At 37.2% G+C, this 231587-nt stretch overlaps 14 protein-coding genes across 16 annotated transcripts; 6 read left to right on the top strand and 8 right to left on the bottom strand.

Moving 5' to 3' along the window:
* Positions 1-6500: 6500 nt before the first annotated feature.
* Positions 6501-11201, bottom strand: LOC124631253 (protein kintoun). The gene is made up of 3 exons (XM_047165532.1): positions 9061-11201; positions 8532-8652; positions 6501-7822 (listed from the first exon to the last, which is right to left on the bottom strand). The coding sequence occupies exons 1-3, from the start codon at positions 11076-11078 to the stop codon at positions 7427-7429; spliced, it is 2535 nt and encodes an 844-aa protein (XP_047021488.1). The 5' UTR covers positions 11079-11201; the 3' UTR covers positions 6501-7426.
* Positions 11202-13720: 2519 nt separating this feature from the next.
* LOC124631454 (rRNA methyltransferase 3, mitochondrial) lies at positions 13721-16075 on the top strand. Its single transcript, XM_047165853.1, has 5 exons — positions 13721-14269; positions 14355-14602; positions 14767-14922; positions 15398-15686; positions 15838-16075. Exons 1-5 carry the CDS (start codon positions 13860-13862, stop codon positions 16004-16006), a joined length of 1272 nt encoding a protein of 423 aa, XP_047021809.1. The 5' UTR covers positions 13721-13859; the 3' UTR covers positions 16007-16075.
* A 2745-nt stretch (positions 16076-18820) lies between these two features.
* Positions 18821-106500, top strand: LOC124631441 (transmembrane protein 132E). Of its 2 annotated transcripts, none has more exons than XM_047165839.1 (21): positions 18821-19284; positions 84204-85035; positions 87933-88079; positions 89420-89687; positions 95893-96036; positions 96419-96593; positions 96956-97104; positions 97693-97888; positions 99640-99812; positions 100110-100278; positions 100577-100849; positions 101112-101243; positions 101356-101396; positions 101683-101890; positions 102201-102495; positions 102792-102894; positions 102995-103113; positions 103196-103488; positions 103561-103635; positions 103774-103931; positions 104485-106500. In XM_047165839.1, the coding sequence occupies exons 1-21, from the start codon at positions 19251-19253 to the stop codon at positions 104497-104499; spliced, it is 3999 nt and encodes a 1332-aa protein (XP_047021795.1). In that variant the 5' UTR covers positions 18821-19250; the 3' UTR covers positions 104500-106500. The 2 variants fall into 2 exon arrangements, with proteins under 2 accessions (XP_047021795.1, XP_047021793.1); XM_047165837.1 differs by having other exon boundaries at positions 102186-102495.
* LOC124631443 lies at positions 76625-81439 on the bottom strand. The gene is made up of 3 exons (XM_047165841.1): positions 81125-81439; positions 79580-80618; positions 76625-77765 (listed from the first exon to the last, which is right to left on the bottom strand). Exons 1-2 carry the CDS (start codon positions 81219-81221, stop codon positions 79585-79587), a joined length of 1131 nt encoding a protein of 376 aa, XP_047021797.1. The 5' UTR covers positions 81222-81439; the 3' UTR covers positions 76625-77765; positions 79580-79584.
* A 994-nt stretch (positions 106501-107494) lies between the features above and the next one.
* On the bottom strand, positions 107495-109593 carry LOC124631444 (39S ribosomal protein L16, mitochondrial). Its single transcript, XM_047165842.1, has 5 exons — positions 109405-109593; positions 109235-109312; positions 108808-108965; positions 108247-108489; positions 107495-107776 (listed from the first exon to the last, which is right to left on the bottom strand). Exons 1-5 carry the CDS (start codon positions 109433-109435, stop codon positions 107561-107563), a joined length of 726 nt encoding a protein of 241 aa, XP_047021798.1. The 5' UTR covers positions 109436-109593; the 3' UTR covers positions 107495-107560.
* A 155-nt stretch (positions 109594-109748) lies between these two features.
* On the top strand, positions 109749-111669 carry LOC124631447 (transmembrane protein 17B-like). Its single transcript, XM_047165844.1, has 3 exons — positions 109749-109981; positions 110148-110261; positions 110964-111669. Exons 1-3 carry the CDS (start codon positions 109880-109882, stop codon positions 111192-111194), a joined length of 447 nt encoding a protein of 148 aa, XP_047021800.1. The 5' UTR covers positions 109749-109879; the 3' UTR covers positions 111195-111669.
* On the bottom strand, positions 111425-113934 carry LOC124631445 (glycolipid transfer protein-like). The gene is made up of 5 exons (XM_047165843.1): positions 113469-113934; positions 113331-113386; positions 113052-113170; positions 112642-112792; positions 111425-112457 (listed from the first exon to the last, which is right to left on the bottom strand). The coding sequence occupies exons 1-5, from the start codon at positions 113593-113595 to the stop codon at positions 112275-112277; spliced, it is 636 nt and encodes a 211-aa protein (XP_047021799.1). The 5' UTR covers positions 113596-113934; the 3' UTR covers positions 111425-112274.
* On the bottom strand, positions 113927-116140 carry LOC124631442 (putative zinc metalloproteinase C607.06c). The gene is made up of 2 exons (XM_047165840.1): positions 115934-116140; positions 113927-115643 (listed from the first exon to the last, which is right to left on the bottom strand). Exons 1-2 carry the CDS (start codon positions 115934-115936, stop codon positions 113988-113990), a joined length of 1659 nt encoding a protein of 552 aa, XP_047021796.1. The 5' UTR covers positions 115937-116140; the 3' UTR covers positions 113927-113987.
* Positions 116141-139813: 23673 nt separating this feature from the next.
* On the top strand, positions 139814-140846 carry LOC124631397 (actin cytoskeleton-regulatory complex protein PAN1-like). Its single transcript, XM_047165772.1, has 2 exons — positions 139814-139954; positions 140255-140846. The coding sequence occupies exon 2, from the start codon at positions 140263-140265 to the stop codon at positions 140668-140670; it is 408 nt and encodes a 135-aa protein (XP_047021728.1). The 5' UTR covers positions 139814-139954; positions 140255-140262; the 3' UTR covers positions 140671-140846.
* A 13850-nt stretch (positions 140847-154696) lies between these two features.
* LOC124631394 (cytochrome P450 306a1) lies at positions 154697-162196 on the top strand. Of its 2 annotated transcripts, none has more exons than XM_047165764.1 (8): positions 154697-154837; positions 155999-156322; positions 156394-156539; positions 156954-157153; positions 157232-157682; positions 159443-159589; positions 159965-160139; positions 161948-162196. In XM_047165764.1, exons 2-8 carry the CDS (start codon positions 156004-156006, stop codon positions 162127-162129), a joined length of 1620 nt encoding a protein of 539 aa, XP_047021720.1. In that variant the 5' UTR covers positions 154697-154837; positions 155999-156003; the 3' UTR covers positions 162130-162196. The 2 variants fall into 2 exon arrangements, with proteins under 2 accessions (XP_047021720.1, XP_047021719.1); XM_047165763.1 differs by lacking the exon at positions 154697-154837 and adding an exon at positions 155177-155303.
* A 970-nt stretch (positions 162197-163166) lies between these two features.
* Positions 163167-166449, bottom strand: LOC124631430 (cytochrome P450 18a1-like). The gene is made up of 6 exons (XM_047165818.1): positions 165912-166449; positions 165436-165557; positions 165119-165343; positions 164810-165014; positions 164442-164706; positions 163167-164353 (listed from the first exon to the last, which is right to left on the bottom strand). Exons 1-6 carry the CDS (start codon positions 166294-166296, stop codon positions 163936-163938), a joined length of 1620 nt encoding a protein of 539 aa, XP_047021774.1. The 5' UTR covers positions 166297-166449; the 3' UTR covers positions 163167-163935.
* A 13829-nt stretch (positions 166450-180278) lies between these two features.
* Positions 180279-183995, bottom strand: LOC124631500. The gene is made up of 2 exons (XM_047165924.1): positions 183401-183995; positions 180279-182951 (listed from the first exon to the last, which is right to left on the bottom strand). The coding sequence occupies exon 2, from the start codon at positions 182940-182942 to the stop codon at positions 180630-180632; it is 2313 nt and encodes a 770-aa protein (XP_047021880.1). The 5' UTR covers positions 182943-182951; positions 183401-183995; the 3' UTR covers positions 180279-180629.
* Positions 183996-208471: 24476 nt separating this feature from the next.
* LOC124631499 (cytochrome P450 18a1-like) lies at positions 208472-213682 on the bottom strand. Its single transcript, XM_047165922.1, has 7 exons — positions 213332-213682; positions 212893-213120; positions 212621-212736; positions 212309-212533; positions 211322-211547; positions 210600-210864; positions 208472-210313 (listed from the first exon to the last, which is right to left on the bottom strand). The coding sequence occupies exons 1-7, from the start codon at positions 213474-213476 to the stop codon at positions 209950-209952; spliced, it is 1569 nt and encodes a 522-aa protein (XP_047021878.1). The 5' UTR covers positions 213477-213682; the 3' UTR covers positions 208472-209949.
* A 9232-nt stretch (positions 213683-222914) lies between these two features.
* Positions 222915-223763, top strand: LOC124630909. The gene has a single exon (XM_047164954.1). It carries the CDS (start codon positions 222915-222917, stop codon positions 223761-223763), a length of 849 nt encoding a protein of 282 aa, XP_047020910.1.
* The last annotated feature ends 7824 nt before the right edge of the window (positions 223764-231587 follow it).

The following is a 231587-nucleotide window of genomic DNA, read 5'->3' as shown; positions in this document are numbered from 1 at the left end:
AAGTACATTCTTATTTAAATCAGTTTGAATAATAATATTTTAGAACAAAAAACTGCTATTGAGATTCCAATGACAGTCCCTGGATATTAGTCTAAATGTAGCACTTGTTATGGGGAAATAGTGCGGAAATTATTAATAATGCGAACAACCGAATGTTGGAAGGAAAGATAAGAGGAGAGAGTTTAGAGGGAGTACATGGATGCAATTAAAAAGATAAAGAGAAATTATTAATATATCGATACAATAGCCACACTAACTAGAACTGCAATGTGATGATTAAGTTTATGAGTGTTAAATTAATGAAGATTCAGCGCAGCATGTCTTCTTCTATACGGTCCTATTTCACGTCATCTCTAAAGTAACGCTAGTAACTAACAATTTTTGCAGCACTATGGTCTCTCACACCATTCATCTATACATATATTATCATCATAGGCACCTATATTAAAAAAAAAACAATAAAATCTCATAGACATAGAAGCCTCGAAATTTCCAAAAACAAAAGTGAAACAATAGTCATACCATTGGGTTGTGCAATGTGTAACAACAACCTACTGTTCTCAAAGGGGAATTTATCTCTACAACTGAACATGAGTAGCGAAATATTAAAAAGCAGTTTCAGTTATTATAATAGGCAGCCATTTTATCTGGCGACTGGCGAGGCGTTAACTGTTGTGTGGCGCGTTGGACCGTTGCACCTTTCACAATATTTTTCTTTTTGTTGTGTTACAATACACCTTTGTGTCCAGTGTGTCGTTATGAGAGAACGGGTGGAATAGTGTGCCAAAGTGATTGTTAACTGCTTGTGAATTGAATGTACAGGTACCATTTTGGTCATACCTAACCATTATGGTACGATTATATTAACCTACCCTCCGCAGTAGTACCTAATGGGATAGATAGGTTTACAATGAAGCCACTATTCAGTTAAATTTATGAAAAGTAAACAAATATGTTTGATGAAAGTTATTATATGTTTTTGAGTTACGTTTGTGGAATCAATAGACTATTTCAGTTATGAATTATGATAGAAAATCCACATGAATTTTGTCGTTTCTGCTGAGTATTGTCGATAGTAAGTAATTCTAAATTATCTGCGGAGAAACGTTGTCATGTTCGTGATTACATAATTAATCGAAATGATGAGAGACCAAGACCCGAATTGCGGTTATCGACCACAGTTCAGATTCATGTAACTACCTAAACAAGAAGGCCAAAATCGGATGGTGCCACGAAAATGTCTTTTGAATCTTCTACGATATCGCACTAAAATTATGGAGGTGAAATATGTGTGTGTGTATTTATGTTACATCCTCTCGCGCAAACGGTTGAACGGGTTTTGATGAACCTTGACAGTAATATAAAGAAAGCAATAAAGTTACGTCAGAATAACTTATAGAGTAAGTAGGTAATTTTTCTGTGGGTGTGGGAAGTAGTTCCCTCAGCAACCAGGTGAAATCGCTGGCGAAAGACTGTATCTAAACAATAAAACTCTAAAAAAATAAAAATAATCAAGTAGGAACAAAACTCCTGGAATAAAATCACAAATAACAACATTGTTGCCCCGTAGCAACAACCCATTTTAAATCATTACGACAAGATGTATTGGCTTAATTAAGATAACAAGAAAAACGACGGACATAGGAACAGATTTTCCGATAAGTATCTAAAATCTTTTTTTCAACATTCAACATTAATGGATTAAATGGATGTACCCAATTACTTTGGATCAAATCAAATGTAATAGAGTTGGATGTTTAGGTACTACATTATTACTTCCACATTCGATGTTTTTAGAAGAAAATAGGTAAAGGAAAATATATTCTTCAGATAGATTGTACAGAAGCAATTTAGTAAATATTAATTAACTTTATAGCATCATAACTTCATATCACGTTTTATTAACGAAACATGCGCAGCATCTTATAACATAAAACACGTAAAACAAAGTGCTAATTAATCTACAGGCCATTAATATGCAAGTCAAGTCATGGTGAAAAAATTAATTAACTAATTATACCGTTTAATATTGAGTAATTTGTCTGCAAAAGCAATTAAGTATGAGACTAATTACGTACGCGGCTGAGGACGTTGTGAGGCTGAGAAGCCTGAAGAAAAATCAACTCATGATTTAAAAAATCGCACACTGAGACTAAACAATCGGCCGACAGTTGACTCGATGGTTGGCAATTTTTTAAAAGAAATTCTTGATTCCAATCAAAGTTTTCAGTCGGTCGTAAAGGTCGGCAAGTAAATAGAATAAAAATGTGCGAAAATTAGAACACCATATTAAAGTCAGTCATTACAAACAACCGAAATTCTCCCTTGAAAACTGACAGCTGTAAACTGATCAAAACATTCGATACTCCTCACTTTATCTCTGCTTTACACATGATGTTGTGAATTAAGTATAAAAACGAAAAATGACTCCTGTGGTTAAACCACTGAATGGATTAGGTTATTTTTTTAGAATTCGCCAAAGAATATCATAATTATATGCGATAGGTTTAAATGTGATTGTGAACGACACGCCCTGTATACACGGCGGCTTTAAACCAAACCATCCATAACAGTATGTTTATTGATATGCCTATTACCTGTACCTAAAGCTTTATATTCTCTACGCCGTATTGTTTTATAATTGTTCGTTTCCATAAGAATACCGTTGCTATTGGAGAGCAGAAAAAACCAGAGCTGCAATCATTTCGCAACTAATAAAACGAACAGCGCACTTCACCAACGCTGCCAGACACTTACATGCATTCCAATCTCGTTTTAATGAGGAAATACAAGTTGTTCAGTGCAAGTAAGAAACGGCAATATTTGCCACAATAACTGCCTTGTTTAGGAACATCATCTTCCGGGAAAAAGACTCGGAAGATGATGTTCTTATATACAAGCAGAAACATTACGGCGTAGAATATAAAGCTCCTAGGTATAGGTAATAGGCATATCAATAAACATACTGATTGATAAAATATTGTAGTGAAATAGTACCTACTCAAAAGCCAACATTACATAATATTATTGAAGGAAAGGGAGATACTACGTTAAGGAGGTCAGATACTTGGTAATCGCTTCATCTTTTTTTGGTTGTCTGGTTGGAATGGATTAGAACATTGTTAGAAAGAGGCTAGACATATTTATTTATTTATCTACATACATTTACCATTACAGGTTAGGATAATTCTGCCTTAATTACACATTCATATTTAAATTATGATGATGATAGAAGGTGGTTTGATAACCAACATCATATGTATTTCGAAAATTGCATCACTTAGGTAAAAGGTACATGAATTTCACCTTTTCAGCCATCGAATTTATTAGGTTGAAACATTAATTCACCTTTAGATAAGTACCTAAACCAGGCAAAAGTTGTGTTGATCCGGGTTTGTGTGTTTGTGTATATGTGATTAATGTTTATAAACGCATTCGCAATACACGGGAATCCCAACGTACTTTAAGCGAACTGAAAACAAACAAGCTTTTCATCCTTTAAAAACAAAGACATCATAAAAATCGATGTGTTCACATTAAAGCAAGTTTATGTTGATCAAAATCTAAAGTTTCCATTGAAGTAAGGTGCTTAATTCATAAGTAACTCTAGTGAGACTGTTCACCAATTTTCCATTTCTTGGCGGATTATAGATACCTGTCTCGTGAGTAAAGTACCTACGCAGAGGCTTGACTCAAAAATATTGCCGTCTACATAACTTGCTCGAAAGGCTGTTGAAACGATCTCAAAAATGTAATTTCGGAACTTACAAGTTTGTTGATCCTGCGATGTTACACCACACTATAAGGTAGTGTGAAACTTTAAAGTTGAGTCTAGGGTTAATGCCTTAAATAGAAAGGATGAAGACTTTTCTAATAAAGTACGGTCCATTGCTCCTACAGACCTAGACGATTGAATTTGGTCATCCTTGGAAATGTTCATTAACGTTCAACGTGTCAAAAGCAATAAGATCGTCTAGACGAAGAAAAGTTACATTACTTCTTTGTATTGAATACAAAAGCCTGTTAATTACTACATTGCTATTTTCGCCTTTACTAAGTAATGCTGTTTGTATCTATTACTTTTCGCCGAGAAACTGCTGAAGTGTTCAGTTCATGAGCTTATGGAATATATCTATTGAAATTATGGGACGACAAACAATACCTACTCTGATAGTGAATTAGAAAGTTATAATACTAATTTCAGTAAGTAAATATCATAAGACTACAAAAATAGCATTGAAAAAATAGTCAAAACGTTCGCATAACTGCCCTAACTGAACTCGTAGCGTCGTAGCAAACTGCTACGATACGCCGCGTAGCCTTTCCTGACGCATCTAGCATTTTTTTGTAAAGGTCCATCCATTGCTTACACAAAAATTAACCAAGAGTTACTTAGTTAGAAATGGGTATATTATATTGGTATGGGCATATTTACATGCCATCAATTTAGCAGAACTCGTACCTATTATGGATAATAACCAACTGATAAACAACCTTTTTTTTAGGAACTCCCAGATTAAATTGACTTACTCAGGAATAGAATACGCGACCACCTTGACCGGCGTGGCAAGCAGATAGGTAAACCAACTAAGTACGATGCCATCTGGTCCAGGAAAATTATTGGAATAAAATTATGAAAATGTAAATTAGCTCCTAGATATTTGAAAATAGTTTCGAAAGCTACGTTAAAATGATGTTGGCGAAGTTAAAATGAAGTTATCGCTATATCTTGCAGTTGTATCAGTAAGTTTGCCGTCATATCGCCGTGATAGGTATCTAAGTTTTGTTGCTCGACTTTATCGTTGAAGTGCAGAAACACTAACTATTTGACTTAAATTGATGATAAACATTTGAAATGTATCTAAGTTTGACTTTTAGTGGTTATACAGCCCTATGACATTATGATGAAAGCTTCTCAATATCGAAGCGTTACATAGTTAAATCTTAAAGATGACTAGATTCGTACTTTCCTCCGTATGAAACAGCCGCTACAAAACATTTATCAAAATCAAGCAAACTACAATGCTCCCATGTTATTGTCAATGAAACCAGTTACGAAGTAATTTTACTAGGTAATAATGCCCTTCAAACTAAAACACATGTGTTTAATTAAACCTTAACTCACTTGACGTACGATTAGACTAAGAAGCTAAGACTAACGCCCTAGGGTCGGGTTTGAGAGCACACATAGGTACAAATCTACAAGGGTCGGGTTTGAGAGCACATCATCATCCTCCGAGCCTTTTCCCAATCATGTTGGGGTCGGTTTCCAGTCTAACCGGATTCAGCTGAGTACCAGTGCTTTACAAGAAGCGACTGCCTATCTGACCTCCTCAACCCAGTATCCCGGGCAACCCGATACCCCTTGGTTAGACTGGTGTCAGACTTACTGGCTTCTGACTACCCGTAACGACTGCCAAGGATGTTCAATGACAGCCGGGACCTACAGTTTAACGTGCCATCCGAAACACAGCCAATGGTGTCTAAGATATACTAAGAAAGTACATACAAACTTAGAAAAGTTGCATTGGTACTTGCCTGACCTGGGATCGAACCCGCGCCCTCGTACTTGAGGTTGGTCCTTTACCCACTAGGCCACCACGACTCTTACTTTGACTTGACTTTGAGAGCACACATACGTACAAATCTGTACATGTGCCTTCTACACATACACACAGACGTCAGGTAGGAATCGAAGGAAAAGTTTGAGCTGGAAACTTCAGGCGGAGTTTGTTGAAATCCTTGTGTAACTTTCAGTAGGATACAGTGGTTGTCACAGGTATGAAGGCGAATAGGTACATCTTAATATTGTACTGAGGCATAAATATTATAACATATCTATATATATCTAATTATATATCATTTTAATCTGTAAAATATTGCTTTCTCATATTTTGATCACTAAATATAATAATAAGGTTAATAACAGCGTTTTCGAATTGGCGGGTTTTCCTCGCGACACTGAACTAATCGGGCGATGTCGCTCGGAAAATCCGGTAATGAGAAAAGGCTATACGTTTTTTTTACGAACTGACAATTTAAATCGATAAACCACGTGGTTATACGATGACTACTCATCAACGCCACGGACGAAACGTTGTTTTTCAAATTGTAAAGAGACAAATTATCCGCAAGTTCATCCTAACAACGTTTAGCTACGCAGCCTAAATAAACCTTGATGATATACCTCTAAAATAATTTCCCGTTATTTTCTGAACAGCAGGGGACTAGATTTTAGCTAATCCCCGCACAGTATACATTAACAAACTTATTTACTCTCCCTATGTACTCTACCTTATATACTCCCCGTATGTACTCTCCCTTTGTAGTCCTTCATGTTCTCCCCCTTCGTTATCCCTTATGTACTCTCCTTTTGTAATCCCTTATGTACTCTCCGTATGTAATCCCTTATGTGCTCTCCCTTTGTAGAGAATATATCATTATCACTGTTTGATACTAAACAATTAACATGTATATTCTAACAATAAAACGAACATCGATTTTGAATCAATTCATGTATTAAACTAAAGTCTCAAATCACAATTCATTCATCGTTAAATAACTTGTAAAGTTTACATCAAACATAACTTGCATAATTGCTTGTACAATACATACCAGGATCTTATTCAATAAAACAAAATGCATGGTTTATGACAACAGTCGACCTATACGTTTCACTGGTGATTTTGCTTACAATAGGTACAGACAAAAGGCACTGAGTTGTGTGAAGCGTCAAATATAACTCTGTTATGAATTGTGAAGACTAAACAAAGAGTATGATGTCCGTGGACACTTATTCCATAATTAAAATCACGAATAACGTGTGTTCAAAGGTATTTGCATTGTGTAAATCTAGCAATCTACCATTATCTTCGCTGTGCAATAGTGTTTATATCTAGCTTAGGCTAGAGGTAGGCTTAATTCTCGTTATAAAATCAATTCCTATCTCTTAACCGATAGTGACGTAAATCTAATTTGTACCATGAAATGCAGATTGACTACTTATCATATTGTCTAACGTGAGCAGTATATTATCAAACATGTCTGTGTTTTAAAATATCACTACATACATCTTCTAACACTTTCTAAATTTTCTAATTTCTGATTAATTTTTAAAATGTATACCAATTATAATTTTAAACTATCCAACATAATTATCTCAATTGACAAAGTGTGAACACATCAGAATAAACTTGTTAATACAAAACAAACCATTGTCATAAACTTAGCCAATTTGAAAATACATAATGGAAGGAACATCAATAGTATTCTAAATCATAAAGGAATATGTAATACTACTAAACTAGCTAAGTAATTCTAGACAAACAAAATCACTGGATCTCTAATAAATTACATTTCTAAGGGTAAGGATTAAAACATTCCAAACACGCCCTTTTATAAAGGAGCTCACTGGAGATGGCCAATCTCACATGTCTAGATCAAATATGAGATCATTTTTGAACATAACTTCTAAATATTTGCCTTTGTTTAATTTGTCAGGATCGTAGAGTTGAGTGTTGTGTTGAATTGTATCGCAGGTGACGGGTTCCCGCTTAGTTTGTGCTGGCTTCGATGGCTCCGACTCCCATATGTCGGCTTCGGACTTACGTTCGTTTTCTCCATTGCCAACAATGTTGAACACGGAATCATTTTCGTAGGATCCTTCACCCTCGTTATTGTTTTCACTGTAGCCATCATCGTTGGTTGGGTTAAAGATGCCTTCATCGGGAGTGTTCTTGCATTCAGATTCTGCATCAGACGTGTCGGCCAGACCGCTGTCACGGCGAGGCTTCAAGACTGACTTCAACCTCGGCTTCAAGCTCTGAAATTAGTTAAAGGTTAAATTTACTGAATAGTTAATCTAAAAATGTACGGAAGATTACGTAAAGAAATTACTTTATGGGTAGTGCTGAAACTTTTCCCATATCACATGAACATGCGTTATTTACGATACTGATAAATTGCGTGACGCATTCCTACCTATACTAAACTTATTAGGTATACAAACAACAGTACAAGCACAATTTCTATCTCAGGCCCAATAACACATTCTTATCACATCCTTGTTAGTAACAATAGGTAACTGAACTTTACGATGATACATTAGCACGGTAAAAATGATGAATTACTAATGAATACGCAAATATTTTCAGTTTCAGTTCGCAAGAATATTTCCACTAGAATTGGCCTTGAATTATTGGCGTAAATTGATAAGCAATTAATCACAGCATTATTGAAACATTATTCTACCGCCCTTGAACTGTTTGGCTTACCTACGATATTGTTTACAGTGTTATCGTATCACTTGTGGAAACAACACTGTAAGGCGAGCTGCAGTATTATGTAACAACAATGCACAATATGCAAATGTTTTGATTACTTTCTGATACTATAAAATAACTTCCACTCGTTTGTTTTTGTTAGTAAAATTTTATATTTACGATCCTTTTACATGCAAGTACCTGGGTATCGGAGCCATTCGGGCTAGGGGACATAGATTGTTAAAGGATTTTAAGTAGATATGTGCCTACCTGAGAGGTGTTAGTAATGTCATCTTCAGCTTCACTCTCGCTCTTCCGCCGGTCTTGACTACGCTTTTTACTTTTTTTACGTTGATTCTTCTTTTTCTGCCCCTCAATAGATGAGTTGTACCTGGAAGACACATTCATCCATTTATAGCTACAGCTATGATGGAAAATTACGTACGGTTTGTTTAATAATATATCTTATCTTAGTAGCAAGTCAATACAAAACAAGTGATACTGCATAGATTAGGGTCCAGCTAAAGATAAGCCTACATGGATAATTTTTATATTTAAACTTGCATAACAGAAAGTTTTTATTGGACCACTTCTACTCCAAATTTAGAATAAAGTTCATTGAAGCTACTGATGATAATTTATTCCGAATTAATAATAGGAATTATTTTTATCAGTGCCTTTCCGTTAATAACATTCTACCAAACACAACTACAGCCTGATAACCTACATTGATAAATTGACTTAGCATAACAAATGATTGTTTATTATTGAGTAAAATACTTTCAGTATTTCAGCTCACCTGTAAAATTGTCTTGCAATGACATCACTAAACCTAACAGTCTTTTTTAAGCTTGACTCCTCTGGAATACAATCAGAGCTGATGTAGTCCATAGAAGAGGCAATGTCACCTGCACTGGACTCTGAATAGCTGCGCATCATGTTTGGCTTACGCAGTATGCTTTTGGCACCATTCTCACAGCTGCCGGACTCCGTGAACACAATATCTTTATCCATTGATGTTGGAGACTCAAAGTCATCATCTTCATCATACTCTATGTGACTGGATGACACAACTATGTTTGTCTCAGTTCCGCAATTGGTTACCTCAACAACTGGGGTAACTGACTCAGCTTCAGAAACTTCAGGCTTTTCTTCTATCTTTGTCTTTTTAACCTGAGTAGCATCAAAGCTCTCACAGGTCATGGAATCCTTATTTAGGCCAATATGGAATTTGTGGGGAACAGCCCCAGCTAGTTCCAACTGTAATATGACATTGTTGTCCCATGCCTCTCCTGTTACATTATCAAACTTAACATCCTCATCAAATGTGATGATAGCTGCATAGTGCACAGGTACAAAGCCAGCACCAACAGAGGTGAACTTGATGATAATCTCATTACCATTATTTTTTACCTTCACAGAGTCCGGCTCAGTGTTTTTAACATGGAATGTTAAAGCTACAATGTCATCCAATACATTGTGTGTGTAGGGAGGCAGTATGTAACCAAATGAGGAATCTAAAAATGCTTCAGAGTTACTGGTACTAGTGTTACAGGGCTCAGAGGGTACCACAGTTTCAGCAGACGATGATGACAACTCTACAATTAAGTTGGAGTTAGAATTGTAATTATCTTCATCACTTTGAGAACCTGAATTTTCTTCACTTTCAACACCACTGTCTACTTTGAGAGAGTTTTCATTATTACTGGTAAAGTTCTTTTTTATCACTGGTAAAGTCACTATTAACATGTGTTTGGTTTTATCAAACTTGGCAGTCCCACATTCATCATTAACGGAATAAGGCAGTGTGATATCAAGTTTATATTTAGCAGGTTTTTCTGATGCCAAGTGTAAATGTTTCTCTTGAACATCCAAGGTACAGTCTTTAGTAGACGACAGGAGTGGGAGGTACACTTCCACAACTATCTGGCTAGGAATAGCACTGTACTGTTTACAATCCTTCTCAAAGGTGAAGTCTTGAAGATCTACATTTTTCTGTTGCTTGATGACATACTTTGGAATCGTATAACCATTTTTAGATGAATGAGCAAACTCTGTATTTTTCCTTGCTTTCCTAACAACTGGTTTTGATGTTTCTTTTGGGGGCTCAGGCTCAGTTTCGTTTTGTGAATAATTCCTTTGAGGATAAAGTTTTTCAATCATTTCGGGTGTAAGGCTTGCCATTTCTTCCTCTCCTGGAGGTTGATAGTTGGGGTCTTCTTTCCTGATCACAGCAGCAGTACTCATGCCTTTGTATTGCGATTTGGGAAACCGGCAGTTGTTACTGTCAAGGTGAATGTTATAAGTTTTTACCAACGCATCAAAGGCGGTTTTGTTGACCAAGTCCCGGAACTGTTTGTTAACCTCAGCCATGCGGAGAGTGTCCGGATGGAAAATTACGTCGTAAATGATGCAACGTTGTTTGTTTTGGTCGTAATCCTCACGCGGTGGTATTATTGAGTATGGTATTTGCCAGTTCATGCCTCTCTTGCCATCAACTACTTCCACCTTGTATGTCGGTTTGCCGACGTTATCATTGCTACAAATATTAATGAAGGCTTTCCTATCGCCGGCGACACTTGTTTTGATAACATAACCTCCCTTCGGATTGAGGAACTTTACATCGTAGCCTCGTTCCTTCTCAAGTTGGGTCATTTCTTTTTGATAAAGTTCTTGGTTAGCCGGGTCACGTATTTCTTCGCAGTACTCCGCTAAAAGATCTCGAAATTTCTTAGTCTTCATAGCGTCTTGTATGGTCTCTAAATCTTCTCTGGTAAGTCGAGTTTCATCATCACGAGGTTTTACTCCCGTTGCCATTTTGTTTAGCGTTCCTTGACTGATTTATAAATAAACACAAAATACGCATCCACAAAATTATTTTCAGCTGACGATTGACGACGACGAATGATAAGAATAATGCAATGTTGTTCGGCTAAAAAAACTGGACTACTTGTTTAGTTTATGGTACAGAATTGCCACACGCAATCAGAAACGTTAATCGGGATACCAGACTGTTAAAAAATAACACCCCTAGTCATAGTAGTCATTACAAAGTCAAAGTCAAAGTCAAAGTATCTTTATTGTGGGCATATGTAAGTTACAGATCTTAACAATATATTTGAGTATCAATATGTCCTGCCTAATAGGCATACAATAATTTACATGGGTAGGTATTGGCACTACAATTGATATTTGGTCAACAGTTTAAGAAATCTTGGATCGTGTAGTACGCTTTATCGATTAAAAATGTTCTTAATTTATTTTTAAATACTGGAAGTTCCTTAGTGTCTAGTATTTTAAGGGTCAATTCCCACTGAAAGAACAGCGGCCGGCAGCGGCCGTAAGAGCACGGAAAATGTAAGAGCGCGGCGCGGTGCGGCGCCGCGCGGCCCGCCGCGCTTGCGCTCAATCCCTTGCAATTACGGCCGCTGCTCTTTCAGTGGGAATTGACCCTAATAGGTATTTTGTTGTATATTTTTGATGCCATTCTAAAGAACAAAATTCCAATTACGTAATCATGGTTTTGTTTTGATGAATTATACAGTAATTTTATAATGTACCTATAGAGTTAAAGGAAAATACACAAGAATATGAGTGTGACGTAAATTTATATTCTATAGTCAGTGTCAAATAAAGTCCCTCAATTAATATTGGTTTTCCTTGCATAAATTACTATATCTTCTATGTAAATCTACCTCAATGGATCAGAGCACTCAAAATTGGTATAATAATTCCGGGTTCAATGGTAGTATTTTTTTAAATAGCAACATAAACCATAGAGAATCAATCAAGCTAAAAATAAATAGCATCACGCATGTGATGTTATTTATTTCAGTTAAACCTTTTCGAATTCCATTTTATTAGTATTTTTGTAAACGCTTTATATAAAAGATACATTCACAAAAAGCCTAAATATTCCTAAAAGTTTGACTTTTTACATCACAGAGCCAAAATATAACAATGCTTAAAAAAAACCAGGCTAAGAGCATTTGGGCTACGCTCAGTGTATTGTTCCGTAGTTTCCCGTTTATAGCCCATAGCAATCTATCCCATAGGACTCTATCAACTCAGAAAAAAACTTAATAACGTAGCCCAAAGTACAGTGACGTCTCTCAGAAAATTGGGTTACTAAAAACTAGACGTTTTCATAAATTATAATAGTCCCGAGATATTTTCAAATCTACGGACCTGCGGACTACAGAACCCTAAAAACATAGATATAATATTACTAAACAAGATTGCGCACGCTCAAAATATATATTTACGAAAATGAACTCTATTCTAACGCAATAAGGTACTAAATTGGTTGTATAATACACAGAGGCAAATCCGAGCCGAGAGGGATAGTTCGAACGGAGGCTATTTGTCTCTTTCTAACACCTTGCCAGCATAAAAAAATGTTGTGATCAAAAGTTTTGTCTTCCCAAAAACAATTGAATCACTTATATTTTTATCTTATTTTAACAATTGTAAGTCAACAAATTAATAACAATCGCATTAATTTATTCGTATTTATTATTAAAAGATAAACAACATAAATTTTTATTTTGCTTTTTTTTATTTTCTAGCGGTAACCCTGAACATTCTTGGCGCGTAATCAGCATTTAAAATTTTGTTTAAATTTTTTTGTATTAAATCAATTTAAACTATTAAAATGGAGAAAAAGTGTTGCGTTTCTACTTGCAAAAGTGAATCCTATGGTGGTTGCAATATATCGTTCCACAGGTTAGCTAATATAGTTCGGCCATTCAGAGAATGCGTTCCTGACACGTCGCGATTGAACTGACGACGTAACTTTGCAATGGCGTTGCAGTTACGATAAAAATATTTTTGCTGGTTGTTTACCGTTTTAACAATTGAGGAGCATTAAAACAACATTATTATATCAATAATCAATGAATGTAGTTACGTCGTCAGTTCAATCGCGACGTGTCAGGAACGCATTCTCTGAATGGCCGAACTATAATAACATTTTCGTAAACCAAACAACTAGGGTGCCCATGAATTCTTGTAACGAGTCAAAATATGGGTGATGGATTTTAAAACTGTTGTACTATTGTTATAGCTTCCCAAAAAATGAAGAAAGGCGACATAAATGGCTCAGCAGTCTATATATGAAGTAGAAATACAAAAAAAACAGTCTTCACTTCGAATCTTCCTGCTTTTATACTGCTAATTTCCGCGAATTATTAAAAGCCTTTATTAGTATCTTAAGGTCACAAACTGCGTAAGTTAAAACTTCAATACTAATCTGTGTTTAATAATCTTAGCAAATTCGGATTTGTCTCACATAGCTTAATCTCATAGTCACCCTATTAGAAAGGGACAGACAGCCTCCGTACTAACTGTTTCACTCGGCTCGTTTTAGGATCACTTTGTTTGGGTTTATATGCGCAGTCCTGTTTACTAATATTATGTCTATGCCTAAAAATGACTATGACAGACAGATGTTGACAGCAGTTGACATTGACGTTAGTTTGTTATTTTGCGATTGATGTAGAGGTTATGTTGCGGATATTTTGATGAAACGTTACAAGAGATTTTATTAGTTAAATCTCAGTAATACTTGTTTACAATACACAGTGCTATAATATAGAAATGGCAAGACATATGAATAGATTAATGTCACAAATCTTTGTTCGCCAGCTACCATCGGCGGCGTATAAATCAGTAAGGTTATATGCAAGGTGGTCACACAGGTCTCCTACTAAGGTTTTGTTACCTTTTACTGAAAAATCTGATCTTAAAAAAGAAAAGATCATAGAAATCGATCCTTCTATTTTAAATAAAAGTCATGCCAAACAAGAAATTGAAAACGTACAAAATAAGATTGCTATTCAAGAGCAGCCTGCGGTTTCATCCTTACCGCCAGAGAAAACAAAACAAATCAAACAAAAACGAGACGAAAAGCTGAAGAAGCACAAGTTTTATCTCAGTCAACAAAAAGTTTTTGATGATAAAGGGGACATTATTTATGAAAAGTTGAAAGAAAATGATGGGCGTATAAGGTATGTCCCTACATAACTGATTGAACCACAACATACTTGTATTTTGTCACTGGTGTTATTAATTGTAATTAATTCTTTCTTTCAGTACCTTATTAGTGAAGTTGAAGTCAAAAAAAGAAAGATTGAGGTCTGGCCACACATTTGTGGAAGGTTGGCGACTTATAGTTGATGGTTTGGAAGCTAAATGCACCTTAAAGTATGTCATCTTTAGCAGGCCAGAAGAGCTTGTTAAATTAAAACCACACTTGCCTAAAACTGGGGTTCTGTTTTATAAAGTAGCTTACAAAGAAATGCAAATGTGGTCTGATGTTGAAACCAGTCCAGGTATTTTTGGTAAGTTTAGTTTTTGTAATTATTTTCAAGTAGGTTCTCTTTGGTTGCACAAACTTCTTTTGTAAATTAGAAAAAAAAATTAAGCCAAACAAAAATTAAAATGTAACTATAATTTTAAAACATATTAATCATATGCTAATACACTCTCTTCTGTTACATTTCAGGTATCTTTGAAACTCCAACAGCAGATAATGTAAAGAGCTTATCAAGGCCTCTGCCACTTCAGTTTATATGTGACAACATCAGAGTACCAGGCAACTTGGGTGCCATACTGCGAGTAGCTGTTGGTGCTGGCTGTGAGAAAGTTTTACTGTCAAAAGGTACAATAAAAACAAAAAATAGACAGTCATGTCATTAATGATGACATAAGTTGACAAATTATTTTGAACATAAAACTATTTCTCAAAAAATATAAATACTATGGTTGGAGAATTTTCTATTAAAGACTTCTAAAGTAGCTTTGAAAAGTTACAGCCATAATAATGTTAAAAATTATATCATCATCAGCCTTTTTATTGTCCCACTGCTGGGCACAGGTCTCCTCTCACATACCATAATCTATACTAATATTATAAAGCTGAAGAGTTTGTTTGTTTGTTTGAACGCGCTAATCTCAGGAGTTCCTGAGATTACCAGTAGTTACTGGTCTGATTTGAAAATTTCTTTCAGTGTTAGATAGCCCATTTATCGAGGAAGGCTATAGGCTACTTTTTATCCCGGTACGGGAAGTAGTTCCCACGGGATGCTGGTGAAACCGCTGGCAGAAGCTAGTTATAAGTAAAAATTTTTTTGCAGGATGTGTAGATGCTTGGGATCCAAAGGTGATTCGAAGTGCAGCAGGCGCCCACTTCAGACTGCCTATCTATCAGTCAATAGAATGGGATGAAATGCCAAACCACTTGGAAAAGGACACATCAGTATTTATTGCCGATAGCAACACCACAGATCTAGACCAGAGTGAAGAAATTGATAGGGGAAATGACATGCCAGTATTGCCATACTATGGTGTTGATTACCCCTTTTTAAAACATACTACTTTAATATTAGGTGGAGAAACTGAAGGAATCAGTGATGAGAGCTATAGGTATGTTATTCTGACTTGCTAGAATTAAAAAAAAAAACAACTTCTGCAGCATATAACATGGTTAATTGCAGTAAAATATTTTTTTTCTATATTGTGTAGATGTCATTTTATATCTCTTTCTTTATTGTAATAAATAATGTTTGCTTTACAGGTTAGCAGCAGCCAAAAATGGCGTAAGAATAAATATTCCCTTACAAAGAGGAGTTGACAGCTTGAATACTGGCATGGCTACAGCTGTCATAGCATTTGAAATCAGAAAGCAACTCATAAAAACATGGACTCAGGAAAAACTTGCAAGGCAAATGTCTCAAGCTAATTAGTAGTTTATTATGTAGATATAGTAGAATAGACTGTAACATTGTTATTCAATATATGAATTTAAAAACAAACGTGTTTGATTGTTGAGTAGTAAATATTTTTGGAGATGTAGGTATGCAATTTACATAAACAAAGTAATGTATCACTGTAGTTATTTGCGGTAGCCTCGCGAGGCTGCATACTCAGCCTATATATTCGTGTTATTAACACATTATGTAAGAGCCAATGTATAATAATCTTCATTGCTTATTAATATTATATAACAAAGAACAATATTTATTGTTATATCGGAATACCTTCCATTATGCGCTTTGTAACTTCGGAACGCCACCTACCGGATCCAGACGGAACTTTATATAGCCTGTTCAGTTGGAACGTTGACATAGACAGAATGCGAAGTTTTTTCACTGACTCGAGTATAGAGGGAAGTCAGGACTTGAGAAAAATCAGTCAAGACATTATTCGGTAGTAGGAATTTTATATTTATTTCCTGAACACGTAAGTTTTTTTTAGTATCTACTTTCTCTCAAGTCTCAAATCTTCGTAAATTAATATAGAAATCCCCTTTGCGTGTGCGTTGCCTGTGCGGTCACAAACGCGATTGTTACAAAAGAGGTTTTGGGTTCGATTGCCGGGATCGGCATTTAAGCGATTTTGCCTGTAGGAAAACTCAGTTTCAGCCCTGAGTCAATAGAAAGAATTGAATTAGAATTACAAAAAGAACTCTCTCTTTCCAGCTATTTATCCCACATGGTGGTCGGGTCAGCTTTCCTAATTTTTCTTCTCCACTTCGCTCTATCTAAGACATCGTTCTCGGACACCTGGCACTCCTCCATATCTTTCAAAACCACGTCCAGCCATCTGGTCTTAGGGCGGCCTCGTGATCTTCGACCGGGAACAGAAAGTTGCAGCGCCAAATTTCCCACTTAGTCTGGTGGTCTTCTCTTTACGTGGCCATACCACCGTAATCGGCTCTCCTGCAACTTATCCGCTACATCACGCACCCCTAAGCTTCCTCGCACGTATTCGTTGCGGATACGGTCGAGCCTAGTGACGCCACACATCCACCTTAACATCTTCATTTCGGCAACTTACAAAAAGAACCGTAACTTATTATTATTTTTTTGTTGTCCTGAAACGAGAGTTTCAGAGAATTTCGAAAAGGCCGCCGTTTTAAGACAGCTCAGCTCTATTTGCAAATTGAATTTAAGAAATCATACAGCTGGCAGATATACCTATTCCTTCTCGATTAACGTGCTATCTAAAATTAATTTATTAGCAGTCCAATCGATTAGATAATCCGTGGGATAGGAAAATCAAAACAATAATAAGATATCTATACCTAGAAGGTCGTGTGCGGTCACTTTAAAGTTAGACTAATTAGATAGTTACCTACGTATGCAATGTTAAATGTCTTATTATTATATTTAAAAGATGTTGCCTGAACGCGTAACAAATGGAACCTATTTGTTAAAGCTTCTACATTGAGATGAGTTGATGCTTCCCTGAAAACCTATTCAGGAGACAGGAGGATTTATGCGGCACTTATCGACCAATAGAGTCGCTAGTCCATAAACTCATAATTCACTATCCTAAAAAAAATTAAATAATGCTATCGACAAAAATCTAATTCAACATTTATAATCGTGCACCCGACTAGATAATGGCATGCCGATTGAGACAGGAACACATTTATCTTTGCAAAATTCGAAGCTTAAATTCAGATTGTATGGATTTCTAACTTAATATATACTTACTTCTTTAATTTTAAGGGGAAATAATCGTAACTTACAATAAAAAAAAAAACAATGAATAAATAACCATCTACTTCAGACAATCGTAATATTAGTGCCGTCAGAATAGTAAGTAGGTAGGTAGTGAACCTTTGCAAAACTCGAATTTTAAATTCGGCATTGGCATTTCTAACTTTATACATATATCTACTCCCTTATTTTTTAGAAAAATAATCGTAATTTGCAAAAAAAAAAAACAATAAATAACAGTCCAGTTCTTTCAGCCGTACCTAATATTAAGGCCGTCTGAATAGTAAGTAGTAGAGCAGTTAGTATGACAGAATTGGTCTGTTTTATAGGACATAGCTTATGTCATCGACGAGTGCCACTAGATCCCAAGTTAATTCGCTTTGCGGGCGTCCACTGGTTGCCAACTTGTTTGACGTCATGAACTGCGTATATAGGCTGCAGGCCAACTAGGCTGTCGCCCAGACTAGATCAATCACGACCTTCTTACTCTGCATTCTTGGAGAGGTTCAAGTTTTTCAAGTTAGGTACTTATCTTTTGGCTTCGTTAGTAGATTTTTTTTTCATGATTTATTTCGGTTTTTTACAGACTCCAGATTAAATAATGGGTGATCTGTAAACTGTTATTCTGTCCTGTAAATATTTTCTTTAACTAGTGCCCATCTATTATTCCTCGGATCCAAGTATATAAAGCCTTAATTACGTAGGTTACTTACGACTAGAAACCTTTATCAATTTTCCTGCGTCTGAATTTATGCGCCGAATTGAAATTCAGCCCTACAACATAAGGCTGCGTTATATAGCAAGCTGTTTTGGCAAGTCATCTATCCTTAAAATAATGACTGCTTGTAAATATCAGGTGCGCTTATTTCATGGACCATAGACGTGGCCTATCTCAATCGGAGGGATGGAATTAGGGATTTTTCAAAGGAGAATTCGTAGTACCTAGTTAAGGATGTGAAATGTAGGAAGGAGGCGTCGTCGGTCAATACTGGAGGTGGTGCGGTGCGGGCGCGGTGCGCAGGCGTGGCCCCCGTCCCCCGGCCGCAGCCGGCCCACTCACGCAACTCGCGACTCAGCCGCCGTGCGCTGCGATCGCGCGCGAGACCTTTCTTCGGCGCTCTAGCCATGTGTCATGTTTTCATCACAGAAGAGACTCTCGTTTAGTTTCCGCACATTCTATCTCGCAAGATGAATGAATAACTCATTGGAAGGTAGCGGCAAGTGTGGGACAGTTCCGGTGGTTTCCCAGAAGGACAGCTTTCGCCGAGTGTCTAGTTTTTCTCATAAGCTCGTGGCCGTTGACACTGCAGCGTGCGGATCCCGCAGTGCGCGAGTGTGTGGTTAATTGGCGAACATAATAGACGAAGACGTCAGCTGAGTCGCGTAAACATTGTCTACATAGTTGACTGACGGGACTGTTGACGATGGCCGCGGTAAACACACGCGCGTAAACGTTCCCGGCTGTTCCTGCAAGCATTCCGTCATGCGGCGTTTAATTCTGCTGTTCCTGCTTACAGGTAAGGTTGCATGCGTCTTCCTTTATATCAAGATTAATTATGTTTTGCTGTACTTAGTTTTGATTCTAATTGGATCGAAAAATTGATATCATTAATGGCTCGACAGTCATCAAAACATATGCACATTTTAAGTTAAATATCTTTTAATCCAATGATTTGTGTAGCTGCTTTAATTATTGTTTATTTAGTAAAGCTTAATCAGCATCATCTCAAGCGTTCCTTACTAATAATTAACGACCTTAACTATTTCTTAACTTATTTGTCTCTAATCCTTGCTACGATTTATATACGAAAAATAAAGCTTTATATACTACATCTACGAAGACTATATTTATCATATGGCTTGAAAAATAAGTAGTAATTCAGCAAAAGGACCCTCATTTCGGGCAATTTAAGGAACAAATGGGACCGTTTGAGAAAGGGCACTTTTTGTGGGCGCCAATCTCGTTTCCGAGAACAATTTATTAAAGTTGTTTTTGTGCTTGTAGATTTTTGTTAATTACTTACGTCATTCTTTTCTTTTATAATAGAAATTACTTTACTTTCTACACCTTTTATACTTTAGAATATTTTTTCTTTGGTTTCATAAGTAAGTAATTGTAATAAAAGAATAGCATCACATCACGATCCGATGAGATTGTATTATTATTTAAAACGCGCCTATTGTTGAATGGACATCTGCCGGTATCATCAATGGGAATTGCCTTTTTATGCGTCCTATTAATCGTGATACAGCAATTTGAATTTCTTCTTATTCTCAACACCTTTGCCATTTAATTCCACTACTATCATTGTATTGAAGATAACGTTATCTCTACTTACATTAAAGGTATAAAAAACTTCGGCTTCTTTAGGAACCCCTTCTTTTCTAACCTATAGGAGTATTAGAATAGGCAATTTCTTTTAGTTCTTAGCATCTTTCAAATCTTAAGCATTATTAATGTAATCCCAAACAGCTGAGATATGAGGTCCCTCATACTAGCTATAGGCAACATCCCGCGACAGGTGTTCAGCGCAGGTAGCCCTGGCCGTCCGACGGGTTTGCTTTTGTTAAAATAAAACCGCTCAATCACTGAACCAAAAATCTGTACGAATAGTTAAATAATATTCGCAGGCAGATTAATTTCTATTCCTTCGTCATCGAGAGATTTAAGGTTACTACGCATCATAACACGAAGTATAACTTCATTATATTATCATATCATCCAAATATAGGTATCATATGTTAAAATGCCGTGAATAGAGCTATAAGGATACGTTAAAGTTTTAGGAAACAATAAAGCGTGTAATTTTAGATGTCGGATGATCCGCTACCTCGTCAGATATGTCGCACTATCATATTTGCAAGGGGCATAAATCATCGGACATTTTGGTCCAAATTGTCCGACGTTGTCTGCGAATTTGGACAGACATGTTCGGAAATGTAAATACACGGCTTTATTGTTCTTTTACGATCTTGTAAGGTCAAAACACTGCAAAACCACATAGGTTACACTAAAAATAGCGTCAGAAACATAAAGTTGATGGAAAAGCATTAATCGTAGGAGGACTGAGTAAGACAGCGTTAACTGCATACGACCACAATACTTCTTGTTAGTTTGAAATTGATAGGTTTTTTAAAGCTATTGTTGTACTTCTCCTTAAAGGAAGCTATCATTGAAAACTTTTGCTCTTGGACAATTTGTTCCGAACCCCATTTCAAATAGAATATGATAAATCGAAAAGTTTCTTGCGACGAAAAATAAGGAAAGTTGGAAAAACTGGGGTGCTTCCCTCATCAATCTACTGTTAGGTGTATTGAATCTACTATAGCTTGACTTTGCCGCAGTGTCACTGACAACCTCCCAAGTCCGGAAAACTTTTTCATCAGACCTTTGGCTTTTTATTGCGGAGACATTAAACTTGCTTACCTAAGCTTAAGTTTTTCCAAGTGTCCATTGTGTCCTTAAATATCTTTATTTCGGATTATCGTCAGGATGTGCAAAGAATAAGTAGAATGCACATTTATTAATTGATTGGTTTAATGATACAATTCAGTCATTTCATTGTTGCCAACAGGCACTGAACGGAGCACAATGCATTAGTATGCAAGAGAGACCTCGAAATTGAAGATCATTATCAAGAACATTCAAATGATAAAGACTAGCTACTATTACTAGTTAGATACTACACTAAATCTTATCCGTAGCACAGAAATAAAATGTCCCAGTTATATTGTAGAAAAAAATACGAATTTATGTTGTACTCTACCTCTCAAAGAGCACCCATTTTTTTTTTCTTTTGGAACGGATATGGACTGCACCTGGCCTCCGCTCATTTTTTCATCATAATATTTTAAGTTCAAGCATTTTATTTTAGTGTATCGGCTCCACAAAAACTGTTTTAACTTTTGATGTTCTTATGCATATGATGAATACATTACGTATTGGAATTTAAGAACTGTTAGACAGGAGTATTAATTTAAAAAATCACGTAATGAACTAAAGAAAACTCATTTTTTATCTAGACACACCCGTCTATCACAACTTTCAACAGCTTCATAAAATCGTGTCTTTATTAATACATGTTGACATTATCGATACATAAATTCTCATAACATAGAATTAGGATTGTATTAAACCAAGTTACTATGGTCCATAATCCAGATTATGATGCGCTTTGAAAATATTCTCATGCGTCGATGTAGCCGTTGCTTATGTTTGATCGATAAAGTCTCACAATGTTCCACTAACACTCACAGATTATATTAATTAGGTTCGTATAATTATGATAAAATTCGATCATGTAAGCATTTAAAATCAGTAATCTTTAACCTGCTGGTCAATAATCATGTCTTTTAAATAGAGCAAGTTATTAAAACACAAATGAGAAGCTAGTGCAATTGCAATTTACTTTCGGGTAGTTTTTGGGATATGAAGCACGTAACATTGTCTCCAAATACAATATCTATTTCTTCAAGAAATGTCCCTGTCTATATCTATTTTGGGGTGTTGACAGAGCAGACATAATCAAAACGGGTGCAGGAGTCGATAAGTGGCTAATGCCGGCTTTCGTCGTTTCATCTCGATGTGGGTGTGTGTGTGTTTACACTCGTCGGGTTGCGCAGGCGCGGCGTCTGTGGCCTGCGCCCGCGCACTTTAGTAGCCCGAGGGTCGTGTGAATTTGGTTTATGGTCATATTATATGTTCACTTTGATTTTGTTCTTATGAGCTTTTAATGGGAGTAAGATCACTAATTTAATGTATCAGTCCCTTTCAAAAATATTTTGGCTCAGCTAAAAATAATGTCCAATACTATCTAAGAATGTAATTCATGATATAAAACAATTTCTGCAAGACCCTACAACATATTTCCGAGTTCGTATCTAATATCCTTACGATCAGTAGATTTCGATCCCTTCTACCCTTTTACCCCCGAGAGGGTGAAATATTAAATATATTAAAGTTTGTATTACATTGCAGATTTTAGGATAAAAGTAGCTTTCGCCAGCAGTTCCTTACGCGTCCCGTGGAAATGAAGCAGATAAAAAGTAGCCTATAGCCTTCCTCGGTAAATAGGCTACCTAACACTTACCTAATGATATTTTGAAATTGAGATTTGAAAGAGAGATTGATTTCCTGAGATTAGCGCTTTCAAGCAAACAAACTCTACAGCTTTATAATATTATAAGTACAGATTAAATCTTCCAAACGATTCTTTACGACGACAGTTGTCTAATGAAACAAAGTTTAATCAATCATTTGTACAGTACAAAGTCCCAAAACACAGTATACTATAGTCTCAAAATAGTGTTGGAGCGGTATACAAGAAGATCTTCCTTTCTGACCGCTTAAACTATTCTAGTTTGTGGCCATTTGTTATTTCTTTAGTTAGAACATGTAGGTAAGAATGTGATTTCCCAGGTGCAATTTGGGCAGCTTTAAATTTCCCCGAAGAGTCTGGAGCGACCCACAATGCCTAATCCGTAGTATAAATAAACTTATTACCAAACTTTCCTCATTTGCTGCTTATGTTGAGACGGAGTATAACGAAATGTTCCTATAAACTTGACGATGAATTTACTTTCCCTGAATCTGGAAATATGTAGCATAACGTATGATGCGGTAGTTAGTCATAATTCTTAATTCGCTCATAAAGAGGTTATGGCACTAAGCTTTAGACATATACGATTACATTTGCCTTATGACATGTTTGTTTTCAATAAGAAATACTGACGCAAAATTTTCTCTGGAATTCTTTTTCTTTCCACGAAATAACAGACAGTGAGCGCGTTATTTCCCTAGCGGCATGGGTCGCCAAAGCGCTTCGAGTTATAATATCCATGTTACTGTTCGCAGAGATTGCTGTTAATCTACTATCTATCGAATCAACTGCTCTTTAGGGGTTTTACTCTAGCTAAGTAAGATGGTATCGCTTGCCGTACAAAATGCTATTACCTAACTAACGTTATCTTAGATTCTCTTGTAATTGGTGTCTTTGTCTGGCCCTCGTATTTCTAGCATCGTACAGGTTCACTGCAAACTCCTCTAGAATGTGCTAAACTGAATAGCTATTTTCGATAGAATTTAAAGACATCTCTGCTTCGATAAGATCTACCGATTTGCTAGGGTATGTGCAACACACAAAACAAAACATCTATGTACAATATTTGTACTTTCATATAAAAATATTTATCAGTATGAATATAAACCTACACGAAAAACAGATTTTAACCAGATGAGATTTGTAACTTCTGCGCAGTGCTCAAAACAAATTACACTCCAAGACAAAATAATATTTACTCGTAAAGAGAGGGTAGCGAGTGTGGAACAAAAGACTGTGCAGGCTATAATTATCGACCTTGAAGAGCACAAGGGTGCCTGCGCAAGTCGGCACGTGCGTGAAGTAAAACGATAATGATAGAGTGGCCAGAGGGGAGGCATAATCAACTGAATAACTAATTCAAGTCATTGCGCTTTACTTCACATAATGGACCTTTTTGTGGCACCCTTTACTCTCTCTCATTACTAGGGGTCATTTTAAACGTGTTTTTGTAAAAATATTTTGAAAGGTTTTCAAAAAGAATTGTCATTTAAATATTCATAGTTTTACTATTCTTCTCTTAACAATGCTGAAGTTCTATTAAAAACCCATTATATTGCAAAGCGGAGAGTCGCCTGTAAAGAAATATTAATTCCAGCTCTTGAGAATAGTTGCAAAAAAACGGGCGGAAGATTGCCTTCATAGAGCAACACAGGCCACCGGCGGACCGGAGGGGAGTAGCCATACACAGGCGTTCCCCTCTGTCAAAGTACAAGTCCAAATGGTCCTATGCGTACAATAAAACTAGTTGCAACTAAACTATTCGCTAGACTAAATCTAGTTGCGTGAGTGAATCGACGTCGTCGTAAAAAATGCCGAATTGTTCTGTTTTTTGCTGCAAAAAGAGATCTGCCACGTCAAATTTACAAAAAGATGGCGTTACCTTTCATATGTAAGTAATTTTTAATTACGTTATTGCTATTTACTTCTTATAAACTTAAAAACTGCAATATTATCAATCGTGTTGTTTCGGATTTGTTTACCAACTAAGGCCGTGCGTCTTCATACAAAACGCGGATCGGTCGAGCGACAGATCCGAGTCTTTTTCCTAGAATTCGCTGTCACCGAGCGAGTGTTGTTGCCGGTTTGTTTGTAGATAGTTATCGATGAAAATGAGAAAGGTCAAGTCAAATCGGAGAAAGTTTTGAGATTAGGTTTTCTGATTTAAATAAAAATTACTGAGTGAGAACGTCAACTACATATAATGTGTTTTTATTTATATATTGCAGGTTTCCTAAAGATCCAAATTTAAGAAATATATGGAAGACATTTTCTCATAACAGACCAACCTGGATTCCCACAAGAAATAGTGTCATTTGCTCAAATCATTTTAAGACCTCTGACTTTCAAGTGTTGGCGAACAATAGGAGGAGATTAGTCGATGGCGCCAAACCAACCGCCAACTGTATTTGTTCCGTAAGTTTTTATTTTATTCATGTGCAAGGTCATAGATAATATAATACTAGCTTAGGTAAACGAATAGTACATTCCACATGATGTACCTCGTTGACGTTAGTCATAGTGGTGAAATGAAGCCTACATTTTTAAACTTAATCTAATTTTCCAGAATCATCGACAATCATTAAATATACCAGATGAGAGGTTATCATCTAATGGGCCCATTAATGACACTCGGACTATTCCTAATTCATTGACATCACCGTGTAGATCGTCAACTCCTCAAAATGTGAGTTGTTTTTAAATCGTTTATTGTAGAATCGCATATTGATAAATTTGTCATTCCTTCTATTTTACTGTTGAGATTAAGTAAATTATGTAAAGATATGATAAGAGATAATTATTTATTCATTTGTTTTCAGACTCAGTCAAAGGAAACATCTAAAAAATCTGCTTCAATTCCCACTACTGCACTTACACCAAGAAAAAGAAAAATGCAGCAACAATTAGATTGTCAGAAAAAAAAAATTAAAAGGCTACAAGCTAAAAATCTTTTCTTAAAGAAAAAAGTTGCTGGGCTAGAAGAAATTCTTCAGAGTTTAGATGAAAAAGCTTTGATAGATAAAGAGGAAAGGATGGTCCTGGAAAAAATAGGCGTTGAAGAAGCAGAGCTTATTAAGCGTCAATTAAAGAAATGTAAAAGTGGAAAGCTCTCACGAGCCAAGTATTCACCAGAACTGAGGTGTTTTGCTCTAACTCTCAACTTTTATTCCCCCAAAGCTTACAAGTATGTTCGTAAAACGTTTGGGACGTGTTTACCTGCTCCGCGTACTTTAACTAAATGGTATAGTAATATTGATGGACGGCCCGGTTTTACCAAAGAAGCCTTGGCGGCCTTAAAATATAAAGCCGATGCCAATCCACATAGTAAAATTTACTGTACTTTAGTTTTCGATGAAATGAAAATAAAGACACAATCACATGACAATCCAAGTGGTGACAGACGATTCGGATATATTGATTATGGTTTCGATTTAATAACTGATAATACAGATGAAGCTACAGATGTCCTAGTTTTTCTATTAGTAGGCATTAATACTCCATGGAAAGTCCCAATCGGATATTTTTTAGTTAAAGGTACAAGTGCTAAGTTAAAAGCTCAACTTGTAACTAAAGCGTTTGAATTAGTACATGAAACCGGAATAGAAATAAAAGCGTTAACGTGTGACGGCGCAAAAGCAAATTTAGCGATGGCTACGGAACTGGGTTGCTGCTTAGTTGCAAATAAATTGCAAACTACTATATTAGATCCCACAACGGGGCAACGAGTTCACTTTTTTTTAGATCCAAGTCACATGTTAAAATTAATTAGAAACACTTTTTGTGACTACAAATGTTTTTACGATGATAATGAAAATAAAATTCAATGGTTATTTGTGGAAGCATTACATAAAATACAGGAAGAAGAATTATTTTACATGGCTAACAAATTAAAAGCAAATCACATTTATTACAAAACAAAAATAATGAATGTTCGCCTTGCAGCACAATTGTTCAGCGGAAGTGTTGCTGATGCGCTTTTGTTTTGTGAAAAAGAATTACATTTATCGGAGTTTAATGGATCAACTGCAACTGCGAAGTTTATTTCACTGATAAACGACGTTTTTGATATATTGGATTCCCGGTCACGTCAAACTGGTTATAAAAGAGCATTAAACCATGAAAACTTTGAGAAAGCTTTTCGAAAAATGGATGAAGCTCAAAAGCTTTTGTTGAGCTTATCAGCCCATGTAAAGAAACGCAACGGGGAGTCGCATAAAATTAAATTAGTAGATTCTCCTCGATACACGGGTTTTTTAGGATTTTTGATCTGCATTGAGAGTACCAAATCTATCTTTCGAGATTTAATACAAAACCAACAAAATGGCCTCAAATATATGCCACTACATAGGATAAGCCAAGATCACCTCGAACTATTTTTTTCCATAGTAAGGAGTCATGGTGGTTATTGCGATAATCCCTCAAGCTCCCAGTTTGAAGCAATTTATAAAAAAATTCTTGTTAATACAGAATTAACACAAACGGGAAACGGAACGAACTGCATTCCATTGGAAAAAATTACGATACTGAATTGCACATCTGCACTAGAAAAAATTAATGCTTCAACAGTACGACAATACAATAGCAATGACGCTACTGACGAACACAATTTTGATAATTTTACTGACGATTTAATTGATGAGATTGAAGCTCTAACTTTTTTATCCCCTTTTGCGGAAAAAGTTGTGGAGTACATAGCGGGATATGTTATTTTCTCAACAAAAAAAAAAATTAAATGCAATACGTGCATTAAAGGTTTGCTTGGGCCGATTGATGAAAAAAGTTTAATTCACCAGAAAAGCAAAGGAAAGTTACTGTATGCCTCAAAAGAAGTTATACTTTTATGCCGGATTTGTGAAAAAGACATAAGAAGACATTTAAGTGACGACAATAAACCTACACGATCTTGTACCACACATGAAGTTGTGACACGTTCCTTAAAACAATTTATTGGCAAAGACTTGTTTCCCTCAATCAGTTACCATTCACACGAAAACGATTTTACAAATCATAACTTGGAATTAGCAAGATTAATAATGCAAAAATATGCTGATACAAGAATTTCTTTCTTAATGAAAAAAACAAACCCCCAAAAATGTATTCGTCATATTTATAGAAAATTAATCCATTTTAAAAACCAGTGATAGTTCCGTATCAGTATCTTATCAGTAGTTTTTAAAAAGGATTAGTTTTATGTTATTAAAAAAAAATGGTAATTTTATTTGTTATATGTGATTTGATTATACATAATAAATAAAGTCAATAATAATATCTGCCTTTGAATTTAAAGCTAATTTCCCTAACCGAGTTTTTGAATTTATCGATAATGCGTATCGACAGTTGTACAGCTATGGGTGTAAGGACTTGTTAGTGTAGTTGCGTCATATTATTATACTATTATGACACGGATTGTTTAAATGTGTGTGTGAAATTGTTAGTGTATTTTTCAATTGTCAGAGTGTGCGTTTCGTAGTGACATAGAATGTTTTTGTGTGAGAATTTGAGAATGTGTGATTTCCCCCCGCAAAAAATGACAGACAGTTTTGTATCGGTAAAAAACGCAATGGCTACTCCCCTCCGTGTTGCTCTATGATTGCCTTCCACGGGAGAAAACGTAAATTGAATAGACAATGAATGAAAGTGGAGACATAACAATAATGCAGATGCTCTTGATGACCTCTCAACCAGCAATATGAACTTATAATCAGGCAATCTTAGAACTGGGTCGCAATATCTGCTTATTTGATAAAGAAGGAATGACTGAGGCACTGTTTCATTTCACGTTTATTGATAAAATTATGTCTTTGTTACTTTATCTACAATGGAATTTGTACTTCTCTTATTCCAAATACAGTGCGGTAGCTCCTGAACTTCAAAGCATTCGTATTAACTATTCCTATGAGTTTAAAACCGGTTTCATTGATTCAAACAAAACAATGGGGAGTAACCCTTTTGATTATCGAGACTTTCAAGTTCATGGTCATTTTATTATGTTATTATTAGCCATTTGAGAGTGAATAGATCGAGGTGCAAGGGTTAAAAAAATGTAATATGTGCTGTATAATTGGGTCAGAGAGGTGAAGGACGGGATCATGGTGGTAGGGGGAGGTGCGAGCGTTATTCCACGTTGCGTACAAATGGCTATATTATTGCCCGCTTTATTACAACACCACATTCCGTGCTGGAAACTTTATGGTAATGTGACTCACGACCCCTTTGGCTAAGGAAACTTGGCTTCGTTTTGATTTTTCATCTGCTTTGTTTTAAGGCTCGAGCAGACCGGATGCGTATGCGTAACCACGCGCGTAGTCACGCGCGTAGTTACGGCGTAACCATGAGTTGTAATGTATGGAAATGTATGAGACAGGCCACACCGCTTGCGTAACGACGCGCGTGTCTACGTTACGCAAGCGGTGTGGCCTGTTTCATACATTTCCATACATTACAACTCATGGTTACGCCGTAACTACGCGCGTGACTACGCGCGTGGTTACGCATACGCATCCGGTCTGCTCGAGCCTTTAAGCAACACCATGATATACATTTATTACGTGTTCTTGATATTAAATTCTTGTATTGTAACAAAAACATTGCAGGAGGGAGCTCATTGCAAGGTGACACAGTGAACTATTAATCGATAATGAAAAGGCAGTACGCAAGGAATAATAACGTAGAGGGTCGTAGGCGGTAATAAAATTTGATTAGAGTTTGATCATAAATCTTCTTTTTTCATTATCTCGACTGGCGTCGCGCGACGGTTGGGCCGTCCGCGCAGGGAGAGCACCCAAATCCCCCATGTTTTGACATACATACCCGCTGTATTTATGACATAAAACGCGCTCCTACCGATCTGACATGAGATTTATGAAGTCCGCATGTGTGCTTAGGAGATTGAATTGCTTTTACGCAATGGGAATCCGTGTTTTGCGTTTTGAAATCCAGCTTTCATTTGTGTAATCCTATTGTGGTAACATGGATATGTTTGCAGACAGCTGTTACTTTGCAAATGTGTATCGGTAATCATATTTTACGATGTACGTCAATCAATGATCAGAAATGAAATTTTCGCCAAATTATAATTCAGATTTCCTTCTGATTTAACAGTTTTAACGACTCAATTAATCAAGTAACTGGAATAGGAGCCGTGGTAATTAGAGCGAGCATGTTATTTGCAGTCACTTCATAACCAGACAGACATTCATTTCATTATTTAATTCAGATCAATTAGTATTTCTGGGTATAATGCGAGCTGGCGTCATTGCTTCATTTTAAAGACTATCGACCATAAGTCGAAGTGATTTCGTCTTAATAAAATTACTTGATAAAAAATAATACGAAATAGAATGGGTAAATAAAAAAGGGTTTGTATGTCAGTAAATTCATATAAGGGTAAGTTTTTGTGTACGGAGAGTGGCCCCATTTCCCATCGTTCCAAAAATAGCGGACCCCAAAACCCGCGTCTCTATAAAATCAGTCTGTGACTTACTTAGAGTGACATGTGGGACTTATGAGTCATCTTCTGGGAGATCCATTAGTTACAATTTGCCGACTCACGCTCGCTTTTTGAGGGCGCCTCTTATGCCAAATGCTGAATGACATTACAGTATTTTTTGCTAAAGAGATGTTTTTATTACATTAGATTTATCCACTTTGCCAATGTTTTTAAAATCAGTAGATAGGGGTCATTAAAAACTTATCACTGAAGATATGTATTGATCTTTCATGCAGGCATTTCAATCCAGGCGCGACGTTCATATGACCTATAAATAAGTAAAGTTCACACTTCAGTCTCCACAGTCAGTCTTTACAGTGCTGTCAAAGCTTTATTAATGCTTAAGAACGCTAACTGCGATAGGCTTATCGTAAAAGAGTCTAGCTTTCGCGTCACAAGTCACAACTAACATCCTGGTTACAAGTGAAATTAATGACTTTCTGACTTGGCGATTATTTATTTTCATGAAAGTTAAAATATTTGAAGGCAGATAAGATCGGGTAAGTGATTAGATTCCCATGTCTTACTTCCGGGCCGACAGCCGAGTGCGGGCAGCGCAAGCGGTCACCGCCGGATGACTCCGAACATGGAAAGCATTTTAAGCGGTTGTCCTATTATGCGCCGTGGGCTATTGTTACATTTTATTTTAGGCACAAGGTATTGATTATTTGATTCACTCGCGAGCTTGTGACCATTCGTGCCTTAACTTCGAATGATTCTACGAAGCTATAAAGATTAGAACTTCTGGGGCCCGATTCTCCTAAGTTAATAATGTCAAAATCGAATAGAAATCGAATCGCAATATGATCGCAATAGCAGTTTTAACCATATCGGGCATTCTGCTACTAATGTAAGACCAATCGTATTCCAACGACATTCGATTGGTTTGCGATTGGTCTGCTATTTTGGTGATTTTGGTCTATACGGTAGTTTGCTCTACAATCATATTGCAATAGTTAATCATTTGCAGACAAAATGATTCATTATTGAATGACAGAAAAGGATAAAAACGTTTATTTCAAAGAAAAAATAGCGGAATGCCATATACGTTTCAATCGTAATCGAGTCGGGATTGGATCGCAGTCGAACGTGAATCGTATGTTGCTTAAGTAAAATTAGGAGAATCGGGCCCCTGGTGTTTTTGAGATACGTAGAACCATTTTATTAAGACATGCAATAAATATGCGTGTACTTATACCAGGTACACGTATCCTTGAATATACAAGAGTAGCGTGTTTCCTAGCCGAGCTAGGTGTATTGTGAACGGTTTGCGGCTCACGAAGCCACATAATGCGGCACCTACGTAACGGACCGGCTATCCGATACACCTCAAATCAAATGAAACTTGAAGCTCGCTAACGTCCAGTTCCCTTACAAATGGATTTTCAATACCTAGCTGGTACTTGTGTAGGTGGATACGATATTTGCGGTAGATCCGCCGAAGCTTGCATGAATGAATACCTATATCAGTGCACGGTGAAATACAGTTTTCGTTTACTGTTTGTATTTACTCTTTCAGAATATGTTACAAAATTTTCTATTTTGATTCTTTGGCTTCGTAACTTTTGCCTTTAACTGAATAAGTCATTGTAACATCATAGAACATTTTAATGCTATTTTGTCGTCGAAATTAACCGGAGCGCGAACTGTGCAAGATTCGCGGAGTGTCATGGACTTTGGGGTGTCCTTTGCTCCACATTGCCACAGAATGTCACAGACGGTGGCGCCATTCGGGGGATTAGACGTTGCTCCCCTCTGTGTATGTTTCGGGATTTATTTTTTTGGGAATCACATTTCTAATGTGTCTGGGGCAGGCTTATCACGAGAGATCCATTAGATTTAAATCATAAAGCTTGACACATGACTCGCGTAAAGTATTCATACCATACCTTTAGATGCTTGTTAAAGAATTAAAAATACGTCCTCATTTTTTATGCTTCCATTTCGCGATTACAAAGGTTTGTCGCCACGGTTCGTGTACCTATGCCTACGCAGATCAGATATGTTGTGATATCCCTCCGTATTGTTCAGAATGTTTAATACCGAAATAGCCTTTGGTTATCGGCGCTCCCATTACGTAGGTATATCCTCTGTGTTATTCAGTTATAAGTATAGCTAGGTAGGATCATATGTATGGTTACGGATTATACCGATAAATAAGCCATGTGTTACCGTCTGTAATTCTATCCATTAATAAGAAATGATCTCCGTTATGACTTCGGGGAAAAGTGATGTTGCCACAGAGCACCTAATAAGTAACATCGTACCCGCATCTACGCTTAAATATTATATTGGAAACGAATAAGGGTCAAGCGCCCGGAGCTACCAAGTAGCACATAATAGCTTATTTCCCCTCAGTCGACTTAAATTTGCGCGAAATCAGCAAACTAGCAAAATGATTGCAAATAGTGTCCCACAAGTGTGTCTATGAGTCCACCCTAGTTTGGCGCGCCGGGACCAGATTAAACCGTCTAACTGTCGTAATGCCGTCCCATGTATGGGCATCTGCGTCCTCAAGAGTACAGGGGTCGCCGCCCCACCCCAACTTGTTTATCTGGTTATCGATCCACCCGGACGTCATCGCGAATTGGTCTAATTTGTGAATCGGGAAACTTTCGTGCTGATTCGTTATTGGTTCCGAAAATGTGTCGCATTTGTTCCTTCAATACTTTAAATATATTACGACAACGATATATTCAATATAAGTATTTCGTAAGATCCTTCAAACTTTTTACAACCTTTTTTATTTGAACGCGTTAAATTTTAATACTGTACAAGTGCAACGGTTTTTGTGGTTATCGCGTTATCTACATTTGGAGCGACCGCACGACCTCTGAATTCCGATCCTGTTTTGTTTTGTGTGAACTCCCCACAGCCCCTTGCCAGTGAAGCTTTCCCCAAGGATTACCTACTGCTACATACTTTGGAATAGTGGCTCTCATTTGTTTTGTTGTTTAGTTTTCATTTCTATTTGCGTACTCAAAACAAATACCTAGAGTTAATAACCTGTTTAGTTATTGTGTTTATTCTTTATACTAATATTTTTAGTAGCTAGCTACTTTGAAACTTTGTTTTCTCTCGCTCCTAATTATTTTTTGGTTATTTGCAGCATCTAACCGGTTTAAGCGCTTTAAGCGTTGCAATAAGAACATAATGCAAACGATTTTGAGTAAAAAACAAACATTCAAGAGCTTTAAGCTCAAAGTACAAAGAAACATGCCTAGATAGTTTAAATGCTTACATTCTTACTCGTTGACGTCATCAGCATCATGTGGCGCATACATAAACTGAAGTGCACACATTCCCGATACCCCGATATACATTAATTGATGTCACTTAGCTACATCCATTCACATCGAATAAATCAACTGATTGCATTACACTGAGTGACAAAATAAATGACTAGTAAAATTGTTCCAGCGAATTGTAAGTGTCCCCGCTAATATAATTAGTTGTTTGTCTGCAATTGTTTCGATAAACATTGATTGATGTTTGCTTGTTATAACATAGGCGCCTAGGTTTATCAGAACTTTATTACGTGCATGTCAACCTAGTTTTCTTGTGTGATAGCTTCACAATCTTGTCCTTATTAACACAGTCTACTTCTATTGTAAATATCATATATTAAGGAACACAAGTCGACGTTTATCTTCCCTTCCATACAACATATTCTGTTGTTATATCGTTTGATCTCAAGAATTTCCCATACTCCTGTATATTTTCCTTTCCCGAAGTTATTTGCTCTCAGCAACAAAGGAAAACTCTGTGGACTTTTCCGTTTCTGAAACTTTATTTAGCTGGGAAAATTAATGGTGCGCGACATTACTATCCCAGTTTTGTTGGGAAGAATAAAATGTTAACCTTTAAGGTCATAAAAATAAGGTTCTTCTGTAATAAAAATATAGATGTTCGCAAAAATAATAGTAGCTTGAAAATGGAGGGCATGTTTCGTATGACAAACAAACCTGTTGTTCTTAGGAGTTGGCCAATTTCTTTCGTGATCGTTTTCAGCGATGTGTCTTGTTCCAAGTTCTCTATGTTGTTTTGTAGTGGCTATAACTGTGGTTCCTAGTGTCCTCAATCGTCGGTACCGTGCGGCGTGTCCTCCTACGTATTTAGAATGTTCTTAAGACGGGCCCGGTCAAACGTAATTCGCTTTTTGCTTCAACCACCGGAGAATGTGGGTGCTTTCGAAATGGCCTGTTTTTATCGTTTAGTGGTCTTAATACCGTAATACCAATGTTTGATTTCTAAACTATGCTTAGATTTTGCAGTATTTTATACATATTTCATGACTACTTACTTTAATTTGTATCACGAGTTAAATATAAATGTTTAAAATATTTCCTGAGTTTAATTATGCTCTATAAAACCACTCAGGTTTGCACTGAATTAGCAGATATGTTTGCCTGAACTTAGCTCTCTGATAAAGCCCAGTATAATAACGAGAAACGCAGAAATATCATTAAAAATAATAGAGTGGAGAGAGCTCCATTCAATTTAAATCGCAGTAATTTTTCATAAGATTATTTAGCTGGCATTTAAATGATGCTGGTATATTCGCGTAGTTGAAATACGCCTGCAAAAAGGGGTCAAACCGGCCATCTTTAAATTCATTTCTGTTTTAATTCTAGCGGAATAGTCGGGATGTACTCGCACGTCGTAAGTGATATAACACTGCATTTTGGTGCCTGCCGCTGATTCCACGGCTTGCTTTTATTGCACAGCTGCGATGCAATTTTAAGCCCATTAATCTTTTCCAAGCTGTTTAGGTGCTGCTTCACCTACGTTGGAGCTGCCACGCCATACTGCAATTTCGTTATTTTAGCAATTTCCAGCAGGGGCGACTTCGTAAAGTTTCACCTCTTCATTTTCAATTAAGCGTTGTAGCAACTAGAATCGCAGCTGCATGTAGTCTCATGCTGCTTCGTAATTAAATGGCGACGAAATGTTCCGATATATTTTATTTATTACATGTGGTCACATTTAATTAACACATTCCATTAGGGTATCTACCCAATTCACACGGGAAATACAGCGATGGTTTTTCTTTACTGAAAAATATTTTTACTATTTTTGTAGGTTCACGACAGGGCTGTCGCGGCGCCACTAAACTATAAAAATAAACTCCTAGCCTCGGTATAAGATTTTAATCTTGAAGGAACTCCCTATTAGTGTTTTGTTGGTAATTATCATCATCATAAGGATTATCTGCAGATTGTTATTAGGGCAATAATGTCGGTAAGTGTCGGTCGACTGGCAATTAAAATCCCTTTGATATTGCTTTGAAGCGTCAGTTTGTGGGAGTCTAACGGACGCCGATAAAGCTGGCCATTCACGAGATTTATAACCTCGCCAAAGTTAACGACTCACCCGCCATTCAAGACACGCACTCTTGCTAACTTGTTTTTAGACGAAAAATGAAGTTTTAAAGCTTCCGAGAACAGCTGACTTGAAGTGCTTCCAAAAACGTGATGCCCCTGGCGTTGTTTTGAAAAATTGTTATTTAGCGCTCGTAGAGAAATGTAAAATTACAACATAATAGGGCAACATTTTCATTCATATTCCGTGTGCTTTTAAATCCATGACCCGCTATTATGTTGTCAAAAGTGAGGTCGTATCGTATGAGCTTACGTATAAACTTCGTGCAAAATGTTCCATGCACTAGATCATCATTAATAAGTACCATTACCGTACAAATGATTCACTAAGTATATTTTATGTTTCATATGACGGTAAATGCTGAAAGTTTTGCTGCCGTTGAACACTTTGTTCCCCACACACAACAACTTTAAAATTGCGCCACTCTATTATCTAAGTAACTGCAGTAATCACTGTTCTTTATGAACACTTTATGCAACGGATATTACTTTAATTCTTATACGTCACGAAAAATTTTGTAAATTGGAACACTATAACATAACATTTATCTCCTAAGAGTAGGTAAGGAAGAGCACTCACCATTTGCAAGTGGTTACCTTTATTATGTATGAACCCTTCACTATCCATTGCTGAACGGAGGCCTCCTCCAATGAGCACCACCCACATACAAATTGCCAATGTCCGAATTTGGCTATTGCTGACCCTATTCCTAATGGAAAATAAATAACCATTAAAACTACTGTAGAATCTTTTCAGTCACCCTTTCATCGGTTAGGACTGTAAGACAAACAAATAAAAACAGTACCTATTCATTCACAAACAAAATTCGCGTTACAAATTCTTAATAAAACCGCTGTAAAGAATTGTTGAATAAAATCACGTTTAAGATAAACTTAATCACTTAATCGGTTAAGAGAACCGGCCCAACAATTTGTAGTACAGTTCTGTTTAAGCGAAACATGTCTGGAATTTTGCGGTGTTCCTACGTGTGCTGATTGCTTCATACGTTTCCTCGCAGCTCAATAATTCCTTTGAAATAAAAGCTGGTTGTTTGTATGGTACACCGCAGGTTGGGTTACCTGCCAAAGTGTTCATATTCATACACTACCTGTATGTGTTTCTGGGAACTTACTTTGATCTAGTTGCAGCCTGCGGGAGGTCCGAGAATCGATGATGGAATGTTATGAAAACTGATAGCCGATTGCGTCATCATGTGTGCAGTATTGAGTTCTTACAGCTCAAATTATAGTCTATTATACATACTGTAATTAAGCCATATGTTGAAACAGAAGAAAGCAAAAGTTATGGTCGTAATTAAACTTATGTATACCTGATAGTTTGAGAGCTTTACTACATGAATGTTCAAATAGTCGTGATGAAACTAATAATTAAGGTTGAACACTAAATTCTAAGACTAAATTTGAATTTAGCAACAGCTTAATTACTCTCAGGCAAACACTTCATAGGATAATGCGTGCACATCAATATTCAGTATTGAGCCATCAAAGGCTACGATTACCACGAACTGTTGTAAACCATTGATTGATACACTAAAAGATTTATTCCTTTTTACATGGAAGATTTATTTTGTGTCCCCAACATTAATCTCGACGTCATTCCAGATGGTTGGACTAAGATTTATATAATCAAATTACACGCTTTTCAATGACACGTACCTATGCGGGACGTTAATGCCGAGGATTTAACTATGACCGTGAAATAAAGCCACTATTAAACCGTATCGAATGCTAGCGGTGCGTGCCGTAACATTAAACAGTTCCTTTTGTTGGTAAAGCGTTTAGCAATCAACTTGAACGCCACGACCATTGTGGCCGCGACTTTATGTACTTTATATGTTCCCTGAGAAAGCGGGAATAGCTAAAGTCTCCCGCTGTGTACAGACCCTTATAAAATCCCTTTTCTTCATTTCAAACATGCTTCTTTTATTCTCAGTATTTGCTTTGTATGTATCCTTGCTATTTTTCTGCTGCCTCGACGATGTTTCTTAGTACAGTAGACTCTGTTGCTTGGTTCTAATAATGTGTAGTTTCCCCATCCCTCATGCGCCAGACTGCCAAGTTGCTTTGTTGTTACGATGAAAAACTTCATATATTTTGAATAAGTAATAAGTTATGTACAAGCGTTACCCGTTTGCTCGTTTCATGCGTTAGTAGTATGTATATCTATTTTAATAATGAGGGTGCTTAGTTATTTTAAAGTAAAGATTAGAAAAGTCTTTACCCAAAACAGCATGATTATCTTTGAAATTCAACCTTATTTCGCTTTAATGAGGACTGTTTTCGCCACACTCTGATTAAATGTGCATTCTTCTGAACATTGTCTTAGTCAAGTTAAATATTGTAATGAGAATTTTAGACAACATGAGGCTTTTAACTTCTTCAAAAGAACTTGGAAAGTCACATTGACTTACACGTTATTTACTAGAATTGGAACTTTAAAATGCTTTTAGACTCTAATAAAAATAAATAGAAACACGTCAAAAATCTTAGTAAAAGATTCGCTTATAAGACTAGATACGTATCGTGTTAGGTTGTTAGCACCATAAAAGATAAGCTGACTGTGGAGTGTTGTACCGAGGTGTCAATTCACAAAGGCTCGTAAAGGAATCGATTCGACTCACACAAACAAATTTATCTTAGAATGCAAAGAGAACTTAGAACTAAAGCATACCATCTGCTGAATGTCTTGTGCAAGTTGTAAAAGTCAATTGAGCGAAGCCGGCTTGTTTTGATGTTCATCTTCGCCGGCTAGCGACCTGTGTGCAGGCAACTTAAGCAAAACTGTAATAAACTTTACTGCCATCTTATCTTTGCCCTGCGAAATGTCAATACTGTAAACAGCCTTAGGGTTCGAAAGAGAAAAGGAGCCCGTGAAAGCAGCAAAATCATTAAACATTTAAAGTTACAAGCAAAACCAGACTAATTTCAACCAATTGGTTTCAAGATTACCTCAACAGCTGGCAAATACAGCACTTAGCACTTAGTGAATTGCGTTTTCATACTAAAACGCAAGAGCTACAACCGTTTGCAAACAAATTACACGCAAGTAATAATATGTGTGTTCCCTAGACGCAAGTTAATGTGGTTTCATTGTGTTTGCGGTGCGCTCTGGAACATAGATAATGGTTGCAGCGTGTCAGCCGTTGCACAAAACGTTCGCTGCTGACCCTGCAATTTGCATTTTGTAGCGCTTACCGACGGCAAAAACACTGATTGTGGTTGAGAATTGTTTGCATTGCCAGTAATCACACAGGTACCTCCGTGCATCCGTGATCAAAACGTGACGATAAAGTGTGCAAAACTCTAAGATCTAATTGCCCCATAGTCAGCTGTCACTATTCACAAAACTTTTGAGTCCAGCTCCCTTTGGCACATGCCAAAAATTAACAGATGGCTTCAACATTCGTTTTGGGATTCACAATTCGGCGAATATTCCATTTCATTTCATTTCACGGGATTGCAACGTCCTCAAAGGCTCGGATCGGTCATTCTACGAAATAGTTAAAATTAAAAATAACTATTACGCAGTTATGTTTCCCCGTTTTAGTGACAGCGTCCTACTCCTAAATTAGTGACAGTTAGTATAAGTATCTATTTAATATCATTAAGGTGTTGGGGCGACTCAAATAACAACATTAAAGTTCTGAAATGAATGCCCTATGCCAGGCTTTCGGCCTGGACTTTCAACAGAAAGTGCTATTTTGTGTTTGAAGTGGGCTGTCAGGTACTATGCGGACAGGAAAACTCCAACCTACGCTTGCTTCCTTGATCTATCCAAGGCATTTGATCTGGTCTCTTACAGCATTCTATGGAGAAAATTACAGGAAGCAGGAGTACCACCTGACTTAATTACCATTTTTAAATACTGGTATGGAGGCCAGATCAATCAGGTACGCTGGGCAGGGGCTCTATCGGAGCCGTATGGGTTGGAGTGCGGTGTTAGGCAGGGGGGGATAAGCTCGACAACGCTCTTCAACCTTTACGTCAACGAGCTGATCGTGGCGCTCAGTAGAGAGCGTGAGGGTTGCTACATTAACGGAGTTAGTTACAATAATATTAGCTATGCCGATGACATGGCTCTACTGAGTGCCTCGGTTTGTGGTCTCAGAAGGTTGCTGGCTATCTGTGAAGGCTATGTTAAAAATCACGGATTAGTCTACAATGAGAAGAAAAGTGTTGTCATGGTCTTTGAAGCTGGTGGTCGATGCTTGAAAACAATACCTCCTGTGAGGTTGAATGGTACGGTTCTGCAGAGAACCTATAATTTTAAATATCTTGGCCATATATTGACCTCCAACTTAAAGGATGATCTAGATATTGAGAGGGAAAGAAGGGCGCTGTCGGTTCGAGCTAACATGATTGCTCGCAGGTTTGCTCGTTGCAACGTAGCTGTCAAGCAAACTTTATTCCGTGCTTATTGTACCTCTTTTTACACGTGCAGCCTGTGGGCATCATTTACTCAGAAATCGTACAGCGCCATTCGAGTACAATATAATAACGCGTTCCGGGTCTTAATGGGGCTGCCTCGCTTCTGCAGCGCATCAGGGATGTTTGCTGAAGCTCGCATTGACTGCTTCTACGCAACAATGAGGAAAAGATGCGCGTCCCTGGTGCGCCGTGTGCGGGACAGCCCCAACACCTTACTGCGCTGTATAGCGAGTAGACTCGACTGCCTGTATATGAATCACTGCTGCAGACTTTCCACTTCGGTGATAGACCTGCAGTGGTGATTTGATACAGGCGGTCATCTTAGGTTATGATGCTTTGTTTTGAACTTTACTAACATAGTAATTAAGTAAAATTGTTACTAACAAAATGAGTCATGGTCACTTGAATAAATGAATTTAATATATATATATATATGCTAGAATGATCTGGTAAGCCCCATATATCTTACGTAGTTGTCAGATCGGCTAAGAAACCTAAGCGTACCTAAAGCCAAAGTTACTGAAAGGGCAAAAGGTGTTCTGTCGTTCACTCACAGGTCATCGGTAAGGTCCCAGTGTGACGAGGGTTAAGCCAACCACCAATCGTTGACACGGTTATAATCCTCGGTTAGCTAGTAAAACTTGTAACTGCTTTTGTGTAAATAGAACTTGCTTAATTTTAGGCAGCACTGACAGACATTTTGCAAAAAATCGCATTATTCCGGAAATCAGAAAACATTTCAAATGCATTAGATTAAAGCAGATAGAAAAGTTGATCCACTAACTGATATGTAGCTTAACAGTTTTGTTAAGTAGTTATAAGGATCGTAAAAGTACCCATCTAGGTAGAAAGTATTTGTACATATATACGAAATCATATCTTTAAAAGGCAAATCTTATTGCACGTTTATTACTTTCGTGAATTTGAATCAGTTCCATTAACTAAGTATAGTATATTTTTTCTTGTCTAAACTTTATGATATGAAAAAGAAACCTTACATGACTAAGTCGGAATGTCAAGCCTACTGTTGTAAAAGTAATGAAATGTAAGAATTTTAATTAAAAAGAAAAATATCAAATGAATCATTTCCCTGCTTCTTTTGAAACAAAATTATGCGGAAGAATTACTTTGGTAAAGTTTTGACTCGAAGTTATGCCTTGTTTCATGCCAATTGGGTCATATTTTACGAAGCTTACACTTTTACGATTAACTGGGCTCCTGGTAACATCAATGTTGCTTTTAAGTCACGCAATGCATGAATTATTGTTTTATATTGGGTATCCTTGGTAATGAAAATCGCTAGCTACACCAACCAAGGAGTTATTTTTATCCTATTTCGGAACGGTGGCTTACGAATTTAATTCATCTTTATTATGAGAACCAACGGGAACCGTTCGGAATGTATGTGGACGATTTTGTCTTTTGTTGCTATGACGTAGACGAAATCATTAAGTCGCGTGAATTACATTTTAGTACAAGTTGCGATCTCTATTTTTATCACAGAGGTGACCCAATTCGTATTCAAGCTTTTCCTTTTGAGACGACACCCATTTGGAATGGAATGTTTTCTCAAGGATATCGCTTACTTTATGTTTGAGGAAGAAAGCTAAGCTATTCGATAATACTTAAAAGTGGACTATAGATACTTCCAATGGTTACGTCACCTGACATGTTGAGCATGAAATGATGGCGCAACGCACGTGGACACATCAAACGCCAACGTTCATCAGTATGATTGACACTTGATAGTCCGAGTTTATGGCTGAACGCGTTGTATTTTTTTATGACGGTTTCTACATTCAGGCAGATTAGCGCGTGTTACCTGTAAGACAAAAGAACATCAAGAAGACTAGAGTGTATGTGAGCTCGTTTGTTTAACGAGGTTGCATTGTGGCGAGGCAATATGGAGACGCGCCGTCTAGCCACTCGCCGACGCCGGCGCGGCTGGGGACGGGTGGCGGTCGTAACATCTCCGAGGTCCTTGTTTCACTTTACGAATTCTGTTAGATGTTTTTCCAGAATTTTCGTCTACATTTTTAGACGTCATCAATCGTAGCGTTTGTTTTTACACTAAGTGAAAACCTCGATTATGTATGTTTGTTTTTAATAGCGTAAGCGAAGAGTTCTTATGGGCACTAGAAATTGCCGCTGGCAGGTTCGGACAATACAGCGCTAGATCCATTTTTAAATAGTTTTTTTTTTTTTATCAAGTTTGTATAGTAAGTACCAGTCCTTAACAATAGTTGAGGGAATTTTAATTGTAGCTTCTAATACAGTTTCCAGATACAGATTTTAAATTAAGTGTAGGCAGTTCGTTTTATATGATCACATACGCGATAAATTACGTCGAGCGCCATCCTATGTGGGTGTTTTATTGATGTTTTGGTAATAAAACGTCCAATTCACTTAGCTATCATTTAATTACGTCTTCTTCTTAAAGTGTTTTGTTATCAAAATCTGATCTGGAGCAATATTTCCATTTAGATAATATACCCGTCAAGTATAATCAACTTTGTGTTTACAATATTCTCCCACACCCGACGAAAAAAAATTACACACCTCCGAAAGTACCTCGTAAAACGGGAGTAAAAATTATACTGCCAAATAATTTTAATGGACAATAAAGGCGTGCGCCATAATTTTGCTACGGCGTTCATCAAATCCTATAAAATAGAACATCGTGACTGAAGTACAGCGGATTTCCTTATGGTGCTAGAATTTCTCTCGTTGAGTATTAAAACTAGTCTTGTGCAGTTAAGAATTACTTAGTCCGGGACGTCTCTCGGGAACATTTCGTTGCGGAGTCGGGCGTCAAGTTTGAACCAGCTCTGGTGTTGTAGTAAAACTTTTGACGCTATTTTCTGCAAACTTCTCGTTTGATTAGGTAGGAAAACTTGAGACAAGTTTCTACAAGTCTAGTCAAAACTAAGATAAATAGGTACAACAACTTACAAATGTAAGTACATTTGCAGCTGAAATAGTTTATTCTGAATTTACTTGACTTCTTTACCTTTTTTAAACTTTGTAGACGTTTTTAGACGGGGATTGCTATTGAAAAGATACAGCAATGAAAATAAAAGAACATTTACTTACAATAAGAAAGTATCTACAACTTGTGATTGCCTATTCGACCGTTAAAAGGACCTTTTTCAAACTTGAAATTCAACTTTCATTGCTTTTTTTGCTGTCTAGCTTTAGTATTGTTTTATTGTAATACTGAGACAAACCTATTTTTAAGAATTCAAACGTTATTCTTTATTAAGATTTTTATTTAAGAGTAGTGCTCCATATTGTACTAGACGCAAATTCTATCACTGCGAAATATTGAAAGAAAGTGGGTGTGACAAAAGAAACCGCATTGAAAGCTTCAGTTGTAGGTTTCATTAGTTCTAAAACATTAATATTGGTATTGATTTTGAAAACTACATACTTCATATTATAGTTGATCAGTTTAGTTTGCTTCATCCAAATATAGACGCGCATTCAATAGAATTTCAATCTGAATTTAGTGCATCATTGAACAGACGAAAACAAGAGGCGATCTGAAGTGAAATACGTAAAAGGTTCCTCTCAATGATGCAGTAACACATCACCGTAATGAGTTAACACACCGTGTAACCGTGATTAAGCGCTTCAGTTCACTGAGTGTTCAATCAAACGGAATCGATACTCGCAGGAGTTAATAGAAGCCGGCTACACGAATCACAGCTTCCATTAATACTTGTTAATTGACATTAATGCTTACCTTAAGCCCGTGTGGTTTACTTTCAATTAATTAAACAGCTCCTTAATTAAATAACTCTGAGTACATCAATAAAAACACGAAAAAGGTTCGGATTCCGAAAAAAGAAACGTGCAATTACTACAGCAGAATTATGTAAAGCATGGAATTTCTTAAGAAAATCTTGTAGAAACTTAGGAACTTGTTCGTACTAATATTTAAACTTGCTCAGGAAATGCATTGCCCGCGAACAGGGACGCAAGATCTGTAGAATTTGTAACATTAGACTCATTTAAAAGATTAAATTCGTACTTACGGAACTATTTCAGTTAATTAAAACTGTTTCTTTTATTGTAAGACCCATTCGGTTTTCCTGTAAGCTTGAATGAAAGTTATTCTTTTGTGTTTAGCGGCAGATGTAGCAACATGTTTTAGCACAACGGCATAAAAATAAGATAGACAATGGCCAGTTTCCGCTTTTCCTTTGGGGCTTGTGCACTTTTTTGATCTACACACACACCCTTCTGTAGTAAGTAGATGAACCTTTTTTGTCCATGCTCTGGGTCTTCAATAAAGTTAAGATCGTATAATAGAATTTTGATGACCATTGCCGATGGCGGCCTATAGTGAAAACTAGAGATTTGCGGCCTACACTCCACTGTCGTCGTCGAAAATAACTTTCCGTAAAATGTATCTTCTTTGTTTTTCTTTTTATACTAAGCATCATGTGTCCGCATGAGTTTACTGTTACAGCCTTTTTATCGTCCCACTGCTGGGCACAGGCCTCCTCTCACATGGAGAAGGATTGAGCATTAATCACCACGCTTGCTCAATGCGGGTTGGTGATTTCAGACTTTATAGTCCAGGTTTCCTCAAGATGTTTTCCTTCACCTTTTTATCAGCCATTGGTGTCTAAGTATACTTAGAAAGTACATACAAACTTAGAAAAGTTGCAGTGGTACTTGCCTGACCCTGGAATCGAACCCACACCCTCATACTCGAAAGGTTGTTTCTTTACCCACTAGGCCACCACGACTTTTGCCGCATGAGTTTGCAAGGTTTAAAATATGAAAATTATCTTTTGTTGTTCTTCTAAAGTTATTGCTTGAGTTTCTTTGAAACAATAGTCTGGCTATTAAGATTTACTGCAAGTTATAGTGCACCCCTGACGGCTCTGACCCGAACGTCTGCTCAAAGTTTCAAACTTGTTAGGCGTGGATTATTATTTTCAAGATTTCTGTGCTCCAACCCAGCAAGGCTCGCATTTTCTTATTCATCTACATGCTTCAAAACGGGTTCTTAAAAACCTACTTATCTTCTTGGTTATAAAGTTAAAAATAGCAACAAACCCGTATTTCTTTTTCTTTCTAAGTGGAATCCTGACTCGAGAGGTTAGGTCGACTGGAATGTTTATTAGTGGTCCGCGAGATTCGAGCTCTTGTAATGCGATTAAGAAATGTACGAAATAAAAAAGGCAATAAGTAGTACTGGCTCATTATTGCAGGAAAGTTGCAATTCTTTCAATAAGGATCACAATGATATAAACGAGTTATGTATAAATTAATTAAGAGTCCTAACTGTATTAAAGCCTGACGCCATTAGTCCGGGGGGCGGCTCGTAACATAAGGTGCTTCCATTATGAGACCTGTCCGTAATGGGCGCTGCGACCTAATGACTTCGAGAGCTCTTCAGGTAAAGCGCTCTTTAACTCGATATTAATAATGGAACCCTTCATTGTGATTACCCACATGAAGTCATTTTAAGCTCTGTATTGTTTTAAAACCAGACCATTTTAAAAATGTACGCTCTCAACGTCCATAAAAGTACAATACAACATTATGTAAAACGAAATAAAAAGCTTTTAAACATATTTGTAGATGCTATCAACTAGGTAGCGATTCAATTTTATTCAGTTTGTCCCAAAACGAATTCCGGGAATACTGGCACAGTGTCGCATGTTCAATCGATCGTTGGTATGTGCTGCCGTTTATAGAAATATGAATTCCAATGTCAAATGTCGAACCGTAGTGTACTATAGGCTTCGACTTTGCATGTAATAAACGTCAGTATGTGTCTCTCAGTTCAATAAAATGGAATATGAATTCCATTGAGTGGATGTGTATCAGTGGTTGCTTATCTGAGTGAATTCTGATATTGATCTGCTGCATTCGACGCTTTCGGTGCATTGGCCGCGTTGACGTTTAATTAAATTGACTCGTGTTGCTGCGAACCAGTGACCTGTCTCTTACGCTAACTAACTACATATTTTAGCTTCCATCAAATTATGACTTTATCTCGAGGGATGCTGAAGTAATATTGTGATTATTTTATTTAGGTATACGTAACATTAATCAGCTAATTACACAACATGCAGCACCGCAGTGGTTGGTGCCTTACTGCGTGAATAGGCACAGGGAAGATTAATTTCTGGCAATTTACTATGAAGATGACTTATGACTTCCGAGTCTCAGCACATAATTTAGGCTAACGTTAGGGTTATCCAAACAGGACGCACACGAGTAATTACTGTCGAGTTGACATGCCATGCCAGTGCTCTATAATACCAAAAGTCAGACGTCTGGCTGTGTAAGACACAGGCGCGTGTGGTCATTAATTCTGCGGCGTATTACTTACGCGTTTCATCATCGCCCTCCGTCGCGTTTACATTTTGACGAGATTCTACTTACTTTCCATTAATTTCATATAAACGTCAATATACACATGTTAAGGTAATATGAACACATACAAAACCAGTTTACAAATACAATTAACCTTTTCATCTCAGTAATGACTTGTAGTTTGCAAGTGTTATGGTTTAAAATTTCGTGCTTAATTTATAGAGATATAAAACGTTCTCGAATTCCCTCTGCCAACTTGGCAAATGTATTAAAATCAATATAATTGGGGCTTAATGACCGGCATTCACCAGATCTCTTCGGTATCGTGTAATATTTTTTTTCGGTTGGTTTCAGTAATTGCTTTTATCGACTTGTTATTTCGGTTGTTTTTATGTTATCAACGAATACATATTTCTTCGATAACATGTAATATTCTTTCTTCGAGCATACTTTCGGTTTCCGTTCTAAATAGGTTAACATGATTATTCAGGGAAAACAAACAAAACGGTTTGTAGACACTATAATTCATTCTGTGCAATAAATGTTCAGGCCGGGTATTGTGTGTTATTAAAATGTTTATCGCAGTACGGTACATTGTTCCTCTGGTGCGGCAAGTGAGAGCAAACGGTAGTGGCGTAACAGCTGACAGATCGATATTGTTATTGTTAGGGAATTAGGTGTTACAGATATTTGGAGCGTAGGAAGCCAGTCTCCTGGCTCCGACAGTTCTGAATAGCCACTGAATTCTATGGCCTTTGTATGAATTAGACAAATACGTTTCACCAGGGACTAATTTGTCTATCTATTCATTGATCAAATGGGTCAATTTTACAATTCAATTAGTTCGATGTTCCTAGCAACACTGTATGTTGACCCTTCTCAGAAGATGTTTAATACGCAAATAAGACAGACGCGTATAAATGCATGTCGGCGTCTAGTGTTTGTGTCATCACATCATATTCACGTTGCAGTATCGAGAACTTGTAGTTGTTTGTCATGTCCCGATGCGGGTGCTCAGGCGCAGCGTACAGAAAGCAGACGCATTCTCGGCGAACGGGCGCGCGGGCGCAGGGTCAACGGTCGGCCAGCGCATGCGCCTGGGAACCGACGATAAATATTTGAATTTCAACACTTGATACATATGCTTAGCAAATTGATTATGGCATGCCCCGAACTAAGCGGCGGCAGTTGTTTATAGTTGAGATTCTAGGTCGAGCGGTAGCACTGCACCCGATGATAGGCCGTCTGCGGAAACTAGGTTCCTTATCTTTTTAATTCATTTTAATTGGAATGGCCAACTAGGGTGAATAACTTTTGCAATGCTAGATTTAAAGCTACGATAAAATTATACCGCAAAATGAAATCTGGCCGTTATGCAAAACCAATCTTGAATTCATCTAGTTAATAAAGGCTAACCAGAATGTCTTGAATGCACTCACCCCGACCGTATTTTCAAAAGATTATCTCGGACAACGAAGTACGTTGTAAATGTTAGCAATATTTTACTTTCCCGCATTAAATCTGCGCTGAGTTATTAATGGTAAGCGGTCAACTAAAAGCAATTTAATAGCAGCCACTAACTACGAGGCATTAAAAGAAAGTAGAAATGGGTTGTAAACTTATAATAAATTGTCTATTTATCTTCACACTTCTCGTACTTTACGAGACAAGTATTAAATAGATGTAGATTTTATAACAAGATAGTTTAAACGCTATAAGTATCAATGATGGTTTGATATTCTCTGCAGCAATAACCTTTAAATATTCCAAGTGATGATCTAGTTAGGTATCTACGTATGCATTCTCATAAAATCATTACAATAAGTTTTGAGTACCGTATGGTTGTTCCCGAAATGATGTTGCCACTCCACCTTGACATCCATTGCAGCCATTTTCTCAGCCTTTTCTTATTAAATTCTTAAGGTAATTTGAAAAATAACATAACATCTTTGTACCTAGTCTTTTTAATTTATTGCATAGTCGCATAAAGCATAATCCGTTTAATTACCTAAGTACATCCCAATGGATAGGTTTACATAGTAAATACTTATTCATCTCTTATCACCATCTGACAGTTAGGAAACGCTAGGAGGTAGAAGATAGACCTATATGCATAATGCATTACCAGTGACACGCTTACTGGACCGTTATCTACTAGTACTGCATTAACCTATTTCTTGAAATCGTAAGCTTGCTCACTTCAAGCACCTATCGACTAATTGAATGTCGCATACGCTCTTAAATATTCATATTTATAACAAAATTCAATCTAGAATTCTAGACGATAACACATTCATATATTCAGTTTTCAAAATTATGGACTCTAATAAGCGTAGCCGTTGTATAAGGATATTGAATAAGGCGTATCGGTGATTCTCGACCAGTCAAAATATATATTTAATAATAATGTTCCCGTCATAAATATTAATGAAACATGCCTCGAAGACCGACTCGATTTACGGGACAACATGGCGGGTCAACATCACAGAACCTTGTAAGGCGTTGAAGCGTATTATGAATAAAAAAAGTCTACATTTTTGAGGATACAAGGGAATTTATTAAATTGCGTGCACCGTAGGGTTGAGCTCGCGTGTTACCAGAAACGCTCGAGAGTTTACATTAATCAAAGCACTCATTTATCAAGATTAACTGTTTATATTGACAGAAATAGGTACCGTGAGCTGCTGCTTTTTAACATTTTCATAATAAATATAAAGATTATACTACCGTTATGTACACAAAATATGGCTGTGTTGTGACTTACTTGATGTCTATTCAAGCAGCTTGAACATAACTTAAACACTAAGTCAAGTTATGTAAGCGTGCAATACCGGTATCTCTCAACGATTCAATTTCCGTTATGATATATAATCAGATGTACTCGACGCCAGGCCTTAATGAAATAGAGCCAAGAGCATGGAGCGGTACGAGGCGGCCATTACTGACTCAAACACTAAGTTAAAGTATTTAGCGCCAAGATTGTCTGACAATACTCTAACTTTGTAGATATTGTTTCAGCTAAGTTTAACATTGCAGTGTTCTGCTATTACAGTTCTTGTAAATTGAATAAACGTACGCTAATCTTTTTTCAGGTTTTCTTGAATGTATTTTATCTTACTCGCGTTCGTTCACGCGCGTGAAAGATCTATTTTCCTTCAGTTCGGTTTCCATTTTGATAAAACATTGAATAGTTCTTCCTGTAAGTGCAGACGTGACGGAAATGTGAAGAGCAATGGGTTTTACCTTCCCTTACGTATCCTTACGTATCACCCAATGATTAATGTTTGTGTCTCAAGCCATTTGCATTGAGGGATTGTCTTTCGCGTAAAAAAAAAAAAACAATACGTAGGTAAGTCATGTATGCTTCGAAACTGAAAACCATATGTGTAGAATATAAGATACTCTCAAAATATAATAAAAAGAGCATTTTCAAAGTAGATACATAAAGCTTTAAAGACACAAAATCCGAGCATGTTTATTTGAAAGTGCCCAACGATTTTATCTCCAATAAAACAAAACACTTGAATAGGACAAACGATTCCTACATAACAATCCGACTTTAGTTGAAGCAATATCCAAGAATCTAAACATTAATAAATGTTCACAAAAGGCACTTCGAAGCAATAATACACTACTTTGTTGTTTAATATCTAGTCGGAAAGCGCAGAGAGGCAACGTTGACATCAATAACAAAGGCTTATGTCGGAATTGAGGTCCTCGCGGAAATATTGATGAGGACGGCAAGATGAAAACCCTTTTGTGTTTCTTCTTTTTCACAACAAAAAAAGCAAGACTTGCATTGCAATGAACACGAACGTGACAATAGCCGATAATGAGAGCTCCTAACTCAAAAGCGTGCATTGGAATGAGCCACTCGAAATTACATCTCTGGTCCAAAATAGAGCTTTGCATTCCAGACGAGCATCTTTAACTGGGTGATATTAGGGATCGCGTACACTGTGACATTGTATCCTTAATAGGGCATTGTGATGGAATGAACAAGGGAGGTAATTTTGACCGCGCACGTACGACTGCCCTGAAATGTTCCGCGAGCAAGGAATGTAATAAAACATTGGCATCCTTCTTGAACGGATGTGACTCGCGTCTTTTCTATGCCTAAGTAGTATTCAAATAGCCATTTTAGAATTTGAAGTAGATCTGTTAACTCATGCCAGCTTAAGAACCATTTACTATGGTTATGGTAATAATTTGAAAATGCACGAACAATATGAAGCTTTATTTTCTATATTCTTTCTGTCAATATCAGTTTACTGCGATAACTTGATTTACGAACTTCTAAATCTCGTAATACATGAGGTGTCGATACGAATGAAATATCATAAAACATAAGGATGAAACATCTAAGAGGAGGGAGTATCTAAGATATTGATGGACGGATTGATGGATGAAGAAATTATAATGATTCGTGGCTTTACTCCCACAGAATGCTTGGAACAAGTTTATTTCCCGCAATAAAAGGAAGGGAAAATGATAGAAATAAAATTGATACCGATCTATCTTCGCAGTATCTCTATGTTGTGTAGGATCAAAGAAAACATAGGGTAGATATCTGTTAAAAGATGTATAGGTATTATGTCGGAGTAAGTATTGAGGAAGAAAAGACTGGAGGAAGGACATTACGTATGCAAAACCGACAATACCCGAAAAGGCGATGAGTTGTCCTCGCGTCATAAGGGATACAAGCGTAATCTTTCGCACACGAGGATTTTTGTAAAGAGTCTCATAAAAGAGTACATTCTGTACGATTTTCATACTCATTGTTTGTAAAGTGTCGGTATCGGTGTATCGCCAGGGTGCTGTTAGAATAAGCTTTTGTTGAGGAATATGTTTGTTCAATGCAGTGTTCAAATATTGTCAGGAGTTGTAAGCGCCTCTGGCATCGCCGTTCGCTCCGCTTAACACTGAGACTATAAAATTGAAGCTGTATAAACACTGTACCGTTTAAATTCAAGTTGTTTGAATTGTTCCCCAGAAAGAAGGACACTGGAACAAGTTAAGGGAAAGTTTGCTTCGGTAAAACTTGAATAATCTTCTTCATCATCTTTATCTTGAGAAAATATTATGATTCAGTTGGTAGTCAGACAAACTTTTAAAGTAGGCAGAGCTTTTTTCAGAAAATGGCAAGAAATGTTTAAAACTACTATGAATAAAAGAAAGCTCCTACGGAAATTGCCAACTATTTAAACTTTATAGAGCTGGATTAAGAATGTTATGGCAAGGAGGAATGCAATAAAAATACTAGATTCATTTCAAAAGCTAAGCTTGGTAAACAAACAAAGTTATCGTTTACGGATGCTGAGCGCGGAACTGATGTTAATTTCATGACCAATTAAATACATTATTTATTGTAGCTAAACGCAATATTTTAACTTTTGTGAGCGCTCGTGCTATTAGTCCGCAATTTAACGTTTATGGCATTAAACGGAATTTGTGAAACGAAAGATTTGAATTAATAGCGAATTATAAAACCAGTCTTTAATGTTTTGATGTTTAGATATTTTGTATGATATATAGGTAGACGTTGTCTTGAAAAGTTTTGGTTGTACTACTGGAGACAACTAAATAACTCCATAACCTAAGGCGGTGTCCTCACTGGGTGGCCACATAGTTTACATTCTACATTCTATTGCTTTTTCCTGGTATAAGAAGCAAAACACGAAGTAGAAACTTTAATTTTAAAATTGTTACTCTAAAATAGTAATTTTCTTAAAGAACCTGATCTAATAACAACAACACAAAAGGCCCGCTTGATCAAGCGACAGCTTGTAACAAAAGAAAAGTGACAATACCTCCCACGCAGTATCAAACAAAAATTCAAATTACATCAGCCAAATTATTTGATTAGCGTGCCGGTGAAGTGTATAGCTAACATTGACAGAAGCCAGAGCTTCGAGGCGAGCTGCCACTTAGGCGCGATGGTTCTATCTTCCTCTATCCTTAGTTTAAATAAGTTGACGTACAATATGCATAAGTTTCATCAGGCGAGTAATGCTAATGCGTTTTGAAGCACCACTCCTACGTTGCACTTGGTCGCTCAGCCGATGGAGCGTGCTCCAATGACTTGCCATAATGTATGTATGCTTCGGAACTTACTGTCTTACTAACAATATTGTATTAAATATGATTTATGTTGCGGTGTCTTTCTTTCAGACAACTCACTTTTTGGTAATAAATACAATAATATTTTGTGTTTATAGTAGTAATATGAATGCTCAAGTATATTGAATGTCTTCATTGTTTTAAATGTCAAAGTTATCGATTACACGCGTCTATCGGAGCTTGAAAAGTCACCCCTTTTATTATTCAAAACTGGCTCCGAAGTAGCAAAGACGTAGAAAAAATGGTAAATGTTTTTCTAAGCGCCTTTATACTCGAATGTCTGTAATTTTGCACGTAAAATTGTTGAGCTTTCATACGTAATTTTCACTTTAATACACGTCACAAAAACGTTTTTCGTGTAATTCGTTTTGTTTTAAGACAGTTTTCGATGAAATTTGAATTACTGTACGCGGAGATCGAGGAAATGGAATCCGAAGTCGTTCTCAAATTCCCGAAGCAAATTGGCTAAACTTCTTAAAGCGCTACCTATCAATTTCAGAAGACATTTCCAATTAAACTTCGTTGTGCTCTTTACATCGTACATTTGACTCCTTTATACTTTAAGTACTTATTTTATAATTAGTATTGACATTAATATTTTATACATGCATATTCGTTCTTTTCTTCCGAAATATTTGCGCCAGTGCCGTGTTTTTGTATTATTTTGTTGCAAAATTATGTTATGTAATGAGAATGCGAGCCTTTGTCCAGCCCGGAATCCCTCGGGGCCACGTATACCTCGGGGCTTTGAATAAATTGTACGCTCATACCGTTCTTTATACACATCATACTTATTTCTAGAATCGCAAGGAAAATATGAGGTATGCCATATTTTAAACTGAACAGAAATAAGCGAGGAACTATGTAATCATAAGAAATGCGCATTACCTACGCTTTATTAACCTTTTAACGGCTGATTCAAATAGGCTAATAGAGGGATAGAACGGGAAATGGTTAATCGACCGTTGATTACACACCGCGGGACAACAATTACTCTACAATCATAGACTACGAAATAATACTCAGTTCTACGATGTCCGATTAATCGATTTTGCACACTCGTACAAACTTACAGTAATGTTACATTCCAGTTCAAACGGATAATCTACATAGCGTTGGCATAAAGAGTATCGATTGTTAAGTTTGCGTCGAATTAGTCATACCTCGCCTAGAAATAGCTATTAATTGATATGTTCGGTATTGTAGATAGGGCACGCTCTTGTTGGTGTTCGTTAACTCAACAATGTAAGGCTTTGTGGTACCGGCCGCTCTCAATAGCGAAGATCTCTCGATCGAGACGACTCTGACTACTAATCCACTAATTGAAGATGATGATAAGTACCCAAGTTGTACCCAAGTTTATTGATTAAATGTTAATCTGCTACACTTTAATTAACACTGAAAGTAGGCGTCGCTGTCAGAGAAGATTAGGCGTCAGAGGGTGAGGTGAACTCGCCAACTTGGAACTCTATAATATAAACATTTCAAGTTCGATCAAAGGATAAAGGCGATACGAAAAATATTTTCATACACTCTCTATGTAAAACACCCGTGTCTTTCATATTCCCTTTATTTTTACGTCATTTGAACTGAAGTCTGCCAGAAACAGCGTGTTGTTTGATGTAGATTCTGATAAATACCATTTCAAAGAAAATGGAGGAAAATACAAAAAGCTCTCTCTCCTTATTTTCCGCGTTTCGCCTGGTAATGTGATTTGGGTACCGGGAGTGCAATAGTGACAACCCCGTTATTGAGTTTATACCAAACTTTGAACAAAGCGTACACTAAAGTGTACACTAAAAAAAGGTTTTGAAATATTGCGGTTTGATTAATTTATTTCGTGATGTAGTTTCCCCTAAATTGCCCATAATTTTCCATAATAACAGAATATTAGAAACATTAGACGTATCTCTGTATACTTAAAAAAATATTTGCATATCTACTACACACCTAGCCGTCTTTCATGACATGAATAAGTACAAAGTACGAAGGCAAAAGTTTTAATGTATTACAGAAGTTATTGTAATAAACTTAGCATATTTCTGTCTTAAAATCTTATGCAAAGAAAATCTTTTCATTAGGTGATAAAAATACGCAAATTAGATGAAAAGAGAACGGCGTGCGAAAAACTTCATTAGCGCCGCGAGCGAGCGTGTGAATACTTTACATGCGAGAACATGCAGATGCGTATGAATGCCTCCCATGAATACCGCTGTTTTTAGTTTTCACAAGTTTTTGTTGCTCACATGTTGACAGCGTTAATTAGTGGCTGGCGGAATAAACTCGGCTCGCCCGGCTACGGCGCCCTCAAATCATATTACTCCTGCTCAAAGAGGTTGTAATCCTATATTTTTACAACTTTGTATTTTATTTTTGAAGTTATCTTATTTATTTTATCTCGTGGATGTTATGTAAATTACTGCCAGCTCTAGGAGATTAAGCGCTGGATACTTTTCTAATTTATAGATATTTTCTGCAGAACATGGTGAAACTTTAAGTAAATTGTTAAAACTATAATACCTACCGCAAAAATGCCAATAATTTTATTAACATGGTACGCGGTGGTACCGCTAAACCAAGTTAACTTGAACTCCGAATCGTTGCTACTTCATTATGTATACGTTTCAAGCCACTATTTTTCCTCGGTTTTCTAATTAGGCAGGTCGGTACGTGTTGGCAGCTTATCCGACCAATTAGCATAGCAAACGAAGGAGCTAGCGCCGTGTAGTTAGGCTTTATTATATAAGGGAGTCAGCTCGTGCACGCGCCGCAGATGATTGCATATAATATGCAGTACGTATCAATTTATATCAAGGTTATAGGTTTAATTAGTTGCAATAAGAATATGAACTTTAATTAATAACTGCAATTTGAGGGACACATAGGTACACACAGGTACACCACTATCTTGAAATGTTTATTGATAAGTACATAAAAGAATGAAACTTAGGTATAAAGGAACATAGAGGTAAGATGTTTGCCCCACATTTGAAATTTCTCTTTTGGTACTTTGACAAACATAAATCTAACATCTACAAACACACAGATTCCGTGGTTATACAAATGTTTGACCCTGCTGGTATCAAAAACGCGTTTCAAAGCTCGGACTCCAACTGCTTAACCACTGTGGAGAACATGACAACAAACACAAAAATATAATAACTTTTATAATCCTATCAAATATTTTCCAAGAAATAAATTCGACTGTAAACGTAACTTTCTATTACATACCACGCGAGACTGATAGGCGAAGTTAATTGAATTTATTTCGAATTACTCTTTTCCAGTCCTGAGCTAATATTTATAGTGGGCGATATTGCTTTTCGCATAATCGCCGGCTCATGTATCATTTGGAGCTCTCGTCTGATATAGCTCTATTATTAAGTCCCAATCGATAGTCCTGTTTGGCCAGTGGGCGTTTTAATATTTGCTCGAATTCCTATCGAGATTTTGTTTTTGATTGAAGGACATATTGGAAAATGGATACAATATTGATGTTGATAAGGATATTTAGGGACATCAATATCATTTTGTTGGTGATTTTATCCTCAAAGATTACGTAATCAAAGACAATGTAATCGTAACGTATCCTAAGATGAAGGCTGATATTAGTTTTCATATATATCAGGGATTCAGAGCAAGATCTATTTATGAATTAAAAAGACTCAGTATTTACTCTTAAATTTTTGCAGCATGTGCCCAAAATCTAGACCCAGATGGCTCGTTCATTAATGTTGACGAGTTCAAGTAAAATCTAATTTAAATTTTAAACTAACTAAAAGAAAACTAATCTAGCCCGAAGTCACGATCGAAACATGTTGAATAATCAATAGTTTTAGGTAGTACCGAGCTAATAGCTGATAGCGTTGAAAACACCTATTCTGAGCAAACTAGGAGTATTTTCCAATTAAAGTTTTCCCATGAAGTTTGTTCGTAGTACGTGACGCAGAACGAATTGGTGTCGCAGATGTCGATAGATACCCGTATTGTGCCGACTACACATTTTGTGACACACTTTTAAACTTAACGAATTGGGTAAATCAATTTTGGTTTTCTGCTTCGAAGTATCGTATCTATTTTCATGAGAACTGGTGTTATTTTTTAATTTTTCCGTAGGTATTGTAAACGGAAGCTTTTTTTTAATAACATTTCGTAATACATTTTCAGCGTTCGGCGCTGAAATTAATAAAACATAAGCCCGATGTTTCACTTCTAGCCTTATCGCTGTTATTTTGGGGCCTTACACGGGGCCCGTTAATTAACTTGCTGGACGCGAAAGCTTTTTCTTTTTCCGTTTAAAATTGGCCTTTTCTCATTTCCGCGATCAATAGCGCTGTACGTTACGTCACAACGTTGGCAATATTAGTGCGGAGTCGGTGCAATATCTTTAAATGAAACCTTCAGCTAAAGGCGCCGCTTCGTGGAAACTACCGCAACAACAAATTACAAGCACCGAGTATCCGGAACCCGATATCATATTTTATAAGAATTTTAAATTAAACTTGAGTTTTCATGTAAGCGGATACAGAGTGTAATGAGGGTATACATTTTAAATAGAGAGTAAAGCCAGAGCAACCAGTCAAGGAGTTTGATTAGATGAGTTCGCTTTCGCAAGTACTTAATTACATCGATGATTAGGCCACTTTCAACAACGCATTAGTGAGCAATATCCTGTACTATGTAAGTATGTCATGTACAGTACACGATTTAAGCAACACTTACATAAGTAAAGGTCGCCAAGTCACTCCCCTTGTAACTTACATGAATGCAAACAGCTTTAACTGTATCATAATTCTGATTACGTACGATCTGATCCCTCGCCATATAAACTTATAATTTATTATATTGTTTATTACCATGTTTTCAGCTTCAGTAAATGTATTACTGAACTGAATTTCGGTCAAATAAAATTTATAAGGGTGGGTAATCCTGTGGGGAAAACCCTTGTGAACTATTTTATTTAGTTTTCTTCAAACTGAAACGGGCAACGAAATTCGACAAAATACTTTACGTACTATAGTTTCGTAAGCACATTTTTATTTTATTCATAAATAAGTTTGAAAAAGCTTTTGAACTGGCTTTTGATATCGAGGTACCTATCTATAGAGGCACTTTGGAGCGTAGGCTAGTTCATTGTGTCCCTTTGTAAACATCCGGGAAGGGTAATGTATCATGTCGTGGGAAGCTCTTTCCTGGACATTACGAGATTAGTTAAGAGATTACTAATTAAGCTAATACGTATTTGGTTTCTGTTAACTATAGATATTGATATAAATGAAAGGGATGTGGGTTGGTTATTAATTTATATTTATTAGCTCGACTCCCACGGTCGCGTTGACTTGTTCTCTGGCTAAGGACCTGAAAGCGAGAGGTAACAAATAATAATAGAAACAAAGACTATCCGTCTTACCACAAAAACTTTTAAACGTCAGTTTATGCCTTGTCTAAAAAAATGAAAAATTATGACGTTGACATATGGTTCATTTTGCAGCCAAATTTTTTTTAGACAAGTGTAAAACAGGGTTTTAAGTTTTTGTAGTAAGGCCATATAAGTTTTATTTGTAGATAACTTTAGACACTGTTCACTGACGCATAAACTACCAAAAAACATTGTTGGCTACGGAAATATTCACCGCATGTCAAGTCAACGGCCTCATGAAACTGTTCAATAGCACATTAAGTATATGGAGTGATAAAAATGCCGCTTTCGTGTGTCGGTATCGATTATAGCAGAACACATTAGCGCGATAGTATCAAAACTCTTGTCGGCTCGTGTCGCCACTCTCCGGAATGGAGCAGCGACAGCCGCGCCCCTGGGGACCAACACACATCATACACACCCTGATGATGATTATACAACCATTACTTGTATCAACATTTTGTGCACACAACACCAAACGAGCTTTTCATAACATATTTTGAACGAACACATAAAATTCCAGCGTCGCAGAAAACATAAAGTCCACAATGAAGCATAAATTGTTTTTTAATTCAAGAATCACTCCACTCGTGGAGTCCACTCGTGACCAAAGGGCTGGCCTATACTTCGGTCAAAGGATATGCATTGCCATCCAGCGTGGCAATGCAGCCAGCCTTTTGGGCACGATCCCAGCTGACAGCGATGCGGATGAATATTTTGATACTTAGTTTCCCTATAATAAGATCATTTTGTAAAACTATTGAATAAAACTTTATGTTTAAAAAAAAAAAAAAAAAACAAGAATACAATTGTAGTTAAGTGAAAAATACAAAGCTATAAACACAACAAAAATACCTGCCTCTGAATTCCAAACGTTATTTGAATAAAGCTTGTATTTTCACAGAACTTTAGCCTCGCTTGCAATTCAAACGAAAAAATATAAAAAAAGTTTTGTATTGTTTGCGTTTTTGCATTAGCGTGGAAACTATCCAGCATTTATTCTATTTACGAGCTACCCGTTGCCATGATCAAAGTTGTTAGTTGAATCCTGTCGTCTGTCGGGCAGGCTCTGTGAATAGATCGGCTAAATACGTAGACCGCGCGCCGGGCCGCGGAGCCTCCATTTGCATAATGGACGCAGACAACGCCCTTCGTACCAAACTTGCAAAGCACCGACAAATCGAACCGTTTCGTGTGAAACAGAGTAGCGGCTTTGTGAAACTATTCTACGTTTTACAAACACAACGTGAAAATGTTACTTTTATACAGAGGGCGACTGAAAGACACGAAAGCTGGCCGACAGTTTGTCGAGTCACGCAACGGATTGAGCGATTTTGAATTAACCCACTTTCAAAAGTTCATAACGCCCTTTGTAGGTACCTTCACAACATGTTCGTATACACTATTTATTTATTTATAATATCGGCCACACCATAATAGTTCCGCATGTGCGTGAGTATTTCGAAACGCATTGTTTAGTTTAGTGGGCGCTAAGTGTTGACATAAACTGGATTAGTGAAATAACAAACACGGGCCCTGCCTGACTACTGAGCAGTTTCAAATAAAAACTTGGCTGTATCAGCAACTTCGCGTTCGTTTGTTTTAGCCGGAAGCTATTTTTCATAGACATACTTACCTTATTGGAATTTTCTTTGACCTAAGAATTTCTTAATGAAACGATAAATTCCGTAGCTGACCAAAGTAATGTTGCTCAGTGAAAGATTTATAGAATCCAATTATTTATCTACAAACAAGTTTAATGAAATTAGTATTTGTTTCGACTAAGCAGGGTCTAGTTTACTTAATCTTATAGTTCGGCCATTCAGAGAATGCGTTCCTGACACGTCGCGATTGAACTGACGACGTAACTTTGCAATGGCGTTGCAGTTACGATAAAAATATTTTTGCTGGTTGTTTACCGTTTTAACAATTGAGGAGCATTAAAACAACATTATTATATCAATAATCAATGAATGTTATTACGTCGTCAGTTCAATCGCGACGTGTCAGGAACGCATTCTCTGAATGGCCGAACTATAATTACATTGGAACGACGTTTATTGATTAAATAATTTAAATTGCTTTAGTCCTAACCGAATAAACGTGGATAAAATTTTGTTTGATTCATTGTTTGCCACGTTGCTTATTGCGAAGCTTCAAATTATATTCTGGGTATTTATATTTATTTTGTTTGTTTGTTTCAGGTAATGAACCCTTACTTGGAGGTGTTCAGTTCGCAGCAATGTAACCGAGGTTTGAACACACCTACGCCACGGTCTGTGCGTAATGTTGTCTTTGTGGGCGCCAATCAAATTTCACGCTTGTCGAAGTCTCACCCAACGTTTCTTTGTCGTTCGACGCCACGTAGGCGATCGTCCTCAGTTTTTATCGCGTTTCCTCGTGCTTCTCCCGTCATTTGCGAAGCCCTTAAGCGGCCCGGTGTCGACAATGGACTTTTTATCGACGTACCGCCTTTACCGTCGTGCACATACGCATCGTTTGCCGGTCATAAAGTTCCGAGCGCCGCGGCTTGTCTACCGAGCCGTGGAATTTTGCTGCTCTCATGATGTTCCTACGGCCGTTTGCTCACACGTATGACTCTTGGATTTTAACCATTTTTTACATAATATCATATTGCACGATGTGCAAAATGGAGAAGCTTTTTGTGGAAAGTGAATAGAAAGATTACAACTCTCAAGAGAAGGATTTATTCAGTTACTTAACAATTTTGTAAATGGAATTTTTAGTAGAATGTCGGTTCGATTTAACGTAAAGATATTGTTAAAGTTTGCTGTAACTTCTGAAAAGTGCGAGCACTTGTGCAAGAGTTGTAGATAAAAAATAATTTAGTAGCGTAGTCCTGGAGGGACGTTATCTGTAGCGGGATGCGCATCGCTCGGGCGCGCGGCGCTCGGGTTGCGTGTGTTTACCCGCTCGCCCTCACAAAGCAACCAATATATCAAGTTGTCGGCTCGACTTTACCGTCAGCCACAAGATGTTGCTACACGAGCCGCTGTTTGTCAAGTTGCGTTACGCGACGCCCTCGCCATTACACACAGCATTGTTCGCCTGAAAACCGTATTATACTAACAAACATTATTCATAGTTTAACTATCCTTTATATTTTATCTGATAGTTATTGTAATCGAGGACAGACTAGAACTAAACTTTCTCTATATTCATATTTAGTTGTAGATCACGTCGTTTGAATGTTTTTATAGGAAGAGCTTAATGCCTCCTCTTGCTCTATAACCAATTCAGTTGGAGTGGAAATGAAATAAAGTGTACAAATCACGCGTGAAATTGAGTTCGACCCGTTGCTGAAGTCATTGTTCGGTTCGGAAACTGGCTGCCACTCCACCGACCGACATATCGGCACAGGAATACAACCGGGTCTCGATACGTACAACTTTTTTTCACCCGTAGCATGTTGTCGAAACCCGTTTAAATTTCAAACGGCGTCTAGGCACTTATCAGACAACAATTCAAGCCTGCTACCCCAGAATTCGGAAATACTACTTTATATTACCTACAAAATGAAAATTGGTAAAAGATTCGGGAAGTGTCGGGTTTTCTTGACACGCTGGTTTCGTGTAAAAAAGCTGGAAAGGATACATAATTCAAAAGTTAGGGTTCTGGAGCAGTCGGTGGGCGGGCCTGAATGTGTACAAAGTTTCATGTTTTCAGCCCGGACGGCGCCCCCGAGACTCATTTATCTGCCAACACAAGGGAAAGAGATAATTAATTGAAATTATGCTGTCAGCCTTACGTAGGTAATTTTTGTACTTGGCTTGTAAGTCTAAATTATTTCCAAGATTATAAGAAAACTTATTTCAACAGCGAAGATATTATATAGAAATTTTCCAACCGTCTCGAATTGTGTGCCTTGAGAGAAAGCGTTTGATATGCAGAATATTTTAGGTGCATTTTGAGATGTTTGTGGCAAAAGGTGCGCTTAAGAGAGTTCACGAGGCGCGGGCGTCACACTTGAATGTACGCACATACATTACATTAGCATCAACGAGATTGCATTCCCGTTTTAAATGGAGGCAATATCGAAGTGACGGCAGGTCGTAGTGCAGCCGCTTCCTCGCAAGGCGCCGGGTCATTTCCATATTATTCGTGACACGTCCTGTTATGTAAATGGGTCCCGTGCCGAGTGCCGAAGCCGGCCCGCTTGCCAGTTCGCACGCCGCGCTATCCGTAGCCGAGCCCGAACACGTTCGATCCACCTATCACTTCATTTACTCTGTCATGTCTTGTAAATATTTCTTTTTGTCGGCACGCCTTATTAATGAAATAATACCCCATCGCATTTCTATTCAGAAAGGATACTTGCAGAATAAAAGGACAGAACATCGAATATAATAGATTTAATAGCGTTGATCTGATATCAATTTGGGTTAGCCCCTATTTATATCTGTCTGGCTGGCGATGTCGTCTATAATATTCTTTATTCGTCTGACAACAAGTTAGTGGGAGTTCGATAGTTAGTCTCTCTAATTTTAAACCAACTATCGCCTACAGTAGTGCTGTCTGTATTTCAAATGGCCATACTACGTCAGCCATTGAATCAACTGCGGTTTTATGGAATCAATCAATAAAACCTCCAATCAGGCCCATAACGCCATAAAATTAAACACAACCGCAGAGCTTCTGCATTTGGAGATGAATAGTTTGACTATTATATTAATAGGTCAGTATAATAATGTAGTATAAACACTCATCAATGAAATTTTAATTATGTAATTAGTCGGAAGCGTGACGTCACTAAACACGGGGACTCCATTCATCGGGCCTATTATTATTTAGATAATTGTACGTCGTTGACACGCACAGCTTATTATTACGATACGTAGTAATAGTAAGTAGTACTCACACTTTGAATTTAATTATGAATATAGTGATTTAATGCTATATACAGTCTGTTTGGACATTACTACTTTTAAAATGAATGGATACTCTTAAAACGTGAACCTTTTAGAAATTTAAACTCTTGTGAACCTTAGACATCACTCTAATTTTGGAATGATTCCAAAAACTCCAAAAAGCCTCTCCATAAAATTTTATGATCATAAAAATCGCAAAACTCAAAAGAAACATTTGCTGATACTCGATATCGGTTTTTGCAGTTGTGCACATCTTCCGGCCGATAAAGCACCCCAACGTTTTATTGCAGCGAGGAAAATTCTGTTGTGTTTGCACAGATTTCAGCCAGACAATAGGGCTCTGGCCGATTTGCTATCTACAAAAGCACACACGTTTCGTAAAACATTAACCAGCCATTATACTAATATGTAGGTCCTATACACTACTGTACGTTACTCGGTTTTATTCATTTGCGAACACGAACGAGTACCCAAACGTTAATTAACCCTGAGCTCGGCTTTCAGTGGTTACAAAACCATACGGTAATACCCTTTACTGGCAGGTACGCTCACCAGATAATACCTTTATCCTGATTCCACGTCCGTCTAATCAACTCGAATTGCTATTACAAAAGAAATGGAACAAAAATGCTGCCTTTTGAAGCGAAACCCTGTAATTCTGGCTACTTTATTTATTTATTTATTTATTTTATTTTACAGAAAGCTTACAGACTAATAACACAATTAAATAATATATACAAGTAGTACTTATTGCTAATTACAAGCTTCCACATTTATGTAGCTAAATAAATACTACGTACAAGCTTATAGACTAAAAAATAAGTAAATTAACAACTATTAATAATTAGCTTAAAGACTCATAAATACATTTAAAAAAAATAACAAATAAGAATTAACTAACAGTAGTTTAGTCAGTTTAGTATTGCTTTCACGTTTAGATTTTTATTATTATGGGTTTATTTATAAAGAGCTTTGTTTTCGGTGCTCGTGTTATAGTAAATTGGTTATTTGAGTCACCGGCCGGTTAACTGTGATATAAATATGTGGTTAAATATTTTACTATAAACGACATGAGTGGGTTTAAATGTTCAACATTTAACACTAATTGGCATTCATGGGGAGTTATGTAAACGGTGTGTTGATTGTGAGCATATAATCATTTTCATTATGGCTTTATTCGCTTTAAATTATGTGATGGGTAATGTGAACATTTATCTAAAGCAGTGGTTCTTAACCTTTTTGACATGAGGGACCATTTTAACTAAAGTTTGTCTTGCCGGGGACCACCTCATCGGTTTACCTAAATTGAGAGTTCTTTGATAAAGAATACAAGCATACTTTATAATTATTTTAGCACTCATTTTTGTGACTTCTCTTTACAAATTTCTGAAATTTTGGTTCAGTTCTACTCAAAGCTAAACGTATGTCGGCAGTTGCAGGTAAGCAAATGCAAAGAAAGAAAAACATACGCCTATGTATTTTCCAAATGCGCGAGCGAAGCGAGCGCGAAATTTTTATCGGACTAGCCCAAACTTACTTAACTTTTTGTTTGTTGACAAATGCAAAAATAAGGGTATATAGTTTCTGAAAACGCGAGCGAAGCGAGCGCGAAATTTTAATTATTTTTTAAGACTCAAAACCCAAATTAGGTACGTAAAATGTAGCCCAAACATACATTTTCATGAATGGGGGGACTAGGTACGACACACCCGATATACGTCCATAAGAAAACCCGCGCTCGCATAGACAAGTTGATAAAAATAAAGTTGGATAACGTATAGCAACGTCGCGAAGCTAAGCTTCGCGGACCACTTGGAATGCCTCCAGGGACCACCAGTGGTCCGCGGACCACCGGTTAAGAACCACTGATCTAAAGCTATTAGCTGGTATGTTGTTTTCATTTCAGTGATTTTATTCCTTTGAAGCATGATACTACGCTCCTTTAGACAATTAGAACATCGTCTCAAGTGTGTATAAGAGAAGATGGCTGAAATTTCCCTGAGTTCAAATAAAAGCGTACTCCCTGCAGACGCCGTCGGGCCTAGCAAAGCGAGGCTCCCGTTTACCTCTCGGCATCTCTAATGCGCACTCACTTTAATTAAATTACTGATCGAGCGTGATACACCGGAGCCTCTTAAAGCTGCGCTCGCTCGGAGCCCAGATCACGAGCATCAATTTACAAAATTTCTGAAAAAAACATGCCTTACATTCAAACGAGGTTTACTGCTTTATGAAGTCAATAAAAAAGCTTATCCGTTATAGTTTAAAGCACGCCATTCGTTTCGCTCAGTTAGTCAATTTAGCATCGACAAGCGAAATAAGTAGCATAAATTAGAGGGTTTGACATGCGAGAGAGATAACAAATCCGCACACATTATCGCGTCTAATATACCGTCATGTGTGTTACGCCGAATTTCTGGGTTTAAATAAATCGCTCGCAATCGTTGAGTTCACTCTTCGTCTCAACGAGCGAACAAATTAATTGAATGTAATCGTGTGTGTTACTCGTGAACACTGCGTGCTTTAAAACGTAAATTATCTTCTAAGGCGCTGTGAATGCCTTTCATTCAGTGTTCTTGCTCGTTTGTAGCTTGATTTACTCATTAATTTTCTTGTTATACGGATAAGAGGTTTCGTGTTAAATATTTATCATACCTAGATTGGAACATTTATTTCAACATTACAACACATTTATAATGTAGGCTTATTGTTTGATACATTTCAAAGTCTTTTAGAAGACTTTCTTTTCATAGTACAAAGCGGTATTTCTTCGAAAATTGCGCCGGCTTTTAATTAAATTAACAAGGATTATAATTTACAACGTTTTTTGTTTAATTTAATTAAAAGCGACCAAATACCTGTAATATCAGATATGATATTAAAGTAGCAGGGGTGCCTTGTAGGCAGTCTGGCGACGGTTGATTACACGGCGATAGTGTTCGCGTTACGTGACATTACACGATTTTGGAATCATGGGATTCCCATCGAGAAGGGTGCAGTCAGTCGTGTTCCTGTGGCCAGACACACCTCACCCCTTGTTACACTGTAACAACACGAGTGCACTTAATTATGCATACAATTACACCGAAATTTATTACGAGTGAATCAGCCAGCTGCAACCGCTTATGTATTTATAATAACAACACACTTTTTTACTTGAGATAAATGATGCGTGTCACAATTCTAAAACAATTGGTCGATTGTTATGCGTCCACATTTAAATTGAGAGTCAATGGTTCGTCGAACAAAATGCCTATTACAGCCAATTGAACTAATAAGTGAGGTGCGATCAATCAATATGTAGCCTTCATATATTTTGTTTCACAATACATCTAAACACGAGTGTTGCTTCATTCATAAGCGAATAACGAAGAGAATATCGTTAGACGTGAAACGTAAAACCTTTTACGAGTATAGGTAGCTTTCGGCGCGCGACAGCACACAAATATTGGGAACGCCAGAACAAGTTTCGCGCGGTAGAAATACGGCCGTGTAACAAAGAAGTTACCTCTGGAAACAAAACACGGAGGGTATGAAGAGACTCATGTAGTGACAATAACTGTGAAAGCAAAGAGAGTGCACCACCGTCTTGCCTTTGTGTCGCCCAACCTCATGCACTTTAGCTTCGCTACTAATGTATCAATCTTCCTGATGGACAACATAACTTCATGCCTGCATTACTAGATGACAGAGGTGTGTGTTAGCACCTTATCTCACTAGAGATTTTCGAGTCCCATAATTCGCGTGAAACACTAGATCGCCTTGGCAAGATAAACTCAAACTTCAACTACGACTTCACCATCTGCAATTTCTAAATTAACCCTGTCTAGGTACCTGCTTTTCTTGAGAGATGTTTTCTTTGCTCCTTTTGCTTCAATTTTAAACAACTTTATATTGTTCAGAACGGTTTTTCTAAGGATAAAAGTTTATTTACTTGTCTGTTACCGAAGTTTTGTGAAATCAATGTGCTTTTATTTGATACAATAACGGCATGTTTGTAGGTTCCAATAACAAACGAATCTATCAAGAATTTGATTCTGTGCGGTTTTTGGATTTGTAAAAATCTTTTCACACTGAATTTTCACACAAATGTAGTGTCGTAACGAGGTGAAAGGGATTCTCAGAGGATTTTCACTGTTGTTAAATCCGTAGAATTTACACAAAACTCACGTTTGCTGCTGCGCGGCTGTTAACGCTTGTTAAAATATTTCGCTTTATTTCCATAATACTATTTCTACTGCGTTATTGATGTAACACATTCATTTTATGGAACGTGTATTTTACGAACAATAAATTTGAGAACTAAGAGCCCATAAGTTACATTACACAACTGTTCCCAAGCATTCAAAAATGCAAATCATTGTCGATAGTCGATAGCCAATAGATCTATGTAATAAAATAATCATGAATAATCGGGTTCTTCCTAAGCCACTTGTCTCGTTGTAGTGTGGCCCGGCCTGCATATAGTGAGTGACGCTTCCCTGCTGCGTCGGCGGCGCACGCGCAGCGGGAGGGCGCGTTACTTACTGCAATTGGTCACGATTACAATTTCACTGACCGAATAAACCCTAATTTAAAATAATATAGATGATTTTTTTATGTAACGCGCGTGTCGTTCCTGTCAAATGAAACGACAGTAAAACGCTTGTTCATTTCATCTACTCACTGAATAACGGTGTTGCTCAACCATCATAAAATATGTATCAAAAGAATGCGCCCCATACATTTGCTTGCTCTGAACGAAACAGTTATTCCATGGGTCGAAGTAGTTTATCACAGTTCGTAGTAATTTTGTAAGCTGATATCGTATCTGGCAACATAGTTGTTTCTACTTGTGCTGAACACAGCAATAACCCAATTTCCGATAAACGGTTTAGTTTATAAAGTTTACATGCTGTTGGCGCCTCGTAAATTCCAAGTACGGGGAAGAACGTTACTATGAAAATTATTATTAAACCATCTTTGAAGCTTTACAGTATCTACGGGTGAGTCCATATTCTACTCCTACAACAATTTTAAAGTAGCACCTATGTTTTAGGCAATAGGTTTATCCAACAAAAAACTGCAAACAATAATAGTACAATTATTGCTATCAATTTCGATCATCTCTTGAGAAATGTGAACTATCTTTTACGGTAGAAATACTGGTAGACATTGCTTTATATGTGGTAAGTTAGGTAGGCACTTTCTACACTACGCTAACAATGCTATTATATACAAACCTAGGTATGTAAGGCAAGGCTTTAGGTTTTCAGGCCAAACTGATACCTAGTTGGCGCCAAAACAAAGCCAAGCAAAGTTAAACGATTGCCATACTCTCGGAATTCGGAATACCTTGGTCAGCAGTAGCCGAAGTTAAATTGGTTCGCCAGGACACTGGCAGAATTAAGTTATTACCTGTGCCCGCGCCCAGTTTGCACAGTTCACGTTGCTTCTCTCAGACTGGCATACACTGCCCGCCAAGCTTGCGGACAAATTGGCAATTTTAGGCCACAGCATGTTCCTTTGGGTTAATTTACTTTGTAACCGAAAACTGTGGCCTTCGTTATGGAGACAGTTGAGCGCAAGTTTACAAGTGAAAAAATAACTTATAAAACAATTCCCGCAATAATTATTTCAAAAAAACATGAACAAAGAAACTTCCTTTTGACCCCAAATTGCCCGAGTGACAATTTGTTAGATAAAATTCAAATATTGTTAATAAAAAAATTCAAACAAAATGTTGACAAATGAGGGATGCGCATACAAAGATCAAGGGTCCCTCCCTTTATTTGCATTTAGATGAGCGCGACAAGTTATTGTGGAGTGCGGCGGGAGGCGGCCGCGCGGCCTCGGCTCCACCGAGCCTGCCTCACCCCGCGACTAATTACCGACACTAACAGTAAACCTATGTAATTGCCAATTAAACTCAAAGGAGTAAACCCCTAATGCAGATAGGTAACGACATAACATCTACCGGTGTAAAAGCATTTGCGCAATCTCACTAATCCCGTTGAATGTTTTATGAGACTAATCTTATCGATAATTGAATAAATAAACATGTAAATAGCTTGTAGAATGCACAGGCAGCCAACTTTACAAGCTATTAAGCCCATTTGCCTAATGCCAGTTCAATATATTCGGTTGAATAAATAAATTCCTACTTATTGCTGCAATAATGTCGTGAGGTGCGCAATGAAGAGAGAAACTCTTCCGAGTGTTTATCAAACAAAACAGCTGATGTAGCACATCATATCCAAACAGGTGGTTAGTAGTAAATCTTTGTCATCATACATCGGATAAGGGTCTACCGTTAGGCGATGACAAGTGTCTTCACGCGGCGCCGCTAAACCCGGCCGCGGCAGCGCGAGCGTAGGTTGGCTAATATGGAAAATATTAGAGGTACATGTAACTATAATTCATTCCTCCTCATATTAAATTCTTCTACAGCAAAATTGCGAAATATTTATGTCGGTAAAACTTTCCCCATGAACAGACTTGAAAAAAAAATTATTGTTAATTCGAGGACATACAAGTACGGTCATTACACACCGGCCTACGCAAATTGCTCACAATGATTAGGAAAAGTGTACAGTGCCATCCGGTCCCACGGGTAGTTGCGACGAGACCAATTGAAAACAAGGCAAGAATTTGCGGGGGCGATCCATCTCCAGCAAAGCATTCAAGATTAGTTGTTCCTTAGCAATAACCTGTGAAATGGTTCCTGTTACTAATTGACCTTAATCCATTCTTCGGCAAGTACCTACCAGCGAAGGATTATCCCGTATTACGCGTAGGTTGCCTGATGAATACATTTGGGTAAATTGAATTATTAACGACAATTTCTATGAATAAATCTGTAATATGATGTGATAATGTTGGCAAGGTTACAAAGAACATGAATAAAGTAAATGTAATAGAGAGAGGTTATCATGATAAGATGAAGAGCAACTTATTTATTTTATGAATGAATTTATCGAATTGGGTTACTTAAGAGTGGTATGAATGACAATATTAAAAACTACATTGTTTGGTGTTTAGGTACCATTTAAAGAGGCTCTCTTCATATACACTTACAATATACAAGACGACTACTCCAGCTTTGCCAAAAACACTCAATGTAAGAACACTTACCTAGTGTAAAAGTCTGTGTATATGTAGAATCAAATAAGATATGAAAATATCAGCCTTAATTTCCCTGGTGGATGTACTGCACAAACAACAGTTTTTATACTGGCAGCCGCTCTTGAATTATGTAGTGAGGCGTAAATTATCTCGAAGGAACATATTGCGCGTAGGAGCTTCATAGAAGCACACTTGAGGTCGAGTGTACAAGAGGTTGACGTCCCTAGAACGTCTCGTCGAGTGGCATGACGTGTATCGCGGTTACAGTTATACATGCGGAAGGGGTTATTAAAAATAAATAACAATACTCTTACAGTCACGAGTGGTTCAGCACAAGAGGACAATGCTTCGAACGAATGACGTCATTACGAACTCAAAACCCGACAAACTAAATATGTTTTGCCATCAACATTGGAGGATGGATGACTGACCCCACCGTTATTGGTTTGCGCACATAACGATATTCGCTAAAACTGTTTAGGTATTCAAAACAGTGTTTCCAGCTAGTGAGCATGGGAAAATATTTGTTTATAGTTAAACCAGATGCAAAATATAACAGATTTCAATGTTGATAATGAGTCATGAAACATTTACACGCAATCTGGGTTCAATGATACTGTAGATTATTTTGATAGCTTAAATTAAAACCCCGGAGTGCAATTATAGCTATTCGTGTACACATAAAACCAAAAGATGTGTACGAGTTAACTTAGGCATATTTGAATTCGTATCAGGACGACAAAGTAGAAAGCTCTCTAAGACGTCGAAACAAGAATAATGCCGTGCGTAACTGTTCAGCTATTCGTTGATCACAGATATTAGTATTATGGCTGTAGTTGATATACTCACATTCCACAAGGAAGTCTATTTTAGACATTGTTAAATCACCATTCGTCCCGTTTCGTGAGTCAGGCGTAACATGTTCTGAGAAACTGTCGCCAGTAATACGTTATATACGGTGTCGTCGACAAGTCGCGCATTCCTGTTTACATTGCATGTCTCTCATGCACATTTTTCGTACACTAGAATTCCGTATAATATTATGTTTATTTCTTTGCTCAGTTGAACTGGTGATAAATTATTTGGGTACTTTATCTAATGAAGGCTAAGAAGTCATTCCAACTTGCAAAGTGTCATTTGTACAAGTCTTAACTTCTAACTTAGTAAATACTTCTGAAGCTTCGATGCTCACAAAAGTTGTACTTCAAACTAGTTCTACGCGAAAAAAGTTGGTCCGCTTCCACGAAGCTACAGTGTCAATCCATCAACTGACTCCCGCGAATCAATACTCTTGTACAAGTGTGTTACATAAAAAGGAATACAGTGTAGTGACAAGTCTGTTGTCGTAAAACCACAGGCATAAGGGTTGGTGCTCATGAATGCGCGTTCTCGCAAGGCCCACAAGCCTTTCAAATCCGATGTCGAGTTATTGATGGCACGTAATGACGCTCGTTCTGAATACATCCGTTACCGAATCTGGAATATACCTGCTCATATCGAACGCGGAAAAATGTCTTTGTTTTCAATATCTATCGAGTTCACTTCCTTGGTTGGAAGAAGGTATCGTGTTCTAGTTTGTGTTTTTCTTTGCGCAGTGCAAATGTTTGTCAATTATCTTTTGTGTACTTGGTGGTATGTTAGTGTTGTGTAGAAGTGGCGGATTGTATCTTTAGATCGAAAAAAATTGGTTGGTGTTGATACTCAGGGTACGAAATAGGAACTGCAGAGGTGGTTAGGTTTTTGATCCATATCGTTAATCTGAAACTGATAAAATATTTTTGTCGGAGAGTAGGTAGTAGGAATAGTAATTCTAAAGGGGTATGTTTTTGTAAGTTGACGTTCAGCAAGAAATTGTAAGCAGTGAATAAATAAGTTCCGAAAAATGGTTTTGCTATTGAAATGCAACAATATCTGACACCAAAACCAACAAGAAACCTCGTCAGCTTTCCAACCACAACGTGTCGTTGGCTTGATTGTATTTGATACCCGTACAACAGATTGAATTCAGTGCCATACATACGTATGCACGTAGAGGCTGTAACTGTGATACGTACTGCGGATTCACTGTGAAATTGAAAAAGGCAAACAATTTATTTAGCAGGCCACCCTTCCTCGTCCGCTGAGGGTACCCCATTATTTTTTACGCCACCTCCTTTCACCTCAATTTTTCCCAGTTTATTGTCGTTTTATACAAATTTTAGGAGCTATTCGATTCGGTTTTGGTTAACGAGTATTTATTTTATGATGGGATCTAACCAAAATATATTCCTGGATCGCGGTTAATTTTTTACAACTTGCTGAACACAAAATATCTCCTCCGTGTTTTAACATGACGCCATTGCATAATAAGGTTACGCAAAATTTTAAAAAAATTTTTGCACACTTTTTCGACACGGAACCGTTTTTCTTTGGCTTTCGATATTCATATAAAACCTCTATTTTTCCTTAACCGCGGAGAAAGGAGAACAGTAAGTAAATCAACAGTAACGATCCCTCGGAGCCAAGAACTCCGTATCCAATAATGTATAGGATCGGGAGATTGCAGTGGTGACAAGGTGGTAATCCATCGCCAAGCACCATTATTAACCAACCCATTTCGTTCCTTTCACTTTTACGACTTCAACTGAAGATAAGCAGTTGATACGGTTTACGTATTAACGCTTTTACTTTTTCACAGTCAACATGGAAACCCTAATGAGCACTAATTTTCTCGTAATGGTGAGATAATTCCAAGAAAAATATTCTTCAATTTTTTATCTCATCTTGTTTATACATTGCTGTCCTATTTCACAGATAGATGAATTCGTATGCATCCGCACAAAATGTCAGTAGAATCAATAAAAACTCACGTTAGTAAACACACGACTAGTGCTAGCTAATCAACTTCCAATCTATGCGTCAACAACCTGTGTTTGGACATACCTACATACATCTGCATCGCTACTAGATCTAACTCATATTTTTTGCACTGAAATAAAAATCCTATAAAAAGTGTTCACGTTTCTATACTTTCTATGCTGACAGAATCATTTTTGTTATGAAATAGTCTTGTAAGGAGGATAATACCAACACATTTTCTCGAACATAAATAATTTGTTATGCAGAAAGAGTCACGTTACTTATTGTGTTCATCGGAGCAGCGGAGAGGAAAATATGGATGGACCTATAATCTGCTATTGACGTGCATGTATTGGCTCCTCTTCTTTTACGTGGATAGGAAATGTAATTTACCGTGCGCCTTTGTAGTTGCTTACTTGCTGTCCAGACGTTACTGTGATGCTCTTATTGCATATAATACAGCAATTACAGACGATCCAGTGCATTGCTTTGCCAGTTCTGCATATGAATGGACTGATGGACATTGATTTGTGTATAATGAACGCTATTGTGTGCGAATGCCCAGAGTAGAAGCTGTACTATGTAGGTAATGGAATAATTGCAACAAGGCACAAGCTAAATACGTTCTGCTCATCAAGATGAACCTAGATGGACCAATAATTTCTCTTACATGACAAAGTAGATTAGCTTTGGTAATAAAATAAATACTCAGTTTAAACATTAGTTTAGTCCCTGATGTGCAATAATATAGCGTCTTAATTAAAACTGCGTTGAAAAAGTGAATATAAAACTCACCGAGTATTTTTAAAAGAGCCATTTTAGATTGTTTGTTTAGGATTCGTATTTGAGTTATGAAAGCTATCAAATGTTCGGGTTATTAGGTACACGTTGATTTCACCCTTCTCAATTAAATTGAGATATTCAAAACAATGAATGTTTTACGTATTTTCTTGATTAATGTTTACTTTCAAAATGCCAACATTATTATAACTCAATATTTTTCCAGTCCTTTAATTTCCCACGTAAAATTGCTTACCATTCATTACATTGCGAACACAATTGATGTTTTTCCAACGATCCCGCACATCGTCGGACTAAGCAGCGTTTAAAATATTCCGGAACCACGAAAAACCTATGACGTCAAGTACCCTTTATCCCAACGGCTTAGCTGGATAAGAGCTACGAGGGTAAAACCCAGTTGACTTTTTAACGAGACAAGCTCGCGTGTTTAATAAATCATTTAACTGAAAATGGCGAGATATACGGCGTTTATGTAAAAGCAGCGGTTTCGTTCACGTCAAAGAGGTGTCCATTGGCAACACAGCATGACAAATGTACAAATATTTACCGTTAATGGAGTCCAACACATTACCGCGTCCGCGTTCGCTTTATTACCCTTCATTGTAGCTTTATCTAGCATGCTCGTATCGCAACGAATATCTATCCTACATTCGCACCAGTGTTGGGTTAATTTTGAAAATGTACGGGTATCCCAACAACATATTTTAGATGCGTAATTAGTATGATGATGAAGTTTTAGCTTTAGGTTTCCATACTGTACCTATGTATATTAGTATAATTATGCAAATATTATATTAAGAGCTTTTTAAGTCTCTCTTCATAAAACTTTTCATTTTAAAATATTAGATGGTTATAAACTAGGTATTTACGAGGAAAACGCATAGAATAATAATTAGTTATTTAATCAATGTTACATCAATCACTTTAAAAGAACATTTTTAAATTTCCTAAGTAACAAGCTTTTACCGGACAGAAAAAGAAAGTGTAAATACAAATGTAGGTGGTCTACGAGGTCGGGAAAATCTCTTAAATATATTATTGTTGGAATATAAGTAATGTAGAAAATAACAGAGAAATAATAAATAGGCACTTACTAAAATTATCTGATTGTCTTGAAAGCTCTATAAGAAACCAGTAACAATAAGTTGACTTTGCCAAATAATACTAAGGTCGAAGAATGATAAGAAAATGGGTAGGCACTACCCATGTATAGTTTTTTCAGCCCGAAGGCTAGACGAAATCGTTCTGAAATACTGTCCAACCCCTTCTTTGGCAACTTTATCAAAGCATAGACTACGTCAGACGATTGAATGAGGTACAGAAAATGATAAAAAGAAATATTAAGGTATTCGCTCGCCCGCGGGTATTTTTTCCTATCTACGTCTACGGTCGGGGTAGTGGTAGTTACAATAAAAATAAGAGCTGAATATTTTGGGGAATTATGTATATTGTATGAATATGTATATAAAATGGGAGTTATTGGAAGGTCAGCGTGATAAAGACGGCTGGGGAGGGGGGGAGGTAGTGGGCACGCGTGGGCCATATCTAAGGATTTAGTTCTGTGGCAGTTATTACACCCGCTACGTGTCCCCGCGTCTCCCTGGCCCCCTCCACCCCGTCCCCCGCCCTCGCCACAATCGAGGGTGCGATCGGAAAACGCGATATCAATTCGCGAAACTTCTCTTTTTGTAGCGACGGCGTCAGGGGGAAAATTAAAATGTGTGGAAACGAGTACGAACAATAACGTTTATTAAAAATGGTGATTGATATTGTTCAGATAATTTCGTGAATGCCGAATTCAATATTAAGCAATTATCACACGTACTATTTTCGTAGAAATATTCATTCTGATGTTTCCAAAGCAGCTAGTAAACCGTAAACCTTTACAAATTTGAAGAGAAGTTGCATTACAGCTTTTTACGATTAAGTCATGAATATTCAATGGTGTGTCCGGATCATTGATAGCTGTTTAGGAATGCAAAAATCAATATGGCTTTGCATAATGGGCGCCCATTACGTTCCTAGCATCCAACCTTGGTAATTAGCACTCACTTTAAATTCACAAAGAAGGCAATAAAGTTTAAAAAATACCTCGTACGCGACCAGAGGTAATGTTACATTTCTCAGCGATGTTGAAACTTGAAAGCTGTGCGAATTTTTCTTTGTCCTAAGAGCGTCACGTGCTAAAGTATTTTATTATCCTAACTCCCCTTGCTAGGGATATGGCGTATTCGTGGAATTGCCAGCCGTTTCCTTGCAAATGAAGCAATAGCTTCCGCTCACAGGAAATTTCATGGCAACCAATTAATACGTCTGCTGTTGTTACTGTATTCTGATTGCCCCAAGCTGTGGCTTTCAGTGGGGATTAAGACAATTTTAATCAACATTGACTTTCGTTGTATTAATTATTTAGTGGTTAAACGAACTTACCTTAAGTGACGTTCGACCATAATTATACGAGACGTCACATCCGAAAGATTTATTAATTCACCTGGTAGTCCACTTCCTAATGTACTAGGCATCGCACACTTTTTAGAGCTAAAAAATAAATAAATTTGAAATTAAAGTCGCTCAACTGACTGTGACGTACCTCCTTCCCCCACTATGTTACCTGCGCCCTCGCCGCCATAAGTCTTGCCATTGTTTTTAGAGAGGAAGAACCTATTTCACGACCTATTTTGATTTCGGGATTTATGATTGATTTAGAATCAATCACAAGGGTTTGGGTGGGTTATAAATCTTTCGGATGTGACGTCTCGTATAATTATGGTCGAACGTCACTTAAGGTAAGTTCGTTTAACCACTAATTATACTACGACGTCACATCCTTCAGATTTATTAATTCACCTGGTAGATGTTTAGAACCAGGAGTGAAATAGGTATCACGATAAGAGAGCGCGTAGGGCGTTTGGAATAAAAACCACACAGGAATGTTTCCAAATCAGCAATATTTTTTATTGTGAAAATCAGGACAGGTTTATTATAATAATTACATAATCAGAATCTACAATAATGTGTAATCAGGTTAATGATTAAGTATAGTATAGGTGTATAACGTATCAATCACAAACAGCCATTGCGAAAGCCCCATCATCGTTATCTACCAGAGGTCTGTCATAAAACTTTGCAAATGTAAGCGAGGTCCCAGACCAACCTGCTGACTTCTTAATTAGGTCTACCGATGTGCCTCTTCTTTTAGCCGCTGAAGTAGATGCATGGCGCGTGCTATGCGCGGAGAATATGGTCGTATCTACCCCGCTTTCAGTAAGTACTAATTTTATCCAACGGCTAATTGAGGAGGCACTCGCATTATGTACCGGTTTTTTGGTAGTTAGAATAAGTTTATCAGTATGGGAGAAGTGTCTAAACTTTTTAGTTATTTCTAGATATGCGCACAACGTTTTTCCGGGGCAAATTTCTGCTTTATGTGGGAAAAAAGGTATGATTAACCGTGGCATGCTCCTTCCTGGTGCTGAAGTTTTGATTATGTCATTAATAATTATTTCAATGTTTGAGTCATTGACTCTGACATTCTGTAGTCGGATTAGAGATAGCGTCTGCACACGTTGTGCCGTCGACAACGCGAGAAGAGCTACTAGTTTCTTCGTGAGCTTTTCTAGTGGTAGGTCTTCGTTAGGATACCAGTTTGAGATATAATCAAGGACCAGATTTGGGTTCCACGTTACTTGGTATTTAGGGAAAGTAGGGTTCTTTTTGAACACACCCTTAAAGAACCGGGAGACTCGGTTGTCATCACTTAACTGCCTGCCTAATATTATAGCCAACGCTGAGCGTATGGAATTAAGTGTGGAGTAGCTTGCCCCTTCTTCGTGCTCTCTTGTAAGGAACTGTAGTATTAGTGGAACGTTCGTACTAAAGTAACTTATATCATTTTTGTTACAAAAAAACCACCACTTTCTATAGGCGCAGTTGTATTGCTTTAAAGAATTTTTTGCCAAAGATGCAATCATAATTTCTATAGTTTCGGGCGTTAGTCCTTGTTTGGCATATGCTTCCCTGATAATAGCGATGACACCAGGGTAAGTCGTGTCCAGAGTGGGTGTCTGGTTCTGGAAGGAGACAAAAGTAAGTTAGGATCCGGTTTAAAGTAAACTAGATCGCTTTGTGACAACTGCAAAAAGAGTGGGTACCACGGCTGACTAGGCCAGTATGGTACAACCATTATTCCCGTAGCGCAGTCATTTACTATTTTTCGTAGACATCTTAAGATTAGTGAAAAAGGTGGAAATGAGTAGAAGAAAAAAGGACTCCAATGTACTGTAAACGCGTCAATATTGAACGCATCTGGATCTCGTTTCCAAGAGATATATTTGTCGCACTTGGAATTTATTCTACTCGCAAACAAATCAATTTCCGGATAACCAAATTTATCAACGACTTTTTGAAACGCTAAAAAAGATAGACTCCATTCGGTATCAATGTTGTTCCGTCTCGACTCTTCGTCTGCTTCAACGTTGTCTTTAGACTTTATATACGAAGCAAATACGTGTAGCTGCCTTTTTTCGCACCATTGCCAAATTTCGCGAGCTAATTTATTTAAATCTAAATGTTGTACTCCGCCGTATCTATTAATGTAGGATATCGCTGTTGTATTATCAATGCGCAATAAAATTTCTTTTTTATGTAGATCTTTGGCGAAGCATTTAAGTCCGTTGAAGGCGGCTTTTAATTCTAATAGGTTTATGTGTAACTTTCTTTCTGTATTACTCCAGAATCCGCCGCTTCTTTCACCGTTGCAGTATACGCCCCAGCCTGTCATAGAAGCGTCCGAAAATATTTCTAACTCGTAAAGGCCGTCCCGTAGTGGGTTTTTTGAATGCATTATATTTTCCATCCACCATAGAAAGTCTGGTTTTAGACTTGGAGATAATGACATATTTCTATCGTAATCATTGTCAGAGTTGCGTAAGGCTAGAAACTTTTCTCGTTCAAATGATTTGGTATAGACCCAACCGTAAGAGACGGCTGGGCATACGGAACCGAGTATGCCAAGGAATTTTGCGAAGTCTCTGATAGGAATGTGTTCTTGTTTAGAAATATTTTCGACACACTTCTGGACTTTCACTCGTTTTTTATGCGGTAATTTTAAACAGTAACTCTGTGAGTGTAGTTCAAAACCAAGGAAAGTCTGTGACTGTTTTGGTTGTAAATTGCTTTTGCCAAAATTTATGACGAAGCCCAGACGTTCCAATAATATTTTTGTAGCGGTGACACACTTCAGGCAGTCCTCATAATTTTTCCCGATACAAATAATATCGTCTAAATAAGTAACTAATGTTAAGCCTTTATTTCTAAGCGTCGCAAGCACCGGTTTCATAACTTTCGTAAAAATATAAGGTGCTAAAGATAGCCCGAAGGGTAGACATTGAAATTCGAAAATTTCTCCTTTGAATACGAATCTTAAATACTTTTTACTAATGTCCGCGATTTTTATTAGGAAATACGCTTCTTTGAGATCTAAAGTGGCCATAAAACAATTTCTTGAAATGAGTTTTGTAACCGTTCGAATATCCTCCATTTTAAAATGTGGTGCGTCAATAAACTTATTTAAATGTTTAAGGTTAAGGATGAAACGGAATGAGCCGTCACTTTTGTTAGTAAGGAATATTTTTGACAAAAATTGGCCTGGTACGGCGGTACATTTAACCACGGCACCCGACGACTGCCATTTCGAAATCTCGTCCTGTAAGTTGCGAGTTTCAGAATTTGAAAAATTTATATTTTCGGGGAAGAATGCTTGTACCACCGGTCTTGTAAATGGGATTTCAAAGCCCCTAATATAACCTAAAACGACAGGCTCGTCGGTAATATCACGCCAGTTATCAAAGAAATGACTAAGTCTACCAGCGTGGGGTATAAGTACCTTGTTTAAGGCTTGTTCGCCCTGTAGTTGGTCTTCGATGGCTGTGTTTGACGGTGTGTCGCCGATGTTGGACGTTTGTTTGTTTGAACTTGGAAGCGCGGTCTCTGCCCACCCTGTCTGCGTGCCTGTTGACCTTGAGATCTGGGTGGGCCTCGCCAGTTTCCCTGCTGAGGGAATTTTCGCGATGTGGGCGCGTGATCGCTTCGTTTTATCTGGAGTCCGGATCTCTCGGCAGTCTTTGACGCTTTAATTTTCTCACCTAAATTGGCCCCAAAGAGGTAGGTGTCCCTCTTTACATCGGTAATTAGTTGTGTAAATTTCTTATCTAGTGACGTGATTACCAGTTTTCGCCTGGTTTTTGTATTTTCGTAATGCAGGTCCAGCAATATTTTATTAATATCCGAGATTTTCTTCAGAAGCTGTATTTTATCTGTATCACCGTCGATAATTGAGCATGTGAGGTTGGTAAGGCCTGCTATTCCTCGACCGAGGTGGTTTTGTGCCTTCTCCAGTAACTTATCCCTGTTTTTTATGGGTTCACTTAGGACCGGTATGATTTCCGGGTTTAACAATGGTGCTTTCGCAAGTTTGAAGTTTTCTGGCACTAGAGATTTTTCCCAAACTTCCTGCTTCTGTTCTTTTGTCAAGCCATCAACTAGTATACACCCCCAACGTTTAGCAATCTCATCAGGAATCGGTGGTCCAAAGACTTCGTCCTTTCCTTTCGAATCGCCGAGCGCTTCTAGTATTTCTTGAGGCAACGATTCCTGGTTATTATTGGCACCAACGGGTTCTTTACTAGTGCTGGGAACTGGCTCTGGGGACACTGTTGGGACCCTGACTTGAGTTTCATACTCCATATCCTCATTCGAGAGGGAGGCCCTGTTGGCATTTTCTAATGAAAAGCCAGGGGCTACTACAGACCTGATAGATTGTGTAGGCGCGTCCATGTCGTCAGATTCCGAAAGGTCCAAGTGAACTTGTTCGTCCGGTGATAGTGCTCTTGGGTGGTCGGGTGACAGCACCCCAGGATCCGAATCTGCAAACCACAACGCAGGCGTTGTTTTATGCTGCTTTTGCAGTTGTGTAGTTTAGAGTCGTTGGTTATAATCACGTTATAACACGAGACTGTATGGTTATCAGCCACGATCACGTCGTGGAGAATAACCTTGTATCTTCATAAAATGCACTTATTGCCATTGTTGTCACTTGCGATCGCGTCGCAAAAACTGGCAGGTGGCGACAAATCTATCAGCCGCGATCGCGTCGCGGAGAGTAGAGTAAATAATTGGTGGGTAATCTAGTTTTAGCCACCAAGCCTCGTGATTATCGTATTTATTGCGATAACCATGCTGAAATTAACGTTAGACGAACAAAGGAACTAATTATAAAATAATAAATTATAGAGGGTAGGAAGGTATGCATTTAGGATATATTAAAGTGTTCTCTAAAACATCTGGTCACGAATCTTTTGTCAGTAAGTGCAAACAAAAAACGTAGTAATTAAGAATGGTTCTTCAAATAAGGTAAACAAGTATGACTCACCATCGCTGGTTCCCGAGAGGTGATTAAGGCGCTTTTGTAACCTCCTTATTTTCTTTCTAATACGCCACTCCTTATCTTCATGTTTTCGTTTACCCATAGCTAAAATTGGTACCTAATCAGTGGATCACAGTTAACACTAAGATGCACTCGAACTGTATAGGAACTATTACGGATATGTTGCGATGCCCGCACACAAAAAGCGAATGGCAAGACTTATGGCGGCGAGGGCGCAGGTAACATAGTGGGGGAAGGAGGTACGTCACAGTCAGTTGAGCGACTTTAATTTCAAATTTATTTATTTTTTAGCTCTAAAAAGTGTGCGATGCCTAGTACATTAGGAAGTGGACTACCAGGTGAATTAATAAATCTGAAGGATGTGACGTCGTAGTATAATTAATGATTTTCGTTAACTCTTAAGTATTTGAGCTTTAGTCCGAAAAGATCTACAATGAAAATCTTAGCACGTACTTTCTTTGCCGAAATTCTATTGTAACCACGAAAGAATAAAAAATCGGTAAAAAAACTTTTAAGTTAAACGGTTTTATCTTATGTGCACTGAAAACTAGAAAATAAAAAAATAGTTACTTACCTGTCAACCTACGTAGGTGGTCCCGGTCATATTAAACTAAAATAAAAACGTGGGGCCCATTAACTATTGCTGTAGTACTTTCTTCTAGAGGTATAATAGGTGTGGATTGCATCGACTTACTATAATCGTAACTGGAGATTTTGACAATCAATAATCAGCCGTAGCGGCTTCACCAGCGAACGCCGAGCTCATGATCTACCAAAGTATAAAGATATGCTTTGCCATAGGTAGGATTTCACAGGGGCCCCACGTTTTTATTTTAGTTTAATATGACCGGGACCACCTACGTAGGTTGACAGGTAAGTAACTATTTTTTTATTTTCTAGTTTTCAGTGCACATAAGATAAAACCGTTTAACTTAAAAGTTTTTTTACCGATTTTTTATTTTCTAGTTTTTAGTATTTAATGAAAATGCGTACCGAATATTCCTCATTCTATCTAATTCATTTAGTGTATCATTATTACACGGTCTCTTACCTGACAATTTATTACAATCTAATTCCTCAATACATAGCCCTTCCAGATACTTTTTTTTTAACAACCCCAAAAATCATCACATGACCTCTCCTGCTGTGGGTCAGCAGCGGTGAGGGAGTGTCAGACTCTTGACTAGAAACCGTTTTGTTCCGTCGTAGGCCTTTTATGTACCAGGGCCGCGGTAACTCTTTCGAACAATCTCGCAGCCCAGGCAGGCCTTGGCCCTGTTGGGCCCCGCTGGAGTTACTGACAGTTTTCTACTTGTGAAGCCCTTTCATTTGATACCCGTATTGGTGGGATTGATAAAAAATTGTTATCAGCCATTTGGTAGCGGCGGCCATCTTAGATTTCAATTTTGCATAGTAAATTGTATTCTACTTGTTGAGACCTTTCATTTGATACCCATGTTGATGAGATTGATAAAACCTACGTTATCCGCCATTTTATAGCGGCCGCCATCTTGGATTTAATTTTTTATAGTATATTGTATTCTGTTTGTTGAGCCCTTTCATTTGATACCCATATTGATGGGATTGATAAAACCTACGTTATCCGCCATCTTAGATTTCAATTTTGCATAGTAAATTGTATTCTACTTGTTGAGACCTTTCATTTGATACCCATGTTGATGGGATTTATAAAACTTAAGTTATCCGCCATTTTGTAGAGGCCGCCATCTTGGATTTTAATTTTATATAGTACATTGTATTCTACTGGTTGAGAACTTTCATTTGATACCCATATTGATGGGATTGATAAAACCTACGTTATCCGCCATTTTGTAGCGGCCGCCATCTTGGATTTCATTGTTTATAGTAAATTGTATTCTACTTGTTGAGTCCTTTCATTTGATACCCATGTTGATGGGATTTATAAAACCTAAGTTATCCGCCATTTTGTAGAGGCCGCCATCTTGGATTTTAATTTTATATAGTACATTGTATTCTACTGGTTGAGAACTTTCATTTGATACCATATTGATGGGATTGATAAAACCTACGTTATCCGCCATTTTGTAGCGGCCGCCATCTTGGATTTCAATTTTTTATAGTATATTGTATTCTGCTTGTTGAGCCCTTTCATTTGATACCCATATTGATGGGATTGATAAAATCTACGTTAACCGCCATTTTGTGCCGGCGGCCATATTGGATTTACAATGTTATTGATATTACTATATTGTATTGTCATCGGAATTAAAGGTGTATACAAAATTTCAGATTAATCGGTTGACAGGAAGAGGGTGAAATTTGAATTACTAAATTTGACCCAAGAATGAATAAATAAAACAAACGGGGTAAGCTAAATAAAACCGTTTAAAAACACAAACTTAGTAACACAATCTAACCAAATAACTCAATTATAAACGTAACAAAATATTTTATAAGGGAACAAACGCTAAGAATCATAAATAGGAAGCGTAATGAATTCCGTGAAGAGCGCCGTAAGAGGAACGTGACACAAATCCTGGCGCAATATAAACGAGACGAGTGCCGCGGCCGTGCAGCCCGCGTGACGCGCCGATACCATCCCTCACAGAAACAACACCAGCCACTCTCCCGCCCTTTTACCTAATCTCCTTCATATTCCTCGCTTACATATAAAATGTTTTTGTTGTTACCCTAATATAACATTTTACGTACACTGGCATAACCATCTCCCAGGTACGAAGAATGTTACTTTAAAATTAAACGAATATTATAACCATCACTTCCAGAAATATATTGTACCTAATGCAAATGCTTACGGAACAATTTTGGTATCATTGCGTTAATGCGATAATCTCCATACTATTATATTGATGTGTTTGTAAACATAAAGCTATCGCAAATGACGTCGCGCTGCAGGACAGAATGCGGTTGGCACGGAGCCAATGTTGTGCTTCAACGCCCTTTTATCTCTCGTCAAAATACCAAAAATAAAACACTTATTTAACATTTTACACGTGTTACGCATTCCTAAATCAATAAGAAAGTTTTTATTACAGTTAAAAATAGTTTTCTTTCTTTTCAGGGACGGTGCTTGGCGTCGAAGTACATTTTGAAAATAAGGATAGCGGGTTTTTTCTAAAACACACGGCGAGATGGAGCGGGTCGGGTCCACCACCCGAGCCCATGGGCACGGCCTTGCCCGGAGCCCTGTTGTCACTCGACCGCTTCACAGTATTACAAGGCTCTGCGCCAGCATCGGTCAGGGCCACTTACGGACCTTTTTCCACTAAACAAACGGTGCCAGCGCGATATGCAGTGCCCGACCCTTTGGAACCTCCAAGGAGAAATGCATCATTAATGGAATTACAAGATGCCACTGCGCACAGACTGGATGTGTCTGCTCACCTAGTTTTTCGGGAGCTTCCTCGTGATGCTCCAGTACTACGTGTGCTGTTCCACACCGGTGGTGAGGGTGGTGCGAGACGTGCCGCAACCCGACCGCGTCGCGTGTGTATAACGTTACACGCTAGTTATGGATCGCGAACACTTACTGCGACTTGTGGCCCTGAAGGCGAGGAGGGTGCTTGTCTAGCTGAATTAACAGTACCAGCTGCGTGGTGGCCCGCGGATGGAAAGGGCAAGCGACCGCCAAGGACAGTGCGGCTGGCGTATAGTGCAGCTGAAGCTGGCAGCGGAGAAACAGCTGAAGGCGCCTGTGGGCGAGTGTCTGTGCAACCCGCATGGCCTCTGGGTTCCGTCACGTTGGCCGGAGCTCGTGCAGGATACAGAGAAGCACGAGCTGGTGATGCAGCTCTTCTACTACCTCGAGCACCGCTATATCCTCACTCGCGCCTGCATCTACCCTTCGTAGTACGCCGTGATACGAGCCACACCATTTCACATGTTGTAATCAGGTAAGTCCTTACTGATATTTTTTTCAATTTTTTTAAACTTTCATCACCATAATTGTCTATGGTTTTCACCGTTATCTTAGGCCACCCAAGTAGTATCAGGCTTTCTGTGAGTCTGACAAAGCAGTAAGTAAACCCACACCAGGAGAAAATCTGTCACCACGCGAGCCACTTCATGTTAACGACGAAACAACTTACGCATCTCTGTGTTATGTCACGCTGACTAATATTTATTGGTATTCCGCCCAACTATACTGGTATACTGGTTTATTACTCGTCAACCGGGATCTTCTATTTTGCGTGGGAAGCAATAACTTGAATAATTCATTCCTGTTTGACTTTAATGTTTGTTTTAATAAAGAAAGTAAACAAAAATGTTAAATTACCACAAATTAAAATCTATTGTTCTGAGTGCTGTAACTTTTGGCAAGTTTTGAGTGGCAAGCCACCGCCGTCGCCGGGTGCGGACAGATGAGGTGCCAACAAAACAAGTTCACATGTACGCTGAAGCACCCAAAAGCCACATCTCAGCTTTACTGCAAACTGTCGACCTCAATGTGCCAATTAAAAGTTTTTCAGTTATTCTAGTTTTTAACTGAATAACGACTCCTCAAATCACCTCGTTTATTTCACACAATTAATTGCTCTTGGAGATCAAATTTATTCTTCAAATAATTCTTGAGCGCGTTCTAGACGACCGCAGATATACTTATGAGTAGTTAGGCAAGAGATGACATTTTCATTGTGAGCATTACATTATGTGCTGAATTAAATAGGTCTTTCTCAACTTTATGTGCGTCGTCTTACAATTTTATGATTGCTTTGTTTCATATTCTCGAAAGTTGCGTCTAGGGCCATTTGCTTAGATTACTAAAAGCTCTTTGTAAAAATTGATACTGAAAGAAAATGTAATATTCAAATGACATGTTTTAAACATATTTACTACAAATTGAAATTGATGTCTGTTATTTAAATTACCCGAAGGCTGTCAGAATCAAAATAGATACTCATATTAATTTCGCCAACTTTGAAATAATGTATAATTAATTCTGAATGCATGTTTACCTATTCATTTAACATGCAAAGAGCTTTATAGACATGTATAAGTTTTATGTATTTTTTCAAATAGCAAGTAAGACTGTTGCTTATAAAGAACGCAGCTTATCAGTCGTTAAGTAGCAAACGATCATAATTCTTCCTTAAATCAGAAAGCTCTTCGTGCAATTTTCTCCAACGCTCTGCTCTAATACTGAGTTACTGCATTCTAGTAGCTGCTATCCTATTCGTCCTTACTATAATATACCACCACTGCACTAAACCTTTGAAACACGGAAATTCGTAGAACACTGCGCAAATATTGATATATGGACAGATGGTTATAACAAATGCAGCTAAAGTCAACCATGAATTCTGAAATCCTTTTCAACATCGCCAATACAATTTGTAGTCGAAATTATAGTTTGGAAGCCACAGTAGCATTATTTATGACCTAAGTGCTGTTTGGATAGAATTGTTTAGGAAGCATACAATATCGTTTGATATGTTTCTATGAATTGGGCGTTAGTTAATTAGGCGTTGATGTCACATTACGCCAAAATTATTTTACATAAAGCAAATAGGCCTTGAATAGGTACACTATTAAACTGTTATTGGCACAAACCCATTTTTCTAATTAATTATGATACATTTACTTGTTATTTTAAAGTAAAGTTTAAAGAGTTCATACAATCCTAGCTCTGTGTCAGCTCCTAAAATGAACCGTAAAATTCTCAATGAACATTTGAAGTGTACAATTTCTAGCGATTCAATGTAAAAAGGCCGTGATTGCGCGATTGTAGACTCGGTAGTGATTGTGTCCCGACGTGCACTACTAAAATCTTTATATCTCGCCGTTTCAAGTGCCACGCCAGAATCTAATGGAATCAATATCCTGTGGAGATCTCTAAAAGCCGCCAGAACCTATATTTCAAAAGAAATGATCAGATGTGTACAGTCCACGAAATATTTTTACATTGGAGTGTGTGAGCATCGAAGTTGTAATGTAGTTATATCGGGCAGTTACAATGGTGCCATACATAGCCCGTATATCAGGCGACACCTGCTCCAAAACTTCATCGCGGATACGGGTATCTGTTTCTCCTTTTGAGTTACGACTAGTTACGAGCCCGGTCGCACCCGGGAATACTCGACTGCAACCAACTAAATGGAAATTTATGTCGCCTTCGGCTTAGCTATTAAAATAAATTTTACTATTCCAACAATAACGTGCGACAGTTTAGCTAACCGTTGCCTTACGTGATTCACCATTGCTAATTGGATAAGTAGTTACTTACGTAAGTTTGTTGTTGCCTACATCTAACGGTTGATTTGCAGCAAGTTTGAGACAAAAACTACTTCAGAAGTTTAACGCCAGGAATAAATTAACTTGAGGCAATGCAGGGAATCCTGTGTTCAGTCATAGCTTTGATCTTCTTCACTTTAACGATTCGTATTCTAAGAGGCGCAGTTGTGTCAGTGTACTTTAGAAGCGGAAGAAGTGCACATTGTGTGGTTATAAGCGGAAAGGAATAAAAGGAATGAGGACGAAAGATAATACAAACAATGATTGTTTAGCTATTAATTTATGCACGTTATTGTTTCAATGCTTCATATTGCCAATATTTAACAATGGCCTATCAATATTCATTACCTAATTCTAGATTGAACGTGAGTGATTGAAATTTATTAGTTTGAACATTTTACGAGTATCAAATTAAAAAAATAAACACAATACCTACTGTTAGCTTGGTGCTTGGCTAGGTTCAATGTTACATTTAGTAAATACTTAAGTACAATTAAAAACAGTCTTATAAAGAAATCATAATGCAGTCATGACATAACATAAACATTTTCTCCTCTAGAATGAAGGTGAAGTCAGGTCTTCGGTTGGTGAGTGTGACTGCAGCGAACTCCCGCTGGGCAGTCACTGCAGAAGTGAAGCCCCGAGCTGCCACCGTCACAGCCACGAGGCTGGAACAACCGCTGCGAGACGACGAGGCATCGGACACGTATGTACCGTACCCACTCTGATAGTTTCTATAATTGATCATTTAATTAAACGCTCCATTTGTTGCCTAAAAGGGTTATTGAGGTGAATGTGATCCGTAAACTAATCAGTAATTCCGTAATGCTATGAACATAATCGTTAAAGCTTACGACACTAAACAGATACTGAACTAATCTGTAAACCTAATTCAGAAATTAGTCAACAAGAACATCATATTTATAAAGAACACGAAAATTCTCGCCAGTCTAAGCGGTAACAACGTTAAGCTAGATTAAGTCGATTAACCAAATTAGAAGTATCAGGACAAAGCTCCTTTCCACATCAACTTCCAGACCACTTTGCTGCAAAGTTTCCGGCGTACCGACGAAATTAACACTAACTGGTATTTTCCGTTAAAAGTACGGAAGCGCCATAATTGTCTCAACAATATTGTTGAATTAAACGATAAGATCGGAACAATAGCTTTGTTCAACAACCACTCTGAAATAATGAAAGAAATTGCAATAAAATTGAAAAGAGACATTCATTTTTGAAAATAAATCCTATAAAATGAAAATGCCATCTGCAATTCTACGTTTTCCCACTTGAGCGATAAAATGCTTTCGCAATCGGAGTGGTCGTCGATAAAGTAGATGCCTTCTAGCCGGTCAGCTGAGCGAGAGATTTCAAGAATTCATTCCATCTAAGCTTTACTCAACTTAGTGTTCAAGTTGTTTACGTTTGTATTGTATGGAGGTCATATTGACCCTCATTAAACCAGTATTAAGATGTTCTAGACAAACGTTATTCTAGGTATAGTCTAGGTCTTTTGTTGTCATGTAGGTAGTCAACCTTTGTTTTGTTATGAGTTATGATTCATACACGTGTAATCGTTTCTGCCGTCCATTACGTCCATATGCATAAATAATAATAAACATCATAGTTAAACGAGCTTCGCACCAAAATGAAAATTTATTTTTATTCTACACGTTTTATAACAGAATGTTTCCATTTCTCATTTCTTCGGTGGGATTTGTTCACAATTTCGCCCACGACTACTTTGCATTTGCACAGCCATAAATTTTGTCAGCGCTTTTCCGCTTAATGAAACTCGATGTCACTACTAACTTTTTATTGTTTAGATAATTTTGTGTTTCCCCTGCAAAATGTAACGCGACAACACCCAAAGAGAACATGAACTTTACGAGTAGACTATACATAATACGACTATTGATTTATTATGACCCGGGTTATGCTCACCTTCAAGATGTTTGACCTCGATAAACAACCTTTAAGGTAATAAAAGCTTTTAGGCCCAGTCAGTTTATGAACTGAATATTGTAACTTAATTTTACGATATAGGGAATCTGAAGAGAGCAGTGGCGTCGGCGAGCCAGGATGGGAGGAGATCCTCACGTGGCTCGTAGAGGTCGGGGCCGAGGGCGAGGGAGACGGAGAGGGGTCGGAGGGGGAGTCAGGCCGCGGAACTGCCCGCATTAGCTGGTCAGCCAAAGTGTCTTCTGCGCCCACCACCACCTCCACCACTGAAGAACCGCCACACGAACACAGAGTGAACACCAGACTGGATATTGAAAAAGATGACATCCAAGCCGTGCTGCCAATTTCTAAGGTAATAATTTTACGACCGGGACCTGTTAGCCGTAGTCATATTGTCTTCGCTATTTTACATAAAATTAATTCAAACAGAATTTATGGCACGTTGAAGACATTTATAGGAATATTCAAGGCTTGCTCTTTCTTGTTTAAAATTTTATCAACCTTTGGTGAAAGTATAACACTTTGAAGACGGATGTTCTTATAAACTGTCTACCTACCAATTTACTACGATTAACGGATGCTAACACCTCTACAATTTTATCTTACTTTCCGTTTAACATATCTGTATTATAAATGCGAATAGTGATTACAATCACAGACACCCACTCGATTATTCGACTATTATATAGAGACAGCTGCTCGAAATCAACAATTTATTGAGACATCGATTGTAGCGATAAATTAACTGAAAGGTATTTTCTTAGTAATTAATGGAATGAAGGGCGCCTCTTTTATTACTATAAACGATATCTTTATTGGGTTGCAAAGGTTTTTATGAGAGAGGCACGTAGCGGACGACTGTTTGTGACCTGAACCGTCAAATATACTACGCAGTAATTATTTTTGAGTTTATAAACACCAATGAGCTTTCATACGAAATATATAGTTACAGAAATATTTCTTCGAAATAATATTTAATTTCTGAAACATTATTAAGTCTGTTATGGCCGTGATTATTCGAAATAGCTGAGATTAACTTTTAATGGTACACTCTTAGTATGAATGAAGTGGTGTAATGGGAGCTTTATCGCGAGCTAATGGAGGCTATGGTGGGTCGTAGCCGCCCACCGCGCCCACTGTCCGTCGCAACTCCTCACACGCGCTTTATTCGCCTTCCTCATATTTCAAATAACTGTTTACCATTCACTTACAAAATTATGTGAATTATTCATCGATTGCTATTCTTCTGTCTCATAATCATAACTTTGAATTGATATTACATAAAATAAATCTTTATTATCAATACAGTCCGCAAAAAAACTTTCTCAGTTACAAAAGACGCGATTTATTATCTATACATATAATAAAATGATAGGAAAGTCAAAACTGTACATTGAATATTTTTTAAAAAGAATACTTGGAGGGTGATCTATTATCGATTCTGAACCCAAATATATAGTTTTTAGAATTTTTGTCTGTTTGTCTGTTTGTCTGTTTGTCTGTATGTTTGGTCTCACTGAACTCGAAAAGTACTGCATAGATTTAAATCAAATTTTGCATGAATATTACCTGGGAGCCTGTTCAACATATAGGATATATATTATCACGCTATCACCTACGGGGGATGAGCAATGAACGATAATTTCTGTTAACGTTTCTGCAACAGCGGGTGCAATAATGACACATATTTGAATGTTGAACTTTGTAAGTTTATCGGCCTATTATCTATCTTTACATAAAAAATAACGCTTTTATAAGTAACTTGAGCAAAAAACTGAATTTAAAGAAATGATATCCTAAAATTATAGATGAAGAAAATCATGCAGAAACAGATGTGCCATAAAACTGGTAGTAGGTAAAATATCAATGAAAACAGACTTCACTTTGTCATGGTATGTTCTTACTTTCAAGAAAAAAATATATGACAACTTGTGTATTTTGCTACTATAAAAACACTACAAGAAATATCAGCGCATCATCAGGGACATTTTTATAATTCTTTCACCATTAGAAAGCTACATTATCTGCGAGTAACATAGGGTATATTTTATCCCGGTGCGGGCAGTAGTTCCCATGGGAAGCGGTACCCACGTCCCGAAGAAATTATGAACTTCCCCACATTCTTAAAAAGTCTACATATGTTGTTCTGACATAATATAAGCTATACCTCTCATAAACATGAATATCCATTCATTTCATCCAATAACAAACATGCATCACACTGAAAGTGCATTGCGAGTCTAAGATTTTATTATTATAAAAAAAACATTGTAATTAATATTCAAACATCCTTAAAAATAAGTTCCTGGTTTTAATATATTACATTATTTTGAATTCACTTACATATAAATAGAAGGTCCTTATTAATACACTTTTTGAGTAATAAAAAATGTAGGCAAAATACGACCGAAAACATTGTGTCACTTCTAAAATTAACATCAATGGGAATAACTACCTGTCACAATATGTCAACAAGATGTCAACAGAAGACAAGAGTTCGTTCGTTCTGAAAACGTACAAATTACGCGTCGCAGGCCAGAGACATACTTGCTTTCAACTCCTGATCACAAATCATCGAGCTAAGAATTATATCACAAATACACCGTTTACAATTACGAACAGTCACAGTCAGACCCACGGACTGAGTCTAAAAAAACATCTTTTATATAGCTACGTTTATATCATTTATATTATTCAGTTACTAAGACAGAATTACTATCAAACGTGTTTAAGCTAAATGTTCTATTAGTTTTTGCAAACATACATTCCCAACTCTGATCTCATGGAGGTGGCGCCCGGATCTCACCACTGTGCGGACTGTGCGACCTATCGCACCCGGCCCCGGTTTAAACCATGATCTGGAGCGAGAAGAAATGGGATGACAAAGAATGAGGCGGCGGAGCGACTGAAAATTCCCAACTCTCATTCCAGCCACTGCGGTAAGACACCACGAAAGCCGGATGTCGAGAGACGACTCCCGGCCACCGTAGGCGTGAGCGATTAGTTTTGAGTGGGTCATCGACCTTCCGGCTTCTGGGAGACCCGTTATTTCACGCGCCCCTCGAGGAGATTCAGCAAACCCCTGTGAGGCCCACTAGGGCCAAAGCCTGACACTCCCTCACACTGCTCAAACTGATGGCTGAGAATTACGTAACTTTCCAGGATGCCATGCAACGTGTTTCAAATGCCCAGGCCTTTGGGAGCTTGGTAATCCTTTTCTCCACCTTAACTTGAGTTTTGTGGTACATGAACAAATTAGAATAGTAATGAATTAGGTCATCATCATCACGTATTTACCAACTCTTAATGTTCATCATGCACACCCGCTTCTCTAACTTTATTGAAGGATCACTAAAATTGTTTCAGTTAGTTTAACTACGCTACTATAGCCCGTTGTCAAACCTTTTAATATCAATTCTGTAGAAGTGTGAATATCGAATGTGTAGTATATCGAATTTCCGTTTGTGCATTGCACAAAAACCATCGTTATGATTTTCGAGAAGTCAAAAGAGTCGGCTGGCTAAGAATTATATTCATCGTTGGTTAATTGAATACATTTTCAGAAACCACAATAGCAGTAGGAATCAAAGCGAATGATCGCTTCATAGAGCTCTGATTTTCTCGAGGCGATCAAGTCAGTTCATATTCATATTCATATTCATATTTATTTGCATACCATAAAGTTATAAAGATGTTACAAGGGGCTTAAAGCTAGGTACATATTATGGACCCTGTTAGGGTACAGCAAAAGAAGGCTAGAAAGTCTAATTACAGTAGTAGATGCAATAGTAGATTAGGAAAACACAAGTTATTCATTCGACTATCTTTTTATCGTCAAGGTATTCTTTGACGCTATAGTAGCATTTGCTTAGGAGAAGTTTTTTCAATTTGTTTGCAAATATATGTGTCTTTTTTTTTCTTCTGGTTCTGGTCTGTTCGCTCATCAGATCTTTGAAAGCGGTTCGATGATAATATACTGTTGTCCTGTTTACCTACGTGTGACACATAATATGGTATTTAAACGTCCTCCGCAAGAGAGCGAACGTTTGTGCTATTTATAAAGACGAAATTTTACCGTTGTGCAGTAGTGACGCACAGTATACACAGCACTTATGTTTCTTCTGATCTGCTGGCTCCACCAAGAAATGACAAATTGCGAGCGTACATTTTGAAAATCTTGGAAGAACTGCAGGCTTCAAGTGCCAACACACGAATTGGACTTACTCTCTCGGACGTATACTTTACCTGATCGTGAACTAATGCAAACATTTCGGTGGAATTCCAACATAACATAGTGAGTGAGTGCACAGAAAATCCCCAAAATACAAGTAGTGAAACTATGCGCTTGCCTGATGACTCAGTCATCAACCACCCAGCTATTCCTCAATTGTGTGGGTGTTGGCTTCCAGTCAAACCGAATCTTTTTGAGTACCAATGTTTACTTGGAGTGCCTATCTGATCTCTTCAACCCAGTGAACTAGACACCGCGTTATCCGTGGTAAGTAAAACTGTTTGACAGACTTTCTGGCTCCTGATTTGTCGCAGCTGCTGCAGAAAATGTACAAATGACAACTTTGTCAGACCTTTGTTTTATGTGAGAATTACGGAATAATTTTCCAAATCGGTTGACTAGATCCAGAGATTTCCTCAACGTCACAAACTTTACTTCTTTTGTTTAGATAAATAGTCACACACCGTCGACACCACCTTGATTGATCAACCCGTGCTGCTGCTAAGTGGTAATCCTAATTATATTGTTATGTAAAAGAATACACCTACGCTACGGCATAAGTAGTATTTTGACAATTCCAAATTGCCCACGCAGACGAAGTCGCGGGCAACAGCTAGTACCTAATATTATTTAACGATAATCGTTCTATTCTTTGCGAAATGATTTTACGGCCATTAGTCTGTCGCAATATGAATTTAAGGATCAACGAAATCTTTTAACATTTAAATTACATCTAACTTCAAGAATACGATCCACCTTTATTATCTTTTGAAGCAATTTGGCTTTTTTTCATTTCTTGTAACACGAATTCGTCGTTAATTTAATTTGGAACGTTCTATTAAATCAGGGAGTCGGGTTGTGGCACTCGTGAGGCAGACAAACACATTGTTCGGGCGCCCGTATAATTTTCATACGTCAGCAACGTGTGCGGTCCCAGCGGTGCGGCTTTAAATGAAGTTACAGAATAATATTTATAAAGCAATTAGTTTATCTCAATATTAGCGTGGAGCCATTAACTCGGGCCGCGGGCGCTTGGAGCTGGAGTGGGCCTCTTCATATCTGCTCACTGACGGATGAACGCTCGCTCCTTGTCTGCCGCCCAACTAGATGATTAAAGCAATTAAATTACGACGTGAGTGATCGAGTGTTTTGTATGTGAGACCACACTATTGTAGCTGGCGATTAATAGACAGCAGCCAATTATTCGGAGACTCAATTACCTTGTGTCTAGTGTCACCTATAAAACCTGTATTCAATTGCTTAGAGGCAAACACGGTTAGGAAATAAAGGACAGTAACCTTACTACTTGATTAGCTCTTTAGGTCACGTTATTTATTACCCAAAGCTATCTATGAATGGTGATAAGAGCGCTTAATCCATCGTCAAATTAATTACTAATGTTCAGGGCGGGCTTTCTATCGTACTCTTTAACGATCTCCAGGTTCAGATTTACAAGTGTTAATCAACTGATTAGGTACTTTCAGTAGGTAATGGATTTTTTATCACCATTACTTTTATACATTTACGTATTTTTATTTTGTTCTTTTTCTCTTGCCTGTCTTTACGATAACGAGTAGCCAGTATTTTTTAATACTCATATAAATATCTAGCTACCTGCGTTCTATGATAATGAAATGTGATGGTTATAAGCGTTGTTGTGAGGTCATAATATGGAGCCCGTATACTATATGGGACAATATGAAAAGCTTTAAAATGGGTACTCTGTTCTGTTACTAAACATTTCCCGTGTCCACGATTCTGTGTTTATATGGCTCAAGTTATTTGCAGTTGAAAACATGCAAATAACATAAAACAGGGTAGGGCATAAACCCGGAACTGCGGAAGAAAGGGTGTCATGTATCAAAAGCAGAGATTTTGTTACATTAAACAAATGCTGAGTCAGTTTTGTATAAGGTGGAACAACACATTTCTGAGGTGGTGTATTTTAAAACTGCTATTGTTATTGTGACGGAATTAAAGCCTTAGTTAAGTCGCTAATTGATTTGTTTAGATTATATGGCCAATGCGAAATCAAAGTCAAAATCTTTTAATTCAAATATACTTAAAAGGTAAAGGGTTGCCTAGCTCAAATATACCTACAGGATGTTATAAAAAGCCTGATGTTAATGATAAGTTGATCTCATGGAGAAGAACCGGCAAGAAACTCCATGGACTTAGTATTTCCACAAACCTAATCATCATCACCTTTTTTCGATGTTACAACATCCCATTGCCCATATTACTGCATCGCATCAATTGCAAGTCATGTAAAATAATAGGACACTGGGGTCTGTTCCCAGTTGTTTAAAAGGCTTGTTTCTTATAGAACTGGGAGGTCCTGAACACCGCAGTACTAACAGGTCGTCAGGTGTCTCAAGCTATGAAGGTGCTGATCGTCTCACAAGCTGGCCAGGTTGCTGATGTCACTCTGCAGAGCTCCTGCCATTCCGAGGATGAAAGCGTACTAAAGGTATGGAAACAAAATAAATATAAGGAAAAATATTATGATTAGTTTCCACGAATTATTTTTTAAGATTAGGTACTTGTAATATTTTCTAGAAAATGTATTTGAAAGGCAATCTAATAAACACGGTTCAAAGGCCAAATTAGGTCTTCTTAAGTTTTATCTTTCCATCAATTTGTTTTGGACTAACACGATAGCCTGGAGGCTGAGGCCTATCAAAACACGATGCTTTTAAATTCCTCGAAAAACAATCCATCTAAAACAACATCATCTATATACAAGTACCTGTCATGTAGCCTCCCTTTATTACGAAATTTTTTATCGATAAAACTTCATAGCTGGGTCAACCCTATATCTCATTTACTAAATCATTCTACCTCATACCCAGGTATCATCATCATGCAGTTCAGTGTACGTCGACGGTTCAGAAATCCGGGGCTCTTCAAACGCGTCAGTCATTGTCAAGTATGGTACTTACACTGGCCTAGCTCGGTTCACCGTCTGGATGCCCGAATACCCTCTAGAGATCGACGTCGATGACAACCGGCTGTCACAAATCAAAGGTAAACATCGTTTGTGGGCGGTTATTGTGTCTGCTTGCAGTATTGTTATTTTGCATTTGTTCGATTGATTGTTAGCGATTTATTGAACAGGCTTGCATAATGTTGTTTCACCTTGAAATGTGAAAACCAAAAGCTGTTTATATATTTTTTTGGAAAAAAGGCTAAAAGCACTTAAGGCTAGGGTTTTATGCTTGTATTGAAAACCAAATAAAAACGTGACTAAAAGATAAAGCCTTTTGACAAAGCCTTTAACGTACTTAACTCTTATTCAAATATTACACAATATACGTGTAAGCTATAGGTACCTACTTATAGCTTACACGTTATTCTTATTTATTCATTAATATGAATGTTTGATTTAGGTTGGAAAGTCCCCGATGACGCGAACACGAAGGACCGGGCAAAGCGGTCACTGTCGGCGAGGGGTTGGGGCGGCGCCAGGCCAGACAATACCAACTCGCTGTCTGAACAGCGCTCGTGCCGACTGCGGTACCAACAGAGTAACGTTGAGGTAAGGGTCCTTTAATTATAGGCAAGCCAGGTTTTTTGCGTCTAAAATAAACCTTCAATATTTTGGAAAGTACTTTAGTGATACAGATTTAATAATAAAGTCCTGTAGTGTTTCAATGTGCAATCTGAGTCGCTTAAAAATGTCATACCAGGCTCAAGAATTCTACGAGCCACTGCTGGTTTTTGTTCGTGTTATGTAGGTTGAAATTTCCTAAAGGTGAATGCCTGAAAAGCTATAAACTGCTAGTTAAAGTTGACAAGTAACAGTGTGCCTACAATTTGCCTTTTGTAACCATACAATACTGCAATTCATTTTACAAGTAGGCAAGTAGCAGGTAAATGGCAACCCTTTTTTAATTTACAATAATAATTACCGTGCTACAAATGAAGTGGGTAGCTAATAGCAAGCAAGGACTTAATAGCACCAACGCCAACGCTTCAAATTCAGGTACCAAAAGTAACAGTTAATAGCAGTGAGTTCGCAATCACGCTAATTGGCGGAGTTACCGTGGGTGGACCTTTTATATTGAAAAGGTTGCCCATTTTGCGTGACATTTGAGGAGTTTAAATGTTGATTTTCCTTATGTAGGTGTACGCACGTTTCTTGGCGAAGGACCACGATTCTGGTCGCGTGTCGTACTTCGTGTCTCGTCGTACGTGGCTGAAGGTCACGGAGCTCGTGCTGACGCGGGTGTCCGACCCTCGGATCGCGTCGCTGCGAGGTCGGGTGCTGCAAGGACGCAGTACCGGCCGCACTGAAGTGCAAGTGCTGTCGCCTATTACTGGTAATTAGTTTTTCTTTTCCTGTATTATTTTCTGTGAAGGTACCTACTATAATATAAAAGCTATAGAAGAAAAAAGAGTCCCTAGGTAATTATGCTTGAGTTTTATATGTACTTACTTCGTTAAAGCTTTCACATTATCTTATCAATTACTTAACTCTAAAATAGGGTAGGTAAATAGGATTGCGCGCAAACACGCTCATCTAGTTCCGAGTCTCAAATTAAAATTATCAACAATACGGTTTTGGTGACGATGGCACATCACTGCCCCTTGCCTATTGCGGTATTTCTTAAGGTAGTATTCTCAGCCCGGCTCTTTTTACTAGGTAGGTAAAGAAGAAATAATATCGTGCTCAGCTGACATCCTATTTATACCCACTGTATTAAGATAAGTTTTAATTAAGCATAATTAACGAACGGATAACGTCAGGTCTGTTGTTGTGATATTCTTAGCGAGAGAAATGCGTCAGAGATCACGCCTTACGTTGATGGAAACATCCCAACGATAACCTTTAGAAAAATGTTCGATAACAATTCATTAACAAAGGCCTGTATAATACTTATTAATACTTATTTAGTGTGTTCTTGTGTCTAGATAGATATTGTTTTAGTTCTTAAAAATAGACCCCCACACTCAGAGAAATTTAATGATTACTTAAGTCACTCCTTAGTGGCGGAAGGTCATACAAATCCTTCACTAAGGAATGGCTTAAGTAACCATTAATTGTCTCTGAGTGGGGAGGTTAAGCACTGGTACTCAGCTGAATCCGGTTAGACTGGAAGCCGACCCCAACATGATTGGGAAAAGGCTCGGAGGATGATGATGGGGAGGTTAATCTTAAATTTTTTAACTTCCCTCTTTAGCAGTGGAGTAAATAGGCTAATAAGTAGATAATGACACCCGAATATTATAAGAGAATACGTGTGGAACTCGATGCAATCGAACCAACCTACAACATAATAGGTTCATATTAGTTTAGGAAAATAACGAGGATTATTATGACTAATTAATCAAGAACCTTATGATTAATAACAGCTAGATATGATTACTTATCCGTTCGCCTGAGCTGAAATAAAGGAGTGTAAGCTTCCTAGTTATTACAGTAATATTCTTTTTCTATTTTCGAGTAAAAGGAAAACGATGTTATATCCTCGGCATCGAAAATTATATGCCACATACCTACTTAGGTGTTTATATCTAAGTGTCCTATTGTAAACGTAGTATTGATAAAATAAAGAATATAGTCATAAGCACGTCCTTTTACACTATCTATGAAGACATAAGGCTCCTAACTAGACTGGACGTAGTCATAAAGTAAATAGTCGACTTCATTTTATCGTGTCAATCTCCAATTGGAGCTTCCCAACATCTTCGTGACTACTGAATGCTAGAATTATCCATAGACGGCAATTCGCCCGAAAACTGTCAGATTTAAAACTTGTCGGTCTAGGCGAGATAAGAATCCGCTGAGTTAAACTTACTTCTGAATAGCCTTTCTAAGCGGTTTAACTTAGACATCTGACGGATTTATTTACAGATAAATAGCTCTATAAATTGAAATAGTTAGAGCTGTTTATAGATTTAGACGTTTATATTTACTAAAGCGAGTAAATGTCAATATGTATTTTAGTTTATCGTTAGAAAGTCGGCGAAGCATTAAGAACTCGACTTAATTTAGTTTTCTTTTAGATATCTCAGAATAAAGATGGAACAGATACTAGAAACAAAATATTTACATAATTATATTTCTCAGGACGAGTGATCGGTCTCCGAGAAGTACGCGTGGGGAACGACAAGGTGTCAATCTCGAGGCTACTTGTCCGCGTCATCTCAGGACTTCAGCTGAACATATCGCCCGACACGGCCATCGAGAACGGATATGTGTCCGAAACCACAGTCACTAGGCGACTTACAGCACAATATCAGGTTTGTTGAATGACTTTTACGTTTTAAGGAATCTTAGAATAAAATCAATAGGTTACATGTATTGGGTCCCGTGAACTGGACTATCTGGCTGCATAGCGAAATGGCAGCAGTTACAATATTTGAGGGAGTTTGTGCCAGCCTTGTTGGCATACCTATGAATTCCTAAAATCGATCCATAAAAAGACGTCTTACGTGGATCTGTAGTACCTACCTACCTACCGAGTTTATCTAATCATCATAAGAACATGTGTTCCATACAGTCAAAATGTATTTACAAATATTTCCTTCATATTCCAGGAAGGCTTATTGGACATTGACTTGGAGTTTTCGGACGGCAGTCACACAGCGTTGCGTGATGTGGCAGTCTCAGACTACTATCTGGTGGTGGAAAGCCTCGACCCTGAGGTGGTGGCCTTCGCACCAATGTACGCGTCCCGACATCCTCGAGTTATTGCTGTTGGCGAAGGTATGTTAAAGACTTATATAAAAAAACTTTGCTTTTAAAAAGTCTCTAGCTGATGTATTGGAAGTCGTTTAGTTGACGGTTCCAACTGCTGCCTCAAATTTCTCAAGTTTGATACTTGAGAAATACCTAGAATCACGTCTATAAAAGATATTTGTAAAACACAATTAAGTATACAAGGTGTTAAGGAGATACAATCAATAAGATCCTTCATGTTTTGCCGTTTTTAAACAGCCTACAAATATCATTATATGATCCATATTTTTGACAATATATCTTAATACCGTATCTTCCATTATAGGTAGTGGAGAACTTCTTCGAGTAACATTGCTAACCCCCGAACAATGCCGTACGGGTCCACTCCGTCGCGTGGCCCTCCCTGGTAAAGGCGATACCAAGACTCCAGCTAATATCAAGAACATACCTGGAGCCATAGCTACCGCGGCTGCTAGTGTGGATGTCGACTTCAGTGGTGGGGATGCTCCGCAAAGACCTGATACTCCTCAGAATGATGATATCATGGCGAGGGGTGGTATGAGAAGCGGGATGGCTGAGCTTGGGGATATTCTTAAAGGTAAGTTTTCCTTATTTGAAATCAAGACTTCCTTAGGCTGCCCATGTCCGATAGTCGGTGACCAATTTTTTGTAGTAGAAAAATAAAACAAATTGTTACAATAGAGCAACGTACACGACCTTTATGTCGGTCAGATAATCCTAGTAAAAACGTCCTACAAAAATTCTGTCGTGGGCTTTCAGCCTTATTTTTGCTTACCCTTTTTGGTATAGATAGTATTACATACCTTTGTACCTAAGAGTATTTTCTGCCCATGTTTCAGGTTACCCATCGTTCAAAGACGAGAACAACCACGAGCCCACGATTGCGCAAGCGCAGCAATACAACTCTATCTACCGCAACAACCCAGCGCCGCACTCCCAGCACCAGACTCCACAGACTTCTGTTGTCATTGGTTAGTGTTGCGATAAAATATATATTATTTAATTTACAACGTAGGTGACAGTGATGAATGAATCTATTATTTTAGATGATAATGCTAATTTGTGTTTTCTTTTTATTTACAGGAATTTACGTGGTACTCGGTGCATTCTGCTTCGCTATTGTGGTAAGTTATTTTAGTAAAGTTTTAGTTACTACTGATCTATTATTTTTTTAATTATGTGGGTACCTATCTTTTAACTTTCGGTGTTTTTAAACATTATTAACGACAAATTCCTATGAATAAAAACTAGGCCAACAACTATACCTTAACACCCTATTTCACCCCTTTATATTCAGCTCTCATGAGCTCACCTCAAGGTAGATAAACTTTAGTAGTTGGACTAAAACACCACAGCATACAGATGCGACTTCCATTTTGCTACATAAATAACACCAGAACTTATTTCCAGGTATTCGTAGTATCATGCGTTGTATACGCAAGCCGAGTTAAGCCGACGGGTGGGGAGCGTGCAATCTCCGGGACTCGAGGCGGTCCTACTGGCGTCGCTGAAGCGGGTCGCTTGCAGGTCGCCGGTCTAGTCGGCACAACGTTAGGACTCGCGAGAGACAAGCCTTCGAGGGAGTCCACTACTAACGCCCATGATTGGGTGTGGCTGGGTAAGATTTTATTATGACAGTATTGCACTGTGTGATATATGTGGCACTGAAATGTTTACGTAGTTCTCTCAGTAGTTTTTAAAATATTCATTCTATACTTACTTAGAACATGTTTTATGACCGTGCAAAGTAAATAATACCTGCCTTCTCTAAAGTTCAAATCCTTGAAAGACATATTATTGTTATTTCTCTCCTTTCTTAAAAGTTAACCTCTGCAAAAATACCAGATTGATTTAAACAGTTAGATAAATGCCGATAACCCTAAATACACTCAATAATTGAGTCAAAAATGAAGCTTTCAATTTTCCAGGACGGGCCACAATCGAGAGGAACGGCAACCGTCACCCTGCGAACAGGAACTCAACACAACCACAGACTGACAACGGCAACACCGAAATGAGGATTACCGCCAATCCTCTGAATTACAACTACGTGGACCCTGAGGATGCGATCCGGGAGAACGGGAACGTCATGGTGACCAGCTTCGACAACCCCAACTCCATTGAACTGCCCTCGCAGAATGATAAGAAGGTCATTGACACCACGACGTATTGCAAGAAGCCGGCCCGTCATACTCGCCATCATTCCGGCGACGGACACTGGCAGTAAGTCATTTTTGTTTATTACGCTCTGCACTTTATGTATCTTTGTATCAGTGTGTTTTCTTACAAGTGTTGTCCATATCTGTTTTCTTATTAACAATAAATTTTAATTAACCGTACTTTCTTGCACAAAATATATAGAACTTTCTAAACATTGTCTATTTCAAACTGAACTTGCACGCTCAATGTTGCCTCTGTCATTTGTCGTAAAACCTGTTTCTGTGACCGCTTTGCGCTTAGTAGTTTCTCTGTGCATTAATGTAATAATTATGGTATAATTTACTCCATTTGGTCTGCAGGACGGATGCCAACAACACAGACGACTACCGACCTCCCGTCCCCCCGCATAGGAACTCGTCAACCCCGCAACCCCAAATACCAGTGCCGCCACGGAACCCCAAAGTAAGATATCCTTATAATCTTGTTTGAAAACCCACTGGAACATAGCAGTCTTTGAAAATATATCTTCTCGATACTAAAATATGATGTGATAAAATTACAGATTTTGCCCGAGACAGTCATGCCGCCAACCAGACGAAACCATTCCCGAAATCATCAGAAGAAGCATGACCGCGATTACGAGTCCCGACGATCTCCAGAAAATGGCCGCCGCTCAGACCGGTAAACACACATTTTCTAAATACATCGAAAAGTATTAAACTCTATGTAGACGAAGATATTAATAGTGGTGTTTTGATTTCAGAATTATTGATTTGAACAAACTGGACTCCCCCTACCTATTGAACCGAGACATGAAAGATTACAAACGCGATTCAAACCCGGCTCCCCTTAGAAACGACCTCGAAGATAACCCAGTGGAAAAGCTAACTGACAAGGACGACTGCGCACGACTATTTGAATTCGATAACGACGCTCCTCTAGTGATGGAGAATAAAGACTACAGAGAGATTGTGGGCCTCAATAGAGGCACTGATGACTCGCGACGAACATTCGCGAAGCCCGAAAGCCCCGACTACATGCACGACTCTGGAATTGGTAAATATATTTTTGGATCAACTGTTACGTTAAAGTCAGCCTTCAGATGTTAATGAGCTGAACATTTTACAGGCCTACCCGAAGTACAAATGAGGCACAAAAATAGATCAAAAGGAGATTTCGTTGATGCCGCCAACAAGAACAAAGGTAAGCTTGAACAATTTTGGATTAAAAATAAATCTTGATGATCCTATTAGGGTTTCTTTTTCTTTGAACGTTCGGATCCCCAAAAATGAAATAGGCTCAGAGATAGTAAGAAACTAATGAGTTATGTGAACAACTCAGGGAGCAACTCTCCGGAGGTGAAGCGCGCCACGATAGTGGGCAACCCGATGTACTCCCGCGGCGAGGACGGCGCGCGTGACGTCACCGCCGACTCGCTCGGCCTCGACGACCTACACATGGACTACGATCAGATCATGCATTATTTCCACAACCTCAAGGTATAAACCGCACCACACCGTCCCACCATGCTTCTAGTGTAGTGTTGCTGTGTCGCTTGCATCGATACCCGCTGCCACGCATCTCGCGTCTCGCCGACACGCCGGCCCGACGCGGTTCTATCATGTTATTGTCTCGATGTTCGATGTACCTTCTTATGAATGATAGAGCCTCAATTTTGATGCATTTAATATGAAAATTAGGATAATATTTTATATGAGTACTTACCTTTTATATGACTATACATACGAATGCCGTGCAGTATTATAACACTTAATTATACCTGTTAAGATTCATTTTAAGTACCTATCCATTAACTTCACACCCTGCAGCAAATTCGATATTTCGGGTGATCGCCTAGACACAACATTCCACTTCTCACCTCTTTCAAACCATTATTTATTTTGTCATCAAAGTAGAATGCTAGAAAGCAGCTGACTCTTACCACTAGCATAGAAAGTAGCCCTAAACTTCACGATTTCTCTTTAGAAAATCTCGTACCCTATAGATTTTGCTGCAGAATTTTGACTTATGTATTTTTAAAATTTTTCGCAGGAATCAAACGCCTGAGTAGAGCAGATCATTGCAAAGATCCGGCAGATATTGTCTACGTTTAAATATCAGCATATCATCAAAGCTCCGCCAATCGACGTATACAATGCACCCACAGATACGTGCGGCGCAGCCGGGCTAGAGGCTAGTACCATTGACTCGCACAACAACAACGCGCTGGACGCGCACATATACGAGAACGTAAGCAACGGCAACGCAGTCGCTCCCACGCAACTGCTGTGCGACTCCATCGCTCACAAAAACAATTTCATGAAAACCCAACTGAAATTCTTGTTAGAGCACCTGAGCGAAGCTTACGAGTAATGTTGTTGACAGTCAATGTACTATCCTCGATACAATATGTGTCTCAAAGTGGATCCTTGCAGTGATCGAAATCGAAAATATACAAATTGTAACTGTTTTATACATAATAATATTATCGTTAAACGTATTTACTCTAGTCATCTACAAAGCTGCACATATTTAAAGTACCTAATAATGATAATTGTGTGCATGTAGTTAATACTCATAATATGTCAATGAATATAATAAATTATAAATATTACTCACGCGAGGTTTGTCTGTATATTGATATTACTATCTCCATGGTAACGGGCTAATTTATTGCTGTACACTAAAGCGCCGTATATCCTTGCCTACGATTCGTGAACCTTAGGATATATCGCTATTGTAATATTCCCCATACCAAAAAACGTTGCATTCGTTCTAGATCTGTATATATTTTTCCACTAGAAGGTAAAAACGCTACCTCACTTTTATCTTAACTTAGAGCTTAGCTAATGTACGCAAGTTAAAGTTAAAAATGCATTTATTTTATAAATCTCTCGATGCAAAAATCACTTTCATTTCCCGCCTACCGTGTATTGGATATAAACACAATAGTTATTATAATTAAGACTGCAAATTGCCAGTTTCTAGGGAATATAGTATTTAAGTATAGCATAAGAGATACAGAACTAGTCAAATATATTATTCTTATAATTAATCTGAGCTAATTTATTTGCTCAAATCTAAACTGTTCCACTCTTTCAGAAATGGCTTTTCTGTCTCTAGAATCTTATAAGATATTTGATGTGAACCTGTTCGATTAATTTATTGCTATGGTACATAGTCAGCCTAATTAAATTTAAATACGGAAATTAGTTTCGTTTCGTCAGAAAGCACTGATCTATTAATTTATCAATATAGATAATAATGATAGCAACAAACAGTTTGAGGTAATAATGGAATATTCAGTGTACCAATATTTCACAAGTCAGTAATAAATGGTTTGAAGTTGTGATAAAATGACTGCTAGGGATTGATTTTATATGCAGTCTATTTTATAAATAAAAAGCCATATCATATATAAATGTAACGCTTGTATGATATTGTAAACACATTAATTTATTGAAAATGTAAATTGGTAAGTTAGTATATTAGGCTTTGTAAATATTGTTATGACGTTATATAATTTATAGGTACTTATGGTGGAGATGACAATGCAGAATAGAAATTATATGTGGTAGAAGTTGCTTAACATAATATGAACAGAGTAGAGTTGCACACAATATGATGAGATGTTTCATGTCTGTTACAATTGTACACTAAATAGTAAATGTTTGATCTTATATTGTGTATTAATGTGACCCTAAATGTAATAATAGGAGCAATGGACAAAAACTTGTACTGTTTTCTTTAGCAACTGATGGAAGCAAGGTGTTCTGTAGAGCACAGAGCTTGCATCTCTATTCGTGATCCATGATACTCTCTAAAATACTAATAGTGTGTTGTTTGGCTTTTGTCGTTAGGTTAGGGACGAGTCATAAGATACTAAGTACTCTACGCTGTAGTATTTGTTACTGTAATACATTTGTTTTTGTTGAGTTTTTGCCATAATTGTAAGAAAGGAGTTTATGAAGTAATTATTGCTACAAGGTTTAATACATGTATGCAAACAGGCTTGTCACGAAAATCCTTTCATGAAAATGTCAAATTTAATAAACCATTATTAATTGATACTTGTTTTATTTTATTGAAGATGCACCCATTAAGAAGTTAATAATAATGGTATCCTAGCCAATTGCCACCCATGGCAGCTATCAAGAAATCCAACACAACTGGAGATCAGGCGCGGAACCAACATTAAAGTACCTACTCTCTGATGCACGGGTCCATTAATGACCAACTCTGTCAAAGTTGCTAAAACCCACAAAGCAATTCGGGCCGACCACTCGAACCGGAGTCACGACCAATGAGGGAGTTAATATAAATAACCCATTAATTCAATATTTGTAAGGCCCTGCGCAGACGACAGACTATCCGTGACGCACTTTTTAGTCTGTGAAAATAGAACCTATGCAATTATATATACAGTATCACACACGACGCGCAAAAAGTCCGGCGCACCAAAAATCCGTGTAATTCGGGCAGACTGCACAGCGCCGCGGCGCGCCGCTCCGCAAAAAAAGTGTGTGAAAAAAATTGAACGTTTGCTTCAACGCGCGCTAACGCAGACGGCGCACACTTTAGTCAGCAATCTGATTTGCTAGGGGTGGACGTTACGCACGCGATCTATTATCATGGCGCCAGAGGTCGATGTAACTATGTTAATTCAAGTAATAAAAGATGTTGTTTCAAAATTGAATGTTTAGTATGGAACTGTTCCTTCAGTACCTAATCTTTCCGAAAGTACCACCATGTTTGGATGTACCCAAAATTCTCTATTTCTTCTTCTTTTTCTGTACTTCATGTACAAAATAATGGTTCGCGATCTCTGCACGATTTCCATAGCGTCTACGTCCCTAAAGGTCTGCCGACAAAATGATCGAAGATGTGCGTCGTGTGCGTTGAGTGTGTGAAAAATCCGCGACCGACTTTTTGCGCGACATGCAGACTTTTTGTGCGCCGCAGACTCAATCGCACAAAAAGTGTGCCGTCTTATACAAATTTTGTATTAATAACCCAGACAGTATTATGTCAGGAAAATGGGCTTATAATAAAATAGTTGGCCTTACACTTTCATAATATTTATTTTATCACTACAATCCTATACAACAACTTATTTCGGTAATAATATTTACAAATACTTTCCATACCAGCGGTGGTCGAAGGGCGAGAGGAACCTATGACATCCTCCCATATTGTTCTGTATAATGTACTTCATTGTATAAAAGTTCTTATTATTCTCCTCTAACCATTTCTCCTTCTCTGCCTTCTTTTGTAAAATCTCCTGTGAAACTGCCTCAGCTGCGAAAGGTAATCGCTCAGCAATCATTCTGAGCATTGGTTGGACCTGGAAAAATAAGGAAATATGTATAATAATTACCTATTTATAACAAATTTATTTAGGAGATACACACATTTTCAAAGAACCTTATGAGGTTGTTTTGAATCTTGATTATGGAAATGATATGCCCAACAATGGATTACTTAAAAGCTGCAAAATGAGTTGCATATTGTTTCTGCTATGGTTTTGTGAAATAAGACATTGAATCTCTTAATCCAACTATCCAACTATATAATCCTACTAATGTTATAAATGTGAATGTTTCTGAGAATGAATGAACAAGAAAGGCTGGACCGATTTGGTTAAAATTTGGTAAAGATAGGGGATACCCTGGATTAACACATGGGCTACTTTTTATCAACACAATACGCGTGCGGAAGTTGGTATCAAAATAATTTAGTTCATTTTCAATGGCAAGTTAAAAATTCCACTTGTGCCCTTGTGTGAATTACTGAAGAAATTGATGATATACTAACCTCAGCATAATCACACTTGCCACCAACTTCAAGAATAATTCTGCCAGCTTTGATAGGTGTGACGTAATGATCAATGGCACCTTTACCTCCACCCATACGTTGACCTTGTCCCTTCTTGGTAATTGGTTGCCATGGAGGGTCCACTCTCCAGATCGCAAACATTCTCTTTTGGTCCAACCTTCTTGCAACAAGCAGACGTGCCATTTCAAAATGTTCGGAACGCAACCTCCCTCCACCTGTGGCCTGAAAGTATTTAAAAGTCTATTATGACTCGTTCTCTACCTAGTTTTTACAGTGTGTAAAGAAATAACATCTCAAATTATGAGTCTGTGTGTTCGACTTCAGGTCAGGCAAGTACCAACAACAAGTGTGACTTCTGTAAGTTAGTATATACTTTCTAAGTATGTCTTAGACATCAATGACCTACAGAGGGCATGTTAAACTGTAGGTCCCAGCTGTCATGGAACGTTTTGGCAGTCGTCATAGTCAGACAACCAGTCTTACCGAGGGGAATTGAGTTGCCTGGCCAACATTATGATTTTATACACTATTTATACTTACAACAATACCATATTGCTGTAACTGCAGGGTTGTATGCAGTGGTTCAGGACCGCGCATGTAGCGGAGACGCTTTTGCATCTTTGGAGGCTTCAGGTTCGAAGGATATGTGGGTATTTTGTCGTAAATACGGAGCCTCTGACGCTCAGGTATTTCAATGTCTGAAAGTTGAAATTTAAAAATTATCTTATTTATTCTATTTAATTTCTACTTAAATGTTGGTAACTATAAAAGTAGCATTACAACGTAAACATGATCGTTTGAGCAAAAAACTTCTAATATTTTTTTTTGTAACTAGAAAAGTGATCTAACGGTATATTTTAAAGCTAACAGGTAGAAGGCCACAGCATGCATTTAAATGAAATAATAAGCTATATTGTAGAAATCTTTTAAAAATCCTATTTACCTTAAATAAATAATGGATACTTACGATCATAGTTTTTTGGTGGCGGAAAATATTTTATACCAGCTGCGAGCACCAGTTGAGAGCTTTCAGGCTTTAACAACCCTGAAATATTTTTGTTTTCGTACAGTAATTTACAACAATATTGATAAAATCATATGGGTTCTGGCGAAAACTGAAACCAAAACATAACTTACCAAAACTCAATCGAAGCGTTTGGGCCAACATGTCGAAAAATTTTATGAATGTAGAATTTAAATGCTGATTATTGTCGTGGCTTAAAAAGCCTTTTATTAATAAAATTTCAGTTTATCATCCCAGTACTGAAACAATATTTGGAAAAGTTAGGTTAGGTTCGTTCGAGGAAATTTGTTTTAATTTATGTCACTGCTGTCACTGTCAAACCACAGATAAAGTCAAAGTAACAAAAAGTTACTATAAAGACCGAAAGTATGCTTTAATAATGTATGGTTCCCGCCGAAAACACTCTCTCTCTCTGGTTGAGTTTTTTTTTCACAATAGCTTATGGTCTCTTTTCCGCCAGTTTTTGACGTTGGTTTGTTTTTGTTGTGATCTTTTGCGATCAGAAATATTATTTTGAATTTCTGGATAGTGTGTAAACGATAGAGTTCAAATAATAAATACGCACCACAAATAGCATTGATTATCAGCATGGAATATAGAATGATGTTGTATTTACAAAAATGTTTGTACTTCAATTTCTATCTTTTCATAACATGGGTGTTTGTTGTTGGCTTTTTTCTGTACACAAAGGTAAATTTACAGTTCCGATAATCATGTATTATCATCATCATCATCATCAGCCTATCGCAGTCCACTGCTGGACATAGGCCTCTCCAAGTGCGCGCCACTGAGATCGATCGATCATGTATTATAATCATGCTTATTTCCCACTTATCTGGAATGTTTTTTTTTTCAGTTGAATCGTCTTGGTCACCTAACAAGGTATCTCTCTTTGACGGTGTATACTTTGCTAATTGTTATTGAATCTGCAAGAATCTATCTCGGTGACTATGGAAACCTTTCCCGTGGGGTCAGTATATTCATGACTATGTACCTACAAGTCTATTGAATCTTCTCCTCACTTGAGTGTGTAGTAAATATAATCCTTTAGTTACCACATCATAGGCTTTCTAGTTACCTACTGTTTCTAACAGCCAATGTAAAGTAATGCTTGCTTTTATTATTCTTTCTCATTAAAATAGCTGCACCAATTCCAAGGTTAAGATAAATAAGCATTATTAAAGGTCCGTTCAGTTAAACTGGAAATGGCTCCAATAGGCTCTGATCGGCTGAAAGAGCATGCAATCAGAGCCAAATGTCTGCAAGGCCGAGAAAAAGTATGCAATCAGAATCTGCCGATCGGCTCCCCTTATTATTTTGCACCAAGTGCCTTCGAGCATTCTTTGACAAAAGCAGTGCACATGCAATAATAAACCTTACTACAAATACCAAGTAATCGTTTTACAACGTGTTAAGAATTTGCTCTCCTCTCCAGGCTGGTCTGTCTGAACGGACATTAAGTTGTGGCAATAGACCTAAACCGTCAGTTGCACAAGGCTCCATTACAGTTAAAGCTTCATTAAATCTATTGCTGACACTTTTTATCTTGTTGACTCAGAAAGGGTTAGAAATAGATTTAAAGAAGCTTTAACTTTAATGGAGCTCTGTGCAACTGACGGAAAGACTCGCTTAGTTTTATTTCCTCAACAATATATACTTCTTTTAATTTCAGGTACCAGAATTGGCAGGATTTCTGATGCTGACAATACTGATGCAGATCCCCCTCCTCAGCTTCTTCCTATTCAACCCTTTCCTGATGAGTACACCTATGGAGATGACACTTCATGCTATGCTGTGGTTGATCACGTTTGCAGAAATCATATGCAGCTACACAGCATTGAGACAAGCATCCAGTTATGCTAAAAGTGTTTACTTCTTACAGTTTTTAGAGAAGGAACAGTGATCTAGAATGGAAACGGATTATTTCTGTAACTAAGAAATGGTAGGTTATTGTTTTTGCTTGGTATCTACTGTGAAACTATCCACTTGTTTAAGTATTTTTTACCAAAGACGAATTGGTAGATTTAAGATGAGTATAGTTTGCAAACATTCTGTCTGTTGGTACAGAAGACTAGTCAACCTCTGTGATGATTTAAATAACTACTGCAAAGGTAGGAATGATTACTCATAGAATTACTTGAAAAAAGTTTATTATGTTGTTGCACAACATTAAATGCTCACTTTTAATTAATTTAGGACTTGAATATTTGAATATAAGAGTGAAAGTGTATGAAAGCAAAGCTTTGGTATTTTAAATTAGTATAACAATCTATAATAATTAAATACTAATGGATACACATGTCTGTAAACATAATTTTAACCTAAACTAAGAATTGAGATATAACAGCAATTATCAAAGATTAAATATAATAAATACACTCATGTTTTTAAATTCAACTGATTATGAATAAGGATATCACACAAAAATCTATCTGTAAACCATACAATGAGCACCTCTATTAATACCATTCCTTGGTATTCCACAATACAACTCAACTATAACCTACATTACATAATAGTATCAAATATAACCTCTTGGTAAAATGTTTGGATAGTCTTTTATAAAATGGTTACTTTGCCTTCAAATAGTTCACAAGGCACTGGACTTTCAATATTATTTTGTCTAATAATAAAATTAAAAGTTATAAACAAAATTGACTGGACTACCATACATTAAAATGCATTGCACTGGTGCTATTTGACATGAAATAGTAAATAATATAATCTATGTTCATCTCTTCAATTCATGAATTAGCCTCAGGCGCATACTCTAATCTTACTAACACAGCACTATGGTACACTCTTAGGCATTATCATAATACAATATTTGGTATTTAATACTACATATTTACAATTTAGCATTCAACACATTCATTAATTTATATTTAGTCATATCAAATATAATTGTCATACCTTAATTAAATTATTCTTAAAATAAAAAAATATACTTGGAATTTAAGTAATACCTTCTTGCTTGTAATAACTAAGCATCTGGTTTTGGTTCTGGAATAATATTGTTTTCTCTAAAGAAATCATCAATTTTACATCTAACTAAATGTAGAGTTATTTGGAAACTTTCAATTTTGGTTTCAAATCCACTCAAATCATTTTCCATTTCAAATGATTTTACCACTTGTGGAAAAGATGGGGACATTTTACAGATGAACTGAAAACAATAAAAATACATTAATTATTTTACACAAGAAAAAATATAGCAAATCTTGTGGAATGGAGTAATTATCATTAAACTTAAGTAAGTTGGAAATTAGTGTTTGATGTAGCATTTTCAAAAGGGGCTAGAGAGATCAGATGGCTAATTAATTTATACTTTTGTTTACTCAGTTACTCACAGCAAATATTTGTTGTGTGACCCAGTTGTGATACTTTTTGACAGATCCTTCATAAGCCACTGTGAATATTTTCTTCATGTTCACTTCAGGGGCATTCGCTTGAAGATGACTAAGGATTTGTGTGAACACTATTTCAAAAAATAGAAGAGCCCTGGAAATTGTAGTAAGTTAATTAATATTGTTTATATTGTTTCATTTGTAAAAATTGTATAAAGATCACTTTTACACATCAATCATATTTTTATATTAAGAGAACATTTTCTAAATAAATACCACTGGGAAATAGCAAATTAATAACATTCAAATTTATATCCTTATTCAAGTTTTGACCCAGATATTCGAGTGTAACAGAATTCATCTTGAGAAACCTAGATTTTATGATTTGAATATTATGAGTTATGATTACGGACCTGTTAAGCCACAGTACGCCTTCTGCAGCAGTGGGTTTGCCATTCGTATTTGCATGCTCCGCAAGCATCAATTCAAGTAAGCAAGAGTTTTTGTCATATGTATAAAGCTTTTTAATTTTCTGAAAAATAAAGTTTAAAATATCTTATAATATATTTCCAAATGATATTGAGGACATAAACTGCGGCCACATTGAATTAAATTTTATGTCTTGTAAGCCATGGCCATGACTATAATGAATTATTTTAAGATGTGATTCATATACATACTTAGGTACTTACATCGATATTGCCTTGCATGTCATACTTTACAGGACCAAATACTGTGCCAAGGCGTTCTGTAATTGTTTATAAAAATAATTAATACATTCCGGCAAATCAAACAAAGAAAAATAAATTAAATGTTGCTCACATACGTACCCACAATAGATACTAAACCAGTAGACGCTTCTAAAAATTCGATTATATTAATTCTTCCATTAATAACTGGCGGAAAATGTTTTACACGATGAAAAAAACAAACATCACCCGAAGAGCCGCCTGCCATTTTTAGATCAATAGCACTTGTTTGTTTTAGTAAAGTAACTTATTTATTACAAATATATCACACACATTCACAAAACTGTTATATGACTCGTTCCACTGATTAATATTATCAAAAGAATGAAACATCATTCGTTTTCAGAAATACACAAAACAAACGTCTGAAACGTCACTTCCAGTTGCCCGCTATCATATGGGGTTGCCGAATAATAAAGTACGTTTATTACACACACTAGACTAATTATTTCTTCACTTTTTATACAGTTTTTGTTGATGTTTTTTGTCTAAAAATATTTCTAGACTAGGGAGATTTTTATTTATAATACTTCATTCGCTTTGTTTCAATAGTTTTCTTCACTTTATTGTCAACTTTCCTAATACTGTTATGCCATCTGTTTAATATGAAAATGTCTGTTTCAACACGTTTCCCAAATCATCTTCAACTACTATCGTCAAAACTTTAGTTTTTGGTGAAAATGTAAAAGGAACCAAGAATCTTTTTTCTGGCACAAGATTTGTAAATTCATATGAATCCAATACCATTCCGTTTGACTCATCTCTTACTTCAACTATTCTAATGCCAGCTGTGGAAATTATCATCATTTTGTTCTTATCAAATTTCAGATATCTTGTAATTGCTTGTCTTTCTCTTCCATACTCATTATTGAACCACCGGTGATAAGATAACAACACTGCACAATTTCGGGTCCAGTAGATTGAATCATTTCCATTTGTTCGATTAATATTTTTCTTTGAATCTGTCAGTCTATTTGTTATATTGGAATAAACACTGGAAGGCCTGGTTATAGGAGTGACATTAGGACTTCTTCTAATTATGTCCGACTTAGACATGGCAGCAAAATTTCCCAAGGTGGTTTTACTTCTTGGTCCTAAAACTCGCAATGGTTCTGCGACATTCATCGTGACACTTATGTTGCGCTGTAATGATACCGTGGAATGTTGTACTGGTTTTCCACTAAAGTTGTTCATGTTATCTTTCACTATAGCTGACCGCTTTTCTCCAACAACGAAAACTCTATCTAGGTTGTCAAAACCTCTTCCCATTATGCCATCTTTCGTGTGTCCGAGATCAAACGTATGTCCCAGTTCGTGGAATACTGATCCAAGAGTAGTAGCAAAACATCCTCCTAGAGTTCCACGGTAACCGCTGTCATCCATAAATCGTCTTACATTGACTGGTGTCGCATCTAAGAATTTGGGAACTATTTCTTCTACTGTCGTTGGCCAGGTGTACAGGCAAGCAGTTCCGAACAATGCCAAGCCTCCTCCTCCTAGCGCAGCATAAGCTTCAGTAAGGGATATGATTTCTTCATGTGTCATAGGTTTATCTATGTCAGTGCCTTTATATCGCGTGCAGGATATGAATCCCAGGAACTTTCTTTCATTACTTCCCAGATCAGAAAGCATCAATTCTCTGCCAAAATGTGACCATAATTCTGTTTGTTTCATTTTTCTTGCCTTGTTAACGTTAAGGCTGCTTTTAAATACAATGCATTCAGGTTTTTTAGGATTGACTTCATGTTCAAGTTGAAATGTTTTTCTTCCGATTCCACTTTCAAAAAGCTTTTCAGCTGTTAAACTTTGTATCAACTTTGAACCAAGAGCTATTCGAGAACAAGCACTTTCTATTGAATTATCAATATCCGGTGGGCTCTGAAAACATCCATCGTGGCCCTGGCATATTATGTAAACTGGGGTTACCCGAAGATTTGTTTTTCTTGGTGTATAATCTAGGAGCAGTGTTTTCCGTTGCTGCTCTGCATATTCCAATTCAATTATATTTTCACCTCTATTTAATTCGATTATCACTTTAAATTCTCCATTATAAACGCTCCATTCCGATTTATTTTGAAAGTTTTCACCTTTCAGTGTGCATGTAAGTTTGTCATTGTTATTGGAATTGCCTCTAGTTATAATTCCTTTTATCAAAACAAGTGAATAGTTTATGATGTCTCCATTTTGAAAATTTGTTATAAAAATTGAAGAGTTGTGTTCTGTTTCGTTATCTTCGTTTACACGGTTGTCCATCACCTGAAAATATATATTTAAATTGCATTACATCGTGAGAATAAGTTGTTTTAACGGTTGACCTTCACTAGGATCGACACGCAGTTTCCTCGATTTCTTTTAGTATGATCTAACGCTATATAATTAGGTTAATGCCGTTTATTGACAGGAGTCGCTAGAATCAGTTCTCAACAAGCGGATTTACGGAGTGACATTTGGTTATATTAACTGGAGCGCGTCGTTTTATTTTTATCTGGATGTAAACTTTAAAGGTCGACGTAAATGAATAGATTCGCAGTGTAGCAATGACTCACCATGGTGCGGTTAGCGTGGAGCGCGCAGAGCCGGCGCGGCGGGAGGACTGCGGGTGCGGGCGGCGCGGCGCGGCGGCGGCGACTCGACCACTCGCAGCCAGCGTGCAGTGCCGTTCCTCCTCGCTTCTCACTAAACTTGGTCGAACGCGAGTGTGGTTGGTGTGCGCATGCCCGCCGATGCAGACCGACGCGCCTCGGTAACGATTGCGCTCACCAGACACTAGACAGGTACGCGACTAGCTGTCTCCACCGGCAAGAGGGAAATTTGAACAATGCAGTAAACATAGATGAGAATGCGTCACTATCATCCATCAAGTGTTCGATGTTTGTTTATCGGATGTTTGTTTTTATTTCAGTCAGCTCGATGATCTTACTCTGGCAAACATAAATGAATAGAGATTTACCTATCTACTTGCAAATTATGCCGTGCAAATTCTATTGGGGCGCTGACTAACTAGATAATAGGTTCTTGTGAATCTGTTTACAACGCGAAGTCACATCATTACAGGATACCTTTATGGTGTATCTCAAGACTATGTGTACCTAAGTGGGTAAATTATTTGAAATCTAAATGCTACATTATCAAAGAAGCACGTTAACTTTGTACATCATTTAACGCAAATAAATAGCTAAAAAATGTTGTAGCAACTCAAGCAATTTCCTTGAAAATTGATCCATTTTAAAAGGTACTTGATATCAGATACAAAGTTAGTATCGATACAATTCATTTTTGCTACAACAATAACTACGCGTAAGCCCTCTATTGTAATTTTTAACAATTGCGTGGTCCGACAGTCACTCGTAAAATTAAGCAGTCTTTTTAGACTGGCAATCTAGGAATCCTTCATGATTGTGGTAACATGATCACAATATTATCTATGGATTCACCTAATAAAATATTTGGTCATGAGTAATGGACAGGTGCCCTATGGCCTGCTATGGCTTCTCATACATTAACCATCGTACCTACTACATTAGGTGCGACAAGAACAATTTTGCAAAATTCAAAATTTAAAACGTTTTTAAGAGAAACTTGACGTTTAGATGATAAAAACCTTTATACTAGACGTGATGGGATCGATGCAGTGGGAGTTCCAGGCCAGACAACAAAGCGCCTTGCCAGAGTTAAATAGCTATATTTCTCGCTCGCTGTGTTCGTTTTATTATTTTCAGCAGGCGCTTGGCGATTGGCTTGATATAGGAGTGCGAAATTTTATGAAACTAAACGGCGCTCCGAATAGCTGATTTTCTGTTAAGTAAATGTGAATTTATATTGACTTTTGTATTTTGATTTGTATTGGTACAAGTTGAAGATTTTCTTTTCGTAAATATCTCAACTTGGTGGAGCCCAATAGAAGGGTAGGTAGATTAATTTTGGCAATGACTGCATAGGTAAGCATAGGTAATTCAAGATACTTAAATAAAGTAAGTACTTAGTAGGAATGCCCGTCCCACAATCCTATCGGGGATAGAAGTTCTCCATGTCCTTTGCAAACAAATAATCTATCTATAGTGAATGAACCTGTAATGAACATACATAGTATAATTAGTTTTGGTGCAGTCAATATATTTTGCAACAAGATTTGAACTTGTTTTCAGAACGGAAAAGTCATGAATGTCAAAAACCATTTCCGACGGGAGCGCGCTTACGATATTACAATGAAATTGGTTGTTTTCACAATTCCGGCGAGCGAAGCGGCGCCACCCGGCGCTTTGGCCAACAGATATTTATACAACTTTAACATCCCGTTGATTTTTCAGCACTTCAGAATGGAATCCTGTCTACATGTAGGCAAGTTCATAAGCAATTTGTAATGTGCTTGCTTGCGAAGCATTGTCGGCTAACATTGCCAAACTCGACTTTTTGCAAAATTCATAGCTCGTAGGCCATGTTAATTTAACTGGGGCTAATGGACGTCTCACGACTTGAATATTTATAGGAATAAAGCGTCGTGTTATTAGATGACAAGGAATGAAATATTCACGCGTCGTCGGGCCACTCAGAATTGTTGTAATATCACAAACGGCTAATGCATGACCTAGCTTGAAAGCTCTCCGGAGTCTTAATCAGTTGGTGTTACTTTTGTTTTGAAAATTGCCTTGGGATGGGTAGATAATAAAACAGAGAATAACTAAGCCTGACTAAATAGTTCACTGACTAGATGCCATACCTATCTAATACCTAAAAATAAATTCTTTAATGATGTCTCACTGCCGGATACCCCTTACTACCCATAGCTCACACGTATCATAGTGGTTGTTATTGCTCTTTAGGTAGAGATTGCAAAATATGCACCCAATATAAAAAATAAAATTAAAAGCTATCTTATTGAATCGAAATCGTAAGTCCATACTGCGAGATGAAACGGTGATGACAAAGGATGGTGGAAGTCTAACAGTACCTACCTATAGTAACAACTGTAGGTGCTGATTTATTTCTTGAAAAAACTTGGGTTCATCTTTGCGAAGCTCCGTCTAGGTATATTAAATGTAGAAATGTGAAATTTGAAAAGGAGAGGATTCTTGGAAAATATATCGTCATTCGTCACGTCTTAGTACTTTACAAAGCTCTCTCAAAGAAAAACCTTTTACTTTAATGTACCTATCTGCCTAGTTCAATGACCTCACTCAAAGTATGTTTCCATTTTCATCCGATATAAATAATATTATCTACTATAACATGAGTACCATTATTTTAACATCCAAATCCAAAAGCAAAATTCGATATGGTGAACGTCTTCAGAAAATTAAAGCGTTCTGGAAATTTTAAGGCTCTTGGGAAATCTATCTTCCGAAGCGTAGGTAGTCAAAACTCTTTGAAGTCTGGGTTCATAATAATGTCCATTTCCAAGCAAATCTTTATCAAATCATCAAAATGTTGTTATCGTTATCGACAAACACATACCAAACAAAACAAGACAGGTGGACAGCCAGTGAGCGCGTGGGCGCGTTGACTAACAAGAGGTCGGTGACGCAGTCGCCAATGTTTGATGATGATGACCTGGATGCAGGAAACCGACAGGGCTGTCCGCAGGAGCCGGTCGTTGTCCCACTGAACGCAGCACTTTCGCTTTTATCGGCGAACGAACCCGGTCCATTACTACCTCACTCACGCGGTTACACCATCATGGCTGTACGATTTTGGCTGCGTTTGTCGCTACGGCATGCATACTAATACCAATTTATTTAGGGTTGTGATGTTTAGATTTCTCCACGCTACGAACGACGTACCGTTCATTGTTTTTAAACTGTATTATTTATAAACTCGGTGCATAGGTAACATATTAATCATGTTGCGTGTACGCTCAATGGTGGGTGGCATGGCAACAATGGTTACGTTTGAAGTTGGTGAGCTCGTCATGGATTCACTACTCATTTCATCACTACATTTGAACACCAGGATCAGACAAATCATGTTACCTAAAAGGCGCCACAGGAGACTACGCTTTCAGTTCCTGACAAGTTCTTACAGGTGGATCATGAACATAATCAGTTTAAAAATAAACAAAACTGGTTAAAATAAGTACTGCAATAAAAAGTATTAAAATATCTCTGAAATATTTGTTATGACGGTGCGAGTCATTTTCATACGCGGTTGCTTATACTAACGCTGTTTTGTAATTACTGAAAAATACTTACATAATATACACTATACCTATGCAAACTGTGATTGGTGTTTCTTAGTACCTTCTTACATACGAACGATAAAGGCTTATAAAAATAATATTGTGTCCGAAAATGCCTAAATTAGTACCATGATTAGGTCAGATGGTATTTTTTCTCGTGTGTAAACATCGCGTGCATTTTATTATTATTGTGTTAGTAAGCCTAAATAAACGTCGTAAAACAAGGTTTCAGAGGCAAAAAGCTTAATTTATGAGGCATTGTGTAAACGAGCATAACACTTTTCAACTTTTGAAAGTCAAGCATAAGTATGCTCATAATACTGACACGTGACATAAAACTGTATAGAAAACTGAAAAATTTGAAAGCGGCACTGAAAAATACTGAAAAATTTTTAAGGATCAGCAAGTTTCATATTTCGCCTATAATTTTAGAATATGTCAAAGGCTTAAAGCCTAAGTATCTTATCGCTTCTTCCCTCTATTTACTTTAACTTGGAAACTTGGAAACTTGGACTTTAGTTTGGAAATGTAACTTCTTTATAAGCTTATACATATAAAAGTTCCGACGTGTTCCATAGGCGGGATATTGATATGAAAAACCAGTATCCGGACTGGTCCAATATGGCGACTTATCTTAGGAAGTTAACGGGTTGATTCCCGTCTTCTATGAATTAGGTTTCCATGTTAGGATTTCTAGCGTGTCTAGTGATGTACCTAGCCTAGCCCAGTCTGCCTAACTCGTAAAATGTATTTAAGAATTCTTTCATTAGGTAGGTAGTTTCAGAGCTTTTTAATAAAAAAAAAATTGGCTATGATTCTAATTGCCTTGCAGAAAGAAGAAAATGATATTATATAGTAAGTATTGCTTCATTTACGTTATATTACCTACATTGTCAGCATCCGTTGCTCATTGGTAATATAATATGGGTCGATAACTCCACGCTACGGGTTCAAGGATTGAAAATATATCTACTATTTTCCTACTACCTACAACGATAACAATCATTTATCCTTATTGAATCCTTGTTAATAAAAATACTCGTTATAATTTGTTGCAAATCAAATTCAGAACCATAGAAGTGATTGTTAAGGAAAAGGTGTTAATTTGTCGCTTTTTTAAAGTATTACCCAATACCTCAACGTTTATCTTTCTGCCATAAAATAACTTAAGAGCTTTAGATTAAAATTAATAACTATCGAAGTTGTGAAATATTCAAATCAGAAACTCGTTTGAAGTAGCTCTATTACTAAGTTGATGAAGTCATTTTATTGAAAGGAGCCATTTAATATTCATCTGTTGTTACAGATGGCACATCGAGAGGCTGTTAAATGGCTATTTAAATATTAAAACTAATATATTACGAGCTGGAATTAGCTCCGTTCGATTTTCTTTTAGCGCGAGGTTATGTTTAAATATTTTAGTCACGAAACTTTTCCCATTTGTATTTAAATAAAAATGTGCGGCTTATGTTTCAAGTTTATAGCTTTTATATTATAAACATTTATTTATTAAGTACGTGATGCCGATTTCTTTTTGACAATAGTGCTTTGTGAAAACTGTACTTATCTTTCCATTTCCAACAAATAGGGAAATCGATTCAGCAGTCGTAATCCCAGAGTGATTTTGTACATAGAGCGAAGTGGAGAAGAAAGATCAGGAAAGCTAACCCCATCACCATGTGGGATACATAGCAGGGAGAGAGAGAGAGTCGCACACCTTTGGGTACGAATAGGTTTGGGTACGTAATAAGCATAACATTAGCCTATGTATATTGACAGCCTGTAGCTACGATCATGACATGAACCTACCTATATATGTAAGTTTTTTTTTATAATCTACACCTAAAACTCCTGCCAGCCATGCAAGGTTTAGAAATAATCGATTATCTCTAATATTCACTCTGCATTGGGGCTTTCAGGATTATGCCAGTGTTGGCAAAAGTTCAGAGGGTTTTGGCTTCATGTTTGCTTTGGCTATGCAGATGTGAAAGTGAAATTAAATTGTTCTATCTCTACGTGATGGCACATATATGAGGAAGATTAGGAAATATAATCTTGTCGACAATGCTTTGGTATAGATGCATTAAACCAAAATAAGTTAGTGCGTAGGTAATTACTTAGGTACTTTTTGTATCCATTAAGTCTTTGCTTTGTATTCTATGGTTACAGCTTTAATTATGTACATAATCTACCCATTAATAATTTCCTATTGCAATTGCGCAGTTTATTTATTTCCATCAATCCAAGGTTTATTGTAACAAATGGAAATCATAAACAGGTAATTTTCCCAATTTTCATTGTATTTTGTTTCTTGACTATTACATTTCGAACAATATTGTAAAGAATAAACATATTTAGCTTCAAGGAAAAATTTTCACAAAAAAAAACAAATAAAACAATTTTTCATTATTAGGTAGTTATTCAAATGTAAACTTCAGCGCACGTACTCAATACAGCCTTGAAAAATCATGTTTTACAGTTAACGAAATATTCACAATAAATTGTTGTACATTAGTAATGACAGACCACGCGAATAACTCGTACTTGGCCGTAATTTACTGAAAATATGTTACAGCGACACGAAAGCTGCTTACAGCTATTTAATCATGTTACGTACTTATTCGGCAAACGGCTTGCGTCGTCCATTGCGTTTGCAGTTCGCATATTTCGGCTTCTAAAGGGCCCGCTACGTGCCCTTAGACATTGTACGTGGTCCAATATTTCGAAACGGCGCTCTTTGTTAGTAATAATGAAGATTTGCGTTGTTTCATCACAGTGCGCTCGTTGAATAATAAAGTCCGGTTGAATGAACCATTGCAGTGTGTCCTTGTTTTCTGTGTTTTTCCATGGCACGTGCTCACTTGTTCTTGAGATACCACCCTCTATGTAAAGACGGAGATCTCATTGCTCATGCAAGTTAATACAATAAATTACCAGTTGATTGCACGGACAGATGGACGAGTGCGCAGATGTGGATGCAACTGTGTTATCTGATGAAGTACGGAGTGTTCGTACGTGATCTGCTCATTATTATGCTGCATTATTTAGATACCTATAATTGATAAAGTTATTTCAACTTTACACATGACTACTTCCTGAGAATGAGGTACACTTAAACAGCTGAGCTTATGTATAACCGAATAATAAAAATTGCGGTTCTTAGTTGATTAATAAACACGCACACACTGATCATTTATGTAGATGTGTAAGTCTAATCTAATCAGTGTAAGTGCCTATTACCAAAACTAACTCCCACATAAAACATTCGATCAATCAATCCCGTCTATAAATAACAGAGCTTCACACTTAATTATCTAATTAAGTTTAACTGAGGCGTAAAACCGGATTCACACTGGGGAAATGTCTCCGAAGTGGACGAACATCTTTATTTAAATTTTATGACAAACCATAACAACCGAATACAAAAACTCCGTTAGCATACCTGACCTACAGCATTTCATTTCAATTGGAGCACTATAAATCGTTTTAGAAAGCCATTATTTCCATAATTACAATCAGTGTGAATCTTACCATGTATAACAACAATAATAGTAGGATATTATGTTTCAATTCTGGGCCGCGATTCTCCTAATTTTACTTAAGCGTCATACGATTCACGTTCGACTCGATTCGACTGAGATCCGATCCCGACTCGATTACGATTGAAGGGTATGTGGCATTCCGCTATTTTTTCTTTGAAATAAACGTTTTTATCCTTTTCTGTCATTCAATAATGAATCATTTTGTCTGCAAATGATTTACGATTGCAAAATGATTGTACAGCAAACTACCGTATGGACCAAAATCACCAAAATAGCAGACCAATCGCACACCAATCAAATGTCAATCGAATGCGATTGGTCTTTTATTAGTAGCAGAATGCCCGATATGGTTAAAACTGCTATTGCGATCATATTGCGATTCGATTTCTACTCGATTTAGACATTATTAACTTAGGAGAATCGGGCCCCTGTTATGTTACCGAATCGCCGCAGCCTCGGGGCGGTACGCGTCGACATGCGCTTAGTGGACCAGTGGAACACTATTCTGTTATATTTTTAATACGGTTACTTTTTCTGATGACCCTGATCATGCCCTGATTTAGGGCGTGCCCTTCGTTATCTGATCGGATACTACGAGGGCAGCTCATGAGTTTCTACAAGTCAACACTCGCATCTTTGTAACATTATGTAGCAGCTTTTATTTGGTTATAAAAAGATACGAATCTTCACCGTAAACTTTTCCTTTATATAGCCCATTATTTCGGTAGACTTTTTACAATGTTACGACAAGTTGATGCTTTTTGCTCAGCAGTAGGAAACCTATCAAGATTTCCAACACAGTAGGTAGTCGAGTAACTCGGAATTAATGAATAAGGAGTGAAGTCCGGTACACAGTGGTGCGGCCTGCCTACGTGGCCGCCCACGACGCCTGCCGCCAATATAGGCCACTTCACCAGCCTGACCTAATCGCATCGACCATTCAACATCCGTGCAAGAAATTGACCGCACATGCTGAATATGAAATGCTCGCTGTTAATGTGTCACTTTTGTCAGAAGTAAGCATTTTCGAGTACGGTCATTGACCCTAGCATTGCGTAGGCTAGCTACTTTCTCTCAAGTGTTGGGGCGAGGAGGTGTGCGGCAGGCGCGGTGAGAAGGGGGTCCTGCCAAATTAAGTGCGTGAAAGGCTGCGGACAGCCGTTCCGGTAACGCCGCACTGGCACCGGCGCTTACGCACCCTTCCTGCCACTACTTTGTTGATAAGCACCACCTTACATTTGTGCGTTTACGGTTACTCGCCTCGATGTTCACAGAAGATCGCATCACTATGTTTATTGTCGTGTAATGTTGGCGCCGGTTTGCAAAATTGTGAGCATCTTCGTAGAACGGGCCAACGGGGTCAGTGAACTCTGGCCAAAGTGGCAATCGCGAATCTGCAGAGACTTGGAAAATCGTACCCTGTCGTTGACGCTCACGTGCGCTGTTAAAAGGTTGTATAAGCATTGCGACGCTTTCTACACCTTCTTGTAATCAGAATAAACGAAGAAGTGAGCGGAGAAATTGACAATGTTAACGGTTCACTTGAAAAAGGAAACAATGCAACAAGAAATGTGGGCCGTACTCGCCTACATTTTCCATTACTGAGTTTGTAATTACTGATTAACAATTAGCTTCAGATTCGATAATCAAGATTAATTGATTACTTTCTTTGCGATTTATTTGGTTACTGAAAGATTTGAGCTTCTTCAGTAGGTACTTTGCAACAGCCACGTGCGTGACATTTCGATTATGCACATCATTATGAATAAGTATTGGTGAAATCAATATTTGTAGAGGCATTTTGCGTTGAAACGATTTAGTCGTACCTGCGTAGGTAAATATTGCAAAGTCCAAAAACTCTATTGCAGCAAATTCTACACTTGAAATGCTTATGCATCAGGTAGATACTATTAATAAGTGAGTGCTGAGTTCAGGTACCGCGTATATCAAGCTAACTTCCAGGAACACTAATCATGTTGCATTTGCTAATGCGAATATTTATAATACATTTGTATAATGAATGAGTATTTTAGGAGTAGTTTGTACTCGCTGTGTGTGGTTGGTGCTAATGTAATGACGATCACGTTGCGCCCGCGCGTTGCTGAACCACAAGTTACGAAAAGCACACGACGCCGCCCGCCGCAGGAATACCAATCGGGCTAAATTGGGCGGCTTACAAAGGTCGAAGGCAAAATTATTTATAAAAAATTGCGAAACAACTACATAAAAAAGAGTTGGCACATTGGACGTGCTTACGACGCCACGTTCTCTCTTTTGAAGGTTACTCCGCGAAGCTGTGCGTGTACCGTTAAAACAAAACTGTCATCGTTTAGAAGAACTAGTTTAACAATTGGATTAATTGACCGTGTTTGATGGACAGGTTGGAGAGGAAAAATAATAAAAGCAAAAGCTGAGATCATAGCTCTGATGTGTCTTTATTTGATGTGTCAAATAAATTGAAAAGGATTAAATAATAAAAGTCTGTAATTGGTGTCATGACGAGTTTCTGGTAATAATTTTTGTAACTGTTATTTTTATTTTGTTATTTACTATAAGTATATTTGTTCCGTTGCGTGTTGGTAGCGGCGCGGCATACGCGCGGAGCTGGGCGGCGCGCACGCAGGTTTGGTCCGCAGCATGCGGTTGCCCGGGGTCGGGTGTCGTATTTCTAGAGCATTGAACCTCTGCAACCTTGTGCGTTGAGCCCGACCGCTCTCCGCACGCTGCGCTGACGCAACCGCTCCAGCCCCTTCTCTACTTCGACCGCAACCATATCGCATAATTACTCCTTTAGGGCACACCTGTTCTTAACAACGGTTACAATGGACGATTTGATGTTAGCGCTAATCGATTCATGAAAGGTTGAACTTAATTGGAGGTTGTTTAGCATTACACAATATACCGACCAAGCTAGCCACCTTTCAAATAAATATATACCTACTTGAAGCACCCATTGTAATTGCACGATGTTCAATATTCTTAATGATAATATTTAGTGCGCTGAACAGCTGGCCCGCCGAGCCGCGGCTCTAACGAAGTTAGCACGTCGCGGAGGGTGCAGAGGAACAATGCAGTGAGTCGGTCAAGAGGTGCGAGTGCGGCGCGCTAACGAACCGTTGCCGTCCGCAAATAGTCCGCGAGAAGTGCGAAACGATCGCGGGGCTACAATTGGCGCCTGCCCTGAGAGCGTTGCGAGGTGACGCTTACGTAAACCGCTGACATAACCGAGTCGACGACCGCCGCTTGCGCAACCACCGCCGAACCCGCAACCCCACGCACCGCACCTCCCCCTCGCCGCAGCCGCCGCTCCCCCACTATCCGCCAAAATTACCTAATTGTACCCAAAATGCATCAAAAGGACACTGGTCCAACGCCCGAGTTACGACACCGGCAATCATTAGTGCAACAACCTTCTGCCTAGGCAAGTGACGGACATACAGCTTGCGAGCTCGCTACGGAATGCGATCGTTTAACGTTTAAATAACTTGATTGATATACTTGCGACTATTTTAAGGCTTTATTGCGTTTGATTATGTCCGAGCAAATGCTGACCAGTCACGAGGCGCTGTTATAAAAACCTAGGTCAATGTAAAATGATTCTATTTAAGACTGTGTTTTTTATTTTAAACTTGGGCAATTCTTGTGCGAATTTAAAATACTTCAATTAGATATGCGTTTGAAGACAACTGCAGGTAGATTATGTTTGAGGATGTCCGATTATTAATTGCCGTAGTTTATCGAATCATTTAAAGTTTAAAGACCTGAGTTAAGCCATTGCGAACCCGAGAGGGGGTTCTCGGTCTTATGATGAGACGAGTACACTACTCAAAATGTGTGACAGCGGTATTGCGTATTCCCCGCAGGTGTAAGGAACCGAATGGTCTGTCAACGGAATTGTGGGCATGTACGTGACGTATATGGTACAGTTATCCTTAGTGAACGAAAGTGAAAACTAAATGCGGGCCCAGTCAACGACCCCGGCGGGTCGTCGACCGCGCCAAACTGCAAAGGCCGTTTGTGAGTGCTGAGGCCGCGCGCGCGACATTTAGCCGAGCACTGGACGCGCCCGCGCACCTATTGCACACCCTAGCTAAGTATAATAATATATCATCATTCGATAATCAAGAAAGTCACTTAAAAAGTAAAAGTTATAGACGTCATGAAATCTCGAGCGAGCTTAGATGTATTTTGACAAGTACTCGATCAGTCGCCTCTTAACGTTTTTTACGATGTTTTACGAATATTAAATGTTAATTTCTTTTTTTAAGATATTTGGAATGACTTTTGTTAGAGCTTCTATCGTATAAAATAAAATGTTTATATGGAGAGAGTGAATGCACTGAACGCACTTAACGCACTCAGTCCTTTGAAACTTATGTACTGACTCAGAGCACAATAGCGTAATTATGATGTACTTGCAAACCTAGTAGGCAATTCTAAAGCAAAAGCATTTATTGTGATGGCTCGTAAAAATGGTACTATGAAAGCATGAATGAGGATGAGAAATCGTAGCATCACATACTACATCAACTGCATACGTCTTTGCGTACTACTATATAATTATATATTTATTTATTCAGTACCCAACATATAGGGGAATAACATTTTAAAGCAACTATTTGTATGCTGCCTAAAATGAATATTCAAGATAGAATTGCGAAGCTAAGTTCGACGTTCTGCCACCGAGCTACGAATGTTATGTCACCGCAAAATAACTTTCGACTTTTGTGCCAGGTACATCGAGGAGTAACGTTTTGGTAACATTTCGTATGTAAAAATTAACATAAACAAGTAGATTGCGAAGTAAAATGTTTCTATAATTAGGCGTTACGGTTTTGCTACGGACTACGAGACTACGGCCTACGAAGTACACTCACGTGCAGAAATATTGGGTAAATTTTCATGTACATTTAATACGATCCTCTTGAAGTGACATCTTATTATGAAAGGTGCATATTATTTACCTACAGTTGTAAAATTTACGCGTAGCAACACTGCAATTTACTACTCTTACGTGACGTAGCGTAGCGAAATGGTCAGTGTACATATTTTATAACACAACAATTCACCGTTATTCTAGATTTTTCGGATTCTACTTCCTCATGGTCGGCAAAAATAGAATTCATTGCATAGCAACAGTATTTTTGCAATGAGCGTGAAATTTGTTTTACACGTCTTTGTAAATTAAATGTTTATAAGTATACTTACAGAATAATTATAGTAAATGTAAAAAGATTTAAACGCATAGTTAGTGCCTTTTTACAAGTCACAGATAAGAGTTGATCGTCATTTATTTTCCACATTAAAGTTTTATTGTTATGACAGAACAAAAGTTATAAGCTTGTCACAGACAATACGACTGTCAAGATCTAGTTAAGATATTGCGACTGTATCTAAAGGTCAGCCTCGAACACAACAAAGAAACGGCTTTGGCTGAAAAAAGCGCTTTTTTTATAACGCGCTATATTTTCGCAGGTCATTGCTGATACGTACGATGTTTTGATCAGATGACTGTTACGTTTTAAAGCGGCTTCAGCGATAAGAATCGATATTCTGATAAATTATCATTTAAGTAGTGTTGTAAAAATTATCCGTAACAAGTTAAGGCTTCTGAACTGTTAAAGCATGTCCGTTTATTTATATTTCAGGTAGCAATATTACTCTAACTAGAGAATTCAGCTGAAACACGATACCATACTACAATGACCTTTTAACAGTTATTGTAAAGAGAAAAGGATACCATCTCACGACATAACAGTACGACATGGAATATTTTGAGCTTGTCATTGTCTTTATACTGTTTTATAAATAAACATTTGAGTGGCCTATCAAGCGTAGTTAGCACTTAGGCCGGAGCGAAAGTAGTCGCTTTTTGGTTTGTTGTAGAGCGGGCGGCGCTATGTGGGCAAGTGGTCGTCACAACTAGGCCGCGTTTCCACCGAACGGGTCTTGACTTTTTGTTCGTGATGATGCGGAACAGAAGAGAGAAATTCGGTGAGATAAAGCAGCACTCGCTAAGGAGGACACGGTCACGAGGAGTCATCGGCTCCAAACTCGACGAATGTAGAGCAAGCGATGTTTCTCCTTGTCACGGCAACCTGTCCGCGGGCCACCAGCGCCCCGGGCACAACTAACACTCGCCATTGCCAACATTTCGCACGCTATCAATCCTAAAAAGCCTACAATTGCGACACCACAATATTTTTTAGACCTCTGAAGAAATATTTTATAGACCTTGTACATTTTTTCATGTTTCAAGGTATACTTAGTTATAGCTTGTATTCAGCAACAAAAAACTTTCTACAATAAGCATTCCTCTGAATGCAAAGAATACAGTTACCTCGCAACGACAATTAAGACTTCTCGTATCTTTTTATAGAAGTATTTCTAAAGAGAGGTCCGTTCTTTAAATTGGGCATTTTACGTAAGCATTAAGATTTAGATAGGCCTAAATGGTCTCAATTAAGCGCTGAACGAGCAACTTTCTTTTGCAACGGACATGTATATGCGTGACAAAGGCATTGTTCGCTAAAAAGGCGAAAAAATCCAATAATATTTTGGAAAGCACGGCGAGTCCTTATGTAAGAGTTCAACGTGACACTTCTTGTGGAGGCAGAGCGTGCGTCCGTACAGCGCGCCACTTTCCTTCACTGACAATATTTGGCTAGCTACAGAACTATGCCTACTGGCTCACATCTAGCGCGCGGTACACATCTCTGTCCACGCAGTTCGCCGGACGACGATCATGATTTCGGCAATTTGCTACTTCGACTTTTGCAATAAAATATTATTGTAGTAAATTTTTTTCAGATATCGTGTTTGATAGGCAGATAAGTTCTACAAGAATTTTATCAATTGCGCTTTTATGCTACTTTCAGCAATCCCGAATTTATTTGGTATTTTATTTTCATGGTTATCAGGGTTTTGTTATCGTTGTATCAGTCGTCAATCGTACGTCTCTGCACATTTACGACAGGCAGTTTATAGCAGAGTAAGCAATCGATCGGTAATGTCACCCAATTTTTCTGCTCTTGTTCCATTAAATCGATAAAATGTAAAAAAAAACGCAAAATATAGTGTCAAATAAGTTTAGTCAGATTGTACTTTTTCAGTTAATTGGTAAAGCCTATGAAATTAAAATTAGTTTGATATAACAAGTAGATCGTGACCATAAAGTCGAAACGTCTTAAGGGCAATTTTAATCATGGTTCCTTAGTATTTTGTATACGTTTCAGACATTTAAGTTTAAATATACTAATCTGCAATAATGGCTGTGTAATTCATAAATAAATTGATTAAAATTTAATGATATAATGATAGCCTGCGGAATGACAAGCACAAATTGTTTATGCTAGCAGATAAACAATGAGGCTTGATATGTATAATTTATAGCGGATGGGCCGAGGATGTTTGCGTTTGCGCTGATGTCGGCGTGTCGAGTGTCGTTCGAAGAAGACTCTCGTGCTGACGGCTGACAGCAGCCGCACCAACGCGGGTCATCGACCTCCAACAACGCTATACATTTGGCGAACAATGATTTGGAGTGGCGAGGTGAACGGCCGCGCTCGGAGGGGCTGAGCGTGGGCAGTTATTGACCCATATTGGAGGTGAAATGTAGATCAGTGGGCGAGAGCGGCGAAATTCGCCGCGGAGTCTGCGCGCCGTGCGACCGCACAGCGCTGCGCCCGCGCCGCAGCCCGTACTACTCGCTACGCATACAGCTGCACGCTCAATGGAACCTTATAGTTTGATAACTGAACGCTGTTTACGTGATGATATGCCATTGTAATGACACAGATAGTAATGGTGAATCTTATAGGTATTTAAATGCTAATTTGTCTCATATTATTTACACATTATGTGTATTTACACGTTTAGTTATAGAACTAGATAATAATCCCCATAAATATTCTTATCCGAATCTAATCCTATTTCCGTTACTACTCAGAAATTATTTGCCGTAATAAATCACATAGGTATGTAGATAAATTCCCTAATAGATGAAAGTGCTGGGGGCATAAAATAAACATGATTTAAGGTCAAGTTTTATTGCCGGTCTGTGTTGGGAAAGTATTAAGGTATATTAGGGGAAGGGTCAACATCGCAAAACAAATTGGTAGAGCAACTTGACCTAACGGCCAATATTGGTCCCGGCGTGTTCAATACGTGGAGACCGCTAGGCAAACAGAATCTGGTAATAGAACCGAATTGATATAAGCTCAATACATTAGTAGGAACCAGAGATAGGTAACTTGGTAGTCAGAATATCTAGTACTTTTTCCAACAAGTCTTGAATTTTTTTTTCTGAAACTTAAATAGTTCTCACTTTAAAAAAGTGTTTGTAACAGTTGACATTTAATCGAAGCCAACGACTTTTAGGCAACAAAATGCGCTCTGCCCAACAGACCGAATGAATTAATAAATTTCAAGTTTTATGAACCTTATTTACACGAATAATACCGTTCATTAAATTGGAATAAACCAGTCAAAAGTCCTGGTGAATTTACGTGATTGGAAATGCAGTGGAGTGGTGATATCTTACTACGTGCCATTTTGGTAATTGCATCCGTCATTAATTTCATTCTCTTGAAATAAGCACTTTTGTCACTGACAGTTATATGAGTAAAAAGCTACGAGTAAATCCGTGATTATTGTTATTTATGTCTTAATTTATAGCAATGATGAATAGGACAATAATGCCTCAAGTTATTGCTAGCCTGTTAAATAAATTGATTGTCAATTTGCCGATAAGTAGAACTCTGCTTACACCTTCCTTGTGTATCAGCGTCGGCGTTATGTTTTATAATTCAGTTAAGTAGGTATACTTAAAACCATTTACAGCTAAACACACGTACTTCTAAAAATAACCACACAGAACGAACAATAAATCTTACCAGAAAACAAGAAAAAGTGAATTACAATTCAAAGATGTACGTCTACGAGTAATGCTTTTATCACGTGTTTGTGATACATCAAGCGCGCATTCCACCGAGGAGTGCGGCCTTTGCGGTAGCTACCACCTCGATATGACCTAATCGCCGAATAACGCAAAAAGTGGCACGCGAGCCACTCTTTATGAGACTTCAATCTACTAGTTACTATGTTCTTATGTTTTTTTTTCTTAGTTACTTACCTACATCGTACGAGCGTCGTTGAGGTCCATTCGAATTTGGAATGCGGTCCCCAGTTAGATGACAGCGTTATGAAAAATGCACGTTGAAATTATTTATTTAAATTGTTGCTCTAGTCTTGCAGATTCTGATACGACTATTATAGAACAAATCCCAGCTGTGATATGCTAATAGCTTTTTTAGCTTAATTTACGACATTTTTATGCCTTACTACACTTCTATACGCTAGTATAAGCCGGTGAAATATGGGTGTGTTTTCTTCGTAAGAAAAACAGGGGTGATGTTATGTCGCATAATCTGAATATTTCAGAGGCAACATTTTATGTAAGGCGACATGATAACACAAATTAGGTACGTGCTTATTATGCTTAACGTAAAGTTCAAGGGTCGTTAACATGTAACCTTTGAGGCTTGGATGAATTTTATGTAAGAATCTGTTTTTAGACACCTTATTTGTAAAACTTGTTTTGAAACGCTTTTTGGAGTGTTTTTTTTTTACAAATTATTTCCATATTAAAATATGAGTAAGGATCAGTGCAGTAAGTACAAATTCTCTCGCTTATATTACTAGTGTAGAATGCAGTGTTAAACACGATACTTATTTACATAAATATCCTATTTACCGGGGGATATTTATTAATTGCTCTTACGCTGGTTCCTCGTAATTACGTACCAACACTTTACGTCCATTACAATTAAGATTTATATGTAAGACAACGAGCATATGACATTTTGTTCGTGGAAGAAACCCTGTGAAGACCCTCCAACATTACCTGGTGAATCATAGTTTTCGGGATTTCCTTTTCACGTGTATTTTCCAGGTTTTCTTTGACCTTTCAGAAAAAATGGTTTTGGTTCATGACATTTTCAAGTGGACTTCAAGAATCAAGTTTTTGGAAAGAAAAATGTTTCCTTTTTGTTATGATTCTGTTTTTAGTATTTTTTACTTCCGTTTGAAACTCCTTAGGCCCATAGCACGCTGGGGCTTCGGGGTTTTTCGAAAGAGTAAGCGGTCCTTTAAGACACCAAAGGAAGAAACTAGCTAATTGGCTTTTATATAGCTTTGTGAAAAAGCTCATAGACTCAGTACAAGCTAGTCTCAATGTTTTGGATAAAATATTACATTTCAGAGCTACCTAAATAAATCGAAAACGTGGCAATATGGGGATGATCAGCAGCTTTTGGTAGTGTAATCAGCAAGAATCTGCATTCTCACTATGAAACGTTAAAAGCCTTATGCCTCGCACTTATCGACCGTTAACAAAATAAAAGTAATATTTAAAATGAAAACACGAAGTTTTGGTCTTATCTTTATATCGTTCCGTAGAGGTTGTCTCACAAGTAGGTATATAGTCCGGTGAGTTTACCAGATTATTACTCTGCATTTACACGTAGGATTGAAATTAAAGGTCAGGCTACTTCCCTGTGCCTGTATTTATAGAATGTTGCTTAGTCAATAATAAGTTCGCCATTTTTATTTTGACACCAAACTACTGCCAATTGACAATTGCTATTCAATACAGAGTTAAAGGCCTTGCACCTACTCAAATATCACAATACTTAGTTATTTAACGGATTTCCGCAAAGCAATTAAAAATCGTTTAAGTTTTACGGGTTGACGTAGCAAATTGGTGCAATTTAATATTGTGTGGAACTGGTACTTTGTTGATCTACACACAAAGCCAGCCTGATTGACAGTTAATCTTAAGTTCAATTTATCATTGCGCGATAGACGAGAGAAAACTTCAATCGTTTTTCTATTTCAAGAAATAGGTTCAATATTAGTTCTAGGTTTTATTGGTCCGTCGAGGAGGCGGTCAGTCGAGGAGTGGATCAACAAACAGCCTTATTAGCCGTCTGCCGTTTGCCGCCGCACCTCAGGAACGAATTTCGCTGACCTGATTCAACACGTGCGCGACGAAGGATCTATATTGCTCTCGGAAATAAAGAAAACTGCTTTACTGCCTTCGAAACTGTTAACGGCTCTTTGTCCACGTCCAGACACATAAAAACTCCCAAATATCCCAGGCTTTATGGCATTTCGGATAACGGTTCTTTTAATAAATGTTTCGGGAGAGAAACCTATAGGTAACAGACATAGGTATAAGCTTTATAGCAAGACTTGTGTAGATAAGATCGTATCAAACGTAGACTACCTATATTCATGAGTTGGTAAACCCAATCCATACACGTTTATAACGCTAATTGCCGTCTACAATAAAAGATAAAAATATATACTGTTGGTACTTTTTATTATCACGGCGGTGGACGGAAGTGACAATAACGAAAATATCGATTCCATTTGGAAGTGCACTTACAAAAATTCGAATTTGGGTTATTGGAGTAAAAGCAAAGAAAGTAGGACTCCTGATTGCTTTTATACCAATTTACAGACCTGCGTTAATCGACACAACATACCTACAGTTTTGTTGCATTTTAAATTGCAGTTATTATTTATCGTAATATGCATTTGAAGGGAATGAATGAGTTTAAATTACAATATCGTCTCTTAATTACATGTTTGGTTGTGTTTGTCATATATTATTGAGTGTTATGGGAAAATACTCATTTATATGAGTCATGCTATCGGAATCTGAAATATAAAATGAATATTCTGCACTATCCGAGAAGAGTTGATGAAGCTAAATTGAGACATTATGATGATCTCGCGAAGAAAACTAGTTCACATGTGTAAATATTCGCTGCGCTATCAATAATAATATACTTAGGTACCTACGATAAGTTTTGCAGCCCTGGCATAGTCCGAAACTTTTGCATAGCAACGTTCCACGCAGCGAGAAGAATAAATACTGACTTAGGAATTTTAAAAGCCGTAAGGAATTACATTGTCTAACAAAATACTGTTAGTTGGTCGAAAAAGTTACTTTTTTTTTTGGTGCCATTTTCATTTTTGCAGCGAGGCAATTTATTACGGAATTGAGGCGAATTCCCTGTAGTTTCACTGGCTTGCACTGAAATTCAATTTGTTAAATGACATTCCGTTCCACGGAGCACGCTAATCCAAAAGCGAGAATGCTGGATTTTGCGATTATTCAGTTGGTTTTTGTCCCAAAGGAAATGGATTTGCATTCACTTCCAATTTTAAGCACACCGCAAACTTTAAGTCGGCCGATATTTTGTTTGCGCTCAAAATCAGAATGAAGATAATATATGATATGATAGTACGCACATTACAAAGATCAGGTATTTAGCTGTATCAGATCGACTGAAAACTTTGATTGGAAAAGCTATTCTTTACAAAAAAAAAAAAATGCCTGCCATAGGGTCAACTATCGGCCGACTGTTTAATCTGTAGCGTGCCAATTTTTTTTTTATATCTCCAAAGCTGAAATAAAACAAAAAACATGTTGTATATTGTTGATAACCTTTCTATTTGTGAAAAAAATATAGGATTTTAAGTCAATACTTGAAATATTTTGTTTCGTATTTTATAAAGCTTCTGTTTATTTACTTGCCTAAACGCCACCTTATCACATACCTACTTTATTTTAGTCACGTAAGTAGGCAATATTATTTTACAACTCGATATCGATCACGATATTATTTTATATACAACTACTATTTATTTTTATGGTAACTGTTTAATCGATAAAGTGTGATAAAGATCATTTTTATCAAGTTTCATAATGTTTCATCAAGGCTTCCGGTCTTCAAAAATTTTCAGGAGAATTTTTAAGTCCAACTAATGTTTTATGTTTCATTGCATGATACCACTACGCAGGACACTCAACGCCCCTTTGACGATGTTACATGTATCTTTCTTATAAATTACTTTTTTAGACAGACGTATTGAAAATTACACGTTCTTAGAAAAATTGTGTAGGAAAAAAAGTGAAGCTTTTCACTTTGAACACCTCAGTCTTTTTAATATATTTTAGTGAAATCTGATAGTGTTGGTGAAAATTGACCTAATGTCATCATCCTCTTAAACTCAACGACACTTTCTTCATCAATTCTATCAACGAACGAACCTATACATAGGAACAGCTGCATATATCGAGTATTGGCTTCAATCAGTCTGTGGTTATCTGGCAAGTCTGCTCACTGGGGCCGTTGGCATCACCTCGTGTGTTCATGCACGTGCCCAGAACACGTGTCAGCATCCAGTGCCAACGGCATGCAGTGATAAAGATCACAACAGTGCAACTACCAGAATAACCTATTTCCTTCAATAGAACAGTGAACCTTGCTCGTTCATCAAGCTAGAGAATAGCTCTTTGTTTATATCTAGTTAAATGGTTCCATGTTTCATTGAGAGCTTTCAACAGCAATTTAAGCTGTCAAAACCATACCTAGGTTTTCTTGACTAAGGATTTGGAAAGACTCGGAAAGCTCATTCGTTTATTTATTTTTTGCACCATTTTTGCGTGCACATCGTGGACATCGTAGATTATTTGTTCGTACTTGACTATGGAAATGGTGAGACATAGCTCTCCTGAGGATATAATACGTGCAATATATCCACAGCTGTCTGCATCCATAAACAAACAATTATAATAAATCACGTATGTATGTCCGTCGGGACGTGTCTGTCATCGCGAGGGCATTCGTGACTTGTTTAGATTTCCGGTTCCTACCTATTAGTAGTGGTGGTAGAAATAATTCCCCTTTCGCTAAATTGTACCCCATGTAATGGAGTATGGGAATTTGAGTGGTAGTAATTCAATCCTATTTTGGCTCAGCAAAGCTTGAAAAAAGGTAATTTAATTATGTTGTTAAAAATGAAAAATAAAAAAAACATTTTCTTGCACTGTTTTTACATCTATGCCATGAAATGTATGTTACCCTTTACTACAAACTTTGTTTATTACAAACTATTACCATAATTTTTTTCCATGTTATCTAAATAACTAGGTATATCAAATTGTAAATACATATAATAATATAAATATAAATGACGTACCTAGCAATATAGACAATAAATAACACCGGTAAAATCCAGTCGGCATAAGGAGATAGGAGATTTATGGATAGCTTCAAAGTTCAGCCAAATTGAAAAATCTGCAGAGCCTTTCCCAAAATTGCCGTTTTCCGAGGAAATACCTTAAAATCTCACTTCTCTCTCTCAGTACATATGTACTATCGAACACGAATCATACATGCTAACAACTGAATATAAATTCAGTAATTTTGCAAAACGCTTTAACTAATTAAAGCTTTTTACATATTTAAATCATTTTAGGTGTACAGGCGTTTAGTAAAAGCAATTCCTATCTGATTTAGTAATGTGGTCTCCCTTGTGGCTATCCGGAAGAAATTACCTATAGGAATTATTATTTTGAAACATACAAATAAGTCTATAAGATTTAGATTAAAATGAACGAGGCCATCAGCTCAAAATTATGTATCAATCCTTTCAACCTACTAAGGTGCCGTTCATTCTGACTAACAAAAGTATCTTACTTAACACCTAATATAGCACAGAAATATTTTATTAAACCCGCGTACTGAATCATCGTAACATCCCATTGTTTCTCGGATCAGCTTAATGTTACGGCGTCAATAATTCTCACGGTTGAAGCGAGGCGCGGTACTGTATCGATTGCGGCTTCTCGGTACGCTATAAACGACCGACAGTTCTAATTATAGTGCACGCAAGCGAACGCCTTATGTCACATAGTACAAGGTTACTATAGCGAGGAAATTTGTTCTAGACGAGTTTCCGAAAGCGGCTTGAAGAAAGTACTTTTACTGAGAGAAGGCGCGACGTGGCACAGTTTCCACGCAAAACGTGGAGGGACATGCGCGCACACCGGCGCCTGCGCAGGCTTTCCAACTCACACCACAAATTTAACGAGACGAGAGGGGAAATATACGGGATTTAATGTAATATACGAGTGGAAGCCACCGGATGGACACGATCTTTCTCGATTCTCGAGTGGTCTGGCCGCTACTTTTCCGACTTTTCCAATGCTAGGGCGAACGAACCGGCGCCAGTTCAGTTGTTTTCATAATTTCATCGATGTTTTCCTGCTTTTTATCGTATTTTTATAATATCTTCTTTTTTATGTGTTAGTTAATCAATGATAAAAGTTTGAGGTAAAATAACATTGAATATTAGTAACTTATTATATTGTATTGGACATTTTTCCCAATTATAGTGTCTCTTTCTGTCTTTTACGTGTAATGAATTTGTAGAGACTAATCGAATGGCACGTTAATCTTAATCCAAGGCGACGGATTATGATACTATTAATAAACAACAGCTGTCTGTGACGTATAATGCGTACAAATAAATAGCTTAGGATTACCTAAATGAAATAACTGGCTTAAAATCAAATTGATGCAGTTTTTTTCCTACGTAAATTACTTATGTATTTTTCAATAAGCTATTGGCGCATTTAGTAAGAAGTAAGTAGTGCGTTCTGGCAAAAAGCACAAGCAAACAAACGAACAGTATATATATTTTTTATAAGTATTGATTAGAGAAACTTTCGAGAAACCTTAAGACATTTCTATTTAGATACTTATAGGTATCTTTAGGTACAAAAGTATAAGTAATAGGTAGAAAAGATATGATTTCCCATTTCTCGATAGTTCGACTCGATTCAGGGAAAGCGATTATTGTTATACTGGAAAGCGATAGCCTGGTATTGCCTCGTATTATTGTCTGACCGTATAGAATTACGACTGGTTCTATTGACTTACTGACTTCTAAAGATGGAAAGATGCAAACCAGTTCCTCAATTTCACCCGGCTTAAAAGGGAAAAGGGTCATTCATGTATATAGGTGTAAATAAGGAATTTATTTGCACTTTAAACTTGAAAGCAGTGCTTAACATTGCTTTCTTGGATATATCCAGGATTTGGAAAGATTTAAGCAGCGCCATAGGAAATTAGAATGATATGATTTTTATTAATATTGTTCGAAACACAACAGTTAATTAGAAACTTTAAAATTATGAACCGATTTGAAAAAATCTTTCACTGTTGGAAAGGTACATTATCCCCGAGTAACGTAGTCTATATTTTATCCGGATACGGGACGAATTTTCCCCGGGACGTGTTTGTACTAAGTTATAAATGTATATGTACATTCACTCACATACTATCCAAGATTGCAATTACCAATAACTTTACCCAACAATTTCTAGATTTATACTTTGCACCGAAGAGATTTACCACCCAAGCTCCGAACAACAGATTCTACATTCGGAGCTGCATACATTGCATTTGATCGTGATAGGTCGCTTGCTTCCGACCTTTCGTTCCGCCTACTTTCGCATCGCATTGTTTCGACATTTTACTACTGGCAGTCTTTTGACATATCCCCAAGCATGTTGTGCTGTCCAACTCCTTGGGACACATGCTTTATGGTCTAGTGAACTGTACCCACTGTACCTTTGCTGAAATTCAAGAGTAACGTGTTTCGAATAAGGAATGCGAAAGACTTTTGCGTATTTGACATTGTCTATGTGATGTAAAGCTTCAGTTTATGTGCCAGTATTGCATAAGGTATTCTTCATTCCAGTAAATGATTTACAAACTCATTTGTTTCGTAAATGACGTTTTCAGAACAATAAAGGAAGAGTCTACTAAACATTTATCAGCAGCAATTTGCAACCGTTGATAACAATATAATACCTTACTTCGGTAATCTGATAAAAAATCGATACACAGCTTTATGGCTTTACATTTGTATAAAAACAGTGTATTCTTACACCAAAAATTATAGTTTTCACTGTTCTTTGTGAAAGCAAGGTGAGTTAGAACAAAAAAGAAAAATATTTCTATAAGTTACTTCCAATTGTTAAAGTATAATACATAACTTAAACTTTTTCCTTGTAGTCGCTAACCGCTTTAATATTGTCAATTATGGTGTAAAAACTTAGTATATCGTGAATCAATTTTCTGTCTTTGTTAGTTAGTTATTGTTCACCTTGAAAATATATCCTACATTTTTGTAACCCTGATAGACATACATAGCTTTATCTACATATACCTACTCATTGCCATCATATTATTTGATGACGCCAAACTAACAAATATTTCTATTTTCAGCCAAAAAAATGAAATCCTTCGTTGCCCTGTTCGCCCTGCTGGCCGTGGCCGCCGCCAACCCTCTGCCTTTGGTGCAGCTGATCGTCAACGTGGACGCTCCCGCCACCCCCGGTGCCGTCGTCCCTCCCAAGCCCGAGATCATCCCTACCCCCGTCAACGTCGTCGATGAGGCTGAGAACGTCGTCATCCCTGAGCCCGTGGTTCTTCCCGACCCCGTCCTCCCCGAGGTTGTGATCCCCGACCCCGTTGTTCTTCCCGACCCCGTCCTCCCCGAAGTTGTGATCCCCGACCCCGTTGTTCTCCCCGACCCCGTCCTCCCTGAGGTCGTCATTCCCGACCCCGTCGTCCTTCCCGACCCCGCCCTCCCCGAAGTTGAGGTCGGCCCCGCTGTCGTCCTCCCTGAGGAACTCAACTAAACGCGAAAAAGCAAGACAACGTCTGCTGAGCTAAAACTATGAAGACTCAAACTGAAGTGACTATTATTGAGAAACCTTCGACCAACGATTCGGAAAACTGATGGACAAGCTAACTTCTATGAATGTACGGCAGATGTGATGTAGTTTTTGTATTAAAGAGCAATTGTTTTCACAAAGACTGTGGTTTATCTTACCTGTAGCTTAATCTGGACAATACACTGAGATAATGCGATAAAGGTATAAAGTTTTGGATTAAAGTGTAATTGAAGAATTATGCAGGTTTTAAGACGTTATATACACACATCAAGTCACTAACTTTAAATGTCAATTAACCTCCACTTACTAAAAGATAGGAGAGGAAACTCGCGTTCATACACTAAGAACTTATGACGCGACTCACAAATACTTACGAATCTGTCTGTATAAAAATAAACTTGAGTCATAATTCCTGATGTCTAGTCGATGACGTAGCGGTCATTCCAAGGGTTGAATGGAAAATAGGCGGCGTATAACTTTTTGTTGGATTCGGATGACGCAGACCCCAACTTTGTTGCGATTCAAATCAGCTTCGCAGGCTGGCGCGGTGACGTCATGGTGTATGTAAAGGGCTTTACCATTATACATATAAATTAATAGTCCTGGCAACTGCTATCTGAACGGCTTGAACAATTTTGCTCATAGCAACAGAGATTGCACAACTTAGGCACTAAATATCATTTAACATTTAGCAAACACTGGGCCCAGTATAGGGAATAAATAATTTTATGTTTTAAAAGGACTTTATCATTTTGAAATTGTGCAATTTCGTGCAAGAATTCCCACGAAAAAAACGCGGTATGCGCTGGTATCGGGTATTTTAGCGACCCACTATAAAGAACACATACTTAGATTTATTCGGCCACATAAGTCTTGTAACAATACGATCCTAATAGGGGTCTCACAAGAAAAACGAACTGATCCCTATCGTCAAATTTGATGTTAGCTATAGTAATAAAATTGAAACCAAACTCGAAGAACATGAGTGTATATCGCTTGTTAATTTTGAATTAAAAATACACGTCTCACACCACACGACGTACGTAGAATTGACACTGAATGCCAACTGTTACGAGCCTCGCACACTTCACCTGCATCCTTGCTTAACCTTTTTATTTTACGAGATACGCAGCTGATATAATAAATGATTAAATATTACTTGGGCTTCGTGAACAACTGCAAGTTATAAAGCTACTAAGATTTTGAAAATTCTTCAAAATGTTCTGAAAAGAGGTATGTCTGATATCCCCAAACCGAAATATTCAGGTCGTCCAAAGCAAAGGTCGTCCAAAATTACGAATCTTTGGTTGTACTTAGAAACCGAAACAGATCTACAAAAAGCCGGGATCAATGGTAAACGTACTTGGCAAGGTATGGGGTCTGAGTCACCCATCTAGGGGTCGACCGAGGCAAGCGTAGTTAACCTTGATCGTTGGACCCGCACGACTGTTACTAAGCCATAAGGGCTACAACTCTCACAGACAGGTAAACGAGAATATGAGTAACAGTCATTGGCAGGTAAAAGTAGTAAGGTACTCGTATCCTTGTGAGAGTGGCTTTTTACTTTATTTGGCGAGCTCTATACGTTTCGAATATCCTGGATGACATCATTCGACTATGTGCAAAATGCATTTAGTCGTTTCAAGTGGTGCAGGTACGGACACAACAGGTTCTGCGAACGCTCTCTCGCTTCCAAGAACTTTGTTTTTTGTACACCTGCTCCATTTGAACCACCATTTAATTGTGACAGTGTAGCGAATGCTGCCATCAATTACCATGACAGCATACTTTTTGTTTCAACTTTACTTATTGGTGTGATTAATGTATACCGTGATGTGCCACCGAAAGCTTTTAGACGGTACTTACTGCTTTTTCAGTAACTCGAAATAGACGACAATTATAAGAATGTTCTTTAAGCATTTTTAGTTAAAATTATGCCTTATATAGAGAAATGTGAGTTGCGAGTAAAGCAATCATCTTTAATAAGGAAATAATGTAACGGGATCATGAAAAAAGCTGAAGAATTTTTCATGCCAAACATTTGCAAAAGTAATTACAATGATATCATCTGTACAACGTCAATTTCTATAGATATTAAAGTAACAATCATCTTAAATTACAGCCTACACAAAGTGATATCAAAACGTGCTTTCAATTAATTATATTCTGATATAGTAATAACGCTTATCACAGTTGATGTGCCGGCACAACGCTCTAGTATACGCCACCCATGCATTAATAAAATAATTCTTTATTAATGTCAGCCCTCGTCTTGTAGAAATGTTTGATATGAAGTGCAGCTGCTCACGTTTGTGATCTCGAGTCGATAATGAATGCAGAGGTCGCGCTATCTCTCGAAGACTTCATACTTATTGACCTTGCTCCACATCAGGCGACCTTGTTCCCTCCACCAGCTAACGAGCAACAAACGCCTATCGTGTAAAGTATAGTTATTCATTAGTCGCATTAGTTGCTCCACTGCGCTTAATTGAGCTGCATTCCCATAAGGATCAATGTCAGTCGCATTGTTGCGGCTTATTCATATTATCAATGTTGCAAATTACTTGAACCTTCTTTGTTGGAAAGAGTATTTGTTTTAATTAACATTAAGATTGATTGCAATGGAATGCGGTGTCTAGCCAGTAGAAATAGAGATAATATAATGATTTTCATGAAATGTGAATGATAAAAGATGTCTATGATCCACATGCAGAATTGATTTTCCTTCGCATTGAATAATTCAATTAGAAAATATGGAAAATTAAGTAAATTCGAAAGTAATGTAACTGCATTACTTTATTAACTGTATTACATTGATTTCATTTTGTTACGCATCTATGTAAATGCTTACTATAGAAAATCCTTAAGGAAATCCGAATATTGCCCCGAGTATTATATTATATTCGACATTTACATACCTTAATAAACCAACTAAGCTACAATATATCTCGTCAGTTATCTCGGATAAGATCATTTGAACTAAAGAAATCGTACAATATGAGTTTGTTGACACACTAAACACCAGTTTATGAATATGGCATTTATTAAATAAACAAATATGTAAAGAGCGAGTACCTAACGTGCATACATAGGTACATAGTGAACAAAGCGTTGCCCGCCCATGTGGTAAGTTTTCTCAGCTTTCCGTGCAGTACCCCCCTCCCTGCGCGTGGGGCGTGAAAGCACCGCGGTCGTGCGCGGGCGCCGCTAAGTGTGTCACGCGGGTCGACGAACGCCGGCCTAGACCCACATATTGCAATTGGGGCACAATCAGCGACAGTATAGCGAGCGCGTTGACCCCGCGCGGTGAAATGCCCATCTCTCTCCTTCACACTCTTTCTCTCGACGTCGCTCGGCGACCGGCGGCTTTCCCGACTCGCCGCCGTACGTCCACACCGCTAGTTGCACGTGACAACTAATGACACATGCCATAAATATGCACACAAAACACTACACTTCGACTAATCAAGGTAATGCATGTAAAACCATAAAAATTATACAACACGTGACTATCAGTGATCACGATATGCGGCGTCCTAAGTACTGAATTTCAGATAGTTATTGTGCATACTAACTCGACAATTGAATATGAAGTGCACGTATGTCGTGTTGGACATTGTTTGTATTTTCTCTCGGACGTCTCGCTCGCATGTGACCATCCGAACTATTCAACGGAACTGACACAAGAAACTGTCATTAAAATATCAAGTAATAACAGAATATCCGATCTTGATTCTCTTCTAATAGATACCTATATTCGCGGCGGAGGCAGGATCACGTAATAAAAAACCGACAAATGGCAGTAAGATGCGCTTGGCATGTGTGGCTGGTGCGTAGCGTGATCTGCGTCTATGCACGTACTAATAATGGATATGTGTGCAATGTTCGATTTTCACTTTCAGGTAAACACTGTTCAGGAAAATACTCTTGTTTCAATCTCGTAATTTCGATGCAATAACGTGAAAGAATTGCTTATTTTTGTTGTTGTTTTGTACATTTCAGCTTTTTAGTGTAAGAATGTCCTGATTTATAAGGTAACCTAGACCAACGAGGGCGATAATTTCACTTTTGTCTGAAGAGTGCATGTATTTATGATGCGTTTCCGGAAGCATCTCCTATTGGAACATAATCCGATTTAATAATTTCTCAAAAAAAAAAAAATATATAATGATTACTAAAAATTAAGTTACAAATTTTCTTATTCTGAAGGATGATTCTATTTATGGTTAAAATTATAGAAAATAATTTCCATGTAAAAGGCTTCCATAGCCAAATATATCTACAAAAATAGATTATTTTCGTTCCACAGTTGTACGAAACACGAAAGCGCCTGTTTTTATTTTCATTGATAGCAGTCGATCAATGTATCTAGATAGCTATGATAGTATGGAAGCGCGAGAAACAAACGAACAAGAGCGAACGGAAAAGAAAGTAAAAATGAGTGCATTGATACAAGAACTAGGCAAACGTGCGGAGTGTCGAGAAATATGTGCAAGCGAGTGCAGCGGTTTCATCTAGGGAGAAAAAGTGATGGCGATCGAACTGGAAACTGCGGGATTCGGAGCGAGCGCGTATTGTTTCTAACCACGTTCCCGCGCCTCCGTGCACTTGTATTGCACATTTTTTCCCCTACTTCTTCACTTTCTTCTTATGTACACTTTCTAGGCTTTATGGTGAAATGCCTACGCTTTCTAACGTAACACTAGTGCAAGTTTTTCTTGCCACCAGCCATTTGTAATGAAAACGAGTTGATGCTGTCATTGATTCTGTGTGTACTATCAATTTTATTTTTACCGATGTTCGTGCCTTTTGCACTCTCTCAACGTGACCCGAGAACGGACGAATATATATGATTACGCGGAGGATGAAAGATGTTGTCAGTGTGTAAAATAAACAACCTCTCTCCACGTGTTATACGCTTTGTGCCGTTCGTATTTAGGTCACAGTCTCTGTGAAGGCTTGCTCTGGAAATCTGCATAGACGGATGTCGGTGCTATTAGATATTGTGAGTTTCTCTATCGGAGAAACTTTCGGAGTGAGCGAAGTGTGTCGATCCGCGAGCCAGGCGGTGGTCGTGGTCGTGCACCCACGGAAATGGGTCCGCGACAATAAACTATAAGACATGTCTATGTGGGCCATCGCGGAGCCTTGCGAGAGCGGGATCGCCTTCGCTTGTCGCTCGCCGCGCTATGCAAATCGCTAGGAACTTTCTTCCGGGGTGCGGCGCGCTTGTGAGAGGCCATTGTAACGATTTCTCCTGCGGAAGCGCACGATTGTTGCCCTCCAGAAACGTTGACCTGATTTGATTATGTATCTTACTGTTTATTTGTATTTACTCGCTAATTTTGGTCATGTCCAAAAATACACAATTTAATTTTGTGTTCACGTCTCAATATATCAAAAAATAAATTGTTTATCTCAAAAGACAAATCACATATCATTATAAGCTTTAGCCTGCGGCAAGGGTATTGAGTGTCTTGGAGGGTTTCGGCTGATGTTATTCAAATGAGTAGCGATGAATGATGTTAATGTGAAGGCAGAGCGTTGGTTCTGTTCGGAGCCGGAGACCACGACCCGCGCAATACGGGCCGGCGGGCGCTGCGCCGCCGCATACGGCGCGGTGCTGCGCTAACCTACTTGGCGTGCATTGATCTCTTTGTTTGTAAACATGGCGTCGCCGTCGCCGCCGCCGCCCTCTACATTCAGTTAAGAATAAGAAACCGATTCGTGGTTCTGTATACGAAAACGATTGTCGCAGTTTAATGTTCCCTTGTTACTGTGACCGCTGTACAAGACAAAAGTTGGAGCAAAAAATCGCACCTAAAAAGCTACTTGGAGATTTTTTACTACAGGCAAATCAATGGTTAAGTTTTTGTGAGATTTGAATTGATTAATTTGTGCTTTTGTTGTATCGCATTGTTGTGCCATTTGGGTACAGCGATAGGCTACTTAGGTTGGTTTGTTCCCACTAGTTCTACTGCTTAGTTCTACCGTAGAACTAATGGGAACTTTTTTTCCCACTAGTTCTACTACATGAGATGTAACAAAATAGTAGAACTAGTGGGAATTATGGTTTTTATTGGTATTCCCACTAGTTCCACTGAACATTGGCAGTAGAACTAATGGGACATTTTGTTCTACTAGACAGAAGAAGTACAGTCGACGTCCGATAGTTGTGATTTTTTTCAGAGCTTCAATATCGATAGCAGTCAGAAAAACTTAGATTTTTTTCATAACTTTCAGCAAAAATCAAATGTTTTTCTTTATAAAAAGTACTAGGACAGCAGAAATAAAGAGGAGCTAGTTAACCTTTTTCTTTCATCTAATTCCAACAATAAATACACATTACAGACAGGTTTTAGGAACAGATATTAACTTTTCTTGTGTTTCCTTAATTATAGGAAATCACAGCATGTATTAAATTATAATTATACAAAAAATATTTGCTGATTGACTATTTGAATTGCAGCCCTATGATATAGACAAAAAAAAACAAAAATAATAGTTTAAAAAAATTACAAAATAATTCGGACATTTACCGTCGTACCACAAAAACTTTTAAACGTCTGTTGAAAACTCGTCTAAAAAAATTACAAATTATGACGTTGAACTAAGGTTCCTTTTGTAACCACACTTTTTTTAGACAAGTGTTCAACATGTGTTTAACTTTTTGTAATAAGACTGTTAGTTTTCAATACAACACTCACATCAAACTAACTTTTTAAAGCGTGTTTTTTTTACTATAAATGTCTGATTTTTAAACACCACTAAAGAGGTGTTATAAAATTAGATGAACAAAAAAGATTAACTGGCTCCTCTTCATTTCTGCTGTCCTAGTACTTTTATAAAGAAAAACATTTGATTTTTGTTGAAATTCATGAAAAAAATCTAAGTTATTCGATATTGAGCTCTGAAAAAAATCACAACTATCGGCAGTCGACTGTACTTCTCCTGTCTAGTAGAACAAAATTATGTCCCATTAGTTCTACTGCCAATGTTCAGTGGAACTAGTGGGAATACCAATAAAAATCATAATTCCCACTAGTTCTACTATTTTATTACATCTCATATAGTAGAACTAGTGGGAAAAAAAGTTCCCATTAGTTCTACGGTAGAACTAAGGAGTAGAACTAGTGGGAACAAACCCTTAGGTTTCCTAGGTGTCTTAGTGAGCGTTTGAAACTGAAAGCTTTATGAAAGATGATGTTTTTGTTCTGATTTGGCAACATCTGAACTTGATGAGTTCAATCCACCTTTCGTATAGTTCGGCCATTCAGAGAATGCGTTCCTGACACGTCGCGATTGAACTGACGACGTAATAACATTCATTGATTATTGATATAATAATGTTGTTTTAATGCTCCTCAATTGTTAAAACGGTAAACAACCAGCAAAAATATTTTTATCGTAACTGCAACGCCATTGCAAAGTTACGTCGTCAGTTCAATCGCGACGTGTCAGGAACGCATTCTCTGAATGGCCGAACTATAGTTTTGCAAGGTAGAGTCTTCTGACAGAAGAATAAAGGCGGATCCTAGACCCGAAAAAATTCTAAGCTTAGTGTCATGAGATGACGAAACTTTTTTCATATTTTCTGATTTATTTTAAAAGGTTCATGGAAAAAACTGTTGAAAGATCGCGAAAGAACTCTAATGAAATGTGCTCAGCGGTTTTAATGTTATAATTAATGATACTCAGGTAGGGACAGTAGCGGCTTTAGGGTAGGGCGCGGTTGGGCGACGGCCTAGGGCGCTGGACATAAGGGGCGCCGCAGGCGCCCCCAACCAATCCTTGATCAGAATTTTACTCCTATTTTTGTTTTAATATTCATCAAAGATCGCAGCTTACAAGAACTGTATCCAAATGTATGGATAGCATCAGGGCCGCCTTAACCTATGGTGCAGGGTGTGCGAATAACCCGGGTGCCGTGGGCTCAGGGGCGCCGCGGTACGCTCCTTGACCAAGAAATTTCAATTAAATTAATGTATTGTCATACAATGCCGGGCGCGTTAGATACACTACTTTTATGTCCCAAAACTTAAAAATTTTCGCGCTCGCTTCGCTCGCGGTTTCTTTACTTTACACTTACATTTTTTTTCACATATAGCTACTTTTCATTTACGTCCCAATACTCAAAAAAATTCGCGCTCCCTTCGCTCGCGGCTTCTTCACTTCACAGTCGCCTTTTATTATATATGTTAAGGACTTTTAGTGATCCAAATCTCAAAAAAGCTTTTTTGGGCTTGCTTCACTTTATAGTTGTTTTTATTTTTCAACATTTTTTTGTCTACCCCAGCAAAAACGTAACGTCGTTTTTAAGTCCTTTTGTTAATAAGAAAGTAACTTCTAGTTTCTATTTATGGTACTACTTTAAGTCCCAAAATTTTAATTCATAGGCGCCAACACCAACAAAGAGTTAACTACGTTTGGGCTACATTTTAAGTCATTTTTGTTTTGAGTTCTAAAATATACCAAAAAATTTCGCGCTCGCTTCGCTCGCGCAATCAGGACCTGTGTTCCCGTGTTTTTGCATTCACTAACCAACAATAACTTATGTACAATTGGGCTACATTTTAGGTAATTTTTGCTTTGACTTGTTAACTATAAAAAAAAGTTCGCGCTCGCTTCGCTCGCGCAATCGGTAACTACATATGTCTCTGTTTTTCGTAAAGGTTTGAATTGCAGTTGGGGGCGCCGTAGAAATCTCGCCCAGGGCGCTAGTAGAGTTAAAGCCGGCACTGGGTAGGGATATGAAACTTCGTAGAACTTTTCGAATGAAAGCACTTACACGCTATTAATTCTCGCTGGTGCGCCCAGCCGTGCTTTCATCTCACTAAGTAAGTAGTTTTCAGTGGAAATCTTGCGCGATAACTTTACGACAAGCCTTGCGTACCCCCAACGGTTTACGACTGTTTGCTTGTCACGTAAGCAACGTATTTTGAGATGAAATATTGACAAAAATGATTGCCTGTAAAATTTGCTTAAGTACAATTTGCTGCCCAAATATTACACCTCGTCCTCTTAACATAACAACGCATCGTGCGTACATAAACAGTGCATGAGATCTGACCCCAATACTTGAATATTTATTTACATGGCGATGCTGATACTCTTTAATGAACTTGTTGATTGAATCACTTGCTATATTGTGTATTTTAATATGCAGTCCCTACGCTCGTGAGATATGTTTTGAAAGGAAAGAATTTCTTTAAAATATTTAAAGGGCAAGTGGTACCTCATGACCGCCAAATGGTCTCGACCCTCACGCCTGCTTCATTACGTAAGCTGCCGCGCCTCTTAGCCTAAGAGCTGATCCCTTCACATTGTCAAGGGTTATTGAACCGGTACCATTTTGCTCTACCTCCAAAGAATGCAAGGACATCGATGGTCCGTTGGGCGCGCGTAAGTGACTCGATTCGGACGAGCGGGCTTCACTTGTCCGCCGGCTCTCTGCCCATTTGTGAATATCTTCTTAAAATAGGCAGAAAATAAGAACTTGATCAGCATTCCTTTCTCTGTCGTGCTAAAATCTCCGTCCACTTCCAAAACAAGTATTGCGAAAAACCCTTTTAAGCGCAACCCATAAAAAAGTATTGTTGTAAAATTAACAAATACCTATATACTTAACGCACACAACATTATTTTCGCAATTGCATAGGTTCAGCAAAATCCAGTCACTTGAGTTTAACGAGCTGGTTAATGGAAGCGACAGTATGATTAAAATTATAATAGTTGTTTATAGCCCTATTTCACTGAATATTGCTAATTAAGAATCAATTAAGAGAAGTCAAAGTCCTGGGCGCGATAGTGTGCTGATCATTGACTCGGGTTTGGATATTACTACGAGAACCTACGGAGCTACGTCACTGTAGAAAGTACACTGAGATTAAGGTTGCAAAAAGCCGAAACATCTCGAGAAAGTTTATCAACCGTTATTCTCTCATATATGTGTGAGCTTTGTTATTGAAATTAATCGAAAAAATAATTGGCTAAAATAAGAATAACGAAGATAACTAAATCTACATATATGTAGCTTGACTATAAAGTTTCATATTGGTAGTTAGTAAGCATAGTGAATGCTTGTTCTAATCTGACCAAAGGCTTCCTTGTAGCATACTTAGTTAATCTACAATAAAACATGACATGACTAAGCTTATCAGTATTCAATGAGTACGGGCAGTTTTAATTGATTCGCGGCTATTTTTAGCGTTTGCAACGCATTTTCCTGTCTCATGTAGTTATAAATAGCTTGATCACCCATGTGGAAGGGTCCAGGAATTTCTCTATTATTGTGCAACAGCTGCACCAGCCAGGGGTAAAAAGCCTCGAATACATTGAACCCCGCCGCTAGGACTGGTCGACTACCTTTTTCGCAACAACTAAAAATAAAAGAAGGAAGACGTATACATGGGATGCAGGCATTCTAGACTGTGCTCGAGTGCAAAGGAGTAAAAAGAATGTAGTGAGCTGAACGGCGCGCGCCGGAGTGGACGACCGGGGCCCGCGGCTGCGCCCCACTGCATATGCGTTTGAAAGTAAAAGAGAATAGAGACATGGCGCGATTGAGATCTAGCTCGGTGCGCTCATTGACAAGAGCGCCTCATTAGAGATTCCATTCAGCCGATGCTGAATGTGCGCCGCACTCCGCGATGAAGTTATTGACTTTAATCAACTACGAGCATAATGAGACGAGCATTCCAGTGACGCTGAGGGCCGACACGTCCTACTAGTTCTGATATCTGCACTTTTTATCGATTAACGCTCTACTAAAATGCAGACCACAAAATTAACTTGTTTCAATAGATTATCTTGCACTGCAGAACCTAAAATCGACATAGATATTAATTGATACACAACAAGTGTAGTTGCAAGGTATAAGGAAAAATACAACTTTTATACAAGGTTGCAGGTGGACAAACAGCTCAAATGCATTTTAATAATTATCTAGGAAATAACATTCTGCAGTAGGTACGGGTACAAAGAAAAAACTCGTGTTTCAGTTACCTACTTGGAAACGGATTTCGGCTTTTGGTTTGTCCTGTTTGATCCGAACGGCTCGATAAAACGTAAATGTCCTTTTAAGTGCTATGCGGCCTGTTGTGCGGGCGTCCACCTCATGTTAACCTTGCATTGTGTCAGTAACACTGGCCGCGGGATAACTGTACGGTGGCTGAATGAGAATGGCAAAAAGGGCCTCGAATGCTCCGCGCAGCTCTGGATCCGCCGCGCTATTGTCTCGTGCGGCCCTCACTGCAGCTTCATCATCATTGTTATTGAACTCATAGATAACAACCAGCAATTATTTCACTTCAGGCTGAATTCCGTGTCCGCTTGCGTGTTTGCTATTTAATGCAAATCATGTTTATTTATCAGAGAAGATGTCTCAACATCAGTGCTCTTCTTTTGCCTGGGCTACCACTTCTCTCTTCAATTGTGATGTTCAACACGAGAATATACAGATAAATGAGAGAAAAGCACGTATGCTACTAAAACAAATCATGATGTCTTAGAAAAGTTAATTAATAAAATTAATCACTAAACTGCCTTAACGACTAAACTGAGCTTTTTCATAGCCTTAGAACAGGCGACTCTTAAAGTAAACCAGAAGGTAAATATTGGGTTATTATTTCATACAATTTATTGATACTTCTAAGAAGTATAGAATGGAGCAATGTAAATTGATTTCTGTGGTTTTGACAAAATTAAACAGTCACTTTAAATAATTTCTTTGAAAAATTCGATAAGCTGTTAGTACCTAAGACAACTTTTACGCGTGACCTAGACAGCAAAGTAGCTTTTAATTTGTAAAATGTCAGCAATCGTTCAATTAATCGTTCAGTTCGCATTCCCAAGTGCACGGTACTACATTTGACCACAGGTTATAACACTACACTGGCGTGCAATATAATACGTGTGTGCGTGAATATAATTATTTATTCAATTAAAGTTAGCGCGCGTAATTGCGTCTCGTAATAATTAATAAAATCAGTGGCACGTGGTGGAGCTAATGCTTTATATTAGTCGATACTACATAAGTGAGTAGATCGTTATGATTGGTCCGATAACAGCAGCTCGGCCGCTGACCGGCCTTCACACTTCGCGCCGCCTGCGCCCGCGACTGCGCGCGACCTCGTCCGTCCGTCTCGCGCTCCCCCCAACCTAACTCTTTTGTATAGATCGAAGATCTTGATATCTCATTATTTTTTATTGTAAATAATTAATTTTAATTATTTGATAAAATATTTGGCAAAATTATCTCATTATAAACGGGTTATTCAAGTAGAAATAATTGTCTTCCGCATGCTTCAGGTTGCAAATATAGAATTTGACACCTGAATTTGAAACCTATCTGAGAATAGGTATTACTTATTAATCCATGACAAATGCAATAATATTTTCATTAAGGTACATCCGTGATAAGAGATTTATTCAGATAGTTATTCTCGATTGTATAATAATATTATGATAATTATGATATAGTACTGAAACGTGACCAGAGATGTTTACAAAATCATAACGATCATGGAAACGACCTCAAGAAGATAATAAGGATTAACTTGCAATATTTGTATAGTTCGGCCATTCAGAGAATGCGTTCCTGACACGTCGCGATTGAACTGACGACGTAATAACATTCATTGATTATTGATATAATAATGTTGTTTTAATGCTCCTCAATTGTTAAAACGGTAAACAACCAGCAAAAATATTTTTATCGTAACTGCAACGCCATTGCAAAGTTACGTCGTCAGTTCAATCGCGACGTGTCAGGAACGCATTCTCTGAATGGCCGAACTATAATACTGAATTAATTTATTTTAAAGCATAGTTTTGACAAAATATAACTAAGATTAAAGTAGATACAATATTCTTCTACATTTTAAAGTTTAGAGGTAAAACGTATTTCAAAACTGAAACACACCAAGTTTTATTTAAATATTAAACTGACATTAACATAATATATCTCAGACGATATGTATAGCCAGGTACCTATCTATATTTTTAAATAGATGACAAGATTGAACTGTGAAAAACTGTCCTGGTCCTTCAAGCAAAGATATATATATTTTTTTTGTTATCAAAAGCTTCTCTATGACTTTCACAACAAACTCACTAACTGTTACATTTCCCTTACAGGAACCACACATTATATTGATACCAAAAATTACTATAACTACCTTGTTTATTAGTAAGCTATATTTAATTTATTCCTCTTTGCTCACTTGATCGGAAATTAATCATAAACAACATTGTAAGGGCTGACTGCAAAACGATTTATGAGCACAAAAAACGCTAAACTGCGTAATTGGAATAAAGTACGTACGATTATATGCGCCTGTTTAAATTATGATATATTATTACATTGATATGCGATAATGCGCGAGCCTGCGGTGCGTAGTATGTGATTATCTAATGCTATCCGAGTAAGTATTGCTAAGTAGCTTGTTATTTATACAAACGGCTAAGGTTGAAGCATATAATTCCTTAGCTTGTTTAATGTTTAGTCATCTCTCGAATTCTACAGGGTACAATTATTTCACATCTTTTTACAAACCTACCTATCGAAATCCAATAAATTACATATCTTTTATTGGATTTGTAAACATATAAATCAAAATTGGACCTCATATTTAAGGAACCATAAAAAAATAACAGATCTACTTATGCGCAAACAATAATGCTAAATCTTTAGACGAATATATCTGTGTATAATAAGCAAGCTTACCTGGACACGGGCTGTGGGTGAGACATTGAATGATCGATTCTTAAAACGAAGTTTATTCAATAACAAATTCTGTTCCATTGAAAATATCACACGAACAAATATGAAAAACAAAAAAAGATACCGGCCCATGTACGATGAATTTGAAAATACAATCGACACTGATCGTATTTTAGATTGATCGGGGGATCGGAGAACCTACGTATTTCTGGAAAGGTAAAAACATTTTCGAGGGCGATTTGAAAAACAAATGTCTTCTTGGAATTTAAATGTAGAATTGTAATTTTTAATAGGACTTGTGATGGCGGGATGCGGATCATTCAGTTGGTGTCTTGCCACGTGACTAGAAGCCTCTGTTGATAGTGTTGACGGCGACCGGGCGGGCCTCAATCGTGAGTCGTAATTTAGGTAAGATTTACTTCATATTTCGGTAATAACCTTCGATTTCTTTGAGTAAGATAATACAATCATATTTGTTTTTGTTCGTATCAAGCATTTTTAACTAGATCTTCATTGATTTTATGTGTTTTAGGTGTTTTAACATGAACAAAAATATGCCATGACGTAATATTGTGTTATTTTTTGGTTGGTAGCATTGGCTGTCACATAATACAGAGTAGCTAGATTGAATGAATGATTTTTAGTGCGGGCTTGATTGAATGAGTGATTATGTATAACTAGGTTTGTAGTTTAGTTTTATATAACATCCCTATTTTCCGTTACATTGTTTTTATCTTTAAGATAATTCATTATGATAAGATATTGAGTATATTGGACCAAAAAATTGTGATATCCATTGTTGCTAAACGGCTCACTGATATATTTTGACAAATACCAAATTCATTAAATTTTTATTCTTTGAAATTTTCAAAAGGTAACATGAGGAAGCCCAGATTTTTTGCCTGTACTTCCTTTGTATATAGTTTCAGGAATACCTGGAACGCATCCTAAACGTGAGGTTAAAACTGATAATTTTCTTGAAACAATAAAATATTCTCTGTTTTCTCACTGTAATGTGTCATAGTTAATATTATTTCGTTATAAATTGATGCTTTTCCTAAGTTTTTTTTATCGTACTTGTAAGTTCATTAAGCTGCTTCGTTATAATTAATTATGAAAGATAAGCAGTGCTTAATTAATTTTATTATTGTGTTTCGTTTATATGCACATTAATTGTTAATTTCTGACCATGACGGGCATAACAACAACCGTATTATCAAAAGAATATTATAAAGTTTAAGTTTTTTGCAATTAAATAGTTTTTGTCGTGGTATGCAGACATATGCATTTTATTTTAAAGTTACGGCCAAATGTGTTGTTCTATTTTTAAAAAGACAACATGTTAGTTGCAAAAAAATGTCTGCACGTCTGAAAGGCTAACTTTATCTTAGATGTCTGGACCAGAACAAAGAGCAGACAAAGAGTCTGCTGCCTTCGTAGCCAGACATTTTTTTAGACGCATTTTATTGAAATTGCCTCATTTAACGTTTCTCGGACGCTTTTTAGACGAAGGTTTCATCTACTGTATAATAGGATAATAATATGCACGAAATATTTCTTTTGTTTTAGTCGGAATGGATTTTTTCTTTTTATGGCTAGTCACATTCGTCGCGGGATTTTGGATCTTTAAAAAAATAAAACAATGGCAGAGTCTACCTCCGGGGCCTTGGGGCCTGCCGGTCGTTGGCTACTTGCCGTTCCTCGATCGCCATCAACCACATAGAACATTAGCTAAGCTCTCTAAGGAATATGGATCTATTTATGGTATCGGTATGGGCAGTGTTTATGCTGTCGTACTGTCCGACCACAAGCTAGTGAGAGATGCATTTGCTAAGGAAAACTTTTCTGGAAGAGCCCCGTTGTATTTGACTCACGGCATAATGAAAGGAAATGGCAAGTTAATCAATAAAAAGTTATTTATTTGTTTAAAAAGCTTGGGTTATTAACGTGACATTGTGTTGCAGGTATAATTTGCGCAGAGGGAGGTCTGTGGAAAGACCAAAGAAAGTTAATTACGACCTGGCTCAAAAGTTTCGGTATGAGTAAGCACAGCGTTTCACGCGAAAAGTTGGAGAAACGAATAGCGTCGGGCGTCTACGAACTTTTAGAAGTATGATCAGTACTCTGTACCTTAGCCGTAGTTCAATACCTTTTAAGTTTTTATAATACCTACCTTTGCAAGGTTTTACAGCAAAAAGTTTACAAACAAATGTAGCAGTCATTTGTTCTATTTTTTGTATCTCCGAGAACGTTTACATTGTTTTTACAAGACGTTTAATTAAAAATGTACGTTAATAAGCTGACATTGTGAATTGTATGAGATAATAAATCAAAATATAAATGTGACCTTTTGTTGACACTGACAAATACTGAGAGGCCACAATTAAAAATTGACCTTCAACTTTTTCGTTGAGATCTAATGCATAAAATCTTAATCAGAAGTGGAGTATTTTTTGGTATAATTAGCAACTTATTATGTAATCGTTGCTTTTTTATTTTAAGTGTTGTATTTTTATACTTTTAGAATGTCGAGAAGGCTGCAGGCTCCCCGATGGATCTCACCCATATGTTATCGAATTCTCTAGGCAATGTTGTCAACGAGATTATCTTCGGATTCAAGTTTCCCCCTGAAGACAAAACATGGCACTGGTTCAGGCAAATCCAAGAGGAGGGTTGCCATGAAATGGGCGTCGCTGGTGTTGTTAACTTTCTGCCTTTTATACGGTAAAATATAACACCTCCTCCTCACTTAATTTCTTCCTTATTTAACTTGCTGTAATCCAATATTATTTCTTCTTCCAGATTTATATCATCGTCCACACAAAAAACAATAGAAGTCTTAACACGGGGCCAAGCTCAAACACACAGACTATATGCCAGCATTATAGACCGACGTCGTAAAATTATAGGTTTGCCGCCAATAAAAGAGGCCGCATATGCTGAACATGAAAACCTCTTTACGGAACACCCAGAAGGCCATATAAAATGTATCAAGTACAGCAAGCATGCTTCGAATACTGAAGAGCATTTTTTCGATCCGAATATCCTGATTCCTACCGACGGAGAGTGCGTGCTCGATAATTTCCTTCTAGAACAAAAGAGAAGGTTTGAGAGCGGTGATGAGTCTTCTAGATATGTGACTGATGAACAAATGCTGTACCTTTTAGCTGATATGTTTGGGGCTGGTCTTGATACTACTTCTGTTACACTGGCCTGGTTCCTGTTGTATATGGCTCTTTATCCTGAAGAACAGGTAGGTGTTTTACAATTGGATTATTGAAACAGATCTTGACCTGCATAACACACGTGGTGTTATTACAAAACCGTTAAACAGACGTCAGACACGTGTTCGTGTAATGTGGAATTTTTCTTAAGTATTTTTTATTGTTGTAATAATAGCAATTGATTCTTCATCCATTGGTCCACCAAGAGGAATGCGGAATCCTCTTTAAAGCACAGATTTTTAATACGTAACATCAGTTTTTTTACATTACCTATACTTTCTTCTACTTCCATACCTAGGTATATTCTGTTTCAACAGTAACACTTTCATGAACATATCGTGGTAAGTATGTACATACGTACAGGGAAACCCACCATAGTGTTTTAATTGAGTGTCAATCATCGTCGTCTGCTCGAAGATGTATTCAAATTGAGGTTCTGTTGGGAGCCCGTTCCATTTGTGTATAAATATTTATCACTATTTTAATGTGGGGAGAGAAAACTTTGTAACGCTTTGAAAGCATATTGCGCAGACGGAGTAATTTAAGATTGAGCGTAGTAAGAGATGGAGTGTAGGTAAGGTTTTATAAGTAAACTAGCTTCTGCCAGCGACTTCGTCCGCTTTAGAGTCGGACTTTGTGCAAAGAGAGGAAGAAATAATAAACACCAGCAACTCCAATTATCTAAATCTATGCGTACTTACTGCTACTTTACGTAATAAAATGTAAACTATTAATAATTTGTAATTTGAATGAATATTTAAACACAAAAATAACTAACTATACCAACCTATTTTATAAAATAACAACAAAAGAAAGTTAAAAATAAATTATTTAAAACCTAAAAGTCGCGCAATAAGGTTGAACGCTCTGAACGTCTATTCGCATCAATCGCACCAACAGCCAAATATTGTATGAAGCTCGCGCAGCCACCGCGCCGCGAGTCGCGTCGAGCGCGGCGACAGTTGCATAAAAATGATCCTTATAGCGTGCGTGATTCAGTATTCACGCGCGGTGGCTTATTACCGTTTTTCATGTATAACTTTGGTGTTTCTTTACCGATTAAAATCATTCTTTTTTTAATTAGTAGATAATACTGTTAACTATGTTTAATTAGTGTGAGTGAGAATGTTATAAACGAAATAGTAGACAAATATAATCAGAAACCTCCGAACTGCTAAGCTACCGAAAGTTTTACGTGTTATTGTGAGTCAACCATAAAAGATAGACATATGCTGCCATGGGATATTTTTTACATAATCTTATGAAAAATATTTCCGTCGTACATGGTTTCTGTGTAGCTGTAACCATTAAGGCTGCACACGCGACGGAAGCTTAAAAAATGGAGTAACTTCTCCCGTTTTCCCAACATTTACCTTCACTGCTCTGCTCCTATTGATCGCAGCGTGTTGGAAAGTATCCTATAACCTGCCCAGGAGTATGAAGAATATTTGTGCCAAGTTTCATTAAAATCCGTCCAGTAGTTTTTGTTTCCATAACGAACATACAGACAGACAGACAGACAGACAGACAGACAGACAAAAATTTTACTGATTGCATTTTTGGCATCAGTATCGATCACTAATCACCCCCTAATAGTTATTTTGGAAATATATTCAATGTACAGAATTGACCTCTCTACAGATTTATTATAAGTATAGATAGATTATAGAAAAAAGTAAATAAACAAAACAAAACAAGTAAATTGACAAAACAGTTTGCAATTTATGAAAGAAGTTAAAAATTAATATAAATGTTAACTAATAACCTTACAAAAAACTAATAATTTCAGGAGCTAGTTCGAAAGGAGATTCTATCAGTATACCCCGAAGACGGGGAGGTCGACGGCTCTCAACTACCGCACCTGATGGCGGCTATATGTGAGACCCAGCGCATTCGATCAATAGTTCCCGTCGGAATTCCCCACGGATGTATCGAGGTAAGCAAGTTTTATTAGGTTTCAGAATTACTTCCAGTACATAGAAATATGTAAAGGTAATGTAATAAGGTACCTTGCATATGGAGGATCCATTGCACCTTGCAACATTTATTCATATTATCAAGTTGGATTGCGCACATATAGCAACTTTATCATATTATAGAAACCTTTCAAAAAGACAACTTTTGCTGCCTCAACTAAAGTTGCTCCGTGTACAAAGCTCTTAAAAAACAGGGTTGATGTCCCAGAACCTCTGTTACAACATGATGTTTCAATAATAAATTAACATAGGTACATAATGATGTGATGGAAAACAGAAACACACCACACTGTATATTAAATAGTAAAATTAAAATAAATATTTTTCAATCACAGGATACTTATCTAGGCAACTACAGGATTCCTAAAGGAACGATGGTGATACCGCTGCAATGGGCTATACATATGGACCCAGATGTTTGGGAAAACCCTGATGAGTTCAGACCAAGCCGTTTCTTAGGTGCTGATGGGAGCCTTTTGAAGCCGCCTGAATTCATACCTTTTCAAACAGGTAACAAATGATTTAATCTTCACTTTTAGCCAAACTTAATTATTTGATAACGAAGTTGAACTTTCTAAGAATACCTATCTTGGAGATCATTGATCATTGATTGATGAGGAAAAACCTCAGAGAAAACTATTTTATCTTTCATAAACTCAACAAATCTACTTAAAACAGTTATAGGTAATTTTACAACTTACATAGTTGTAGGTATTTATTATAATAAATCCATCAGTTTTTCTACCTTTGTGACCTTTAATAACTTGTGGAATAAAATACGAATTTAAATCCATTGAATGTGGTTACAGGTCAACCGCAAATAATGTTTATTGAATAATAATTCGTGACGATCAACAATTTAGTGATGTAATAACGAATGGTATTGGGATTTGTTATTATTAATATTCTGAGTAATGAACTAATGAATGACATTATTGTTTTATTATTGTTGATTACTGTATTGACGTTAATCCAGTTTCCATGATGATTCCTTTTAGAAGAAGGCTATTATCAGATAAATACCCACACGCTACGAAATTTCTATTTATTTCCTCGAATCCTGTTTTACGACCTGTCTCTTAAATAAGGAAAAAGCACTCCTGAGTGGGAAATTCAGGATTTATGGCTTCAGATAACTTTTGAGAGGGGAATTTATGTTCTCCTCTGGTATATAACTGGTGTTCGAAGAAAAATGTGTGGTTATTTCTTAGAAAGTAAAAAGTTTGTATTTTTTTTAATTGGCAACTTTTCAGGTTCTGCAAATAGGTTAAATTGAGTTAAGTTTATATTGGTTAAAGGTACGGTGTAATTACAGTATTATAAGGATACGTTACTCTTTTCTTTGGTAGTGGTAACGGGTGGAGATATAGGTAATTATAACGTTTAAGTAGGTACCGATTGTTCAAAAATATGTGTGTGTTCAAAACGCGAAAGTTTAAAAAGCTTGATATCACCTTTCCTCTTGTCCTTTTCTCAAAGGCGAGTTGAAAGCAATTTTCTATTATTATGCCATAATTTCATAAGATAATTGATGAATGTTTCAACTTTGACTGGTCATAAACAGACTTTGCACCCTAAGACAGTCTCGCCATGTCTTCATTTAGTTTAGAAAGGGCGTAAGATGTAAAAGCATGAACATTCAAATTATTTAGTCATTTAAGACATTATCGATTTTAATATCCCCATACGTCTGTTCTTCATAGGACTGGAAAGAAGTTTTATTCCCAAAGAAACATTCAGACAACCCATATATTTTAAAGTTCAAGCCACACTTGTTCCGTGCTCACAATCATCCTCCGAGCCTTTTTCCCAACTATGTTGGGGTCGGCTTCCATTCTAACCGGATGTAGCTGAGTACCAGTGCTTTACAAGAAGCGACTGCCTATCTGACCTCCTCAACTTAGTTACCCGGGCAACCCAATACCCCTTGGTTAGACTGGTGTCAGACTTACTGGCTTCTGACTACCCGTAACGACTGTTCCGTGCTCACAATGCTGTTCCTAATTCGATAAACTTTGCTCAACTTAGCATGATCAAAGCAATATTTACCTACAACATACCGGTATCTACTCTCTTGATGTTACACTCTTCTGTTTGGTGGACACATAAAGCTGGTGTTTCCGAACGCTGTTTCAGTAAGTAGCTGTCGTCACGAATTTTTGTAAAAGCCCGTCAGGCGGATTTGAGAAAACACTGACACTGCGGTTCTTATATGATTACCTGCAGCAGGCAGCTTGATAAGAAGATGAAAAAGAATAATAGTCCTAAGCTACTCAAACATTACAGATGTTCTAATTTACTTTCTTATTAATCTACAGGTAAGCGCATGTGTCCTGGTGACGAGCTTTCTCGGATGCTCGCGTGCGGTTTAGTCGCGCGACTGTTTCGTCGCCGTCGCGTGCGACTGGCGTCCGACCCACCTTCCGAAGAGGAGATGAAAGGCACTGTCGGAGTCACTCTTACACCTCCAACAGTTTCTTACTATTGCGATCCTATATAAGGAGTTTTGTTCGTGAAAATTGAGTAGATATATTAATGTAATGATTTTGATTAAAAAATGTATGGAACTTTTTTGTATTCATTTGCTAACTAGAAGTACATTTAAACCTTATTGTCCTTCTTATACTTAGTTGTATTTTTTATTGGCAACTCTGCTTATATGATAGTTATTTATGTAGGTATTAGTAGTGAAGCTTTATGTAGACAGCCTTAGAATCAGTTTTATAATTTCGTATCGGTACCCAGTAGCTATAATCATGCTATTTGCTTTTAAGTCAGTATTACTACCAAGCCTTGACTCATATAAAAATTTTGTAGGTATACCTCTACATATGATACAATTCTACACACATAAAAATAATAATGGAAAGCTTCCGGCAAGTGACGTCTTTACAAGTATTTCCTGCATCGTACAGCTCTGCCAACCACGTGATCGGATAGTTTTATTAATATTTATCCTGCAATTAATTTAACTAGTACAACTTAGCTGATTACATGCAAAACGTGCGTGTATTTAATCACCACAACAAAGGAAGTAGGTAGTATAGATAGTATCCATTTGAGTAATGGGAAAGACCGTGAGTAATGTCAGCTGTACCTAGATACCCTCGTTTGTTCAAATTGCATAGGTCTACGTGCCTATACTTGTGACGTATACTGTCAACAGGTCATTCACCTCAAACGTTACTTAATAGTGTTTGTGTTCACGCAACTGCACCTTTACGAACTAGCATACCAGTTTAATTCAGTTTAAATTATTTAAATGTTGCAGTTACGAAAGACCAAAAGTTCAATAAACTTTGTTTTGCAAGCCAAGTGATTTTTAAGTTACTGCTTTTTAATTAATCGATTTAGATTATGTTGTCACGTGAGAAAATGTTTGATCAATAGTCGTGACTTTAGAGCCTCTTGCTATTTCATATAAAAGTTTTCATAGCATTTTACTAAAGATGTAACTTGAATCGGGGAGGATTTATTTATGCTTGGTACTTGTAGGCTTTTAGTTCAATTCGATGTAGGGAAGAATAAAACAGGGTATTCAAATCAAAGTTTTCACAATTAATTTATTACTTAAACTATACATTCTTAATCTAAAAAGAGCATTATACAAAGCATATAATAGTAAAACAGACAACGGTGAGCTGCGAGCTAACAGACTTATCCGACTGAAGTTCAGTACAGGGCAACTTGGTTGCAACACATTCAATTTAGTACAGAACAAGAACACTAAAGATAGGCGTTATTCTATTATATAGCGACGATATCGCTCTAGACTAGTTGCTGGTTGTTACACTATCATGGAATGTTACTTCATACCCGATAGGTACATGTTACACTAACATATAAATGAACACTTACAATCCTTAAAGCTAAAGCCTACTGCAACGCAACATACATGAGATCACACACAACAGACCACATTCTCACAAGTGACACTAATAAATAATGACCTAGAATTCTACATTTTATTTTGGTATAGGTACTAGAACTTAGAACATAAACCTTAAATACAAAATGTGTAATGGTGTGATTTGCTGAAGTTCCTATCATTCTAGTCTACCAACGTTCTAATACTGCAAACTCACACAGACGTCATTTTATAATCTCAACGATGGGAATATCAATATACCTAACGTTCGGTCTACTATTTAATTGAACACTTTATGCACAGCCTCGAGCATCGCTGCGGCGATGTCGTCACTTATATAATAAGACTTAAATAAATGGTTGTCGATTCGCTCTAAAACGAGTGATCATTGAATACTGGTGGGTGTGTGTACGCGCCGGGAGCGCGGGGCGGCGGCGCCTAGTGAGCGCCCACGTGACGCAGGTGCGGGTGCTCCGGCGCCGGCGCCGCCGCTGCGGGTGCCGAGCGCGGGCTGAACTTCACGCGGAAAGACTGCGGCGCGATCGTGGCGCCCACGGTGCCTTCCAGCGACGGCGGCGCGTCCCCCATCTCCATCTGCACGTCGAACTGGTGCATCATGCACGCAAAGAACATGAACATCTCCATGCGCGCCAAAACGTCACCCAGGCACATACGCCGACCGACGCCGAATGGCATGAAGAACTCGGGACGCCTGATCTTGCCAGTTTCGTCGATGAATCGGCTGGGGTTAAATTTGTTTGGTTCGTCCCACAGGTTGGGGTCCATGTGTACGCAGTTGATGAGTGGTACAACTTGAGATCCCGCGGGAATCCTGTAGCCGTTGAGGTGAACATCCCTAATAAAAAGAAAACAGCAATAAATATTTTGTGTCTAAGAAAATATAATTTTAATGACTTTATCATTTTTTAAGATTAAGTACTTACTTTGTAGGAGAGTGTGTTGTTGCCAGGGGGACAATGTTCGACATGCGTAAAGTCTCCAAGATTGTTGTTTCGGTGTAGGGAAGATTTGGCATGTCCTCAATTGTCGGTAAACGCTCGCGGCCAATGACAGCATCGAGCTCTTCCTGCACTCGCCTCTTCACATCGGGGTTTCTCAGCATGAATACAATCATCCACAAAAGTGATGATTTGATAGTTTCCATGCCGGCAGAAAATAGATCACCAAGAATCTGTTTCAGTTGTAGTTCTGTGAAAAATAGATTCCTCGTTAGCAACCTTCAATTTCAACCTAAAATGATTATGTTTTTTTGTACTATTGCAAAAAAAATGTATTGTTGTTTAAAACTTACCATGATCTCTGCCCTCGAACAGTTCTCCGGCGCGGCCCTCAGTCTTGGCCTTCTCGATCTCGATCAGATAGACGTCAATGAGGTCTCTCACGTTATCAACATCGAGAGTTTCACGATGCTCGTCGATCAGGGTTTGGTAGAAAGCGAACATTTCTTCGCGATTCTTCGCTACTCTCTCCTGAGCTTGAGCTTTGCCGGGAAGGTACTGTGTGCAAAACAGGACTTGTTAGTTTTTTCACAAATGTTAGTAAAAATATATCGTGAACTTTTAAAATACGAAATTTTAGAAAAGCGAATGTTACTACTTACGTTGTAGAGAGGTACATATTCGCCGTAGTGCACTTCGCCGAACAGCCTCATGCCTTCTTCAATGAGATTGTTGAGCCTCTCAAAGCGAGCGTCGCCGTTACTGAAGCGCACGGACATCGTGATGCCGCAGATGACGTTGGACACGCCCAGGGCGAGTAAAGGGTTCGCGTCAATGGGCGCACCCTCCGCGCGGTGCAGGCTGGCGATAAGCTCGTACACTTCGCTCTAATCAACAAAATAACTTTGTTAGATTTTTGAAAAATTATTAATTTACAAAAAATAATAATGCACTTAAAGAATGGAATATTATTACAAACCTTAATTCTTCCTTCCATGATCTTCTTGCCGTTTCCCATGTAAGTCATGCCGAACTCGCGCAATTTGTCGTGCAAGAAGCGGCGCTGGCTCTTCCAGAGGCGACCCTCGCTGTTGATGATGCCTGCACAGAAGGAGGCGTTATAATGAGGGCTCACGAGGTGGGCGGCGCACGCGCACCGCCGCAGGGAGGGACGGACCAGTGACGCCCACATACACATGTGCACACTATTTTTCTCGCCGGTATATTATGGGTTTTAGTAATATACTATGCGTAGCAATTGAAGGAAAAGCGTAACTTTAGGAAAATTATTATGGAACTTATGGACTTCAATAATCGGTCGTGGGTCGTCTTTAACCAATGTAAAATAATATTTTTAAGCAAATTTTGGATCATTAAAAAAATATGCAAAATTATGGAAAAACATTAAAATAATAATTATTAAAATAAAGATAAAAATTACTTTTGTGTACTCACCAAGACCATCCAAAGTATGCATGAGCGGAGTGCTGGGACGTCCGGTAAATTCTTCTCTGCGGAAAGCTTCTCTGATGAGTTTGTAGTCGCTAAGAACGATCGTCAGCTGATTTCCGAGCCGCGCGGAGAACAGAGCACCGTAGTTGCGAGCGAGCTCCAGGAAGGTCTTGTGGCGAACTCCGAGGAAGGGCAGGTAGCCGACGACGGGCGGACCCCAGGGGCCCGGCGGCAGCTTGCGCATCTCGCGCACCAGCGCCGCCAGCCGCAGCACCAGCAGCGCCGCGCCCGCCACCAGCAGCAGCGGCAGCGAGGTACGCGACGCACAGTAGTTTACCACTTGCCATAGTCCCCACAATAGTTTAGAATTTGAAAGCATTGTTATCATTTTATCTGTTTATATTGTTCTTTAAAATAAATAAAAACAACGGTTGTATTTTACTCAGTAAACGATACGTAGCATTAGTGCGCGGATCGTAAATCGCGATAGTGCGATGCCGAGAACTCAGTGATTGTATATCGCGTGCGAACGACGTCTGCGCACTGGCGCGCCGCTGGCGTGGCCTTGCGAATAAATACGCGCTGGGTGGCGCGCACGCAGGCTCGTCCCACCGGCGCGGGCGCTCCTCTCTCCACCGCTTTTCCGGCGGCTACGAAACCCGTAGCACTCACTCGTAGTCACCACTTTTTTTATGTAGACCGCGTTTCAACTTATTTTTCGTGGATTTTTTGACAAAATGGGTCGCATAGATGTTTTTGAAACCAATAAATTAACAGGTTTTCTATTTTTATTTTTAAGTATAAGTGAATTTTCAGACACAGCCTTCGTAGAAAAACTTTTAAAAAAGTTAAGTGAATGCAGTTCGATGTCATAGTCGCGAATGCTTACCCATTTCGAATATAAAATAAGAATTGACTTTGGGGATGACCTCACTTACTTTACCTATTGATGTTAATGTAGGCGTCGAAATTCGGCGAGGGGTGAGAGGGGAGATCGAGGTCGTGCGGGTGCGCATGCAGATGATAAGATTAACGAATTGCGTAAGTTGGCGCGAGGCAAGGTGACGGCGGGTCGACGACTCGCGATTGAGAGCCTTGGGCGAACTTCTACGCGGCTCGACCTCTAAGCGACACTTAAATATCACTCTTTAAATTATACAACGAGATCGCTTAGCCCATTCATTAAAATGCTTTTAATTACAATCATGTTCGTGTATCCTTTCTCAACTTAAAAACTATGACAGTTAAGTATAGTAATCTCAAACTCAATACATGTCAGAGCGACGAAATGGGGTCGGTTGCAAAATCTCAAGATCCCTAAAAGTATGGAACTTAACGTTCATAAAAATGGCCGTTATATGAGCACCTTTATTGCCTTGGCTATAAATTTCCCTCAAAAGTTAATAAATGAACCACCGACAAAAGTGTTCAGAAACTGATACTTAACAGATCTACTATTGACACGTATGTTTATATATTCACTGGCGTTAAATACACAAGAAGCTAAAACCAAACATTATACTAATATTACAAACTTGCACAGACAGGAGCGAAAGTAAGAACTAAGTAATACTTATATAGATACTAAAGCATCTCCTAGTAAATCAAGTGTTTTATATGTTACCCTTTCCATCTTACCCAGGATGTTTAGGTATCGAATAACAATGACTAATAACAGCAGACAATAAATCAACAAACAATTAATGTACATTATTTCATCATATACCTAGTTATATACTTTAATATCTTAGTACTTACTTACATGTATGTTTCTACTGATTAAGAACTTGATGAGATGAAAACTGCATTAATTAGAACAGGAAAATGGATAACTTAAATACTGTAATTGTAACTTAAATAAGGCAGACGCAATTAAGATTGCAGTTTATATAAATATAAAATAACAATTTTGATAATATGAACATGCATGTATTCAAATTCTATGCCAGTAAGTACGCTGAGTACTTTAAGTGCAAGCAGTACTTAGCGTAGGTACTTAATAAATAATTAATTAAAAAGCCTGAAAGAGCCTTAATCTTCTTTATTTAGAGGTATATTCAAATTAGTCCTAAAAAAATAATGGGTATTTACAAGTTACCGGATCTATAAGATGAGTAAGAAGTTAATCAATAAATATAAGAAATAGAGAAGAAAACTTTTTTCAAGATGATTCACTCATAAGTACCTAAGTTTAATAACTACAAACTAAACTTCAATACTATATAATAAGTATAGAAAATCCTTAGAATTTATGGTTAATAGTGTTTTATAATACTACAGAGTGAAGACGAATAGTTTTATATTGCATTTCATTCAGTTGCGGATCGCGATAAGAGCGCACCTACTTATTTCAAGCACAGCTGCAATCGCATTGTTTCACTCACCTTATGAACTTCGCGAAATATAAAACTAAGAACAATACTGGCAGCTTGTATCGTTTACAACTTAGGTTTCGATTATAAATAGTCTAAATAAACTATCTATTATTCGTATCCTGGAGGTAGTTATAAGTTAAGCACCGATATAGGTAAGTATCTATGTAAGCAAACCAATGACTGCTTGGTGTAGAGAGATATATCAAATTTCATAATTAATTAACATAATAATTAACATAATTAATTTCAAAATTATTAAGTTAACGTTATGTAGGTATGTTTTTTTGAAAATATAGGCTAAGTTCATGTTTTGTATAAATGTATAAATCGACTGCAAGCAAGCAATACCTCCTATCTGACATTTTTGTTACAAAAAACTCGTAACTACTATTAACTACCCTTAGACTCAAAATAAAAAGAAAAAAACTTTATTAATCGATACTATCCGTAAAAAAAGAAAACTTAGATTTTCAGTATCTCATTATACCTTGGAATAAGGATATTATTAAGTTTTATTGTTCCCCTTTAAAATCCACCCGGAGTCAGATAGGAGGTATTGCTTGCTTGCAGTCGAAATGCATAATAAAAGTATCGTTAACTCCGGGATATCCCAGATAAAAACGTATTTTCCCAGTAGGTATCACTATCATTTTTATTTCTCTGAACAATAGTAGCCTATGTTGTAGGCCAGCGACTATTGATAGCAGATTTCAAAAAATACGAATTGAATACCTACTATTACATAAAAGTGGGTTTTCAAGATATATTTTGTGGTTTAACTAATTAAATATGTATTTTAAATGACTCCTGCGTTTGCATCTCGGTTATGTTATGTAGGCGGAAATTTTTCAGATCGATACGGTTTTTTCCGATAATTTCATATTTGTTTTTGAAACTTACATATTCCCACTCGTATGTGTAAATTGTTGCTTAAATGCGCTTTGTCGTATAAGTCGATGTTACCAAGTTATTGGTGCCTGAAAGTGATACAGCGCTTTCCCTCACTGCATACTTAATTAGTTATAGTTCGGCCATTCAGAGAATGCGTTCCTGACACGTCGCGATTGAACTGACGACGTAACTTTGCAATGGCGTTGCAGTTACGATAAAAATATTTTTGCTGGTTGTTTACCGTTTTAACAATTGAGGAGCATTAAAACAACATTATTATATCAATAATCAATGAATGTTATTACGTCGTCAGTTCAATCGCGACGTGTCAGGAACGCATTCTCTGAATGGCCGAACTATAGTTAGTGCATTTATAGACTTCTGGAAGAGATTTTTTTCTGCTGAATTTTTTTCGGATAGTCACAGTGTAAAAGTCAACTTCACGCGACGACATAGCTATAATCGAGTATTAAGTCAATTCGCCTTATCAAAATTCGACAATAGGTACGACACGCAAAACAGCTTTCAGCTTGAATAATATGTACCCCAACTATGGACGGATTATTGCAAGCCAGTTCATCTTCGCAATGCAGAAGCGCCTGCCATGCTCAAACAAACGACTTTCTTTGTTTAGAAAATCACAATGTATTAAGCAAACTAGACTATTATTCATGATTCACGTTCAAAGTCCAAATTGTGTTCTAGCATAATTAAAATAAATCTTAGGTCGAAAGTTGTTTTGCTAATGAGCAATCGTAGGCCGAGTAACAAATAAAAACACATGAACAATTAAATTTTATCAGTTACGTAAGAAACAGTTAAATAACAGTTGTATGTACCTAAATTAAAATAACGCGATATAAAGAATGAGATCATCAAAATGCTTTGTCATCTACGACAGAAAGAAAACAAAAATACTCGATAAAGTTCTATTGATGCTACTCAGTTACGTGTTGTAAAAATCTAGTTTAATAAAAGAGATAGAAGGTTATCGCTAATGTAAATTATCTGTTTACGTTTTATAGTAAACAATAAATATACGAGTAACATTATCTAAATCAAAATAAGTTGGCAAAAGAAATGGTTTATACATTTTTATCGGGATCATTCAGTAACATGCCTTGAAGATTGGTGCTAACCTAACTATCTAGATTTGTGTTTTATAAAATAGGCCGAATTTGCATGCAGATAAAATATTTGAATTTAATACAATGTTAATTAATTACCTACCTAATAATTACAATCTTTGTTATCGATTTTGAAAACTGATAAATGTGTAATGTGAAAGAAATATGCAATTCAGGTCAATGGGTGGGTTATCGACAATAGCCTTTGAAAACCTTTAAGTGATTAATGCGAAAACCGAATCGTATATCAGTATCTATTGAATAAGTACCTACCTATGTACAGAACTGAAGAGTCAGGGACGCAGTCATTGTACTAAAATCCATTGTGTCTAACTTCAGGAAATGCCATGAAAATGAAGGGCATGAGCTAAAAATATGATGACATAATAAATTAAAAAGGCTTTAAGATTTATATAGCATAGTTAATTATGAAATATTTTTACTATTCTATATTTTTTAATAAAAAGCTGTAACATAACATAATATGTAAAATTAGGTAAAGAAGAGACGTCCGAAACTTGTTATTAGGTGTTTTTCAGTGACAATATTTCTATAGTGTGTCATCAAAAGTGCTTACTGTTGTTAGGTTATCAGTCATTTATGAACAATTGCTTCAAGAATTTTGTGCGAAAATAAAACCTAGAAACCAACATAACTGGTTAAACCATCTAGAATTATACTTATGCAGTTACGTAACACAAAATTGTTGTATTCCCAGTAAGATCACTTCATAAAAATTTAATAGAGTTTCATCATCTGCCCAGCATTTTGGAACTAGGTTAGGGTCAGTTTCCAGTCCAACTAGAAGCGGCTGGTTATCAATATTTCAGCTTCACTTCGTAGATAGAACGACCGGTGGGTGTAATTTAGAGATGAACCTCTCTATATTGCCTTAGGAATGCAACAACATTTTCTAGCGTTTTCATATTTTTGTGAAATAATAACATATAGTACCTAAGTAAGTAGAGCAGGTTGGTTACTACATGTACTTAAGTGGCATACTTTTACATAATTCACTATTTAATAGATAGATATTAGGTACTGAAAACTTTTTCCTTTTGACGCTGTTATTTTATTAAAGTTTAAGTGAAGTAGTCTACTGTCACCCAGTAGATTACTTCAATAAAAACGCAATTCTACTTCGGTGTGTCCCTTCAAACACCCTTTCAAAAATATTGACTTGGTTATTCGTAAAGTGAGAGCAGGTAACGTATTTTTCCATCACAGAATATGGGAACACTGATCATCGACAAACGGTTAATATGACAAACAACAACAAGTTCATCATACTATTATAGTGATGTCCTATGTTCAAGAACTATTAGACACTGTACACTAATCGCTTCGCATAGACACTGTTCCGTTATTTTTTCAGGGCCAACTGATCTGAAGACTAGTGTCGTAACGAGAAAGAATTTTAGTAATTATATAGTATACAGCACCATCCTTTACTAACACAGGAACATTGATAGGAAAATCTCATTAAAGTACCGCTAATTTTAATAACAGCAAAGCGTACTTACGTATTTGTGTCAGTTAAATTGATTTTCAACGCAAATTGGAGACCAAGTTCATAAAAACAGTTGGAAAACAAAAGAGCAGTGCGCCATGAAAGGGCTGTACCGTTTGATGTCCTGATAACAGTCGTCAGTAGAGGTGGGGCTATCTACTGGGCGTGAGCTATCGACGTATCGGTATATTAAGTATCTCGTGCTGAGCATTCGAAACCGCGCCTGACATCGATTAAGTTTGCTTACCACCGTACGATGCAACGATATCTTTCGATACAATATCAGTTTTCAGCATCGTATAAATAAATGAACCAGTCACGTTTTGTTCCTAGGCCGAAAGATCAATGACCGTCCCTTTTATCGGTAAAGCGGTTTTATCTTTACTCTTATCGAGTTTCGATTTCCTATCAGCCGATAATGTCTGATTACTTCTTCAGCACTTGATAGTCGTGTGACTAGTTATATAATGGATGCCATAGTGTGCGGCGATAAGTCCAGGGTGAAACTTTGCTTATCAGTTACGTATGACTTTGTATTAGAAATAACATTAGTTTCATAATAACTTAGCATTGCACCGTTTGACCTCGAAAGGTTAGACAGAGGTGCAGCACATACTGAGGTATTCTTATTTTGTAATTTACTGTATTAAAATGGGAAAGTCCATTTCATGTTTAGCAGTTAAGCTTTGAAACATATCGAAGGAGGGTGGATTCCAAGAACCCTCTACACAGTTAAAGCAAAGTATATGCATATTTGAGTGACTGCGGTCCCAAGGTAGACTAGACGTCTGCCTGTCTATGTGCATTGATCGCTGCAGTGCGATGCACTGTAATCGTTCCGCCTTGAAGCAGTGAATACTTTACAACTTACACTCAGACTGCGGGATTATTTTAGATTTTTTACCTATTCAGGAGCCACAAAAGACGTCTTTATCCTAGTTGATGATCTTCATATGTTTGATGAAAATATGCCTATTGCATAACACAATACATATTAATATTAATCCTTGAATGTTATGTACAGGAATAATTGGACTTCAGATTTATGTACTGTATGCTAACTGTTGTTTTTTCTTGATTGTCTTAACCTGTAGTCTTTCACTGTACTTATTAAATAAATAAATAAATATCCATGTAAAAATCATTTATTGTAATCATATTTTTCCCTTATACCTAAGTAAGTAACTAGTTCGGGGGAGAATAAAATTGCTTGTATATTCCTTCTATCGGAACTCCCGCTGCGCTAGACCGAATTGTACTTATATTTTTTTACTTAAAAACACTTTCTTATTGTAAAACATACTGTGATTTCATCTTACAAGCAGTTGGCAAAGATCTTAGTTGTGTTCTTACAGAACAAATAAGGCGGTAAAGTATTTTTTGTTGGCATAGACTTAGCTTCAGGCAGTGAAAATGAGCCTGCCAAGTTTCCCACATTCAAAGAGCATAACTTTACATGAGTTCCATCTTGAAAAAGTGAACAGGGGTACAATTTGAAAATAGAAGATATTTTTTAGGGTTCTGTAATTATCGCCTTTATTTTTTGTTGATTACTTATTTTTATTAAACAAATAACTCATATATAATTAAAACTTATAAATTCATAAAATTAAAATTAAATTAATGTATTTCCTGATCCTATACTTAATAAAATCGGTGTCGTCTTTGTGACAAACAAATTAACGCAAGTACTTAGTGATATTTAAATTATAACAAAATTTATGTTTTATCGATTGAAGATGAACATACAATATTTACATAAGCATATTGTAAATGCTTTTTCATTGACCTCAATTCTATAATGACATATAACAAACATTATCTTACTTCCTACTATAATCGTGAGAGATATTTATATCGTTGAAGGCTCTTTATTATCTGCCTAGAGAAGCTCTTAGAACATTTTTTTGTTATGCCGGTAGCACTTACATGATAAAGAGGAAATATTTTTTTGTTTGTATCCTAAAGGTAGCGAGCGCTGCGCAGGACGTCCACCAACAAGGTGGTCAGACCACCTTATAAAGGTCGCTGGAAGACGCTGGATGCAGGTCGCTTCCAACAGGACGGACGGTATCTGTGGAGATCTAAGGCGGAGGCCTATGTTCAGCAATGGACGTCCTATGGCTGAGATGATGATGATGATGATGATCCTGAAGGTTCCAAAACTACTGAACTGATTAAGAAAATTCCTTCACTGTTGAGAAGCTATACTCTTCCCGAGTAACATAGGCTATATTTTATCCCGGTACGGGCAGTAGTTGCCAAGGGACGCGGGTACTACGGGAAAATGGCTAGTCGTAAATCCATAAACACATAAGGAAATTAAGATGACAACGAAATTAAGATGACTTTGGTTAAGGCAGGTTCGTTTGTAAACTGAGGAAAAATAAAAGAAAACTTGTCCGAACAATTAGAAAAGTCGAGAACACGGAAAGTGATTTGGTCTTGAGACTTTTGGCACAAACAAACTTATAAAGGATAACGTCAGTCGGATCAGCTAATTAATAGAAAAGTATACCTAACTCTTACAATGTCTTCATTTTTCTACTCAAGTTAGTAAGATTAAGGATAGCGTGCGCTGGACCTTTTATTAATTATAATTCAGAATTTTATAATCGCTAAGCTTAAATGATTGTGACGTATTCTCGTAGCTTTATGACTATTGCAACTTTGTCTTTCTTATCAAAACCTTTATCGAGTTTCAAAATTTGTGAACTAAGCCGTAAGCTACTGTATAATGTTGATAGTGCCTTCAACAGCTGTCTAATTCTGCTAATTTAGTTAAAACACTTATTGTAATTATTCGAGACCATTTGTTGTTTTTTACACCAAATAATGGTTTATAAATAATACATACTGCAATTTTCTCAATTTTCCATCATTATTATTCAGACTAAACACAAAAAGTTCATATTTCTAGTGTCAGATTAGCTTTGGTACTAACGCGACTACTGAGTTGCACTCTTTATACTAATACAGAATTCTAGAAACTGTTAGGCCATGATTTTTTTACGTAATTTTATATTTTAGACTATTTTACGCTCTTACTCACCCTTTCTCCCTAAAATAAGTTTATGTATACATTCATCAATTAATCACCACGAACTAATTTAATTAAAATTCGGTAGATTTTATTAAACAACATACAGTGTGAATAACCCGGCTTAATGATTTAATAAATATATAATTGGAATTTGCCGAGTATATAACACCTCCGTGGCTTTATATTAATGCGAAGTAAACACGCACGAGGCAAATCGCTGTATAGGAGTGTCTAAACAGCAATTACTTTAGTTAATGATAATATTGCAAGCTCTATTAGTATTCTTGATAATGGTCATTAGTTTTTTTCAAGACAATAAATAATATACATTGTTGTGTATTCTTTTTTATTGTGATGGGGATAAAAAATATCCTATGTACATTCGTCTCCTGTTTTTACCCGACTGCCAAAGAAGGAGGGTAATGTTTTTCGAGTGTATGTAAGTATGTATGTATGTCTGTTCCTTTGTGACCTCCTGTAGCCTAAACGGCTTGATGGATTTTGATGTATGAGGTATCGTTAGATTTGTCTTGATTACGGGAGTGTCATAGGATACATTTTATCCTAAAAGTCCCACGGGATATTTTTTCTAAATTTCCCTTTAAAAAAATATGTATGCGGTATCATTAGATTCATTTCAATCACGGGAGTAATAATTAATATAGGATACGTTTTTTCTCAAAATTCCCACGGGAACATGTTAATTCTGCGTCAACGCAAAGCAACTCATGCGTTAGCAAGCAAAAAGATAGGGCGTGGCCTGGCATGCGGCGCGCGGCGCGGTGCGGAGGGGGATATGCTCGAGTATACAGCCCGAATGCGGGCACACGCATAAGGGCACACTTCGTTGACGGTCTTCAGCAGTAATGACTCACCTAATTCTTTTTCTTCTTCACTACCAACAGTCCAGATTGGCGGTAAATTTATGTTGCGGAGTAACATCACTCGTAATCTAAAGCCAAATGTCGTCGAAATAATTTAAAATGGTACTTACATATACATAGTCTTCTACATCTACAACATTTTCGTTAAATAAAAACAGCTAAAAAGTTATAAATAAAAGAATTATTATTAAAAAAACAAAATACCCGACTGCACACTAAAAAAAGAGTAAAACAAGCCCCACAATAATATTTAATTTATAAATATTGATGGAAAGCATCGCAGGCGGGGACCACCTTGACCGCCACCAACGAAAATTCTGCTAAATGGTGCACAACCGAAATGACTATAAATAAGCCTCTGTTGGTCCCCGCCTGCGATGCTTTCCATCAATATTTATAAATTAAATATTATTGTGGGGCTTGTTTTACTCTTTTTTTAGTGTGCAGTCGGGTATTTTTTCCCCACCTGAATCCCCCCTTGGTGTAACTAAAGAACTGTCTTTTATATAGTTAATAATGTCATCCAAGGCCGATTTCGGCCACGGCGGCTGTTCTCAGCGCAGGACATTATTGTAGTGGATGATCATATGCGCAAACACAAGTGCACTCACTGTTCCTTCACTCTCATGGCCCGATGGGACGGAAAATCCGACACGACCGGAGCGAGATTATTTTATATAATATTGATTTACAGAAAGATATGTGAAGATGCCTGTAATCGCCATTAGGGAAATAACAAGCCTAGCAATGAAACATACTAAGTAGGTATTCACAGAGAGAATTGGTGGTTGTAAATTATCATAGCCGTAAGTAGTATTTCTTGGTGATATTCGCGTGCCGCTTCCTACTCGTTGCCAAAGTGTATTTTCTTTTATTTATTTCATGTGCAATGAGACGTGAAAATTTATTACGATTTGGGGAGAAAATTATGATATTTTAATGATTTTGTTGGTTTCGCACATATATTGTAGAAAACAAAGGGCTCGTGAATTTAATAATGCTTCTTAGTGCTCCACAATGATTTTATAAATAAACTGCTAAACCTCTGGATATGTATTTCTCCATAGCAAAGTTGGATAAGAAAATGATTATAAAAACTACCTATGCAGTCCATTCCATTTAATTTAAATTAGATACGTAGAGTGACAATGAAAATTGAAAGCTCCGACTGTTCAAGTGACGGCATCTAAGTACATAAAGCCCATTGACACGATATACATAATCAATAAGTAATTACAGACTTGTACAAGTCAAACCAGTTGTAAACGCTAGTGGGCGTTAGTACTAATTTTGTGACAAACAGATGACGTTCGTAAGCTTTTTATATGTATATTACAAACGATCGCTTAGATTTATGAGTACAAGTTTGTTGTATAAAATCTACAATAACAAGTCATTGGTACTTAATTGATTTATGTTCGAGGAATATAAAGAAACATTTGGAATTTCGTTATTTTTGTTATGTACTGAGAACTCTTCGTGAATCTTGCATCTACTTTCAAGAATTCTTTGTAGATGTTACTGTTCTGACAACCAACCTTGCACCACCACCAAGGGGTATCGAGTTGCAGAGGCTACATCCAGTTAGATTGGAAGTCGACCCCCGTATACATAGATCATGTATTTGGAAAAAAAATATTTTGTTCATATCAATATTGCTACGAGTATAACGATTCAAAATTATTATTTGAACTCATTTAACATTTTCATAGACACATTAGAGTGCCGCCCTCGAACACAGCCTCGGCTGCAGACGTTACACGTACTCACAATAGAACCTGACGCCAATGGCCATATGCGCGTACGCACTGTTTGCTTATCCTCGATTATTTACTCCTTGACATAAATGTATGTGCGAATTTACGTATTCATACTATTTTCGTGGACATTATACAATTTTCAGTGCTAAAGTCTGATTTATTTCAGTAGCCACGGTACCTACTAGCTAAGTGAGCCTTGCTCTACATACATATTTAATATTTTTCCATGAGCCTCTTGTGTTACAGTGATTATGAAATGAACACTATGTATAACGAATGTCCAATCGGATATTTTTAGAAGACAATTAAAAACAGATTAATTGTTAAAATACCTTATTAGTTATCTATAAGTTATGCAATATTAACAAGAAAAAAGTGAAATTAGGCAAAACGCGTGAGTGTTCTACTTATTGTGAATGCCTACTCGATCTCGATTGCGAAAAGTGATTCATCATCATTTCCTTGTAGGCGCCGCTGCGGCGTGCTCGAGAAGTCAAAACAAACGTACTATAGGGGAAAAAGGGCATAACACTATAATAAATAATAATTTTATTTCCATAAAACAGATCTCTTGGAATTACTCCTAATCTTACCAACAAAAAAATGGATGAACGTATTTTTGCGTCGAAAGTAACCGTAAACCAGAACATAGTTAGGAGTTTATTTATTTCTAGATCTACAAGGTTTTTACGTCACCTGCACTTTATGAGATCACGTGCGATAACAACGTGAGTTACACCGATCGAACAAAAAGGCATCAATTTGTCGGATAACCTTTGACATTAGCTGAGTCTATTTGGGCCATACATTGCTGATCGTGATCCTTGGAGAATAAAATCTTTATACGAAAAAGTAAAACTTTCGATGCGTGAATCTTTTCTATAGGCCTGTATTTTTGTGATATGGTAATGTTATGGAGGGTTAAGTTGTAAAAATGCAGATCATGGAGCCCTTGTTCCTTATATAGATTTGTATTCCCTTTAGTGAATCTCGACGGACAAAATTTATGTTTTTACTTTGCCGAATAGGGACTGTCTCAATGTTACATAATTCTGTTTATTTTGTTGTACGTCGGAGTATTTTTAGCGCAAATATACATAGTGATAAATGTGAAATAATATTTAATGTACTCGTGTACTTATTTTTTTTATTATGTACCTGTATGTATCGTATTTCCCCAACCTACTCAAACTCGTCTAAATATTACAACGTTGCATAGTAACCGCTTTGAACTATGTTGTCAATTAATCAGTTTTGAGTTTTAACAAGTACATACACTTGTCGTTAGGCCGACGATGGATTATTTTATAGATTAACTATCGAGAACAATATCGATTATGCTTACCTGTCTTTTAGTGGTCACATGTCGGGAAAAGTCCTGGCGATAAAATGTTAGCTTAGAAAGTATCAAAACAATGATGATGATTTATTTTAAGGAACTCAAGTAAAAGAAAGAGCCGAAAAATAGGAATGTCGGAAAAACACATTATCTTTTTCTCTTTTGACTAACGGTTTCTTTATTGTGATTTAGCAACAACATCTTATTATGCACACATACAAAATAACAGAGACTGAATTTTTATATCTTTACGAGCAATAACAGAAATATTTAAATTCTGATTAATATTATCCGTTGCAACTACAGTCTAAATTAACTCAGAATTTTATCCAAGCGGGTATCTCGTTGTCCATGACACAAAGATGGAGCGATTTGATGATTGAACAATTTTTATAATAAAAATTATTATCAGCGACCTTCAATATGCAAAAAGTAGGTGACACCATTTTTTGCACTACCTATACGTCAGGATGATAACATGGCTGATAACCGGGAGCCCTATAGGCTGCGAGATACACACGTCACGTGACTGGCGCGAGCGCAGGCGCCATCGCTTTTCACTCTACAGCTTTTAAAAACAAAAGTTCATTTCTTTTGGTTACATAATCAGTGTTTTGCCGATACGTAATGGAAAACATAATTATTTTGTTTTGATAGCGGTGCTCTGTGTACTGTTTCGAAACAGATTATAATTATATGACCACCCACTCCAGTGAAACGATATAATATTCCATTTGTTGTGTCAGGCTTATCGATACGCAGTGATAAATATTCCGTAAAATCCAAACAATTGTAAGAGTTGGCGTTATGTATGGATTACAATTTTATTATTGTGTAACGCTTAATGTTGTTTTTATTTAGGTACTTGTGCTTTAAATAAACAATTCCATTAATAGCTTCTATTATAATAATAAATGATTGCCTAAATGAAGCATATTGTATGGCAATAAAACCTTTAAAAAAGATCTCATTTATGAATAGTATATATGATGTGTTTTTCAACGGTTTTCATGATAGTTTATGAAGAGAGCTTTTAAAAAATAACCCGTACCCAACCTTAAATCAAGTGACTTTATATTCTTCAAAATCCTAAATCTTATTCTACAAAAATATGAATACTTTATGATTGTCTACTTTAGTTAAACTTAAAAATTCTGTGAGGATATCTCGATGCAAAGTTACGTAGGTACACGTAAATTGTGCAAGCAAAATGTAATGCAATAATGTTGGGGTCGTTAAACCGAACCTAGTTCAATGCACATTTGGCGAAATGTAAGACTTGTAACAAACACCTTGTTGATAATACAATCGAATCGTAATCGTTCTGTTCGGCGAATGGGTCATAAACAAACTTGGGTTTCAAAAATAAAAATAAAATCAAAGTCGTATTTTGTTTGGTTCGAATCAGCATTTATTTTGAGAAACATAAAATAATTATAATAAAAATATTCTCAGAGATCAAAGCTTTGATTTTAATTAGTTTTTCAATATTTTAATTTATAACTGTCCACAGAAAAGACTTCACAATCAACAGAAAAGACAAAAGTTGTAATTTGTCTAAATAATTCTAAACTAAATAAAAGAGTTTTATTAAAATTACAACAATCTGGCTGTATTAATCATCTTCACATAAAAAATGTCATAAAATAAACAATCCTCTCGTTTTGAAAAAATAATGAATTTATGTCCACAGAAGGGATTTATTTTCGGTTGACTTAAATCAAACATAATGTCAACCAAACTGAACGTAAAATAATATAGAAATAAACATAATGAGACATATCATATTGTTTTATTCGTCATCGCCACTATCAGTGTAGGGATCGACAAAAGGTTTTTGAGACTGCTTAGGTCGTACAATGAAGTCGCCTTCGCTGCTGCTGTCTGTGGGCAATGGATGACGATAGCGAGGTGTAAAAATAACATCAGAGTCATCAGAGTCTGAAAGGAACTTGGATCTCTCATCCTGCAGAGGTAAAGACACGTCTGAATCATCAGAGTCTGGCAGGAAACCAAATCTTTTACAGGGACGTGATGGGACATTATGAGAAGTACCTCCATCAGGTGTAATCTGATCTGACCTATAAGTTATTGTAGAAGCATTAGCCGTGTCTTCACTTCTCGGAGAAACGTTCCTTGCGTCAGCCATACTCAAGGGACTATGCGTTTGTGTATTATTGGACGGAACCTTTATCTGGCCAATTTCAAAATGCGGGCAAACAGCATTAGATGCACAAGACAGACAACTAAGCCTTCGGGCATGTAAAATATTTGGATCATTTTGATTCCAAGAAAGTTGATGTATCTTAAATGTCCCTTTATAAGCTTTCATCGCATTTTTATCTACTATTTCTTGAATGTCTTCAATATTTGGATCCCCAATTCCGTAGATCTCAATTCCTTTACAGTTCTCTTTTAGACATAACATAAGTGAGTCATAGTCAGACACATCTTTGCCCATCGCAACCGAACTGTCGCACAGCCTTTTTATGCAGCCACCTACTCCGTCTGGAGCACCTTTGCCATGCCCCTTTTCGCTATAGTGCCAAACAATATCGGTCACGTCATTTAATTCTCGACTAATGAATTTAACAATTAAAAGAAACATAGTTTTGTTTCGGTATTGGGTCGTTGGGCCGTCACTCAAAATATGTAGTTCTGTTAAATTTGGACTGAGTTCTTTAATTCGCTGTAGAATTGGTTTAAGGTGGGCACAGATCATAACAGGATCATGGCGTAAATTTTTTGAAATAGAACACATGGATGTAGTTTGGAAACCATTATTCGGAAATTCTGCCGCGCTATAATAAACGCAAGTATGAAGAGACAATTGAGGCTTCGAGCCACCAAAATGAGCCGACTGAACCTCAGCACTATACTTACAATTATAGTTTTCGGAAAAGTCTACATGCAACAAGCCTTTGGTAGACGTTAATTGTTGTTTAAATGTTTGTATTGATCTCATTTGATGAATCATATTAGCTACATGTTGCATGAATACTGGTAAATTTAAATGTAATAACTTCACTAGCGCACCTATCGTAGTTTTAACAGTTTCTTTAACACATTTCTTGCACTTTTTCTGTACACCTTTGATAACTACATCCACGTCTTTTGTAACCCATCTATCATAAGTTATATAATCGTTTTCGGCAAAGTTATTAAAATCAATTTTCTTATAAAGACAGCTCTGACACTCTCTCTCTAAACATTTAGGAGTCAGTGTATTATTACAACACAATGCCTTAGCGGCATCGGATGCAGATCCGTAAGAAACAACTTTCGATTTTTGAAGTGATCGAATTATGTGATCATTATTTTCGTGTAACGTACAGAGACACGTGTTTCTTGAAGCTGCTTTTGGAAACAGAACCCAAAAAGGTCTATATCTCCTAAAAGTCTGATATGAAATATTAAATCCTGTTTTGAGTTTAAATATTATGTGTAAGTTTAAAAGTGTGTCATTTAGTAAACGAATTTGCCTTTTGCTTTTTTTCCTAGTTATTGTTTCATTTTTACCTGCAGTTAATCTACTATATTCGTCATTTATTAAAAAATCATGCACAGCTTTTCTTATATCCGTTTTCAAGACTTTATTTCTAGAACTCGACTTCGATGCTTTCTGTTTTCTTTCTTCTAGTCTTCGTATTCTCATTCTATACTTTTTAATTACCTTCCCCATCTGAAACACCTTTTTCTTTAAAGCCTCATTTTCAGCTTTTCTTGCTCTTTTATTTCGGGCAGCTACTGCACGTCCAGATTCAACTCGCGAGAGTGAGGAAGACGGACTTGCCGGTGGAGTATTTTCTTGTATAAGTGATTCAGTAGCTTTTCGCATCTTTAATAATTGTCGCCGTTTCTTCGATTTTTCGCGCCACATTTTTCTTATTTGCCGCTGTTGCCTCGGTGTAAACTGATCAATTGTTTTAATATCTCCTCTATCCTTTTTCTTATGGTATCTTTCTCTATCTTGTTTGCGTATCTCTTCAACAGCAGCTTCAGTTAACTTAGCCCGAGCTCGACGCATACTTATTTTTTTTTGTTCACGCCGTCTCATCTTTTTTTCTTCATCAGTAAGATTCTTTAGTGTATTTTTTCTAGGCATTTTAATTTACTGAAACAATGACAATGAACCATGTACCCACACCAAGCCAAGCATTAAAAAAGACATAACACGTAAATGCAACACAATATTGGTAAAAAAGTCCCATAATAAACATGACAATAAATATATTATACATGGCATAATATCCTATGCAAAGTAACAAAAACAAATGCTCTAGCTGTTCAACACATAATTTGTTTGCAAAAAGCAAGTTTTAGTCTTAATAGATGTCACTTCTGTGGACACAGTCTTTTCCGTGTCAATGTCCACAGAAAAGTCTACGTCCACAGAAGTGACTGTCTACGGAAAAGTTTGTCCACGGATGAGAAAATCAATCAAATCAAGCGTAAAAACACGTCAAAATTTTAGGTTAGAATTTAAAAAGCAATGCTTGTAAAAATGGCGTCCCATAACAATTGATGTTAATAGATTTCCATAATATTTGATAAAACACTTACCGTGGTATCGAAGTCACAGAAAAGTCGCAATGATCTTTTATATTATACTGAAATAATCTTTGATTTAAGCAATTTTTGTTTTTTAATTGACGGAGCGCATGCAGACCGAAACCAAGGTATCTTAAACTGACAGCGATTGAAATGTTACCAGTTCAAATAAACAATTTAGGCTGCGTTCCAAATATTGAGAATTCAAACATTGTATATATTATGACCACGGAAAGAGTCGCGGACCTAATAACAAATTGTTCATGTATCATAATTTGAAGAAATTTTATTTAAATATTGTATAACAGTGGAAAAATGGATTTTGATTATATTAATAACGGTTAAAAGAGGTGATGTATTAGTATTTGTAAATTATTACATTTTAATTTTGATCATGAAGTTTGAAACCGCGTTTGGAAACGGTCCACGGAGGGGTACAAAAAGGATGTTTATATTTTAATATTTTTAAAACTAATAATTAAAATGTAAAAATTACCTGGTAAATTAATGGTGTACACTCATATTAAATAACTGTAAGTATAAATATGGTTGATTTACATTGTTTTAGTTAAGTTTGAGTCAACGCACACATAATTTTAATGTTCTGTTTATGACCCGAATACGAAACGATGCAATGTTTCGATGCATCGATGTTTCGTATTTCGGACATAAAGCTGTCGATCGCAGCTGTAGAAATGCTTTAACTTTTAATAAAGTAACTTTATATCCATGTGCGAGTGAAACAGCTGCGTTTTTTTTGTATTGGAAATGTGTTGTTACTTCTCTGACATTTCGTTAATGTTCTCCTTGTTAATATTTGTTAAATACTACGAGATGTTTCGTGTTGTTATAATAATTACACCTTTCTCGCATTTAAGTGACTTGAGTCACAACGACTCTTAGCAGCTGAGGTGTACACAAAAAATTGGGATTTTTGTATTGAAAATTGATTAGTGAGAAAATGAGTAATCTTAAGTGACTACAGTAATCCGGTGGTGGGCAGAGATGTAAGCAATGTCACCTCAGCGCTGAGTAATATGTTGCATATTATTGCACCGGATATAGTAACAGATATTTTGAATGTCACATCATCTTGTATTGAGTAAAATATAGGTACCTAACAATAGTGTCCTACACTGTGCAACAATGTAGTCACTGCCGTTGTTATTTTGTTGTTTTTCAGAGCTGTCATTCTAACAGCTTTCAGCAACATTAGCAGATTTTTCGGGCAGAAAGTCCGAGCAACACGTACGGTTCGTCTGTGTCTCGCTTATATGCTGAAAATCCACCACTGTTGCCGATTTTAGCGTATTTTCCGCAGCGGTTCTATGTCTGGTGGATAGACAGACAGTCTCACGAGGGTCGCATGTCTTTACGTGGAAGTGTCTCGGCCAGTCCGAGCCGTGTCGAAACCGTAATGTCTTCCCGGGATTGCAACGCGACGTAACCCGAAACGCTCCTCAAGTTACGTGTTAAGCGTAATTCGCACAACTTGTTGTATGTATTATGTAAGTTATAGTAAACAGAATTTGTTGTGATGACATGCTCTGTATTCCTATTGTCGTGTTTGTATAAGAAATCACAGCTTCACGAAGCAAAGAATTTGTGAATGGAGGCGTCAGAACGTGACATGCCGTGGTAATCAGGATTTAACGCTTGGAGAAGAAAAGATGCTAAGAAACAAATGAGTGAAACTGGAACACCAAACATTTCTCCAAAAATAATATCAATTATGAGATCTCTAAGATGGAAGTAAAAGTTAATCAATTTTGGAACCATAATAAAAATGATTGAGCTGTGAATGGGTAAAGTGAAGCTGTTGTAATTGACTGCAATAAAGAAAGGAGTAGGAAGCATGTCTGAAAGTGCAACAGCTCAGCTGGTCCACGAGGTTTCCAAATCTACGTATTTGCGTGAATGGCTGGGGTGAATGACCTGTTTAGAGCGGAGTGAGCGCAACGCAAGCGCGACCAATCGATAAAGACTTGCGTAAGCGCCTCGCACGCCCTCCTAAGGGATTTACTATAAGGAGCAATTGCCAAAAGGTGTTTACGCCGTTTTTGAATGGAGAACCCACGCTAATGTTATGAGTAAATCTTGATTGTCTAACTTCCCTGAAGGGTCGGTTACGCCACCCCTTATCACGGCACGGAATAAACAGACTAGTTACTACTGGTCAGTGCTCTAGGAACTAGTATTGCATACAGCCTTTAATTACTTTCATAGATATCCGGCAGTGGGTATATTGTACTCCGATTAGGTATCGAAGGAGTTAAGTAAAACATTTTCCGTAAACAAACTCTGTGTTTATAGTTTTCTATGTTGCAATTAGAGGTGGTTGGCCACTGGTCGAATGTTTCTTAATAAATATTACAAATTATGGAAAACTGATTTAATTTATATTGCTAGGATTTATTTAAAATAATCATTCTGAATTTCTCTGTTTTCTTGCTTGAAGATGAGTATTGTGAATGAGCCCTAGTGGTGTAGTACACGCGACCTGTGACGTCATTCACCGAAACTATCAACGACGCACTTCTCAGGTCAACTGATAACCTACTTAATGCTTACTGGGCAGTTACTGCGTTGCAAAATCTAACTATGAATTATTAAATCGTTAAACTAATTTAATAAGTAAAATAATTAAATTACATATGATTAATTCATAAAAAAATGTGCAGCCGGATTTAATTTTTCTTTTACATGTTGACATGGTCATGTTCATGTTGGTCTTTATTAAATTGGTGAGTGAATCTCTGAAAAAGTTCCATTGCAAGAGATCTTCTGCTAAGCAAAGCTAAGCAGCCTGTAACGTTACGGCTTTCTTTTGATTTCAATTTGTATTCAAGCCTTAAATCTTAAATGTTTGTCTACGAGTATATTTTCACTATTTTTCAGGCGTAAAAAATAGATAAAAGTCGTTCCTGAAAAAGTTGAATACTCTTTGTAATGACAAGGGTTGGCAGGAAACCTATACATGCGATTCTGTTAGAGAAAATTGGAAAGCTCGTTTTAACCAATGCATGGTGGATAAAGCAATTCATGGGCAAGAGTCACCAGTGAGATTGAAATTATTTAAAAACTATGTAAGTATGCCTTTTTTCAGACTCTTAGGAGGCAAACGGCTGCATCCCTATTGACACAACTTTAATTACGTTTTATGGTTTCACACATATTTTAGGGAAATCCGCACAATGCAACTAAGTGCGTAATAAATCATTAAAGCTAATGCATTCCATATCGCGTTCGGAACGTGAATCACGTTTTTGCCAATAACTAATTACTTACTAGGTAAATATTTAGGCCACTTAATGATAATTTGGGCGTTTAACTTCGTGTCAACGGTAAATGATACAGATAAATCAATTGCTGCCTACGTTTTCACGGTGGTTACTGGTTAATTAGTGGAAAATTATAGTCCAATGGGCCATCCCACACGAATTGAGAACTTGGGTCACCTTGGTAGGTACCTACCTTCTTGCGTTGATACGGAATTTTTATATTCATTTTCATATTAACCTTTCTCTTGTGAAGTGTGGCTACGAACTACGTATGAAGATATTTATAAGCAGGCCTAGTCAAAGGGACGGTGAAATTGCCGTGTGTGTGAAAATATGATGAGGTCAAAGCAATGACGTAGACATTATTGGGGAACCTATATTGGTTATCCCAGTTAGAAAACTCGAATGTGCATTCTCATACAAATAAATAATAAAGTGGCTGTACATACCTTTACAAAATATGTAGATAAATTAACTTTAGACGATATTTGCGAGTTAGAAAGACTTTTTATCGAAACTCGCAACGTCGATCTATTTATTAAAGTAAATAAAAGGTCGAATTAAAATTGATGACTTTTTGTGTTTTGTTTTTGACTAAACTGGTATCTAAGGTTAAGGAAGTCATTTTTTACGTTACGAATTAGCACTTTGACGTAGATTTAAATAGTAAGAGCTTTATGTTTTTGTTTTTGTTGCAATAACAACTTTGTTCTAATATTTTTCCATGTTATTTGGCACATACCTACATACAGCTAAGCCTAAGAAGGGATAGGTCGTAGTATCCTCGGGACATGAGTAGAACCACGGCAAAAGCTAGTTTTTAATATCACAGGTCAATGCCCTCAATTGTCATAAATAATTTTATACTAATAATAAAATAGATTAATGAAGAATTTACGAAGTTACCATTTTACCAGAGTCTTCTTTGCCTTTGACGTAGGATTTTAAATCATAAATTTTAAGTAGGTACTGGTTTTTACAAAATACAATTCTGTCGAAAATATTTTCGCAAACACACACGTATTTACGCTAGTAATGTTATCGATATAAAATGGTTCGCTCTTTTGATAACTTAGTAGGCATTAACGACAACCTTGTGAAAGTCATAGATAAGTTATACAACACAAGGTGACCCAAAAATTCGGCAATGCACTCTTAATTATTAATTACTTGACCTTATTGACATTAGAGTATTTTTAAAAGTATCAGTCATATGACTGATAGACGAATTATAGACGCTGAGTACAAGAAAACATGTTATCCTACATTACATAATGCGATGTTTTTATTTAAAAACATGTCATAAAAAGAAAACATTTAGTATATAAATTCGTTAGATAAGATTAATAGACACTGATTTGATAAATTAGACCAGATCCGCGTAAATTAATCATAGAAAAGGTCAGGTCAGACCATGGTCAGACGATTTAGCGGGTATGTGACGGACGCAGAAGATTTCTATCCGTTCCTTTTGGAAATCAATCGAGGACTTATGTTTAGCTGGTTCAGGCGATATTGTGATTGTATTAAGATTGTCATCATTCTGCGTCACTATTGTTAATACGTGAAATAATATTATGAAAGATTAAACTATAAAAAGTCATCTGTGAACTTTAGACAAAAACAAAACGGTTCTAAATAAAAATGTGTACCTTAAATATGTTAATGCTAGGTACATATTTTTATTTTGCAAGTCAAAAGTACTTTAGGATATTTTTAAATTACCTAGTTAATATGTGGAGTTAAAGATCAACTTTATACGCACACAAAAGTGATTGAGATTACCCGCGACGCTTTGGTCACGTTTACAAGTCTTGTCATTCATGATTTTATTATTTTCAGTAGCTACACGTAAATGGCACAATACAATACTATAGTACACAATTACATCACGCTACCAATAGTTGCACCTAAATAAACGAATGGTCACAGGATATGAATCAACGCCAGTGGGTTTATTTTACGCCACCGTAAGGATTTCATAGCAACTAACTCATGATTCACGTCATTCACAATATTATTCACGGTTTATTGACATTATGTAAGTAATTTAATATTCTTGTTTATAACATTCCTTCTAAATCCTATTTCTTAGTGCAATAGGGCAATGACCTGGCGGAGTGCACCTAACACCATAAATGGTGCTAAGCAAAATGTGCACTTAGTGTTTATTATGTTAGGTAACCAGTTTAACACATTGTGAGCTTTGTAATGAGTAGCTAGTAGTAATATTAAGGACTAACCCCAATCAGTACACCTTTATTTTTTTTTTCCAACGTTAAAAATCATCAAATGACCCCTCCCGCTGTGGGTTAGCAGCGGTGAGGGAGTGTCAGACTCTTAGGCGTCGTCCTAATTGGCAGCGATCGTGCGATGGCGCGATGCGTTTTTTATCTAAGACGTCGTCCTAATTGACAGCGATTGTACGATGACACGATGCGTTCTCGTCGTTCGATGAGTTCAAACATACAGATTTCATCAGAGTGTCCTATTTGAACCTCGCAAGTGAGATAGTGAGATCGTGAGATGAAAAACGCATCGCGCCATCGTGCGATCGCTGCCAATTAGGACGACGCCTTACTGACTAAAAACCGTCGTGTTCCGTCATAGGCCTTTTATGTACCAGGGCCGCGGTATCTCTTTCGAACAACCCGCAGACAATCATTACACCTTATGTGCATTTACATAAAGTTCTATTTACCTCGTAGTTATGTTGGCACACTAATCCGATATCAAAGACTAAATTATTTGGAGTATATACACCTTCCGGTCGTTGCTCTTATCACAATAATTCTGTTATCACGCCATAACCCTAAAATTGGCGGTCAAGTTAATAAAATGCAGTTGTTATGGATCAGTCATACATAGGATGCAATTATAATAACATACGATATCAATTTGAACGATAAGGAAAACGTGGGTTTTTACAAATGTCCGCTTTTGTACGTAATCATATCCAACTAAAATAGAAATACTTGCTTATACTTTTTGTAAATGCAAATTAACTCTGTGTTTGCCTTTCTAGCTTTCACCCCAAAACTACTGAAACTGAAAATAGTGGAGCGAAAGCGCTGTGATTTTCTAATATTTCTATACGAAAATCAAATAAAATTCGTTAGCATATAGTTAAAGAAAAAAACTGTGGCACTTTCGGATCTTCTTCAGATCCCCTAATGAAGCTGACACTGTGGACATGCCCACCACCCTTATTTACTTTGTGACTTCACAGTTACTTTTTCTTTATTTGTCTTTCGCTTTATATACTGACTTATATACTACCCCTGTGTACTCCCCCTTATGTACTCCCTCTGTTGACTTTCTTATTAATATGTATCTACTCCCCTAAATATTTCTTTGTACCCCTAAGTACTCCCTTACGTATTTTCCTCATGTACCATGAATTGAAAGATATAAGTATTTTCAACCATATCGAACGAATGTGCCCTCAAACTTTTTTGAGGGCTAATTCCGCCCATTCTACAGTCTCAGCCTAAGTGCCTTATATTACTAATACTATTGTTATTTCTAGTTCTTGGAACTTCCTAGTACTCAAACGTTCACCCTAGTCCCCCGTGATCGATTATTGCAATACAATAATGAATCATTCGGTAATTTGTGGCACCTTCCCGTACTTTGCACTCGCGATGTGCACTTACAATTAAATGAACCGGATTGCATAGATAATAATCGTACTTTTGGCAATGACTCTGGTTTCGTAATTAATAACAAATATTGCGTTATTTTGTTCCTGATGATAGAGGGAAAAATCCTATTCCGGTTGCCGTGCATCAATGAGCTGCTTTGTATACTTCTTGACTTCTGAAAACCTATACATAAAGCTTTTCAGTGATAGTTTAAATTACATTTGATCGATACAGGCGATCGTTTTATTTAATTTTAAAACTTGTTCTATACAATAATCCTGTCTGTAGTCGGGTAACAATAAACTCATAGAAGGCAATGGAAATAATTTATCGCTAATTGCAACAGCTATCATTTTCCACGTTACATTGAAATGTATATAGACACCGACTGCGTCCCTAGTGAAACAATTCAGCTTATTGAGATCTGCGCCAAGAATAACATAACGTAATATATTTAAATAAAACATTGTTCCTGTCCAGTAGCCACATTCCAACAATATAGAATGTGCTTACACAACAGTTTGTGCGCAGTTTTGCTACAGGGAAGTGCAATCAATTCATTCAGGTAGTTCACTTTGATCATTCTATTTTGAGGAGCGGCAGACAAGCAACGGTAGCAATTGATTCTAATAGCCGGCAGTAAGGAGGTCACCGAGTTCAGGGCCACCTCTTGATCACTGGAACACGTTTCGTATTTATCTACACAAAATATTTAAACAATTTGTACGAACACGTGCGTCACAAAATACGATTAGCCCTCGTAGTCACATTATGCTAATTATTGTCGTAGTAGGAACAGTACTCACGGCCGTTCTATATACATTTTAGATTTTTCGACTTTATTTTTAGAAGTGACACTGGCAGTTTTTCTCACAACAAGTTTGAGGACACTCGGTTTTAATGTACCTACAGTCATCGTCCACTTTAAAGGATGTCGGGAAGCTTACTATATTGTTGTTTACAAATACTGGTTTACGTATTAATTGTCCATTGGCATCGGACGAAGTTCTTGATTTATTTGCGGCTGTGAATTTCTCGATAAGACGTGAGACAGTAGAACTATGAGTCGGTAGCGCGTCTGGCAATCTCTGGTTATTCACTTGTCATTGTGATTCACTTTGTTTGTCTCAAAGTCAAGGATGCTCCATTTTATAGGACAAGTATAGGGGTGAGGATAATATTGCCTCAAGTTGCAATGTCGATAAAGTTTTCGTGATACTGAAGTTTTTTTGGAGCGAAGAAAATTGTGTTGAACTGCCAATGGCACTATTGATTTCCCTCACATTTCACCCTCGAGAGAGCAAAGATATACCTAATTTGTAAGGAACCAAGTTATGGATGTTTTTTTTTTAATCTTTGGATTAAGTCTGCTTGGCCTATTTCGTTTGTATTCAAATTGGAGTTTTGCAATAGTCGAATTCAGGCGTATTTTTAATAAAACTAATTGGGCCTACGAAGTTTGCTAGTCTAAGTGTTTGACACCACAACTCTATTGCACTAAAGGGAATTGATAGCTATTTATAATTCACAGATAGTAGTTGTGAGTACAATTTATAAATAAATCTAGACGGAACGGAAAACTTAGTAGGTGTAATAAACTGGACCAGTACTATCCAGTAGTTCACAGGATATCACTCGTACACTTTGACAAACAATCCTATTCGAACATCCGTAGTGTACATAATATTCCTATATAGTATTCGGCTTTGATAACTATAGGGGTCATAAATATTTATATTCCTCATACTCCAAAATTCAATATTGGATTGGTAATGGTAAAGCTCCAGTAACGCCCACTTCTAAACCCTTAAACAAAAAACGACGGGGTGTTATTCTATGTATGAGAAGGCACGCCAGGAAGGTATGGGCACGCATTAAAACAATAAAAAGAATTCAGAAGATACAGATTTGAAAATTCTTCAGAAGACGGTACAGAAGATTATTTAATAGCCACTATATATTTTCATATTTTTCATCATTTATTATATGTAGTTCTCTAACTTTAACTGAAACCTTTGAATTCCCTCAATATCAAAGTTAGACGAAACACAAAAATACAATATAATTGCTACCATTAAAAGTTTTTATACCACACCTGTGTTTAGGTCAGAATAACGAGTTTCAGTTTAGGTCAAAACAATCAAAACTGTTTTTTCGAACTGTGCCAAAAGTAAGCTTGGACTTAAAATAATTATTTTTTTATTTGACCTTAGCTTCGTTCAAAGTTTTCAGTGTCATGGGCACATTCGTATATGTTTCTATAAGTAAATAAAATGTGCGTACTCTTACTGAGAAATTAATCATGATGTTTTATAACGTTGTATTTTTGGATAGAAAACTATTGTAATTAGATAAGTAGAAAACTATTGTAATTAATTTTATTTTCCTTTAAAAAGAGTGTCCATGAAGTTTCTTGCCGGCTCTCTCTTTGGAACCGTGCAACTGGTTTGACGTTTAGAAAGAGATTATATGAAAAAAAAAAACTTTGACTTTGACAACAGATGAAAGATAGAAAATTCAAGCTGAAAGACACTGCCTATTCCTTGTATTTTCCAATAATTTAAAGTGATGCTATTTCTATTTCAATGAAATTGATTCTTCAAATTGGCTCCGGAAAGGAGCTTTCGTACATATTTCGACTAAAATCATACCTATCACAAAATTTAATTTTGTGCTTCTTACGAGCTTTTGGTACTAAATATTTTAGTTTTAATTAATTTTAAGAAATTAATATTCCAAATGTTTTGTAATCCTGTTTGACAACAACAAATAGAGCTATCCATTAATTTTGCTGGGACAAGAAAACATCTGCGTGGAATTGCGTCTGATTTTAGGAAAGTATTTACATTTAAACTCGTTTCGTTAATCATTTTGTGCTGTAAACCTTTACCTTCGGCTTACTCATGCCATGATGTTGGCAGTTGGCTCAACGATGAGAATACAGCGTCACACCTACGCGGTATTAACTTGATGCTTGGTAGTCTTCTAGGTATCCGAAATGGATAGACAGATAAGTTCGTATGTACAAACGTTTAAATATGTTTTTTTTTTTTTTTTTTTAGGGGCTATCCAGGTTAAACAAAACATTGCCATGCCAGAAATTCCCACTCATGCAACATTTAGTGACTCCCATTTAGTAGCTATTGCAAGGGAGCTATTGCCAACATTTTAAATGTTTAATCATTTTGAACGTCGCTCGTGTAAGTTTTGGCGGTGCAATATCGGTTGGCTTGTATGCGTACATTTCTAAAAATAAATTGGAATCTGATATTTTCGTTATTTTTTACTCATTTTGTGACCTTGAGATCATTTCCAATAATATCTCTACAGCCGGTTTTATTTGGTGACCAAGAATAGTTCTTGTTATATTGTCACAAGTGGGGTCTCATAATTATTTAAATATACAATTTTTGAGTCTTAAGAAACAATCATACAAATTGAATGCTCAAAACAAGATTTATTTCTGTAGAAAAAAATCATAGCTGACAAGCGAGGTTGTTCCTGAAAAATAGGTTTTTCCTGTGTCCGACCATGAGCTGAACTAAAATTCCTTGACATGGTAACATGAAAATATAACAGGGTTAGAAAATGTATTCATAAAAACTGTATAATTAATACACCAATTATTAAATTTTCCACATTTTAAAAGTTGCTCGTTTTAAAATGTAGGTACCCAACAATTATTGTCTGACTACATTTTCCTCATTTTCCACTGCAAATGCAACGGATCAATACCCGATACATGAAAGGGGAGCACAAATGATGGTTATTATGAAAATTGCTGAGGGTGGCATATCGATCGTAGTTCAGGAAAAACCCTCATAAACCTATGATGCAAAATTTACTTGGTTACATGCGTCGCCACGGAGTCGCGCCGAGCGAATAATATATAATTTAAACACTTAGATATGTCCGACAAAAAGTGATGACAAACAAAATATGTACGTACATTGTATACATTAGGTGATGATAGATCATGGCCGGTCTCCGAACCCGGCAGAGACACGTAAACACGAGTACATTGTAAACAAGATGAACCAGAAATAGTTACGCAACTCGTACTTCATCCAAGGTCTTCAAATCAAACAATAAATTATCTTTTAAGTAGCGGTACTATAGTCCGACAATGACAGATGGAATGTCAAATGTGTGAAGGATTTACTGAAGTCAAGTTATGAAACGTGAAGTCGTGAAAGTAATTCGTGGCAGCTATGTTATGATATAATATCAGGTACAAGCTTTTTAGGATAACGCAAAACACACAAATAACATTGTTCAACTTTTCAACTTTCGTGCGAGCTTTTGTTCTTCATTTTATTTTGAAAAAAAAAAATTACATTGAAGCTTACATTGAATACTTACATTTTCATGACTGAAAAGTACAGACCTTAATCAATGCAAATTGTAGCTATTATTTACTGAACTACCAGTCAACAATATCTGCACATCAAAATAGGTACATACCAACATAGGTACATAATTGACGGATTTCAGGCTGCAATAAGCGGCTCAACACTTACCCGCCTTATACCTGATTCTGCAGATATAAAGCAGTACCACTGAAACGTTGGTACGACTGGAAAGTGTTGTAGTTTAACTTATTTGAGTTTAAGGCGTGAGCACACAGTTATCGCTGCACTGCGGAATCTGATGCAGCCAAAGCGTAAAACACGAATGACGCCTCTTGATGAGATCAATTCAGTGATAAGTTAAAACAAATTAAGAAAATTAAAAAAAAAAGAACGAAAATAAACTCCTCTTTTTTGAGATGGGTAATGATTTGACCCACGGCCCTTTCCATGGGTGCAGCGGGAAGGCGTCTCAATTTTTACTGTCGAGCCTCTCTTATTTCTGAAGCGCTTTTTGTATCATCATCTTCCGAGCCTTTTCCCTTTTGAAAAACAGCTTAAAGCGCTTTTTATACTAGGGGCTCTTTCGAACAATCCCGCAACGAAACTAACCCCCCTACGTCGTCATTCAAAGCCATATCCAAATCGGCTCAGCTATTTTAGAGTTTACCCCTAACTAACAGACACAGACATAGAGACTGCGCTATGCAATTGTTTTATGTCTGTTGATATAATGTTTATATCTGCCTTAACTCTGAAAACGTGCTCACTGTGTCACGTTGTACAGCCTCGCCTACTGACTGACATGTACTTGTAGCCTATTTACTTCAATTAGCTTTTATGAATTACCAGATCGTAAGCTGTATGTTGTATGTATGTACATAGAGATGTTTTTGTACGTCAATCATGAAGGAATCATGAAATGAATCATAATAGTCGTACTTATAGAAACAATGGAAAAAATTGAGGATTATGTAACGTATTTTTGCATAATCTAAAGACGACTTATTTGTAAATAAGTACTCCGTTACAGCTTGTACTTAATTAAAATATTGTATAACAATATCAAATATAAATAATTTTAATTGTCACAAAATTGTACTATTAATATAAATAATCAAAGTGGATTAAACATCTTCATACATCGATGTATCTGAACTATCCGCTACGGTTGACTGACCACTGTACTCAGCGCGTAATTTTCCGACACAACATAATTAAGTTGGAAAATCACTAGATATCAAACTAATTTACTGGGACCTGACCCTGCACAATCGACGTGTACAAACAAATAAATCAAGTTTACTTTGGCAAGGAAAAAGATGACCAATTCGCGTTGGCGACCTTGCGAAGTGCGCACCTTCGGGGTTCGGTTGCGTAACCCGGGTCAAGGGTGTAAGGCGCCAGACTCAATTTTGGCTGCCTTACCTACGCATGTAAACTGCTAATTTTATACTACTGAAGTAGTTGTTTTTCTTTTCTTGGCTATATAGTTTTTTTTTATATACTGAAAATGAAAGAGACATTTTCTTAAACAGTGTTGTTACAGTTTTGAGCTTTTGAGCTTTGCAAACATTTTGATAAGAACTGTTGGTAGTACGCCTGTGTGAACTTTATCTACGATTGGGGTTTTTCTAAGTATAAACTCCAAACTGATATAGCGTAAAAGAGATGGCTGCTTGCTAAGTAGTACCTAATTAAAAAATACTGATGCGTCAGTTCCTTCATATGCAACTTTTTTTCTTATTAACGATAACAATAACATTAAATAAAGCACGTTGCCTACGTGCTTAAGTACCATTATAGTTTATTGCTACTAATAATAACTTCGCTTTCTGTTTGCCTATTTCATAATAACTTCTTTAATTTCACAAAATATACAAACGAGTCAAGACTTGTGTCATGAAACGTATGATGATATCATGTAGTAAAAATTTACATAAAAGGGGGTACCGACCTATTATATCAAAGTCTACGAGATCTGTATGTTCGCCGCAACTCTAAACAGGACACAAAATTAGGTATTCAAAATTAATTTAATTACACCATAAAGATAATATAATGCGAATCGACGTAATAAACGGGCAGCAGACATCGAGTCAATCGCCTCGTATTACACGCAGACGTTTCATTCTGAGAACTTCTAGACATACTGATAAACAGGAGACACCTGTGAGTGGGTGTCACAAACTCGTACGATTAAGGTATTTTTTTCTCACTAATTCGCCATTTATACAAAAAGGTATGTCACGTAATGGATTTGTGCAGACAAGTTTATCGGTTCCGTCCAAAATTAAGAATGTGCTCGCGGCGCCAAACTGCTTTTTGTGAGGCGCAAACGACCTTGACCCGTCTGCTCTGACAAACCTGTTGTAGCGCTAAAAGTAAAAGCTTTCGCCAATCCACCAACTGCATGTTTATTGCATGCATTTACTTTCCATTAATATTCTCACCTAAATATTATTTCAGTTCGCCACATATTTTTCGCTTCAAAAAGTTTTGCTGTATTTCGCTTTCGTTGGGTGCGTTGTTAGTGCATTTTCCGTACAGTTGTACTTGTGAAGGGCAACTAGCTTTCTTTTATTTTCAGTTTTACTTTATTGAATTCTGGATCGAATATCCCCATTCTACGTAAGGCTGCCTTTTAAGTTCTGTCGTTTGGTAACCTCCCGCGATTTTTAAAAATATATATATATGCTATTTGAATCTTTTTGAATTTAGAATTCGAAAACAAAAGAATGTTTTTAAATAGGTCGAATAGTTTTATTGTATCGTCCATTCAAAGGTGACAGGTCGGTTGCAAAAATGGAAATGTGTAAGGAAAATTTGAGTGCGATAATTTTCTACAACTTTAAAAGGGGATTGTCGCGACTTCAGTACTAGAAAGAGATTAATTCTGTATTTAGTGATGTAGCACCATTCCTTAGGACCGCAGAACGCTGATATTTAGAATTTCAACCTGGGCACTCTAGCTTCAGTGACAAGCCTCGTGAAGGTCGTCCAAAAACCGCCATGATGCAAGTTTATATCGAGGCTGTGCGGCAGCTAATCCTCGCAGACGGACATGTAGCATATGGTGAAATAGAGGCATCCGTGGGCATTTCAGGGACCACAGTCAAAAATATCCTACACGAAGAACTTGGCGTAAGATAGATGATCTCTCCATGGATACCACATTTTCTTAGCGACGACCAAGAAACAGCCCTAGTAAGTTGGTGACGTCAAACTCTGCAGCGATTCGACCGAGGAGAGTCAAAGCAGGTCTATGATATAGTTAGTGATAACAAGTCCTGGATATACGCTTATGATCCGGATTCTAAGCAGCAGTCAGCTGTCTAGGTCTTCCAAGACGAGCCAAAACCGACCAAAGTCGTACGCTCGCAAAGCACTTAAAAAAAAAATGGTTGTCTCGTTTTTGGCAAAGGGTGATCGTGTCGCCACTATTGTACTAAAATATCGCGACATGGTTACCGCTGACTCGTATACCATTGTTTGTTTGCCAAAAGTCATCACCGAATTTAGAAAAAACTATCCAAGACTTCGAATGATACTGCACCATGACAATGCAAGTTCGCGCACCGCCCGCCAAACACCGATGTTTTTGAGTTCCCAAAATGTTGTAATATTGGATCATCCACCTTACAGCTGTAACTTAAGCACTAATGATTTTAATACATTAACCAAAATTAAGAAAATTCTTCGTGGACTACCTTTCAGCACACCTGAAGAAGCTGTTGACGTATACAAATCGGCCGTTTTGACTACCCCCACTTTGGAATGGAATAAATATTTAAAAACTGATTTGAATGCATGCAAAAGTGCATTAAATATCGCTAAGTATTCTTAAAAAAATAATAAACGGTAATAACCTATTGGATTATCTATACTTATTTCAAACGACACAACTTAAAAGGCAGCCCTCGTATTATGGAAGTCATATTCAACCAGTCAAAAGTTACTTAGGTATAAAGCGACTTCTTACGAAAGAAGAAAGGAAGGAGAAGAAAGGTTGAAAAGGAACTTTTGACGTGATTTCAAATTGCGTAAGTATAATGCTGAATGAAATATCAAATGATATGAATTATGTCCTTATCGCTTTGTTTTAATTACTAAGTATTAATTAACTGGTACAAATGTAGGAACATGATGTCATCGTGGACGAAAGCTTGCGCTTGCGCAATATTAAGATTATCTGTAGGAACGTTTATTTCAATAATTGATTTATGTTTTAAAAATATATAAAAAAATCTATGATACTCTTATATTTCATCGAATTCGATGTAAATGTTTACCTGATCAACTTGTCTAATTTTTTTTGCACGAATTCTTTGCAAATGTCCGTTGCGAATTAATTATGTTAGGTATATATTTCCTCTAGGAGAATTTAAATACATCCTAGATTAAGTACCAACGAACCATATTCACAGGGCATCATAATGCGACATTAAACAGTACAATGGTGTGTCATCTATAAATACTTGCCTTTTAAGCTGCAGCAAATTGTTATTTGTGTTTATTTGCAGGCACTCTTAGAGGAACCCTTAAATGGTTCGAGCCCATGAACCCCGAGACTAATAAAAGTATTAGTAGTTACTATAAATTGTCTCAAAAACAACAACTTGTTTATTCCAACAAATACCGAGAACAACAAAATAAATAAAACGTGGAATAAAATAGTTGTTTGTGACGTAACGAAGGATGAAGACCTCATTTTATCTTTGAGGATAACAATAATGATGAATGCTGTGTACAAAGAATAGACAAACATCGCCATTAATATTTCCAAAGGGATGTTTTCATGACAAATGTCCTGCATGTTTACATTATTAAACCAAAATTGATTAATAGTTTGTCCGGTGCCTACTTAGCTATGTATCATGTTTTTGTAAATGTTTTTGACCTGTGTTACTGTGTTGGTATAAAGATAACCAACCATTCGCAGATTAATTCTAGAATAATACGTGTTTTTCAGTCAGATGTACCGGCTACGAATAACGAAGGTTTTTTTTTATGAGACAGTGTCTATATCTCGTAAAAAATATTTTAAGATTCATTGATGAGTGCATGTTACACAACTGTATCGGATCGCTATAGGCACCATTCAGCAACTGTTGCGAATTCACGAACGTGATACATCGCTAACATAAAACATAAGAATATTTAGATCAAGGACTTGCTTTTTCTGCAATCTATAATTCTGTACAGACGTCAGCAATCATCTGTTCTGTTTAATTTTTTTACTGTTTTATCGTTCCGTTTGCCTTGATGTCGGGATATTAATTATTCGCGTGCTCGATTTTAACTTCAGTTTGGTGTTACGAAAGCGTGCAAAATTAGATGATGTTAGTGACCTTACGCACCGCAATCGTTACGCAAAGGTCCACAACATTACTCAATGATTGTCTTGCTGTCCCACTGTCAATTGTGATCATGTAATTTGTGGGTTTTTGCATAAATATCTACGTTTCACTATCTATATTCAAAGTAGAGAAAGTTGCGTTGTCATATTACGCATTTTTCTTATTTATGATATCGGATTTGGCCAGAATAATAATACAGATCTGCGAATTTCTTCTTATGCATCGAAACTTTCGTTGACATTTCCAAGAGGCATTAAGAGGCTTCGTATAGCAATCAGCCTTCATGGTTTCAGACAACACAAGGATTATTTCATTGGCCAACGAAAAAACCCGAGTTTGCTCACGCAAAATATTTCCATTCAATATTGCATCTACCTACTTGTTCAACTGGCTTTAGATTTAACCACGACTTGATAACTCAATGTGAACACACACAAAGCGTCTTCGGTGATGAAATTATTTTAAGCAAAACAGATTCACTTTTTAATGTATATACTACATTTTGTCCTCCGTGGTATATACCATTTAAAGAGTTCTATTAAGTGTTCCAATTATTTTTTAAAGACTTTAATTTGATGTATTTTCTTGATGCCTTTAAAAGCAACCTTCAAACGTGAGATTTTGGGAGATGTGGGTGAAGGATAGTTCCTTTGGGAAGCGGGTGAAAACACTTATGTAACAGTTAGTAAGTTCAAGATTGGAGCTTCTCAGAATCTCATCTACCTATAGAAATATTGTATAATTGACGTGTCTGTTTTCCTATTACGGTAATTTCGCACGGTGGTAATAAAGTAATTATATGGCTTGTAATAAAATCAACGAGGCACAGGCGACCCCGGCATTGATGTACTAATGAGGAAAATGACGCATTTGCAGCCAGTTCATTTATGCTATTTAGATAGTGATAGAAACTGTATCTAACTTTATGTCAATATTATTATTTTAGGATAGAAATGTTAATATGTTTATTTATTTTTTTTTTTTTTACCAGACTGCATCAATTTAAATGAAATTATGAACCTGCGTTCTCGTCTATTCATATGTAAAATATTATAACTAAGATTTTTTTCTGCATGTCCTTTAAAGCGAAAATAGTTCCAAAGAGGAAGGAAAGATTTAGCAATACACGGATGAAAAAAAAATGTTTTCTTGAAAGCTATATCTATATATATATAAATGAAACCCGCTTTCCGTTGTCACGACATAACATGAAAACAGCTGGACCGATTTGGCTGAAAATTAGAGGTAACTTAGACCCGGGAGAAGGTTTTAGGATAATTTTTGTCACCATCTGGCTACGGGACGCGGGTGAAACCGCGGGCGAAAGCTAGTTAACATTAAAATAACTATCCTTTACATACCAATTTTTTGTATTTCTGGTGATTCCTCTATAAATTTATTTAATAGCATTTGAAAGCTCATCCCTACATTTACAAAAATAGCATCTAATTACAATCTTATCACTGTTGTTAGTACCGGCACATAAATAATAAATGGAACATTTAAAGTTGCTCTCAATCACTGCGATTAGACAACGTTTTGCTCAATGTTTTCCTTATGTAATAATTATGTTTATTGGTCTAGGAAATTTACTGTTATGGATAGGACAGAAGACTACAATGTTGGATATAAAAAAGTTGCAAACTTTTGAAGCGGATGTAAGTAAATGCAGTAGTTCCTGCTCTTGGTTTTTGGTATTTTATACCAAGATACTAAATCTATGAAATCACATAAATGTCTTCAATGTCTAAACTATTATGAAAATATCTTGTTAGAATGTATATACAATACCTGTTTTTATACAAAAAAATACAATATGCTTACCTATATATTACAACGTATGAGGTATAATTTCGTAGGTACAGACAATAAATTTACCTCTTAGGATTTCCGTGGTTCACTAACACAGTAGTTTTTTTAATTAGGTAATATTTCTATTGTGGCTTATAGTGTGCCGATTATTACTTGTATAGACAATGGAAAGCCTACTACTGCGTACCTACACGGTGTAAGCCGAGAGATGTCACGTAGGTCATGTTCCATATTTTTTAACTGGAACTTAACCTTATAAAACTAATCACTCAGTGAATTAACTGTTCATGCAGAATGAACTTAATAAACATAATTATAGGTAAACGTAATAGAGTAATAGCTTAACTACCATTTAAATTAACGGGATAATAATCTAGTTTATTTTATATTGCTACATGATAAGTAATTGGACACCAGTTTAATGTGTTTCAAATTGAAGAAAATTTACTAAAGAAAGTTAGTAAATTGTTAAACATAAACAGTAGTCTTTTTATGAAGACTATTGGTAAAATAAACTTGTATCAGACATGTAAATAATAAAACAAAATATCACTATGTTCAAGATAAGAATCGATCCTCATACTCAATAGAGATTGCAACCACTAGTCAATAGACCAACGAGGAAACCTGCTACTTAAAAACTACAACAGAACTTCCAGGTTTGTTGCGGAGTCATACTTCATTATAACAAGCAGTTTAACTATAAGGACGTTCGTACTTAGCTTGTACTTAACTGACCTAATGTTCCTTTTTGTAAAATTTTCTATTCGAATATCAAATGCAAATGTTACTGATCGCATTGCTGTATAATTTACCAATAAAATTACAATACTAGACTGCGCATATTTCGAAGATAGAGAGATAAAAAATCGATTGAAATTGAGACCTGTTCTGATAGCTTCATAGTTCTGTTTTGATTATTGATAGTATATGAAACTGGTTATAGTATTTTCACGTTGAAGCACATGTGAGTGAATCTCAACAGTTGCACTCAGACTAGATAGTGAACCGGTGGGATATTGTTTATACGTGCCATTGAGGTCAATGTCTCGATTTATCATCGCCGACGACGGGGGTTCGGACCGATTAAGGGTTATTCTTAGTACTGTTTGTTTACATATACGGACTTTCTTGTTACAAAAGAGGTTTATCTTAGTCTGTCATTATCAACTGACAGTTGGTTTTCCTATTTTGTTTCGCATGTTTAGTAGACTTTTCATATTGGCGGATTTCACGCTCGGCTTTCCACGCAACATGGCTTAATTCATAAGGGGGGTTTCTCGTGTTGTTATTTACATTATTTTCGTACCGGTCGTTGTCAATTGTTTGCTATCACCACCCGTACGAACCGGGCACTCTCACTCGGACATATGAAAAAGAGTAAGTCGGGGCCTAGAATATTCTATTTTTTGTAGATGTAGTAGGTATATATCTAGACGGTTAACATTTGTGCACGACTCACATAGATATGTGTATCCAATTTTTTAGATGATATCGCAAAATCTTAGTGCTTGTTTTTTGTTATTTTTAAAAGAATTTTAATCAAAATTATTTTCTAATCAGCAATAATATATTAAGAGAAATAGAATGTGCTAGATCTTTCCTTAAATTTGTACAAACCTACTCAAGTGGTTCAAAAATCTCGTTATAGAGCTGTATATAGGACGGTTATTTAGGGTAGGGCTTAAGGGATTAAATGCTTATTTTTGGAAACCGAAACAGGAGCTTCAGGACTTTATACGAAGGAAAACCTACATGTGACACCCTTTGTCTGCCCTTAGACGGGGGTGATTCGTGGATTAACACGACGTAAGGGGTGTATGGGATTTTCCGTTGATGGGTCTTCTAAATATGATATTGCTATAATGTGACGTCAATAGATGTCGGGTCAATAAACCTGACTAATTTTCACTGTGTTACATCATTATGTAGGTAATGTTTATGCGCAAAATTCCGAATACATTTTCGGATTTTCCCTGGCTTGAGAAAGTGTTTTTAATACGTTTGTTATTCACACGTTTAACTTTTAAAGGCAAATATTTACTATATTTATTTATAAAATTAGAACTCAATTAATACAATTAATACATTCTTTTTGTTCATAATTTAGGTTTGGTTGTAATATAAGATATTAATAATATGTAGACTTTTGAATACAATTTCCTTTAAGACATTGTATAGGATGGTAAAATGTTCTAACGTATCTATAATATTTTTAGGACATTGAGTGTGTCATCCATCGTTATAGTCTACCTCGAAGAGAGTCTCGTAGTCAAATAGAGGCTGGCATCATTAGCTACACGATGCAAATTGAAAGGCGGATTCTAACCAAGTCTATTATTATGATTAATGCTAATCAACCACGCCCAAGCGATTAGCTGATAAACAATTACAAAAATGCACAGCTCTATGCAAATACTAAACACCGAGCAAATATCAGAACAATTGATGTGCATTCGAGTTGCGCCATCCGATGACGTCATCTCAAGGATAATAGTGTTCACCTTGAACTTAGGCTAATGTCAGCTTGGCGCCGCAGCGTCCGCGCGTGCCTGCACTTAAGTATGTAACACTTGATAAGCTCTTCTAGAGGAAATGCAGTTTGCAGCGTCACATATGCTTAGATTTTACCCATCTTTGTTTAGCTTACCCCCCACACTCAAAGACATTTACCGCCTTACTACAAATATTTACCCCCACACTCAGAGACATTTAATGATTACTTAAGCAATTCCTTAGTGAAGGATTTATTTGACAATCCGTCCATTAAACCTCTGTTGAACACTTGTTCAAAAAATAGTTCGGCTGCAAAACGGACCTTATTTCAACGTCATAATCTAAATTGTTTTTAGACAAATGTTCAACAGATGTTTAAGTTTTTGTGGTACGACGGTGAAAAGGTACTTAACTCATTCCTTAGTGGAGAATTTCTTTGACAATCCGTCACTAAGGAGTGTCTTAAGTAATCATTAAATGTCTTCAAGTGCAGGGGTTAGTGTTAATGGCAATGCTCCTGAAAAGCATTGGAGCGAACTTTCAAGGTTTAAAGAATAGTTTACGGGCTGATAATCATGATGTACTTGTCAATGTCATGCGTTTCAGTGAATTTCAGTATAGTTTTTTCTATGCTGGAATTGTCGGAATTTTGCCGGATATTAGGATAAAGAATAAAAATGTTTATTTTAAAATCTGCTAGTTGCCTACTAACTAAAGTCTAGACTATTCTTATAGGTACCATAAACAGTTTTATTTTTATTACCCGACCGCGAAAATCACGAATGGATCGTAAAATATACGCGAGAAATGGAATTTCAATGTGTAATTGACTTGGTTCGACTTTTCAGATATTTTCCACCAATCATTAGAGTCGGTTTTCATGGTACTGCATACTAGAATTTTTATGGACTACGTCTGACCTCCAAAACCTCATTACTGGTTAACTGGTTAACACGAAACTTGATTGCATAATAAGAGTAGTTAATTGCAGTAGTTCTCCGAAATCTTACTCGTGGATACATCACGTGATATTTTCATGAACTTGACACTACAATGCGGGATAAGGTTATTTTTACTGATGATCGTATTATACGGAATGTTTTTGTGCATCAACGAAAAACAATATTTTTTGGTAGGGAAACTCGTGTTGATAACCTCTGACCGGAGATCTGAACTGATGTTGGTATTAACTCAAGTTCAATTACTATATGAGTAGTGTATAATTATAATCAAGAATGATTTTTTACTCAATACTATTAAAATTAGTAACTGCAATTTGATCTATAATTTAAAGAAGAATTTATGTTTAAAGAATATCTTTCTGCCGGATCTGCGGAATTGTTAAAAAAAAAATACCGTTTTCCAAGCACACAAAAGACTCCAGAAGGAACAGAGATGGGTTGTAGCCAGTAAAAGACTGACATTCCCTCCCGCTGGACCACAAGAGTCAACTCATAATTTCACACCCCAAAAAAGGAGTAATTACATATGTAGATGGATAAGCCTACGAGACTAGTGTCTGAAATGACCTTTTGAAGAAAGTGTCCAACCAATTTGAATCGACCTAGACAGGTCAGCTGGCAAGCATTTGTCGGTCTTCGTAAAAATGGATCGAAATTGATGACATTGAAGCAAATGGAAAACGAAAATGTAACGAAAAACATGCAAGTAGAAAAAAAAATTGTATTTAGGTATTTTAAATATTTATTAAAATTTACATAAAATATTGAAATTATAAACCTATTTATTTAAATAAATATTTCTCTAAGGTCGCATGTAAACCAAAGGCAAATCCTAGTGGGAAAGTATCATTTGAAGTTCAAGATCAACGTGGAGACCAGTTGTAAAAATAATGAGATAGTAACTATGAATAGGTATAAATATTTCAATGTTACTCACGATCTTCCAAAAACATGTGTAGGTATACATGTTTCTCATTTCTTGATAAATGCTACCAGTTTTTTTTGTGTTTTTCTTACTTAATTGGAAAAACAATATTTTTTTCATCCCACCATCTCGGAAAGAGTAGTTTTACCCTTTGATATCTGAGCGCAAAAGCCGTTTTTATCCTCTAGAGCGGCAAAGTGATTTGAATTTAGAACATCGTGTACAATACTCCATTTGTGACAATCTTGATAAGACTTTTCAAACAAATACATATTATATAAACAAATAAAATACTGCTTAAAATAATTATTCAATTAATTAAGTAATTTTTATTATTGTTTTTACATAGATTTTTAACTTCGTTTCAGTTTTAAACTAAGTTTTCAAATAAATGAACTTTAATAGGTACTTCTTTTTAATTTGATACTCATAAGTGCGCGCCATTTTGTTTTTTTTACATTTAGTAATTTCCTTGAGAAAGTCCGATTAAATTATTATTTTTTATTATTTTCGATTTTAAACCTAATTACATTTTTAAACTGAGTTTTTGCATAAATAAATTTTAATAAGTACATCTTTTTAATATGCCATGTTTGACGAGCGTGCCATTTTCTTTTTTTGAGTTTAGAAATTTCCTCGATTAGGTGGGATGAAAAGTTACGTGTTGCACTCGAATGCAAAGATTTTTCATCTTGTGCTCTTTTGATTCCCTCGCTATCGCTCAGGATTCTATTTATTGAAACATTTTAGAACCCTTAGCTTGCTCAGTCATCAAATTTGAGCCCGCGGTTAAAAAGCAACTTTGCACTCTTGTATAACAAATAACTATTATTTTCACAAGATCAACATCATCTCTTAAAAAAAATGAATGTCTAATTTTTTATTCATTTTGGTCCGAATTAAATAGTTCTAGCTCACAAATAAAAAAATAACATGTAAAAAAGCCGTGTGTTTTCTGCTTATTTTTCTTGCCTGCTGAATGCTATATATTTGTCCGCCTATATTAATAGGAACTTTTATTTGTATTTAGAACAGGCTGTCTAACATCAAGGCCAGTCATGAATGGCTGTCAGTCAAAGTTTGGTGCGCAGACGCAGGTCCCACGTCGCATGATCGTTCATCCCCTTCAGCCTTGACAATTAGGTTCGGATGACGGGCTTACACGTGGCGAAAGTTAAAGGTACGTCCCATCAACAGAAAAATAATAAAAAAGTACAGGTAACCTCAAGTCTAACCTAATGTCAAACTATTCTATCCGATTAAACGCAAAAGTAGGTACATAAGCACTTACTTATCACGTCAGGTTGAAGGGTATCAATGTAAAACGTTAATCTAATTAATGGTGATTTAATTCAATTAGTCAACTCACCCTAATTGTTCAACTTTATTCTAGTTTTCATATCACTTGACCAATATGAATGAAATGTCTAATCAGCTGGTAACACTATCTTATTTAGACTTTTTTAATTTTGGCAAATCAGGCAAAACATCACGAGATGTAGGTACTTAAATGATTGTGTAATTAAAAACAAACAAGTGTATCTAAGTAGGTTTATAATTACGAGTCGCAAACAATACAATATGAACTAAATAAGCTTGATTGAATGAAGACGCAATATACAATATTATCTCATTGCTTACTCCTTATATCAGCGGCTATTATAGTAATGGAACTCCACTTTAAAACCTTGAACTTGTGAGCTAAGGTCAAGCGCCACGTGATTATGAAAAACATTCAATAGGTTCTCCCTTCCGACCTTTGAATTTATTTAAAATTACGAGGTCAACGTCATAAAAGGGCAACGAGTTTTATCAAAATAGGTATTATATAATCCATAGAATATTTATGTGCACATAAAGCTGAGGTACACCCTTCTTGGTTCTTATGGCAGTTACCATAAATACGAGAATTCAATGGTTAAGTCGACAATGGGCCACAGTTATGCAAATCGCCGAGTTATACAATCCATTCAGTGCGAATTTGAATAGGGAACGTTAAATACTTTTTTTTTTTTATTTAAGGGTCTTTTGAATTTGGAAGTAACGACCACTTTATCCTGGCCAGGATGTCACTAGGGGCCGAAAGCCATCGATGTGGTTCCAACTTTGATGTGTGTTCATTGAACTAGAATAAACAAAGACTAAATATAAAGGCCTGTTAAAATAGGTGGCCTCATGGATGGTTTCCCTTTAAAATATTATGTAATAATAAAAGGTTGTTTGAAAGTTTGTTTTTAAATCAAAACGAAGAAAATTTCAATTAAGCAAGCTTTATTCAATAAAATGACAACAAAATATAAATAAGCAAAAACAACTTCTTAAAATAAAATGTCACCTAAATGTACAACTTACTTCTATCTTGGTACGACACATTTGCTATCTGTGCGGTATGTGCACCCACTGTCGGAACATAAGAAGACTGTTAAATTTTATATCACATAGTTATTACTACAATGTTTTAATATTTATGTGCAAGATGACCCTAAGGCGGATAATTCTATATCAGTACAACATATTACGAATATACATTCATATTATTGTATGAATTTGAGAATAATTTCAAATCATTCACTCGTATTAAATTAGATGTCATATCCTCGCTCCCTTAAAGAAAGCTCACAACAATTTGAAAATAATGAATAACATCACAATAAGAATAATGACAGAAAAATACTTTGTAACAAAGCATAAAACCCAATTAGTCCGCTAAGAAACTTCTAGCAGTAGACTTAATTAAAGTGGAAGGAAGGTACAAACAAGACAAAGTTTTACCTTTGTCACAGTAAGACATTGTAAGGCCAAGTTCCTCTATTTACTAAGGATCGATTACACCAAACAAACTAAAGCTGAACTGAGCTAAAGATTCTATTACTATAGTGTAAATGTAGTCGTAAATAATAGCTTTGTGCTAAATTGCGTTATTTCACATTATTTCTTTAAAATGTCAAAGCTTGGTTATAAATAGTGTAATCAGCCCTTAGTAGTAACAATACATGATGCCTTTTCTACCGTACCTTAGATTGAACAATCGCTTTACTAAAGATATCAACAATACGGTTTCCTAGGAAGTGTAGCGGTGAAAGTTTCTAAAGCTTGTGAATAACGATCTAATCCAAGATATTTGTTCAACTAACTTATCTGGCGGATACAAATGACTTGCAGAGCAAACATTGCTCTTAATATCAAAAAGCGATATTAGAAAGCAAATACCTTAAACTAAAGGCGGATGATTTTAATGTAACTTATAATTAAATGACGTAAAACTAATAGTGTGTTAGTAACATAGCAAGAAAACAAAATCTTAAAACTAGACCCCAACAAAATAAAACTGGGATTAATATTCAAAACAGGAATCTCAAATTAATATTCTTACGTTAATATAGGTACCAAAAGCAGCGCTAAGTAGGCGTGAAGTATTACTTCAAAATTACATGCTATTCATATTAGTTTTAATGCCCATTACTTAACTACAGATATGTTAATTAAATTGTGCTTAAAGACTTGGTTATTTACATACATTTAAGCACTGGTATTTTAGTATTCGGGCATCGAACTAAACCTTTAGATCTTAAAACTAACCCTGTATGCAGGTGAACACACTCTTTTACTATATCAATCATTGTGATCTCAATACGATCTTAATCTCTAAATATTTGATTTATTATATGCCCTCATATACCACCTCCTCAGTAAGATTGCCTAGCCTCTGCACCAGCAATACTAAAATAAGGATTACATGGTACCTTGAAGCCTCGTGAAGCATAATTGGAAAGGCACTGGAGCGTGAGTCGCGCCCAAAATTCCCTCCAATGGTGGGATTTCTTCTCCTTCGGGCATTCTGAATTCAAAGTTGTGCATAACGTTCGAGAAGAAAAGGAATAGTTCCATTCTGGCCAGTAAGTTGCCGATGCACATTCTCTGACCGATTCCAAATTGCATGAATGTGTCCGTCACGGTGAATTTGTCGCCTTTGATGAATCTCTCAGGCTTGAATAGTTCAGGCTCTGGGTAGATGTCAGGGTCCATGTTCATCTTGTTGATGAGAGGTATGATGTGAGTGCCAGCGGGAACGATGTATTTGCCGATTTTCCAGTCCCTGTAATTGAAGAGTTGGTTAACATCGGTCTAAAAGTACATTAGTAGTCTGGAGGCATGATTAAACAACAGGTTTAAAATAATTAATCTTATCAAGAAATATACGACTTCAGTTTAGTGGTCAATTAACCAATATTTATTTAATTTAAATTATGTGTCGTGGCAAATTGCTCGTTACGAAATAAGATCTAATTGATAAATATCATAATTTGCATTTATTCAAGGAAAAGGTCCTCTCATTAGGTATAGGGTTAATATCAACCAAATTGTAATAAATAAATACTTACGCAGTATTAACATGCGTGGTCCCCAAAGGCACGATTGACACATATCGCATCGTTTCCAAAAGGACAGCTTCAATGTAAGGCAGTTCCAAACGATGGGCCATTGTCACCATCTCACCAGGGGGCACCACCTTCTTCAGCTCAGACCGAGCCTTGTCAGCTACCTCAGGATTCCTCAGCATCATGATAAACGTCCACATCAATGTTGACAGAGAAGTCTCCATACCAGCAGAAAAGAGATCGTTCATTACTTGGACTATTTGGTTTTCTGAAAAAAAAAACAGTTTAATTTAAAATTGGAATTTCTGCTTGCTAACTCGCTTAACCTTCGGAAAACACGTATCAACGTAAAAACGTTGATTCCAGTCAAGAGCGGTCGATGGTCTTTGGTGTCGTTCACATCAAACAAATTCGATTTCATTCATGTAGGTATATTGTATGGGTCGTGTAATAAATATTTTTGCCATAGTAGTCTTATTTTTAGGGCCTTACTACAATAACTTTAAACCCTGTTTTACACTTGTCTAATAAAATTTTGGCTGCAAAATGAACCATATGTCAACGTCATAATTTGACATATTTTTAGACAAGGCATAAACTGACATTTAAAAGTTTTTGTGGTAAGACGGATAATGTTTACCTCAGTGATGAGGTTTTATGGCTTTTAAATGCTATTTTTAGTCATATGTGGGATTGAAATATTAAAGATTGTAGATGTTAATTACCAGGTTGAACACCAGGGAAAATATTCTTCTTTTCATTCTTGTCCAAAGCCTTCTTTTCAGCTTCAATTTTGTCAAGGTAGTGGTCCAACAGGTCTTGAGGCTCCTTAGGAATGGTTAGACTAGCGCGTTCCTTCATACGCTCGACTATGTGATCACGGTGGAACTGGCTCAGGTCCGATAAATTCCTTTTAATTTCATTGATGATCACTTGTTTTCCTGGTAGTTTCTGAAACAAAAATAATTAATTGTTAATTGAAGAGGTAATTAAATCACGGTTGAACAATTTGGAAGCGTATCGAATGCCTTTATTATCAGAGATTTACTGAAGCGCGGTACTGGGTAACTGTTACGTATAAAAGTTGTACGAATCGTTCAAGGTACTGATTAAGTTCGTCACATTTTTGAGAGCTTTAATTTTTTTCCTCATTGGCTAAGCGGATTTTTAAGGACTAATTACATGTTTTTGAATCCTCCGAAATGAGGGATAACTGATTGGGGATAATATCAAGAAATATAATTCCAAAATTCTTAAACAATGAAATTAAATGAAAAAACACGTGGATTGAAAGGGAAAACTTTGAATGAACGTTCTTAAAGTATGATTAATCCTTGTTCTAAGTTTTATTTATAACGTGAGTCAGCACGCTTAGACTTAGAAGTTGCACATGGCATTGAAAAAGTCATTAGTACAGGCGTTGAACCCGCAACCTTGACCATGTTTGAGAAGCATGTCGGTGAACCTCCACCATGACGTTTGAGTTCATCGTATCGTTTGTTTATATGCAGACTTCGAAGAATGAGAAGGCAATACAGAATTTAGAATAGTTTTTTCTAAACCTTTTTTGCTTGGTTGAATGCCCAGACAAACAACCTTTAAAAATAGATAGACCTTTTAATATGGACGACCAACGGATTTTTGGTATTTTTTTTCTGAATTAATGGTTATACACTTATACTAGAGATTCTGGGGCGTTCATCTGAACTTACCAGGTAGGCTTTCACGTGTTCTCCAATAAGCACCAGCCCAAACAACCTCATGCCTCTGGACACCCTTTCGTTGAACATGGTGAAGGCTTCATCATTGGCCGTGAAACGGAAGCTCATCATCAACTGGGTAATGACATTGTGGATGTGTCTTCCGAACAAGCTGGTGGGGTTCACGGCTTTTCCTTTAGATCCATCTAATTCAGCCATCAGTTCTTCAATTTCCACCTAAAATTGTGAGCGAACTTTATTAGTAAATCCTTTTGCTATCAACCGAATGCGACAAATCTTTTTATTAAAAAACAATTTTCTTACAAAGATTTCTTTCTCGAAACGGGTGTTAGGCCATAGCTTGACGCCGAGAGCGCGGAATTTTTCATGAAGGAACTGGCGCTGCCTCTTCCACAGATCACCCTCACTCGTGATTACTCCTAAAGATTTAAAAACCACAATGTTAACAAAATATTCTTAAGAAATTGCCACAAATATCTCGTTTCATGACGCAAGAAGAACAGCTTATTGCAGTTCAGAAATATTGCAAATCGGAACACTATTAAATACGACGCAATTTAAAATTTATTGCTTACCCAGTCCACCAAGGAGATTGTTCAAAGGAGTGTGAGGCCTGCCGGTGGAGTCGTTTCTGCTGAAGAACTCTTTCATGAGCATAGTGGAGCCGATGCAGACGGTGAGGTTGGAGCCCATTTGAACAGAGAACACGTCGCCATATTGCTTAGACATGTTCACGTAAACCACGTGGGGAGGACGGCGGTTCAAGAAGGGGAGGATGCCCAACAACGGGATGCCCCATGGTCCTGAGAATAAGAGAAGGTTTAATGAAAATGCCCTACTATTTTATAGATGGTTTATGAGAAGAATATCTAAATATATTTTAGGATTAAGTATCTGAAGCTGTAGCAAGGATGGTAGTCCTGATTCAAGCAGGTGAGCATATATTTTTTTATAAAAATAAAATGAAAATTTAAATGAAATGAAAGGTGATGAGAAATAAAATTCAACACTTACCAGGCGGAAGGTTTTTGTAATATTTAACATTTTTAAATATTATCCAGAACATCAAAGTAGAATACATAAAAATCCGTACGATGTCACTCGATAAATGGTTAATTGCTATTACTAGGAAAAAATAACTGAGGAAATTCGACAACATTTTTGATGATTTTAAAAAAGCGTTTTAAAATATGCCGTTCCGTTGTTTTTTTAAAAAAAAACGTAAAATAAAATACGTTTCAACGAAAAATAAGTAAAAATAAAAATACACAATATTTTTTAAGTTTAAATATGAAGCAATAATGCCAGTAGATTTTAAAATACAATTTATAATAGACAAATTTTGGCTGTTATGCAAGAGCGGTGCGAAAACTTGACCGAGTGTGCAGAATACTCTCTGGTTTTGAATAATGAAGCAAGGTGCTTTGAGTCGTTTTATATATAGTACTAAGCGGCCGCTGCCATTTTTATCTATTACGTGTACGAATTGATTTGCTGATAAATAATTCAACTGAACATCAATGAATACTGGAAATATCGTATTATCATACGTTGTTATGATTGTCAAATATGAGTTCGTTGACCTAATCCTTCACCTTTTTTGATCTGTAACAAAACTGAAACTTTATTTATGTAATGTTTAACTGTGAAAATTATTTTTCTCTCTGTTAAAGCGTTTAGTAAAGCATTTTCTAATGTTGACCTAGTGACCTAAAAAGGGCTTTTGTGCTCAAGTGGGCTACTTAGGTAGCGGGAATCATTAATAACTACTTTTGGACGTGAATGCTCTTAGAAAATGCATTTAGCTTTCTTAAATGTTTTTATAGAGTTAAATACAGTGAAGCAAATTCAAATACATTTAAAAAATCTAAAGTAGTTTTTTTATTGTTTTGTAAATTAGAAATAAAACAGTTTTCATTTTTTTTTTTACCTATTAAGAGGTTTTTAAATTATTCTATACAGGATGCCATACATGGATTATTTACCTAGGATTACTTACAGCTTATTGACAATCAGGTAGGACAGTGTTAAATAAAATAAATAATTTTAAACATATTCATACTTCCCAACACAAAAGACTTCACCTTATGTATAAAACTAGGTTTTATATAAAAGTAGGTCAAGCCGGTGTTTGAGAATTTTATTTAGATATCATTAAAAACTAGATAAGGCAGATGACCTAGTTGGGGTGCTGGGAAACCGCTACATACTGGGCAATGCTAGACCTTATTAAGGTAGTATTTAGCTGGTATCACGACCGAAAATTATCTTTGGACGGTAGGGATTTCCCGGTCATTTATGACCTTCTTTATTCGTTATTATAAATAATATTATTGTTCCTATAACTTAACGCACATGCTAAGAATATTCATCACTAACATTGTACTATTTTTTTATATTTAAAACATTATTCTCAGGTGTCAATGGCCTATAGACAAATACCCTAAAACAAAAATATATAATTTAATATACAAAATATGTTAGTAAATAAAAACTTAAATCTATGCTAACACTTCACTATGCACTATGTCACTGTGCGGTCCTGTGGCACTTGTCCGCGAAAGCGACGGAACACCACGTCCTGTGGCCAGGAGTTTCCGTTAAACACAAGGTGCAGGACACACGTGGGTACTCGCACCACGAACGTGTTTTTTTAACAACGTCAAAAATCATCAAATGACCCCTCCCGCTGTGGGTTAGCAGCGGTGAGGGAGTGTCAGACTCTTAGGGCCTTACTACAAAAACTTTAAACCCTGTTTTACACTTGTCTAATAAAATTTTGGCTGCAAAATGAACCATATGTCAACGTCATAATTTGACATTTTTTTAGACAAGGCATAAACTGACGTTTAAAAGTTTTTGTGGTAAGACGGTTACTGACTAAAAACCGTCGTGTTCCGTCGTAGGCCTTTCATGTACCAGGGCCGCGGTAACTCTTTCGAACAATCCCGCAGCCCCGGTAAAATTGACGTTATGGCGCGACTGCTACCTACGGACGATTAGTCCTTCTCCAGGTTAAATCTTAATCCGCCCAGCAGGGAATTCGCGAAAAAAGAAAAATAAACGCTCATCTTCCCCTTAGAGTTTCTTTGCTTTTACATTTAAATCAAGGGTCATTGCCCTTTCTCAAGAATCTGTAGAATTGGGAAAATGTACATACGTTATCACTGCATTTACATACGAAACATGCAGCTGCGAATGATCACGCATTTGATAAGTAAGTACATAAGTCCTTTGATCTCTCTCAAGTCCATTTACTTTTATTTGTACTATTTATTGATTTACGCTCAGCAAATTAAGCACGTGGTCATGCTGTCATTTTATTATACACCCTCTATACGATAAAAATAAAGTCTATTTTAATTTATCAATTTGCAAGTCTTAATGACGATGATTAATAGAATTTCTACTACTATAGTAATTAAGGTATCGGTCGATGAACTTTGTGAGTGATTTGTGCGGAGTGCATCGAGCTCGGTGGGTCGAACGGAGACCTTGAATTGGTTTTGTGTATTTTTAAATATATCATTCATGACTAACACGGGAAGTTCTTTGCGTTCAAATCTGAAGTCAACGTACTGCAAATCGGATTTATAAATACACGCGACAAATATGACACTATCGATTGATCTAAGATTTTAATAAAATGCTGTTTAAGGAGGATGAAAAGTGAGGATGGATAGTTTGGTAGATAATATAGAAAACAATTATATAGTGAATATGCTTTTATTATCTAGTCCCGTTGGCAGCAATGATTTGCGATTGGACTCTTATAAAACTGTGTCATTAGATCAAACAACAACTGTGCATTTTTAATTGTACGGACACAAAAAATAAAGTGGAAGCTGAATACTTCTGTAATGACTCGTTGAGGACTCGAATGTGCACTATTTTATCTACTTTGCCAATCGCGAGATCTAATATCAAAGAAGAGCAAATTGAACTCAATTGAATGATTACTTTGATGAAAATTGACGACATAAAACTTCCAACTGAACAAAAATTAAAGCAATAAATCGATTTCCGAATTCGCTACTGCTCCAACTCTGCTGCAATTACTAGCTGAGCATTAACCTTTTTGTTTATCTGACTAGATGGCATTGAACAGGTTTTTAACCTTTTATAACACTGTGAAACAACTTAATGGTTAGAGCACTTACCAGCGACCGTCCTTAATGATAGAGGGATTCCCAACGTCCGTGTGACGTTGTGTTACGTAAATATGCCTATGTAAATGTAGGTATACTGAGCATAATACAGACTATCGATTTATAGAAGTGAGTTTGTGACGTAAGCTAATTATATAACAGCTGATTGTGCGTCATAATTAAATAACCGACGGAAAGGGTTCATGTAAGGTTCATTGGAGGCAAGCGTATCATATTTCAATGTGTATTAACAATAATAAAAATAATGGAATCATACGTCAAGGTACGACGTCAATTTATTAATTGGTGCAATTTTTTTTCAAAGTCTCTAATATTACGATTAGTAGTTCGAGTCAATTGTTTAGCGCAGTTAGGCACGTGACGAATATTATCAAAACCAATCTAATCATTATCAAGTTTGGCACACATTTTTCAAAACTGATACTGTACATAGGTACATACCTGCGTGAACGCACAAATGTTTTACTATTAATTGGGAACAAAACAATTGACAAGACACCTGTTACTAAGTGGTCACCGCCCCATATAGGAATCTTCAATTGTAGAGGCATTGTAAATGCGTTGCCATCTTAGAAACAAAACTGAAAATGTATCATATTTTATGTCTTCTTTGTGTAAATTTTTCAGTCATGAATTTTTTTAGCTTTAAAAACATGGCGAATTTCACAGCTGTGCATAAACCCCTGGCAGCAAATACTACAAAGACCAAATTAAAAAATAAATTAAGAAGTGACAGCAAGCCTGAATTCCACTTTTTTATTACATAAGAAATTGGTTAACTCTTCATTTAAGGAAGGAAACTTTTTACAAGGCGCGATTAAACAATTTAAAAAATAAAAAGAACATAGTGCCGAAGATTCTGAGCTAAATAAAGATCAATTTATTTGACTTCGATAAAAGCCAAATCACTCAAATATATCGAATATTATATTATTAATAAAATATTAACAATATTTTAAAAATAAATAGCAAAAGGCAAGTTGTTTTTCATAAATAATATTTCAAAATATGCAACGTAATTTAAAAATTTAACTATCCTAGATAAAATAAATATTTTTGACTGATTGCACATTTTTTAGGGTTCCGAACCTCAAAAGGAAAAAAACGGAACCCTTATAGGATCACTTTGTTGTCCGTCTGTCTGTCTGTCTGTCTGTCTGTCTGTCTGTCTGTCTGTCTGTCTGTCTGTCAAGACCCTTTATCTCAAGAACGCGTGGACGTATCAAGCTGAAATTCACATGAAATACTCAGGTCTATTGTCCCTTTAAGCTGTGAAAATATCAAACTTCTAAGCCAAGCCAATCAAAAGATACAGCCGATTATGTCGATATTTTCAACAAATTTTCGACACTCGCAAAGGAATCAAAACCTACAGGATACTTCCCGTAAACTCAGAGTCTTGAAATTTGGCATGAAGCATTGTCATATAATGCAAATATAGGAAAAATTACGAAAATCTCATTTTTTTAGTTAAATAATGTAAAAAAAATATTTTAATAAAATGAAACTTACTACCTTATTTCTCACAAACGAATAAAGGTATCAGATTGAAATTTATACCAAATACCTAGGTCTATTGTCCCTTTAGGCAGTGAAAAAATCAAACTTCTAAGTTAACGCGATCAAAAGATACAGTAGTTATACCGACACCTTTGACGAATTTCCGTCACACGCTAGGGAATCAAAACCTACAAGGTACTTCCCGTGAACTCAGAATCTTGAAATTCGGCAAGATGCACCGTTATATAGTACAGATAAAGGAAAAATTGCGAAAATGATAAATTTGAAGTTACATAAAATATTAAAGTATTATCAAATCAAATCAAATACATATTTTCCTCATTTCAATAGGGAATTTAAACGACCAAGTTTGACGGATTTGAGAAAACATTTCTTTTTAGTAAAAGAGTATACTCGCCGTTTATTTCCATTGTCATCAGGTCAGGATCTGATGATGGAAATCCTGAGAAATCGAGGGCAACTATCAGAAATTGTAGGCATGCATAGGATTAAAACTTGATTCTCAGATGTATGTCTGGTGATACTATCAAACAGTGAAGGTTTAGAGCTTACCTGATGATGGAGACGTGAGAAAGTCGAGAGAACTCCTCAACGGTATGTTTTAGTAACGTCGTGTTTGGGCTTATATTATTCGTATTGACGAGAACTTTTCACAAAAGTTTAAAATAAAAACTTTTTACAAAAAAAAAAACAACTTCTAAAAACAACAAGAAAACTGTCTAAATGCCTCGGTCTAGATCTCGGTGGTTAAATAAATATAGATGCATTCTCTAGACACCGACTTCTAGACCGATGCACCTATCATCTTTTTAATTTCTTTCTTGCTTTTGTTTTCTTGTTGCTTTTTTATATGTTTGAAGTTGGATTTGTTTGTAAAATGCTACAAAATAAAATAAAGCCGATTTTATAAAACAAAGAAAAGGACAGAATTACACTTTTGTCAAGGCTCTAGAAACGTAAAGCCAGCAGCCCCGAATCCTACACTCTAGCAGTCGTTGTTACAATTCGACAGTTACAAGTCGTCAGGCAGTTTCGAAAAAAACCTGAAACTGGGGCTCGTTAGGTGATTAATCCCTCAAAAATAAAAGATCCCATTAGTACTGAATTCTCATCACCTAAAATAAAATAAGCTCCAACACAAGGTTACGTTATAAATTGTAAAGGAGTTCCCATAACTATATCTGATCTTTGCAGATCGATCCCACAATGGCAGTCAAACTTATCTATGTGGAAAGTCTTCGCCAATACGAATAAAATAAGCCCAAACACGTGGTAGTTGCAACATACCGTTCAGGAGTTCCCTCGACTCTCTGTAGTCTCCATTATCAAATCAGCTAAAAACCTTCACTGTTTACCAGTACCCTCAAAAATACACTCACATGTCTGGTTTTGACTCGATGCGTGCCTACAATATTCAAGAGTTGCCCTCGATTTCTCAGGGTTTCCAGATCCTGGTCAGTTCTCATCAGATCCTGGTCATCCGAATTGACATCCTGCTTCTTTATGAAAAGTCTTTAACAATAAAAACTAGCATTGCAACCTGTACAATCCTCTGAAACTGCTTGTCTTTTATATTTTTCAAACGATCCTGGACATTCGTCTCCATGGAATTTTGATAAAATATTTATATTCAAAGAAACGTCATACCATTCTCCACGATTTAAAACTACTTTGATTCATGTCCGCCAGATTTTACAAAATGGGTCAGATATGCCCCATGACCTTAATTAGCTATTTTTAATCAGATTTCTGAATGATGACTACAAAATGTTGTATATAAATAACTTTAATAAAATAACTTTTACAAGGTACTGGCCTACTATTTTAGTTATATTATAAAATAAAAAATATTAATAACTATGATTGTTCTAAACTGAACGGTTGGCGCGAGACTCACTTTTTATCTATACAGGATTTGTTCGGAACCCTCGGTGCGCGAGTCCGACTCGCACTTGGCCGGTTTATTTATATTGAGATCTACTTGGACTTGAGACATGCTGAATATGCATATAAATATAATAAATAATGGTAAATTCTTGATGAATAAATTATATTATCCACAATTTCATTGATTTAATTTACTCAATAAGTCATGAAAAAAATAAAAAGTTTCCAATTTTATGGACTACTTTAATTTCCTTTCGAAATTAAAATTTTAATGGTCCCAATCAGTTTTCTAAATCCTGCAAATAATAATAAATAAAGACTACAAAAAATCTTTAAGTTTTATTACTGCAGGCATCGTCGCGAGGCATCAATAGCTTCGAGCATTTAAATTCTAGTACAACATTAATGTGGGTCATCAATTCTCACGATTGTATTATGTTATGCCTACAAATCTGTCGAGCAAGTATTGAAGTGTCGTCGACCCCACGGAGTACTAACCCATATTACTTGTATTTTTCATTAGGCCATTTGCACATGATTCAGTGGGTATTTTTTTATTTGTTGAGTACATTTTGCACATCTTTAATTTTAATAAATTAAAATTTATTTTAGTTAATCAATTATGGTCGTAGTCCTTTATTTCAATAACAAACTTTTGCACTTTTAGTAAATAAAAGAAATGACAGAATTTATGCTTAAATCTGTTCCGGACTCTTGTACTTACGTAGTAGCATGAGAACTGTTGTATATGATGCTTGAATAATTAGAAACGAATTCCAAATTGATTAACCAAAAGGCTAAATCTTAACTTTACTGCAAAAATTACCGTTTGACTATAACACCTGCCATTTGCTACGAAACTACTACGAATTGTAGGTCTTCGTAGCGGTATTTTTCTGTTGCTCTTGTGCAAAAAGGCGGCTTTATTTTTATTTTTTATGTAAGATTTCATAATTTTTATGTTGCAAGTAAGAGACCAAAACAATTCCTTGTTTGGCAGTTGTCGTGCAGCTGTGCCACCCACCACCCGTCAATAAGCAAATTCGGCCATCCTAATTGCCTGTATCGGTACTTCACATTTCACTTTCGTTGAGGCGGTGCGAGCCCGCGGCGAGCAGGCCGGAGTCGTTGACCCCGTGTCCTCGCGGCCGCGTGCCGATTAGATAATTTCCGCGGTGCGTTGTCAAAATACTCATGACCCAATGGTACAGTGAATACGCGGGGCCGTTGAACTCGCAGCGGTCGCGCAAATACAGATACGTGATCCGAGTTTACATCGGGCTGTATTACGATAAAAAACACTATCGGTCGAAACTTCTTTTTATTTCCATACTATCGTATCTGTTCGTCCATGTTGGTATCGTTTAAGATTAGGCTTTATCATTATCTTTAACCTAATTTTCGGGTGTTGCGTTGATATGATAGTGTGAATTGATTTCATAAAACAAAGCGCAAGTATTTTCTTTTTTACTCTTGTAAATAAACCTAAATAATAAGGAAGTTTTACGCTATCACGTAGTTTCTGTTCGTCCACCTCATAACTTATAATGATATCTTACAACTTTTGTAGATTTCTGTTTACGCTCTCGCTGGTCCCTTTCGGCAATAACAGATATTGTCATCTGAACTTCAGCGTGGTTATGGCGCGAGGAGGGTTCCGTATCGCAAGAAACTTTATGTTCCAAGGCGTCTCCAAACTTCTTCGGAAGCGATAAAATCTAATGAAACGATCAAGATATCGAAATTGCGATCAATTTTCCCGTCGAATCGAATTTTTCGCTCACTTGCGAGTTTGGCAATTTTAGTGAATTATATTCGTTGATAACTTTATGACTTTCAATTTAAAGAGAATGAAAGAAGTGCCTGGAACTAACTAGGGGCAAAATGTAATCTGGAACCAAATGTTGATTTAAATGAGCCTAACTTTCTCAAATTCGTACCCATGTGTCATCCGAAAAAAATAAAACGATTAGATAACAACTAAATATTGCCCACACGATGTCGAAACCTAAGTGTGAACCTTTCCATGGTTTTTCCCCAAACCTAGATCAGGGACGGCAGTTTCCTTATACAGCGATGTCAACAGTGTAATGACAAATGCGGTAGTAAATTCTATAGAGAAGTTTTCCATCTAGGATACCCGTTAAGCTGCAGACAATACGGGTGATTATTATTTGTTGACGTCAATCGAGCAATGGAATTGGAGTAGAGTTCATCAACACACAATACATAGACAGGCTGAATTCATTGTGAGCTGTACCAATAGGCAATAAGGCTAATCTCCTGCAGTACATTACTCTATGTACCCACTCATTGGTTTGTAACAATTACCTTGTTTATATGTTGTTCACAATTCAGCAATTGTCTTTAATTTAATTTTAATGAGTCAGGGATTTTTTCAAAGTAAGCACATTTCCTTTGTAGGTACAATACTTATATCTATCATACAACCAGCGGTTCTAGTTAACTTTAATCTAAATCATGCCTACGTTTGCGGTATGTCCTACTTCCTTAACTAAATTGCACGCTTTGTGTAGGTAATGATAAAGATTTATAGTTGCCAAGTTTTGGTATTTAATCCCCACATATTCTTTTACCTTCAATTAGTAGGTAATTTCCGGCTTAAAATAAAACTTCCATGATTAGCTGGCACAAGGCAAGATAAGTTAGCAAAATGGTGCGTGAGGGCTTTGACCACCCGAGGTAGCAAAAGCAATGGCATCCTAACCTATTCTCATGCAAGATCAGCCAGCTGGGCACATACATATTAGTGTGTGGCGGACTAAAACCTTTATACCTTCCTACCTTTTTGTGTGTGTTTTATTTTATATTTTATTAATTTTTCTCCGTCAAGATAGTCTGACATATTACAATATTTTTTACAATCTTGCTGAAGCGTTTTTATTAAATACAGTCCTATTCAGGCCTGCGTAGTACGCTTATGAGCATCTCGCGTAGATGCTACATTGGTGACCCCGACGTGATCTATTCAAACACAAGCGGTGAGCGATTTTACAAAAATGTCGGAGCCAGAAATTTTTTCCGACGCTGACAGTAAGTGCGAAGTATCGAAAGTCGGACTTCCAATGCGTTGTCCGCCCTTTTGTCCGGAAGAACCAGCTGTATGGTTCGCCCAAATAGAGGGCCAGTTTGTCCTAGGAAGAATAAGTAGCGATACGACAAAATTCTATACCGTGGTTACTCAACTAGAAACGAAGTACGCAATGCAGGTTAAAGACATTATCACAAAGCCGCCAGAGACAAATAAGTATGAAAAATTAAAAACTGAATTAATTAATCGTCTTTCTGCGTCACAGGAGAAGCGGATCCAGCAATTATTAATCCATGAGGAGCTAGGTGACCGCCGGCCTTCTCAGTTTCTACGGCATCTACAAAATTTAGCTGGACCCGCTGGTGCTTCGGATTTTGTGAAAAGTCTGTGGACTAACCGCTTGCCGCAAAATATACAGACAGTGATTGCTTCACAGATTGCCGACCTGCCAGTAGAAAAGCTAGCAGAGATTGCTGACCGGGTGTACGACATTGTACCATGCACCCCGCAAGTCGCTGCCACCTCTGCATCTACCAGCACCGCGCCGGACTTGGTCAAAGAAGTAAGCGAACTTACAAAACAAGTTGCCCGGCTGTCATCGCAAATGAACAGCAAGTGGAGAGGGCGCTCTCGCTCTCGCTCACAGTCTCGGCACAACCAAAGAAGGTATTATCGCGGTCGCTCTAATAACTCTAGGACTCCACAGCCACCACCGAACCACCCGCATTGCTACTACCACTACACCTTTGGAGACAAGGCAAACAAGTGTAGACAACCATGCACATTTACGTCGGAAAACGCAAAGGGCGGTCGCTAGTAGCGGCCAACGACTGCCCCTCTTCAACAGGCCGTTTGTTTGTAACCGACCGAAATACGAAAATGCAATTCCTGGTGGATACTGGCTCAGACTTGTGTGTTTTCCCTCGGTCGGTAGTAAAAACGCCGGTGAAACTGTCAAAATTCGATTTGGTTGCAGCTAATAATACGATGATACACACATACGGGCCAACACAGCTACGACTCAACTTGGGGCTCAGAAGGGACTTCACATGGAAGTTCACGGTAGCTGACGTTTCTCGACCGATTATAGGGGTCGACTTCCTAAGTTTTTATAATTTACTTGTCGACTGCCGAAATCAGAGATTGATAGATAACACTACGACACTATCGGTTCCAGGAGCCCATTGCAAGTCATCGGACGACATTGCATCCGTGAAGGCAGTAGTCGGTGATACAGATTACCATAAAATACTTCGTGAGTATCCAGAAATCACCCGACCACCAGGAACACATGTACTGGGTAAGCACAACACGGTGCACCACATAAGAACCACTCCAGGCCCACCGGTAGCAAGCAAACCTCGACGTCTCGATCCAGCTCGAACATTAATCGCCAAGAAGGAATTCGAAGAGATGCTAGCAAGTGGTGTGGCCAGACGGTCGGAGAGCGCCTGGTCCGCTCCTCTTCACCTGGTGAAGAAAAAAGACGACGGATGGAGACCATGTGGCGACTACAGGGCACTAAATGCTAGGACGATACCAGACAGGTATCCTATACGCCACATCCACGATTTCTCCTACCAGCTATCAGGGTGCACAGTATTCTCCACCATAGATCTTGTCAAAGCCTATAATCAGATAAGAACAAATCCAGACGACATTCCGAAGACCGCCATCACTACGCCTTTCGGTCTTTACGAGTTTCCATTTATGACCTTTGGTTTAAGGAACGCCGCTCAGACATTCCAAAGGTTCATCGATGAAGTGCTGCTCGGTTTAGAGTTTTGTTATGGGTATATCGACGATATCCTAGTATTCTCGCAGACCCATGAACAGCACGAGCGGCATTTACGGCAGTTATTCGCCCGTTTAAGAGAATACGGGGTAGTGGTAAACACTTCAAAGTGTCACCTCGGACAGTCAGAGGTAACGTTTCTAGGATACCATGTGTCAGCTGCAGGAACAAAACCTCTAAGTACCAAGATACAGGCTATCCAAGAGTATCCAGTTCCCAAGACGGTCAAGGACCTTCGTAGATTTTTAGGTGTCATTAATTTTTACCGTCGATTCGTCCCAAACGCGGCCAAATTACAAGCCCCATTGAACGCAATACTAGCCGGTCCGAAAATCAAAGGAGCACATCCAGTCAATATGACTCCAGAACTCCTCAAAGCATTCGAAGACATCAAGACTTCATTATCCAACGCAACCCTACTGGCTCATCCGGATCCTTCAGCTGAGTTGGCCATCGTTACTGACGCGTCTGATACTGCTATCGGCGCTGTCCTGCAACAGCGAAGAGAAGCTAACTGGGAACCTCTAGCCTTTTATTCGCACAAACTAAATGGTGCTCAAAGAAAATACAGCCCGTACGACCGCGAGTTGTTAGCGGTATATGAAGCAGTGAAGTACTTTCGACATATGGTCGAGGCAAGAGACTTCGCGATCTTCACCGACCATAAACCACTGATGTTTGCTTTCAAGTCGAACAGAGACAGCTATTCACCAAGGCAATTCAGATACCTAGACTTTATAGGGCAATTTACTACCGATATAAGGTATATCCCGGGCAAGGAAAATGTGGTTGCTGATGCATTGTCACGAATCGAGGAAGTGTCACCGACAATAAACTTTGAAGATCTTGCAAAATTCCAGGAAACAGATCCAGAACTGCAAGACCTCATTCGAAATGGGTCCTCACTGAAGCTGGAAAAGGTTGCTACACCAACTGGCAACGCACAAGTTCTATGTGACACTAGCTCGGCTACGCCCCGACCGTATTTGACACCACAACTCCGGAAGCAAGCCTTTGAATCGTTGCACAATTTGCATCACCCTGGATGTTCAGCTACAGTGCGACTGGTGACGCAAAGCTATGTGTGGCCAGGGATCCGCAAAGACTGTAGAGAGTGGGCGAGGCAGTGTTTGCCATGTCAGACTTCTAAAGTCACTCGCCATACCAAATCCCCACCTTCCTCTTACCTAACCCCATCCTCTCGCTTTGCTCACATCCACCTCGACATCGTAGGACCGTTAACCCCTTCGTCTGATTACAGGTATTGTCTTACCGTCATCGATAGATTCACTCGATGGCCCGAGGCTTACCCCTTGAAGGACATCACGGCGGAGGCCTGCGCAGCAGCGCTGGTGGCCAATTGGGTGGCCCGCTTCGGCTGTCCGGCACGGGTGACCACTGACCGTGGCCGCCAATTCGAGAGTCACCTGTTCAAAGCTCTCTCTGCCTTGCTGGGGGCAGAGCATCTTCGCACCACTGCCTACCATCCAGCAGCGAATGGCATGGTGGAACGGCTGCATCGGCAGCTGAAAGCCGCCATCATGTGCCACACCTCTTCGCAGTGGACGGAAGCTCTTCCACTGGTACTACTCGGCATGCGTAACTCGTGGAAAGAAGACATCCAAGCTACGCCAGCCGAGCTCGTCTACGGGGAAGCACTACAGCTTCCCGGTCAGTTCATATCTATGCAAGCAGATTTCACCACAGCTGACGTCACCGAGTACGCAAATCGTTTACGACGTCACATGGCCAGCCTCACTCCGAAACCTGCAGCATGGCATAGCACGTCGCCCTTCTACGTGCCGCGAGATCTTCATTCCTGCTCCCACGTCTTCCTCCGTCGAGACCATGTACGACGTTCACTGGAACCACCGTACGCGGGGCCCTACAAGGTTCTACAGAGGCATGAAAAATATTTCACGATCGAGATACGGGGAAAGCCAAGCAACGTGTCAGTCGACCGCCTCAAACCAGCTTTCATAGCACGTGATGAGGCGCAGCATGAAATCACAAGAGCTGACACTACTAACACCAATACGACATCTGGGGCGAAAATAACGAGAAGCGGGCGTCGTGTAAAGTTCCCCGATTTTTATCGACCGTAGTCACGGTCTGGCCGGGGGGAACATGTGGCGGACTAAAACCTTTATACCTTCCTACCTTTTTGTGTGTGTTTTATTTTATATTTTATTAATTTTTCTCCGTCAAGATAGTCTGACATATTACAATATTTTTTACAATCTTGCTGAAGCGTTTTTATTAAATACAGTCCTATTCAGGCCTGCGTAGTACGCTTATGAGCATCTCGCGTAGATGCTACAAGTGCATAAGCATTTGCGCAGACATAGGTGCACTCCCTATTCCTTATCTGTTTCATTAACCAACTTCTTTACTCTGGGCAGCCTTGTGAAAGTTTGTAAAACCGACATACTATATACCTATAAGTACGTGGAGGACTAAAAATGACTAATATCTGAAATATAGTGGTAGGTGGTACTAAGGTAAGGTAAAGCGTAGCTAAGTAAACTACTAAACCTGCTCTAAAGTGGTCACATCTGGTGTGGTTCCACCAAAGTGGAGACCAGAAATATGGTCCATGGAAACCTTAAATATGTCTCAATTGAATTAATCTATGTTTGTTTTAAGAAGTGCAATCTCGCAATTTAATATACCATACACGCATATCAGTAATAGGCAACCACGTGAGAGAAAGAAATGATTCCATCAGCAGAAACTTCCTACCTGCCTAAGACTGTAACGTGCTCACTAAGCAGAACATTTTGTCAACTGTGCGGTTCTCGAAAGTCGCCAACACGTCGGGTGCCTACCTATCATTCGAAATGCATTTAGCAAGTTCAATGCACTCTTAGTCATAACGACGTGTAGAAACCTAAGACGCCCAGTAAGTAACTAAGCAGACACTAGAAATGCTGAGCACAGGTGACATTATAGTTAAGCAATTTATCCTGTTCTAGTAGCTGTAGCTCCAATACGGAAACAATCAGTTTCGGTGATTGCTGACTCGCGAATTGATTGTACTTTGATCGTTAATTGGTTTGGTTGTCGCAGGTCACATCTCGTCGGTTGCGTGGCAAATTTGAATGTGCACGATCGGTGAATGCACGCGCTCGCGCCGGGGCGAGGCCGGCCGATCACCTGCCTTATGTAACCTGCCATAAAGTGCACCACGACGGCACGACCAAGAACACTCGGTCTTTGATCTTGGTGCGAATGCACTAAGCCAATACCAGATTGATTTGTTTGCTGTAAGCTGTTTATAAATAATTGCATTCGATGGCAGGGTTCATTAACACTTGTGGAAGTATCTTATTACGGTAGGATGTAAACATCGCTACCGTTTAGATTTGCTTACCTATAGGTAATTAGTTTTTGTGTACCACATGATTACGAAGTAAACAAATAAAATTTCAAGTTCATAGCTAAGATATAAATATTTTATTTAAAAATAAGCTCTTAATCTATTATATTTAACAACATAAACATAGCACTGTATCGATTAATTAATTTCAATTTTTTTAATTCAATGTGAGCAAGTAAATTAAGATAATTAATGCATTATGGACGCATTACGTAAACTGTTGCGAATGCAGAATCAATAAAACGTATTAAAATTATTTAAAACAAAATGCATTTAATTTCAAATTAAGGCACGTATTGATAAAGTACAAACAAGTACATAAACAACTTGATTTTCTTACACATTGTTTTATTTACGGCCGGACAAGAACAATTTACATAAACGAAGGCCATATGACCATAGTTAGAGATCATCGCCTCTAAAATTAACATATTAGACATTACTTCAACAGAATAATATTTCTAGGACAAGCTGTATTGTTGTATGGCACTTCTATTATTTTAGTTGTAAACGTGACGCACGTTGCTGGATAAATTCGATCGGATACAATAAAGCGAATCAATATTCTACGCCTAAATCTAATAGCCTAGCAACACACTGGAATGAGGCTATGCCCAAGTGATTCGACGCTAAGCGTTAGGTCTTTTTCTAACAATAAAACAATAATTGTTTGAGGTATAGCTAAATTGATTAGCCTGTATAAATTTTACAATGGAAAACAACTTTTTGTTCTCATTATTTTCAGGTATTCAATAACAGAAAATTTTATCTAAAGCGCTTATCTACGTTTGAAACATTAGTAGGGAGGTCCTACCTACAGAATGTTTCAAATCGATCCAGTCGTAGTTTCTATGATTATCACGTTCAAGCAAAAATACTCTGCAATCATTCCCTGTTTTAACCCCAAAAGGGGATTGATATCTAAAGACACATTACACTAGTCAACAGCATTTTCGTATCCAAGGTGAAATATATAAATTTTTGCAGATTATCTATCACAGAATCGAAGTCTAGAACACCGGATTGCTCTAGCACGTCTAGTTTTGGAGAAAAACCAATATGAAAATGCCTAAAAACGCTTTTTTAACGATATTTAAAGCCATTTTTCTATAGACACTATTTTTTTTCGTATTTTCTAACTAAAGAATCATTTAGTATTTAGTACCTACTGCTCTTCTCAATTCAAATCCAGTTACTTTACATCATTACGAGTTTTCTTTCTCAAAATATACCATTTTACATTTACGGTGTATTTTGTCTATACTAAAATGTCAATTAGTAATGTAAGGAAAATCGTACGACGTAGCTGAAAAAAAATATCACGAGAATGGAAACTCGTACTGATGTAAACTGGATTTGAATTGAGAAGAACAGTACTAAATGATTTTTTAGTTAGAAAATACGAAAAAAAAAATAGTGTCTGTAGAAAAATGGCTTTAAATATTGTTAAAAAAGCGTTTTAAGGCATTTTCAGATTGGTTTTTCTCCAAAACTAGAACTGCTAGAGCAGTCCTGTGTTCTAGACTTCGATTCTGTGATAGATAAACTGCAAAAATTTATATGTTTCACCTTGGATACAATAAAAAAGGAAAATTTTGTTGACTAGTGTTATTAGGTATTACATGTCCCTACCATCCACATACCATATTTTTTTCATGTCTCTTAAAAACAGGAATTACATACCAATATGTTAAATCCCCATTTTTATCATATTTTAATTTATTTTCTCTTAACCATTTAAAAAAAATGTAGGTATGTTATCTTGAATATGCGATACAATGCTGCATCGGGTCCTATATTTATCTCATTAATTTTCTGATTTTATATCATAAAAGGTAAAAGCTTAGTTTTCCTTAATTTTTTATATCCTCCGAGCCTTGGGAAAAGGCTCGGAGGATGATAATTTTCTTACAGGATTGCAAAAACAAACAGTTTTTATTCAATTAAAATTACAATTTCAAGCCGCCTTTAATACCTCGAGTTATGCGGTATAAAAATATGACACAAAAAGTGCAGTGTGTTTTTATTTAATGTCAAAAACCCAGTCTTCTACGAATAGCATTTTTACACCTATAGTCAATGCACGCGGAAATTGTCGTCTGACGTCATTTAGCAAAAACTACCAGGACTTTACATTTAAAACGACCTCACAGCGCATAGAGGTCAAGATGAGTTCACTGTTCATCGACCTATCGAGGTAACACATATCTATTTGGATTATTTTTGGTATTTTTATTCTTTACAAACAGCGGGATTCTAAGAATTGATATTCGTACATTTTCTTATCTCATCTTTTAATGGAAATCACCTTTACCAAACATACCAGTGAATCAACTATTACCCACTAAAGTATGGTAAACCCCTTTAATGAAGGATCTAGGTATCTGAAAATGAAAAAGAAAATGCGAGGAAGTGAAAGTAAGAGTAGAAAAATGCTCTCAGGATTGTTGCGTCGATTCTAGGGTTAGGTTTTCTGTGGCAAGTTGGACTTAAAATAATTTATTAGGCACCTACTTATAGTATACTATACTACTAACATGAAATAATAGGTATGTAGATTCCCGGCCCACATGGTTTGCCGCCAGGCCGTGGTTATGTGGAATGAAATTCCCTGTGCCTAGGTGCCGACTGGGAATTCTGGGAACACTTCAAAATTAGAGATAGATAGACATCTCGTAGGGGATTTGCTACTTTTTCCTCATAAAACGGTTCTCTTTACATAATACAGATTGCTTTTAGGAAATATGTAGTAATATAATACCTAGGTAGGTATATACTCGTTGTTAAACTCCACCTACTCAGATTAACATTATCTAACCTTGGTACGTCCTTCTTTTTTATTCGTTCAGAATTGAACGATTGTGAATGGTCAAGGCCATATTTAGTAGTACCTATGCACAGTTTAGTGCAGTTTTATCTTTTATAACATAAAATATCTTTATGATTGGCGTAGGAGTGTTCTGCGGTGCTGCGCTACGTGGTTTAATGCTCCCATTCATTGCCGGATTGACCATAGCAGGTGTAAAAATTACTACAGGTCTTGGGACCTGGGCTGGGCATACAAACGCGTATGGGAGCATAGATGTCCCGCGGTGAAAGCCCAGCTGAAGTGAGTGTCAGTAGAAAGAACAAAGGATCCAAGGATTGGGGTTGCAAAACAATTACCTACCTGTTTTCGTTATGTAGCTCATACTTAATAACAGCCGCAAGGGTCGATCATAATATTAATTAATAATTGGCGTGGTCGGTCCGTGGATAGGTGACCATCAATGTCGTAATGTGTCTCTGTTTTTAAAGGCTTATTAAATTGGTGGATCCCGGCTGCCTTTAAAAACATTTGAGGGTAGTAACGGGTAGTTAGAAGCCAGAAAGTCTGACAACCATTCTTAGTAATGGGTACTAGCAAGGTTGAGATCATATAGGCAGTTGATCCATGTAAAACACTGGTAGTACCTACTCAGCCGCAT

Source organism: Helicoverpa zea, chromosome 6 (assembly GCF_022581195.2).
Source record: "Helicoverpa zea isolate HzStark_Cry1AcR chromosome 6, ilHelZeax1.1, whole genome shotgun sequence".
NCBI classification, from domain to species: Eukaryota; Metazoa; Arthropoda; class Insecta; order Lepidoptera; family Noctuidae; genus Helicoverpa; species Helicoverpa zea.
This window is presented reverse-complemented; position numbering and strand designations above follow the sequence as displayed.

Coding starts and splice junctions, on each gene's coding strand:
- LOC124631253 (XM_047165532.1), bottom strand. CDS start 11,078: ATGGCAACGGGAGTAAAACCTCGTGATGATGAAACTCGACTTACCAGA. Junction 8,653..9,060: donor ATTGCAAGACAATTTTACAG/GTGAGCTGAAAT, acceptor TGTGTCTTCCAG/GTACAACTCATCTATTGAGG. Junction 7,823..8,531: donor ACATTACTAACACCTCTCAG/GTAGGCACATAT, acceptor AACTAATTTCAG/AGCTTGAAGCCGAGGTTGAA.
- LOC124631454 (XM_047165853.1), top strand. CDS start 13,860: ATGGCAAGACATATGAATAGATTAATGTCACAAATCTTTGTTCGCCAG. Junction 14,923..15,397: donor GAAAGTTTTACTGTCAAAAG/GTACAATAAAAA, acceptor ATTTTTTTGCAG/GATGTGTAGATGCTTGGGAT. Junction 15,687..15,837: donor ATCAGTGATGAGAGCTATAG/GTATGTTATTCT, acceptor TTTGCTTTACAG/GTTAGCAGCAGCCAAAAATG.
- LOC124631441 (XM_047165837.1), top strand. CDS start 19,251: ATGCGGCGTTTAATTCTGCTGTTCCTGCTTACAG. Junction 97,105..97,692: donor ACCAACAGAGTAACGTTGAG/GTAAGGGTCCTT, acceptor TTCCTTATGTAG/GTGTACGCACGTTTCTTGGC. Junction 103,636..103,773: donor TGCCGCCAACAAGAACAAAG/GTAAGCTTGAAC, acceptor TGAACAACTCAG/GGAGCAACTCTCCGGAGGTG.
- LOC124631443 (XM_047165841.1), bottom strand. CDS start 81,221: ATGGGTAAACGAAAACATGAAGATAAGGAGTGGCGTATTAGAAAGAAA. Junction 80,619..81,124: donor CCTCTCGGGAACCAGCGATG/GTGAGTCATACT, acceptor TGTGGTTTGCAG/ATTCGGATCCTGGGGTGCTG.
- LOC124631444 (XM_047165842.1), bottom strand. CDS start 109,435: ATGTTGGCCCAAACGCTTCGATTGAGTTTTG. Junction 109,313..109,404: donor AACGCTTCGATTGAGTTTTG/GTAAGTTATGTT, acceptor AAAATATTTCAG/GGTTGTTAAAGCCTGAAAGC. Junction 108,966..109,234: donor GCCACCAAAAAACTATGATC/GTAAGTATCCAT, acceptor TTCAACTTTCAG/ACATTGAAATACCTGAGCGT.
- LOC124631447 (XM_047165844.1), top strand. CDS start 109,880: ATGGAATATAGAATGATGTTGTATTTACAAAAATGTTTGTACTTCAAT. Junction 109,982..110,147: donor GCTTTTTTCTGTACACAAAG/GTAAATTTACAG, acceptor TTTTTTTTTCAG/TTGAATCGTCTTGGTCACCT. Junction 110,262..110,963: donor ATGGAAACCTTTCCCGTGGG/GTCAGTATATTC, acceptor TTTTAATTTCAG/GTACCAGAATTGGCAGGATT.
- LOC124631445 (XM_047165843.1), bottom strand. CDS start 113,595: ATGGCAGGCGGCTCTTCGGGTGATGTTTGTTTTTTTCATCGTGTAAAA. Junction 113,387..113,468: donor TGGTTTAGTATCTATTGTGG/GTACGTATGTGA, acceptor AAACAATTACAG/AACGCCTTGGCACAGTATTT. Junction 112,793..113,051: donor GGCGTACTGTGGCTTAACAG/GTCCGTAATCAT, acceptor TACAATTTCCAG/GGCTCTTCTATTTTTTGAAA.
- LOC124631397 (XM_047165772.1), top strand. CDS start 140,263: ATGAAATCCTTCGTTGCCCTGTTCGCCCTGCTGGCCGTGGCCGCCGCC.
- LOC124631394 (XM_047165764.1), top strand. CDS start 156,004: ATGGATTTTTTCTTTTTATGGCTAGTCACATTCGTCGCGGGATTTTGG. Junction 159,590..159,964: donor TTCCCCACGGATGTATCGAG/GTAAGCAAGTTT, acceptor TTTCAATCACAG/GATACTTATCTAGGCAACTA. Junction 160,140..161,947: donor ATTCATACCTTTTCAAACAG/GTAACAAATGAT, acceptor ATTAATCTACAG/GTAAGCGCATGTGTCCTGGT.
- LOC124631430 (XM_047165818.1), bottom strand. CDS start 166,296: ATGATAACAATGCTTTCAAATTCTAAACTATTGTGGGGACTATGGCAA. Junction 164,707..164,809: donor GTTCGAGGGCAGAGATCATG/GTAAGTTTTAAA, acceptor TATTTTTCACAG/AACTACAACTGAAACAGATT. Junction 164,354..164,441: donor ACAACACACTCTCCTACAAA/GTAAGTACTTAA, acceptor TCTTTTTATTAG/GGATGTTCACCTCAACGGCT.
- LOC124631500 (XM_047165924.1), bottom strand. CDS start 182,942: ATGCCTAGAAAAAATACACTAAAGAATCTTACTGATGAAGAAAAAAAG.
- LOC124631499 (XM_047165922.1), bottom strand. CDS start 213,476: ATGTTGTCGAATTTCCTCAGTTATTTTTTCCTAGTAATAGCAATTAAC. Junction 213,121..213,331: donor TTACAAAAACCTTCCGCCTG/GTAAGTGTTGAA, acceptor TCTTATTCTCAG/GACCATGGGGCATCCCGTTG. Junction 210,865..211,321: donor TTTCCCTGGTGTTCAACCTG/GTAATTAACATC, acceptor TTTTTTTTTCAG/AAAACCAAATAGTCCAAGTA.
- LOC124630909 (XM_047164954.1), top strand. CDS start 222,915: ATGTCGGAGCCAGAAATTTTTTCCGACGCTGACAGTAAGTGCGAAGTA.